General features: G+C 39.7%; 1 protein-coding gene and 1 non-coding gene across 12 annotated transcripts; one reads left to right on the forward strand and one right to left on the reverse strand.

The window, feature by feature from the left end:
* Positions 1-10,402: 10,402 nt before the first annotated feature.
* Positions 10,403-10,494, forward strand: LOC136137407 (small nucleolar SNORD12/SNORD106). Its single transcript, XR_010656740.1, has one exon. It is a non-coding gene; the product is annotated as a small nucleolar SNORD12/SNORD106 (small nucleolar RNA).
* Positions 10,495-78,557: 68,063 nt separating this feature from the next.
* EYA1 (EYA transcriptional coactivator and phosphatase 1) lies at positions 78,558-231,317 on the reverse strand. Of its 11 annotated transcripts, XM_065895444.1 has the most exons (18): positions 229,580-229,691; positions 208,471-208,485; positions 205,780-205,857; positions 194,878-194,947; positions 194,411-194,553; positions 190,572-190,733; positions 172,888-172,970; positions 172,305-172,472; positions 160,520-160,523; positions 151,855-151,994; positions 150,445-150,528; positions 126,230-126,319; positions 96,851-96,909; positions 96,580-96,740; positions 95,532-95,646; positions 95,291-95,412; positions 91,361-91,461; positions 78,558-78,638 (listed from the first exon to the last, which is right to left on the reverse strand). In XM_065895444.1, exons 1-18 carry the CDS (start codon positions 229,686-229,688, stop codon positions 78,558-78,560), a joined length of 1,785 nt encoding a protein of 594 aa, XP_065751516.1. In that variant the 5' UTR covers positions 229,689-229,691. The 11 variants fall into 11 exon arrangements, with proteins under 11 accessions (XP_065751516.1, XP_065751514.1, XP_065751519.1 ...); XM_065895442.1 differs by lacking the exons at positions 160,520-160,523; positions 208,471-208,485 and adding an exon at positions 231,274-231,317 and having other exon boundaries at positions 172,286-172,472; positions 190,572-190,709; positions 194,411-194,556; positions 229,580-229,698; XM_065895447.1 differs by lacking the exons at positions 126,230-126,319; positions 160,520-160,523; positions 208,471-208,485 and adding an exon at positions 231,274-231,317 and having other exon boundaries at positions 172,286-172,472; positions 190,572-190,694; positions 229,580-229,698.
* Between the last annotated feature and the right edge of the window lie 57,041 nt (positions 231,318-288,358).

Consider the following 288,358-nt stretch of genomic DNA (forward strand, 5'->3'; position numbering starts at 1 on the left):
CTAAAAGGAACATACACCATGATCAAGTGGGATTTATCCCAGGAATGCAAGGATTCTTCAATATACGCAAATCAATTAATGTGATACATCATATTAACAAATTGAAGGATAAAAACCATATGATAATCTCAATAGATGCAGAAAAAGCTTTTGACAAAATTCAACAACCATTTATGATAAAAACCCCTCCAGAAAGTAGGCATAGAGGGAACTTTCCTCAACATAATAAAGGCCATATAAGACAAACCCACAGCCAACATTGTCTTCAATGGTGAAACACTAAAACCACTTCCACTAAGATCAGGAGCAAGACAAGGTTGCCCACTCTCACCACTATTATTCAACATAGTTTTGGAAGTTTTAGCCACAGCAATCAGAAGGAAACGAAAAGGAATCCAAATTGGAAAAGAGGAAGTAAAACTGTCACTGTTTGCAGATGACATGATTCTATACCTAGAGAATCCTAAAGACGCTACCAGAAAACTACTAGAGCTAATCAATGAATTTGGTAAAGTATCAGGATACAAAATTCACAGAAATCTCTTACATTCCTATACACTAATGATGAAAAATCTGAAAGAGAAATTAAGGAAACACTCCCATTTACCACTGCAACAAAAAGAATAAAATACCTAGGAATAAACCTACCTAAGGAGACAAAAGTCCTGTATGCAGAAAACTAGAAGACACTGATGAAAGAAATTAAAGATGATACAAAGAGATGGAGAGATATACCATGTTCTTGGATTGGAAGAATCAACATTATGAAAATGACTGTACTACCCAAAGCAATCTACAGATTCAGTGCAATCCCTATCAAACTACCAATGGCATTTTCCACAGAACTGGAACAAAAAATTTCACAATTTATATGGAAACACCAAAGACCCCAAATAGCCAAAGCAATCTTGAGGGAAAAAGTGGAGCTGGGGGATTCAGGCTCCCTGTCTTCAGACTCTGCTACAAACCTACAGTGATTAAGACAGTATGGTACTGGCACAAAAACAGAAAGATAGATCAGTGGAACAGGATAGGAAACCCAGAGATAAACCCACACACATATGGTCACCTTATCTTTGATAAAGGAGGCAAGAATATATAATGGAGAAAAGAGAGCCTCTTCAATAAGTGGTGCTGGGAAACTGGGCAGGTATATGTAAAAGAATGAAATTAGAACACTCCCTAACACCATACACAAAAATAAACTCCAAGTGGATTAAAGACCTAAATGTAAGGCCAGACACTATAAAACTCTTAGAGGAAATCGTAGGCAGAACACTCTATGACATACATCACAGCAAGATCCTTTTTGAACCACCTCCTAGGGAAATGGAAATAAAAACAAAAATAAACGGGATCTAATGAAACTTAAAAGCTTTTGCACAGCAAAGGAAACCATAAACAAGATGAAAAGACAACCTTCAGAATGGGAGAAAATATTTGCAAATGAAACAACTGACAAAGGATTAATCTCCAAAATATACCAGCAGCTCATGCAGCTCAATACCAAAAAAACAACTCAATCCAAAACTGGGCAGAAGATCTAAATAGACATTTCTCCAAAGAAGATATACAGATTGCCAACAAACACATGAAAGGATGCTCAACATTACTAATCATTAGAGAAATGCAAATCAAAAGTGCAGTGAGGTATCACCTCACACCAGTTAGAATGGGCATCATCAAAAAATCTACAAACAGTAAATGCTGGAGAGGGTGTGGAGAAAAGGGAACCCTCTTGCACTGTTGGTGGGAATGTAAATTGATACAGCCACTGTGGAGAACAGTATGGAGGTTCCTTAAAAAACTACAAATAGAACTACCATATGGTCCAGCAATCCCACTACTGGGCCTATACCCTGAGAAAACCATAATTCAAAAAGAGTCATGTACCACAATGTTCATTGCAGCTCTATTTACAGTAGCCAGGACATGGAAGCAACCTAAGTGTCCATTGACAGATGAATGGATAAAGAAAATGTGGCACATATATACAATGGAATATTACTCAGCCATAAAGGAAACGAAATTGAGTTGTTTGTAATGAAGTAGATGGACCTTGAGTCTGTCATACAGAGTGAAGTAAGTCAGAATGAGGAAAATACCGTATGCTAACACACATATATGGAATCTAAAAAAGAATGGTTCTGAAGAACCTAGCGGCAGGACGGGAATAAAGATGCAGACATAGAGAATGGACTTGAGGACATGGGGGAGGCGGCAGGTTAAGCTGGGACGAAGTGAGAGAGTGGCGTGGACATATATACACTACCAAATATAAAATAGATAGCTAGTGGGAAGCAGCCGCATAGCACAGGGAGATCAGCTCGATGCTCTGTGACCACCTAGAGAGGTGGGATAGGGAAGGTGGGAGGGATACTCGAGGGAGGGGATATGGGGATATATGTATACATATAGTTGCTTCACTTTTTTGTACAGCAGAAACTAACACAACATTGTAAAGCAGTTATTTTCTAATAACATTGTTTAAAAAATAAAAAATTAATAAAATGATGCCAATCTAGTTACTGGATGTGTTTTATTTTAATTGGTATAATTGTTTTGCAGAAAGTTCTGCTTAATGTTATGTTTTTAAGTATAAACATCTCTCTTAATGCATGTTGAATAACTCCCTGTGGTACAATGTATGCATTAATTCATTAGTTCCAACATTAACTGGGTCACAGCTAACAATTGTCTACTGAAATTCAACTCAGTCAGTTACTAGAGGTGCATTTTGGGGTTGTTTTACCTTAGGAAGGACAATAGGAAGTTGCATTACTCTCAAGGTGTGCTTAGCTGGTTTTTTTTTTTTTTTAATGGTCTTTTCAGTGCCTTTTGCATGATACTCTTGGCTTTGGGTGGTATTTTGAGGAAGAGCTTGGCCCCGTCTGTATACATGGCCCAGTTCCCTTCTCTCTGGAGTACGCTTTTTTAGACAACTGTCTCCTGGAGCTTTTAAAGTTCACCTCTTCAAGGAGGCCTTCGTGGGCCACGGTACTGGGGTAGTTCTTCTTCTTTACATCTTCTCAGCACCCCTACTTCCTCTCTCTGAACTGCTTCATTGTAGTTTCTTAGGGTCAATGCTCCCTGGATCAGTGCTTCTGCAGGGGCTATTTGGCAACATCTGTAGGCAGTTTTGCTTGCCAAACCAGTGGCGTTGCTACTGGAATGTAGGAGGTAGAAGACGGGGATGTTGCCAAACCCTCTACACTGTACAGAACCGGCGGCTCACCCCAGCAAAGAGTTATCCAACCCCAAACGTCATAGCACTGACGTTGCTCCAGGTTGATTTGCCATCCCCAGAAGGACCCTGCCTTGGCCAAGCCTGCTTCGGCACCTCTGTTAACCTAGCATGCAAACAATCTCTAGGAAATAAGAATGATTCAACAAGTGTTTGTAGAATTACTTTTAATTGATTGGAGGAACGCATGAATGAAAAAGGATAGCAACTTTTCGTTTAGTACAGTGTTAAAACATGCAGGTCTGCTTTTAACCATAAGTATTGGTATGAGGGAAGAGCATATCAAGTTCACTGCTGCACTCTGCTTTTCAAACTTGGGTTGACAATAATGGAGCATTGGAAAAATGCATTGTTCGTGCAGTCTTGTGTATGAAAAAACATAACCTAAGATGAAGCAAGATCACTGAGCTGTGAACCTGACCACTGTGTTAACTTTTCCATCCTCTGCGTTGCTTATATAAACTGTGAACTGCGTGGCACCGTCAGCCTACATTGTGGTCCCTTGTGAAATACCCCATAAGGCAGGCATGTGCTCTAGGGGGTATTGTTGAGAATTTTGCTTATTATGTGACATAGTGCTTCTTATTAAGGGTTCATGGGAGAAACTGCCCTCTTGTTTCTACTGTGCTTCTGACTTGTTTTTGTCTTAGAAATGCTGTGAATTACAGAATTGACCATTTCATTTGTGGCATTGGCTACTAAGAAGCTTAAATATAAATCTATGGCTCATTTTCTTCAAGTGTATAGGGTATTACGGTACGCTAATCTCACCCCGGCTATCTTCTTTCTTTACATTTCTTTTCACTAAGGTTTTTATCCCCCCCTTCTCCCTCCCTTCCTTCTTTCCTTTCTTCCTGCCATGCTAACTGTGTCTTATAAAAAGTGTTTTTTCTTCAAAAGGGACATTTTGAGACATAATTTCTTTAATCTGTAAGTATCTGAGTGCTTATTTTATTACAGCTGTAGCTTTTTGACAAAGAAATTTACAGTATGCCTTGGACACACAAAACTTAATCAAAATGGTCATCATGAGTAGAGACAACCAGTATTTCTATCAGCTTAAGAGCAAAATGCATTCATGGCACTCTTCACTTGCTGTTTCTGGACCCAAGTCCCAGAAAGCATCCAAGGGATGCCCTGGAGATATCTAAGAGATGGAGGGAGAGGAGCGCTAGGTCTGCAGTAATCAAATTGTCTCACAAGTAATGCGGCCAGTTTCCTTTCTACTTAGTGCATATCACGGCTTGGCACACACTTTAACTCGTTCCTAACCTTTTGAGGTTTTGTTCAGTTCAGCTGGTTTGGCTGTCCCGTACTTAGGCTCGATGGGAGCGGGCCCTTTGCTAGTGGGGCCTCTCTAGCTCTCTCAGCCTTGGTTAAAAAAGTCATTACTATTGAAGAATAATGGAGTTTTAAAATTCATCCCATTCCCTGTAAATTTGGGGATGGGGATGAGGTCTGGGACTGACAAGGATAAACAAACACTTACTTGTAATCTAACCACTGAGAGGCAGTGACTACTAACATTCTGATAAAATCTAGCCTTTTCTCCTACGTGTGTGTAAGGATCCATATGTTTTTTAATGAAAATGGGATGTTATATATATTCCTTTGCAACTGTTGGTGTTCTCTTGTTTGTAGTGGTATTATCTTTCCATGTCAATGAACGTTGTTCTACAGTTTTATGTTTGGTGGCTGTATGGTATTCTGTTGTGTGGATATATCATAGTTTATTAACCAATCTGAAATAGACATTTAAGTTGTTTCCATTGTAAATACTATTAAAGTATGGTGTGTGTGTGTGTGTGTATGTATGTACACACATGCTTTTTAAACAGCTTGATTCTGTGATGCAAAGTCAAAACATTTCATAACTTCAATTTAAAGTTTACTTGAGACAGAAATACAGAATTGGTCCCGATGCAGACTGACACAGCAGCGTGATTTTATAATATACATTAGTATTAATACCAGTTGAATACTCCTTCTTTATATTTAGTCGGAGAAATAATTACAAGTTGTTTAAGAAAATTAAACAATGTGGACAGCCTAATTCATCTGTGTATATAGCATACACCTGTCTAGGCTAGGTGCATAAAGTAAGTGCTAAATCTTAATTTAAAACATGAGTGTTGTTTCTTATAGACCAAGAATTTCAGAGAGGCATTTTTCCTTTTCAAGAAGAAGGTAGGGTAAATATCTTTGAGATTGAATTTCAGTGAGCAAATTGTTGATCACAATTAATCTGCCACTTTCAGGGCAGAACAGCCCAATCTTCTTTCGTATTAAAGAACTACGAGGACTATTTTATCTTCACAAATTACGGAAAAAGAGGTAGAGATAAAAGAGAAGGGGAGGGAAAAGACAGACAGATCCCCGCAGACCCCCCTGATTTACAGGTGGGATTCAAAAGTCCTGCTGTGTGAAAAAGGCACCATTATGAAGAAACTCTCCTCAAATTACTCAGAAACAACCCAAAAGGACTAGGGTCGAGCACAGCCTTTCAGTATTGTTGCACTGCTGCAGCAAATTGAATTCACTCAGGCTAACTTCATGCTAAGCCTCACTTCAAAAATGTTTTCTTGCCTGTGCCTCCCCTACCCCCCTACTTCCGGCCCCCCAACCAAATGAACTGGTTACCCTGGAAACAAGGGAAGGAAAAAAAAATAAGTGCGGTGTTCGTAAACAGCATAGCTAAAATAAAATAGAGGAACATTCCAGGCGACTCTGCTGCTATCTTGGTTTGGGGGTCAGTTTTCTGCTTTGTAACATTTGGTAAATATCTTCTTATGTTCTAGCATAGTGTTAAATAAGAATGTAGGAATCAGAAAGCATCGTTTTAAATGAAAGGGCTGCCTACTGAATGGGAGGAGATATTTGCAAAAGCTATATCCGATAAGGGGTTAATACTGAATAGATAAAGGCACCTGGACTGTGGACATTAATTAGGTAATAATAATCAGGAGAGAAGGGAAATAAAACATTTCCTACTTTTTAAGGTAAAATTTATATTGGTGACTTCAGGAAAGGCAGATTAATTGAATAAAAATATCTGTTTATTTTTTATTTTATCATTTTATCCTTTATTCAGAGATCTTATCATTTGTAAGGTCTTTAGTATAAGCCAGACACTATTTTATGTGATTTAAATTAACACCACATCAAAAAAAAAAAAGCATTGTCTTGACGCTATGGAAAGATTGGATTTTTAAAAAGTTTTATTGGAGTCTAGTTGATTTACAGTGTGTTTCAGGTATACAGCAAAGTGAATCAGTTTTACATATACATATATCTAGTTTTTTTTTTAGATTCTTTTCCCATGTAGGTCATTACAGAGTATTGAGAAGAGACCAGACAGAAAGATTGGATTTTGACGGACACATGAGTTAGTCTGAATGGGTTTTAAGACCAGGTGTGAAAAAAATTTCCCCCAAACATCCAGGAGCTCAGGAAGGACCGTTTCTACCCCGTGCTGAGATTTGTAAGCAAAGGCTCTGGGAGGTTCGTCTTGTTGGGGTCTTTACTACTGTGAATTTGCAACGGGAGAGTGAGGTCAACATAAGGGCCTCGTTCTGGAAGCTCTGAGTCATTCTGTCTGCCCTCTGCTGTACCTTTTCAACTTTAGTAGCATTTTCCCCGCAGGGAGATGCTTACAACTATGTATCTTTACCCAGGAGTGGGTGCAGTGGTGGCTGTCATGGCACCTGAACAGCTCCCACTGTCCTTCCATCTCTGACCCTGTCCTTACTGCTGGAGAAATCTGGCCTTTTATAGCACATGCTAGTAAGACCATCAAGCAGATGTCAGTTGTTTTTGGATGACACTAAGATGTGGTATGTAAACGGGGCATACCATGAAGGGAACTTCGCTGTCAGACTCATTAAAAAATTTTTTTAAATTGAAGTATAGTTGATTTACATTGTGTTAATTTCAGGTGTACAGCAAAGCGATTCAGTTATTTATATATATACTTTTTTCAGCTTCTTTTCCATTCTAGGTTATTACAAGGTATTGACTGTAGCTCCCTGTGCTACACGGTAGCTCCTTGTTGTTGATTTTATATACAGTTGTGTGTATCTGTTAACCCCAAACTCCTAGTTTAACCCCGTCCCCACCTTTGGGGACCATAAGTTTCTTTTCTATGTCTGTGAGTCTATTTCTCTTTTGTAAATAAGTTCACTTTTATCATATTTTAGATTCCACATGTAAGTGATATCATATGATATTTGTCTTTCTCTGTCTGATTTATTTAGTATGATAATCTCTAGGTCCATCGTCAGACTATTTGTAAATTGTCTTTCTGTACGCTCTTTAGTATTAGAGTGGCTTTCGGCATATCAAACCATTCTGACTTTACCGAAGAGGCAAATCTATGTTCAATACAAAACCAAAGGAAAAAGTCTCTCTGTCACATCCTTCTGACCTGCAGTTGACGCCAGCTTTTTTTCGGTGTCTCAAATGGAGGGAAATGACCTGAAGGAAAAGTGTTTGAAGACTGCTGTGTGTGTCTTTGTCTGTGTACTATGTGTGTATATGTTATCTGTCCCAGGCCCCAGGGCAGGACCGGCTTTCCTGTGCCGGGAGCTCGGGCTTCTGCTGGAAAGCAGGTACACAAAGCCTTCTTTAACTTGTGTGCCGTAAGCGGTGAGATGAAAAAGGCCCACTGATGGTTAACAGATCTGTCCCCTAAGACGCCACTCCTCAGAACACGGCATTTGTTGACTCTGGGCGAAGCTTTTAGTATTTTCGGTGTCTTAAGAAATTTTGGACAGTAGCCCTTCTCTGGATGGTCATATTCCTGAGCCAGAAATGTCAGTTACCGGTTTTCTTTCTTCATCTGTTCATTAAGCCTTTTGTATATTTTCTCTCTGATTCCCAGGAATTAGTGATGACATGTGTAATTTTCATATCATTAAACTTCCTTAAAGGGGTAAAGCTGTAGTCGTTAGCAATTCTCCACTTTGTAAGATTTCAAAGATCTGAACCAGGACGGTTCTTTATAAATGAAGTAAGCCCACAAGCTTCATTCCAAAAAGCTCATTCGAGGCAATAATTTTATCCATAACAACTTGTTAGAACAAATGAAATTGTTCTATGTGGGTTTCCTGTCTTCTGATCCATCTGCGAATGATGGCTCTATGGGGAATCTTCTTACCTCTGTTAGGGTAATGAGAAAACAAGTTGTTGGAAGGCAGAAAGCCATGAGCTAGGAATGAGCCTGGGCAAATCCGCAGAGCAAGTGATCACTTTGGGATAAATAAGTTGCAGGAAAGGAGACTCACCGGAACCCTCGTTCCGCTGGGCTGTCAGATGATGTGTCTCTGATTGTTTTCCTAGATGCCTCCACGAGCTCTGAATCTCAGCCTTTGGGCCCAGGAGGGTCTTTCCTGGTCCATTTTTGTGCCCCAGTTGAATTGCCTGTTCTGTGGCTCCCCAGAGGCCCATATTCCCTGTAGAGTCTAATCTTCACGTAGAGCTCTCAAACAGCTCTATTCTCTCTAGACCAGGGGTCCCCACCTCTCGGGCGCAGACCCATACCGGTCCGCAGCCCGTTAGGAACCGGGTTGCACAGCAGGAGGTGAACAGTGAGTTAGCGCGGCTTCATCTGCCGCTCCCGGTCGCTCGCATTACCGCCTGAGCCATCCCTGCCCCCAACCCTGGTCCGTGGAAAAATTGGCTTCCATGAAACCAGTCCCTGGTGCCAAAAAGGTTGGGGACCGCTGCTCTAGAGGACGGTGGATCGGAGTCTCACCAGCATCTGCCTGTGTAGTTTGGAGCCACAGGGTGGCCTGAAATGGGCTTGTTTTGGAACCTGACATTGTGTATTTTAGAGAAGTTTCTGAATTGTTCTCTGATTGAGACCCATCCTCAAAGAGAGATCGACAGATTTAGTATGAAATTGCATAGGGATCTGATTAGTGAAAATATCCCACTCCACTGTTTTTCGCTAAGTTCTTTGTGTCAGAATCTTTAATTCACACTGTATATACCTTTTCTTGTTCAGTAGGGACTATTTTCACTTCTTGGATGAAGGAACTGAGGCTTAGAAAGGTTGTCGCTTGCCCAAGCTTCCTTAGCTGGGATGGGAAGTCCATCCTGCCCACCCGTGCAACCCTGTGCATTCTTTTTTGTTTGTTTGTTTGTTCTTGTTTTTTTGGTGGTACGCGGGCCTCTCACTGTTCTGGCCTCTCCCGTTGCGGAGCACAGGCTCCAGACACACAGGCTCAGAGGCCATGGCTCACAGGCCCAGCCGCTCCGCGGCATGTGGGATCTTCCCAGACCGGGGCACGAACCCGTGTCCCCTGCATCGGCAGGTGGACTCTCAACCACTGCGCCACCGGGGAAGCCCCCTGTGCATTCTTTCTCCGGGTTATGCTGCCTCTGTTCCACGGTAGACCGCCCAAACCACTTTTCATCTATGACTTCCTGCAGTCCTGTCCTCCACAATGCTCATCTTGCAAGACCCCAACCCTGGATTTGCCATCCTGCTCCCAAAAGGGGGAAACTGATATCTGAGGGGGCGGAAAACAAACTATAAAACTATGCAGGGCTTCCCTGGTGGCGCAGTGGTTGAGAGTCCGCCTGCCAATGCAGGGGACACGGGTTCGAGCCCTGGTCTGGGCAGATCCCACATGCCGCGGAGCGGCTGGGCCCGTGAGCCACAGCTGCTGAGCCTGCGCGTCTGGAGCCTGTGCTCCGCAACAGGAGAGGCCGCGACAGTGAGAGGCCCGCTCACCGCGATGAAGAGTGGCCCCCGCTCGCTGCAACTAGAGAAAGCCCACGCACAGAAACGAAGACCCAACACAGCCAAAAATAAATAAATAAAATTAAAAAAATAAACCCAAACAACTATGCAGATCAGTACCACTAAGATTCCTTCTCCCCACCTCAGCTGGACCCTCTGCATTACCCATCAGTACTTTCAGAGATCCTTGGCCAGTTTCCACTCCCCACACAGAGGAATTCCAAACCATCACCACTCTCCTCCAGCCCCCCTTTTCACCTCTGAACTCAACAAAGCCTCAAACTTCTGGGAGAAACTGAGTCCACCAGAAAAATTCACCCACTTTACTTACAAGGTGACTTATAGCCACATCAATCCTTACCTTTGTATTGCCGGTTTCCAGGTACCAATTTCAGGCTGGGGTCAAACTTGTTAGCTGGGTAGCTGATGACATAACTTTATTCCCCATCAGATAGACCATGTTGATCTAACTGAGCTATTAGCCAGTTTTCTCTGATGCACTGGGGAAAAAAACCCTGTTAGCTGGATTGGACCTGTTATCTGGACCTTGTGAAACCCCTCACATCCTCCTGTTTCTTTTGGGACCTTGTTCCATTAATCAAACTCCCTCAATTCCTCTACCTTTTATTCTTTCACTCTTTTCACATGTCTTCCCCTCAGCCTAAAATAAGCTCGTGTCTTACCCAATCTAAACCGCGAATCAAGCTTAAAAAATCCAACCCTCTAACGACCATCAAGTCTCTCTTTTTGCACAACTACTCGAAGAATAATCTATTTGGTTGGTCATCGGCATCTTCTTTCTCCATTCTTTCACCCATAAGATTTGGTTTTTGTTACCACTCGTTCTTACCTGTTCTTACTAATCAGGATGCAACCAGGCAAAAATGAACAACTTCAGTGATTTGTGACAAAGAAAATATAAAGCAGGAAAATTGATTAGGTGGGTGGTAGAGTAACTGAGAAACCAGACAGAGGATGGTGTGGTGTCCCAGAGGTGGCCACAGCTGGAAGCTACTCCCACACTTGGAATGGAGGGACAAAGTAAAGATGGTGCTCTCAGACCCTGGCCTGCAGATGACCCTAGGAGGCATGACCCTTGGATTGGTTGGCTTGTCCTGTGGCAGCTGAAGACGTGAAGGGGATTCAGCCCACGTAGTGCCAGACACGCTATCCACAGCAGAGAGGAGAAGCAGAAATACCTGACCTCTCTGTTCCTTTCGTCTTTTAATCTCTCATCCATGCCAACCATTGACTATGCTCAGCCCAGCTGGAGACCAGCTGACATTGGAGCCTGCAAAGTGCAGCCTGCAGGTCCAGACATCTGGAACACAGAGTGAGGGGAAGGGTAAGAGGGGAGCTAAAGGCCGACAGATCCAGCACCAGCACGTCATGCAAGGACAACGGTGACTTTCTAGGTGCCAAATCGAGTGGGATTTTAGTTTTTCTATTATTGGAAATTTCCTAATTACACCGGTGATTACTCCCTCCTGGGAATTCTCCACTTTCTTGGCTTCCAAGAGACACGGTATCCTCATTCCATTCTGTCTGTTCCTATAGACTGTACCCCCATAGCTACCACTTAAATATCGGTGTTCTCCAGGATATGGTTGTTCATCCTCAAGGTCTTAACTCCCATGTGGATTCTAATAATTTTAAGATATGTATCTCTAGCCCAGACCTCTCTCATAAAATACAGATCTGTGTTGCCAACTCCCTGCCCCCACAACTGCTTCAAGTTTAACAAGAACAGAATCAAGCTCATCTTTCTCCCAAATTTCTTATTTCATTCCCCTCTGTTTGCTGTCTCACCCAATGGATTGATTCACTACCCATCTGTTAAAAATGGTGAGTGGTCTGAGATTTTACCCTACTTATAAGCTAACAGACGTGCCTGACAGTTTCATGGGTGCTGGCAGACGACACAAGTCTCCTGGGTGAGAGACAAAGGACTTTTTTTTTTTTTTTGCGGTATGCGGGCCTCTTACTGCTGTGGCCTCTCCCGTTGCGGAGCACAGGCTCCGGATGCGCAGGCTCAGCGGCCATGGCTCACGGGCCCAGCCGCTCTGCGGCATGTGGGATCTTCCCGGGCCAGGGCACGAACCCATGTCCCCTGCATTGGCAGGCGGACTCTCAACCACTGTGCCACCAGGGAAGCCCCGAGACAAAGGACTTTTTTACTCAGGGCACAGTAAGCGGCATGAGCTTCATGACTGTGTAGGTTTCCCTTGCCCCACAAGACCCCCAGGGATGACACGGAGTAATCCAGGTGGATGCCGTGCACAAGTTGGGTTTGCATCACTGCTGAGGAACAGGGGGGCTTAGGACCCCCCAGCCTTTCAGAATGATCTGCAAGCAAGCCTGCACAACCTGTACCCCAGAGGGAGACATTATCTTAGCTAGACTGGACGGTAAAAACATCTGCTCTTTGCTCTGGGAGGCGGAGACTAAAAGACAGTCTGGACAAAGGAGGGGCTCTCTCTTCTATGAGGAAATTGCTACTTCTTTTTCTATGCCTTGCTTTCCTTGTGACTTGTGTTTCCCTTACCCTTTGGTTTCTTGTCCATCTGAGCTCTACTCATCCTTCAGGGCTTTGCTGCCTGCCCTGCCACCCATCTACCTGTGTGATAGCTTTTCCTTCCTCAGCAATCCTAAGAAATTCCATATGTTTCTTTATTTTTGGTGTTTCTCATATGACCTGTTTGCCTTCTCATCCAGCTGTGAGTGCCTGGAGGGGCCATGTCTGATGTCTCTGTAGCCTTGTGTAGTCGGGCATCCAGTGGAGCTCAGTGTCATCTAATGATCTTCTAGACAGTTCGTTATGCTTCTTCCACAGCAATTCCTCTCTTTTGAACAATCAAACATTAGTTCTTGTTTCTTCTAAAATGGTCTAGGATGCTGAGGTTACCACATCAGTGTTTCTAGGATCGGTTGACATCACAGAAGCACCAAACTGGGAGGGCAACTTTATTTAATGAGACAGTTAAGATAACATGTAACATAGCCATTACTTTTTTTTTTTCCCCCCCGGAGTACCTATTATTCCTAGTGTGCTAACGCTAGGTGGAACATCTCCCGTACTTCCCTAAAGAGAGAAAGTTAGTCCCAACCTTTCACCTGGTTTTGGTTATTTTACTTTCCTGTCAATAATTTTGAAACATGTACCCATTTTTATTACATGGATGTAAAAGAGTGAGTTTGGAGTAACCTGTCTTTAATCAAATTTGGATGACATTTCAGGAGATTTTGCAGTTGGCAAGAAGAGAACCTGGCAAACGCATATGCACCGACATTTCAAAATGGCATCAGTCCCACTTTTTATTCCTTGAGCAGAGTTCAAAGTTGGTCAGGCTTCCTTCCATTTCTGTAAATTCTGGAAATTCCAAAATTATTTTGCTCTAACCTCATTGGAAAAACCATGTAATGACTTTCCTAATGAATTGATAACCAGTCAAATATTTTGTCATGCATTTCACATAAAAAGATAAATCCCACCCACTGGAGGATTGATGGAGGAAAAGCATGAAACCACACTAAATCCCAACAATGGTGACTTTTATGGAATTGCTTTAGGTTTTATAGGAATCTGAAATCAATCTGTTATTCATAAAGCACATTACCTGGGTTTTTTTTAATATAATCATTCGGATGATATATATTAGGCAGAGCTTTTGAGTCAAGTTCCTGGAAAATTGCTTGATTACTGTTAAAACTGATTAAAACTAAGTTTTTTTTTAACCAAGAAGAAAAGTAAGAAATGAAATTTTTTTATGCTTCATAGTCTGGAGATATGAGCTGTTAAAACCATATCTTTAAAAAAGATAGTGAAAAATCCTACATGTGGTGGAATTGTCATCGTTTAGTATATAGATATTAAGCCTTTGCCAATGAAAGGCCATGCAAAGTTTAAGCCAAATCTTGAAGTCTGTCCCAAACTGGGTCTGTGTTATAGGTGCCAATTAATGAGTGAAACTTTAAAAAAATTTGTCATTTATCATTTATTTTTGGCTGAGTTGGGTCTTCACTGCTGCACGTGGCCTTTCTCTAGTTGCGGCGCACGGGCTTCTCATCGCAGTGGCTTCTCGTTGCGGAGCGCGGGCTCTATGCGCGTGAGCTTCAGTAGTTGTGGCACGTGGGCTCAGTAGTTGTGGCTCGCGGGGTCTAGAGTGCAGGCTCAGTAGTTGTGGCACACGGGCTTAGTTGCGCTGCAGCACGTGGGGTCTTCCAGGACCAGGGATCGAATCTGTGTCCCCTGCACTGGCAGGTGGATTCTTAACCACTGCACCACCAGGGAAGTCCCTAATGAGTGAAACTTTAGGTTGCTTAGGTGTTTCTGTGTATTCAGTACAACACAATTTAGGTGAATCTTTTTTTCCTGACAACTAGTGAATAGATTACATTGAGATTTTTGTTTGATTTCCTCGTACACAAATAAATAAGTTGTATACCTTTCACAACATCCTAGATATACTAGCTATTTGCTGTGACCAGTGCTTGTCACCCTAAGTCATCCTATAAATAGTGTGTTAAATTCCTTAAGACAGCTTTGTGAATGAATGAGAGGAAGAAGGAGCAAAGAGAGGGTGGGACGAAGAGGAGGGTGGTACATGCCATGGCCATCTGAGGGAGAGGCAGCCAGTCGAGACCATTTTGCTTTCTGGACTTCTACACGGGTATGAAAAATAATTCTTCTGACTTTTATCTTCGCTGGAAAAAGCCATACGTGCTTTTTGTAGAAAATGTAGTTTGTAGAAAACAAAACTGAAAAAAGTGCAGTCTTTGTTTCCTTTAAAATAATCTTGAAAGGAAAAGTATTTTTTGTCACCTCACTATATGTTCCAAGGTCCTGGTTATCTCAGTTGACTCTGTCCTTAGGGACAGGCGTGCATAGCTTCAGTTTCCTTGGCGGGGTGGTTTGTTTTCAGGCCACAATAGCTGAGAAGCTATTTTGAAAATGCGCAGTATTAATCACTAGGGAGACTTAACTCAGAGAATCTGTAATGCATAAAAACTAATCATTACCATTTCTTAAAGAAACACTGCAAAGACCCCTTTGATAGTGGATAAATAGTTTAATCCCAAGCTATAAAAAAAGATAGTATATTATCTTCAGCGATTTACATAATGGACTAAGGCTTTACTCCTTCTTTTATATGTCTGTCTGCAAAATTTGCTGTCACATAAAGCCAGTTCAACGGAAGACTCCCCCTAGACATTTTACCTGCAATTAAGGTAGTTACCTCTATATGTGTGCTAGAATTTCCCCAAGTGTGGCCAGATGAGGGACTTAATACAGGCCCTGATAGTAAATATTTAATCATTTATTATAATTAGAAGCTCAGAGATACTATACAGATACAGCCCAGGAATTAAAGAAACACAAATATTAAGGTACAAATCAGTTTATTTTTTCATCTATAGCTGTGTAATTAAGAGTCAAGCTTGGGTTCTAGTCATGGTTTCTTGCCAAGTACTTGAAGTTCTCATGCTAATTACTATTCTGTAGTTTGGCTGATTTTTTTTTTTTTAATTCTACTCATTGATATCAGCTCACTAGTCTCTTTGTGTCTAAGAGGATGGCTATCTATAGTAAGTGGCTTCTCCTCTCTGTCTTTTTTTTTCCCTCCCTAAAACTAAAAATATGGATTCTGTGATTATCCTTCCAGCCAATAATTATCCATGTTTATTTAGGGTATACTTCTAACATACTCTTTCTTCTTCGACAGTATTCAATTCGTGTCGAATAACTGACTCACTTAGTTCCTGTTGTTTTTTTGTTTTCTAATAGCCCTTCTTTCTGTTTACTGAATCTGCTTTATTTTTTAAAGGGCCTCTATCTCTCTATCCATCCATCCATCCACCCACATACATCCCCCTTTGTTTTTTTGTGTTTTTTTGCGGTACGCGGGCCTCTCCCTATTGTGGCCTCTCCCGTTGCAGAGCACAGGCTCCGGACGCGCAGGCTCAGCGGCCATGGCTCACGGGCCTAGCCGCTCCGCGGCATGTGGCATCTTCCCGGACCGGGGCACAAACCCGTGTCCCCTGCATCGGCAGGCGGACTCTCAATCACTACACCACCAGGGAAGCCCCACCCCACCCCTTTCGTTTTAAATGAACTCTTAAAAGGAGTATGATATTTTTAACTTGAAAGTTAAGAAATACAAGCTGAATTTAAGTCAAATGGTAGCTTACTTATGACAAATTAACCCCTGCCTCATACTTTCAAGCAAAGTATGACACAGATATTTAATGTTTCAAAACAAGAAAGTAACATTCTTATAAATGATTTTCTAGTTAGTAACAAATCTGACACGTTTTGATTCGTAGGGAATCTGATAGGATCCAAGGGTAAAAATAGCACTTTTGTTACGTAAATGACAGACTCAAACATTGGACTTTGATTTGAAGGAAGTAGAAATTTGGAATTTTTTTAAAGGGTTTGAGATCAGCAAGTCAGAGAATAAAGTGATTTAGGAGGGAAAAATGACAGCAAAACGGTGATTGTTTCAAAGACAAGTGATACGTACTAAAGGAAAATTCTAGTTCTCGGAAGAAAAAAGAATTCAGCCCAGAGCCCCAGGAATAGCAAAAACACGAATGTGTCGGACAGTTGTACCTGGCATAGGGCAAGATCAGAATGTGTAATCACTTGCCATGAAAGTAAGCAAATCTATCTGTCCTTGAAAAGAATATTGATCGAGTGAAGGTACGGAGTACTACAGGTTGAGCTGAATCACTGTTTTCTTCTGTAATCATGCAACATTGCTTTTAAAAATTCCAATGAAGGGCTGAATGTAGATTTGACAGGTTGGAATCTGCTCCTGTGCTGGGAATTATTAGAGCTATGCCTAACCGGTACATACCAGTACACACTCATTACAACACAGTGTACGTAATTGTTTAGGTCATCATTACCTCTAGAAGAATGCATAATTTGTTAATAATGCATGTTAATAAATATGCAACACATATATAATGTACATATGCATTCACATGCATAATATAAAAACGTATACGGACCATAGTATCTAGGACCTGTCAGTATTTGTACCTTCCAGAAGGTGAAAGTTCTTCAGTAAACTGCATTTCAGTAATTCACTTATGTTTAAAACAAAAGAACGTTTGCTTTTAGATATTGCATTTTTATGTTTATCATCTGGCACAAAGCTAGCTTTTTTCCAACCTGACTTGGGCACCATAGAGCGATCTGACCTGCATGTCACAGCTTCTTGTCTTCCCTCATCCGGAGGCGTCCCGTGGCTCTGTGTCGGGAAGCTGAGGTGGCCCCGGCCAATGGCTTTTCCTATTGCCAGCTAATCCCAGATTATCTGTGGATCCAAAAGAGAGCAGTTGGAGAAATGGAATCCTTCCAACTCCCAAGGCTGGTGCCATTCATCATTTCCTAAAACCATTTAATACTTAGCACCCAGAAAATTGTCCATTAAATTATGACAGCAAAGTAATTCCATACCCTCTCTTTCCAGCCACTTTAGCCCTGGATTTAGTCATTGGCACAGTCAAACATAAAATCAGATAGTCTGGGACACATGAAAAACAACAACAGTTCTGTGAAGATGACGCTCCTTGTCACTTCTCGAAATGGACATTTCTAACAACGATAAGGAAATCTCTCTGACAGGCAACTCAAGGAAATGTAAAGTGACAACAACGATACCAGTTCATTTTTTACACCTCCATTTAATGCTGGCCCAATATTACGTGAGAATTAATGGCTTTAACATCGGAATACCTACAGACACAAGCTCTTCTTTGAAAGCCAGTGACTCCTGACTCTCCCTCAGATTCAATTTTTATTTCTGAGCCCTGGAGAAAAGAGGGCTTCTTAGCCCTTCCAGAGTTCTAGGCTCACTTTATTTATGTGTTAATGCCAAATCTTTATACTGTAGGCTGCTATGTCCACCATTCTAACGTGCTTCTGTTTACTTTTGTACTGGGGATTGAAGGAAAACTTAGGATCCATTTCTGAAAGTTATCTGGTCAGCATATGTCTTCTGAGAACACGCTCACATCAGTGGAAGAAAGAACACTTTGCCTTTGATTTTTCATGCTAAAGGAAAGCTAGTTGGTCTGAAAAGATCATTTCCTCCACCCATTGCCTGGTAAAGAGGAAACCAGTTGATCTGATTTAATCATTGTCAGTTGGTGAAGACATCACAAATGGATAAAACCTACAGAGATATCTAGAGCAGCGTTAAAAACAATAGGCTTGTGTTTCTCTGTAATGTTCTCCTATATATAAGTAATAAGGTATATTACTAAGGAGTATAGGGCGTGTATGCGGGGTGGGGGAATAAGAAAAAAATGATCCTAAATTATAAATTCAAGATTTTCGAAAAAAACAATAGGAGAAGAATAGGAATTGGGATTTACTTAGATTTTGCAATGGTCATCCTCAGATTTGTGCTGGATGTTCTGTCATCCTGGCTATATCATTCTGTTCAAGTACAAATAGCTGGGTCAGCTAAGACTGCTGCTTGTACAGTAGAACCAGGGGAGTTGCCCAAGATGCTACGCCAGTTCACAGACAAGTTAAAACAAGTTTGCATATAAAATGAGAAACCATAACTAATTAACACCAGGCAGGTGGCCTTGATGGAAATTTAAAATCCAACCCGGGTCAGCAGGGAATACAAACTTGGCAGATGAAACTGTAACTGAAATGATCCCCCCAAGACCCGCCAAGTGAGCCTTGAGTCAACAGCCCTTCGAAAAAGCTTCCCGTGCCAGTCATTTCTGGGAAGATAGAGCCAAGGACAAATGACTGTAAATCTTCAAATGAGCACGATCACATTAAGACCTCAGGGCCTCCGCCCCCGCTCCCCCAGCCTCCCTGCGTTCACGCGGAGTTTTCTTAAATGCCAGCATCATTTTGTGAGAGCAGAAGTGGGACCAGCCTAGAGGCTGCTCCCCACGCACTTATGTATTAATAGCAGGGAGGACAGTGTGGGGAGGGGCAGGGGAAGCTTTCAGCAAAGGAGAGGGTGTGAGGTTTTGCTGGAATTAGCTGGAGTGGAGAGGGAGGAACTATTTAGACTCCTGTTGAGTGCCAGAGCAAAATCAGATACCAGTAAGGACTGAACTCTCGGAGTAACAGCCAGAATAGCTGAAGTGTTGGGAGTGAAAAATAATTTTACTGCCATGTGATGGGCAAGAGAAGGAAGGCTGAGAAGGTGAGGATGAAATACAGAAGTAGAGAGAAGGGGTCTGAGGTGTGATTTCTATCACAAGGCCATGATGAGATGACTCAGCGATGGATTCCTGCTTTGCTTTCTTTTCCTCCCCGAGGGACACGTAAAATGCTGGGATGTCAATGCTGGAGGGGCCCTTAGAGATGATCCCGTTCACGGCCCTCAGTTTATAGCCGAAGAAGCTGTGGCCTGGAGGGGAAGTGTCTCACCCAAGGCCACGGTGAATTCTTCAGCAGAGCTGTCTGGAAACCCGAGACTTGAGTCTTTCCGTTTGTTGCCCTTTCTATTCAAGAGGAGCGAATGCTTTTACTGCTCCCTGTTCATTCGCTTTATTGATTAATTTCAAAGGCAAACAGAGATTCTGAAGAGAACTGGAGCTTGGGTAGCAATCAAAACAATACATGGATCATTCCCTGTGAACCGATATTAATTTGAAATTGGTGGGTTTTAAGGGGTCAGCACTGTTCTGAACTGAGCAGGGGCTTGGTGGAAAAACTACCCTCAGTAAGATTTTACTTTTTCCGATTCTGAAAACAATCGGTACACTTACTTGAGGAACTGAAAATACAAGACTGCTTCATAGAAGCATCACTTATACTCTTACTACCGAGAAATAACCACTGCTAATATTTTGCTGTTTCCTTCCAGGTTTTTCTAACATATTACATTTATAAAAATTAAGATCATCATAGAATTTTTTAAAAATCAACTTTATTGGGTTAAAATTTACATATACTAAACTCATTTTTAGGGAAAATGTTGAGGTTCTGACAAGTGCAATTCAAGCCCCCTTGGCGCCTCGTTGCCTGTCGTCTTGCGCACAGCTGTGCCAGCCCTAGGAGCCTTCATTTCTCTCCTGGTCTCTGTCTCGGGCTCTGTCTGTGTCTCTCTGGCTGTCTGTGTCTGTCTCTTTCTGTGTCTCCAGTCCTCCAGATTCTCAACGTATTCATGTAGGGAAATCACGGACACTCCCTATCCCTCCTTTATTTTAATCCAGAGGTCCCTCTGCGTGGGCTAGTGGAGGAGTATACTGGAGAGGAGGAAGAAAGAGGCCCGATTATTTCCAACTAAAGATGTTATTTAGGTATTTTGCTTATCAAAGGACAGTTTTGCTCTCTAAATGGAAGTCGGGTTCTCTGTTACCCTATGAGAATAATTTAGATATTTTCAGTATTTAGTCTTTTCGTCCAAGAAATCGGTATGTTTCACCAAGGTTTTATTTCTGTTGTTGGTTTTTTTTTTTTTTTTTTTTTTTGCCCTAGAAACAGCCATTTCTTAATTCCCTTTTCTTCTGAGTCACTGTTCTCACCTTAATACCGTTACAGGTGCCCATCCAGTGGTAATACTGACGTTCGTGATGATATTTAGAATCTAGTGCTTGTAACACATCACATCACTTAATTCCCTCAGCACCTGTGTGAGATGAGCCTCGTCATTCTCATTTTGAAGTCGAGGTTATTATAGCTGGTAATAGTTACCAGCTATTTTGTCCTTATTTTGTTATTAATATATTTATAGACACACTAAGCAAATATTTTTGGTTTTTTCTTTCTCTTTCCCTCTTACCATCTATCATAAACATTATTAATAATGATGAACATTATAGCACAGTGTTTCAGTAACAGGACATCAGAGGAGAAGTATGAACTTTCCCCAAGAATTGGCATTCTCTTCTGGGGAAAGGGTTGGTGTGTTTTCAGTTATATGAAGGTTAGTCGCACTGTGGTAGGCGGAGGTATGGCTTTGTTATTCTCCTTATTTGGAGATTATGATTTTAAGAGACAGGTGCCCAGTGGACAAGGGATGGACTGTTATGGTCTTTTGATGAGTCCACTGGGCTAGGCTATCACTCTATTATTCAATCAAACGCCGATCTTGGTGTTACTGTGAAGGTGTTTTGTAGATGTGATTAAAGACCATAATCAGTTGACTTTTCTGAGGGAGATTGTCCTGAATAGTCTGGGTGGGCCTGATTCAATCAGTTGAAAGACCTGAAGAGCAGAGATGAGGGCTCTCTGAAGAAGAATTTTGCCTGTGACTTTATTAAGTTTTGTGAATAACTTACTGTATAGAATGAGGGAATGTGAGATTTTCAGGATTTTACCTAACTTGACATTAAAGTTACTCGTGTGTATGGAATTCAAGTTTTTTTCACTAACTTCCCTATAAATAACCACAGGGGCTTTCCTACCCCATGTGTCGAGACTTTCATTGGATATAGTTCCTTGAGAAGGTATTCCTCAATTCATTAGACTGAAGGGGACTCTAAGTTTTAAAAAGGGGGGATATGAGGGATCTCCTGCTCTCAAAAGGCTTTCTAGAAAATTGTTGGGGAAGAGGCTTTTCACTGAAAGCTGGGAGGCTGAGTACTTCAGTGGTTAAGGAATGGATGCTCAACTAATCAGATGCAGTGCCCCCTCTATGAAAGAAAGGCACAATTTTTTACATTACATTTGCCATCTTGAAATGAGATTCACTGATAATATAACCAACCACACACACATTAAAAAAAACAATAATAATATAATACCCTAACTAGGATGTAGCTGAAACTAAAGGAAAGCCATGTACAATAAAATAACACCTGTTTCTGAATGTGTTTGGGCATGGCTATGAGCAAAGAGTTCATGAAGGAGTCTGATGTTTGCCTAGTCATAGAGTTCCTGTCAATGGCACAGGTGCAAATGTAAACTGGAAAGACAAATTACACTGGTGGCTTGGTTGTCATGAGGAGTGATGCAACTGGTGATGTGGTTTTCTGATACAGCGAACAATTCTTGGTGGACTTCAGAACAAAGTTAATTACAATTTTTCCCTCAATTTACATGGCGGTTGCATTTCAGGAAACATAATGGGATCTTAAGATAGTGCAAAAGTACTTTCTTTGTATATAAAATTGGGTCATGTTCCAGGCTCAGAACATTATAATAGGTTTTTATAAGCTCCGGGGAGCAGAGAATTTCGTTCACCCAGGACCCCTGAAAGAGGGGCTAGCACGTATTTAGCTTATATTTGCATGAATGTCTGAAAGTTTATCAGCTCCATGAAATTAGGAGGGACATTTGAGAATCACGCAGGATGAGGGACAATTCTCTGCTGTGCAGGACCACCCCACACCCTGCAGGACAGCTAGCATCCATCGCCCTTGCTCTCTAAAGCCAATAGTGTTTCTAATCGTTGCGAGAACCCCAAAAGCCACCACCACAAATTTCCAAATTGCCCCTTTGGGTGGTACTGTTGAGAACCACAGAATTAAGTAACGATGTGGGTATGGCGTCTGTCCACCAGATGCCAGGGAAAACCCACTCACAGAAGCGATGCCTGAGCCAATGGCAATGGGGAAGCCCTGTTACAGGGACTGTCTGCTTTGAAGTATGTGCACGACAGTGTGGATATGGCACTGAGGGAAAAGTCAAAGCTTTGGAAAGGGGTGTGTGATGTGGGGCACAGCCATCACCAGCTCACAAGGACCTTTGTGCGAATTACAGAAGGGTCCCCTCTCTGGGCAGACCAGTTAGGATAAGGGCTCAGTCTGATCGCTGTTAAGAGCGTATGGAAGCCACATGGCCTGGCATGTGGAACTCTGCTTGGAAATCAGGTGCCTCTCCTGACCTTTTGGCCCAAGCATCCTTTTTATAGGACCCGACTTGGACTTGCCTTGCTGGATTTCCACATGAGACAGAAGTCAAGTGTCAAGAGCAAAAGATAAGCCAATCATGGTGTTGAGAAGAAGACTAAAGGGATTAAGACATGAACAAGAAAGCACAGGTGAAAAGAGGATACATTTAATGAAATCTACCAACAAGTTGAGGGCGTCATCCCCTCATACTTTGTGTCATAAAGCTGGGTTATACTGGTGGCTTAGTCTATGTGGAATTCTTTGTGGAAGTTTGGAGCATGGATAATTGGTGCCCTTTGGGGTGATGAAGTCTTGAGGTGTTTGTCAGAATTCTACTAGCTAAATGTACAGTTAAATTGACATGTACCAGGAAATCTATTTACAGTGTTCAGTGGTGTATATATTTTGTGGGAAGAGTTATTCTTGACTAGGAAATCAAACTCCAAGAATCAAAGGGCCTTCCTGGGGAGAAGGAAACCAGAGAAGGTCTTTAAGGACATTTCCTTAAGGCCACCACAGAACCCATTGGCCTGCCCTGCCTTATGCCAAAATGTGCCCCGCGCTTTTGTGGCCCCTGACTGCTCACAGCCTCAGAATTCTCCCTCAACTTGACAAGCGTAGAGAAACGTGGACAGGTTCTTATTCTTTGTCTCTGGTTTGTTGATGCTCCATGTGGATCAGCCCCTTTGTTTGAACTGTTCATTTCATTGTCAATTTGTTTCATTTCCTTATGATTTTGTTAGAGGGACGATGTCTCATGTCATAGGTGGCCCACAAGGAGACACCCCAGTACCACCAGGAGGCCTTCTCCCAAACATACATAGGGTGGGTACATCAGTAAGGATAGGCTAAGTCATGCTGTGTAAAAAATAAAGTTGAAAATCTCAATGGCGTAACAGAGCAAATCTTATTTTTTGTTCACACAATGTCCCCTGCAGACCCAATCCAGTTCTCCAGGGAAGTGAGGGTTTAGGACTCTCGGCTACTTCCATCTCCTGACACCTCCATCTCCTCCTGTTCGTTGATCACCGTGGCATGGAAGAGAGTTATGGAGTGTCTTGACACAGCAATTTAATGTTTTAGCCCAGAAATGTGATATGTCACTTCTGCTTGCACCTAATTAGTTAGATTTGGGGGAATTGTCTTCCTGTGCCCAGGAGAGAAGAACCTAGTATGAGTGAGCACTAGGGACGAACTAATACCTGCCATAGATACCATAGCAGGTGTATTAGTTTGCTAAGGCTGCAATAACAAAATGTCCTAGACTGGGTGACTTCAACAGCAGAAGTTAACTTTTCCCACATTTCTTGAAGTTAGAAGTCCAAGATCAAGGTGTCATCAGATTTGTTTTCTACTGAGGCCTCATTATGTTTTCCCAAATTGCAGGGCACAGCTGACCTTTGGGTTTGTCCTCATTTGTACAAGTGGGATGCCTCCATTATGTTATTTGATGATGGCTGGTTGGACCGAGTCATACTAAAGAAGGACCTGGATGTAGGCTCTAGTCATGTCCTTAGAGACTATGGGTAGATTTTGGCAAAAACTGAAGATGGGGTAATACTGTTTTTCCTGTCTTCCTGCTTCTGCCATCAGCAACCTTTTCCAATTTTTTTGTGCTTCTCTCTTCCAGTGTTTAAAAAAGTGGGTTCATTCTTGTCCTACTCCCACAAGGAGGTGTATTTTTTCCCTAATGGGTTCCCTCACCACGGAATTTTAATACCACAGATATACTCTATATCTGTTTATTTACCTTATGTATATCTGTGATTTATACAAAAAAGAGTAAGGTGTTTTTTTTCATCCCCCAAGAGCCAATTTTTGCCCTCTTTGTCTCCATTGAAAATCCATGTTCTAGGGCCAACTGGATGAAAGAAAGCTTGTCCAGGAGTTGGTCTAAATTAGTGAGTGGAATGGCCAGCCCAGTGCTGTCTTCTGCAGACTTGAGATGTCAGCCAGGCACTCATATTGTGGCCCTGCACTGGTGCACAGATCACCCTGTAGCAGAAGGTCCACCTTTCACATATTTAGTGAAACAGAGCAGGGATTCATCATGTTCCAGCCTCTGGCAACCTTAAGAAGGATTTGCAAAATTCCTTCTTCTGAAATTCATTAGCTTCATGCCCCAGAGAGTGGTCGCCTCTGGCCATTCAGGAGCGGGTGGTTTATGTGAGAGCGATATTAATGAGTGGTCGCAGCCATTCTGGGCTGCATTTATCCACATAAATGGATAAATTTATTTTATTTTTTTTCTCATGGTTTCCATCAGGAAGAGCTCTCATTACGTTTAACTAGCTTAAGCAGCAATTTCAATATTAACTCCTCATCAAATGGCTCTAGAGCCTCAACCGTGGCTAGTCGATGCCTAAAGCAATGTGGGATTCTAAACACACGGTCATCAAATTGCTTGTATATGTTTTCCTGAAGGAACCCATCCAGGAGCAAGGCTGCAACCCTTTATTCTTTTGCCTCAGCTTGTATCTGCTTCCTCACACTCTGTGATCTCTTCAGAAAGCTTGCTCTCCGAGGTCCTCACAAGGTCCTTGACCTGTACTCTGAAGCTCCGAGTGGGTCACTTAGTGTACTCTCATGTCAGTACTTCCGCCCCACTGGTGGCATCGGGATCTCCTAAAGGAAGCAGCCCAGTTAGTGGGCTGGTGGATCAGGGACAGGAACCTTTCCTGAGGTCTGGATGGACTGGTGTCCTTACCGGTGTGGTGGGACAGCACAGCATTGAGACTGTCTCTGCCACGATGTGTGGAATACCTGGGCTCTGGTTCAAATCCCTGTTCTACCACATCCTGTGAGACCTTCGAAATTACTTAATTTTTCTCTGCCTCAGTTTCCTCATCTGAAAATGGGGAAAGAATAGAAGCTACGTCACATGGGATGTTGTGAGGATTCAGTGAGTTAACACACGGGAAGCGTTTAAACTATGGTCTGGTACCTGCTGAAGTGCTTGGTAGATTTTGGCTGCTATTCCTACCACCTACTATGATGATGCTTCTGCTACCCCTGCTGTCCTTCCCAAACCTTGTGAGTGTTCCTTCGTCCATGTATGGGGGATGGGAGGTACCTTTTGAGCATGTTTCTCTCCTTTAACTGTAGCTGTGACATTATGGATCCTCACCCTACTCATCTAAGTAAACAAAATAACTCAGAAGCATATATGTATTTGTCTCATTAAATTCTTGTTGCAGTTGCATTGTATATAGATCTTTGGTATCAGTTGTAACCTGAAATTAGATTGGAAACTCCATCAGGTCTGTCATTCATTCATCAAACATTACTGTGTGCCACTCCTATCACAGTGGGGATAGAAGACTGAGTCAGGCAGTCCCCCCTCATCAAGGAGCTTATGGTCATAAGACAGAATAATGTGTAGGTAAAAATAACTTTAATAATAATAATAATAGACATTTGCTCCTTGGCAGGCTGTGCTGGGCACTTTTCCATTTGTTTCTTAACTGACTTCTGAAAACAGTCTACAGCACAGGGAGGCAGAGGTCCTGGAGTTTAAGTAGTAAGTGAAAAAGTGAAGAATTAAACCTTGGTCCTTCTGACTTCCGAGCCTGTGGTATGCCCATTCATGACACAAGCCATGAGACAGTGTCACAAGGCTGCTTGGGGGTTCAGAGGAAGGAGAAGTCACTTCTAGCTGGTGTGTTTGTGGTGCAGGTGTGCTTACAAGGAAGGTGTGGTGGCAAAGGTAGCTTTTTAACAGTTCTTGCCTGGGACTGGTGGGTGGAATTTATCAATACATGGGAAAGAAGCATCCTATGAAGGGCCAGAATAGAAGCGCTAGACACTACCGTGAAGCTGGTCATTTCCAGGGCCCTGTATATAATTTGTTTTGACCAAAATAAAGGATATGAGCAGGGAAAGTCCAGCTGGAGACATCTTAGGTCCAGACTCCATAAGGCCTTGAATGCCACATAAAGAGTTTGCTTTTTTTTTCCTCACTAGGGTAGTCTGGGAGAGTAGAGAGATCCCCAGCCATCAGATTGGATGCCACTGCCTGTGAACAGTAACGTGACCACTTACCAGTCAGCTGGGGAGCATGCCTCAAACTCTCTGATCTTCAGTTTTCTTGCTGATGACCTCAGTAAGGGATTATTCATGCTTGTTTGCGGAATGGATGAAGGGACTACCTCATCCTACCTCATATTTTATCATTGTGAGAATGACAATAACCAAGGCAAAGCACAAGCTTAGCAGTCAGTACCTGGCAGCTACCATCGTTAATAAGTAGAGATGTGTCCTTGAGGTTGTTAGGCAATGGGGTGGCATCGGTAGAGGTTTTTAGGCGATTTCTCTAGCACATACGTCTGTGAGGAAGAGGAACTACTGCAAGTGGGGCGCTCAGCAGGAAGCCACTGAGTAATGCAACGGAGAGAGAATGAGAACCTGAATGGAGGTGCCTGATATGAGGCCCTTGGTGTGTCAGGGGCGGGGTCAGTGCTGTTGGTTGCCTGTGGGTGACCAAGAATCCGCCCAGGAAGCCTCTGTGTCATAGTGTATCAGGGTACCCCCAGCTATTTCCTCAGTCCTTTTTAACCCATGGGATGTTTGCAGTAACGTAGGGTGAAGCTTCAAGACAGAACCTAGTTCTAGATGACTCTGACTTCCGTGCATTGAATGCCTCTGCCTTCGTACCCTGCCTCACGTTATGCCAATGAGCTTCAGCATAGCAGCTTCTCCAGCTTCGTTTCTCTAATTCAACGGAAGCCACGTCACTGTTGTGACTCGGTGTTTATAGCCTGGGAAAAATCATATGAATATGTCAAATCCAGTAATAGCCAGTAACTAGGACCAAATGGATCCCCTCAAAAAATAAAGAGTTTACCTTAGCACTTTGTTGATTTCTATATAACCAAGCTACCGTGCAGCCTGTGCCTTCCCACTTTATGAGTACTGCCCGTGAGGGTTGCATATTTCTCATAAGAATGAATTCCAAATAATTATTTAGATTTACTATATAAATGCATCTTTGTTGTTCATGTTGTGCCTTGGCCACTGCATTTCTCTTTGAGTCTGGGACTGGCCTCTACCACTTGAACTGTTTTTTTTTTTTTTTTTCCGTGACTCAGTGACATGAACCTCTTTTGGCAAAAGCAAGAAGGAGGTTTGTAGGACAGGCTCTGTGAGCCCACCAGACGATGGAGGACACCTCGGCCAGTGAGAGGTCAGCCCTGTTTCATGACAAGGCATGAAATATCAACAGCTGGGATTTGTGTTCCTTAACCAAGTCAGAAGGAGGTGAGGCATGTTAAGACAGGGTTTTCTTTTTCTTCCTTCCTTCCTTCCTCTTTCTTTTTTTTTTTTTTTAGATTTTTTTGATGTGGACCATTTTTAAAGTTTTTATTGAATTTGTTACAATATTGCTTCTGTTTTATGTTTTTCTGGTTTTTTTGGCCATGTGGCATGTGGGATCTTAGCTCCCCCACCAGGGATTGAACCCACGCCCCCTGCATGGGCAGGCGAAGTCTTAACCACTGGACTGCCAGGGAAGTCCCTCTTTTTTTTTTTTTTAAAGAAGACTGGGAATGTAGAAAAGCAGCAGCTTGGACAGATAGGAGGGAAGAATCATAAACATATCCCAGTAAGTCGGGGTCCTGACTTCCCTGCTGGAGCACTGCTCTGACAGCACTGGGATTACTGTAGCTGAAACCACTTGCATGTTATCTCAGAATCTGCAAACTCCGAAGGAAGCTAAAAGATTCCCTGAGTCTGCTACAACCGTGTGTTCAGTATCCCAGCCTCTCGTTAGGTCTCCTTCTGATCATGAGTTTTATTTGTTGGTTTACTGTTGTATTATCAACACTGACCACTGTAATCAACACCCGACACGTAGAGGTGTTGAGTCAAAGTTTTTATTTTGTAAAAAATTTTTATTGGAGTAGAGTTGATTTACAGTGTTGTGTTAGCTTCGGGTATACAGCAAAGTGAATCAGTTACACACATAACGTACATTCACTCTTTTTTAGATTCTTTTCCCATGTAAGCCATTATGGAGTATTGAGTAGAGTTCCCTGTGCTCTACAGCAGGTCCTTCAAAGTTTTTAAAGTAAAAATTCCCAATGCTTGGACTCTTGTCTCGTTTCTCATGACCAAACCCTGTCCTCATACTCTGGTCCAGCGCTGAGTTCTCTGGCTTCTTACCCTGGCTTTGCTTTGGTCCATTCTTTGATTCCTTGGATTCACCACATCCTCTGGGACTCAAATCCTGCCGCCCCAGTGGTCTCCCTAGAGCCTGAAGTTCTTCTGCCTCTGAAGCACCTTTCCTCTGGCTGTTACAGATTGTTTTGCCACCAGCTCTCCTCTTCCTGCCTGCTCCCCAGACCCCTCCTCACACACCCACCTGCCATGTGGAAGCCCCTCCCTCTTCTCCACCACTGGGACCCTCTTCTTAGCTGCCCTGAGGGGTGGGGCTGTCTAACCTCTGACTCTGGCTTTTTCCACCCAGCCCATCCCCCCACTGACCATGACCTGATTTAGCAGTTACCTTAAAATCTGTGGAAGGCAGCTGGACCTGGGGAGATGGGTGACCAACAAATGCCAGACCTTTTGATGAAAAAGATTTATCTGTGACTTCCAAGAGGAAGAGAAATAAGAGAAAATTCTAAATCCTTACTACACGACCTTTTCAGAACATGTGCTGTGGGTCCCTAGTAGTGAGTATACTGTGATAGTCCCTAATCTGACCAGAATTAGTATTCAGGGATGCAGTTAAAGGAGGTTCCTATTCTTCTTTCCTCAGTACTCACCCTACGCAGCAGGACAATATCTGAGGATAACTTTCAATCTCTTAGTTGAGGAAATAGATAAAAGCCCTGGAAGGAAGCACCAAAGTTTGACTTTTTCTCCCTTGTACCATCTCTCCAACTGACAAAGGATAAAGCATCCAATACTTCTCACCGAGCCCCAGGATGACAGAGGAAGCTGATTAACATGGCCCTTTGGGTTGGTAACAAGGATCTGGAGAGCTAACCCAGCATGGCAGGGGATAGGCTGAGTTTCATGCTTTGACCCGGAAATTGCACCCCTAATTGGGCACACAGTTGCACTTTCATGCCATTTAAACACTTTAAAGAACCCGTACTCAAGACAGAAGGCTACTGTGTGTTTTCCTGAGGGTGCAGTCAGGGAGTAAAGAATGCAGGGGCTCTTTAAGCATAATTAGGCATTTAATCGCACGGCTAGGCTTCACTGATGGTTTTGCACACACATTTGATTATGATTCACTTGAATACATCCCACCGATGATTGTCTTCCATTTCTCTACAAAGAAAATTAGGAAAATATTTGAAACATTTCATTCTTAAGCCTTATTTCTTTAGTTTCTTTTTAGTTCTAACTTCCCTTCAAGTTTCTAGAGAGTTAAAACAACCACCACCGCAGGGAATTCCACATCTGACTCTTATAAAGCACATAAAACAGAATGTACATAACTGTGGGTAGTTTGCAATTAGAGCATAAGTATAGTACAAATGTGGTGTCTCTCATCTACCAAGAGCTCCCTTCTTGTTCTCTACCCATATTTTCAGATTGAGAAATCAAGGCATCGGACTCAAATCTTTGACCTAAGTCACTGAGTAGCAGAGACGGTTTGGGAATATAAATTGCCCTTGGCATCATGTTCTTGTCTGTCATCAAGCCAAGAGACCAGTGTAATGTGTTTTACTCCGTTCTTCAATCGCACATGTAAGGCAGTAAACAATGGCTAACCTCTGAGACTTGGGTTATACAGAAATACGGACTTGGATATTTTGGTCCAGTTTCTTTTTCATACCCGTCTCCTTGGTCACAGCACCAGAAAAATTCAAATGAAGACTTTGGAAATGGACGCATCTGTTTCCTTCATCCTTTCTGCCTTCATATTTTGAGTACTTTGGGAATTTTTGCTTTTAGTCCAATTGTATGTTCCATACTTTTTAAATTGACATGTTCCATTGACCGAAAGCCACTTGAGTTGTGTTTGCTACACGTACACCACTGGCTGCTGCCTCTCCTGGTTTTTTATAACTCGGCCATCCTCAGAGCATTCTCTAAGGAGCCATCTTTAACCTAGTTTTGGCTTAATCTGACTTTGGCTTACCGCAGTAGTCAAGAATGTGTCACCCAGAGTAGACGTCAATCGAATAGAAGATCTTGAGAGGTGGTTAGAGTATGTCTGAACCACCGCCATGAATCTAGGGCTATTCAGTCGTTATTGCATATTCATCAGAGGTGGATTTATACTGCCTAGGTAACAAATGCTTAATGGTAATATTAAATGTTGATTTCTAATCTCTTTGAGAAATAAGTGAAAACTCAGCCAGATACAGCTGGCTTGTCAGGTTCTTAACAGGAAGCGTGTATGGGAATCACGAGCATGGGGGTGGTGGGCTCCTTCAGAATATGGAGATACAGGCCCTCGGAATCAGAGATTCCACACTGGGGCCAAAGCCTATATATTTGCAAAACGTTCCTTAGTGATTCTGATGCTTTGCTGTGGAGAAGCGTAAGGTGGGGAGAATAGTCTCTGTTCTGGTCCTTCCTGAAATATATTGTCTCTTGCCAGGGTGTTAGGTTGGGAGTCATGGAATTTGAAGACTTGAGTTCAGTTGGGGACTGCACAATTTGTTGTGTGAGCTTGGGCCCCAATGTCCTTACCTGTAAAGATGATACGGTCATAGGATCTGTTGAGATTAAGAGAGGAGGTATGCTTAGCCGTGTGTCTGGTATCTACCAGCCATGAGTAGGGCTTGTCAAATGGACTCTTCCTGTCATATCCTGACAAATTCATGCCCCACACATCTTGTCCATTGTCCTGTATTGGAGTGGTCAAAGTTTTGTATCAGGGTCCTTATTATAGTTTGCGGAGAAGTGCCATACCTTATTCCTAATAAACAATGTGAGAGTAATAAAAAAGCATAACTTCCCTCAAATATGCTCTGTGCATTGCCTGCTGGTGCTTTTATTCTTTTCCCCAGCTCTCTGCCTACTCTAACCTCAGCATTGTTTGGCCAGCCTCGTAAGGGGAATAACTTCCCAACGGGTCTGGGCAGAAAGTGGATTCTCCCACTGGGAAGAGGCATGGTCATCCTAAAACTGCCTGTGGGACATCATCCTATAGGATGAAGGGTCAGTGAAGTTGACCATGTCATGTCAGTGAACACACTGCCCTGTGTGTGGGTGTTTGGGTCTCAACGTTTTGTTTCCCAGCTATATTGTCAGTTCCCCAAGGACAGCCTTCCCCTGTCCAGGCCTTCACGGAGCTCTGGGAACAGGGAATGTGTGTGCCAGGCAGCCCCCCTGGCAGAGGCATGGCTTGTTTATCATTCTGGTTTAAATTGCCTCTTTTATGTACCAGTATTTATACGTATAACAAATGGGGACTGGCTAATTATGTGGTTCTTAGTAGGAGCTGAGTCTCTGCTGGAACCAGCCCAATCTCTGCCCACTATTTATAGCCTTCATATGTCCCAAATTTTCCAGTTCTGATTTCAAATATTCTATCCCACTGTCTCCAGAAGTATACTTAATGCTCGTCAGACCACATGTCAGTTTATGGTTGAGAAATATAGTCACAGTACTATAACTGCCACGCCAAACACCATATTTTCTGACTGTTAGATTGGAATCCTGCCTTTTCAAAACAAATTGGACATACTTAGGAAGTGTAAAAAAAACCAAAAATCTTCTTCAAATATTCTCGGTAAGCAATTGACTTGAGGCCTCACCTAAAAGCCGTGCAGATCTGAGATCATATGGTTATATAATAATAAAGAGCTTGATGACAATTGTCCTTGAGAGAGTACCTTTCACAGAGAACATGACCGATAGATAGAATAAACAAACAGATTGAATGATGATATAGAGATTTTCTTCTTACTGTAAACTACAGAACTCCGATCTGAGTGGGTTGTGTTTCTTCCCAGTCATACATGCAGGCAGAACTTTTTGCTGTATTAAGTGAGAAAGGGGCAGACTTCTAACGCTGTTTGGTCCCTTCTTTGTACTGGGCAAGATGCTAGGCCCTTTATCTTACTTAACCCTCTGAAGAGCGCCAGGGCACAGGTAGCATAATCTTCATGTCACAGATGGGAGAATAAAGACTCAGATTAAGGGGCTTGCTTGGGACACTCACGGGGTTAGAACCAGAACTCAGGCCGGTGTGACTACAAAGTCTCTTTATAAATCAGAGCTTCTCACGTTACTCTTCATTTTCCCCAGAACGATAATAGATGAAATTTAACTGAAATCATATCCCATCAGCCCCAAGCTCCCCATTATGTTAAGAGATATTTGCCAATGTAGCCAGCATGATAAACGTGCCCTTGCTTTTGTCACAGCTTCCTATCTTGTGTGTCAATGCTGGGATGGATGTCTGTGTTTTGGGGGGCATACATGGGTGGGAGTGTTTGGAGGCCATGTGGAGAGATTGTCTTATCCAGGCTTGTGCCTTATCTGTGCTGAAGTCCTCTGGTGACTCTGCATGGCTGGACCTAATCTTAAAACCTGGTCTTTTCAGCAGCACATAACCACGCCCTAGTCAATGGGACTACTTCCACGTGTCTCAGAAACCAAGGGACAGCTTCTTACCCAATGTCTCCTTACCCCACATATCCCAACAGATAGCGCTAATAGAATCAGTACAGAATGGCAGCTGCTGGCTCTAGGAAACCGAAAGTCTTTTCAGATATGGCCACCTCTGTTCAGTCTATGGAAAATGATTTCAATAAAATGTTTAGAAGTCTAAAGATGTGGGGTGCAGCTTCTGTAAGAGGAATGGCTCTAGGGCCTAGAACGGTGCCTGATCCAAAGTTGATGCTAAGTAAATATTGTTGAGTAAATGAATGACTTAAGAACTCAATGACTCTCTTTCAAAATTTATTATGGAGGAGTCCATAGACCATTGCAGCATCTCATGAACTGGCAGTCATGATGCCCAAGGCAGAGAAGAGTCTTGATTAATCCCTTGTTGGGTATAGCCAGAGGTGGTTCATTTTCAGAGGTCCCTGGATGCCACAGGGAGCATGCTATCTGTGAAACCCAGATATCCCAGCACTTAGCAGGGTCCTGACATTTAAGAGGCAGGTCATAGTATCAAGACAGTATCTGGGGCTTCCCTGGGGGGCGTAGTGGTTGAGAGTCCGCCTGCCGGTGCAGGGGACGCGGGTTCATGCCCCGGTCCGGGAAGATCCCACATGCCGCGGAGCGTCTGGGCCCGTGAGCCATGGCCGCTGAGCCTGCGCGTCCGGAGCCTGTGCTCCGCAACGGGAGAGGCCACAACAGTGAGAGGCCCGCGTACCGCAAAATAAATAAATAAATAAATAAAGGCAGTATCTGAACCGTAGGTTAGCAATGGCTAAGAGTGTGAATTGTAATTCTGTTCTTGATTATGGGATATCCATAATTAGAAAAATTATCTATTAAAAAAATACTGCTTTAGACTTAGTTGTTGAGAGAGCCAAGACAACATGCGATCTTCCCAGCTACAATGATCACCTTATTGATGTTGCTGGAAGCTTTGCGTTATGAATAATTTTCTACCACCTCCCTCTGAGGATGCACTGAAGTGGCTTCTTGAGAAAACACTGGTAGGATTGAATGCTTATGAGTTTGAAGCTGCTGGAACACTCTAAACAAAGTAAGTTACCATTAGATAATCCAGAAGATTCTTGGAGAAACTGGGGCTGCATCTGGATTCAGCTGTTACATCTTTTCATTTTAAAACTAAAAGTATGCCTGCCTCTGGGGAAGAAAAAGAAGAATTTGAGCATAAAGTCCAATGAAATGGCCTCCAATCAGTCAGATATACTTGAGGTACTGCGCTGTTTATTTTAGCAGGAAAAAAGCAAACATATAGGGGCTTGTGGCCGTTTTTCTTCGCTGAACTGTAAGATAGATTATTTGAAGAAAGAAGAGGATCACAAGTTCTCGCCTTTCCAATATGGCTGAAAAACCATATTCGAATTGGATTGGAAACCCTTTCCACCACATGGCATTGTGCTGGTAAACTTTGGAGTGAATTCCTGCCCAGAAGACTGAGACTCCAGGCTTCACCAGTTATGGCAAAGACTGGAATTAAAAAAAAAAAAAAAATGGAGGCAGCATCCTGTTTTTATTTGCTCTGTATTTGGTAGGGCAGGATATATTTTAAACATCAGTTTGCTTTAAATGATACAAATGAACTTATTTACGAAACAGAAACAGACTCGCAGATCTCGAAATCAAATTTATGGTTACCAAAGGGGAAACGTGGGGGGAAGTGATAAATTAGGAGATTGGGATTAACATATACACACTCCTATATATAAAATAGATAACTAATAAGGACCTACTGTATAGCACAGGGAACTCTACTCAATATTCTGTAATAACCTATATGGGAAAAGAATCTGAAAAAGAATGGAGATACACACACACACACACACACACACATATATATAACTGATTCACTTTGCTGTCTACCTGAAACGAACACAACATTGTAAGGCAGCTGCACTCCAACAAAAACTTTAAAAAAAAATCACTTTGCTAGAGTGAAAAATGAGGGTTTGTGGATTAACTCTTAATAGAAGCGAATTAAACTTTCCCCTTTACTTCCTGGAGGGTGGCTCCCGCCACAAGATGAAGAAGTGATCGTAATACCATGGGTCGGGCTTGACAGCTGCTAAGGGTAGATACTGTTTGGTTCTACACCCAGCGGTCTCACATAGAGGCAGTCACAGGATGGAGTTCCCTCCTGCTGGTAAACTACTATTCCATCTGGCAAGGAGGTTAGAAAGAAAGAGGGAAGTGGAGGGTGAGTACCAAGGAGGTGGGGTTATGGCTGCACTGTGCACTGGCCAGTGTCCCTTCTAAAATGGGCTCCCTGTTCTGCGTCAGTCATTTCCATCACTCTCCAATCCACCACAAGCCCAGAGTTTGAGGGTAAGGAAGACAGATGAACAAGGAATGGAAAACATGAATGTTTAAAGGGAAATTTATAACAAAATTGGTCTGGCTTTGTAAAAGGGACTGAACAATGATTGAATGATTTGACTGAGTTTCCTGAAAACTGAATTTCCTATCACCAAATTTCTTTTTTCCTCACCTTTAATAATATTTTGTAGCTGTTGTATAGACACACGTGACAAATTGCCTAAAATTGTATTTCTTTTTCTAAATTTCATTCAACGATGCCTCATTCAGTGATGCCACTATTCAGTGTAAGATTTATAAAACGTGGACCTTGTCTGAACTTGAAATGTGGGCTTTTTGATACTGATGATCCGATGGGTCCCATTTTGGATTATTAAACAAAAACAATTTTTTTTTCTCATCTGGAGACACCAGCTGCAGATTTAAAACACCATGTGATGTTTGTAGCGTCCAAAAGGAGTTTGTTGGAAAATGACAAAGTTAGGTGATAGCTCAGCAGAGTGCCTAGGAGGCAGTTGGCGCTCAGTCAGCGTTTGTGGGATGAGTGAGTGAATGGCCAGGAGCATTTAGCATTCATTTAGGGACTAAGCACATCAATACTCTTGACACAGCTATGGAACTCAATCAACTGGTGGCCTGAGGGAACACTTTACCGGTTACAATTTGTTATTGATACAACTCACGGACAGATGCTCATTAGAAGACAGGGAATTAATGAGGCCGAGGATCTCTGTTGAATGCCTCTAGGGGCCAGTTATCTTTGTTCTGTTCCAAGGCTGCATCCACAACCCATAACCTTTGCCAGCTGTCACACACCAGGGCATGCTCTTTGTCACACAGAGGCCCAGAAAGGAGATTGTGAGCAGATTAGCTCAGACCCATTACCATGTAAGAGGAATAAAACTACAGGCGTGCGCTCTTCAGAGAGGGCAGTTGCAAGAATTGAGTGAACGGAGAACAGTCTGTTTTGGAGCCGACAGGACCGAGGCTGTCACCACATGTTGCGGTTGTGTGTGTACGGTGCCTGGGCATGGTTGGCCGTAGACAACCTAGCCACATTTGCTGAACATGGCGTCGTTCCAAAGCCCTGACTCTAGCCAAAAGCTCAACACACGGAATTCAAAATGGACTTGGGCGTATTACTACCACTTACCCCTTCCAGAACCCCCCCCCTTTTGCTAAACCTATATATTTCGGATGATTCCAGCATTACCTAGTAACATTCTTGGAATAGTGGACTAGTATGTATATTTTCTTCCTGGCAAGCCTCACCTTGATCTGCATTATCATTTAGACCCCATCTGAAAACACCATTCATTTAAATAAGCAATAGAGACTGAAATAAAATTCCATTCACGCTTAACTCTCCGATGTGGTTTGGAAATGCTTTCTTCTTCAGCCAGTCTTATGTTACATGCTGGATGGTCTTTTCTTTGACCACCTCATAAAAAAGGGCTCATAAATACTTTTCATGTGTTATTTAAACTAGCAGTACTCCCCGAGGCACTACACTCCTATTTTTTTTAAATCCTTTGTGTATTTCTAAAGCATTTCTAAACCAGTAGCCGAGGTAAAAGCATATTCTAACTTAAGAGGACCACGGTTCTATCACTATCGGGCCACAGATTTCCTTTACTGATAAAAAGAATTTACTTCTCAGCAAAATGCTGCCTGAGTTATATACTTTCTTTCTAAAAATAATCCTGTGTGAGCTCTAAGTGCCAAAGTTAGAATATATGTTTTTTTTGTTTTGTTTTGTTTTTTTGTGGTACGCGGGCCTCTCACTGTTGTGGCCTCTCCCGTTGCGGAGCACAGGCTCCGGACACGCAGGCCCAGCGGCCGTGGCTCTCGGGCCCAGCCGCTATGCGGCATGTGGGATCTTCCGGGACCGGGGCACGAACCCGTGTCCCCTGCATCGGCAGGCGGACTCTCAACCACTGCGCCACCAGGGAAGCCCTGAATATATGTTTCTTAATGCTCAGAATTGTGACTTTTTAGCACAAGGATGTCCTAGGATGTTCTGATAAACAAGAGTTTTATTCTCTCATAACGATCTATTAACTTCTATCTTCTCTGCCTCCTTATTCAGAAAAGTTGATGTTGCCTGGTATACAGGCTCATTATGCTATGTGTGGCATGATCTTGACTTGGAGCTGAAATGGTCCATCTCCCCTTTCTAGCAGGTTAGCACTTCACTACCTTTCTAGGCCGGCACTTCACGGGTGCCCTGACTCACACATGTTTCTTTTCCCTCAAGTATCGTAGCTCTTGTATTTTCACTATGCTTGTCCTTCCAACTCTGAAATAAATTTTGGTTGGCTGTACTGCTGCATCCAACTACAATGATCTTCATCTCAAGTTGACGTGAATCCGCCATTGCTCCCTACGCCTTACTCAGGTCATAGAATTGTAGTATCTATTAGGGTTAGAATGGGACTGACGGACTATCAGTCCTCCTTCCCTCAAGTACAGGAAACGAAGCAAGGAAATCCTTCCTTCAGTAGTCCACACGGATACCCCTTTAGTATTTGTTTCCATCACTTTAAGAACAAGTCGTTTTCAGCTTTGCACGCTGTACCCTTATTGCTCAAACTGTAAGACATTCTAAATGTGGATTCTGCCTTCAACCCTCCGTTGGCACTTACTTACAAAGCTTACGAACTCAGTGGAACGTCGTGTACGTAATTTTGCTAGATTCCTTAAGGGTTTCAAAAATGTCAGCTCTAATGCTTCTAACTGCCTTATTTACAATCATACTTCTTCAGACTACATATTTCAACCCATATGAACTGATATGACTTCTTGACAAAATTCAAGGACCCATATTTCCGGTTGCCTCTTGGTCATCTCTACCTGGATTAATTTTTCTTTTGTTCACTTAGCAGATCTTTATTGATACGTTCCAGACATTATGCTAGGCACTGGTGGTTCAGATGTGAACCAGAGAACATCCCTGCCCTCTTAGAGTTGATATCTGAAGGGGTGGTTAGACAACAAATATATAACGTGCCCCATAGGTTCCTCAAACAAAATGTGCTTAGATGTTAACCTTTAAGCTTACTTCCTTTTTAAACGAACTCTTCACCCCCTGAAATCCTACATCAGTGCTTCTCAAAGTGCGTTCCCCAGAGTAGCAGCGGATCTGAGAACTTGTTACTGGGTTTGAACTTTGGGAAGTGGAGCCTAGAAATCTATGTTAATAAGCCCTCTAGGTGATTCTGATGCACGTTCAAGTTTGAGAACCTTTGTCTACAGGGAATCACTATATAGCAGTCCCTCGATATCCATGGGGGACTGGTTCCAGGACACCTGTGGATACCAAAATCCGCGGATGCTCAAGTCTCTTATATAAAGTGGGGCAGTACAGTCAGTTCCCCACATCCACAGATTCCATGGTTGGCTGAATCCACAGATGCAGAGCCCATGGCTGTGGAGGGCAAACGCTATAGCCTCTCAAATTAGAAATGCCATAGCCCCCTTGATTTCTCAGTCACTTTTTCTTCTCCAGTCACAAAGTCTTGTTAATTCTCCCTAAGAAATTGCTTCTTCCAGGTTTTAAATTCAGAAATTTCTCCTGCCATGAGAATCTGCTAGGTTTTAAATTCAGACCCTTATGTCTTGCCTGGTGGCAAGACTTCTTAACTGGCTTCTTAACCCTCACTTACTTTCTCATCCAATGCATCCTGCACACAGCCGACAGAGTTATCTTCCTGGGTTAAAAAAGAAAAATCTTGTCCTGCAAAACAGCAGAGATGGAACACAAATTCCTGTTGGCTTCTTGTTACCTTCTGGATAAAATTTAAACTAAGTGAGACACACACAGGTCCTGAAATTTGAATGGAACTGATCTCACAGCCTTGCCTATGCACCCTTTGTGCTTATTCCCTGATTTTCCCTAACCCCTGAATACGCCACCTCTCCATCCCCTTTTGTGTTTGTCTCTTGGTTGTGACTACACAGTCACCACATCCCCTCGTATCCCACAGTCCTGTCCCTGTCTTTTTCAGCTGGTAGAATTCTACTTTCCTTCCAAAACTAGACCAAAGGTCACCTCCTCTGTGAAGCCCTCTTTAACTTCTCTTGGGAGAGTTCCTTGCTCCCCTAACTCCCCACAGCACTTTGTTCATACCTAGCACAGAGATGTTCGGTGACCGTTTTGATAAATGAGAATGTGAGACACAGGCGCTATATGCTTTTTCCAAGGTCACACAGCTCGACGATAGCAGAGTCAAGAATGAACCAGGTTCTCTTGGCTACTAATCCAGGGTAATATCTTCTGTGTTTCAAAGCACCTGTTTGGTGTGTTGAGTGGTGGGGTACTGGGCAGTATTTCTTTAGACACTACTAGTGAAATCCAGGAGATTCTTCCTAATCCCACTTAAAGTGGGAGCTTTTGTCTTTGCTCAGTTGAGAGCTGGGGAAACTTGACCATTTTATGCTGCTGGAGTCTCCTGCTGAATTCCCGTACTATCAAGATTCTCTTACAACATCTGGCCACTTTACAGGGCATTTCATGGAGCAAATCAATTAACATTAAAAAAAAAAAAAGTTGGGGCTGAGAGAAAGAAAGAAAATATTTGAATGGTAGCATAGCACTCTCCAAATTCCTGAACTGGGATGGCTGACTTGCACCAAACCTTGTAACTAATCACTTCTACATAACACAACTTATTCTTAAACAAAATGTAAACATTTTATTTTCCAATTTAGATCATCAGATTCTTTGGACCATGGACAAATCATAGACATTATTTAATACGAGTACTCTTAGCTGTACCACTAATTTATCCTCTCTCTGGCAGTGGGGTCTGAGATCAAGACTGTGGGTTGAGAAATTACATTTAGCCGTTAAGACCCCAGGGGGTGGTTCTTTCGAGATGTAGTCATTGGATTCTGGCTAAACAGTGCGGGGGAATCTTGGCAGCGGCTCCTGCAATCACTTGAACAGTGCTTGATGTACTGAAAACATAGAAGCTATTTCTACTTGTGAAGTTAAATCCTGGTAAATTCACTTCAAATAGTTCAAATTGGTTGCTCCCATAGAGACTCACTGGTTGTACACACACACACACGATTGTGAAGTCGCTCATTTATCTCTATTTTGAACATGTAAACACCACAAGACACTGATATAGCTAAAGTACCTAGAACAGTGCTTGACACATAGTAGGTGTTCCATATATAGGTTGTCAAATTAATAAAGGAGTGTTATTAAAGAACAGTGTTGATGCTCTAATGGTCTGTTAACCTAGTGTAGTCCCCCTTTGATAAATTCTGTGATATTTTGGAAAGAACCTAATTGCTCTGATTTGAAGAAGTCCTCATCTGCAACGGAAGAGGAGAGCCCTTCTCTTACGGGGCCCGTGTAAGAATAAAATGACATTTACAATGTGGCTCAATCAATAGTTAGCAGTTCTATGGAAATCGGCGTATTTAACTTGACTCTGTTTCTTTATTAAATGGGGCTTAACATGTCTGGCTTAGGACTCTCCCAGGGTCCAATAAGTCATAAACGTGACCGTACTTACTAAGTTGCAAATGTGAGGCGCTGTCGTCACACGCCTCTGCTGAGAGTTGACAAGCTGATGCCCTTCCCAGGCACTTACTCTGACCAAGGTGAAGATCGTTAAACAATATGACTTTGAGATCACAAGGTTTGCCTTGTCTTTATTCTCCTCTCAAACATAATGAAATGAATTTACTATTAAGTACCTTTAAAACAAAATTAAACGGTCTTCACTATCACTTAACTGATAGAAACAATGCTGAGAGTAAAGGAGCTGTGAAAGATCCAGTCCCCTCCAAGTATTCCAGTTAATGGGGAAGGGTTTCCCTTCTTTTATCCTCTCAGGGAACCTCTTGGGATGAGGCTTTTCCATCTAGTTATTTAACACACTGTTTTCCCAGTCCCTCCCCACCAGGCTCCCCCTGCCCCAGACATACACACACACACACACACACACACACACACACACAGATACTGAAGTGATCCAGGCTTCAGACTTTGTTTTCTCTTTCTCCTTTCCCTAAGTCTTTTCCCATGCTGTGGATGGTAACGGGCTATAATCTGTTGAAAATGGGAACATAGCAATAACTCCAACAGGGAGCCTCACATGTTTGAAAAATTGAGCCAAGCTGCATGATTTTCTAAACATTCCATCCCATTAATACCTTGTGGGTCTACAGGGACCTTCATCTAAATCTCTCCAAACACTTGCCCCAGTTTGGTTAATCCTCAGTGTAGCCATAGTGAGACATTCCCACATGATGGAGGGGCCATGAATGAAGCCCCCCTTGGCCAGGAAGCTGCTCAGGAACCCGGGTGAGAAAAGGAAGCTTCTACCTTGAGCTCCGCTGTCTCTCAGCCCACGCAGGCATGGCCAGCAAAGCCGTGCAGCAGGACATGGGGAGAAGACAAGGAAGTTTGTTTCAAATCAAAATAAACTTTCAAATGGAACAAGAAACATATTGCTTTATTTTTCATAGCTGGAAGATTCTGTATTTGCCAAACGATGGAATCAAAAGGCTCTGTCTATAGTCAACTGCTCTCTGTGGCCCCTGCCTGGAATTTTCCCCATGACCAAATTAATTATTAATAACGTTATTCAATAAACATTTACTGAACACATTCCAGGCACTTGCCCTAGGTATTAGAAAAAAATAAATGTGGGCAAAACTGTACCCCTTGCCCTAAAGGAATTTGCTGTGTAATAACAGAGAGACAAATAGACAAATTATTAAAATAACATGGGAGTAATTTACATGCACCACACACGTGCTTATGAATTCTTTCTTCAATCTTAAAAAACAACTTCTTTCAGGAAGCCTTCCCTGAATGTTCTCCACCTAAAATTATTCCCCTGACTTGCCCTAGGCTTCTATCTGTGCTTCCACCGTGGTTCTTTTGTCTTCTTACCTTGCATTACGTATGGTTATGTGCATACATTATTCCCCTTAGTAATCTAAGTCTCTTGAGTAACTTGTGCACAACAGCCACTTAATAAATGTGAGTTGAATGAATGGATAAGGAACAAGTCAAGGGCTTCCCTGGTGGCGCAGTGGTTGAGAGTCCGCCTGCCGATGCAGGGGACACGGGTTCGAGCCCTGGTCCGGGAGGATCCCACATGCCGCGGAGCAACTAGGCCCGTGAGCCACAACTGCTGAGCCTGCGCGTCTGGAGCCTGTGCTCCGCAACAAGAGAGGCCGCAACAGTGAGACGCCCATGCACCGCGATGAAGAGTGGCCCCCACTCGCCGCAACTAGAGAAAACCCTCGCACAGAAACGAAGACCCAACACACCCAAAAATAAATAAATAAATTTAAAAGAAAGAACAAGTCAAGACTTGGCCAATAACATAAGAGATGTTATACTTTAAAACAGAGCAATATAAATCTTTGTTCATCTCCTACACTGTTGATAGGAATGTAAATTTGTGCAGCCACTATGGAAAACAGTATGGAAGTTCCTCAGAAAACTAAAAATAGAGTTACCATATGATCCGGCCATCCTGCTCCTGGGCATACATCCAGAAAAGATGGAAACTCTAATCCGAAAAGATACACGCACCCCTATGTTCATAGCAGCACTATTCACAATAGCCAAGACATGAAACAACCTAAATGTCCATCAACAGGTGAACGGATAAAGATGTGGTACATATATACACTAGGATACTACTCAGCCATAAAAAGAATGAAACAATGCCATTTGCAGCAACGTGGCTGGACCTAAAGATGATCACACTAAGTGAAGCAAGTCAGACAGAGAAAGACAAATACCATATGATATCGCTTATATTGTGGAATCTGAAATATGATACAAATGAACTTATCTGCAAAACAGGAACAGACTCACAGAGAAAACAAACTTATGGTTACCAAAAAGGAAAGGGGGTGGGGAGGGATAAATTAGGATCTCGGGATTAGCAGATACAAACTACTACATATAAAATAGGTAAACAACAAGGACCTGCTGTATAGCACATGGAACAGTAATTGATATCCTGTAATAAACCATAATGGGAAAGAATATGAAATATATATCACTGAATTTACTGCATACCTGAAACTAATACAACATTGTAAATCAACTCTACTTAAATAAAAAAATCTTTGTTCAATAAATATCTCTAGTAGCTGGTCCAGTGTAGACAGGGAGGGAGAGAGTGAAGAAGAGAGGGAAGGAGGAAGGACAAAAGGAAAGAAGTCTACATATGGACGATCTATAGGGAGTTTTTGACTAGATTAATGAGAATTTTAAGGCAGTACAACCGATTAAAATGGATTTTTGTTCTTATAATTCACTTCAGCAGACAAACTGAACAACAAATGATGGGATTCCCAACTCATTCAAAGCTCAAATATCAACCCATAGTTTGTGTGTGTGTGTGATTCCTATTTTTTTTTTTTTTTTTTTTTTGCGGTACGCGGGCCTCTCACTGTTGTGGCCTCTCCCGTTGCGGAGCACAGGCTCCGGACGCGCAGGCTCAGCGGCCATGGCTCACGGGCCCAGCCGCTCCACGGCATGTGGAACCTTCCCGGACCGGGGCACGACCCCGTGTCCCCTGCATCGGCAGGTGGACTCTCAACCACTACGCCACCAGGGAAGCCCCCTATTCCTTTTTTGATATGACAAACTTAAAAGAGAAAAGCTTATGCCCTATATGCTTTCCTGTTGAAAATCAGTATCTGGTGAGTAAACTAGGGCTACTTTTAACTTTCTAAGGGTAAGTCTTTGGTGCTACATGAGTCAATCTGGATCCAAGTAAATTTGGAGGAGAACTTGTAAATAACACGAAAAGATATGAGGCACAGTCAAAATCACAAAACTGTATATATGAAGCAGAAAAGCTGAGACGTGCAGATAAAAATAGGCATAAGGAACGATGTTAATTGCTGGGAAATACCCAGCAGGATCCAGGTGTACAAATAAATGCTGGAGCCTAAGTGTATGGGTGATGACATAACATTAGCCATAATAGAATAGGCATGTGAGAAAAAAGTGTCCATTCATTTTTTGGAGCTCCTTCCAGGTCTGGAAGCATGCTTACATAAAGCTTAGTAACCAACTGTTTCATTTTCCTTCGATGGATGCAGGACACATTTGGAACATAGAACTGTGGCCGCCTACTCTGCTGGGCTCTTCTCATCTTACCAGGCTTGGGGGGGAGGCGGCTTTGTAATGGGGTTTTGGCCTGGTGGACTCGTGGACCAGACTGGGGAGAAGATGGGCTGCATTTCCCTGCGGGGAGGACGGTTGGAGCTACTTCGTCCGTATACTACTGGGATTCCCTTTCAAGGAATATCTTGGACTCAACTGTCTTTTTCCTGATGGATCATGTTTTGGATCATCGTTTACCAAGGATATAATCACGGGCTGTTAACATTTTTTTGGACTTTGATTTGGCCGGTAACGACAATGTTTCTGGAAACCTGTTTTCATTTACTTTCATTTCCTCTTTCCTGTTAAGCACATCACTGGGCTAGAAGAGCAGAACCTCAGATTTTTGGAACTCTTTGTGTTTGGTGCTGTTCTTTGATTCACACTGGGAGAAGCCTGAGACACACTTCTGACTTGTGTGGTTCCCTCCACGGGAAAGCCAGAATCCACACCCCGACCTGCCTGAGGTGGGTAGCACAAGCATGGAGACAATAGTCATTTCATACTATCGTAACATTATATAAGTCATTTCCTTCCCTTCTAGAATGTGAAGGGATATATGAGAAGCAAAGAAAAACTCATATTTTCCACAGGCCTCCAATTACCCTTTCATCTGCCCCCAAATATGGAGGGTGATGTTAAAACCTTGTGTGAGAATCTGGCAGGGTTTTGTATGTTCATGTTGTCTCTGGTCCGGTTTCTAAAACCATTCTGGTGATTTGGAAGATTTGCCAGCAAGGGCTGATTGTTCCACAGAAGTTGTTGGTTTAATTCTTAGTGGTTTTCCGCGGTTGGTTTGGTGTTGCTTTTAAAGAATACAAAACATGCACGGCAGGATTCCTGCTTACTCCATTTTGGCAAGTGTGTTCGCCATCCATGTGACAAACAAATTAGTGGCATCTTTGGAAAACACAGGAAATTTATGACATGAGAGAAACATGCAAAGGAAAGAAGAAAAGTCTGAGGGAGTGAAACTCCTTCTCAGCCGCATAACCCTGTGAACCTGATGGGAGATAGCTTTTCTGTTGCCACCAAACAGCAGGTAAAAAGGACTGATTTCACTTTATCCATTCATCTAACAAACATCTTTGGAGCACCCGCTATGTGACAGCACTATTCTTACACTAATGATACGCAGAAAGCCCTGAGACATAGTGTGGGTTTGGTTCCAGACCATTGCAATAAAGCAAATATCACAATAAAGCGAGTCACACGAATTTTTAAATCTCCTAGTGCGTGTAAAAGCTGTATGTATGCTAGACTGTATTAAGTGTGCAGTAGCATTATATCTGAAAAACGTGTATGTCTTAATTAAAAACATGCTTTCCTGCTAACCATCATCTGAGCCTTCAGCGACTCATAATCTCTTTGCAATAGTGACATGAACGATCATTGATCACCGTAACGAATATAACCGGAATAAAAAGCCTCGAAATATTGCAAGAATTGCCAAAATGTGACGGAGACATGAAGTGATCAAATGCTGTTGGTAAAACAGTGCCAACAGTGCTTGATGCAGGGTGGTGACAAATCCTCAATTTGTAACAAATGCAGTCTCTGCGAAGCGCGATAAAGCAAAGCACGGTATAACAAGGTGTGCTTGTAGAAGTTAAAAAAAAAAACAACAAAAGAAACTAGTGCTGTCCTGAAACTTCGTGTGGTGAAATCATGCAACAGTGAAGCAGTGTTCAATTTGAATAGAAACATGTTAGTGTCACTCGGCCTCCTTTTCAAAAGCCACCGTGAAAATAACTGGAGACTGATATGGTTTTTAAAAGGAAAAAAAAAAATGACAGTGACATGATGACCAATATCCCTTTTATTCTCTTCGACTTAAAAGCTGAGATCTTGCAGAATAGCTTCTGGAAGAGGCGGAATGGATGATGATGATAAAAATAAAGTGTGGAGGAGATAAAGCACAGGCTGTGCACGTGGCAGCATTTTTTCCGGGGAAGGATTTCTTGGTCCAGGCAGGTGTGGGCTTCCATCCCTCAATGTGCCAGCTGGACCACTCTTAGCAAGTCTTGGCCCTGAGAGTTTGTTTCCCATCAGTGGGCTTTTGCTGTCCTGACAGACGTGCTCCATGCAAAAGCTTATCCCTGGCCAAAGGTAGGTGGGATACAGTCAAGCTCACCAGCTTCCGCCGCCCGCCTTCTCCCAGTGCCCTTGCTCACCACCATGCCCTCCATAAACCCTGCATCAAACCGATAAGTCCATGCATGGTCATCAGACTCTGGCTATCTGTAGACCACTAACAAAGTGATGAAAACATCTGGTGCTCACTGACAACATGAGTGGCAGATACCGCCTGGAGCAGCGAAGGATCGGAGAGCAGCTGGGCTTTGTAAATAGCTTCTCTCAGTATCCCCATCTCCCGGCCCCAAACAAGAAAAATAAAAATTAATGGACGCACACACGCTCGCAGTTTTTTCCTCTTTTTTCACCATCTGATAGATATTGGGACAGCTTTCATGTCCCATATACTTGCCAACCAGCTATTGCAGTGCTGATGATGTGTTGAAGAAAGATGGCTGGAATAGAATGAATTTGACATAAATACCAATAAACGCGACCCCTCCTTCCATAACATTATTCAGCAGAGAGAAGAGTTAATGCCATCTTCTCCCAGCCTGATGCCCGAGTCAAAAATGATCACTAATTGGAATTTTTCAGTGGATCGAAACAGTCAACATCAAGCTTGTGCAAATGCCTTTTAATATCTAATTTCCCATCTCGATCATAAGGAAGTAGAGTCCTATCAATTCTTTTCCACCAGGAAAAAAGTTTCTCCTCATAAAAGGAAGGCGGGAAGTAGTTAAAAAGGAAAAAAAAAACAACAAAACCCTTAAATAGCACACAATCCCTTTTTTCCTATTGAGAAAAAATCAAGTTCTCAGCTTGTTAAGTAACTTATAAATACAGAAGTTTTCTGGTTCTTCTCTCTTTGGTGGCAGAGTGTCACTTTGAAGTCAGCCTCACTGTTGAGTAGCTGGACATTGAGCTGATGAGATTTTACTGTTTTGAACAGCTGGTCAAATTTGGAGGCCCCTGGAGCCTAAAGGCAACTGCTGATTTACAAGGATCCTGTAATATACGCAGCCGCTGCCGATGCTTTTGTTGTTGACTTAGGCTGGAGCAAAGGTGTAGATTTTGTGATGCCGTAAAAACGTCAAGTGATTGATTTGAGAATATGTAATTCCTACAGGTAGCCCCTGCTAGGAGCCAGCATCTCGTGTGGCTCGTATTGGAGAATATTTTAGGAAGGTTTGGGTGTTCAATGTTGCCATACGTTTTCGAGGAGGCAGCTTGGGATGAATTGGCTGTTTACAGCTGGGTGGAGATGGAAAGAAGCCTTTGAAAATTCGAACTCCCTCCTCCTCTCCCTTCCTTGTTACTAAGGATGTCAAAGCAAATTCCAGAACTCATATCATGTTACCTCTACATCTGTGTACCTCGAAAAAATATAGACGTGTTCTTCAGAACATAAACATCATAATTCTTTGCTATCATCTAAGACCTAGTCCATCTTGATTTTTATTGTCTTGGAAGTATCTTGTAAAATTAGTTTGTTCACCCCCGGGGTCCAAACAAGGTCACACATTATCATTTGGTTGTTAAACCTCTTTGTCCAAAATAGTCTCCCCTCAGGCAGGTACTTTTATCCCCATTTACAGTCAGGAAAACGGAGGCTACAGAGAATCCACAGAGAATGAGGGGAAACAGTGGTCTCTCAGAACGCAAATCTGTTCCTACACTGCTTCCCTCTTTTTCCTGGCAAAATCATTCTTCCTGTTGAGCTCGGGTTGATTTCTCTGAGTACCTTCCTTTCCACCTTACTATCTGATCCTAATTGCGCCTTAGTAGAAGCTCAGAAGCTCAGAGTTCAGCTCATACTGCTTTCCTGTTCCACGTGTCTGTAGCTTTTTCCTGAATTATTTCAGAAGAAAGAGTGGCCGAATCACAAAAGTTGTGCAGTGCGCCCTCGAGTCTGGAGGTGAGGTGCTGCTGTTTCCCTTGGTAGTTTCTAGAATTCTTCTGAGTGCTCTAGTCAGCTTCCCGGCTCTTTGTGGGAGAAGTGAAGGCTGCAGATAAGGAGAGAAATAAGGCAGGTTTATTTCTCTATTCTTTTAAAGAGTTAGAGCTTCAGTATTTAAGCCAGTAACTAGTCTAGGTGGGTATCAGGGACAGAATTTGTAAATTGTGTTTTCACTAGTACAAGTCCAGAAAATAGAACTTCCTTTCAGGTAGCAGCGAGAGTACAGAGGGGGAGCCCCTGCTGGTCCCCTCGCCTTGGTGGGGCGGTGGGATCAAAGGAAAACACAGGAAACATTTCACACATCCATAAAACCTAGGCTTTACCTCTCTTCATCTGGACCAGCATTCCATCTCTCCCAGAGGCAACCCTACCCCAGTCCCACCCTCAGCCGTGTCCTCGCATCCTGCCAAGAAGCGGTGGTTTGTTTGAAACCCCAGTGCCGGGTCTACCTTTGCTGCTGCCGCCTCTGGGGCTCCTCCGCTGATGCGCTCATTTCCCCTCAAGGCTCCCACCCCTCGTCCCTCCTGATGCTGAGCCCTGCCGTTGCCCCCATGCTGTGGCACGTTGCCCTTTGGACTTCCTGCGTGCTTTTACACCAAACAGGCCTGAGTTAGAGTCACCGGTCAGCCACTTACTCCCTATAGGATCTTGTACAAGCCCCTCCATCATTCCGGTCCTGCTGTAACTGCTTTCTGATGACAAACCCAGGATGGGAAGATCTAGCCCCTTGGGTTAGGACAGCTAGCCCTTTCTGATTTTTAGTCTCAATTGTCTTAGGGAAACTCTGGTATAGAATTATTTCCTTCATTTTTTTTTTTCCTTTTTATCTTTCCAGAGTACTATTCTAAGTAATATTCTAAGTCTCTAGTTAATGGTATTTCTTTGTAATGACCACAGTTTTATTTAGGTGACCTAAAACACTAATTTCTCCATGTAAAATCTGACACTTCTTCTGTTTACCCCCCAAATATCCCTCTCTTGAGTTGCCATGAAGTCGTTATTTATTTTTATTATATTCCACATGGTCTCTTTTGAACCCTGCTTTTCTTATATTCTTATGTTAGGTGTGTGTGTTTCATTTCTCTTACTGGGCTGTGAGTCCTCTGGAGCAGGGTCTTATCTTAAAAAGTCTTGAACCAAAGCTCCCACCCACCTCAGAGTACCTAACAAAGTACTTCAAGCCCATAAAGTATTCGGTGCACATTTATTAATGAATCTCTGATTCCTCAAGCACACTTTGGGAGCAGAGTGGTATTGATTTCCACTTAATCTCTAGATTTGAGTCTCATGCTAGTTTGGGAGAAGGGATGAAAGAAGAAGGTTGGAAATAGTTGGACAATTACCTGCCTCTCCACCATTCTAAGGCATCTTACTAGCTTATTTCATTCGCTTATCTTGTTGACTAAGTGTTTGTCTCCTGGGTTTCTTCTTCAATAGGTAATAAACATGGACGTACCTATTAAAAAAAGCCAGCTCCGTTTAGTCATGAATGTCATGTGCTCTTTTAAGATCTCAAGTCAGTATAAGCTCAGAACCAAATGTTTTTGGGGAAATCTCTGTATGGATCAGTTGTTGGTACCTATGGTGCCTACCTAGGAAGGTATTTCCTTGGTCTTAAACAGAGACTGTTGTAAGCAGTTCTAGAGAGCAAAACTGAGGTCTCTGCTGCAACCGAGAGTCCATTTTTGCTGAGTTTCCTTCCAGTCTTGTTGGGGTGAACTTGGGTGTGAGAGGTTAAAAGAGTGACTCTACCATGAGAAAAGTTAACTAAGGTATTGACTTACCTTGATTTGAGTGTTCATGGGCCCCTCCCCACTGCTCCACATCAGGAGTCAGGGGGCTTCCCATGGCTAGGCTTGCCCCAGGACAGAAGGTCTAGAAATCCTCTGACAAGTTACCGGCAGACCCTGGGGGACCTGATTGAGCGCTGCTTGAAAGTGGCTACACAGAGTTAGCCAAACGGTGAGATTAGGGTGCAGTCCTCCAGACTGCCAAGTCTGCCCAAGACCCTGCAAGGAGTTACGATCTAACAACAGAGTTGGAGGGCACAGTCTCACTTCTGACACCAACAGCAAGTTTGGGGGGCACGTCCTTCAATCACCTTCAAGTTTGATAATTTGATAGAAGAACTCATGGAACTCACTGAAAGGTATTATACTCACAGCTGTGGTTTATTATGGGCAGAGGATACAGACCAGAATTAGTCAAAGGAAGAGGTGCATAGAGCAGAGTCTGGGAACGTCCAAACACAAAGCTTCCATCATCCTCAAGGACGTGTTACCCTTGGGCATCAACATGTGACAGTATACATGGAATATTGCCAACCAGGGAGGTTCACCTAAACTTCAGTGTCCAGCGCTTTTACTGGGGCTTCATTACGTAGATATGATTGATTGATTGCCCAGGTCATTGATCTCAGTCTTCAGGTCAACTGCATGATCTAAAGCCTTCACTCAGAAGTACGTGTTTGGTTTCTTTCAGGTGGCCAGGTCCCACCTCAGACTATTGTATATGGCTGGCCCTACCCTAACATCTGGTGTGGCCGGCTTTCTCCCTAAGCAAAGACCCTCCTATCAGGTACGACACTGATTCCCTCCCAGAGCCTGAGGGCAAAGGCCAGACCTCTCATTGGACAAGTCCACCTTCTTTACCAGACAGTGACTTAGCAGGTCTTTTTACTATGCCCAGCTCTTCAACCTCTGGAGCTCTTTTCCTGGCAAATCAATTAAAATAAACCAGCAAAGTTGTTACTCTGTAACACTTCCCTTTAACCCTTGGACCCAAACATCATCACTTGCCAGATTAATGTATATGACGTTGTATTAATTCACCTAGCACAGTATGTAATACAAAGTTGGCATTCAGTAGACCAGAAGTTCTAGTCTGTGAACCCCCTGAAATCATATGTAAAATTTTGCAAGTATGTTTACATTTGGGTTTGGGTGGGGGAATCATGGTTCAAATGTTTCATCAGATTTCAAAGAGGTCTGTGTTCCATAAAAGTTGGAGCCCTCCTGGCCTAGATAAAAGTGAATTCTCTCCCCACACATCACCACTGCTGGACTATTTCTTCATGAGCTCTTGGAATTTTGTTTGCTAAGAAAAGGGGGCACAGAGGAGACAGTGCCTGGTCTGGCAGTGTAAGGGCAGTTTTGCTATCTTGGTTTACAAGGCCTCTTGGGTTAATTCTAGAAGCATCAAAGCAAGCGTTTCTTCTGTCTTTCCTGTGCTCTGCAGGCCAAGAGTTTCTTGTGCTAAAATAAATAACTGGCAGTTTCATTAGACTCCACAGAAGGAAGGAAGAAGTTTATGTTTCATACCTTTTATATTATATAACAACATTACTATGCAAACTTCAATTCTTCAATCTGTTTAGTTTATTTAAACTTAAAAAACAGTACTAATGCTATAAACAGAATAAACCACATCCAATCCTGAGCATCTACAATGAGCATGCAGCCAGTAATATAGTCTCTGAAATAATAAACCACTTACCCTTGATGGTCAGGAGAGATAGATAGATACAGATATCTCTATATATCACCTTTAGGTTTTATTAAACTACAGCTGGCTCAGGGGTGGGGAGAGGTTCTACTTGTTTTAAACTATAGAAAAAAGCCCCATACACTTTACTTTGCACCCCTCGAAGCTCTTATATAATCATGGAAATTATGACGTGTTTGTGCCAGCCAGCGCTCAATTTTGTTTTACTTTGTGTAGAAATTTGAAGTCTGATCATAAAGAAGATATCTGTTTATTTGCAGTTTGTTCTGTTCAGTTCTTAAAATATCTTGATTTTTTGTCAGACAAGGAAATAAGTATTTGATGCTCTGTAATCCTGATTCATTCAGAGGCATTGAGTGCTGCCCAGCACGTGACTCAGTAATATATTCTGAGGAGGATACATATGACATGATTACCCTTGAAATGCTCACAGTTTAGTGGGGAAGATTAGTGGTTCCCAACACTCACAGCGTTTTACTATAGTTATTGATTTACATGTTTTTGTTGTGGACGGTTTCAAAATCCCAATTACTTTTTTTTTTTTTGCAGAAATAGAAAAATCTATCCTAAAATTCATATGGAATCTCAGGGGATACCAAATAGCCCCCAGAAATCTTGGGGACAAAAAGAATAAAGTTGGAGGTCTTACACTTCCTGATTTCAAAACTTAATACAAACCTAAATTAATCAAAACAGCATGGCACTGGCATAAAGACAGAAGTATAGACAAATGGAATAGAATAGAGAGCCCAGAAATGAACCCTCACATATATAGTCAAATGATTTTCAACAAGGGTGTCAAGACCATTTGGTGGAGAAAGGGCAGTCTTCAACAAATGGACTGGAGAACCTGGATATCCACATGCAAAAGAATGAAGCTGGACCCTTACCTCACACCATACACAAAAATTAACTCAAAGTGGATCAAAACATTAAAGCTAAGACTATAAAACTCTTAGAAGAAAGCAGAGGAAAAAACTTCACGACATTGGGTGTGGCAATGAGACTGTGTTTTATGTTCCGGTAGAGAAGAGCAGTCAAGTTGGGGGCTAGAGTCAGAAAGCTGGGCTCAAACCCAAGACCACCACTCCCTACCGGTGTGATTTTAAGCACATTGCCTACCCTCTCTAGGTCTCAGCTTTCTCATCTGTAAAAAGATGACAGTCATGGAACAATGGTGGGAATTAGATAAATTAATGCATGTAATTAATCAATGCTGGTGTCTGGCATACAGCTTATTATCAGCCACTCCTATCCATTTGGGGGAAGTGGGAGGTGACATAAGACAGTAGTTAAGTTGGGTAGGATTTGAAGTCATGTTTTATAGGTTCATATCCTAGTTCTATCTTTTACCACCTCTGTGACTTTGGGCAAATGCTTTACATTTCTGTAACTGAGGCTTTTTAAAAAAAAAATTCTGAACGATGGAATTAGTAATAGTACTCAAAGTTGTAAGGATCAAATGCAATAATCCCCTTGTCCAGCTCTTAGAAAAGTAGCTAACACTCTCCAGTGTTAGTTCTTACAGCTGCTACAGTGCTCAGTACAGTATTGGACAGATAGTACGCGCTCATATAATGAACCATCGTGCTGCCCTAAACAAAGGCTTTTAGGAAGTGCTTAATGACATGGGTAAATAGTAATCATAAACTGTCAGGAAAAACAGCATAAAAAGTTGAATATGCAGTTTGATCTCAACTATGTAAGAATAAAAGCAGAATAAAAGTTTAAAAGTAACTTGTTGAACTATTAACGGTGGTCATTCCTGAGATGGAAAAGTCATGCATGGGTTTATTGTTTCTTTATGTTTTTGTGGACTTTTCAGAATTTCTACCATGAGCATGTACTTTGGCCATTGGAAGTACTAAAACGCAGTGAAATTAGCTGGAAAGAGGCATAGCAGTCCACACTGTCTACTGCCACTTGGCACACTGGCTTCTAGGAGTAGCTCCCAATAACCGGAAGAGTGCGAAGACCGTGGCCTTGAGGAAGTGGGATCGTTGTGTGTGTGTGCTTGTGCACGTGGGTTTTGTCTCCCAGAGAGCCTGAAATATCCTTGAGGGCATAGACTCTTTGCCAGCCAATCCCCCAGGCTTTCCTTGTAATCCAGGGTCTAGCATAGATGTCCAGGGTCTACGCACTTATAGTCACTGAATACATCGTGAACCAGGAAATGGTATTGGTGGTGGAAGGAGAGGTTCAAGCCAAGGCTGCAGTGGCAGGGGGCTGACCTGCCTGCGTGACCCAGTGTTCCTCTACCCCACAGACTGGGCAGGCAGAAGAGAAAGTAGAGATCATGGCAAATCAGAAAACTTCACCCCTTGGATTGGGCATGGCCCTCAAAACACTCAGCTTCAGGGGAGAAATTCTCTCTTTGCTGAGTACATGGTGTTTGAGCCAAATCTTGCCAAATGTAGTGATTAGAAAATAGGGAAATTTTTATTTTAAAATTTAAAAAGCTTTGAAATTATTTTAGCTATATCATTTTCTCATTGGAAACTTCAGAAAATAAAGACATTATCAAGAAGTTAGAATGCTTCAAAATTCCACCACTCAGAGATTACCACTGTATATATTGGTATGTATTAGTCTCTGTCTTTTACAGTGTGTGCTGTCTGTATCTTGACTTTTTTTTCTTGATGAGACAATATATTGTGGACAGCTTTCTATGACTGTAGGTATAGCCCTATATAATTTGTTTAATGGTTGCACAGCATTTCATTGCATAGATGTACTTCAATTTTTAAAAATCAATTCTAACATGTCCTGTGTGTTGGAGATGCAATGGCCAAAACAGACATGGTGCTTGCCCTCATGGGACTGAGGGGTTAGAGTGGACTTCAGACGATCAGACCCACACAAATAAAGTATGGTAAGTGTGATTTGGGGGTAGAAGGTTCTCTTACAGCACAGAGGCAGAAGTCCCCGGCTTACAGGCACATTTAAGTATGATTCCTAGTACCTCTATATTTGTCGTTAAGCATTCATTTTTTTCTTTTATTGAGGTATAATTGACACATTACAAGCAGACCTCAAAGATATTGCGGGTTTGGTTTCAGACCACTGCAATAAAGTAAATATCACAATAAAGCGAGTCACGTGAACTTTTTGGTTTCCCAGTGCATATAAAAGTTATGTGTACACTATACAATAGTCTTAAGTATGCAATAGCATTATGTCTAAAAAAGACAGTGTACGTGCCTTAATTTACAAATACTTTACTGCTAAAAAATGCTAACCATCATCTGAGTCTTCAAGTCATAAGCTTTTTGCTAGGGGAGGGTCTTGCCTCCATGTTGGCGGCGGCTGACTGATCAAGGTGGTGGTTACCGAAGGTTAGGGTGGCTGTGGCGACATCTTAAAATAACGATGAAGTTTGCCCCATCGATTGACTCATCCTTTCAGGAAAGATTGTAGCCTGCAGTGCTGTTTGATGGTATTTTACCCACAACAGAACTTCTTTCAAAATTGGAGTCCAGCCCCTCAAACCCTGCAGCTGCTTTATCAACTAAGTTTATGTCATATTCGACATCCCTTGTTGTCATTTCAACAATCTTCACAGCATCTTCACCAGGAGCAGATTTCATCTCAAGCAACCACTTCCTTTGCTCAGCCAGAAGAAGCAACCCCTCATCTGTTAAAGCTTTATCATGAGGTGGCAGCAACTCAGCCACATCTTCAGGCTCCACCTCTAATTCTCGTTCTCTCGCTATTTCTGCGGCATCTGCAATTGCTTCCTCTGCTGAAGTCTTGAACCCCTCAAAGTCATCCATGAGAGTGGGAATCAGCTTCTCCCAAACTCCAGTTAATCTTGATACTTTGACCTCTTCTTGTGAATCACAAATGTTCTTTATGGTGTCTAGGATGGTGGATCCTTTCCAGAAGGTTTTCAGTTTACTTTGCCCAGATCCATCAGAGGAATCACTATCTATGGAAGCTATAACCTTACAAAATGCATCTCTTAAACAATAAGACTTAAAAGTCAGAATTACTCCTTGGTCCATGGGCTGTAGAATGGATGTTGTGTTATCAGGCATGAAAAAACATGAATCTTGTACATTTCTATTAGGAATAGAATTTTCCTAAAGGAATAGAAATTTCTAAAGGAATCTTTTTTCTGAGCAGTGAGTCTCAACAGTGAGCTTAAAATATTCAGTAACCATGTTGTAAACAGATGTGCTGTCATCCAGGCTTTGTTGTTGCATTTATAGAGTACAGGCAGAGTATATTGAGCATAATTCTTAAGGGCCTTAGGATTTTTGGAATGGTAAATGAGCATTGGCTTCAACTTCAAGTCACCAGCTGCATTAGCCCATAACAAGAGAGTCAGCCTGTCCTTCGAAGCTCTGAAGCATCGACTTCTCCTCTCTAGCTATGAAAGTCCTAGATGGCATGTTCTTCCAAAATAAGGCTGTTCTATCTACATTGAAAATCTGTTGTGCAGTGTGGCCACCTTCATAAATTATCTTAGCTAAATATCTTAGCTAAGTATCTTCTGGGTACCTCACTGCAGCTTCTACATCAGCACTTGCTGCTTCACCTTATACTTTTATGGTTTGGAGATGGTTTCTTTCCTTAAACCTCATGAACCAACCTCTGCTATCTGTAAACTTTTCTTTTGCAGCTTTCTCACCTCTTTAAGCTTTTATAGAATTGAAGAGAATTAGGGTCTTGCTCTGGATTAGACTTTGGCTTGAGGGAATGTTGTAGCTGGTTTGATCTTCTATCCAGACTACTAAAACTTTCTCCATATCAGCAATAAGGCTGTTTTGCTTTCTTATTTGGGTGTTCACTGAAGTCACACTTTTAATTTTCTTCAAGAATTTTCCCTGGGGCTTCCCTGGTGGCACAGTGGTTGAGAGTCCACCTGCCGATGCAGGGGACATGGGTTCGTGCCCCAGTCTGGCAAGATCCCACATGTCTTGGCTTTCAATATGCCTTCCTCATGAAGTTTAATCATTTCTAGCTTTTGATTTAAAGTGAGAGACATGTGACTCATCCTTTTATTTGAACACTTAGAGGCTATTGTACAGTTACAAATTGGCCTAATTTCTCAAAAAAGAAAAAATTGGCCTAATTTCAGTATTGTTATGTCTCAGGGCATAGGGAGGCCCCAGGAGAGGGAGAGAGATGGGGGAACGGCCAGTCAATAGGGCAGTCAGAACACACATAACATGTATTAAGTTTGTTGTCTTATATGGCCATGATTTGTGGCACCCCAAAGCAATTACAGTAGTAACATCAGAGATCACTGATCACAGATAACCATAACAAATATAATAATAGCAAAAAAATTATTGTAAGAATTACCAAAATGTGATACAGAAACCTGAAGTGAGGAAATGCTGTTCAGAAAATGGTGTCAATAGACTTGTTTGAGGCAGGGCTGCCACAAAACTTCAGTTTGTAAAAAAAATGCAATTATCTGTGAGGCACAATAAAATGAAATACAATAAAACAAGGTATGTCTGTATATTAGGTTTTTTTTTTTTTTTTTTTTTGGTACCCGGGCCTCTCACTGTTGTGGCCTCTCCCATTGCAGAGCACAGGCTCTGGATGCGCAGGCTCAGCAGCCATGGATCACGGGCCCAGCCGCTCCACGGCATGTGGGATCTTCCCGGACCGGGGCACGAACCCGCGTCTCTTGCGTCGGCAGGCGGACTCTCAACCACTGTGCCACCAGGGAAGCCTCTGTATGTTAGTTTTAGGTGTAAAACATAATGATTCGGTATTTGTATATATTGCAAAGCGATCACAACGGTAAGTCCGGTTGGTATCCAACACCACACATAGTTACAAATTTATTTTTCTTGTGATGAGAACTTTTAAGAACTACTCACTTAGCATCTTTCAAAGGTGTGATAAAGTATTATTAAATAGAACCATCATGCTCTACATTGCTCCCCATAACTTATTTATTTTATAACTGGAAATTTGTACCTTTTGATCCCTTCCCCTATTTCACCCACCCCGAACCCCTGCTGCTGGCAACTGACAATCTATTATTTGTATCTATGAGTTTGGTTGTATTTTTAGTTTTTTGGGGTGTTCGGGGGGGTGGGGGATTCAACACATAAGTAAAATCGTAGTGTATTTGTCTTTCTCTTTCTGACTTATTTTACAAAGCATAATGCCCTCAAGGTACATTCATATTGTTGAAAATGACACAATTTCATTCTTTTTTATGGCTGAATAATATTCCATTGTGTATATATACCATATTTTCTTTATCCATTCACCCATTAATGGACATTTAGGTTGTTTCCATGTCTTGTATTGCAAATAATGCTATAAGGAGCATAGCTTTTCTAATTAGTATTTTTAATTTTCTTCAAATAAATACCCAGAAGTTGAATGCTGGATCATGTGGTAATTCTATTTTTAACTTTTTGAGGAACTTCCATACTGTTTTCCATAGTAGCTGCACCAATTTAAATTCCCACAAACAGTGTACAGGGGTTCCTTTTTCTCCACATCCTAACACTTGTTGTTATTGTCATTTTTGATGACAGTCATTCTGACAGGTGTAAGGTGATATCTCATTGTGGTTTTGATTTATATTTCCCTGATGATTAGTGATGTTGAGAACCTTTTCTTGTACCTGTTGGCCAACTGTATGTCTTCTTTGGAAAAATGTCTATTCAGATTCTCTGCTCGTTTTTTTTTTTTTTTAAAGTAATTAATTTATTTTTGCTGTGTTGCGTCTTCATTTCTGTGCGAGGGCTTTCCCCAGTTGTGGCAAGCGGGGGCCACTCTTCATCACGGTGCGTGGGCCTCTCACTATCACGGCCTCTCTTGTTGCGGAGCACAGGCTCCAGACGCGCAGGCTCAGTAGTTGTGGCTCACGGGCCCAGTTGCTCTGCGGCCTGTAGGATCCTCCCAGACCAGGGCTCGAACCCATGTCCCCTGCATTATCAGGCAGATTCCCAACCACTGTCCCACCAGGGAAGCCCTCTGCTCGTTTTTAAAATCAGATTTTTTTTTTTTTTTTTTTTTTTTGCTATTGAGTTGTGAGTTCTTTACATACTTTGGATATTAACCCATTATTAGATATATAATTTGCAGTTATTATCTCCCACCAGTACGTTGCCTTTTCATTCTGTTGATGGTTTCCTTTGCTGTGCAGAAGCTTTTTAATTTGATGTAGTCCCCCTTGTTATTTTTTATTTCATTGTCTTAGCTTTTGATGCCAAATCCAAAAGATCATCGCCGAGACTGATGTCAAGAAGCATACCACCTATGTTTTCTTCTAGAAGTTTTATCATTTCAGCTCTTACATTCAAGTCTTTAATCCATTTTGAGGTACTTTTCATGTATGGTATAAGGTAGTAGTCCAGTTTCATTGTTTTGCATGTGGCTGTCCAGTTTTCCCAAAACTGCTTGTTGAAGAGGCTGTCTTTTCCCCATTGTATATTTTTTGCCTCCTTTGTTATAGATTAATTGCCCATATATGTGTGGGTTCATTTCTGGGTTCTCTATTCTGTTCCATTGATCTATGGTGTTTTTAACACCAGTACCATATTGTTTTGATTATTATAGCTTTGTAATATAGTTTTAAATCAGGGAGCATGATGCCTCCAGCTTTGTTCTTCTATCTCAAGATTGCTTTGGCTATTCAGGATCTTTTGTGTTTCCATACAAATGTTTTGGAATCATTCTATTTCTGTGAAAAATGTCAGTGGAATTCTTATAGGGATTGCATTGAATCTGTATATTGCTTTGGGTAGTATGGACATTTTAACAGTATTCTTACAGTCAATGAGCATAGAATATCTTTCCATTTCTTTGTATCATCTTCATTTTCTTTCATAAGTGTCTCACAGTTTTCAGTGTACAGGTCTTTCACCTCCTTGATTAAATTTATTCCTAAATATTTAATTTTTTTTTGTTGCAGTTGTAAATAGGATTGTTTTCTAGTGTTGATTTGCTCGTGGGTGGGACCGGTTCCTGACACAGCTGGCTCTGGGGTGTCCCAGAGCTTGTGCTGTCCTGCTGGTGAGGAGCTGGGTCCCAGGGTGGCTGGCTGAGGAGTCCAGTGTATCTTGGAGTTGGTGTTGGCCCACTGATGGCCTGGAGGCAGGTGGTCCTGGGGCTGGTATTGGCCTGCTGTTGTGTTGTCTGGGTCCTGTGTTGGTCTGAGGTGTCCCAGTACTGGTGCAGACAGACTGGTATGGGGGGAGGACTGGGTCCTCCCAGCTAACAAGCTAGAGGGAGGATGCTAATAGAGCAGTTGCCAGAACCAGTGTCTTTGTGGTAGTGTTCTTGGGGCTCATCTTCCTGGTGCAGGAACCCTGGGCTGGGGAGCCTGATGTGGAACTTGTACTCCTCATTCCTTGGTGAGAAACTATGCAATTATAATTTTCCTCCTGTTTGCGGGTCTCCCACCCAGTGGTATGGCTCTCGACAGTACTGCATCTCCTCCCCTCCTACTTGTGTTGTTGTGGTTCCTTCTTTATATTTTTAGTTGTAGCAGGTCTTTTCTAGTACATTCTGGTGTTTCTCATCAATAGTTGTTCTGTATATAGTTGTAATTTTGGTGTGCCCATGAGAGGAGGTGAGCTTAGGGTCTTCCTGCTCTGCTGTCTTGGCCATAACTCATAACGTCTACTCTTTAATTTCTGATTTTATTTATTTGAGTCCTATCTTTCTCTCTCTCTCTCTTTTGGTGAGTCTAGCTAAAGCTTTGTCAGTTTTATTTATCTTTTTAAAGAACAGCTGTTAGTTTTATTCATCTTTTCTCTTGTGTTTTTAGTTTCTATTTCATTTATTTCTGCTCTGATTTTTGTTTTTACCTTCCTTCTACTAACTTTGGTCATCATTTGTTTTTCTAGTGCTTCAAAGTGCAAAATTAGATTGCTTACTTGAGATTTTTTCTTGATGTAGGCATTTATCACTATGAACTTTCCTCTTAGAACTGCTTTTGCTGCATTTGATATGCTTTGATATATATTTTTATGTGGACCATTTTTAAAGCCTTTATTGAATTTGTTACAATATTGCTTCTGCTTTATGTTTTGGTTTTTTGGCCCCAGGGCATGTGGAATCCTAGCTCCCTGACCAGGGACTGAACCTGCACCCCCTGCACTGGAAGGCAAAGTCTTAACCACTGGACTGCCAGGGAAGTCCCACTTTGATATATTTTTATTTTCCATTGTCTCAAGGTTTTTTAAAATTTATCTTTCAATTTCTGCTTTGGTCCGTTGGTTGTTCGGTAGCTTGTTTCTTCTCCACATATTTATGAATTTTCCAGGTTTCTTCTTGTAATTGATTTCGAGTTTTATACCATTGTGGTTGGAGAAGATGTCTGATATGATATCAGTTGTCTTAAATTTATTAAGGCTTGTTTTGTGCCTAACACATGATCTCTCCTGGACAGTGTTCCATGTGTACTTGAGGAGAATGTGTATTCTGTTGCTTTTGAGTGAAATGTTCTGTGTATATCTGTTGAGTCTATCTGCTCTAATATGTTGTTTAAGGCCAATGTTTCCTTACTGATTTTCTGTCTGGGTGACCTATCCATTGATGTAAGTGGGGTATTAAAATCCCCTACTATGGGCTTCCCTGGTGGCGCAGTGGTTGAGAGTCCGCCTGCCGATGCAGGGGACATGGATTCGTGCCCTGGTCCAGGAAGATCCCACATGCCATGGCAGCGGCTGGGCCCGTGAGCCATGGCCGCTGAGCCTGCGCGTCCGGAGCCTGTGCTCCACAATGGGAGAGGCCACAGCAGTGAGAGGCCCACGTATCGCAAAAAAAAAAAAAAAAAAAAAAAGTCCCCTACTATTGTTGTTTTGCCATCTTTTTCTCTCTTTATGTCTGTTAATATTTGCTTTATATATTTAGGTCCTCCTGTGTTGGGTGCATAAATATGTACGAATGTTATATTCTCTTATTGGATTGACCCTTTATCATTATGTAATGCCCTTCTTTGTCTCTTATTACAGTCTTTGTTTTAAAGTCTATTTGTCTGGTATAAGTAGAGCTATCCCAGCTTTCTTCTGGTTTCCATTAGTATGGAATATCTTTTTCCATCCCTGCACTTTTAGTCTATGTGTATCCTTACATATGAAGCAAGTATAGTTGGGTCTTGTTTTCTCTTAATCCATTCAACCATCCTATATCTTTTGACTGGAGAATTTAGTCTATTTATATTTAAAGCAGTTATTGATAGGGATGCACTTATTGCCATTTTGTTCATTGTTTTCTGGCTGTTTTGTAGTTCCTCTCTCTTCCTTTCTTCTTCTCTCTCTCTTTCTTTTATGATTTGGTGACTTCCTTTAGTGGTATGGTTAGATTCTTTTCTCTTTATCTTTTGTGTATCTAATACAGGTTTTTGCTTTGTGGTTACCATGAGGCTTACATGTAACAACTTATATTTACAACAGTCTATTTCAAGTTGATAACAAATTTGAACACGTTCTAAGGCTTTTCATTTTTACTCTCCCTTACCACATTTTATATTTTTGATGTCACATTTTACATCTTTTTTTATCTTGTGTATTCCTAGCTAATTATTGGAGTTATAGTTATTTTACTACTTTTGTTTTTTAACCTTCATATTAGCTTTATAAATGACTAATTCATTACTTTACTATATATTTAACTTTACCATTGAGATTTACACTTTCATAGGTTTTCTTGTTGTGAATTAGCACCCTTTCTTTTCTGCTTAAAGAAGTCCATTTAACATTTCTTGTAAGGCCAGTTTAGTGGTAATGAATTTCTTTAGCTTTCGATTATCTGGAAATTCTCTCTCCTTCAATTCTGAATGACAGATTTGCTGTGTAGACTATTCTTGTTTGGGAGTTTTTTCTTTCAGCATTTTGATATGTTGTGCCACTCCCTCTGGCCTGTAAAATTTCTGCTGAAAACTCTACTGATAGTCTTATTGGGGTTCCCTTGTATGAAACAAGTTATTTTTCTCTTTCTGTTTTTAAGATTCTGTCTTAAACTTTTGACATTTTAATTATAATGTGTCTTGGTGTGGGTCTCTGAGTTCACCTCTGTGAAACTCTCTGGGCTTCCTGGAGCTGGATGTCTGTTTCCTTCCCCAGATTAGGGAAGTTTTCGGCCATTATTTCTGCAAATAAGTTTTCTGCCCCTCTCTCTCTCTTTTCCTTTTCTGGTACCCCTATTATGTGAATGTTAGTCTGCTTGATGCTGTCCTTTAAGTCCCTTAAACTATCTTCACTTTTTTTTTTTTTTCATTCTTTTTTCTTTCTGCTGCTCTAACTGGGTGATTTCCACTGCCCTGTCTTCAAGTTCACTGAGAGTTTCTTCTGATTCATTTGGACTGCTGTTGAACTGCTCTAGTGTATTTTTCAGTTCATTATTATATTATTCAGCTCTTTGACTTCTATCACTGGTACTTTCTTATATTTTCTACCTCTTTTTAAAAGTTCTCACGGTGTTCATCCATTCTTCTTCAGATGTTTATGACCATGATTTTCAACTCATTATCAGGGAAATTACTAACCTCTGTTTCATTAAGGTTTTTTTTCCTGAGGTTTTATCTTGTGGAATATATTCCTCTGTTCCTTCATTTTGCTTTACTCTGTGTTGGTTTCTATGCATTAGATGAAAGAGCCACCTCTCCCAGTCTTGAAGGTTTAGCCTTGTGTAGGAGATACACCTTATCATTCAACCCTGCTCTAGCTGTTAGTTGTCTCTCAGAGCTTTGTAATTGTCTAAGAGGCCTATTTTATTTTTAGTGGCTCCCAGTAGTTGAGGGTGCTCCAAGACCTATCAGTGATCTGAAAGGGAAGAGCTTAGCACTGAGATTCAGAGTGATTGGAAGCCTGAACTTCAGGCGACAGCTTTTAAAGTATGCAAATATATATAGTCCTGTGGGACCACAGGTGTAAGCTCCACTGGCCACCAATGCCAGGCAATCTGGAAATGTCCCTTAGGTGACAGCTGCAAAAATTTGGGCTCCAGATGAGTGTATAAGTGCCTTTCTGGGAGATACTGGTAAGTTGTACTGAGGCAGAGGGAGAGTGCAAAGATGGTGTCCACTGGCCTATGTCTCCTGAGAGCACCTCCATCAGCCTCTAGATGTGTGCCAAACCTGAAGTCTGCCCCTCAGATTGAAGTTCTAGAACAAGCAAGTAGGCTTCATTTACAGAAAGACTGGGGTTGTGTTTCTGTCTACTGTCTGTGCAGTGCACTGGGGGTGGTAGCGAAGAACTGACTCTCCAGTTGTTACCGTCCTGTGGGATCTAGGAACACAAGCCCACCTGGCCACCAGAGCCAAGTGATCAAGGGGTATCCCCTGGGTGGAAGCAGCAAAAACCATGGTACCAGATGTGTATAAAAGCTCCCCTCTAGGAGACACTGGTGCTCTGGAGCATAGCAGAGGGAGAGCACAAAGATACCATCCATCCTCTCCAAGATCTTTGGAAGGGATTACAGTCAGCCCTTAGATGTGTGTTTAATTAGAAGCCTATCCCTCAGGCTGCAGCTATGATGATAAGATAACAGGCTTCTTTCATAGAAAGACTGAGCTCCTTGGTCTGTTGCTTTTTACTGTGCCTGGGGGTGGGGTGGTGGTAGCCATTTAGGAACTTAAGGCTACAGTCCTATGGAGCCCCACTGGTCTCCAGAGCCAGACAATGTAGAGGTTCGCCTGGTGGCAGCCATAAAAATCAGGGCACCAGACAAGTATAAGCTCCTTCTGGAAGATACTGGTGAGCTGGAGTGAGGTGAGCTGGAGAGGGCAGAAAGATTGTGTCCACGGTCCTCCGTTTCCTGAGGGCATCTCTGTAGGCCTCAAGATGAGTGCCAAACCAGAAGCCTGCCCCTCAGGCCAAAACTTCTGGACAAGTTGAAGGCCTCTTTCACAGAAAGACTGGGGACCAGTTTCCATCGGCTACCTGTACAGTGCCCTGGGGGCATTAGTCTGCCAAGCGCCGTGCTCTGGAGCGTGGCAGAGGGAGAGCACCAAAATGGTACCAGCCAGCAGACCCCTAGACGTGCATTCAATCAGATGTCTACTTCTCAGACTGATACTTTAAGATTTGCAAATATCTTCTGGAGGGGAGCTTTTATATGCATCTGGTACCCCGGTTTTCACATCTGGTGCCCAAATTTTAGGGGCTGCTGCCCAGGGAATGCCACTTGATCACCTGGCTCTGAATCCTGGATCCCACAGGACTGTAAGAGTTGGAGAGACAGTTCTTGGGCTGCCATTGCTCAGAGCCCTTTGGTGGGTAAGTCTACACGTGAGCCCTTTAAGAGCTGTTTCTCAGATGGCTATAGCCTGTGGGTCTCATGGGCAGAGGCCCCACTGGTTTTCAAGGCTAGATTCAGGTCTTAGAAGTTGGGGTGCCCACTGTGGGGTTCAAACCCTTTGGTCCTCAGGGAGGTACTTCAGGTTTCGAATTCCCACAATTGTGGGCTGCTGTGCCGGGGATGGGGTTTATGGAGAGATTGTGTCCCAGCCTCTCCTACTTGCTTTCATGGGGGCCTTCTCTCACCTGATGTGTAGGAGTTGCTCAGCCAGTTTTTAGGGTTTTTTTCAGAGGGAGTTGTTCCACATGTACTGTAGATTCAGGGTGTCCACGGGAAGACGTGAGTTTAGGCTCCTCCTATGTTGCTATCTTGAACCAGAAGGCAAGCATTCATTTTTATGCTCTGACCATGATTAGCCCAGCCAGGTAATTATATATTTTTGCTCCCCATTGCATCCTTAGCTGTATTATCCCTAATACAACTTCTGGTGAATAAATGATGAAGAATATTTCTCTGAATAAATCCCCAGAAGTGGAATTTTATAGCAGCTTATTTAATTGAAATATAAGATACTACTGTATTTAATATGTAGAAGACATCAAAGAAAAATGCAACAATGGATTAGAGTTTTCGGGGTAACATAAAAATATGCCTGTTGATCTACACTATAAATCAATAGCACCGTCAACTGATAACTTCTGAAGGTTTACCATGTGATGGGCTGGATGCTCTGATGGTATAGGAAATGAGGCACTCTTCCTGCTCCAAGAAGTTTAAAATGCTGGGTAGGGGGTTAAGAAATATATATATGAGAACCAACTACTGTTTTGCAAGGCAACGGATAGTACTAAATAAATGGTATAAAGAGTATCTTCCTCAGTAATCAGAGGAGTGCAGCATGATCCAGCTGTGCAGGTGCTGTCAAAGTTTTACAGAGAGGCTGTACTTCCACTAGTATTAACTCTCTCTTTCATGTCAGTCACTCTGGTGGTATGGGAAGGTATTGCGTTATTGTTTTAGTTGTCATTTCTTTGACAACCAATGAAGTTGAGCAACTTTGTCTATCTTTAATCAGCCAGTTGGATATCCTCTTATATGGAGTGTCTGTTCAAATCTTTTAAAAAATCTTTTAATTTTTTGGTCTTTTCCATATTGATTTGTAAGAGTTCTTTATATATTCATTTTATGAGTACTTTGTCAGATGTATGTGCTGCAAATCTCTTTTCCCACTGTGGCTTGCCCTTTCGTTCTCTCTCTTTTTGTAAAATTTTTATTGAAATTGTAAATTTGATTTACAATGTTGTGTTAAGTTAATGTATTGTTTACAATACATTGTAAGTTTGATTTACAATGTTGTGTTAAGTTCTGCTGTTCACCAAAGTGATTCAGTTATATGCTCTTTCATTCTCTTAATGGTGTATTTTGATGAGCAGACATCTTAAGTTTAATTTAGTCCAAGTTATTTTAAAAATGGTTAATAATTCTTTTGTCCTATTAATAAATCTTTCTGAAGTTCATAAAGCTATTTTTATATGTATTTTTCTAATATCTGTATTACATTTGGATCTACTGTTTTCAGGATTTTATTTTTGTGTATGGTGAGAGGTAGGGTCAAGATTCATTTTTTATCCAAATGGAAATAAAATAGATAGGCACCATTTATTGAAAAGGCCATCTTTACTGTACGTACTGTCCTAGTCATCAGTGAAAGAATATATGCAGTTCTATTTTTTATTCTTTTCCATTTTTCCTTGTTTATTCTAGGGCCAATATCACACTAATTGCTATAGCTTTGTGATTGGTTTTGACATCTAGTACGTCTTCCTGCTCTGTTTAGTTTAAGGAATCAGCTTGTGTGTTTTCCTCTCTTTGTAATAGTCAGTCTTCTAATTTATGAACATGGTGCACCCTTCCATTTATTTAAGACTTCTTCAATTTCTGTCAACAATATTCCTTAGCTTTTAGATTTTCGTTGCAATTAGATAACACACAATTTGATGTTTAGCTTTTACTTTTTGGGTCCAAGGGCTGGCAAATCTTAGAAATACCTGTAGAGTTTTTAAATAATATGGAAATCCAGATCCTACCTCAGAACTACTGCAGCAGGCTCTCTGGCAGCAGAGCTCTGAGAGTCTCAAAAGCCTTCCAGATTCCACAATACTTTTGGTGGAAGTGTAAAAATTAGTGCAGTTTTTTTTGCATAATAATTTGGCAAATTTTCTTGCATTAAATAGTCATACCTGTTGAGCTTGCACTTAAATATCTAGGAAGTTAAATTATATGAATTATTTGTGCACATTTATAAATACCCATACAAACGAATGTTTATTACAGCATAGTTTGTAAAGGGAAAAGATAGCAAACTCCCTCAGTTTCTATCAGTGGAAGAGGTATGCTACTCACATATAGTGGAATACTAGGCAGCTGTGGGAAGTGAGGAACTAGATTTATAAATACTGAAATGGAAAGATATCTAAGATAGTTGAAATTGTAAAATATCAAGAAGCAGGAAATTATGTAAAATAAGCCAGTATGTACATACCTATGCATGCACACATTACACACAGATGTGCAGACACATATAGGCAGTCACATGACTGTATCCTCTGGGGAATCTGAAGCTTTCCTGCCTCCCGTCATCCCTCTCTCCTTAAGTTCTATAACTGAGCAGTAGTGCAGTCAGTGATTCAGAGTCAAAGTACATGAAACCCAGGATGATTCTAAGTGGAAATAGTTGGGGTTTTTGCCTGTGAAGTAGTCAGTGCTGGCAGGCAGGAGTCCAGTGGCATGAATTCCTAAGAGTTTGTGAGGGAAACGATGGTTCATTGTATGTTCATGTGGCGGTAGGTTGAGAACAAAAAATCCTTTTACAATTTTACATATTTCTCCATTTCTGATAAGTAGGCATGCTTATATTACATAAACTTTTGTTTTCCATGTTAATGTTTTTTAAGTATACCATTCAGTGGCATTAAGTACATTAAAATAGCGTGCGACCATTAGCACTGTCCATCTCTAGAACTTTTTCATCATCCCGAACAGAAACTGTCCTCATTAAACAATAACTGGCCATTTCTCTCTGCCCTCAGCCCATGGTAGCCTCTATTTTACTTTCTGTCTCTATGAATTTGCTTATTCTAGGTCCCTCATACAAGGTTAGAATCATACAATATTTGTCTCTTGGTGTCTGACTTCTTTCACTTAGCATAATGTTGTTTAGGTTAAACCATGTTGTAGCATGTACAGAAACATTTAAAAATATTTAAAAGATCATAAATGTGAAAAAAATTCCCAAGTTCATTTTGGTACATGGCCACATTGGGTACCACTGAATGACATGACTTTCCAAAGTATGACTGATGCTGTCACTTGAGTCCGTTTGCCCTCCAGGCTCCTACCTGAGGCCAATAATCTTCCCAAAGGCCCGGCTTAGAGATCAGTTCCTCCAGGAAGTCTTCCTAGATATTCCAGCCAGAAATCTTTTCCGTTATCTGCATGTTTTAAACTATGCCCACTGTCATATTTTAATCCATCTACAGAATTTAAAATTTGGAGCCAGAATTTACAAAGTTTGAGATTCCCACAACCATTTCCTCGCCCCCCCGCACCCCCCCCCCCACCACCATATCAGGATATCTGGCTTCTCTTGAAATCTGGAAAACCTGACACCCTGAGCCAGCATTCCTTCGTGGCAACAACTGGGTAGAGCTGAGAGGCAGCTGTCAGCTTCGTAGAGCCCTGCTCTCTTCTGACCATCCCCACCTCTTCCCTCCGAGGATGAATGCCTAGGGCTCATTGCAGTATACTTTTTTGCATGATTTTCTTCTAGTGTAGGAAAACTTTTCTGAACTGTCACTATCAAATCAGAAGAAGGTTTTGTTGTTGTTGTTTTTAAATGAGAGGGCCCTGGGATTTCTATAATAGGTCTGAATCCCTCACCCACTTATATTACTTGCTGGCCCCTGTTGTCATTTGAGTTTGTAACCTTTGGTGAAATGAACTCTGGGCATTGGTGTGCAGAGCACATCTCTCTTGCCCTTCTATGAATTTCTCGCAGTAGGTAGAAAGCACTCCGTGAATGGTTATACATGACCATCCTATGTCATGCTTAATTTTTATAGCAATTTTGAGGCTCAATTTCTGAAACTGTTTTAGACGTCATGCACTTTCCCCCCAGCTTTGCTCTTCTTTCTTTTTCCATCTGTGAAACTCCCACCTGTTCCTCAGTACAGATTAAATGTTACATTCTCCTAGGAATCTTCCCAGAGCACTCATCTCCCCAGTGACCCCTGCGCCCAAGGCCTCCAGTTCATTCTGATCCTTACCGTTCAAGCCCAAATCACCCAACGCTGCCTTTATCGCAGCAGCCCACCCTGACTCCACCCTGGGGAACATGAACTTCTCGGGACCCAGACCCTGTCAGCACCTTGCACCGGGCTGGGTGTACAGGGGGTCTTGAGTACATGTTGAAAGGTGACGTGTCAAAGGGAACTATTTTTTCAGCATCTCATTTTCTTTAAAGCCTGTTGTTGATGTCAGGCTGTTTGGAGCAGTCTGTTGTTTTTCCTGATTCCTGCATTTCCCTTTGTTTTTCATGGAACACGTAGCACTGATTTCCTGTAAGGCTTTGCAAATAAATATCAAGGTCAGGGGCTGGAAGCCTTGCTGGAGCTCTCATGGCACCTTTAGATTCCACTGGGCCAAGAAATGCTTTCAACCCCAGAGGGCAGAAGTTTTTCAAAACAAGACTGTTCCACTAAGGGCGTGTGCTTCCTCTATCAGTGCAGGCCCCCGCCCGCTTGCATTTTAACTACTTTGAGAAGAATGGAAGTTCTGCAAAACCTTTGGTATTTTTGAACCACTGAGTAGGCTAGGTGATGGGGCCTGCGGTGATTTCTCAGTGAGAGGTTGGTACAGACAGGAACATGGGGGGAGGCGGTGAAAGAGGCCCTTTCTGAAGAGCCAGCGGAGGGGCAGGGCCGCCTCCGCTCAGAGCCCCTCTCCCCTTCCTCCTCCGCATGCTCACCGGGACTTTGATCCCTGCGACTTCAGGGGGCCCCTGTCCAGGCCGCCTGCACGTCAGGGCTAGGGCAAGTACGGGGGGATCCTGTTCAGTGGTTTCGTTCTTTTTAACGTCCAAGTTGACACAACAAATCCTCCCTCCCTCCTCCTTCATACGCTGTCTTGATTTTCCTTCTCTTTCTTTCCTTTCTTTTCTTCTCTTCATCGTCGACGCTTTGCCATCCATCTGAGATGGGTGGCGTGCTTGTAAATGCAAGGGACACAGTCAAAGGGGTTTTGCATGGAAGGGCCTTGGAGAGGCCTCTGGGTGCCTGTTTCGTCTCTCCAAGGATGCAGCGTCCCTTAAAGGGAGGTGCGAGGAGTGAGCGTTCGGGGGACCCTCGTCCTCCTGCAGATACTGTTACCCGAAAACTAGGTTTGCCTCCTGGGGGGTGTTGAGCCAATAGATACAACCAAGCCAAAGACGGGGAGAAGGAAGGGTTTATTATTCCTTGCAGCCAGTAAGGAGAACCTTAGGGGTCTTTCCCAAAGCAGTGTCTCCCCAGAAGCAAAACTGGGGAGCTTTTAAGCTAAGGGTCCATGTATATTCATGAAGGGGCTTGAGCAGAGGAGAATTCAGCATAAAATTGGGACAAAGGTCGACAGAATCCGAACTTGAGTTGACTGAAGTCGGGAGGGTCAACTTCATCATTCTGTCCTCCCCAGGGTGGGGACCTTAGACCCTGCAGAACGCAGAGGTGTATTATTCTGTGTATCCCCTGAGGAGGCAGGAGGACTCTGCTTTGTCACTGCATATTGCTCGGCTGGCTTTTCTCTCTTCCTGCATTCCTTTGTTCCCTAAAGCTCATTGATTACTGAGACCTGTTCAAGGGCCAGCATGTGGCCAGGCTTAGATCACAAAATGCTGAGGCCAACATGGTTCCTCTTATGTCAAGAAAGCCATTCCTGGTTCTCTTTCTTCGGGGACCCCATAACCTGTCTGCTTACAGCACTAAAAAGGTCCTGTCCCCTGCCCCCTGCCCCCGAGCCCATCTCCAGGTTATGTTTTTGGAGGGTGATAGGAAGGGCCTCCTTGATAAGGAGTGATAAGGTGTGCCTCTGGGACACCTGCGAAATGGGTTCCATGTTTCTATCCCCAGGGCTGCCCTAGGACAGACCCTTCTTACATCTCACTTGGGTTACTGCAGCCGGCAGTTATTAAATATTTCTCTCTCTCATTGATCCGGAAGAGGATGAGGAACCTAGGAGCCTATCAGCATCTTATTCTTTTATCTCATCTAGGTCGATGAAAATGTCGTCCCCTCAATGAGACCTGTTTCCCCAGCCAACATTCATTGCTGTCCCCTCTGGGCTTCTATCATAAGTTAAAATTCTTTGCAACATTTGTCCCCCTAGATTTCCAGTGTCCTGGTCATCCAGTGAGGACCTCGTCACATCTGCCTTTTCTCACATTCTCTTTGTTTCCCCACTAGATGGCCAATCCCCTGGGGACACCCCTGACAGCAGGCAGAACTCTTTACTCACAGGAGGAGCCCCCTAGATGCTTGAATGGAATCGAGTTGGGGGTCATAAGGATTTCCGGGGCATAGGCATGGCCAACCGGGAATCGGAATGGCTTGGAAGGGAAAGGCCAGGATCTGGGAACTCATACTCCACACATGGCCCAGCCTTGCTGGGAGTTGCCGTGAACGGAGGTCTTTCCCATACCTGGTTGGCCCAAAGCAATGGTTCTTTACCTTGACTGCTGCTGGAGCCCCAACCTAGACAAATTCAATTAGAATCTGTAGAGAGGGGCTCAGGGAGTTTTCAAGGCACCCAGGCCATTTCAACGGGCAGCCCATTGAGGACCACTGACGGAAGGATATGAGAGCTTGAGGGGGCCTCCTCTCTTAGGGAGTTTCCCAGAGGTCCCTGCAGAGTCCTGCCAAATGGGGTGGCAGACAGAGGGAGGAGGTGGGGGGAGGAGGTGGACAGCACCAACATGGGAAACACGAGGTAGCTTATCTCCTTTCCCACCTCTGGGTCCTGGGGCTTTATGTCAAGCCACGAGACAAGGTGGGGCAGGCCACGGAGTGCTGGGAGCAGCAGAGAGGAGTGAAGAAAATCCATTTTCAGGATGGTCAGTCTGGCTATGGTCCCAGGCAGCCAAGTCCCCAAGTCAGACCGGCCGACAAACCCAGCCCAGGGCCACCAGGCGGTATGTAGCTGCACACGCACTAGCTCTGGGCACACTTGGTCCCCCCATCAGAGAGTTCTCTCGGAAGGGCTTCCCTCTGGCAGGGCATCCGTTTTTCTTCTGTTGCCAATAAAAATCCCCGGCGCTGTTTTTTCTCCTTCGCTTCCTTCTATTGCTTCTGACAGAGTTTGCCAGTTAGCTGAGGTCAGGATTTCCTTTTTACAAACAACCTGCTTTCAGTCAGTGGAGCCAAAGGTTTCCTAAATTACAGACCCTTTCATTTCTTCTGCCACAAGTTCGCCTGTCAGTTTGGATAATTGCACAGAACGGAGAGAAATGGAAACGTTTCTGAGAGACACTGAAAGAAAGAAGTGCTGTTGCTAACTGTCTCCTTTTGGATTGTCAGAAAACCATCCTGAGTGGGATGGACAGGGCGACGTGAGTCAGCTGAAGCTTCTGTAGCTGCAGAAAGAGAGTGTTGGGGGTCCCAGGGTCTGGAAGGAAATTTCTTACAGGTCTTAAATGAACACAGGCTGTCGCGGCAGCATCTCCACCTTGTGTTAAGCAAATGGCTTCCTTTATAGTCACTCGAATTGGGGAACACCCAAGCCCTTATCCAAATGTTTTGAAAAGCAACTTTTAAAAGTTATTACAGAATGTATGTGCATTGGACATGTGTAAATGCTGATTGGAAGACAAATTTTAAACCAGTCTCTGGAAGGATGACAGAATTGAGGTGCTGAGGTTTACAGCCCAAAGCATTCAGACATCATTGGACAATTGTACCAACGGTGGACAGGATGCCAAATACACCTTGAAAATGGAAAGCCCTGGTGTGGAGCCAGGGAGCCCGGGGCAAAGCCAACTTCTGTTGACCTGAGAGCCCATGATCTTTTCATGATTCTGTGTTGTATCCAAGCGTCGCCTGGGGTTATGACTCTGCCTGATTTGGCTGTGACCTCTTGGACGGAGCATTTAACCTGAGTTTTGTAATCGGTGTAATAAAAGGGGCTCCGCTAGACACTCCTTAGGGCTAACATCTAAGTCTAGTTTAATGTGGAATCGTGGCCCCAGTGAAGGGTCCCAGGCTGTTTGTGCTATAATGCAGGAGGCTGAATGCAACCTGTTTCTATCCTCTTATCTTTCTCCTGTGAAAGAGGAATAGCCATGCTCGTGGGTAATAAAAGCACTAAGCCTGAAGTTTTACTTGGAAGTGAAGGACAGTTCACGCCCTCACCCCTCCCTCTCCTGGCCACTCTGACCCACACTCCCTGCGCTCCTATAGTCCTGTGGCCTTTCTTCCCTTCTCACCTTCCCTCTCGGCCTCTCTCCTGTGCTCCCCTTCTCCCCACTCTGCTCAGGCCAACTCTAGCCGGCAGGGCTCAGCTTCGGGGCGGCGTTTCCCGCCTGCCCAGGCTGCCCTGCTCTCCCCACCTCTCACGCCAGCAGGACCACTCACGGAAGCCTCCTTTATCATTGTGATTCTTTTTTAATAGCCACCGTCCCAGTGCTTGAGGTCAGAAACTAGATGGCCTTTTTCATCCCGTTTCCTAGACTAGGTCAGAAAAATGCAGTCCCCTTGTAAATGGTCTGTGCCGTCAAAGGGCTGGTTCTTAAGTTGGGGAGAAAAAAAAAGTCTGAATACTTAGCATAGTAATGGGCAGCATTAAAAAATATGCCAAGCAGTGTCCCAAACACTTTACACATATTAACTTCCTTGGTCCTCATAATAACGGTCTGAAGTAGGTATTATTGTTATTCCCATTTTACAGGTGAGGAAACTAAGGCACAGGGAAGTTAAACAACTTGGCTAACTAAAATGGGAAGCTGGGATTCGAACCCAGGCAGTCTGCCTGCTGAGGCCAGGCTCTTAACCACTAGGTGTACTATCTCACAGTGCGGAGGAGACCCCTCACTCTGGGGGTGTCCAGACTCCTCTTGTGTCTCACTGCTCCCCCCATTCAACCCATTAGCCAAGTGCTGTCCTTGCTGTCACTAAAAATAAATCCAGGTGTCCTTTTCCCCACCCTAATCTGAATCTGGCTGTTGTTCTCCTGGACTGTCCTACTGGCCTGATGACTCGTTGCCCCACTTCTTCTCTCACCCTTCTTTAGCCCATCCTCCACCCAGCAGCCAGAGTGGTCATTCCAAAGTGTGTGTCAGATTGGGTCACAACCCTGTGTAGACCCCTCAGCGGCCATTTAGAATAGCGTCCAAATCCTTCACCAAGACTTTCCCCGTCTCCATTCCTTTCCCAGATCATCTCTTCTTGGACCCATGAGTGTGATTTTCACTCCTAAAAGACAGTAAATAGAAGTCTTCTCCTCTGAGGACCTTTGCCTATATCTTCTGCCCCTCATCTTCACGTGCTGCCTGCTTCTTAGCAAATGGTCTCAGTTCACACGTCTCAGTCCATCCTTTCCAGGGAAGCCCTGTCAGCTACCCATATTCCCTGTTTTAATTTTCCACAAAGAATGTTTCCAACTGAATGCATCTTATTCACTCATTCATTCAGTAATTCATTTGTCTGTTCCCACCTACTCTGATGTAAACTCCATCCTCGTGAGCAGAGACCTCTTATCCTCAGCATCTCGGACAGCGGTGGGGGCCTGGCGAGCCTTTATTTAAGGGAGTAGTCTGGACGGCCAGTAAGACTATGGACATTGGGTGAGAGAAGTTCAAGAGAAGGTGCTAACACTGTGCGCCATGGTGGGAAAGAAGGTTCTACAGAGGTGAGGGCTCTGGAGCTGGACACGGTTTGGGTGGATTAAAGGTGGAGGAAGTCATTGATGGCAATGGGAGAGCTCTGAGCAGAGATTTGGCGGGGATGCTTACGGGCTGTTTGGCCCATTAAACAGCCCAGTCTATATGTACTGAAGGTTTGTTCCTAAGACTGACGAGAGACAACATTGGGAAGAAAGTAGAGGCTGTACTTGGAAACTCTAGAATGGCAGGTAGAGAAATTTGGGCTCTAATCTATGGTTGAAGGGGAGCCCTTTAAGCATTTTGGCCAGAGTGGGGGGTCACGTTAGAAGTGGCGCTTTAGAAAATCCATCTTTTGACGGTATGCTCTCCATTTTGCCTGTTTTCCATACTTTCTTCACCTGAGACCTAAAAGTCCCTCTGCTCCCCACCCCTGCCTCTCTTTACAGACATTCCCCAAACTTTTCATTCTCGGGTGTCTGAACATGCGCACACACTTCCTTAGTGCGTGCTTGTGAAAAACGAACATCCTGGGCCTGATAAATGAGTCCGACCACTGCATGTTTGATGGTCACGTGTTTGTATGTATGAATGTTGTGTTTCTAAACTTAAATCCCAGGAGGAAGCAAGTTGTGCTGTTTTATAGCTCTTTGTCAGTGATTAATCTGGCCAAATCTTAGCGGTGTATGTTGTGGGCGTTCTTTATAGATGAAGCTCATTTCTGTTGCTGTCCCTTGGGTATTTAAGTGGCTAAATCTATGCTCTGGCATCCAAGACACTTGATGCTGAATTCTGTTCTATACCAGATAAGTCTGAGCGGAGGTCTAGTTTATATATTTTCGGAGGAAGTAAAGAGCTTTTCCATTCATCTGTTCTTACAGTGATCAAAGAAACAGCTGTAATTTTTCTAGCTTAGCCCTCTCAAGGACTGATAAAGCCATTCCTACAGTTGCTCTGTACAACTTCCTTTTGTTGGACTATGAGTTTTCTAATGCAACCAAGATCCTGCTATTTCTTAGAACCAAGAGATGAAGAAAATACCGACAAGTCAAGGAGCTTACAGTACTTCACAAATCAGTTTTATTAATTTAAACACAAATTGAATGAAGAAAAATTCTGTACACAGTTGTGGACACAACACAACACACCTTTATACAGTAAGGGTAAGATAAACTTTGTCTTTTCAGTCTGCAGAGTACAAAAATGTAAAATGGAAAGGCTGAAAAATTGTCGACTTCTGTTTGCTTCAAGCAAAAGAGGAAAAACAAACTGAATTCAATGATTAAACGATTTTGAGAAATTCACAACTGACTAATTCTAGCAGCAACATGAAACTTCAGAAAAGGATAGAGCAGCTCTTTAGCTACTTTGGGTCAAAGCTGGTGTTATTTTTTTCCCCCAATATATACTATTAAAGAAAATTCATCCAAAAAGTAATTTCATGACAATGGAAGGCTTTAGATGAGAGAAACTAGTGTCTAGATAAACTGATGGATCCCTTTTGGAGAAACTTTATTAGGGTATTACAAAGGTGACAAATTTTATTTCCCAGGTTTATGCTTGTCATATAATACAGAATGGGGGTGAAGAGTAGCATAATTTTCTTGGTGATGATGACCGGGCTGTGTCCCCTGCTGGCAATGAACTTTCCTGGGAGGCTGGGGTGGGAGGTGAGTGTGGAGGAAAACAGAAGGAACGTGAATGTAGGAAGTAATACGAAGTTTTGCTGATTTCCAGATACGTGGTAATGTCCTTCCTTAAATATCATCTGAGCACATGAAAACTTTGCTAGTGTCCAACTCATGAACCATTTCATTAATAAAATATATCCATCATCTACATTCTTTCTGTGGGACGGAGCGTTTGAATAATCTTTTTCCAAGTAGTTACATATACTACATTAGGGTTGAAAATGAAAAAGTGAGGTTTTAAGAGGGCTTTTTTCCCCAAAATTATTTAAGACAGACACTGCTGTGTTCTTTTACCAAGGCCCTCCTAACAAACAGCATATAAAAAGAACTGATGGGAAAAAAAATTGGAAAACAAAATCTTATTGACACTTGACATCCATGCTTTTGGTCTTGACAACATGAGCTTAAAAAAAAAAATTCATTTATCTACATATTTATACCCAGTACTTCGAGAAGGCACTGCACGTCTGTGCATATCCTGCCTCATACTTCACTATCAAGGCATTGCTACCTTTCAATATCATTTTCCTAAACAATATGTAAAAGAATCATCCATTATTACAAATTTACACCCAAAATTCTTTCTGTACATGATTGTCTCAGTGATGTACATATTATACGTTTAAATTAGACATATTTTAAACTACTTTGCAATGTGCTAAAATTCAAAGTACTTGCTGTGTCATGAGGCCAAAGCCTTCAGTCGCTTCTCTCATCATGCTACTGTCTCTTCAGTTATTTGATGTCAAAAAAGTCTGTTCGCATGAATTGTATGGTTCCTGAATTATACCTCGATAAAGCTGGTTTTTTTTTTTTTTTTTAAGAAGTCTGTTCATAAATAAGTAGAGATGTACAGATGACCCTGGGTATGAGACACCAAAAAAGTAAACCTTTACAAGAAAATCCCCCCACTGGTAATCAGGAAACCCATTTCAGTCTTTGTTGTGCAATCAAGTTTGCTGTACTGGAGAAGCTGTTTAGGTCACACTGAAGATGCTAAAAACGTAAAGCGTCTGCGGGTCCTTTCTTCACAGGTTCGAACCATGTAGTTAATGTGGCCAAGACACGTTACACTGTGCTAGAACATTCTCATGGCTTATTTGCATTGGATTCACAGTACTAGAGTCAACAGCTGTTCTGAAGAAAGGGATGTGGTCCTTCATTTACCACAAGGGCAGAGGCGAGGACCCACAGCAGCTGGGCATCAAAATGTTGAAATCGCTAGTTTGGAGTCCGGCGCCGACTCGGGACTCAGCCTGCTGGATGTGTCCCTGGTCACAGGGCGGTTGTGTGGTTTCAAAGTGCTAGGGGGCTGTTACAGGTACTCCAGTTCCAAGGCATGATGTAGGGCCATGAGGTCCGAGTGACTGGAGACCCTCCAGAAGGGCATGGCGTGCTGCAAAGGGGCAGACAACGTGGTGAAGACAGAGAACACTCCCAGCACAGGCCCTAAAAGGCTGCGTTGGCAATCCAACATGCTGCCCACACCCCCTTATTCAGTACCGTGAAAACTGCCAGTTAAGATCTCAACATCACATCTGTTTAAAACACAAATTCAAACTTAATCCTCCCCTAAGAATACTGGACTGCATTTTAAAATGTAATTCAGGAGTCTGTTTCTTTTAAGAAGGTGATGGGTGTTTCTTAAGCAGACCTACACTGCGACTTGAATGCCGATTTCAAGCTTCAAATAAAATCCAGTAGCTATGAACAAAACCTTGTCAAACATTTGCCTTTCCAAATCTGGATCCAGTGCATTTTTCATGCTGCAAGTTTAAGCGGTTTTCCTTAGTTGGTAGTATTTTATGTTTTGCAAAACTTAATTTTACTCCTGTAAGAAGCAACTTTTTTTTTCATTTTTTGCATTGACCCTGAAACAGGTTTACCATATGGGAAATTTTAACTGAGCATCTAAGATAGTTTTTTGGTTTTTTTGGTGGTAGTTTAAAACATCTAGAAATCTAAATGATGGGCATGTTTGTGAAACACCTGAATTAACCAGAGACAAGAAAAGCAGCACACACACACAAAAAAGGTTACATCGTCCATGAGGGATAAAAACATGATTATAAACTTTACGGCTCAAAAAGCACTATACTAAGTATTTATGTATCAGCAAATTCTTTTTCTTGGTAAGAGAAAGATAATCATCACAGTTCAGAGAACACAATTCTATTAAGCCCACAGAAAACATTTTGGGTTTCTTCTACGCAAAAAATAATGTGAAGGCCTGAGTATAATTTGCAATTATAGGTCTAGGGAATTTTTAAACAATTCACACTATTAGGAGAAGATGGCATGAAAGCAAACAGAATTTAGAACAGAGGAGTTTTTTGGGGGGACTGTCTGTAAGTGACAGTAGGAGCTACTATTTTTGTGCAGATCATATAGCTGTTATCCTGGGGATGCAAACTATTGTTACTTATTAACAAGTAATCTGCTAAAAACATATACCACAGTCCAATATCATATGTAGACCTTTCTGGATTCTATACTATTTTGGAGTATCTCTATCTTTGTTATCCTTCAATAACTGTCCAGAACCAAGTACTAGAGATTTCTTTTAAAAAATTTATGATGTTCCACTTGGCAATTTTAGATCATAAAAGTAGACTGTACTATTTTGCATTCATTCATTAGTGATTTTTCGCATTCACAGGCATGGTGTAGAAGACATCCCCGGCCCACCCTCTCTCAGTCTGTGGGTGAGTAGCAGAAATGAACAACATAACTGATTCACTTTGTTATAAAGCAGAAACTAACACACCATTGTAAAGCAATTATACTCTAATAAAGATGTAAAAAAAAAAAAAAGTTACAGTAAAAATACAAAAAAAGAGAAATGAACAACAACCATGAATGTTCACCTAAAAGGAATAGGCGGGGGTAATTCCCTTTGCCTGGGGAACTGGGAGAGACACTGGTAAGAGGAGGTAATAGTTGAGCTAGTTATGAAAGGCTGATCATTCAGAAGAGCACTGTAATGTCTCTGTGCGTGTGAAGGGGGCTGGGGCAGAGGACAAAGGAGAAGTTCATTGTTAGAATACTGGCTGTGTGAGAGAAAGACAGGGCTGTGACATTACCGGCTGTAGGAACCAAGTGGTGCAGGACCTGGTTAGCCCTGTTAAAGAGTTTATTAATAATAATGATAGTTATGATTAACATTTACTAGTGACTAATTAGTCACTAGTGACTAATTAGGGGAGTCAAACGTGTTAACAAGTAATTAGAACTAATATTGCAAAATAACATTTTCCCTAACTAAGCACGTACTGATGTGAAGCTTTTATGGATCTACAAGAGCTTCCCAGGGCAACTGGGTGCAAAGTAAACAATTTTTTTTCCTGAATCAATGTTTAGTGTGGAATATTTCTTATATGAAGACAGAGAGAGATGGTGGCAAAAGAGGAAAAGAAAAGCAGGTTCTAGAATGAGGAGACCTGGGTTATACTCTCAACTCTGACTTTTGTCATGATTCAAAGTCATGTTACTAATCTCCCTGGAGCCCCAGTTTGTTTATTTGCAAAATAAGGGTTTAGGGGAAATGACTCAGGGTTGCTTCTCGGTTTAATAAAGTCTATAAACTTTTTCATTAAAATATTCTATTACTTGTACAGCTCTGTAGCTACAGATTTGTAAAGTAATATACATACATATGATCCTACTGCCAAGAACCAGCAGGCAAGACATATCTGCTGAAACTATTTCATTACAATGTAAGGCAGTGTGGGACTAAGAATCAAATTGACCTTGCCAGAGAAATGAGGTAAGAAAAATAAATAAAAGCATCAGAATTGGAAAGGGAGAAGTAAAACTATTTGCAGATGACATGATTTTATATATAGAAAATCCTAAAGACTCCAAGAAAAAAACTGTTAGATCTAATCAATGAATTCAGTAAAGTTGCAGGATACAAAAATCAGCATTTTTACACACTAAGAACAAATGATCTGATAATAAAGTGATTCCATTTACAATAAAGCATCAAAAACAATAAAATACTTAAAAAGTGAAGGATTTCTACACTGAAAATTATAAGACATGGATGAAAGAAATTGAAGAAGACACAAATAATAAATGGAAAGGTATCTCATGTTCATGGATTAGAAGAATTAATATTGTTAAAATGCCATCTACGGATTCAGTGTGATCTCTGTCGAAATTCCAATGGTGTTCTTTTACAGAAGTAGAAAAAACAATCCTAAAATGTATACAGAACTAAAAGACCCCAAATTGCCAAAGCAATCCTGAGAAAGAACAAAGTGGGAGGCAACACACTTCCTGATTTCAAGCTATATTATAAATGTATGGTAATCAAAACAGTATGGTACGGGCATGAAAACAAACACATGGAAAATGGAACAGAATCAAGAGCCCAGAAATAAACCCATGTATATATGCTAAACTAATATTTTACAAGGGAGCCAAGAATACTCACTGGAGAAAAGACAGTCTCTTCAATAAATGTTGCTGGGAATACTGGCTATTCACATGTATAAGAATGCAACGATTAACTTGAAAAGGACTAAAGACTTAAATGTAAGACCAGAAACCATAAAACTCCTATATGAAAACACTGAAAAAAATGTTTGGCTCCTTGACATCAGCCTTGGCAATTATTTTTTGGATACGACACCTAAAGCAAAAGCAACAAAATAAAAAATAAACATGTGGACTATATCAAACTAAAAAGCTTTTGCACAGCAAAAGAAACATTTGACAAAACGAAAAAAACAACCTATGGAGTGAGAAAAAAATGTTTGTAAGCCATATATCTGATGAGGGGTTAATACCATACAACTCAATAGCAAAACAAAAATAATCCAATTTAAAAATTGGGCAGAGGACCTGAATAGACATTTTTGTAAAGAAGGTATACAAATGGCCAACAGGTACATGAAGAGGTGCTCACCATCACTTCTCAGGGAAATGCAAATCAAAACCACAATGAGATACCAGCTCACGCCTGTTAGAATGGCCTTCATCAAAAAGTTAAGAGGTAACAAATGCTGATGAGGATGTAGAGAAAAGGGAGCCCTTACGCACTGTTGGTCAGAATGTAAATTGGTACAACCACTATGGAAAAGTGTATGGCAGTTCCTCAAAAAATTGAAAACAGAACTACCCCATGATTAGACAGTCTCACTTCTGGATATATACATGCCCAAAGGAAATGAAAACACTATGTTAAAGAGATATATCTGCACCCTCATGTTCATGGCAGCACTATTTACAATAGCCAAGACATGGAAGCAACCAAGGTGTCCACTGACAGATGAATGGATAAAGGCATTGTGATATATACATGATTGAATATTATTCAGCCATAAAAAAGGAAATCCTGCCATTTGGGACAACATGGACAGACGCTGAGGGCATTATGCTAAGTGAAATAAGTCACATGAAGACAAATATTGTATGATCTCACTTATGTGTGGAAGCTAAAAAAAACCCAAAAAAACCGGAAGTCATGGAAAAGGAGATTAGATTTGTGGTTACCAGAGGCAAAGGGTGGGGGAGGGGAAATTGGATGAAGGTGGCCAAAAGATACACATTTCCAGTTATAAGATAAACAAGTACTGGGGCTGTAACATACAACATGATGACTATAGTTAACACTGCTGTATGATATATGTGAAAGCTAAGAGTAGTAGATCCTAAGAGTTCCCATCACAAGAAAAAAATTTTTTTTGTATCTATAGGAGATGATGGATGTCCACAAAACTTATTGTGGTAATTATTTCACGGTATATGTTTCACAGTATATGTAAGTCAAGTCATTAGGCTGTACACCCTTAAACTTATACAGTGCTGGATGCCAATTATATCTCAAGAAAACAAAGAATCAAAATGATATATTCAGAGAGAACTCAGCGGTAAGCTGGAGAGGGTAAATTGGGCCTGTATTGACTTTGAGAAATGGGCAAATTTGGTTAGGAAGATGGAGAGGGATGGGACTCCCAGTCAGGAGATGGTACGTGACAAAGGTGGGAGGCACAGAGTACTCAGTGTGGAGGAGATGGGGCTGGAATGGTGTGTTCATAACAAACACTAATAAGAAAGGAGATATTTTTTCCAGGTAGAAGTATGTTATGCAATGTAATGAGGCACTAAAGGAAGGATGGACTGGAGGTGTGGCTGGCTGGTAGCAGAGAAACTAGGCCAAGGAACAGTGGGAATGGAGTGGGTGCAACGGATGGGAGACACACTGTAAAGACAGAGTTCTTGCTAATGGGGGATGGTTTGGAGGTAGAGAACACCAAAGCAAATCTGAGTGGGCGAACTGGTTTGGGACAGTAGAATTCATCTGCTGATATGCAGGTGGATGAAATGGGATACCTACATGGAGAGAGTCCATCAGGTAACTAGAGCCAGGGGACTAAAACGCAGCTAAACCACAAATCTTAACAACAGTGATAGCCTAAACTGATGGGTATATGATTAGTTTATCAAGATTAGCATATATTGAGAGAAGTGGGCACCAAGACCTAAATCTTGGGAAGTAGCACACGTTTTGGGATCATTAGAACCAAAATATTCCCTAATGATAAAATAAGGACACATCCTTTGTTCCTCTTGCCCACATGTGCAGCTTTCCAAATCCCCTTCTGCCAACTTTCCTCCTTGTCTGGTATTTTGCATTTATCCCTTCTGGGTATACATAAGATCAGTAACCAACTTTCCTCCTTGTCTGGTATTTTGCATTTATCCCTTCTGGGTATACATAAGAGCAGTAACCAACTTTCCTCCTTGTCTGGTATTTTGCATTTATCCCTTCTGGGTATACATAAGATCAGTAATATAAAAAGCTGGGTGTGTGGACACATGTAATTTGAATATTGCTGAATTATTAAAAATGTATTAAGAAAATGTTTCAAAACCATAAAAGCACATAACCTTTGCCCCAGGTATTGCACTTCTAGGAATTTATCCCACAGATATACTTGCCCACGCATGAACCACATAAAGACCACTCACTGCAGAACTGTTTATAATAATAAACACTGGCAACCACTGAAATGTTAAGCCCCAGGGGACTCGTTAAACTACAACATATCAAGGTAATGGAATTGTGATGCGGCCATTTATAAGAATTAGAGATGCAGAGCTCCATGTACTGATATGGAATAACTACCAGGATATATATTAAGTGAAAAAAGCAGGCACGGAAAAAAAAAGTGTATAGTTACCATTTGTATAAGAAATAAAGAACAGATCTGTGCTTTCCTATGCATATATTATCTCTAGAAAATTTGCATATGGAGGTACAAATACTTCTCAAATTGTAAATAAAGAGATATTCTGAGAACTCATGAAGCTTACTGCACAGCTTTGCTCTTTGACTATTTGTATATCTGTGTCTCCTCTGGACAGGAGTGAGCTCTTTAAGAGTAAAGATGAAATCCAATTTAAGACCTGGCATACAGTATGTGCTCATTAAGTTAAATGAACGTAATGGCTTTAGAGTAATAAAATTCTGTACTCAGTAATCCCTATGTCTCACTTAAATAAAACTAAAAGCAAAAACTTGCATTAAAAATGTTCTTTTAGAAAAAGAAGTTCTTATTTTTCTCCTAAATAAACTCACAATCAAGCATTATTAAGCAGATTCTCAGATTCATCTTGGTTTTCAGCAAGTTTTGGAATGCACATTGAAAATGGACATTTTTTGATGAAGTGTTTGTCATTATGCAGAATAATGGTGCTTGCCATCCCCCCTTCCCTCCATGTTATTCACAAGAGATTCATTTTAAGTAATTCTCTAAAAAGTAAAGTCAGAGTTATAAAAAAGGCTGTTTTTACTCTAGAAACCAAAACTGCTGTCAGTGTGCAGAAGACTATTATTTACATTTTGATTTTTAAAAAAATCATACGTAGGCCTAATTATTTTCACTTGAGGAATGTTGTATTAGGGAAACAAAAAATTTTATGGTTAAAAAAAATAAGCATGGCAGATTTTGACAACAAAGACATATATCAAAGAAAGATATCCACCAGTAGTGAGATGGCTTCTCTGAATGGTCTTTCTAGGAACAAAGAGGTGCTCAGAGAAAACTCTTACAAGAGACCTTTTTAGAATTTGTCCATTTCTTCTAGGGTGAAAAAGGGAAAGCATTTCCTCTAAGACCAGGAACAAGACAAGGATGTCTAGTCTCACCCCTATTATTCAACACAGTCTTGGAAGTCCTAGCCACAGCAATCACAGAAGAAAAAGAAATAAAAGGAATCCAAATTGGAAAAGAAGAAGTAAAACTGTCACTGTTTGCAGATGACATGATACTATACATAGAAAACCCTAAAGATGCTACCAGAAAACTACTAGAGTTCATCAATGAATTTGGTAAAGTTGCAGGATACAAAATTAATACACAGAAATCTCTTGCATTCCTATACGCTAACAATGAAAGGTCAGAAAGAGAAATCAAGGCAACAATCCCATTTACCATCACATCAAAAAGAATAAAATACATAGGAATAAACCTACATAAGGAGGCAAAAGACCTGTACTCAGAAAACTGTAAGATACTGATGAAAGCAATCAAAGATGACACCAACAGATGGAGAGATATACCATGTTCTTGGATTGGAAAAATCAACATTGTGAAAATGACTATACTGCCCCAAGCAATCTACAGATTCAATGCAATCCCTATCAAATTACCAATGGTATTTTTCACAGAACTAGAACAACAATTTTTACAATTTCTATGGAAACACAAAAGACCCCGAATAGCCAAAGCAATGTTGAGAATGAAAAACGGAGCTGGAGGAATCAGGCTCCCTGACTTCAGACTATACTACAAAGCTACAGTAATCAAGACAGTATGGCACTGGCACAAAAACAGAAACACAGATCAATGGAACAAGATAGAAAGCCCAGAGATAAACCCACATACCTATGGTCCCCTAATCTATGACAAAGGAGGCAAGAATATACAATGGAGCAGACAGTCTCTTCAATAAGTGGTGCTGGGAAAACTGGACAGCTACATGTAAAAGAATGAAGTTAGATCAATCCCTAACACCATACACAAAAATAAACTCAGAATGGATTAAAGACCTAAATATAAGACTGGACACTATAAAACTCTTAGAGGAAAACGTAGGCAGAACACTCCTGGACATAAATAGCAGCAAGATCTTTTCCGACCCACCTCCTAGAGAAATGGAAATAAAAATAAACAAATGGGACCTAATTAAACTTAGAAGCTTTTGCACAGCAAAGGAAACCATAAACAAGACGAAAACACAACCCTCAGAATGGGAGAAAATATTTGCAAACAAAACAACTGACAGGGCATTAATCTCCAAAATATACAAATAGCTCATGCAGCTCAATATCAAAAAAACAACCCAATTAAAAAATGGGCAGAAGACTTAAATAGACATTTCTCCAAAGATGACATACAAATGGCCAACTAACATGAAAAGATGCTCAACATCACTAATTATTAGAGAAATGCAAATCAAAACTACAGTGAGGTATCACCTCACACCTGTGGGAATGGCCACCATCAAAAAAATCTATAAACAATAAATGCTGGAGAGGGTGTGGACAAAAGGGAACCCTCTTGCACTGTTGGTGGGAATGTATACTGGTGCAGCCACTATGGAGAACAATATGGAGGTTCCTTAAAAAACTAAAAATAGAACTACCATATGATCCAGCAATCCCACTCCTGGGCATATATCCAGAGACAACCATAATCTGAAAGGATACGGGCACCCCAACGTTCACAGCAGCACTATTTACAATAGCCAGGACATGGAAGCAACCTAAATGTCCATTAAAGGAGGAACAGAAAAAAATGTGGTACATACAATGGAATATCAGTCATAGAAAAGAACAAAATAATGCCATTTGCAGCAACAATGGATGGACCTAGAGACTGTCACACTGAGTGAAGTAAGTCAAACAGAGAAAGACAAGTATCATATATCGCTTATATGTTGATTCTAGAAAAAGGGTACAAATGAACTTATCTACAAAACAGAAATAGAGTACAGATATAGAAAACAAAGTTATGGTTATCAGGGGGTAAGTGGTGGGGGAGGGATAAATTGGAAGACTGGGATTGACATAAACACAGTACTATATATAAGATAGATAATAACTAAGTAAGGACCTACTGTATATAGCACAGGGAACTTCACTGTGTATAGCACAGGGAACTTCACTCGATATTATGTAATGGCCTATATGGGAAAAGAAAAGAGTCTAAAAAAGAGTTGATATATGTATATGTATAACAGATTCACTTTCTGTACACCTGAAACTAATACAACATTGTAAATCAACTATACTCCCATAAAAATTTTGAAAAAAGATCTTTTTAGAATAACGTTGTTTTTTTAAAAAACAAAGGTATTTCTAACCTTTTCTCTTTGAAGGGTTTTTTTTTTTTTAATGATATGGATTATAGAATTAGATAAAATTACTGATGAAACTCCTGGGACTGTATTGCTAAAGAGAACAAAGGTGACAGAGCAGACTTCAACTGACCATAACAAAACAGGTAACTGGCAGAATACTTACTAGTTTTCATTTCCGGGCTTAAAAAAATAACTACCTCTAGCAAAAGAACATTATTTAGGGAGATGAAAGACATCTCTACAGGCAAGAGAGGAGAGTGTTGTATTAGATTTTTTAAAGGACATAGGAAATGAAGAGAGGCAGCTAAATGGTTAAAATTGATTTAGAAGAAATGCAAAATGTTTTGATTCACTGTTTGTGGTTCACTGTTAGTTTTATTTAATCTGAAATGCTTGTGAACCAAATTATAAACTAGAATTAATGATTTTTAAAATTTTAATCATGAGTGTAAAATTGGGAGAAAGAGAACACAACATAGTTCTATCTACCTCCCCAAAGGAAAGAAACAGTGCACACTATATTCCAACAATTAAAAAAAAGCATTAAAATGCTTTTTTTGTAAATCAAATCATATTTAAGATATGTAAGTAAAGTCAGTAATTTGAAGGAACTTTGCTGAATCTCACAGATATAATTGGCTTCAAATCCTAGTTTGGTGACTTTCTAGCTGTGTGAGCTTGGCCAAAGTATTTACCTTCCTGTGCCTCAGTTTCCTCATCTATAAAAGAGGTCTGAGGGCTCCTGCCTCATAGAATTGTTGTGAGGATTTAATGAGATAATGGATAGGAAGTGCCTAAAAGAGGTTCTGGGACATAATAAGGGCTTTATAACTGATAGTAAGGGATAACAACCATCTCTTTATTTCTTTAGCTTGAATTTTCATATAGAGTTTGCTAAATTGTAGTCTTCCCTTAAATTAAATATTAAATATTCTCTATTTCTATGCAGAACCCCACACATTAAATATACTCACGCACTAAGTACTGCTGTTTAAATACTAGTTAACCTAGAAAGGCTAGACAGACTATAAGAAAGGAATGGTCAATTTGTCCCTCAGGATGATAGATTTATGACATCTGAATCATATGCACAGTTATTAGGAATCTGACTCTTTCTGAAAAATCTGTACATTTACAAACACACATAAAGTTCTTACAACTCCTGGTTACAGTTTCATTAGAGTTCCCATGCTGGTAGCTCTCAAGGTGCAAAGAGTTCCTTTGTAACAGAGAGTACTGGACTGATTACATACACTCATCCCAAGAAATCAGAACAGAAAGCTGAAGCTACAAGCATTCATTTACAGTCAAAAAATTTAAAGAGGATGTTCGTCGTAGGCAGCTGCCTATTTCTTTTTGGTATAGGTGTGTGCGTTTGTCCTGAATAGAAAGAATAACATGTCCGAAGACAAACAGTGGAAATAAATTTAACTGTTCTTCAAAGAGAGCAAATACTCAGTACTGTTACTACTTTCAATTCTAACATCAAATCACGAATTCCTTTACTCTTCCCATCTTGTGTTCACCCACACAAATATCTAAGAAACATACTTGTGTTCTTTGAATTTTAGGTCATCACTTTCATAAACATTCTTCTGTCTACCACAAGCTAGAAAGCCACATTTTGGCAACCTTCTCTTAAAATTAAAATATTTTGGTGAGTACTAGGTGGAGAAGGACCAGCTTGGAAGGCAGATGGACACACCTTGGCCCTGGGCCATACTGGCATGAAATGCTGCTCTTCAATTCTGTGATGCTCAGAGGTGCAAATCTATTCCATGTTCCCATAGCCACTAGGAGGTCCTGTCTAGAAATGGCAGGGGATTCCAGAGGCTTTCTCAGGAAAAAGATTTGAGTCTGGATGTGCACCAAATATTCTCTTTAACTCTCCAGGGTTGAGTTTTGGGTACTCTGTTTAGTCTGGGAAAGATTTCTCTTTATGAAGACAGCCCAAAGGGCTAACAGATGTACCTAATGACAATGGTGGTTGGCCACTGGTGAAGCTGGAACACAGAATTAGTGCTTAGATGGCAAATACCGCTTAGAATCAAGCTTTAATAAAGTGTGTGTGGGTTTCTACCAGCACCGAACACACGTGGGGAGACTGGGCACATTGTGTATCTATGGGTGTAAGTGAAATCTATTATTTATAGAATTAGGGTCAGCTTCTATGCTTTTACTGGAATTCAGAGGCACTGAAGGTGAATTAAGTATTCTTGGACTCTATAAGGAGGCTGGCCACGTGCCATGCTTAATGCTGCATCTATGGGCTGGTGCCATTTCTGGAGTATACTGGAATATTCCAGAAGAGCTTGCCTCCTTTATGGAAAAGTGACTTCTATGAGTGAGTGTATGGGGAAGAGAAGAAAAAAATTATTCTATTGGTTAATCTCATAAAATAATTAATGCTCTTCAATTTAAGAAATATTAGTGCAGGGCTGTGCCAAGATTTAGGGAACTGTAAAAAAAAAAAAAAAAAAAATGAAGACAGAGTCTCAAACAGCAATCAAGCAAAATAAGATCCCTACATCTCAGGAGCTCACACTTTACTGCTGAAACAGGCACATGTGCAAATAATTAATAATAATAGCTACCATTTGTTGCATACTTCATATGTATCAGGCTCTGTTTTATACCTGAACTAAATCTAATCCTTAAAATAGCCAATGAGCTAGGTGCTGCTATAATCTCCATGTACAGTTACGGAAAGAGAATGGTAAAGTAACTTTTTCGAAGTCACAGAACGGGTAAATGGTAGAGCTGTCATTCAAACCCAGGGTATCTGGCTCAAGAATCCAAGTTATTTACCAGAGCTTCTGCAATTAAAGTATAAGTGGTGCTACTATAACTGAGTTCGTATAAACAAAGGAAATAGAAAAGGTGGTATGTAAACTGGATTTTGAGAAATGAGTGAGACAATGACAGTAGGGCACTGGGAAGAGGAGCATTCCAGGCACAACAGCAGCAGGAAGGAGGTGCTGGGCGTGGCCAAAGGAGGGTAAGCAGACCAACGTGCCTACGTTGTTTCTAGATTGTGAAGACCCTGAGTGCCAGGCTAAGGAATGTGGCTCCTTCCTCCTTCCCCCTCTTTAAAATACAATAAAGGACATTCACGAGAAAGCTTTTGCTACGGGAAATGACAGAATCACACTTGCAGGGATGCAGAAGAATAAAAAGAAGTATCATGGGCAAACGGGGAGTCAAGGGACCTGCTCCTTTCCTCCTTTTCGAGCATCCCCAAAAGAGGCAAAGCATTGACCTCGTGATCAAAAGAAGGCACCGTACTCTAGGGCAGAGAACAGTTTTGCAAGCCAGCTCTGATTAGCTCCTAGAATCTTTCTGAACTGATGTCTGGAAGGTTCTTAGGCTGCATCCTGGCTCAGGTAACGGACGTCTAATCACCTGGCGATGTCTGCCATGGGTGCAGAAAGCGGCAGGAGCAGGCATGTGTGCTGTCTCTGTTCCGGATGATGGCTGCAGAACTAAGCCTCCTTTTCTGCTCCCCAAGTCTACTTTCTGTGAAGACCAACCGTCCATGACCCCCGAGCTTGTGAATACCACTCTTCAAAGAGCTCGCTTCAATAATGACTTAATTCTACTCTGCGCTTGGTCAGCGCTTATGGTTCAGAACACATTCATAATCTGTTTCAGAGAAATGGCATGTGTTTAAATGATCCGGTTCTGAAGATTCTGAGGAGTAAGAAAAATTAAAGGGCACAAGAGGCACCAAGGAGGAACACTCACCTTTTTCGCCCCTTGTTCCTCTTCCACACCGTCTCCTATGACAACATACACCACTTTTCTTCCAAACCTCTGAATTATCCTCTCAAAACAGCTTTCCTTTCCTAATGAACAAAAGTACATTGTGAAAAAATGTAAAGTTTGAGTAAGTCAGCACTCTAGGGCTTAAACTTTTTATATAAAATGCTTTTTCCATGCTTCTGATCCAAGTCTATCGTACTTGTGCAAACTAGGAAAAGAGTGCTTTTATATGCCGTTTGGGGAGCATGTAGAACAGCACAATACAGCAAAAACTGTAAATGAACGACCCATGTGGTGTCCTGTCCCTTGGGAATGGACAATTTTAGTACTTTTTCTCCCCCAAGACTCATTTATTAAAAAGTAGAATCTAGATCTCAGTAGAGCATTTGGTGGAAAAAGTATTGTTTGGAAATAGTACTTTTCCCCCTACAAGCTGAGACTAAATGAAAGCATGCCATTCTGGCAAAATATTTTAACTTGACTTAAAAAATGTTTCATGATCTATCAAACTCTGAATACAGTATCTGATCGAAAGACTGTTGACAAGGATGAACAAAACCGAAGGATTGGTTTTGTTACGGGAAGAGAAATCCAACACTGGACTTAGTTTATCCCTTCATTTTCAGGTTGGGATGCTCTTTGAATGAAAGACACCCTCCCCCCACCCAGGCCTAATGCGTTGACCTGAAATATTCTTGGAAAACTGTTTCTGAAATGAATGTCAGGTAATTTGGCGCCCTACAAGAGAGAGCGTGCTTACCTGGCCCAGACACCTAATGCTCAGTAAAGCGCTTTCCTAGAGGAAAAGTGGGATAAAGGTAACAGGATACCTGTACCTATCTATTATCTTTCCCATGTCAAGACTTAGTTTAGGCGCCCGTGGCAGCTACACTGTAGGCACGTCCCTGTAGTTAATGCGGCCATTGTTGCTTCTTGGAGCAGGAACTGGGGTTCCAAGTCCTGGGCTGCCAATAAGGTCATTTTAATGGACAATGGGACAGTTTATAGGTTTCAAATGTGAATGGCTGAACGGGGCCTGTACCTCTTTCAAATAAGGATCAGATATACACACGAACAAATTGCTTGTTTGCTTAAACAAATGTCTGCTTTATATTTGTATTTTGCACTAAAATCTCTAGTTTGCATCTGACAGAACGAAATAAGGCCAGCCTTCTTCAAAGGATGTCATTTCAGTGCTTCTTCAGTTGCCCACTAACCTGTGAAATATTAAATCACCTTGAGAAACAAATACAAAGGATGGTTTTCACTGCAAAAAATATGTAACCAAACAGTCAGATGTCATGAAACTTTCTTTCCCCGCTTAGAGGGAAATGTTTATGTGGCTTTGTAAAGTTTCCTTTTTGTGGAAAAAAGGAAGGTAAACTCAATGTTATTTAAAAGTAAGTCCCCAACCTTTCTGGCACCAGGGATTGGTTTCATGGAAGACCATTTTTCCGTGGACCGAGGGGGTGGGGGTGGGGGGTGGTCAGGGGCCGGGAGATGGGGATGGTTCAGGCAGCAACCCCAGCAATGCTTTGCTCCCCCTTCCGCCGCTCAGCTCCTGCCGGTCGTGTGGGGCGGGGAACCCTGGCCTACGAGGAAAATTCCTGGTGGTTTTCTGCATTGATCCCCAAATTAGATCTCATTTGATGGCAAAACTCGTAGCAACTTACAGGAGTTTCAATCCCTACTTTTTTTTTTTATTAAAAATATCATGGAAAAGTGATTCTACCTATGGTCTTGAGATCGTTTCTACCACCGTACAATTTTTAAATCAAAGTTTTATTCTAGACTGAAAACAATTAAAGAAGTCCAATATGGCAAACAAAATGCCCATTAAAAAAATACTTTCTTGATTGTTATTGTAACTTCCTATTATCCTCGCATTTTCAAATTATTTGGGATTAAAGTTCAATGTGCATGACGTGTAATACGCTAATTGTTCTTTTCTTCTGGGAAGTTAAGTGCTATCCCTTCTGTATTATATGCTCATTTGGAATATGTTCTTTCTTTCATGTGCTGATAAACCTTTCCCTCGGATCCTTGTTTACAAAACACAATGATTCCTCTTTACTGATACAGATAGAATAAAGACCTGAGTTCGTGGAAACTGATTGCTATTTTATATGACACCATATAAAAATTCAAGTTCTACTGGGCTACTAGGAATTCTATTTGGTATACTCCTTTCGTTTTATAAGTATTTTCCAGTATTCTCTCCTTGGCCCTTCTCAGGAGGCATCAGTCATTCTCAAACTCCAACTATTTCCAACTTGACAGGGCTATCTGAATATCCCATCGGTTTTTCAAACTCACATTGGTAAGATCAAACCCTTATTATCTTTGCCATCAAACCTGATTTCCCCATCAGCTAACAGTGTCACTGCTGACCCAGTTGCCTAAAAGAAACCTCTGTGTCAGCCTTCTTCTGAATAAACAACCATTTATTCACCCATTTCATTCAACACTGACTGAGTACCTACCATGTGCTGGGCCCTGTAGCCACCATGATGAGTGAGATGGACAGACTCAGTTATCAAGGAGGCTATGGACAAATAACTGAACAAGCAATTTTTTAGTGACAATTTAGTAAGTTCTTTGAAGGAGAAGTGCAAGCCAAATAGATAGGGGTTCTGTTTTGCACCTTTTTCTTTAGCCAGAAACAACCTTCTTTCCACCTACCAGGATACTCATCCTCCTTTCCTAGGACTCACTTACATAACATTCATCTCATTAGGGCAACATACGAGGCCACTTCTGATAAGACCCAAGTCTACCTTTCCAGCAACAGCTTCCCATGGGCATTGCATATTAATCACCCGGGACGACTCACAAGTCCCTCAGCAGGGAACACATTTTAATTCCTCCGTCACTTTGCTCTCACTAGCCATCTGCCTAGTAAACTCTTATTTACCCTTCTCTACCCAGCTCAAATGTCATATCTTCCCTTTACTCTTAACTGACACGTGCCCTCTGCTGCCTCCTGGGTGGGAGTGAATGCTCTCCCATTGAAGTACACATTTGGGCACTTAGTGGTAGGACCCCTTAGGCTGTGGAAGGGAGTCTGCTGGACCTTGGAATCAGAGAGATCTACTTTGACCTTAACTTTACCAGCTGTTAACTTGAACAATTAAGTCTCTGCGCTTTAGTTTTCTCAGCTGAAAAATGGAAAGGCTTCAAAGACTGACTTTAATATGTAAAATGTTTAGTACAATTCTTGATAAATGCTTATTTACATACTACTTTGTCATATTATAGTTATTTTGATGTCTGCTTCCCCTGCTAGAGATAATGAACTCCCTAAGGAAAGAGCCATGTCTTCTTTTCATCCCGACTTCTGTCTTGTCTTGGTTTATATCTTAACTAAATTTCCCATTAGTCTTCTTTCCCAACTACATTTCCTTCTTGCAAGAATTTTTTTGATCCCCATAACAAAAATGGGAACTCAGTCATTTACACATGTTGTAAAATAAGGTGAAGAAAATAGTTCCAGTAATAATAATTTATTATTAGAGTTGTTTAATTAAAGCTGCTATGGGTTATTTAATTTCTACTTTGTATATTTCTATACAACGACTTGTTTAAGTTTATAAAATATTTTCATTGATGTTGCCTAAGAGAATAAAAATAAGATAATAATCTAGAAGTGATTCTAAGTTGCCTATAGCTAAAACGCGTAGGTTTTAATGTTCGCCAGTAAAGTAACATTTTCTGAGTTCAACTACATGGATTGTGCTTTATACTTCTCTTGATATCTAAAGCCAGTTTTGACAATAAAATGGGTTAAATCACTCTTCTAGTTTTCTGATATTCAGCATTCTGAAAAAAGTGGTCCTGTTTATCGCCTTTCATTGTTACTAGCCTGAAAGCAAAGGGTTGACTGTTAAATAAATTAATTAAAAAGCAGCTTACCAATTTTAGTGGCACTGTAAATATTTTCTATGGGAAACACAATCCCTAATCCATACAGCAGGACTTTCGCCAATGCTGGGATAAGCTGAGTAGTTGTTACTAAAATATTCACACAGTTCGTCCTGTGAGAATACAAAGAAAAAAAAAAAAAGACAGTTGAAAATGAAATCTCCAAAACGAACATGCACAGCTTGTTTTCAGGCAAAGGCACTTTGTATGAAGTGACCTGGGGAGAACTTACCGGGAGTGAATGAGTGTGAGAGCTTTCAGGGCCAGTGTCAACCAGGAGTCTGTCAGGGCTTCAATCTCGGCCCTCAGCTGCAACCAGGCTTCCCTCTTAGCTGGACCAAGCAGACCTGTGGATTTAAAAGCACATGAACTACTTCCTCACTAACGTGTCTCATCAACTTTATAAACAGTAAACACTTAAAACTACTCGAATACTACCCTCAAGCTTCATAATATACTAAGCAATTTTTCACGTTATCATTCATTTGACAAATATTTAGCACTGTGGGGAACATCTATTGGTTTTGCATTCCTAGCATCCTTCTTCTGGCTACAGACGTCATCTCTTCTTTTGGGGGAGCCTACTCTCCCCCATCCTCCAACCGCGAAGATTGAGCAGAGCAGACCCTACCCTCTGGCTCCCAGAATAGCCATATGTCCTCAGCTTGGCTAGTGAAAGGCTGTTTTGGAACTTTTGCTCAATCTATTGGGAAAGACACTTTCCACCCCATGGAGGTGCTAGACTGGTAGCATGTAAGACTGGGTCTACTGGTAGGCACGTTTGCCACCTTTGGGGAGGCGGTAATTTTCCAAAGGAAATTACAGGCCAAAGATTACTGATTGCATCATCTGAGCATCTGGATTTAGCCATGCCAGAAACCAACACCACCTAAACTTTTCATTAGGTCAACATGTTCCTTTTCATACCAAAGCCATTTTGAACCACAATCAAAAGATCCAAGCTAATGCAAACATCTACCCGGTAGAAGGAGCTTTATGATTCGTTTTAAGTCCTTTAGGCAGGAGGTCAAGAAACTTACTCCAGGTCACACCATTACTAAGGAATGGAGCGAGGACTAGACTAGCCTGGCCGGGGCAGCTGGCTCTAGTCTGTTACTTCTGTCACTCAGTCACAGCAGAATAATCACTGGTTAGATGAAACGGCTCTCAAAAACAGCTATTCTATCCAAAAAAGTGTGATGTAAAAGTGTGTGGTACTTTGAGCATCTTATCAAGACTATCTTAACTAACCCAGTAACCTACTGGTGATAGTCACTTGCCTCCAACATTATTTTTGTAGGTATTGTAGATCTCTTTTACTCGTCTGTAACGGAAGGCCAACTTTCTCATCCAGTCTACACCGCCACGCACACCGGTTGCCAAGCATAAATTAGCGCTGGTTGCCGCAGCAGGAAAGCCATCTGTTCCAAAGTTATATGTGCTATTTAGATGCAAGAAAAGCCCAAAGTTAACCAAACAGAAACGTCATCTTAATAAGCTGAGCAAGTAAGCTATAACATGGAGCCCATCACTTCCCATTCATGGGCTCACCTTAGGTCTTGTCCATTGTCATCCGAAGAGACATCATCTATATGAACTTGGTCACATTCCTAAAATGCAATGAAAATGATACACGTTAATTTTCAAAAAGCATCTACATTTATCTACATTTTTTGGAGGGGGGAAAATCCACACAAGCCTGTTTAAAAAAAAAAAAGCCCCAACACTGTAATTGGAGTGTTTTCCAACCACGGCAATCAGTAGGTGGCAGTCTAGTTAAATTGACATTTTTACCTACTTCGGGTCCTTTTACAATATAAGAAACGAGCAATGTCATTAAGGACTACTGTTATTCGGGTTCAGAAAACACATTTTTGTGTTTAGAAAGGAAAGTGATTGATTGAAAACAATTAGCATATGTGTTTCATAAACCTCAGGTACCTGAAGACATCGTGCTGCTCCGAGCTGATTCAGTCAATGCCGAAGCGTAACTGAAACCAGACATTTCGGTAAATCTAACATGCTAGAAAAATTAAACCTGATGCTAACTGCCAATGAAATTATGACCTCTGATTGCTGTCGAGCCACACACCAACACAGCCTGAGGCCAGCGTGTGGAGGAGCCCAGACTAGAAAATCTGTTACTGGTTTGCCATTGATTTGAGAGATGCAAGTTTTATTCTGTGTGTGTGTGTGTGTGTGTGTGTGCGCGCGCGTGCGTGCGTGTGTGTGTGCGTGTGCGTGTAGGAAAAAAGCATGGGAGACTTCACAACCTAAATAAAAATAATCAAACCACGAGATGTTTTTTTTTTTACTGTTTTTAAAACTTTTAAACTTTTTTTACCTGTTTCACTATTATTACATATTCATTTTAAATATCGGATTGATGAGTTGATTATAGAATAATACGAGTTGAACAGACCTGATTTTAAAATCCCAATCCATGTGTAAAGTGTTTAGAATAGGTGTAACTGTGGGTTAAAGCTCAGTTGGACGGGTTCATGTTGATACACCTGCTCACATATAAGCACGCCCACATCTTACTGCTGTGTCCCCAGCCCCCAGCATCATTGTGGGAAGAGCAGACACTCAGTAAACGTTTGTTGAACAAATGAAGGCAAACTAATTTGGAGACAGACACGGTCCCTAGTCCAGAAACGAGTAACACACACTTGGCACGCTTTAATGTTTTGTTATGATTCTCCTCTTGGCAGTCAGCCTCCAGGTACCCCCAGAGGCCGTTCTGACACTTATTTCCATTAAAAGTTTTCGTTAAAAAATTTTTAAAAGAAAATTTCAGGCGTGCATCCTGTATTTTAAAAATGTTCTTCAGACTAAAGCTCTGGTTATCTTTCCTATAGAGTTAATTTTATAGAATCTAGCCTGTCTGTCCCTCTAATGCTTCACATCCAATGTATAACAAGATGCCATAGGTAAGCACCACAGGAATAGAAGGTGTATTTTTATGTTGCTGGTTCCTTCTGGACAAATTCTTTTCTCTCCATGGATTTGTGAGGAAAAGAGCAGGAGATAGAAGTGGAAAGAAACTCAAACCAGCTGTTCCTTAACAGAATTAAAATCCTGACCCCCCAACCTCTTCTTTCTAAAGCATCTATTTTCCAGGCAACCCTCTCCCAGCAAGCAGCAAGTTCCAAGGAGGAAAGGACTTTGACCTTGTAACCCTCCCCTGCTCTCCCGAGGTCCGTAACCCCAGATAAGAAAAAAAAAAAAAGAATAAAAGTCTAGGAGGCCTCACAGGCAGGACTGTGAATTTAACATTTAAAAAAACAGGTCATTCCTGCAAAACATGTTTGGAAACTTCTCAGAGTTATTCATTATACATAATTCGGAGGGTGAAAGATGAATGATAGTTGTGTTTTTTCAACAACGTACTTATTCTGGGTTTAAAGAATTACTAAATCGTGACTTTCTGCTATCTAGCCATTTATCTAGCCAGAAATACAAAAATGACGCTGTTGGTAAACTACTCTTTTAGGGTGCGTGGTTAGTTACAACACAAACAAATGCAGAAAAGTGTACTCCCCGCAAACAAACAAAAACCCTAAAGCCTTAGCGCCGCAGTGGAGGATTTTTCTCTCTTGGGAGAGAGAACGGAGAGGAGGAGGAAGTTGAGAAATTAGAAGAGGAAAAGATATGTTAAAGAGAATTTAATTCAAGGAATCAACGGTGACCTAAAGTTACTTGGTTAATTCTAGGGGTGGGAGGAATTCTTTGCAAAAACAGGGTGTTAAGAGGCTTTTCTTAAGCTAACGCTCTTGAAAATCTCCATTACTAACAGAGCAGCCGTTATCTTCTAATGACTGTTGATGACTCTACGGTGGCTATTGTCCATCCACATCCTGTATTTGTTTTCTCCTGCCAGCTTTCCTTAAGACTTTTTGTTCCCAGGCTGAGGCCCTCATTTGAAGTATTGTTCAATATCTCGGTTCTCGCTAAGTGTCAACAGCTTCCAGCTTTTTTAACTGCAGGTAACCAAACTCACTTCACGGTGATTTGATTAAAGCAAAGTTTGGTGTGGTGGCAACAAGGAAATCCAGCTAAAAGCTGGAGAATTTTTGTAGAACAATTTTAATCAAAATAGATTTAAAAAGTCAAGAGCATTTTTGGAAAGAGCCTCGTTAGCACTTTTAGGAATTAAAACATCGTTAAAATGTCTATGTAAAATGTGTTTTTGGAATGGGTGCTCATTTTCCTTAACAATAGACAAGTACTGTGTCGCACAGACTTGGAATTGATAAGCTACATATTAAAGATGCATCGCCGCGGAGTCTCTGTATGAGTTTACAAATAATGGTATAAATGTCTTGGGAAACAAGCTATGTATTTAAAAAGTTTTTAATGAGAAACTATAATATTACTTTTGATGCTTACCTATGAAAAACTTTAATTCCTTAAAGAATGGAGAGCATTAAGATACTGAAAGATCATTTCATTTCCCAGCAGAGCCCTGTTACGTGTGAACTTGTGCTAAGTGTCTTCACCCTCAAATTAGAAACTGCAGTTCCCTACATTCTGATATCCTGCAGTTGTCTCCTCTGTGGGGACGAGGCTCCCCTTCTCCCACTTTTCAGAAGCCATCTAGCTTTTTGTTTGTCTTCCTAAGAGCCTAATTTGAGGTTTTCATTTTTGCTTTCCAAATTTGGTTGCTTTTAGTTTCCTAAGTCGTCATAAACCGAGACAGTTCGGTAACTGAGGGAGGGAGCAGAGGGGGCTCTGCACCCACTGAAACAACAACAGCAACAAAGTTTAAATCCCCCACTGGTAGACACAGAAGACAATAATGGAAGCTTTCTGTATTTTCACGTGCCAAAATATATCCCTACAAGCCCTAATCTAATGCTTAATACGCAGAGTGCAGATATATAGAATTCCACAAGAAAATACGTTTTTATTCCTAAATGCTGAAAATGTACTTTTGAAATAAACTTCCAAAAAGTATGTGATAGGATTTTAAGGAGCATGTCATTACCGAATCCAAGTCTTGGGGTGGCATCCACGTGGGGGGCTCCCACTGCCAGCTCAGCCAATTTAGCGTATTTCACGCATTAATCAGTCCTACTGAGACCTGAGATGCCTAAGGGACCCCTAGCATATATGGGTGTCAGGCTTGGGGTCTCACTTGCGGACACAGAGTAGTGATTTTCTGGACTCCTGGCAGACTTTGCACTCAATACCCATCCAAGCAGGCTAATGGGTGCCTTGGATTAAAAAGGTGACCATTTATTTATTCACGTGTCTGATTATTTATTAAGGGGTGACTGTTCTGGGTATCGTTCTAGATGCTAAGGATACACCACTTAACGCAAAAATCCTTACCATCTTGGAACTAACATTCTAGTCGGGAGAGACACCCGAACAAGAAAATATGCAAAATGTACAATCAGACAGTAATAAGTGCTAAGGAGAAAAAATACAGCAGGTGAGGGGAATATGCAAGGCTGTGGTGGTATCTGGGGAAAGAGCTTTGCAGGCCAAGGAAAGAGCACGTTCAAAGGCCCTGAGGCAGGAGGGGAAGAGTTACATGGGCCAGCAGGTGACAAGTGAGGAGCTGGCTCTGCCTTGGAAGTAGCATCAAGTTATCAGTCCCTGCCCTCAAGGCACCTACAGTTTAGCAGGAGGGCCAGAAGTTAATTTAACCAGCTATACATGTGCTAAGTTAATTACACTCGTGGTAAACACTGCAGAACCTCCCCGGAATCCAAAGGACTATCCTCTCGGAGAAAAGGGAACCCTCCTGCACTGTTGGTGGGAATGTAAGTTGGTACAGCCACTACGGAGAACAGTATGGAGGTTCCTCAGAAAACTAAAAATAGAACTACCATATGATCCAGCAATCCCACTCCTGGGAATATACCTGGACAATACTATAATTCAAAAAGATACATGTGCCCCTATGTTCATAGCAGCACTGTTCACAATAGCCAAAACATGGAAACAACCTAAATGTCCATCGACAGATTAATGGATAAGGAAGGTGTGGTACATATATACAATGGAATACTACTCAGCCATAAAAAAGAATGGAATAATGCCATTTTCAGCAACATGAATGCAACTAGAAATTGTCACCCTAAATGAAGTCAGAAAGAGAAGGACAAATATATGATATCACTCATATGTGGAACCTAAAGTATGGCACAAATGAACCTATCTACAAATGAACACAGGCAGACTCATGGACATGGAGAACAGACTTGTGGTTGCCCGGGGTTGGGGGCGGGGGAGGGAGAGGGCTGGATTGGGAGTCTGGGTTGGTAGATACAAACTTACGTTTGGAATGGATAGACAACAAGGTCCTAATGTATAGCACAGGGAACTATATTGTATATCCTGTGATCAAACATAATGGAAAAGAGCATAAAAAAAGAATGTATAGATGTACACGTTTCCCAAAAAATAAATAAATAAAAACAAGGGACTATCCTCTTGCTGAATGGTGGAATTCTGTTTAGTCCAAGAGGGTTGCAGAGCTCTGAAAAACTGAAATTATAGTTTGCTAGATCAGAGAGGACAGCCTGGCCCACTGTTTATTCTGGTTGCTTTTGTGATTAAAGTAATCAAATACAGACATACATGGTGGACAGCTAGAGGTGGTTCACAATCGCTGAAGCTGCGGTAACAGAAACAAAACATAGCTTTTTGATCCCAGACTGTCAACGCCGGTCCTCTACTTCTGAATGGCTGTGGGGTGGAGTAGGGGAAGGTGTCGCTTTTGGGGCAAGCCATCCTCCTCTCTAGGAAATACCCTAGACTTAGAGATGCAAAGGGACTCTGTACAGTTAGCAGGTCCCAGAGGTGAGGGGGAAGGTTCTTGGACATAGTTTCTTTTACCCTCCAAATTATAGATGTGAGAATTAATGTGGGACTGGAGAGGGATCAAGAGGTGGGCAAAGAGTTATTTGTTGTTCATGGCTTCCCAAAGGGATGTCAAAATCAGTATTTTTGCGTAAAGCTCTGTGTCACGTCAATCCTAAAGGAATATGTAATTAACATTTTTAGTTAACCAGTTTTCACATATACCCACATCTCACAAAGAGATTCCAAGGAAGAGTCAGGCCAGCGCTGGGCACAGTTGTGATTAACCTTCACTAGGAAAATTTCACAATACCGAGTTAGATATTACTACCGAATTAGATATTGCTAACGCATTTGGCCCACTGTTGCCATCCTGAGCTCAGTCCCTCCCTTTTCAGAAGTCCTAAAGCACCAGGGATGCACCATCCGTTGACATTCGGTTACCAAAGTGTCCCGTGTTGACACTTCGTGTCCCGCAAAGAGCGTATTCCTCCTTCCCTCAAAGTGACGGTGAGTGACTCTGAGTCGTTTCTTATACTTCTGTGGAGTTCCTGCAGAGGCAGGCCCACGGTTTCTCTTATACAGACTCCTATTTCTTGTTGAGTTGAATTACTGTTATTTGTGTAGAACACAAAATAGTATTTAATGTTATAACCCATTTTATAGATGCAAATAAATGAAGATTCAGAAAAGTTAAATAACCTAAGTGCTGAGACACTTATACAGGTCTTTGACCCCCATTCACTGTTTCTTCCCGGGATCCCTGGATTTCACACAGTGTAGACAGGTGGCCACGACCTGGGCCACTGGCGCCTCGCCCGTTGTTTCACGTTTAGGGGACCCCTGCTCCAGGATGCATCCTCCCCTTCGTCTGCCCCACGCCCACCTGGGTCCAGAGTTTGTCACCACAGCCCCTCTCCCAGCCCGGAGCTCGGGATGTGAGTCCTCCATTCTCCAGTTCAAGCCCCGCCCCTTCATCTCTCCACCATGCCTCCAAATGGCACTCCAGAGAGAAACTTCCGGAAGGAGCGCCATCATGGGAACTGGGGTGGAGGGGACAGGGCACAATGGTAGGCAGTGAGAGCGCAGGTGTTAGTGTGACTTTGACACGTCCTCATAGGAGCCTTGAAGCCAGGAACAAGGATTTTGGCCACAGTCACGGTAGAGTTGAATGAGGGCAGTTGGCAACGATCAGGGAGGCGTGAGATTGAGCCTACAGGTGCTGGCCTACAGGCTCTGTTCTACCTGAGAGCCTCCTAGGAGCATCCTTTAGATAAACACCACAAACCAAATGACCAAAGTTTACCCTCGCCTGGCTTCCCTTTATGTTCCATGGCTTGTGCTTCACAGAGCGGTACAATAAATAAAATTAGCAAGCTTCAGCTACTCCCGGCCCTCAGCCCAGGCATCTCAGCACTCGTGGGGCTGGATTATAAAATGTTCACATGCGTGGCTGGGGAAAACTGCCAACGTGTGAAGCAGAATTGAATACCAGGGACTTAAGAGATGCACAGGGACTCTGTGCAGTTAGTGAGCAGGTCCCAGAGGTGAGAGGGAAGGTTGGGAGCGGAAGCAAGCCACATGGGTACCGTCTCACGGCCAGGCGGCAAAGGCACAGTCTCTCTCAGAACTCTGGTTGCACTGTTGTTCTGCCTTTTTGGTCCCTTCTGTCATTATTTTTGGCACTGCAACTCAAGCTGACCTTTTTCTGATCCGTCATCATCTCTGGCCTTCCAGGGCCGGGCCACAGACATGTTCTTTTGGACCAAGCCCCGGGAATAACTCCGATTTTGTGCAGGGGCTCATATGCAAAATATTAAGTTATGGCAGAATTTTTCTGCAAATATTTATTCTGCTTTGATACCATAGTGGTTGGACTTTTCCCCCCAAGCCTTTCACTTGTGCCATAATTATGTAAAAATACACCATACCATTCACATTCATTTAGGAAAATTAATAAAAAGAATTAAGACAGTTACAATGGGTCCTATTATCTGTGCCAAGCACCGTGACGTCATCGCCAGGATGTTGAGGCGTTTATACCCCCGAATCCGACACTAGAAACATAAACTCCAAATAAACCTGCAGGCTTTGAATAAACAGAGACACTTAGAAGACTTTGAGGCAGCCTGCATATTATGAAAGGGAACAATATAAAATTCTAAAAACACGTCTTTGGAGAAGTCGAGTTACAGAAGCCCTGATTCTGCTGACTGGAGCGGTATTTGCTCCATTTCCCAAATTTACCATGAGAAAACGGACACCTTACTGCCGACTAATTGTATCAATAACTTTCTTTACAAAGTAAAGAAGGAAGGAAGAAAGAGTCACCGGAGAACGAGCTATTTTCATTGTCTACATCAGCGAACGTACTGAGACCCCCTGGAGTTGGTGAAGGCCAAGGAAAGGACGGCTGGGTTCTTTCTCCCCATGTCTGTCATCAAGCAGTTACATCCACTGCTCTGACCTCCCCCCCTTCAACAATACAGATACTTGCTTGATACCTTAGACATCTACAAGTTACTAGGAAGTTTTCCTTTTATTCCTAAACATGAAAATGTTTAATTATACAGAGTACAGGAGTATTTCTAGTACTTTAGAGACAACTCATACAAATTGTCTGAAAGCTTTATTTTAACTAGTGATCAGCAGTGCTTGAAAATGTTAAAAAAAAAAGACTCCCCCGCCCTGACCTGTGGATCTGCCCACACTATCCTCTTTCTCATAGAAAATCTAAATTGTACTGATGGCATTACGGGGTGACCAGTATTTGAGTGACACAGGTTTTAAGGGAGTGATTTCCATGGCGGCTTTTGGAAATAACTCCCGACTGCCTAGATATTTGCATAGCTTTGTTGGAAAAATAAGGTGAAATGGGTCATCCCTAGAGATTTTCTGTTATTCAGAAGTTTTATGTAGGGGGAAGGAGTGGTCAACAAACAAGTTAATTAATGACAAAGATGTGAAGAATCCTGCTTCTAATTCACTGACAATTAGAGTCAGCGCTTTGAGCTCGGTGGTTAAGAAATTCTGTCTGTACTGTACAGCACAGGGAACTATATTCAACATCTTGTAATAACCTATAATGGAAAAGAATCTGAAAAAATATATATGTATAACTGAGTCACTTTGCTATACACCTGAAACTAACGCAACATTGTAAATCAATTATATACTTCAATTAAAAAAAGAAAAATTCTGTCTGAGAGTAAATTCGCAGAAACCAGGGTTTTACTTGCATATTTCGCTCTTTTGCTTTAAAAAGGAGGCTGTCTGATCAACATGCTGTGTATTTAGACTTACTGATGGGAAATAATATGCTTGTAGTGTGCTTTCTATAGGTGTGTCCAAACCCTCACTGCACTTTCAAATGGATGCAATGAAAAGCCATAGAACTGCTGCGTCCCTGTGCCCCTCACCATGGACTGGCGGCAAGCCTGCAGCGCGGGCCACCTGGGAAGAAGGGTATCCGGGTTGCAGCCCGGTGACTCTGGCGCTCAGCGGCAGGACCTGTCATGCCTGTCTGGGGTGCTCCTTGTGACCTGCCGATTGCCTGTGCTACCCCACTACAATGCTTCCTTGCAAAAGAAAAGGGTGCAGGTTACCCAGGGCTAAGGCACGGGAGATGAGGAACAAAGGGAGTTTTTGAAATCATTCTGTTTGACAGTTTGGGAAACACCAAGTTAAGGAATTAAAATATAGCTGGACAAATTTATCTTCACATTCCCACTTTAAACTCAGCACAGCATCAGTGCCAATGCGTATTTTAAGTCAATGTTTAAATATCCCTATCTGTTTTGATAGGAATAGGATGACACAACTATAGAAGCCAGTAGGAAAAAAATAAAAACAGAATTTTGAATCTTAGAAACCGATAAGAGGAATTTTAACAACTATTTTTAAGATCTGGTAGTAAGATGCAACTTGTGGAGACACGTGCTGTTTTTAATTATTGTTTCTTACTTAGAAAAACAGTATTTTAATATATTTAATGTTACCATACCCTGTAGGGATTATATAAACGAGAGAGATATTTTACTAGAATCATGTTTACTTTAGCTAGGAGACCTAGGTACCTGTATTCAAAACCCAAGATTTGAATTACAGCAGTTTCAACAAAGGCAAGATATTAACTATTTCAATCTCATTCTGTTTAGATGAATATTCATAAAACATTTAGAGAATAAAATCTTTACTGAAAGTACCTGGAGATGGCATATTAAGGCAAAAGATAAAGGGCTTAGGCTACGTTTTCGTATATGTACGGAGTTATACTAAATATTTAAGATCACTAAATAAAAATTACAGGACTCTCAAGCTTCTTATTAACAATAATTAAAGAAAAGATGAGAGCGCCTTTTTAAATTTGTAATATTTTCTTATAACATTAATTCCTTTAAAAATGTGCTTATTAAAAGTAAGATGTCATAATACCACTGCAGCACGCAGAAGAATCCCAAAGGAATTACATGAAGCTGGTTCCTTCTTAGAGAGCGGTACAGCGTTAATAAATATGTCAGTTTCACTCTGCTTGGAGTTCCTTCTTTCTAACCATGAATACCTTCTTTACCTCATGGTTATATTAAATATATTTGTCTTTATTTACACCCTCCACCTTAGGGTGAGGAAAAGAAAGGCTTACTAATGAAAGCCAGAAAGAACTGAAAATGAGCTTTTAAAATAAAATGGGCTTATTTAAAATCGTTCAACACTGTATCTCTAAAAGTAGTGGAATCATTTAATTGATAATTATGGCACATTATTACATTTGATCAAACGATATCAACACATAACTTTCTTTACTTTTTAAAAAATACACAACGAATAAAAAAAATAAAGTGAATAAAAAGCACAGAGTGAATGAAAAGGTATACAGTGAATGCCTAATATCTAATGCTACAAGATCCATCTTTTTTTGTTGAAGTTATGTTTTGTGCAACAGCACAAACTATATTTCAGTGCATTCTATACCCCTACCACATGATACTATACATAAAAAGTTTTGGCCCAAATACACAGCTTCATTTATCATTCAGCTAATACAAGAAGATATGGCATTTTACACATTTGCAGAGAAATCAGTGAAAATGTTTCATACCTTCAAATACAAAAATAGGGCAGTGCATCAGTGTTTGATATGTCAAATTGTATTATACAGCTTTTCATTAAAAGATCATACATATTTTTAATTATATCACGTAACTTAAAATCAAGTAGTAAGATAAAAGACTACAGGCTGACAAGGTACAAAATAATAATTCAGAGCCTTAAAAAAAAGGACAACTCAGCACGTATCTAATATAAATGTCATTCTTTGGAATGTCAGGACTACTCTTAAGAATAAGACATTGATTTATTGCTGAACTGATTTCTCCGTTTTCAGTGGGTTTGCCCATCATTTTGCAAACATAATTTGTCATTGGCCACAGTGTTCTTTGTAATTCCTGTTGCCTTTCTTTTAGATCTATTATTCCTGCTGAGAGTATCTACCAAAGAAGATTTTTTCACAGTGACACCAGCTCTAGTCTTGCTGTGAATAACCATATTCTCATAAAAATCATTCTTTTTATGGCAAACTTGCTGCTAGAAGCATGGAAACATACCCAAACCAGGAAACCTTTTATACTTTTCTGTAATCACTTTCGTTTAACCTTCACTGCCATTTGAAGAAAATTAATCACATGCTAATATAGTCACAAAGCATTTAATTAGATGTTTTCATTTACATGGAATATTTCTGTTTTGATCACACATAAACCAATGAACTAAAGCTGTAATAATTAAACAGGTCATATTATAAGAGAGCTCTTTTTTTCTGAAATAATTTTTCACTCTAAAATTCAATATTTGCGACAAACAGAAGTTCCAGTTTATTACCGTTCATGTCTATCGGTTCCTCTTTATTGAACTGCAAACCATATGTCAGGACAATTTTTAAGGACATATTTCAATGTAATTGATTTTTTAAGTGACTCTTTTTTGCAGGGGTGAGGAGTAAAATTTGAAACTTTAAAAGAGATCAATTTATTAATTTTAGTTAACATTTATCATATAGCCAGATGACTTTATAATGGTAAAAAAGAATCAGTTTTGTATAAAAGAATGTGTAGCTCGGAATAACATCTTTAGTTCATAAGCGAATAAAAATTCTCCAGGCTGATTTCCTCTGTTGTATAATTATTGCTGACTCCAGAGAGAAAAGTAGGCAGAAACGGACATAGGCACTTAAAAAATAAAAAAGTTTCCCCATGAGCTTCAGGAAGGTTCCATCATCACCTTCCCTCACTGTCAGCCCCTCATGGGGGGAGTGAGGACCTCAGAGGAGGCCACTTTCCTACTCAAAAAGTTCTCTCCTCTCTTCCAAGTATCAGTGAGTCTGAAATTCCACCCGTGGAAATCATCCCTTTTCAATCTTCTTTTATAAGACAAAGACTTCTGGTAAGGGTAAATGACTTAAGCTCCATTACTTTGGTGTGAACTGTCCTATCTGGTAAGTTTCCTCCAGCATGGGGGCTCTGGTGTGCCCCAAACCAATGGGTGTCAGTAGGGGAGGGGGGAGGGGCAAGTGCCTGAAAACTAAGGAAAAATCTTGTTCATACTCATAGTCTCACTCCCTACAAAACCACCCCTTTTCCCATGAATTATATGTTTCAAGCCACAAAGACTATATTTTGGTTGTTTATATATTATTCAGGAAAACAGTATATTATACACCATTAATATAGCATTAATATGATCTATGTTACCTCTGGAAAAAATATCTTTAGAAAATATATAGGACACACATTCTGTATTCTTTCATTCATTTTGTCATGTATTCAACTAATAATGACTGACCACCTATTTATATACCAGGCACCAAGCACACGAAGATAAACGAGATGCAGAAAATTCCAGTAATCCTTTATAAACATGGGGAGGGGCTGGAGAGAGAGGCTTTAAGTGAGTGTCACTATGATCTTTCTCTCAGAGAAGGAACTAGAATTCTCACAAAGCTACAAGAATGGAACGTGGGATTCATCATGCTTCTCGCCCTTCTCCTTTCAACCCAGCCTGTGCGTTAATCACCTTCAGATATAGTTTTCTCAAAGAAGGTTTTGCTCTCCCGGGAAACACGATGGGAGGGCGGGTGGAAATCCTCCAGTTAATCCACTATGGAGGATTAGCTTCTTGGGGGCAGGTAATACATTTCACTTCTGTTTCTGTCTGTCTCTGCCTTTTAACCAGAAGGTGATCAATAGATGCTTTGGAAAAATTAAATTAGAAATACGTTATATATTCCAATGCAAATGGGCATTCAAGGGCTTCAATAATGAGACTTAACCTTGCCTATCCAATGCTGTCTGTCTCTCCCTCATAGCCCATCTGGAGGAGGCACATGCCCCTCGCAGGCCAGCCTCAATCAGCCTGGCCTCCACTTCCCTCTTTCGCCAGATAACGGTTGTGTCTATTGCTTGCTGGAATGTCTTCTCTCTCCTTTCTCTCCTGTCAAGGCAAGATTCCTCTGGCAAGCTTTTTTTTATTATTATTATTTGACCAATAAAATTGATGGATTCTTTTCTTTCTCAACCCTGATGTATGCTCTGGAGCTCACTGTCTGGATAACAGAAGCAACAATCATTAAGAGCCACTATGTGTCAGGCACGTATACTGCATGCTACGTCCAATCCTCCCTTAAACTCTATATTTGATGGATAAGGAAATGAAGGCTTACACAGATCTGTGTACCCCACCAGGTAATAAATGCTTTGAAGGAAGAGAGAGCTTTTTATGGGTCTTTTTCTCCCTATTTGTATTCTAAGTAGAACCTTATTCCCGCCTGTTCCTTTTCTGTGTGGACCGAGCACATGGACGATACTGAAGGAAACCTTCCAGATTACCTGGCTGCCAGAATTTAATATGAAAAAATGGGGCAACCCAACCAGAAATTAGTTGCTAACATTACTGCATTTTGTCATTGCAGTGTTAAAAATTTAGTAGTTTTATGAAAATAAATTTATTATTTTATCTGATTATAAATGATACATATTCATGTAGAGAACGCATGCAAAACACAAAAATATATAAAACAATAAACTTCAATTCCATCCCTCAGAAGGAGCCAGTCTTAAAATCCTTCCATTGTTCTTCCTGGTCCTACTCACTCAATTATCCAACGTTCTTCATGTTTTTCGTAGAGCTTTAATTTTGGCACGGGATACACACCCAAAAAGCCGGTAGAACCAGATACACGTTTTGTAGCTACTTTCCCCTCCACTCAACAATATGGAATAAACATCTTCTAATATCAATTAATCATCTGTATTGTCTTTTAAATTGCTGTATACTATTCCACGTTATGCATGTCTCATATTTCTTCTAACCAAGCAATGGCTGATAGTTTCTAATATTTTCTTAATTCCCTAATATTTAAGTAGGGCAACAACTGTCAATCTTCCTTACAATTCCATTTTAAGCATCTAAAATAATTAATATTTAATTATTAATTAAATTAATTACTCATTAATATTTAAGCATTTTTGTGCATAAAACAGTCATCACTTGATAAATGTTTAAGTGAGTGACCACGCTGATGAACAAGCTTAGACAGATTCATGACATTGATTTATCTCTTTAGGCTACATTATACTTTTCCTTACGTGATATTTTTAATCACTCAAATCTCTGAGCCTTGTTCAATATATACCTTCTGCTTAGAACATTCTTCTCTAAAGCCCACCCCACACAGCTGTTTATTCCTGTTGATCCTTTGTGACAGTTTCAACAGTCACCCTCATCTTTCTGAGTACTCCTTACTCTGAGCTTACGTGACTTTAAGCACCTTGAGAACATGACTTTCATCTTGTTTACTATCATCCCTAAAAAGTTTTACAAAATTCATTTGTTTCTTAACTCAAATATAAAGTTTAAAAATTTTCTCCTGGATTCTGGAAAAGCCCTTGTCGATTTCCTTAAGGCCTTGGCCAATTATGGGGTATGACTTCTGCTTACGACCATTTGAATAGGTATGTGACTGAAAGTAGAGTGAATTATTCATTTCTGTCATTTTGAATTCAAGTAATTTTCCTTATATTTTAAAGAAAGTAAAGGTTATAATTACTACTTTAAAAGAGAAAATATTATTTTGCCGCACCTCTACATGTTCTTATTATATACATGCTAAATACTGTCTTTCAACTGTTAATGTTCCAAGCTACTTACTTTTCGCTTAGTAGAAACATCTTATCTGCAAGTCCAGGGGGACTGCACTAGTATGTGTTTAAAACAAACAATTCCCACCAATTAAAAGGGGTGGTATCTTGGATCTAAGAGGTCCCTTTAGCTTTTTGACAAAACACCAATACTAGAAGATACTTCTTAGGCCATTATTTTCGAAGAGACAAACAAAATCACCAAATACTGTTGATCAGAAACTGCATCCTCTCCGCCTGCCCCGGCCCTCTACCTGCCTCACAAAGGAGTCGCGCACAGTTAGCAGCAAGAAGAATCCAGGATTGAGAAAGTTTTTACTTAGAAATGCTGTTAGCATACTGGCCTGGCTGAGCCCAGATAGAGGCTCTATTGTAACTGCCCCGAAACGGGAGAAGACTCCAGGGACCACAACTTAAGCACATTTTGGGGAAGTTGAAGTTACAGGCTTTCTCTTGCACTCGTCAATTTTTTTTTTTTTTAAAAAGAATTTTTTTCTCTACTAAGCAAACTTCCTATGAAGGTAAGCGAGTAAAATCTCCCAGATTGAAGATTACTGAGCACCTGTCAAGATGAAGAATCTAAACAGAAAGTCTGTCACAGGTGACACCAACAGGTCAATTTCTCAGGATTTTAAAATAAACTGACAGCCATCGGCCAATTACGTGAAAGCTGAAGTGGCATTTCTATTTGGCAAGAAGGAAAGGCACCCCTGAATACTGAGGCCCAGCGCCGTGCACCAGGCATTGGCTGGGGCTCCAGATAATCCTCTCTCCTAACTGCACTGTACCCCTGGGCCACCTCTGACGCTTGCCGGGGTTGATGGGTGAAGGTCGAGCATTAGTTTTAAGCGAGACCTGAACTTGCGTCACGTCCAAAGAAGCGTTCGCTCGTTCCTCAGACCACGCTGCCTCCCAGTGGCTTCATCCACAGAATAAGGCCAATATTTTATAATAACGATAAATGGAATATAACCTTTAAAACTGTGAATCACTATGTTGTACACCTGACACTTACATATTATTGTAAGTCAATTATACCTCAATAAAAAAATAATCAAAAAAGAGACTATGGTAAAACGAGGAAGATAGTTTCACAGGCAGGTCAATTATCAGTTTGCTAGAACGACCACTTTTGCTTTACATACGTTATTTAAGTTTCTGAACAGGGAATCAACAAACATTTAGGTTCTGTGTTTCCAAACAAAAATCTCACAAAGAGATCCCTGCTCTGAGATAACGTTTATCATTCAATACATTCTTCCTGAGAAATCGTAACCAATTTTATGGGTGTTGACTTCAAGCTCAATTCTCTCTTCTGAGCTTCAGACCCGCATACACTGGGGCTTGCTGTAGTTCGCCTGATGTCCAACACGTACTTCAAATTCAGCATCTCAAAATCGAATTTAGCATCTTCCTTCCAAAGCCAGCTAGTTGTTCTGGGTTTTCTATGTCTACCTTATTGTTCAGGCCGGAAAGTAAGATTCTTGTTTCCCAGCCCATTACATCAAATCTTTTCTCCCATGCTCTCTAGACGACTTTCTTAAGAGCTTTCCCATCTGCCCCTGTATTCTGTTCCTACAAACGAACCCTGGTGATTCCTAACCTATCTTACTGACACCTCTGACTTCACAATACAATTCATCTCCATAGCAATGCTAAACATTCCTTAGTGATTACCCTTGGCATTCAACATGACATTCAACTTCCTTAGCAGAGTGTACAAAGCCTCTCATGATCCGGCTTCGGTCTCCCTTTCTGTCTTCTTTATCTCACAACTGCTCTACATGTGCTCTGAGCTTTATATCTACTCAAACTGTTCCCAACTGCCATGCTCTCTCACACCAAACGTTACGTCATGGGGAAGTCATATCTCCTGTCCTCTCTGCCTTGCCACCTCTCTCCCAGGCTGGGTTAGCCACCCTGCCTTTGGACTCTATTAAGATCCTTACGTGTCTCTGTCACTGTGGAGATATACTGTGCTCTGTTTTCTTTTTTTTTTTTTTCGGTACGCAGGCCTCTCACCGTTGCGGCCCCTTCCGTTGCGGAGCACAGGCTCCAGACGCGCAGGCCCAGCGGCCATGGCTCACGGGCCCAGCCGCTCCGCGGCATGTGGGATCTTCCCGGACCGGGGCACGAACCCGCGTCCCCTGCATCGGCAGGCGGACGCTCAACCACTGCGCCACCAGGGAAGCCCTCTGTTTTCTTGCTTTTCTATCTTCACCCCCCATCGTGGCTCTTTGAGGGCAGTGAATATATTTCATCTCTTCTCCTCAATGCCTAGCATAGTGTCCAGAATGGAGTAAGCATGAGTAACTTTATAGCACTGTAGCTCCTTTTCTGTGCAGTGTAGATACAGGCAACTAAAATATTTTTGTCTACTCAACAATAGGAATTTACAAGCACATGTCTGTCTGTCCATTATCTATCTGACAACCTATCTACCTACCCATCTACCTCCAAACCTTTCCAAGACAGATTTTAGCTTGCTTGGTGACCACTAACAGTAGAGTAAGATGTAGTGAGAAACAAAGCTAACAAATAATCCATTAGAGAAAACACGTTCGTTATTGGGGTCTGCTGTATGACAATAGTATGTGACAGCACCAACATGCCACTACTTCCTTTATGTTGTTGCAGAGAAATAGCCAGGTCATGGGACATGGCTAGAGAGGTTTGTGCAATGATATTTGGGATCAGAAACCCCTGTTCCCACCTTAGCTTTACCATCACCTAACCAAGTGGCTTTGGGCAAAAATCGCTTCGCTTCAACTGTCCACACACGTACACTGGAGATAAGAAGACTGAGTTCCCAGTGCTGACGGAGAGTCAAAGTCAATGCTCTGTACTGATGTGAGAAGAGTTTCCCTAAAGCCTGCTGCCCTTCTCCCTCCTATATCGCTTTGTACACAGCAAGGCTCTGCTCCACGCTGTAGACACCACCAGCAAGATCCAGGAGCCACCCTTCAGACACGAAGCAGGAAGAAGACAAGGAAAGGACAACTTACTAGCACAATCCATGGCCATGAAGCCAGCATCCTCGTTTTCCATGAAGGGACAGCACAGGGTGAGGGAAGCCAGATACAGTAGCTATTTAACTGCCCGAAGGAAACCTCCGCTCTTGGAACTGGGGGTGGGAGGAGCATGTGAATGAGGAAAGAACAAAAGGAGTACAGTACACTGCCTGGAACCATCTGCATTTGCAAACTGAACACCGGCAGAATTTCTGTTGTTTTTCTCGTGTGATTTCTGTTGGAATTCTACACGGGAATTTTGGCGCCAAACCGCTTATTATTTCACGTGCTTCATTTCCTAGCCACTCCCTAAGTCACCCCCTCTTCTTGCTCCATGGCCCTACTCTCCAGTGTTCTGCATCAAAGATACTCGATAAAGAGTAATAGCAGATTGGACTTCCTTAGTGCCTCCTGTGGGCTGGAGCTAGTTCTATGCACTTAACAGGTATTCGCGTCTTGAGTCTTCACCCTGACCCTAGGAGGTGGGTACTATCACCATCCAACTTTACAGATGAGAAATTGAGGCACAGAGGGGTCCCTCAAGAATTAATGAACTTGTGACTTTAACCTCCAGTACCCCTAGAATTGTAAGATAACACACCACATAAATATAGGGCTTTGAGTTAAGTCGGAATAGTTGGTCATGATTATTCAACAACTTTCTTATTATAAGAAATGTTAACTATAGAAAAGAAAAAATATAAAGAAAACGTATCGTTTAGCTCATGGTAGCGCTTTCCCACTATCCAGAGGTAAATCCCTTTTTTATTGTAGAAATTATTTATTTTTTGTAACACTTTTATTTATTTATTTATTTATTTTTTTTTTTGCGGTACGCGGGCCTCTCACTGTCGTGGCCTCTCCCGTTGCGGAGCACAGGCTCCGGACGCGCAGGCTCAGCGGCCATGGCTCACGGGCCCAGCCGCTCCGCGGCATGTGGGATCCTCCCAGACCGGGGCACGAACCCGCGTCCCCTGCATCGGCAGGCGGACTCTCAACCACTGCGCCACCAGGGAAGCCCCATGTAACACTTTTAATGTGGAAACTCTTTTTATCTTCTTTTGGATGTATGCACCTTTTTAGAAAAACCTTAAATTGGATCTACACTGAATATCATTTTATATTGTACCTCTTGCACGTCCATGGTGTTTTGCCACTAAGGACTTTGAAAATATGACTTAAAAAAGGATAATATCGGGGCTTCCCTGGTGGCGCAGTGGTTGAGAGTCCGCCTGCCGATGCAGGGGACGCGGGTTCGTGCCCCGGTCCGGGAAGATCCCACATGCCGCGGAGCGGCTGGGCCCGTGAGTCATGGCCGCTGAGCCTGCGCGTCTGCAGCCTGTGCTGCGCGACGGGAGAGGCCACAACAGTGAGAGGCCCGCGTACCGCAAAAAAAAAAAAAAAAAAAAAAAGGATAATATCAAAGTTTAACCTCTTGGACAATTTCAGTTATTTTTAGGATTTGTGATCAGTCATTTACTTTTAGAAAGTTAATGTTTGCAAATTGTAAAAAGAGTAGGGTTCATTGTAGACTATTACTTTCAAAAATTTGGAAAAAATTAAAAAGACATAGGAGAGCCTTCCGTGTAACCAAATCTGGTGTTAGTACTTAGACTTCAAGTGGACGAGTCACGGTGCCTGCTCTCAAGGGACTGCCTGGGGGTGGGGTGCAGGTGTAGAAAGAGGTAGACAGAAAATCATAAGATATTACGGGAGGTATTTTTACAGTGAGAACAGCCTCCTCTCCCACTATGGTACCCCAGCTGCCTGCCTGCATCTGTACACCTGCAGGATCTGCCTGCCTTCTTACTGAAGCCCAACCCTGTACCCGGTGTCCTGAATCCCATCCTCTCCTGCAACCCAAGGACTTCACTCCTTCCGCTGCTCCCTCCCTTTGCCACACCTTGTATCATCTCTACTGGATCATTCCCCCGACACCCAAACATGTCTAAATATCTTCTATTTTAACACTAACCCACCACCCCTCCCCCCCACACACACCTTGATCCTATGACCCTCTCCACATCCTACCCATCTCTTTGCATTTTGTCATTGTGGAAACTCTCAATCAATCTTTCCTGTTTTCACGGTGTCAACCCTCATCCTCTTTTCAACCCACTCCCATTGGGCTTAAGTCTTCCGCTTCACTGAAACGGCGCTTACCAGGGTCATTACCAGCCAACATTCTTGGCAAATCCAACAGCTACTCGACACAGTAGTGCAACCCCCTCATTCCTGAAACACTATTCCCTAGATTTCTGTGATGCCTTGTACTTTCCCACCTACTTCACTGTCTACTCCTTACCATTCTCCCTTGCAGGTTCTTCTTTCTTCGTCCTGTTTCTAAGTGTTTGATGCCCAGTCTTATGCCCGCTTCTCAATTTCCTCTTTCCCCTATGAGATGTTTTATCTCATGCCTATATGATTCCCAAAACTGTATCTTCACATTTGCCTCTCTCCTCTGAGTTCCAAACCTAAATGTACATAATCTCTTGACCTGAAGGTTGAATAGATATTTCAAACTTAATATGCTCCATGAAAAATATTTGAGGACAGCTCTTCCCCCAACCTCGCCACCCCAAAGCGCTCTTTGTCATCTCAGATAACGTGACCACCCATCCAGTTGCTCAGGTCAAAACCTAGTGGCCATCCTTGATTCTGCTTTCCTTCTCCTCCCACATCTGACCCATTAGCAGATTCTGCCGGTGCTTCCACCAAATTATACTGTAAATCCTGCAACTTCACACCACGTCCAGAACTGCTACATCCTCAGCCCAAAGCAACCGTCTCCTAACTGGTCTCATTGAGTCCAGTTCCTCATATGATAACCAGTCTATAGTAAACACTAGTCTATCATATTCATGCGTAAAACTCGCCAATGGCTTCCCATTGCAACTAGAAAAATTTCCAACTTCTTTACCACAGTCTACAAGGCCCTTCATGATCTGGACGCTGTCACTTTTCCCCCATTCACTCTGCCCCAACCAAACGAAGCTCTTGTTTATTTCTTGAAGGAGCAAACTGCATTCCTACCTCAGGGCCTTTGCACAGGCCATTCCCCTTCCAGAATGACTTCCTGCTGTTCCAGCTGCTTCCTCCCAACTTCCTGGTTTCTTCACAAATGTCCTCTTTTCAGAGACACCTGTTCCTGAATATTTCAGCTAAAGATGTCCCACTCTCAGCTAAAGATGCCCCATCTCAGCTAAAGAGCCCTAATCCCTTAAATTACACTCTGATTTTCTTCCTAGCACTTATCTCTACCTGAAATTATTTTATTTACATAGTGTTTATTTCCTACTTCCCCTCCACGAAGAGGGTAACCTTCACTCAATTATCGCTGCATCCTCAGCATCCAGAATTGTGCCTGGCACTTAATAGTTAATAAATATAGGGCTTCCCTGGTGGCGCAGTGGTTGAGAGTCCGCCTGCCGATGCAGGGGACACGGGTTCGTGCCCCGGTCTGGGAAGATCCCACATGTCGCGGAGCGGCTGGGCCCATGAGCCATGGCCGCTGAGCCTGCGCGTCCGGAGCCCGTGCTCCGCAACGGGAGAGGCCCACGTACCGCAAAAAAAAAAAAAAAAAAAAGAGAGAAAGTTAATAAATATATATTGACTATTGAATGAAGGGCAGAAGGTATAAAGAGTTTACGCAATGCTATAAGCATCTCAGTTTTGAAGCACAACAGAGACACAGCATTTATAACCCCATCATCCAGACTAGCAACATTATAGTGTATTCACCTCCAGTTATTTTTAATATGTCATAAATGCTAAAATCAGAATTATACAGTACAATTTATTCTGTAGACTGCTTATTTTTAAAGTTACATAATGGTAGCTTTTAAAACTGTATTTTCCTCCAGTTTCTTAATATGCCACACTTTTTAAAAAAATTAATAAACCTTATTTTTTAGAGAAGTATTAGGTTTATAGCAAAACTGACCAGAAAATACAGAGATTATTCATATACCCCCTGCTCCTACACACGCATAACCTCCCCTCGTATTGACATCTCACATTAGAGCGGTACATTTCTTACAACCAATAAACGTATATTGACACACCATCACCACCCAAAGTCCATAGTTGACGTTAGGGTTCACTCTTGGTGTAGTACATTCTATGGGTTTGCACAAATGTCTCATGACATGTAGCCACCATTGTAGTATCACATAGAATAGTTCCACTGCCCTAAAAATCTTCGGTGCTCCAACTAATTCATCCCTCTCATCCCCAACCCCTGGCAGCCAGCTGATCCACAGTTGTGCCTTTCCCAGAATGTCAAATAGTTGGTCTCATAGTATGTAGCCTTTTCAGATAATACACCATAAATTTTAACATTAAGGCTACACTGTACTGAACAGTCTATTTTTAAAACTTGAAATGGACCACGAATATTTTCCCTATATTTATTAAGCAGTCTGAAAACAATTTTCAACGAGGATGTATCATTTATCACTATTCATCTATTTTAGGATATTTAAAATAGTTCTATATTTTAGTGGTAAAAAACACCATGTGGGAGATATATGGGGTTGAGTGGACTTCTAGAAAGCACTGGACCTGAGTCACTTGTCTAAGCCACTCAGCTGTGTGGCCTTAGACAAGTTTTGTTTTACCAACTCTAAGCTTCTCTTGGCTATTCTATAAAATGGAGATAATAACAGTGCTCTTATCATAGAAATATCAGGGTATTAAGTGGAATAACGTATGTAAAGCACTTAGGACAAGTGTTCGATAAATGTTCATTAATATTGTATCAATTCTCTGCCTATAACTGTTTTCTTAGAAGTTAAAAGTGAAATTACTGAGTAAAAGGATCCATACATTAAGGTTCTGAATACATATTATCAAGCTACTTTTCTCAAAACGTGTACCAATTTCTATCCTTATCAGTAATGTACACAAGTGTTCCTCCTACTGCACTGTAGACCATATTACTGATTTTAAAGCTTTGCCAATTTGATGGGCAAGAGGCTGAACACTTACTCTCTAACATTTCTGATTACTAGAGGTGAAATCCAACATTTTCTTTTCTATGTGTTGAAAATTTGAATGCTTTTCTCTTGTGAATTATCTGTTCATGTCCTTTGTTAATTTCTTTAGGTTTTTCTTAATGAGTTGCAATAATATTGATTATTTTATTGGTTAGAAATAGCTTTGTCTTTTAATATTATCTATGGCTTTCAAAAAACAGTGTTTGTTTTCTTCCCTGACTACAAAAGAAATTAGTATATATGTTATAAAGAATTTGGAATACACAGACAAGTACAAATAAGAAAATAAAACCTGGGATCTCAGATAGAAATAACATTAAAATTCTAGAGTACCTCTTTCCATCTGTTTTTCGTTCCTCCATTTATTTATTATTTAACATGTACTTACTGGGTGCCTTCTATGGGCCCAGCACTGTGCTAGAGAAACAGTAGTGCCTATATTTTACATAGGGTATATAATTTTTTAACAGAATCGAGAGCAAACTATGTCTGTGTGTATAGTCCTCAAAAAGGTATATATTATAGCTCAATGAATTTTCACAAATGGAACACAGTCATGTAACCAGCTCCTGGGACAAGAAATGAAACACGATCAGAATTCCATAATTTGGAAATATTTATAAATAGTTGCCTTTGTCTTTGACAAGTAAAAATTCCTAGATGTACAATTAGCACAAATGGTATCAATCTTTTTAGGCTCTGCTTACTGCCAAATGGCTATCCAAAAGTTTATTTCCTGTAGGCAATGTGAGATCTCCTTTTGATCTACCTATATTTTCTCCTTGAGTTTTATTCTTTCACATTTTAACTCTGTAATTTACCTATTTCTGTATATAAATTGAATAATCCATTCCTTCACTGGTTCGTTTGTCTGGTTTCATTTAACACATATACAAAATTTTTCTACAAGTTGGGTCTGTGTCTGAGCTCTCTCTTCTCCCTGTAGTCCAATGTCAAAGCCGTGCCAACATAAATCTTCATATTATTGTCGAATTATAAAACATTTAATATTTGGTTGAGCTGGGTGCTCACTATTACTACTTTCTGTCCAAAACTTCTAGGTATTTTTGCCTATTTATCCTTCAAATGGACCTTACAACAATTTTGTCATATTACAGAAAAGAAAAGGAATGGAAGAAATCTCATTTATTCAAATCTTCCTTTAGATCCTTCAGTAGGATGTCAAAGTTTTATTCATATATTTCCTATAAACACTTCTTATATAGGTTACTCCTTATCTTTCCCTTTAATCTTTTTTTTTGTGTTATAGTTACTGCAGTTACTTAAAAATTATAATTTAATTAAATTTTCTACATGGGTGGCTAGAAGAAGGCTATTGATTTTTTAATTTAATTCTACAGTCTTTTACTTTTCTGAAGCCCACTGTAAATTCTAAAACAATTCCTGGAGATTCTCTTCAGTTTTCTATGTATATCAAATATTATGCAAAAAAACAATAATTTTAATCTTACATTTCATTTCTTTCATATCTTACTGCGCTGCTCCAAATTCCTAGAACAAGGCAGACTAATAGTAGTGACACAGGACATTCTTATTTTGTTTCCATCTTTATGACAATTTGCCTCTATTATTTTATTGCTAAGTACAACGTTGGCTGTTGGTAAAAGGAAAATATCTTTTATTATGTTAAACAGCCACATATTTTGACTCCTAACTTTCTGGTAAACATCCGACAAGGAAGTCTTGGAATACAGGTTTATGTTTCTATTTTTTTGCTTCAGATAAAATAAAGATGATAGAATCTTGTGAGAAATGATGAGACAGGAAGAACACATATACTTATTCATGAGTAACAATAATGGATAAAGTATGGGTATTGCTTCATTTTGATCACCAGTTACAATGTAGTTAAATTCAATACATATGTATTTTGTCTAATAATCATTAGCTGCTTGCAAACTTATTTTGCCTCCTAAACTGAGGGCTTTGGTGTTACTCTTACTAAGAAAATAGATGAGGTCAAGCAACCCATCTTAAAACAGAAAGGCAAGGTCAAGTCCATTGTCTTCCATGGGAAAGGACACAGAAATTGATCTTCTATCTGAGACAACAGATAAGAATTTAATCTAACAAATACTCATTAATGGTCAACATGTATAGGGCAATATTCTAGGTGTTATGAAGGATGTTACTAGGATTTAAAAAAAAATGGAATCCTTTATGTTTGCTAAATTTATCAGAAGAAAATTAAATACATATACAAAAGCCTACGTCCAGAGCTGAAAATGACAAGTGGCATACACATGCCTACGGGTACATTTATGTTTAGGCCCACACACTTTCATAGAGTTGTTTCTTGGCTGTGACATGCACTGAAAGAAGAAAACAGCTCAAGCTCTTCCAGAAGTGTCTTCTTTACAAGCACCTATGGAACCAGAGCATCCCGCGTCTACAAAGAAGCTTGACCCTGGGCATCAGAGTTCATTCTTGTTTAGCAACAAAGCACTTTCTAGGTGAATTATACGTTTCCACTCAAAAAGTCAACTTCTCGATTAGGTTACAACTTTTCCACTTTGGGAAGCACAAGCATTAGGTCACTACAGAACGCTTCGATTGAGATCAAAGCTACTTAGCATTGGCATGACTGACATTCTGAAGGAAGATTTTTTCCTAGCTGAAAATCAATTTATAAACAAGATATATTAAAATGATTAACAGACGATAACCTAAGTTTTAGACTTATAACATATTATTGCAAATTTAAAGACTGAATGAAACCAAGGGGCAAACTAATTTCTTTGCTTTATAAGAAAGCTCATTATAGCTTACATGCTTTAAATTATGGCATTACTTGGAGACTGTCCATGGTGCCTTTCCTTGGCCTTTGACTCATCAAACCCAGCTCTACTGAGACCAGAACCTTTGGTCCCAGGCCTTTTCTAAAGAGAAAATGTGAAAACAAGGAGCTACAAGAGTAGGTGATTGAAAATCAAACCTGGGACAGGAGTCTACATATCAAAGGCCCAAGAAAGGGCTGGGGTATTCACATTGTAAAGCTTGACACCAAAGAATCCTCTGGTCTGTCCCAACTAACCAACATACTGGGAGCGTGAAGGAGAAAGCTGTAGCACAGCTTCACACTTGACTAGGCGAACGTGGTGTGTACAACCCAGAAGACAAGAGGCGGGGTCCCTGCTACTTCCCAACCCTGACCCCTGTGGCCTGAGAGCAGAGACTCTTGGAGGTTACCATGTTGATAACATCAGTTAGGATGGCAACCATAACGCCAGTGAGATGATATTACTTAACACCAGACAGAAAGAGAACATTCGACATCAGCTTGTGCCTTATTTTTCTTTAGACTCATATTAATCTTGATGAAATATCGTCCTTTAATTGTGGAAAAATCCAGCAGAAGAATCGACAAAAGGCAAGTTAAACTGAAATGTTATCGTATTCAGAAGGTCGATCACCTTTCAATAAAAATCCAACAGAAAGAGCTCTTTCTCCATTCAGTCAGAAAGAGACAGACTTTACTAAAGAAGCTGGAAAAAACCCTCCAATTTCATACTGTCATTCATAAAAAATGACTTCCATAATAAGCATCGTCGGATTGCACACGGAGACCTCTTGGTAAAATGATACGCAGGGTGTTAGTCAGACTTGGAAATAGGAAAGCCAGGAGTGCATGGAACTCAAGTCTAAACCCTTCTCTGGGTGGGGGGGAAATATTATTTCCTCTGATAATTGTGTCTCCCTGTCACTCATGGTCCTTCACATGTCAGACATTTTTAATGGTTCGAAAAACCAGCTTTCTCCTTTTTATTTATTTTTTCCTGAAGTGTCAACAGAATTAAATTGTGATTGCTTTTATTAAAAACTCTCACTAACTGAGCTGACAAATAAGACTTTTAAAACTGAAAACTTTTTTATGTCTTAAAATAGTGACGATACTTCTAAATTACTTTAAAACCATATCGAAAATTTCCTAAAAAATACCCTAATAACCATTTTAAGCAAATACTTTGATAACACAAGAACTGTTACTGGAATCTCCTCACGTAGTGTATTTCATTATTGAGAATCTCTTTTAAGCCACAGCTTGAACTAACCAAATTAGACAGAGTAGCTGGCAAAAAGTTAAGATTTTAAAAGAAAATGAGGCTTAAGTCAACAATGCGAGTTCAGAAATCACACTTCAAGCTGACCAACAGCTTGTTAATCTCCTTGAAATTACCTGTACTCTAGATCTTCAAAAGCTAAAAACATGTAATTAAAATATATTAAAATATTCATGTCCTTTACCACAGTACATTGCTAATTGGCATGTGAAACCAAGCATTACCACATCATTTTTGCCTGATGAGACAATTTTGGTTTTCTAAAGGGTATTAAGCTAATACATTTATTTTTGCCAGGAAATAATTTTACTCTATTTTGAAAGAAACTAATATTTGCAATGACCAGTCTCAGGTTTGCTGAATTACAAAAATATAAAATGAAGGATTGAAATAAGTATAAAAACCAATGTATTTTTTAAATATTCCACAAATCTAAAGCAAGTAAATAATTTCCGAAGCCAGAGACTAAGTGAATCTTTCATTTATACTTTTGCTTTATATTATTTGCAAGTAAAATAAAATCAATTTTGGGAAGGTTACAAGCTTAAATAATTTTTCACTATTGATTTTTACATTCGGTTGAATTATTCCTTCATTCTCTTTTCTACTTTACTTATAAGAAAGAGTCCTCATGCCAAGAGGAAAATCTGATATTTCAATATCTGTGTGGATCCCTAGTTCTTCTTTTTTTTTTTTTAATTTGGGCTTATGAAAAAACTACATCCGCTACAAACCTAAACTAGAACTTTTAATATTTACTTTTATTTCAGACCTTCTCTATATAGTTCAGTGTGAATAATGTTAGGAAACAAATAAAAATCTGGCTATATTATATCCAAACTGAGTTAGGAAGCTTTTCTGTCTATATTATACCAAGTTAACTACTTTGCCTAACTTCTCACTTTTTACCACATAGTTTTGGCACTGTACAGTCAAGCTTTGTCATTTTTAAGAGGGTAGAGTTTAAAAACAATAGAAAATTACTGCTAATTTCTTCTTGATGGATGCTATTAACACCTATTAACATCAGTAAGAGTAACAGGTTTGAACCCAAGACACTATCAGCCTGGTCTGTGTCGTTGGAAACAACCGAAACTTAGGAAAGGAATTCTAACATATTAGTAAAATATGGAATTTTCTGGTGCTGTTCTCTTATGAAGGGAATCACAACCATAAGGCAGAAACAGCTTTTGAAAAGAAGTATGATTATTAAGCTTTTAGAAAGGCAATTCTGAACTTGTCACTCACTTGGAATATTTCCACCTTAAAAAATAGTAATGCCTTACATGTAATTTCCTTAAGGAAAGCAAACACTTTAAAATGCAAAAAAAAAAAAAAAAAATTCTGTATTTCACCCTAAGTGTAAAAATAAATATTTCACTAAGGAATGGGGGAAAAATGAAGCACATTTAAATAATTTCATTGCACTGGAAGTTGCCAATTCGTCTGTGAGTAGTTTCATTGCAGATGAAAAGAAATCAAAATACAGGACAGATGTTGAACAAACCGCATTTAAGTTCTGTCACACACTGGCATTTTTCAAATGATTTTGGCTCATCTATGAAATAAGGTGCATTTTGCTTGATTTTGAAAAGGGGAAACATAAGGAAATATTTAAAGGCCAATTGCTGCCAATTAACTTTGATCAGTAAAAGTTCTATTTGAATCTTTCAGATTCTTCTGCTGTCTGAAATAACATACATTTATAAAATCTAGGAAAACAACAACTTGATGATTAATGCCTGTTGGCAGCCCTACCACAAGCTTGCTTAATAGCAGGATTTAAATAAACAACTATCTCTATTATGAAGGGAGTGAAATGTAGTTACAGGCATATTTTCTCATAATGGAGCTATGAAAACCAATATTCTTTATTCTTAAAAATGCTTCTGGGGCTTCCTTGGTGGCGCAGTGGTTAAGAATCCGCCTGCCAATGCAGGGGACACGGGTTCGAGCCCTGGTCCGGGAAGATCCCACATGCTGCGGAGCAACTAAGCCCGTGCACCACAACTACTGAGCCTGCGCTCTAGAGCCCGTGAGCCACAACTACAGAGCCCACGTGCCACAACTACTGAAGCCCGCGCGCCTAGAGCCCGTGCTCCCCAACAAGAGAAGCCACTGCAATGAGAAGCCTGCGCACCGCAACGGAGAGTAGCCCCCCCCCACCCCGGCTCACCGCAGCTAGAGAAAGAGCGCGCCCAGCAACGAAGACCCAACACAGCCAAAAATAAATTAATTAAAAAAAAAAAAAGCTTCTAACCAAGATCAGCATGTTTGTCATTGCCCGTAACACACTGTATCATCTTACAAAAGTTTCCCCCCAGATTATAAAGGACAAATAAAATCATCAGCAGTTTGACATAAGGAATTCTGGCAACCCAAAGAGCAGAGGCCTGACTAAAATGTTATACGACCAATTGGGCCAGCCAGACAGAAAAGAATCTGACCCAATACGGTAAGAGTCTGACATGGACAGCATATGACAGGATCACAAATTCTGTTGGATTCTAAAGGTAACCCATCTCAACAGTGATTATGTAACTGAGAAATCTGTAGCTTCTGATAATCAACACAGTTTAATATAAAACATTCTTGACATCAACTTTTAATCCCTATCAATAATCATGTGGAATCGAACTTTGAAATACAGCAGCCAAAGTAAAGCAAAACAGAAATCCCATGAAGGCAAAACGTACGACCATATAATCAATAATTACTTTATCTCCTTATTCCAATTATATATTCAAAAAATAATATCCCATCGTTATTTTAGGACCAATCACCTATTTCCAAACATGCAACATGAAGAGTATATAAAATAATCAGAACTTACCTCCAAGTCGTTAAAAAATAGATGTGTGTCTGCCAAGTTGAAAATCATTTCTTCCATTCGTAGTCCAAGGGAAACTGAAGTAGGCGGATCCTAAAAGAAGAATTTTACAGGTCAAGAACATACATACTTCAGGGTACAGGAAATACAGTGTCATGCTGAGAGGGAGTTAGCATCGGGAAAGAACAAAAGGCTTGGGTTCCAGCTGCTTTTAGAGTGCGTGGTTTATTCTGTATTTGAACTTCAGTGACTCATTTTGTTTAAAAAGTACCTCTAAGGTTGTTGGTATTTTGCATAATGAAGAAAAAAATTGCTGCTTATAATATTGCAAAATATATAAAATCTAGGGTTACTCAGACATGCAGAGTAGAGGAAATTCAGCTTCACACGTCTGTTTCAGGAGCAAGAAATTCAGTGGATCAGGAAGACATTTTTTTTATGTTCCACCTCAATCCATGAAGAGTGTCTAAAAGCACTGCCACAAATGTCAGAAAATAGATACAATATAGATTAATTTCAGAAGGATAGAAAATACCAATTTCACTCCAGGTGATAACTACCATTATTTTGTATTTATTCAGATTGCCCGCCAATTTTGAATATACTCAAAATGGAAGTGATGGCCACTCTGACCAGCTGGCACCATGCCAGTTCAGGAAGCTGATCTTGACATTCATGTGACACTATCCAGTCATCAAACAGCCAGTAACACACACAGGGGAGCGCAGTGGCTTCTACCCAACGCTTCAAGCCTTCGACACTAGTGATAGACAGTCTGTCCCACACAACACACATCCTAATGACATCTGTTGGTATTGAAGGTGGGGGATATAGAGATATTTGCAAGGTTTTAATGGTGTCACTATATTCCTAATGCATCCAACCCAGGAAGCAACACTGTTCATGGTGAATATCCTGCATAATTAGTGAAAAAGGAAAAATATTCTGTAGAGAAAGTATTCAAGGATATGTGAGTTTTTCAAGTTTTTATTGGCATTTTAATAGCAATACCAACTTTCACCTTTACGGCCTTTAAATTTTTCCAAAGAACAATAATTTCTGATATACTCTTTTATTATCACAGCAAACCTCTGGAATCTATGTGGATCATTTAATTAGAGAAACTGTAACTAGAGAAATTATGCCTTCATGTCGCCCACCCATCTAGCTGGGGTGTACTTTGTGTATCACCTGTCTTTGAGTCTTAGAGTGGAGAAAAACCCAGAGAAAATAAGTCTTGCTTTCTAATACTGTCCAATATAAACCTTGTACATTTTCTCTATTGTCTTCACTTCAAAGCTCAAGACTTGCCTGTGTTTTACCCCCTACCCTCCAAGTATCTAAAGTCCATCAACCTTGAGCCCCATCTTCTCATGGGCTTTGGGAGGCAGCGACAAATGGTGGAAGAAGAGCCCTAGACCCAGAGGTCAAGCCCTATCCTTGTTCTCTTAGTTACTTTGGTGTCTCTATCTCACTAAGCCTCAGTTTGCTCATCTAATAAATCAGGTGGCTAGATGGCAAATATGTTGTTCTCCCATAGAATAAAAATAACACAAAAACCCTCCATCTCTTCATTTGTCACAATCATATGTGTTTATACACCTGGGAGAAAGGAGGGGCCTGGGATGGTGGAGGGGGCAGAGACTCACTGGGTGCCAGCCATGGGCCAATCAACTGTGGCCAGGGAGGCGGAGTCAACACCATCCCTGCACCACCCGTCCCACTAGCTCCGCCCACCCCACCAGCACACCCTCAGCTCCAGCACCAACATGGTTTATCTCACAGGAGTCCCAGAGATCGACAAGAGGAGGTTTTGGGAAAATATGGCAGGATGGTACTGCTGGTCTCAATTCCCCTCCCACCTAGGCCTTCTCTGCCAGCTGACCGGCAACGTAAAGGAGAGAGAAAACACATTATTGCCAAAAATCTGGGGTTAGATTGGCAAAGGGGCAAAGCAAATACCCCAGGGTTTGTAAGAGGGCAGACAGGAAATAAAAACACATAGGCCAACTGAGTGTCCAAGAGCTGTGCAGGGAGGGACAAATAAGAACACTTCCCTAAAATTTCCTGTACAATGATTAAGCCTTGTTAAATCTTCCCTGCTTGACACCACCTAAAATCTATGAAATTTCATAGGTTGTAGAAGAATTAAAAAACTGTTTACAAAATAAGTAAAGAAAAACTCTCATTGAATCTTGGTTTTATAGGAAATTGCTCATTTCCAAGAATTCCAAGTATCAATAAGTGTGCTGGAAAAAACAAATGCCCAAATACATACAGCCTAGAGCAGAATTAACCAGTAGGGGAAGTTCAAACAGCTGTTTCTAAAACAAAACACCTGACTCAGGTGTGTCCTCCTTCTAGTTGAGGCCAATAAAAATACGCTGACTTGTCTCATAACCACATCAATGAATCTTTTCATGTGGGCAGGCGAAGGAGACTCACTGCAGCAATTATTTAATGGGCAATTCTAGAATTGATGTGCCATGGTATTGTGACTTCTGAAAAAGGATTATTTCTCCTTGATATGGTTGCTTATTTATACCACCATCAAAAGAATTACTCCATTGTTTGTGAATATATAGCCTACTCTAACTTTTCTTCATAAATTACAGTAATGTCTTGTGAGTTGGAATACTAATAAATTTTAAAGGCTTGTTCAGTCTTGTGGTCAAATACAACACAGATGTTGGCCTTATTTACCTTTTAATGTTTTTCTCTTTTGTTATTAGCTGTCATTCCTTAACAGTTTTCATACCTGCCACTCCACAGTATTGTTAGGAAACATTTACACCACCAAAAGAACAGCCTGACGATTAACTGAAATGAAAGAATTTTAGAATAGGAAGGGGATCTAGTTGAAAGCAGTGTTTCTCAAATATTTTTTAACCATAATCCACAGTAAGAAAAATCATTTTATACTATGATCTAGTAACATCTCTCTCTCTGTCCCTCACACACACACAGCTGAAATGTGAGCTTGGCAAAACGAGGCTTTCCACACCGTGTGGAGAGTATTCTGTTACTTTCCATTTCATCGCCCGTTAATGTGTCGAAGTCTACAGTTTGAAAAGCAGATTTCTAAAGAACACCTACTTTTGATTTCAGAGACAGGAAAACTGAGTTGCAGCCGTGTTATGATTTGCTTGTGGTAACAGAGCTGTTAGGGTACAAAGCTATCTCACCCTAAGTGTTTTACCTGAAAGGAAACTAGCCAGAAGAACAGATAGGTAACCATGGTAACAGATCTGCTTCCACATTCTAGCAACTGGAGTCCTTCTCAAATCAAGGTTAGATTTGATCTTCCTATTATAATAATCTTTCAATATTTTCATATTTTTCAAACATGGCTGATACAAGTCAAATGTCAAAAAAGCTAACACTGAACAGTTAATAAATTAGTCCTAGCTTGATGGTTTATTTTGGCATATATAGAGGAAGAAAGAAAAAACACATTTTTTAGACCCAAACTGAGACATTAAAATCACCATGTCTTTGGCTTAATCTTACTTTCCTTGTGCTTTGCAGTAACGAATTCCAGAGCTGTAGTTGTGAAATGGTGCCTTTTAAAACACCATTTTTTGCTACATCACTTTTGAAAAATTATTTAGAACTTCGCCTCCACTTCCAAGAAACATTTCATTTTAAGTAAACCTTGTTGCCAAATGTTTCCATTCTTTTCTGAACTTGACTCCTCTGTGGTATTTACCACTTCTAATTTCTTCTTAACATTTCTTCTTCCCTTATGTCTGTAATATCATCAGTCTTTTCTGGGCATCTTCCTAGAATCTGATTATCCATCCTCTATCCCTTCAGTGATGTTGGTTCCTAGGACTGTTTTCACCCATTCCTCATTCTATTCACACTGCCTTACAGACTCCAACACACTCATACCTTCAACTATCAGCCCATTCCCCTCTGTTGAACCTCAGACCTCATTTGTAGGCCCATATATCAATCACCTATTGGTCCTTTGTACTTGATGACCCATAGAGCACCTGAAACTCAATGGGCTGCAACCTGGATTCATCATATTTCCCACATCAAATGAACCACATGATCCTGCCCCTTGGACCTGGAATTCATACCTTCCTTATATTCACCACCATTTTCTTTTCTCCAGCCATGTGTCTCATTTGTAGCTATCTGTAGTAGCTTCCCTCACTGGATAGGTCTCCCCCGGTTACCGACAAGAATACAACCAAGTTTCTGTTCAACCCCCATGCTCAGTCCTGCATCCCACAGAACGCTTCTTTCAGTGCCCCTCCATCAATCCAGAGGCTCTTCCCCGACTCCTCCCAGCCGGGCTCATCAGCCACTGGGTACCACAGCTGTATGTGCTCTTGTCTATGTCAGAGACATATCCCTGTATCTTTCTCTCCATCCTTGGGACCATACACAATGCCTGGCACAGGGCTTTCCCAAAGTCTGGTGGAGGAATAAATGAATGAAAGAAATAAACAGCAGATATTTCAAATAATTGTAATGAAGAAAAAAATATCAAATTTGATCTTTAGTTAGTTATTAGTGTTTAGTGTCAGTAAAAAAAAAAAAAATCCTAGATACCTAGCTTAGGGGGAAAAAAGGACATTTGATTCCTAAAAGTCATTCTATCTACATAATATGGTATCAATATTAAACATGTTCATTCATACTTTGTACCTGATTAAAGAGCACCTCATTCTTAGAAGAGCTACTTACAAAGCCTTACTTATCTATTTGATGCAGTGAATAAGATTAACATAAGATCAGCATACAATTATTTATTTTAAAAATTTATCAGTGATATGCATTACATCTTGCAAAATATATTCTCATATTCTCTGCAGTCTAGTTCCCTAGTAAAAACTGAATAGTTCAGTGAAGAGGCTCAAACAGAGAAAATACAATCAAATGCTTTATCATTTTTCTTGTTTAATGAATAAACAGTGTAAACTTACTATAGTTCTTCTGCCCAGGAAATTCTACTAGCTGTTCCTTAACAAGACAAGACAGATAGCATCCAGCACCGCCCCTCACACACTCACACACACACACACACACACAGGAATTAAATTTAACTCTGATCTTAAATTATTTTGATGTGATAGTAAATTGCAAAGCAACCTAAATGTCCATCAACGGACGAAGATATAAAGATGATGTTGTACAAATATACAATGGAACATCACTCAGCCATAAAAAGGAATGAAATAATGCCATTTGCAGCAACATGGATGGACCTAGAGATTATCATACTAAGTGAAGTAAGTCAGACAAAGACAAATATAATATCACTTATGTATGGAATCTAAAAAAAGATACAAATGAACTTATTTACAAAACAGAAATAAACTCACAGACATAGAAAACAAACTTATGGTTATCAAAGGGGAAAGGTGGGGGAGGGAGGGATAAATCAGGAGTTTGGGATGAACAGATACACACCACTACATATAAAACAGATGAACAGCAAGGACCCACTGTACAGCACAGGGAACTACATTCAATATCTTGTAACAACATATAATGGAAAAGAATCTGAAGAAGAACATGTATATATATTCTATATATATATTCTATATATTCTATATATGTGTATTTTATATATATATATATATATATATATATATATATATATATATATCTGAATCACTTTGCTATACACCAGAAACTAACAGAACACTGTAAATCAACTATACTTCAACTTAAAAAAAATTGCAGTTGTCTGCTTTAAGTCATGAAAATAAGGTGAAGGAACTCGTTGCAATGCTAGGCTACCCAGGGCTGCTTTGTGTAAGTCAAAAATAGTTATGTCTATTGAAGAGAAAGCAACATTATACAGATAAATTAGACCCAAGCCTAAAACAATTGTTTTGCTCTCATCTTCTATCCAGTGATCTTTAATTATCCCATTCCCTCAAGATCTTTTTCTCCTGTTTCTAGAACACAGAGCTGCACACAGAGACTAAAGTTATTATCATCCTGTATTCAAATCATCAGCACCAGCCCTGGCCTGTTGTCATTCTTTTACTGTTCCTTGATTTTTTTTTAGCCTGATCACTGCTATTACACTAGATCCTCATGTGATGAAAATGCTTTAAAAAGAAGAAATTCTCGACAAAATCAGTGCACAGAAATGCCATTAAATTCATATGGAGTCTAGATTGGGATTCTAACTTTGCCATTTACTAGCTGTGTGGTGGGCAAGTTCAGTTACTTAAACCCCTGGACCTCAGGTCCCTCATCAGTAAAACAGGAATACAACAGGTTTGTTCGAAGGATTAAACTGGTAATACATTTAAAGTTCTGAACATAGCGCCTGCCAAGTATTAAGCTGCTGCTGCTGCTACTAGGATGGTGGTGGTGATTTCTACTATCACTATACTACAGTTATAACAGCAGATCTGAACATGGGACACCATGTCTCCACTACAAAATCATGCATTGGCATTCTGCACTCAGATTGGATGTGAAGTTCATGCTTTTTAAAGATAAGGGCAACCCTAAATTCCTCACGCCAATATTTTTGAGGTGACTGTGTTTTTAAGAGACCAATCATCAGTAAAGCTGATTTGTGTGGATGTTAAATGGGGAACATGCAGTGTGACCACTCCTAGGAGGAGTGTCATTGGTTCTCCCAAAAGATCTCAACCAAGGTTCTCATCACTAGGAGAGATGACCCAACTCTTGCCAACTGGCAAAGGTGTTGTCCCATACTCTGAAGATCTAGGAACTAAAGGGGAGGAAGTGTCATTCAGATAGGATCCAAATACTGCACCAACTCAGTAGAATCCTAGAAGTGTTCTTTAAAAAATAAACCAATTACTTGCACAGCCAAGTAGCGTGATCTCCATGGGTGGGTCACATACCTGTTAGCTTATACCCTTTAATCATTAAAGGGTCAGATTCGTGAACAGGCACTTAAGCATAGCCCAAATCCATTGCTTACAGTCAATTAACAAATGACTTGGAAGAACAGGTCTTGGAAAAATCTTGACTCTGCCCAAGTTTATCAACAAATGGCTGGTAGTGATAAACGGCAATAAACGGTTAATTACTGAGGTACATTCCAAATTTAGTACCTTCAATGTACAGTCCCTGAAAAACTTCAGTATTCACAAAATGATGTTATGTTTTCGCATTTGAGGAACAACATAATAATTCAGAGAGGTCTTGTTTGTGGTAGGGTCAAAGGATAAATTTGTGGGACTACTTTAAGAATATCAACATCATATAAAATTATCAGCTAACATAACAAGAAAGAAAAGTGGAGTCTTCTAGTATTAGTTCTTCCACAAATAGCAACTCTGATTGTCATGTGATTAACTACCAGGGAAAGGTATTCCATTTCTCAGCTCTCTGATGTGAGCATAGCATTCTTTCCCTAATGTAAATAGTTGATCACTTCCAAGTCAAGATTACAATGTATACACATTGTACATAAACGTCTGTTAAATAGTATTCTTACACTGAGATTTACAAGGAAACTGCCTGTAGATTAAATGCCTAAGGCTAGACTTAAGCCTCAAGGGGCAGAGTTGGATTTACCTTTGAAGTTACCCACCAAGCATCAAGCAAACCTATAGATTAATCACATTAGTTCACTGACTCAGAACTATGGCTGGTAAACTGAAATTCACTATGCTGTTGAAAAGATAATAAAGGAATGTGGCACCTGCATGAGCCACTGAGGATATCTATCTGTCTCCTAGAGGTGACCAGGAAGCCTTAACAAGGATATGTACTAATACTGGAGAGATATTCAAGGAGAGAAGATATTTGAGAAAATCTCTAAATTCAGAAAGTGGTTTAGGTTTATCTCAACACTTTGCCTCACCAAAAGTAACTATGGGCTAGTTATTTGCAACAAGCACTGTCACATCTTTTTATTTCTGATGTGCATCCACATATACTTGGTTCTGCTGAGTTAATGAACTTGTGGTTTAACTCCCCTCCCGCCCCCACCCAAAACTCTAGAGTTTTCTCCTTCCTAATCAACTAACTTTGAGCCAATAAGAAAGGATTTACAGGATAATTACAATAGATTGTTAGAGGAGACTGTCCAACCAGCAAGCTGAAGTTTAAAACAAGAACAACCAGACATTACACATCTCTTACTGGAAGGATATACCTCACCTACGAAGTCTTAACCAAAACAAACAAACTAACCATTAAACCTGAATCTAATTAAGCTTCTGGATCTAGCTACTAATTCACAGGAAATACAGGGGACAAAAGAATATGTGACAAAGGAACACAATGGAGATGCAATCAAGAAAACCCAGTCTCAGACCCTCTATAAGACAGATGATCTGGTTATTTCAACAGAAATACTCAAGGTTAAAAGAAAAGATTGAGTGAGAATGTACAGCTTAAAGACATGTAAGAGACATACAATAAACTGTAAAAAAAAAAAATTATAAAACCACTGGAGAAAAACACTTTACAAACTAGGAACAGAGAATAGAAGGAAACTATCTCAATACCACAAAGGACATATATGAAAAGCCCACAGGCAACATCATACTCAGTGGTTAAAGTCTGAATGCTTTTCCTCCATGACCAGGAACAAGACAAGGATGCCTGCTTTTGCCATTTCTAGTTGACATAGTACTGGAAGTCTTAGCCAGAGCAATTCAGTAAGAAAGAAAAAGAAATAAAAGGCATCCAAATAGGAAAGGAAGAAGTAAAATATCTTTATTCACAGATGACATGATCTTATATGTAGAAAATGCCAAAGAGTTTCTAAAAACTGTTAGAACTAATAAATAAATTCAGCACAGTTACAGGATACAAAATCAAGACACAAAAATCAATTGCATTTCTATATACTAATAATGAACAATCCAGGAAGGAAGTTAAGACAATTTCATTTAAAATAGCATCAAAATGAATAAAATACTTAGAAATAAATGTAACCAAGTAGGCAAAAGACTGGTATACTGAAAACTACAAAATGTTGCTGAAAGAAATCAGAGAAGACACAAATAAATGGAAAGGCAGTCCATGTTCATGGATGGAAGACAATATTAAGATATCAATATACCCAAAGTGATTTACCCTATCAAATTTTCAATGATGTTTCTTGCAAAACCAGACATAACCACCGTAAAATTCACATGGAATCTCAAGGGACCCCAAATAGCCAAAACAATCTTGAAACAGAATAACAAAGTTAGGTCTCACATTTTCTGATTTCAAAACTTAATTACAAAGCCACAGTAGTCAAAACAGTGTGGTATAGAGTGATATATAAAGACAGACATGTAGACCAATGGAATACAACAGAGAGCTCAGAAATAAATTCCTACATACATGGTCAAATGACTTTCAACAAGGGTGCTAAGATTATTCAATGAGGAAAAGACAGACTTTTCAACAAATGGTGTGGGGAAAACTGGATATCCACATGCAAAAGAATAAAGTTGGATCCTTACCTTACACTGTATACAAAAATGAACTCAAAATGGATCAAAGACCTAAATCTAAGAGTGAATCTATAAAACTCTTAGGGGAAAAGCTTCATAACACTGAATCTGGCAGTGACTTCTTGGCTATGACACCAAACGCACAGGCAACAAAACAAAAAAATAGATAAATTTGACTATATCTAAAAACTCTGTGCATCAAAGGGTCCAATTAACAGAATGAAAAGGCAACATATGGAATAGTAGAAAATATTGAAACTCATATCTGATAGGAGGTTAATATCCAGGATATACAAAGTACAACTAAGCAACAAAAAATGAACAACCCGATTAAAAAATGGGCAAATAACTTGAATAGATATGCTCTAAAGAAGATATACATTAGAAACATCGTATCACTATGTTGTGCACCAGGAACTAACATAGTGTTGTAGGTCAATTATACTTAAAAAGAAAACAAATAAACTCATAGAAAAAATCAGATTTGTGGTTACCAGAGGTGGGAAGTGGGGGCATGAGGAATTGGATGAAGGTGGTCAAAAGATACTAACTTCCAGTTATAAAATAAATGCTAGGGATGTAATATACAACACGATTAATATAATTAACACTGCTGTATGATATATATGGAAGTTGTTAGAATAAATCCTAAGAGTTCTCATCACAGGTAAAAAATACTTTTTCTTTTTTGTTTATTTAACTTACTGTGATAATTATTTCAAGATGTATGTAAGTCAAAGCATTATGCTGTACACAAACTTATACAGTGCTGGATGTCAATTATATCTCAGTAAAACAGGAAGAAAAAAAAGCTAAAATAAAAAGAAGATATACAAATTGTCAACAAGCACATGAAAAGATGATCAACATAACTAATCATTAGGGAAATGCAAGTCAAAATCACAATGAGATACCACCTCACACTCATTAGGATGGCTACTATAAAATAAAAAAACTATCTGGAAAATAACAAGTGTTGATGAGGATATAGAGAAACTGGAACCCTTGTGTGCTGTTAGCACAGCTGCTATGAAAAACAGTATGGCAGTTCCTCAAAAAATTAGGCATAGGGTTACTATGTGATCCAGCAATTCTACTTCTGGTACCTGAAATAATTGAAAGCAGGGTCCCCAAGAGATATCTGTACACCCATGTTCATAGCAGCCTTATTCACAATTGCTAAAAGGTAAAAGCAACCCAAGTGTCCACTGACAGATGAATAGACAAAATGAGGCATACCCATACAATGGAGTATTATTCAGCCTTAAATAAAAAGGAAAGGAATTCTGACACATGCAAACAACATGGATGAACCCTGAAGACATTATGCTAAGTGAAGTAAGCCACTCACAAAAAGACAAATACGGTATGATTTTACTTATATGAAGTATTCAGGAGAGTCAAAATCAGATTATCACACTAACTGAAGTGAGACAGAGAAAGACAAATATATGATATCACTTACATGTGGAATCTAAAAAATAATACAAATCAACTTATTTACAAAACAGACTCACAGACATAAAGAACAAACTTATAGTTACCAAAGGGGAAGGATAAATTAGGAGTATGGGATTAACAGATACACACCACTATATACAAAAAGATAAAAAACAAGGATTTACTGTATAGCACAGGGAACTGTATTCAGCATCCTGTAATAATCTATAAAGGAAAAGAATCTGAAAAAGAACATATATACCTGAATGACTTTGCCGTACACCTGAAACTAACACAATATCGTAAATCAACTATAGTTCAATAAAAATAAATAAATAGCAGAGCAGTCAAAATCATAGAGACAGAAAGTAGAATGGTGGTTGCCAGGTGCTGTGGGGAGGAGAGGACGGGGAGTCATTTAATGAGTATAGACTTTCAGTTTTGCAAGATCAAAAGAGTTCTGGAGACTGGTTGCACAATAATGTGGATGAATTTAATACCACTGAACTGTATGCTTAAAAACTGCTAAGAGGGCTTCCCTGGTGGCGCAGTGGTTGAGAGTCCGCCTGCCGATGCAGGGGACGCGGGTTCGTACCCCGGTCCGGGAAGATCTCACATGCCGCGGAGCGTCTGGGCCCGTGAGCCATGGCCGCTGAGCCTGAGCGTCCGGAGCCTGTGCTCCGCAACGGGAGAGGCCACAACAGTGAGAGGCCCGCGTACCGTAAAACAACAACAACAAAACACAACAAAAAAAACTGCTAAGAGTTTATCTTACGTGTATTTTACAATGTAAAATCAAAAAAAGAATCGGAGAAGTGTAACTGTTTATTAGACATTCAATGATATTAAGAAATTATTATTAATTTTGCTAGATGGCTAAAGTTCTGAGTAACATCTACTATTTCTAGTCTAAAAATTCTTTTAATGGAGTCTTAAATACATACTGAAATACATACAAATGATATAATATGATCTCTGGGACTTGCTTTGAAAAATAACCCTAGGGTAGAGCAGGATAGGGGAGGGATGTGGTAAAGGACATACATGCAACAAGATTAACTAGGATCTGATCATTGTTAAAGCTGGCAGAGGTTACACTGGGTTTTGTTATACTATTTCATCTACCTATGTAGATGTTTAGAAGTCTCTATAATAAATTAAAAAAAAATTTATTCACTGAGTCCAGATTGGTTATCTTTTGGTGGTGAAACTATAGATTAAAAATATTTATTTTGAAAATGTAAAGCACACTCAAACCATACTTTTAAAATGACAAAAGAAATTTTTAAGTCAAAATTGCAAAAGTCTTGCAAAATTCCTCAGCATCTCCCTTTTATTGAAAAGATGCTAGGAGTTGCTTGGTAATCTGTACTCAGACTTAAGTGAGATTTGTCATATACAGAAGGATGTAGGTCAGAAGACAATGCTTTTCCTGTATTAACTCTACTAATTTTTTATCATATGGGATGGTCTTTTCCAGAAAACCAGAGAAACTCCTACATTCATAATGGAAGCCACAGGACCTATGTCTCATACGTTTAGGAGCAGCAGTGTCACACTGCAATGCTGATCGGCTGCAAAGGAGAATTCCCAGTGTAACTTAAGAAGAGCAGTAACCCTAGAAGCATCTCATTTAGCACCTCTGGCATTTATTTTTTGGTTGTGCAGCTCCTGTGGATCCTGATCTTTTTTTTCTGGCGCACAGTACTAGTGTTATCATTTGACATCCTATTATTGGCTCTTTCTTACTAGCTAAGTAATTGTAGCTATTAGAGAACACTTGTCACGAGTAATACAGGAAGACTTGTTTCCTTCCTAATATTGTTATTCCTTTGGAGATTCTGTGGCTTCACTCTTCGTGGATTTAGAGTGGCGTTAGCTTAGATCAGTTTTGCCCCAATGAAGGACTGCTGTTGAAGACTCATCCATTTCCTACCGACTGCCTCCTTTATTAATTTATAAGCTCCCTGAAGGTGGGAATTACGGCTAGGCACCTATTACATTGCTATGTATGTATTCAAGAAATTAAAAAGGACTGACATATATACACTATTATGTATAAAACAGACAACTAATGTACAACTGCTGTATAACAAATAAATTAAAAAAAAAAGAAATCATAAAGGACTGACATTCTGAATGACTCATTGGTATCAGACCAGGAGATAAATGGTGACTCAGGAAGGAGAGGGGTGCACAGCCAAGTGTGTCTTAGGTACTACAGCCTGTATAACATGGGTGGTTTTGCGTGTGCAACTTGGAACGGTGCTATTTGGTTGGTACGATTTTCTGAATTACTTAATGGATGTTTTCAGTGATCATTACTCACAAGGAAACTACTACAGGCCAGAAGGCTAAGGAACTGCGTACCATCTACTGCTTCTACAATGATAAATTCTTTGGATGGGGTCTTAAATTTTGGTTAGTCCTAACATGGAGACCACATGGCATTAGCGTGGACTCTTACCCAGATGTGTGGGGAGGAGCAGCGGTGGGTACTTTCTGACATGACTTGTGCTTTATTCCAGGGACCAAGATGAAGTTCATGTTGCTCAGATTATTTCGTTGGCCATTTACGTTGAGAAATATCATAGTTACATCTGCATTGCTAATTCCAGTATTTGTACATGATATTTGATCTTAACTATCTGTAAAACTGTTTGGAAGGATGGGAGGCACTCAGCCCTAATTCTCATTTCGTGGCTTCAATGGCAATTTAATCTACTTTTAATGGCAAACACGAGCACCCCCCCATACCTACCATCCCTCGAACTGAGAGTGATTAAAAAATGCTTTTCTTGGGCTTCCCTGGTGGTGCAGTGGTTGAGAGTCCGCCTGCCGATGCATGGGACATGGGTTCGTGCCCCAGTCCAGGAAGATCCCACATGCCACGGAGCGGCTGGGCCCGTGAGCCATGGCCGCTGAGCCTGCGCGTCCGGAGCCTGTGCTCCGCAACGGGAGAGGCCACAGCAGTGAGAGGCCCGCGTACCGGGAGAAAAAAAAAAAAATGCTTTTCTTAACCCATTTTCATTACTTTCTCAAAATTCTATTTTTGGCTCAGAGCGTCCATGGCCCTTTGAGCCTCAAAATAGATAGTTTGAGGAACACCTGTTTATCTCTTCTTGGGTTTTTAGAATAGGATCCAGAATGTTATTCTGAGTACAAAAATAAAATACTTTGTCCTTTCTCTAGAAACCTTAAAGCTAACCATTCATCTAGCCATAAAAATATCTTTTTTTATATGACTATTTTAAAAGATACATCCCAAGATTTTTAGTTTTGGTTTAACAATGCTCCAATGCCAAATATTACATTAGATCTTGTGTAGTCCAAAAAGAATAAGTCACTTAAGTTTTACTGTTAAAACAACTAAAAATAGCTCCAAATGTTAAAAAGAAAGCAATTTCTCTTTATTGCTTAGATATACCAGTAAAATATTAAAAGAAAAAATTGTTCGTATTGTTAATATAGCTCTGGTTCCTATTTCCACACCCTTGAAATTTTGCCCTTTTATTCCTTTTCTTTTACCATCTTAGTTTTCTACACTGAAAAGCAAAAAAATTTAACAGTGAAATAAACCAAGCAAAAGTATAAGGTAATATACATTTATCCAATTCAAATTATTTAAGCTGAGACCTTTAAGAAATATTTTAATACCTAAGTCATTGTTCTAATATTAGATAGCTGCAGCATTCCTAGTAATAGGAATTCTACAGTAATAGTAATATAGTATAGTAATATAGTAATATTACTGTAGTAATTCTACAGTAATAGTGACAGGGTTCTACAAAGTACCAGTGATGCTGGGGGTTTATTTTACTGAAAGCCAAAAAAATTAATTTTGCTTTTTAAGTTTTATCTATTACTATTTCCAATTTCCAAGTACCTTTTAAATACATGATAAATGTCTTTTGCATCTCTCCTATCTGAATACATACCCCACTACATCTATGTGATCAAACCTATACAGAATCCTGGCAATTGCTATTCTAATACTTTGGATCAAAAAGTAGAATCTATCATTAAAATGCTATTTAAAGAGTTTATCTTAGGCTAGAAAGACGTGCCAGAAGGTGGTTCAACTATTTCAGAAAGTCTGACTAGTTCCCTGGGATGTGGTACTTACATTTTTAATTTGTGGACTAAAAGGTAAGGTTCTAAAAATTCTATCTGCTCTGATCCTATGTGGGCAGCTAAGCCTCCCCTGGCGAACAATTACTGGGATTGAAGTGGCCCAGTGAGATGTGATGCAAAGGATGTGAACAGGTTTTTGAGGATTTTTTGGTCAATGTGAAAATCTTGTAAAGTCTCCTCAAAGCAACAACAAATCTTGGCCAGTCTCAATCAAAGGAAAGAAAAAAAAAAAATACCCATTTTGGACCCCTTAAGCAACTCCTTATTTAGAATGCTAATGTTACAGCCACAGACAGGGCCCAAATGCCATTTAAAATAAATTCTCCCCATTCAGGATCTTTTGTTTTGGAGAAAAAGAAGCTGAAAAACAGGAATGGGCAGGCACTCTGAGTCCAGGAGTGGCTTATTTTCAAGGCCCCATGCTGGTTGCTCACAAGGGAAGGATTAAAGATAAGATGAGAAAATTAGCTCCCTTCTTGGAGAGAAGGAAAAAAAAAAAAAAAGCTAAAATGTTATTTCATTTAAAAATATTTCTAAAAGTGTTATGTAAACGATATGTACAACCTATGAGACCCAAAGATTCCACTGTTTTCTTTCCTTTCTCTAACCTGTCTAAAGTTATCTACCGTCAATGGTATATTAACTTTTTGCAATTTTATAAGGCCCTATCACTGAACAGCTGGTGTGAAATGCCAAGGTTTAGGAGTTGGGCATAGTTCTGATGCCAATTAAGAAATAATCTGGATTACCAGGAGAGAAGGTACACACATGAAACATAAATCACAGCTGAATTACTCACTGAATGATTTTAAAAAGAAAAAAGTCCAAACCTGTGGTAGGGCTAATCAGGTCATTTTTACTGATTAGATATGTGACACTCGACTGCTCTAATTTTCTCCTATTTAAGAGACTCTCTTTCAACATCATGAAAATAATACCCAAGTAGAGAATAAGGGTAAGAACTTCACCATTCCAAAGATGAATTGTGATTGTGGAGAAAACCCAATGAATCCCAAACATGGGACAGATGCCAAGACATGGTACAAAGAGGGAGGAAGGAGAAGAAAGCCAGAACAGATCCAGCCAAGTTGGGGCCCATGCAGTGCCAGCAAAAAGCCTACACGGCTAAATCCAATCAAAAGACATCTAGATTTCACTTGTAACAACTCTCCTATCTCTCTCTCCTTCCTAGTATTACAGCCATTCTCTTAGACCTTTATTATTTCCTGCGGGGAGGACTGTCATAATCTCTGCTATCACATCAATCTTCCAAATGGTACACGTCCATCATGTCGCTCTCCTGTTTCAATATCGTTCATGGCATCCCCATGCCCACATCACAAAATCCTGGCATTCAGGGCTCCTGGCACCCCCCTTTTGAGGGCGATGGGCCCATCAGAAGACTAGATGAAATTCCTGACGTTGTCAGTTAATAGATGTGCTTCCTTGGGCCAATCATTTAATCTTCTGAGCCACAGCCTCCTCATTAGAAAAAAAAGAAGGAACCAATTGGATATTTAATCAATGTGACATGGCAGTGCAGACTGTAAAAGCTGAACAAAGGTGAAGTATTTTTATTACCATTTCAATACATATTCTGCTACTCATCTTCTGCAATTCCGATCCTCTATATATACTTAATAGATATCCAGCCACTTTGCCTCTCATTTCCCTAAACGGTTACACTCTCCTTCCACCTCTCCCAGTATGCTACCTGGAATGACAAAGTATTCACTATTGCTCACTCCCTCCTCTGAACCCCCCAAAGTAAGCAATAATAGCTCTTATTTACAAAGTGCCTATGAGTATTTTTCTAGGTGCTTTACATCGTTTTCCCAACAGCCCTGTGATTGCTCCCATTTTATAGATGGGAAGATTAAGACAGAACAAGTGAGACTTGCATTATCTCCAAGGGGCTTTTCCAGGCCTTAGAGCAAGGGAGGTCCAAAGCTGGTGGTGGCAGGCCAGTACGGTGGTTGGAAAGCTGTGATGATTCATGTTTGTTCACTGCGCTCCCTTTTACATGTATGAACACGAAAAATAGGCTTCATTCAATAAGGTAGCAGGAACATACATTTCAGTCTATGTTATAGCCAGTAAGGAGGAAGAGGCCGCCAGTTAAAGGGAAAGAAAACCACTGTCAGGATAAGGGCAAAAAAAAAGGGACGAAGGAGGCTCTTTCAGCTGGAAATCCCTTTGATAGTCAAAAACATTGTGTTTTGGTTCACTTTGAGAGTTTAGGTTCCATGTCAATTCACAGTATCCAAAGGTTATATTGGGAACCCTAATTTATTTCATCATTTTGATCTAACTTGGCATTGATACACAAAGAAGAGAAGAAAATCAGGGAACAATCCTTTGGGAGTTAAGTGGCCACTCAGCACACCTGTCACATAGCCCTAGGGCACTTCTCTGCTGGGATGACCAGAGCCACCACAAAGGCTTTGAAAGTGTGCTCTGGGTTTTACTCATTTGTCGAATACATCTTAGCTGAGAACTGTGGCTGCCACTGCCACCCATCCACCAAAACCCATTCTCTGTTTCTTCCTGGGCACACAGCTAGGCTACATCTCCTGGTCTCCTTTGCACTTGGCCGAGGGAGCAGAGGTTACGTACCCTTCTAAGCCTGGCCCATAAAGCCTGCCACTCGTGCTCCCCCCTGCTTTTTCTCCCTGTGGGCTAGAAAGCTGATGACAAGGATCACAGAAGCCTCAGAAGCTACACGGTGAGACGGTACAACCACCATCTGCAGTGCCAAAGCCTGCCTAAACCAAGCACCCTGGGAGATCCACTCAAGACCATTCAGTAGGAAACATCAATTTCTGTTGTGTTTGAGCCATGAGATTTGGGGCCTACTTGTTACCACCATTTTGCCGACCCTGACAAACTCATGTGCTAGCTTGTGCTTCACTGGGGCCCCAGATGCAGACACACAATGCCTGCATTGAGTTTACTGTCTAGTGAGCCACACTGTGGCCGTCACTGAATTGTCCTGATGTCCTGAAGGCAGGAGTAATATTAACTAACACAAAGTTCAGAGCATGATCTAGAGCAAGGGCAGGCAAACCTTTTCTCTAAAGGGACAGACAAAAAATATTTTAGAATTTGCAGGCCATATACGGTTTCTGAGACAAATTCTTCATCTCTCTCTCTCTTTTTTTTTTTTATATATATAACCCTTTAAAAATTCAAACAACATTCTTAGCTTGGAAGCTCTACAAAAACAGGCCACGAACCAGATTTGGCCTGTGAGATGTGATCTGTCAATCCCTGGTCTAGATTTTCAAAATCCAGTGGAAGGGTCATATTTCATGACATGTAAAAATTACATGAAATTCAAACTTGGGAACTATAAGTAAAGTTTTATTGACATTTATTCAGTTACATATTATCTGTGGCTGTTTTTGCACTACCAGGGCAGAGCTGAATAGTTATGACAGGATACGGCCTGCAGAGCCTGAAATATTTATTATCTGACCCTTTATCAAAAAAGTTTATGAAACCCTGGTCTGGAGGTTCCAAAAGAGAGATCATCCTGTTTGAGTAACTAGATCCTCTATAGCCCAAGGAGGACACTGGATGTCCGGCTGCTTGGGTGCCCTGCTAAGAACTTGACATCTCTAGCCACCATGGAAGGTGGCTCAACAGAGTTGGGAGTTTTAGGGAGTTCTTACCCTAAAACAGGGTAAGAACAGCTATCGTTACTGGATACCTAGAGTGTTCTGATGAAACGGGTTAGATAAGCTGCTGTCAAATTTTTCTTTCATCAACTGAATGACCACGGCAACACTAGGGAGTTGTAAATGACCTCACTAGGGAGCTTCAGTTGATCCAAATTCACTATGACAACGGGGACCTTCCTAGAAGCCTGGTACGTTAGAAAACAAATGCTTAGACAGCAGATACAAGATCAATCAGTGACATATGCTGTTTTTATTACTGGATTATTGCTATTAATAAGGCCCTTCAAATCCATGACACGATTTACATCTTTTTTTTTTTCCCCTCCAGCCTTATCGTGAAATCATTGGCACTTAAAGCGATCTTAAAGCAATCATAAGTAGTCAGATTTATGGATATGGAAACTAAGGCTCAGCATGTATAAACAATTTGCCCAAGGTCAATGAACTGAACATCAGAGCTTAGATCCGAGTCTAGCTCTATCTGAATCCAAATCTGATGCTCTTTCTATTACAACATAAGGCCTATCACATATTGGTACTTCAAAAATTTAAAGACACTACCATAATTTACTCACTAGCTATGCCAGGTTCAAGGAGTTTTTTGTTTTGTTTTGTTTGACAGCCAAGGTTCAACTACATTAAAATACAACTAATACATATTTTATGCCAGACATGATGCTAAGTGTTTTTCACATTTGGTCTCTACCTCTTCAGTTTCCTCATCTGTAAATGGGTTTGGCAATAGCAGTTTCAGAGCACTAAAGTTGAGTTAAATGAGTCCTGGGCACACAGGAGATTCTTAATAAGTAGGGCCTACAATTAAAAATGCTAAACTTTATGCTGTCCTAAGTGTTCACACATTTAGGTTTCTGTATAAAATGAGGAGTGACGCTCAAGACTTTGAAGATCTATTCGAGCCCCAAAGATGTTAAAGCAAAAATAAAAAGAAAGTATTAAAACAATCAAGATACTGGGTATCTTGGGAAGTCCTCCCACAAAAAGGGAATAATGCTTGGGACATCAGCACAATACTTATTTTAAATACAAATCTGGGGTCTGTGCTTTGATATCAACAACTAAATTATTACATCGTCTATTTTAAAGAGAAAATTCAACAAAAAATATCAAGAGTAGTTTTCTTCAGTAAAATCGGGGAATTTGAATTTAGTTTGAAAGCAACTTAAAAAGAAGCATTAAACAAAAAAAAGCTAGGATATTATTAATGACAACCTAATTTACAGTAACACCCATGGACTTCATTTCCCTAATATGCTCTTTCTTTTCTCTTCCCTAAAATCTGAACTGTAGCTAGCACCCTCTTTTTGTTCCCATCACCTTTGTTATAAAACAACACTTCCTTATAACACCCAGCAGGACTGCTTCCCACAGCTAGGATTACATGGAAGGTGGGACATTCTCAGACTTTTTTGGGGTACATATTGCTGTAACATGCCCTAATTTTGCATTATATCAACCAGATCCTGTATCCCCTTACTGAATAGCCTACTCATCCAGGAGCCCAAGCTACCGTGACTAAGCTACTTCTCAAGTATCTGGTTCCCATAGAGACTGGACAGCGATCACATTGTCGGGTATTCAATGCTTTATATGCCTGAAGAGTAAGGCACAGACACATGCTCCCTTGACAAAGCCCAGTAACATCCCCGAACCTGTGCTCCAAGAAAGGCGACCCGCCCCTGAACTGCTTTAAGATTTCTCTCCTGTGCCCCGAGCAAACAAGAGGGATGAGAGTTCTTGTTCTTATTTTTTTTTTAATTTTATTTATTTTTTTATACAGCAGGTTCTTATTAGTTACCCATTTTATACGTATTAGTGTATATATGTCAATCCTAATCTCCCAATTCATCACACCACCACCCGCCTCCCCACCACTTTCCCCCCTTGGTGTCCATACGTTTGCTCTGTACATCTGTGTCTCAATTTCTGCCCTGCAAACCGGTTCATCTGTACCATTTTTCTAGGGGGATGCAAGTTCTGATCAGCTTGGTTATTATTGTTGTTTGGAAGAATCCTTGTTGAGCCACGGTTTTATAAGACGTGATTATCAGATCTGAGAGCAGTTCTGCCAGACTCTAAAGTTCTCTAATAAAGAGAACATGGAGCAAGCTTTCTTGCATGCCTCAGGCTACAGTTCAACATCCTCAGCAATAGCATCTTCAAAAGTCAGGAAGGGGCGTGTCCCAGCAATGAGACCACAGGCTGACCAAGAGTGCCCAGCTCAAAGAAGGTGTTTAGGAAGAAAGCAAGCTAATAGTGTCTGAGGACCTTCTGATCCTGAGCTGTGCACTGTTGACTAAATCTGACATCTCCTGCCCCGACCACTCCCCCATGCCCCAGGCTCACCTTCCAAGTATCTCCTTGCCTAGTCCAAGTGGATGTCTGATGGGCATTTCAAACCAGTATAACACTGAACTCTCCATTTTCCCTCCAAATTAGTCCTTCCCCATCTCAACAAATTTATGACTATTCTCCCAGTTGCTCAGGACAAAACCCTGAGCCTATTACTTATTGCCCACCAGCACAGTCCAATTAAATCCTAATTCTCTATCTGCAATTGTAATAGGGAAGAACCTTTTGTATTCCACTACAAGCTCATCACTAAAGGGATGTCACCTATAAGCTTAAATTATACATAATGGCCCATCTCTGGGAACCCTGCCTCCCAGGTAATGAGTATTAAGCTAAAATACCTTGGTTTAGCTCACAGGGAACATCCTGTGCGGGCCCACCTGTGAATGACTGCAGGGAGGAAGGAATGAACACACCCCTTCCAGAGGCTGCTGGGAACCAGTAAATGTTTGACTTTACTCCCTCTCCTTTCAGTATAAAAGAAGACTGAATTCTAACCCAGGCAAGATGTTTCTTTGGGACACGAGTCCACCATCTTCTCGGTTTGCTGGCTTTCTGAATAAAGTCGTTATTCCTTGCCCCAACAACTTGTCTCTCGATTATTGGCCTGTCGTGCAGTCAGGAGTACCAGCTTAGACTCAGTGACACAATAGAATCCATCATCCAATCAGCTTCTCCATCTGTGCTGCTAATGCATCAGATCACCCCCTGAAACCTCCCCTCTGTTCCCCCCCCCCTCCCCGTACCATTAATTCTCCACACAACCAAGGTAGTCTAAAAATCTAAATCAGACCTTGTCACGTCCCCGTTCGAAGTCTTCCAAGGATTTCCTACGGCGCGTGCAATGAGATTAACCCTGCTGACCATGGTTGGGAGGCACTTTGTACCTGCCCTCATCCCAGCCCACACCTCTCTTGACTCTGCATCTCCAACACTAAGCTAGGCAACACCGGCCTCTTTGTCTCTCAAACAACAAACCCTTTCCTGCCTCTGTGCTTGCTGTTTCCTCTGCTTAGAACACTCTTCCTCCTGATAGGTACATTCTCAACTGGACCCTTCAGGTCACTTTGACCTCAGGCTCAAAGGGTCATGCTCAGGAAGATTTTCCCCAGCCACGCTTTCTGAAGTTGCTCTCTTCCCAACCCCCATCAACTTATAAACAAAGGGTAAGCTTACATTTAAACGTCTCAAATCATCCATAGTTGAAAGAATATATACATTTGGCTTTGGGAAATTACAGAAGGTAAAACTTTTTATCACATGCCCTAGTATGAGAAAACTAAACATACAAACAAAATACTACCGGTTGAAGTCTCAAAATACTAATGGTTGACACTTGTAAAAATAAAATTCATGATATTTGTAATGTTTGGTTTAGATCTTGTCAAGAATCCGAATGAAAAATTCTAAGCTGCCAGTGGCTTCTAGGTTAGGTGTGAATTCCATGTGTAAACCAATAATTTACGGCCAGAGATTTACACGAGGTCGTGCGGTCATGGGATGTTCACCACCTCTCTCTAAACTGACCCCTTTCAATGGCTAACAGCACACTGATCAAGACAACTCTCTTTACATCAATTTGGCCTCTAGTGACAAAGCTTTTAAAGACTTGAGACTTTCTGGGTGGTTTTCAAATGTTGGTTTCCTAAGTGCATGCCCTTTTCAACACTCTTCCATGAGTTCCAGGAGCCAGCTCTCTTCCTTAGGAGTTAGTTGTAGGGAGATTAAAATTGTTCTGTTAAGATGATCTTCAAGACTCTTCATATTCATTGCACTTTGATATTTCAGGCTTTTAAAGTAGTAGTTTTTGTAGAAATAGGGATAGTAATAGTATTGATAGAAGAAATAATATAAAAAAATCACAACTAATATTTATTGAATCCTTATTATGTGCTAGTCACAAATAGAGACTTATTTTGAATGACTGATTCTATGACCTTATTTTTTTATAATCTGTGTTTTTGTTAATTGTCTTCTCATAGAAAATTTGTTTAATAAGATGGGACATATTGTGTTTTACATATATCTTATTTCTGACAGACATTCAAATGGTGGAATATTCTTGCTTTTATAAATGTGCATTTTTCCAACCCTTTTTTGGATTAGGTGTAGCTTTAGGGTTAAAAGAAGGAAGATTGCATTGTGAAGCTCACTGATCATTTCTCTACTTTCACCTTCAGACACCTACATATCAGGCACTCAATATGTATTTATTGAAATAACTATTTATTGAAAGAATGAATACCTGCATAAAATCTGTAAAGACAGCATGACCATTTTACATGTATCAATTTTAACATTTAACTGTGATACAAATCTGGAGTCACCAAGACACAAGAATTCACTTACTAAGGCTTCAAAAAGATTTAATCTTTAAATCTTTCTTTAAAGATTAAAAAGATGAAAAATATCATATTCACAGGATATTTCAGAAATTACTTAAACGCACTTTAAATAACATGATTTTTGCATGGGAAAGGTTTATGGAACCACCAGGCAATCAGAAAGGATTTCCAAGGTTTTGAGAAACCCAAATGCAGAGCATTGAAATTGAAGTTGTACTCATGGAAGGTGATCTATAACATTATTCTGTACCTATACCACCAAGATAAATATTGTAATGACTCAGAATTGGACGTATTAGTCCTTTGTCATTCAGAGGCCCAATTTTACAAACCATTCACGTAAATTTAGCTCCATAGCAAAGGGACTAACAAAGACATTCATAACACATGCTTTGAAAATAAAATACTAACACTGGTAATCACAGAAGACAATATCAAGCACAATATTTGCTCCATTGAATATGTTGGGAATAAAGAGAATAAAAGGATGTGACAAAAAAATACAACGCAAAATACCTTTCTATATCATCTATATATTTTACTATTTCATCCTAGAATAGCATCCAATCACCTGTATTCATTGGGGTCTGAAATAAGAATGAATGTAATTGCATAAAGTTTATCTCATTTTTAAGAGCCTAAAAAGAACTCCTGTTCATATTTATATGTCTTGTCTTACATATATATTTGACTATTTCAATAAATCAAGTTATCTTCCTTTTTATATTTTAAATGTATTATTTAAAGTTTAGCCACATTCCCATTTGGATAAAAAAACTCAATTCTAGGAATACTTACTCTAAAGAAATTAAAAACTGATGCCTCGTGGTACTCACCCTCCCGTATCTGTTGGCATAGGACCCAGTGAGCAAGGAGTGGAAAACGATGATTGTCTCGTCCAAGTCCCAGATGAACACCCTCTACAAAGGAAGAACCAATCACTGTGTCTTTCTCTCGGTTGAGAAACCTGCTATTCAGCTAACTTCAACATGAAAAGATAGTCTTTAGATGGGAGACAAATGAAAAATGTGAATTTACTATTTTTTTTAAACACAGCTGTTCCAAAGGGTATCTCCTAGCTTTCCTCAGATATAACCTCAAATGAGGTGCAAGAGGATAAATACACTAGCAATACTGACATAAATACAGGAAAAAAGACTATCGGTCCTTCCTACTTCTGTAGTTTTCTTAGTCATAGTTCTAAAGAAATGAAACATAAGCTAAAATGAGTTTGTTTATAACTTCGAAGACAGAGAGCGGCAATCAATGAAAAATCACTCAATTGATCTTTTCCTTATCTCTGCTCTCTGTTCATTAAGAAGTGTTAAAATAACTAATCTTGTGTTTTATTCTTATCATGCCAAGTATTTTAAAATTGCACATAAGAACTGAAACTACATCATCTATTCACCTTAGGTTATCTGCTACGATGTTATCAAATGGATGATATATTGTTCCTGCCCAATTTTCTTCACATTTCAGAGTTAACAACTTAAGCAGACGCAACACACATGCTCCTGACACACTCTTGGGGTATTTGGAATCGAATTATTGAAGGAACTCATTTCAAAAAGGTCTTTGAGATACCACTAAAGGCCTCCCAAGCCTGCTTTTCTTCTTCTTACCAATCCCACTTACACCAGTACATATTCATACACACGAGTTCTGCTGGAAATTTTCCATCTTTTCAGCCAAAAGAATCATGTTTTCTACCATCAGTTTCACTTGGGCAATAAAAAGAAACTTAATTCCAGTGGATTCAAGGCTATGAAATCTATCACCCTTTAAAGTTTTATTTAATCCCTCCTGCTTTGAACTCCACCAAAATATGTCTCGTAAGGTGATAACCACTTCTGTTTAGAATATCCTGGGTTTTCCTTTCTCAATATACATAGCGTGTCTTTAATTTCCGAGTGGATTTTATTAAGCATTTTTCGTACAACACTGAATTTAAATGGCAATGACAGCAGTACAAGAGAATTTTGTCAAAGCAGGATTATATAATTTATGATGTTTCACTAAAGAGGAAAAAAATGCTTTACTACATAGTTAAAGTGGAAGAGAAAACAGAAATAAATAACTGCTCTATCTTCAATATGGAAAAAAAAACTGGCTTACTTATAGTTAATATGGAACAGAATGCAGTAACAAAGGCATTTGGACACCTTGCTCACAGCAGGTATACAGAATCACCAGTTAGCTACTAAAACACCTTGCTATTTACTCGGGCCTTGCCAATGACATACCTCAAGATCAGAATCTGGCGGAGGAGAAGGATTATTGTTTCTTCGGCCCCGTCCACGTGACTTCCCATCTGAACCTCGACGCAATCGATCAGAATCTGAATCTTTAATGGGTGTTGACGGGCTGTGGATTGTACTGTACTCTGTGGAAATACAGCAAGGACTTTCATCTCTTGTTCTATCACCACGGTGCCAAGATTATCCTTGTTTTAATCCATAGGGAAGTTGGAAAAGTAAAGCACATTTCATTCTGCTCAAATTCTACATTATCTTTTACAGACATCAGTAAATAATTTAAGAGATAGTTGATGCTAGACTTGTTTGGAAAGAACGTGTGACTAGAAATAATTAAAAATTAATGGAAGGTGGGAGACAACAGGTTGTACCAAGTGGGGGAGATTTTCTTTGTGGTTCTCTGTGGTGAGACAACGTACCCCCATCTCCAGGTCCACTTGCTTCTCTCTCATCCCACAAATAGCTCCTGGCCATACTGAGAGGTCCACACAATTGCCTTACCAGCCATGCTCCTGCCTACAGAAAGGTTTCTGGTTCATGGAACAAAATGAAAAGAAAAACCCCTGGGCCAGGGAAAATGGAATCAGATGGATTTTTCTTTGAAAATTTAAAATTCTCCATTTTCTCCCTCATTTTATGTGAGAACAAGGGAGCGGCAAGATGAGGAGAGCTCATGTACGAGCAATGCTATACTCTGTAAGGCATTCATCACAGGCTCTTCCTGTGTCTTCATCTCTTTGAACCGAATATCCCAAACCAGGCAGCACATTAAAAGTACTCATCTGGGAAACTCAGAAAAACCACAGAAATAATCATAGAGAAACCACAAAATTAAAAACAACCCCCAACCAGCTCAGAGGAAGAGCTGGGCAGTGGTTGTGGAGTCGGGAAGAGACTCTTATCCTGTTTCCGGAATAAACAAAAAACCCTCTACTCTTAGCCCTAGGTATGTTCTTTTCATAGTCCTACCAGTTCACCCATCAGACAGTCTCTACCTGCCCAAACTCCAGATGTGCCGGTGTGCTGGCTCTCCCCCAACCTCTTTGCCAGATCACTTTACTAGATATGGGTTGGAATCCTTCAGTCTAATAAGAGGAATGATTATTCTCACGAAGACGCTGATGTGACATTTCACCAAACAGAGAACTGTGGAGAACAGCTAAAGACGTGGTAGCCTTTATTAATGTACTATCAGCCTTGACTCTACCAACAAGGCCTTCCATGGGTCAAACTGTGTGATCTCAGTATTACCTCCAAGTTGAAGTGCTTCTCCAAAGCCTTATGAGTCAGGGTAGATAGGAATGGACTCTGACAGAGTAAATACTGTTTCTAAATCACATGAAACAGCCCTATGTCTCTTGTTTAACCTGAAAACCTAACTGATTCCTATCACTTTTAGATGTAGCTTTTGCATGTCCTCTGGCATAGCAAACAAGATGGCAAACTTCCTCATATAAACTGGATATGTGATCCTTGAACCTAGAAACCACCATGATGACTTACAAGGCTCTTGGTTAATTACGGCCAGAAAATTCAAAACAACTCCACTCAATGCTCAATTTGTGTTAATCGGGATGATTAACGTAAACTCTGAGCTGACTCATCTCATAGAGCTGCTAGAATACAGTGCCCCCTGGTGAACGATAAGCATTCTCTAAATCTATATTAGATCCTTGCAGAGGTAGATGTTTGTGGCAACTTCTCAAGGTGTTCCAAACCAAGCATCTCTCTTCCATGTTTTATAGAGAATCAGGAAGTCCAAATGAATTTATTTTTTATGGAGTTCATTAGATTCAAAGTTGTGTTTTAAAGAAAAAGTCTTGACTTCTTTTTTCTTTAAATATTCTGTGATCTACATCTCCATACAGAATCTTTATAGCCACCACCCTATACAGAACACACACCAATCTCTTTTAACAGTTTCAAAACGGAGCTGGACTTCAAGTACTTGTCTGGAAAGTCTATCTTGAATGGTGCTGAGCTCTCCAGCTCTGGAAGTTCATATCTGAGAAGAAGCTAAAGACACCAAGCAATGTGTCTTATCGCATTAACTTATCACCTCAACTTCCAGATAGTTTAGAGATAATTTTGTCCTCAAAGTCGTTTATCTTACCTAAGTTTTCTAAGCCTAGATTTCCTCCAGTTGATTGCCTATTCCTTTATTTCTTGGTGTTTACTTCTTTATCCCTTTTTTTAAAAACTCAATTAAATCTTTAAAAATACATTCCTTCTCAATTTGTTTGGAAATAGAAAAGCTATAATGAAATCGATTACTTACTTTTGTAAACCTCCCCCCAAAGAAAACAAATTCAATGATCAAAGTCTATGAGAAGACTTTTAAATCATGCTATGTAGTTTTTCCAGGTGAAGAAAAGAAGCCCTAAAAGATGGACAATCTGACAACTTATTAGAAGGAATATGAAATTTGAATAATGCAAGCTAGTTTTTTTCAAAAACTCCTCCTCTTTGTTTTACGAGGTAGAATTAAATGCTTCTACTCTCCTAACCAGCTTTCCTGTCTCTTAGTTCTCCTTCCTCCTACAAGTACAAAACAACAAATAATTTAATCTTCTAATCCACTAACATCTCATGTTTCATTAAAATCCTCTCTAAATTGTTCAACTTTACCCCCACTGAGATAATGGATGTGAAAACACTCAGAAGAGCATTCATTTCATTTAACAAACACTGACTGAACATTCACACTATTCCAGGCACCGTACTAGGAGCCTGAAGTATAATGATGTATACCAAACAGATATGGTTCCTGCCTTCTTGGAGTTTAACATTCAGAGGAAGGCACTGATTCATGAATAAAAATGAGAGATCACAAAACAACTTGGAAAAGGTTATGAAACGGGAAAAGCAGAATGCTAGGTGACCACAGAGGAAGTGCATGTAGCTCAGATTTGCAGGGTCACAGAAGGTTCCTCACGATGGAAGACAAACATGCCAATAAAAAGGGTATACAAATGTGCTCCAAGTAGTCACATTAGCACGTGCGAAGGTGCAGAAAGAGAGAGCATGTTGCAGAACTGAAAAACCATCAATGTGACCTGACTCTATAGAGATAGAGTACACAGATAAGGCTGGAGTGGCAGGCAAAGAATTCAACAAGGGGCTGATGTCATCAAATTTACATTTTTAGATGGAGGACTCTAGCTCCTGTGTAGCAAGGGTCCTGGAGACAAATGAAGACTGAGAAAGGGAGACCAGTCGGGAGGATAACTCAGTCATCCAGGTGATGCATATGCTGGTGGCCCAGATGCAGGCAGTGGGGATAAGGAAGAGTTACAGGTTCAAAGAGTCATTTGGGGGCTTCCCTGGTGGCGCAGTGGTTGAGGGTCCGCCTGCCGATGCAGGGGACGCGGGTTCGTGCCCCGGTCCGGGAAGATCCCACGTGCCGCGGAGCGGCTGGGCCCGTGAGCCATGGCCGCTGAGCCTGCGCGTCCGGAGCCTGCGCTCCGCAACGGGAGAGGCCACAACAGTGAGAGGCCTGCGTACCGCAAAAAAAAAAAAAAAAAAAAAAAAAAAAAAAAAAGAGTCATTTGGCAGCGAAATCCATAACTAATGGAATAAAGAAGAAGGGGGAAGGTTGATGCCCACGCTAGTGGTTTGGCAACTAGGCAGACTGTAGTATGAGCATGGGGCTTAGGAAGGAGGGATGGAGGGAAAAACGTAGGTGAGAATTTGGTCCAGCTTTGGACATACTGAAATTGAAGGTCAGCACATTTTTTTGGCAAAGAATCAGATAGTAAATATTTTAGGCTTTGTGGGCTATGTGGTCTCTGTTGCAGTGACTGAACTCCGCCATTATGGTGCCAAAGCAACCCCAGACGGGATGTTGGCGAAGGGTTATGGGAGTATTTCAATAAAACTTTATTTATTTACAAAGCAGATTTGGCTTGTGGGAGGATATAACTGCATTCATTAATGTAACTGTGTGACTATGAGATTCAAGTAAGTGACCCTGTTGTGACTGAGATTCAAGCAAGTGACTGTCACCTGACTTTTCTGGGTGGTATCACTTCTTCAAACCTGTTAAATGGTAAACGGTAAAACTGTGTAGTAAAGATAGTAAGTGAAACATGTTGCTGAACTAACTGGAGAACAAGGTCCAAAATACGGAGCTAATTTTGGGGGAGCTGATAACAAGCAGGTAAGGAGTTTAATATCTAATTTTTAAAAGGCCCTATCCCAGGTGCTAAGAGAGCTGAGCCATCATGCTGTCAAAACATCCCTATCTTGAAAATACAAACAAAGCAAGAGGAGGATAGGATTTTGTTTTTCTCATGAATACAGTAACCTGACATGCAAAACAGGTTACAGATTCTCCTCGGGTTGATACGGGCACACCGACACCTCCATCCTGGGAGGGATTCTGTGTTCTCGTCTCCAACAGAACAGACCTCCGTGCAGGCACCAAGCCTAACGAAACCACTGTACGATGGGCACTGTTCCAGGTGTGCGACCTTGGGGACACTTGTTGACTGGGCTCTTTGCATTTAGTGAATCTGGAGGACACAGTCACAAATGACAGTGACACTGCATGAGGAGCTAAGTTTGTTTATGAGAAAAGCAAAACTCAAAGGCCCTGCTTGCCATGGTCAAGCCATACTGTTCACTAAACAGTCAGTCCTCTGTATCCTCAAGGGTAGCACATCCACAGATCAAAAATATTTTTTAAAATTCCAGAAAGTTCCAAAAAGCAAGACTTGAATATGCCACGTGCTGCCAACTATTTACATAGCGTTTCCATTATATCAGGTATTATATGTAATCTAGAGAGGATTTAAAGTATAGAGAAGGATGAGCATGGGATATATGCAAACAACTACACCATTTTATATAAGGGACTTGAGCATCCGTGGATTCTGGTATGGGGCGGAGGGCGCGTGTCCTAGAACCAATCCCCCAGGATACTGAGGGATGACTGTACAGGAGAATTAGGAAATGAGGTGAAAGGGCAATTGGAAAAGGAGCACATATGCCTGGCACACCAAACACTTAGATTTTCCTTGACTTGCAGTCACCTCTGATACCTGAATCTGACAGCTATTCCCTCCCAGGTTCTCCCCCAGTCACCCAACAACACTCTGTAAAACGGATTCTCCTCTCCTGTAAGTCAGCCTGGAATCAACCTCTCTAGTCAGAGATCCTCAGAGTTGAAAACTGATACTCCTGGAAGTTTTCTGACAATGGTTTCTGACCAGTTTGAATTTGTAGCACACTTGGTAAGCACTGATACTTCTTTTGAGATAATGATTGCTATGTATTCATGTATTCATTGCTTCCTATTCATGAAGAGGAAAACCAGTCAATGTTCATTTTGACATGGTGTATTGAGATAGAGAGCTAGCGATCTTTTGTCAATGTGAGCATTATATATAATGTATATTTGTGAACACTGCATACAATGTACAGTAGACATTTATACATTTGGTGAAAAGACCTGATTAAATTTGATTAGGCTCTTGACTTTTTTTTTTTTGCCATACGTGGGCCTCTCACTGTTGTGGCCTCTCCCGTTGCGAAGCACAGGCTCCGGACGCGCAGGCTCAGCGGTCATGGCCCATGGGCGCAGCCGCTCCGCGGCACGTGGGATCTTCCCAGACCGGGGCACGAACCCGTGTCCCCTGCATCGGCAGGCGGACTCTCAACCACTGCGCCACCAGGGAAGCCCCTTGACATTTATTTTTAAAGCTTGATAGTCTTTGACAGTAAAACAGAATAAATTAATGTTGTCACTTAAAAAAATACAGCTGACAAGGCTCGTGTTACTTTGGGAACAATTAAAGATATAAAACTGGATAACTAGTACAATTAGGTAAACTAATTGCTCTTGATCTAATGTTCTAAACTAATGCTCTTGATCTTTCTTGATGTTCGCTTATTAATAGATTGAAGTCATCCTGAATGAAAATGAAAATAAAGCAGTTTCAGACAATAAAAAACTCCCCGAAATTCCCATTACTCTCCAAACTCTAAAGAAATTCCAGTGGTGGCCTAAACTTCACGCTTGCACTGTCCGGTGACAGAGTCACTACCATAGAAGACAAATGCTCACAGCAGAGCACGGATGTATATACACACACTCATTCAGCTAACTTGCTTTTTTCTGCCCCCCAATAAAAGGGGAACAATGTTGGAAAGGTCTTCAAAAAGACCTTTGAAACAAGTCAATTTTAAAGCAGCTAAAAATTGGTCATCTTATCCCTGCCCTGGATCTAATCTTCTATTCATACTATTCTTCTCTGCTGGAGTTTGAGGAATGAATGGGGAGGATTTTCTTATGTCTTTTCTTTTTAAATTAGTCATTGATGCCACATCTATACTGATAATGGACTGTAAACTCCATTGCCGAGTTTCAGTTCTTCCTACCTTCCCCTTTCCACTGTTGTGATTTGGGGAATTCTGACTCAGGAGACACCGCTAGCAAATGTTTTTGGTGATAAAGGTTTCTAAACAGCCCATGCATCTTCCACTCACTTTCTTAGAATGCTGCTATACCTTCACCTCTCTCCATCTGTGATGCCAGCAGCTTCTCTTTCGGATTTGATCTTTCTTAAACTTCTGAGAGAAAGGTAAACACATAATGCTATCTTCTCAGGAAGTCCTTGGCTCCAGCCAGTGCCCCTGGCCTACTGCCCACGGATGTGCTTGATCAGATTTGACTGGTAACTGCGTACCAGGCCAGCTCCATGGACTTGTGGCCTGAGCGGTCACAAGGCTGTGCTCAGATGGGCCCTGCACGTGGTTGAAGGCTCTGCTGTGTGGTTTTGAAAGTCTCGATCTATGAACAAAGGGCCTGCATTTTGTGCCCTAGGGCCCACAAACCACGTAGCTATCCTGCCTGTGGCTGCCACGAACAAATCCCTGAACCAGTGGAGCAAATGCCACTTTAGGATTATGTGCTGAGACCAAGCACCTACTTTGCGCCAGTCGGCGTGCTAAGCACTGGGGACCCAACTGAGCCGGATGGCGGTTCCTGCCTTCACAGAACCTCAGTGCTGCCTATAGTCATGACATACTGAGGCGTCGCAAGCGACAGCATGGGACAGCTTGACCCTCAGGACCAAGTCTCCTTCTAGCCTCAAGCAAGACACCTGCCTACCTGCCCCCTCATTCACTGAAAAAATAGAAGCACCCACTCTCCACAATTTCCGCGCCTGGGTAAACCCCCTGCCAGCACTTTTCAGGAACAGTCTCCTCCCCTCTCGTTAGGATGGATGAATTTCTGCACTCCCATGGCCAGCCCCTCATTTGGGCATGAGACCCCAGTACCCTGTCACCTACTTCAGCCAGTATTCTTCCAGATCACTCACATATGTATACAGGCTGGATATATTTCCTGCCTAAAGATACTCCCAAATTCTCCCTCTAGTTTCTGCCCCATTTCTCTATTACCCTATAGTGTACAGCGAAAGCAACTGAAAGAATTGTATTAGCTGCATCAATTTCTCCCTGCTGGACCACTCTTCTGAAACAGTTCACCTGCCCTAACTCTCTTCTCTTTACACACCAGGTCCTCCTTCCAGGCACTTCTGTCGACGAGATGCATTTTTAAATTTACTATTGTCTGTGTGCTCCGGTAGAAAGTAAACCCCCAGAGGGCAGAGACTTCATGTTGCTCACTGCTGAGTCCCCCGTGTCAAGAACAGAGCCTGGAACATTCTGGAGGCTCAAAAAACATTTGTTGTTGAATGAACTAACAACCTGGCACATGGACATCCCTGGTTCACAAAATGTACATGATCACCGATAGTCCGTAGAGCAAAATTTAGTTTTAAACACTCTCTTAAGGAATGTGTCACAAGTGAGTACTTATCAAGGTGGCGTCACACTCAGGGAGGATCTGACAGAAGGAGAACTCAGACACACGCGGTTCCTTATTCCATCCTCTGGGTTCAGCTGACTTCATCCATTACAGAGCTAGGGGTAGACCTTACCCTTCACAGTAAGAGAAAAGCGAGGTCATATTTGGGTTGAAAAGTGGAGGGTAGATTGAACAGGGCTTCTTCTAGGCTTTGAGATGACTTCTCTCATTCTACCTGCCTTCTCTGCCTCATACACTTAACCGGACCTGCCTTGACTTTTCTCAGAGAGCGCGTCACTTCTCTATGCCACAAGCCTTGCTTTGCAGTGATGAGAACAGCGTCAGGTGGTCCAGACCCTGATGGGCTCCTGGATGCGGAGCTTTGGCTGCCACCTTCTCCCAGGTGTTTGGGGCTGGGGGAGGGGAGCTGCCCAGGACCCAGGCTTGGCCACATCAATTATGGAACCTGCACCGACTCTGAAAATATGACCTTCTTCTCTTTCAATGTTTGGGAAATAATCCACCTGTGGAGGGGGTGGATCCTGCAGGCTTTGGTCCATCTCCACTTTTCTCTAACTTACAGGACAGAACGTGGAAAACTAAGCAGTTCAAATGTCATCACAGTGGACAGTGTAACCTACAGATCCAGACAGTATGATCTGAATGGGCGTGGTAAGTTGTCATTTAAATAATTACCTGCACGCTGTCTGGACTTCAGCTTCTTCAACAGTAAAATGAGGATGACACCATTATGAAGAGTAGGTAAGATAATTTTATGCTGCAGTATTTTGTACAACGTGTTAGTGCCGTCGTGTGAAGTGAATTGTTCAAAGTCACCTCCCTGGATCCAGGTGTCTTATTGGTAAAGACAGTCATAAAGTGATCTTCCAGCTTAGAAATGCTGTTCATCCTTCAGTGAAATGTAAGTATAGTTTAAGTTTGTTCTGATGGAAATGATACCATCATTGAGCTCATTGCAAAGGGTCTGTATCCCCAGCCTTGGATGAATATCCCTTCCCTATGCTCTGTCCCTCACTCATTCCCATCTTCTGATGCTGAGGATAAATTTTACCCCCTTTATTAGTTTTTTCCCCAAACACTTTACATAAGAAATCTCTGGTTCCTGCATTCTTCTGGAGCACTTTGCTGCTTCTCCTAGCACTACATTGTTTCAACTCAACCTTTCTTAGGTTTGACTGTTCACACAGAATGCTCCTTAAGGACAGAGAATAACCCTGTTGCTCTCTGTATCCCCACTGCACCTAAGAGTACTTTGTAATTAAGAGATGCACAATGATTAGCTAAGGGCATGTTGGAGAACATCGTCAAATCCTCATTTACAGGTGGCAGTAGAAGAAACCACGCCTTTTGCCCTTTCTTCAATTATGGAACAGTGTAACAAAATTTAACAGCCAGATTAAGGAATAAATCTCAAGAGAAACATACTTCCTCTATAACCTTACTCAACGTCACAGCTGAGTCAAGGGAGGTAATTAGATGAACAAATGTACTGAAACGGACACATTAGGGAAAACACTAAATGAGAAGCTGGAAAGAAAAGGGATCCCTCAGATAGAAAATTCTTAGAACGCTCAGAACATTTAAAATGTCATCGGGGATGGAAAAGAAAAGAAACTACAGAAGTTGAAAATGATGTCAGAGGTAGAGAAAATGAACTCTGACCTTTGGGAAACATATTACAATTGGCAACATACTTCTTTATATAAATTAGCTGAACTGAAATGAATACAAGCCTATGAATTAGATGGGGAGGTATGAGACTCTGGGCAGAGAGAAGCAGAGATGGAGACACGTGTGCTCTTGGGAGGCTATTATTATGAGAATCCTGAAGAGGTTTTTGTGCATACATTAACCAAAATGGCAGCATTTAAAAGACGGTTGTCACGTCGTTTGCAAAACAGGTGCTTCCTGAGCCTGAGTAGTTGTGGTGAATCTTTTCTCTGGCCCTTATCCTTATTGAATCAAACATTTAAATTCTTTATTTTATTTTCTGAGTAATTTATAGCCTACCTTTCTCCAAAAAAGGGTTTAAGATACACACCAAATCTATACACAATAACTCCACAGCAGTCTTTTAAAACAATGAACGAGTGCATGAGACGAAACACTGGAGTGGGGAATGTAAATAAAATAAAGCTGGGAGGAGAGGGGTCAGCACAGGTCTGCTTGCCCTAAGTCTGCAGTCAACACAGGCAGAGGCACAAATAGTTCAAAGACTCATGGGGCGTATAAGGTGAGACGAACCAATTTCTCTACAGAAACGAGAAGGAAACACCTCATGGGACTGCTCATTGAGAGGGTGTGTATGATGCCAGGAACGTACCCTCCCGGTAAATAGAACAGCACGTTTCACAAGACTCTGACGCCTAAGGCTTATTACACTGGACTCCATATGGCCGACTCGGCGCTTCAGAGCGCAGAACATGGACGGCAGGCATCTAGCTTATCTTAAGGGTAAAACTGAAAAGATCTAGAAGAACGAGGCCATTACTTACCCTTCTGGCAGCTAACAGAAGCAAGTTTCCACTTGGGTGTTAGACGGCAGTGAGGGAGGAGGTTATACGGATGAGTTACCCGGAGGAGAGTGATTCTTGGCTGCTGGCTTGAGAGGAGGCTTGAACTTTCTTACTAAGTTAGCTGCACTGAGAATGGAAATGATATTCCTCTATGAAAATCAAGAGACATGTCCAGGGACGATTCCCAGATGGAAGGCCGCAGCCCTGAGGGAAGGCCAGTGACGTTCCTCCAAAAGCTAATTTAGGACCCACAGAGACCTACAAAGTAACGGGCCAACAAGCCTCCAAAGTGACATGCCAATTTTATGCTGGGAGCTTTTTAAAGTGGGAGCTATCTATCCTGGCGACAAACAAACAAACAACCTCATCAAAGCCTTGAACAAATTACATTACATCATATAAGACTCTCAGTGAATATTACCTCATCAAAGGATAAGAGAAGACTTAAAGAAACTTTGATAACTTCAAGTGACCAGTCATAGAATCTTCCCATAAAAACTTGTGTAAAATAAGCCAAGGCAAGTATACTTGTTGACTAGTCTCACAGAAGTAACCAGAAGTCAGAGACCAGTAGGTATTAATTAATTTTAGAGAACTGCTTTGATTTCTCTATCTTCCTTGACTATTGCTTCCCTTTCACGAATTACTAACGCAGGTAAATTAGGTCCTCAGACAAGGTCTAGTGACTAAATTAAGAGAACTTTATCATCCCTGGAGTCAGGCCATCATCCACTCTCCAGTACTCTATGGAACGACCTCGTAGAAACATCTATCATCCTCTCCCACGCTTCAACCTCTGGCTTAAATCCCCGACAGCCATTCTATGTGAAGGGAACAGGTGAGACACACTCAGAGGGCTTTATCTCTGAAATAACCACAATGCACAACACACTACAGCGAGGCTGGGGACCTTGCCTTTCTTGTCACCTCTATGTCCCTGGCACCAGGCGCAGTGCCTGGCACACAGCAAGCACTTGTACAGGTCTGTTGAACGCATAGCTGAAGAAATGAATGCCTGAAAGCGTAGTATCTGTCAGTCACTTTGCTGGCCACCACATAATTTCATTCCCTCGATTATCTTATACACAAGAGTGGTATCATCCTCATTTCATAGACAACTGATACACTAAAGAGCTAAGTGATGTGCCCAGAGTAAATGACAGAACCAGGATTCCAAGCCGGGTTAGCCCAACTCCGAATCCCTAGGTACCACTCCAGTTTCTCTCAATTATATTCCAAGGAAGTGTGTGGTGCCCAAGGGAAGTTCACAGATATGCCCTGCGTGGGTGGGTGGAGAGTGGTACCCAGGCAGGCGTGATTAGGACACTGTGCCTTATATTCAATTCTCAGTGAGTATTACTGTATCAAAGGATCACAGAAGACTTAATGTAAAGGAACCCTGATAACTTTAAACCTGACATCTTGTGTCTCTAACTGATTCCACCTTGGAACTCATTAAAGGACATCCATCTCCATCTTCAGGAGATAGCAGTGCTGCCTGGGGCAGTGTGGGAAAATCCATACCACGTCATATCTCCCGAGGCTGCCACTCCAACTTGCCATAAAGACATGTTGCTGATGGCGGGCCACGCGGCTTTGGAAAAATTTAACCTTTTTGGATCCCTTATTCATAATCAGTAGAGTGAAAGTCTTAGGCAAAAGAATCTATAAGGTCACTTCTAACTTAAAAATTGTTCAACTGCTCCAGGGTAAAGTTACTCAAGTGGATTTGTAGATAGAAAAGAGTTGCCAATTTTCAAATCAGCTATGTTCTAAATATTTTTACATAAGCTGTCTGAAACTCAGAAACTATTTTCTCACAGAAACAATGGTAGACATGATTTCCAAACCAATCCATGATTATCAAGTCAATCAATAATCCAGGTGAAAACGGCACACACGCGACGTAAAACATTAGAAAACTGTACTCAAATATCGGCAGTTACGTAAAAGTGAAAAATAGAAAAATTTGTCTTACATAATGGTTCTGAAGAAAATGCAATTTTCATTTTATAAAGTTTCTAGAGGGGGTCACGTAAATATTTTCAAAAGTGTTGGAAGATGATTGTACTGGGTTAAGATGCCTGCTTTCACTTTAAAATGAATGGCTTTCCTTGAGACAAGAATATCATGATCCCTATACTTAATACACATCAACCGGGAGCTGTGAGTGGAGAAATAAAGAAAAAGTTCCCAAGGTAGAGAATGAGGCCCTTGCAGGGAAAGGGAAAGGAAAGGGTAAAGGGCCGTTGTGAGTAGCGTTTCCTAAGCAGGTCCACAGTAGGTAATTATTAAACAGGATAAATAGCGAGTAAGGACAGAACAGATGCAGGGAAGTGGAAGATAAGAAAGTGTACAACTGGTTGTAGGATCATTCAAGAGACCCACAAACTGATCTTATAATTCAGGAAATACAGTAAAAGATCACCTTAGATATATTACATACCATGTCCCTATAATTTCAGACAGACCTACGTTATTTTTATTAGCAAGTAGAGCTCATTCAAACATTGAACATATATTTAACTGAATGCCTCCTAATAGATGCCTTTGCTGAGTAATTATGCTCATATATGCTATGAATGATTAAAGAAAATGAACACCACATAGCTACTACCTTTTGTGACTCTTTGTTTACATTTTCATGTTTCCGCTTGTTTGAAATCTCAAACATGCTTTCCTGATTAAGAACTCAAGTTTGAAGCCAAGCTTCCAGAGGTTAAATCCAGCACTGCAGCTGACCTCTCCTTAGCTGCCCTTGCCTGTAAAATGGGGATAATGATGACATTGCCTATTCTCTGGGACCTGGTAGAAACAAACTAAGTCGTGCACGAACAGTGCTTAGAATGTTGCTCGGTACATAGTAAGTGCTCAGAATATATTCGCCATTGTTATATTTGTATATGAAATATAAAAAACAACAAAATTACATATTGAATTTTTCTCTGTATATTACTAAGAGAAAAATGTAGGGTACAGAATAGTATGTACAGTATTCTAATATCTTTAAGGAAAAAGAAAACTAATTAAAAGTATACATACTTGAATATGCAAAAAAAAAGTGCTCAGGGGCAGGTGCTATGTCTATGTTTATATAAGCAAAGTGTATCTGTAGAAGGATACACAGGAAACTCTGCTGAAAGAAACCAAGGAGCTGGGTGTAGAAGATGAAAGGGGTTTTACTTTTCTCTGTAAACCCTCGTGGACCTTTATAATTCTATCCCATGCTCTTTTGTTAGTATTCAACAAATTTAAAAGACATTCATTAAACTTAAAATTTTTTTTTGGCTATGAAGCTAGGAATAAAACTGATAGCCATTAATCATCAAAACTACCTTTATTGAAAAGTTAATCCCAAACTCATCCACTAAACCATTCAATCCCAATTAAATGAGGTGGAGGGATGGCAAACACAGGTAACTTTCAAGGTCCTTTTCCCCAGCAATCTCCAATTAAAAAGTTGAATCAGTAAATTCTGATGTCCTTCAACTTAAACAAGGGAACTTATTACATTGATTTGTGTTGGCCCCATAGGATGCTTAATACCAATACTTTACAAAAACAATGACTCAATTAGCTACAAAAGAAGATGAAATAATAAATGTTTGGGAGGTTAGTAAACTAATTTAATTAGCTCTATAATGTATGCTTTCTGATTTTTATTATTTATATTCAAATCATCTGTTATGTAAAAATATCAGAAAGAATGACATACTGGAATCCAAGTGTACTAAAATTGACTCTATAAGGGATCCTGAGTTCATGCCAGCTAACTGAAAAAATTAGTGAAACCAGTAACGAGGCACAAAATGGGTAAATGCTAAAACACTGACTTTTTTGCTTCTTAGAAACGAGTCCAAAATTCACAGGTATGGCAATTCATTTTTATTACATTCCTGGCAATATAAAAAAAGAGTGAATTTTATTTCCAAGAATTTCATAATCTCATTAAGGTTAATGCTGTACATCCCCTGGGGGTAAAAAAAAAAAAAAAAAAAAAGAAAGAAAACAAATGGCATCAAGACAACCAAACACAAGAACGCCAAACAAACATCTGTTTTGTTTTCTCACATCTCAATAGCCTGGCTATTTCAGATACAAATATTTGTTTTGCTGACAAATGTTTCCAAAATGTTAGTTAAAATTGTTTTGCTGAAATAGTTGCTTTTCGAGCTGAACAAATTGCAAACTCTTCCAAAGTCCACAAGGCATCTGCGGAGCAAATATGGCCTAAAGATTTGCAAAACCGCTCACTTGGCAAAATATAGGAGTCAAAATGGAAGCTTACTGCAAACCTCAGGATCATATCTATAGCGAACAGACGTAGACATGTTAGGTAGTATAGATGTGGCCCAAATTTCCTACATTCACAGGGAAGACTGCCGGCAGTTTAGTTTTTCATCCTGTCACACTGAATTCCTGTGAGAGCTCAGAGCGCTCCTGCCACTTTGCACAAGAATGTTCCCCTGTTTTTCATGCGCTTTGCTCTACTTTCCTGGGCCTTGGCAAGGATCAAAGAAGCAAAGGGAACAAATGGTTTCCCATGCATATTGAATTCCCTCTTATACTGATTTTTCCTCTGTCACTTGAAATTCAATATTGGCAAGATTCCTGTACATCACCTTAACCAGTAAATTGTCTGCATGCAGTCAGAGCATGAAAAGGTAGATTTCAACATCAAGTTTTTTGTAAGAAATTCAAATGAACAAATCCTTTGAAGAAGGAACTTTTCTATAGCATCCGTGCTAAAGTTCGTTCCTGATACATAATTAGCTTTTATTTCACATTAACCTAAAATGATGATTTATCATTTACTTTTATCCCTCTCTCTCTGATTGCTTTGTACTATTTTAAAAATACGATGTTACAGGTGAATAGCCCTTTCATAAGAATTTGGCCTCAAAATTCCTGATTAAGTTAATAACACCTAACATTTACTGAGCATTCAAGAGCTATGTGCCTCTTTTTCCTCATCTGTAAAATGAAGACATATAGTACCTAATTCATGGTTATATTTATAAGGTTGAAGGTAATATAATGTAAAGCTCTAAACGTAGTAATTGTGTTTTTATTATGTATTATTATTATGATCACTGTCATAATTATTATGAGATGTTCTAAGAGATCTTGGACAAGAAAAATGTTTTCAAGCCAAATTATTTAAATATAGCACAGTAATTGGATTACAAATGAGTGCTCATATTTTGACATATGATAAAGAAAAACATTTTTTAAAGAATGGCTTAAGTGTTCTTTTGATAAACATCAATTTAAAAATTCCTTCATGAATAACTCTCGAGTGGTTAAATTATTTTTTACCACTTTTAAAAAAAATACATATTCAATTATGTTGGTAACAACATGCCTTAAGATTTTAGGGTTCAGTACAAGGAAATAATATACTCTTTACACTTCAGTGGCTAGGAGGGATGAGGGTTTAGATATTAGCACAAAAGGGAAACATCCTAAAATGTCTTTTTCTTTTTTTATTTCTTACCTCTATGTTTTTAAACATAGAAGAAAATCAGTAACTTTGCAAAGAAAAATATTTTAAAAAGAAATTTAAAAGAAAATTTTCTTTTAAAAGTTTAAAAGAAATTTTAAATGAAATCCATCATTTAAAAATTAAAGTAATATTGGATTTAATTTTAATATTACTTAGATTTGGATAAGGAAAAAAAAAAAGAGTTGACTGTGGCCAAAATTATCTTATATAGACTGGATAAGGAAAAAAAAAAAAGAGTTGACTGTGGCCAAAATTATCTTATATAGACAGTAGAATTTGAATGGACCATGTAAGAATACCCTTCTCTCAGAAACTAAACACATTTTCTAAGAACTGAAAGCCATTTAATTAGGAGGATGTGAATAACTATACTGTAACAAATGATTCTTACTGTATACCATCAAATTTCTAAAATTTTTCTCTGATAGGATGTTTATAAATATACACCTCTTTTAAAGGGAGGGCTTCAATGGTAATGAAAATAAAAATATTTTGAACTAAATGAAAATGAAAAAAAAAACCCTATCAAATATTGTGGTATGCAACAAAAGCAGTGCTTAGAGGGAACTTCATAGCATTGAATGTGTATATTAGAAAAGAAGAAAGACTTAAAATCAATCATCTAAACTTCAAACCTTAGAACACTGGAAAAAGGGGCAAATTAAATCAAAAGTAGGCAAAAGAAGGGACTTCCCTGGTGGCACAGTGGTTAAGAATCCACCTGCCAATGCAGGGGACACGGGTTTGAGCCCTGGTCTGGGAAGATCCCACATGCCGTGGAGCAACTAAGCCCATGCGCCACAACTACTGAGCCTGCACTCTAGAGCCCATGAGCCAGAACTACTGAGCCCGCATGCCACAACTACTGAAGCCCGCACACCTAGAGCCTGTGCTTCTCAACAAAGACAAGCCACCCCAACGAGAAGCCTGTACACCACAATGAAGGGTAACCCCTGCTCGCTGCAACTAGAGAAAGCTCACGTGCAGCAGCAAAGACCCAATGCAGCCAAAAATAAATAAATAAATTTATATATATATAAGTAGGCAAAAGAAATACTAAATAACAGAGAAGCCAATGGAATTGAAAACAGGAAAACAACAGAGAAAAATCAATAAAACTAAAAATTGGCTCTTTGAAAAGGTCAATAAAATTAATAAAACTCTAGAGGGTTAACCAAGACAAAAAGAGAGAAGATTAAACTTACTAATATCAGAAATGAAAGAGGGGGTCCATCATTAGCAAGCCCATGGACGTTAAAAGGATAATAAAAGAATATTATGAACAACTCTATGCCCCCAAATTTTCTAGATCATAACATTAGAGAAAACCTATGGTTTGGCAATGAGTCTTTAGATACAAAACCAAATGCATGTTCCATGAAAGAAAAAAAATGATAAGATGGGAGTTCACTCAAATTAAAAACTTCTGCTCTGCAAAAGGTAATGTTAAGAGAATGAAAAGACAAGACACAGACTGGGACAAAACAACATATGATAAAGGACTTGTATCCAAAATATACAAAGAACTTTTAAAATTCAACAATAAGAAAACAAACAACCTGATTAAGAAGTGGGCAAAACATCTGAACAGATACCTCATCAAAGAAGATACACAGATGGCAAATAATTACATCATATTTCATTAGGAAAATGCGAATTAAAACAATTAGATACCACAACACACCTATTAGAATGGCCAAAATTTGAAAACTGACACCACCAAACCCTGGTGACAATGTGGAGCAACAGGAACTCTCATTCTTGCTGGTAGAAGTGCAAAACAATACAGCCACTTTGGAAGACATTTTAGCAGTTCTTATCAAACTAAACATACTTTTACCATACAATCTAGCCATCAGACTCTTAGGAATTTGCCCAAATGAGTGAAAACATATGTCCATACAAAAACCTACACAAATGTTTATAGTAGCTTTATTTATAATTGCCAAAATTGGAGGCAACCAAGATGTCCTTCAACGGGGAGTGGGGAGGCTGGCACTACTAGCTGAAGAGTAGGCACTATTTTCTTGAATCCAATAAGTAAATTAAAACATTGGCGAATGATCAGATAAATCTCACTATGTTTCTCAAGTAGATGGATTCTTACATATCTCCAGATGATGTAAATTGTATTTTATTAAGACAGTCAATGCATGACTAATAAACTCATTTTTTTAAAATGAATGCAAAGGCACTGTTTTTAGTTTTTAAAATTTGAGAGTAAGCTTTCATATGCAAGTTATGTTATTTTTAATGTATTACACATGCCTAATGAAAAGAGGATAAAGTTTTCAATATTTAATTACAAACATATTAAAATAAGTTTTGAACATGAGGAGGTACGTATTTATAAGTAATACTGCATAATATCATGGACTTGAAAGATAACTATTGTTCATACCAATTTTAAAATGCACAATTAAAAATAAATGAGTCCCTACATGTTTACCCTGAAAAAGCCTTACAAGGCTATCTTATTTGTTCATTATGACATAACGATTCTATGAACAATAAGGAACAGATATAAAGTATGGAAGAACTCATGTACTGTGGATTCATCTATACTGCGTAATTCCATGAAACTGAAAGGCAGAAACCTGGTCATACATAAGATCAGATAATGACTAGAATTTAACTTTCCAGTTTTAGAAAATACTGACTTTAAACCCAATAGACTATTAAAAGAAAAAAAACACCTGAAATAACTTCAACAAAAATAGACATTCATTATTTTAACTATTTTTTATTTCAATCTTGAAACAAAAACATTAGGTTATATGTAATAAATCATTCCTTCTAATTCTTTAGTTTAATGATTTTTATGTACTTTATCACCAACACTTACTTTTCATCAAGAAGGATAAGTCTATAATTTTACACATGACTAGTAAGAAAGGAAAGTTAATGCCAAACAACTTAGGCTGAATCCACAATCTTACCACAAAGTTTAAAAAAAAAAAAAAAAGACTAAATTTTCCTTGAATTTTTAAAGGAATCCACATTTCTTTTTCAATGTGTAAACTCACTGAACTTTCCACTCCTAACTATGTAAGACAAGAAAGGCTGATCCTTACACATGCGTTTTAGTGGGAAGCGGTGAATATAAAAAAATCTGAAAAATACTATTTTCTCCCCATTTCAATTCATTCCTATTCTGTAGCCATAAAGATACTGAAATTGAAATAAGTACCTAAAACACTAAGCATTTATTCAAATAAAACCTAAGATAGATCATTCAATCTTAAAATTATATATACCTTTCAAAAATTATAATTTCGCATTGTTTCCCATCTGGCGTGGCTTTGTGCCCAGTCATCTCCACTTCTCTCACACAGCATCCCTTTTATAAATAAAATTCACTCAGAACAGTGTCAAGTTTCAGAGATAAAGTTTTATGATATGTCCAAATGGCCTTTTTTTAAAGCTCTAATCAACCTTAATTTAAGAAACATGATTAAGTCTTCACCAGTTTGTTTTATTCTGTTCTCTTCACAACGAAAATGTCATGAATTAAGTAAAATTATTCTGCTGTCTCCTTTTCTCAATCTCTTATTCCACAGACCCTAAAGAGTTTTTCTATTTCTCATTCACATAGCTATCCTCATTTCAAAATTCCATTTGATCCTTGAGAAGCTTGCACGGACCCAGATGGTTCATGTAAAACACTGGGATACGATGGACAGTCCTACCAAATCAAACTTCTAAGGTTTCTCAAACCTTAGAAAACTAGAAAAAGAGGGGCAAATTAAATCAAAAGTAGGCAAAAGAAGGGACTTCCCCGGTGGCACAGTGGTTAAGAATCCACCTGCCAATGCAGGGGACATGGGTTCGAGCCCTGGTCCGGGAAAAACATTCTAGTTTTCTAAGTGCGAGAGAAAACGAAAGAAACCTAGTTAGAGACCAATTCAGGAAATTAAGCATACAATATTAAGAGTTCCAGAAAGAATTAGTGGAGGGGAAGAAATGCTAAAAGCATAGCAGATAAACTTCCAGAGATGCAGAGACTTGCATTTGAAAGGGCCCCTCAAAGGTTGTGCAGGAGTACAAAAAATGCCCACCCTCAGATACATTGTTAAAAAGTTCACAGCAAGTCAGGAGTGGGAAAGGTTAGGCCAGGAGAATCACTATTTTCCATGATCAACCCGTTGATGCTATTTGATTTTTTTGAAAAACATTAACTGTTTCATGATGATAAACATTAAATTCGAGGTGATGTCATTTATCTTCATATTCACATGTCAACAGTTATAATTATAGGTCAGCATTATAGCTAAACATTTATACTTATGCATCTAAAAAGCTATATATATCTTGAAAATTGAGTATAGGTACGACTAAACAAAATCTCTATTTCATGTACTTTTGAAGTTATGCACTTTGTACTAAAAATTTTAAGCAAGTAAAAATAAAGCTAAGGTCACCATCACGCTGCTTGACTTAAGGCCTTGCCAAAACTTGTCAAAGGTGTGCGACCACTGTTGCGAATATATGACTGTGGAAAAATGCATCTCAACCACCAGAAACATAGCGTGCAGGACTAATAAAAATGCACGTAATTACCTGCTGTGGGATCTGTCACTGCTTGGCTGGTGATGCCAGATGGTGGTTCCTGAAGCTGGTAAGTGGCATTCGTGGACGGCGTCGTTGGGCTGCTGTTGCTACTTGTCATGTAATGTGCCGGGTACGGCGAGCTGTTGTAATACTGTGCATACTGACCCTGGCCGAAGCTGGGATACGATGGATAGTCCTACGAAATCAAACCACACAAGAGCAACCTGTCAGAATACGGCTGATGCTTAGCGTTTTCAGAATGTAACCGTGAATGTGTTTGCACTTGCATCTTCTCTGACTTCACAAAGGGACACACAAGCACACGCTGACTGAAGTGAGCCGACTTGCAAACCAGTTTTAGGTAAGATCAGATTCCCTCTTCATATTTCTATTCCATGATTTCTAGGTAAAATTCAACCAATCTGAGAACCAAACGACTCACCATATAGAACCGCTAAAGAGATTTTTGAAGGAGGAAAAAAAAAAAAACTATTAGAAGGCTTAAGAAAGGTCTCGCTTATAGTGTAATATAAATGGATCTTTCTTTACCTAAGAAAATCATCTGTTGCATTTCTTTAAATTTCAGAAGTTAAACTGGCTTTGAAAATTACCTGCTGTGAACTGTTAAATCCAGAGGAATTCGTGAGTGAATTATTTCCTGTATATAATCCTGATGATGTTGTAAAACTGCTACCTAAAAAATGAAAAGAAATACGGTTGACTAAGCCATGCCAAGTAATGTGCCTATAGGAAATTATTATTTAGATAAAGCAGGGTTGGAGTTCACTGCAAATGTGTTTGGTTTATCTTTTTTTTTTTTTTTTTTTTTTTTTTTTTTTTTTTTTGCGGTATGCAGGCCTCTCACTGTTGTGGCCTCTCCCATTGCAGAGCACAGGCTCCGGACGCGCAGGCTCAGCGGCCATGGCTCACGGGCCCAGCTGCTCCGCGGCACGTGGGATCTTCCCGGACCGGGGCATGAACCCGTGTCCCCTGCATCGGCAGGCGGACTCTCAACCACTGCGCCACCAGGGAAGCCCTGTTTGGTTTATCTTTGAAACCAGAATCCATTGCCATGGCTAAAATTTTGTTTTCTTAAAATGGTTGACAGGGGCTTCCCTGGTGGCGCAGTGACTGAGCGTCCGCCTGCCGGTGCAGGGGACACGGGTTCGTGCCCCGGTCCAGGAAGATCCCACATGCTTGCGTACCGCAAAAAAAAAAAAAAAAAAAATGGTTGACAATTTTAGTTTCACTATACTACAAATAATTAAAAAGTACAGAGGTTTACATTTCTGAGGACACGAGGAACTCATATAAACTATGGACAAAATTATACATTTGTGCAAAAATATTAGACACTGAGCTTTCCATTTCAATTTGTAAAACACACCAGGATTTTTCATGTCTTTACATTAAATACGCTTATTGTAAAGTAACAGGATCAGACTGAATGATCTTTAAAGTTCCTGCTAGCTCAAAAACTATGATGCTACTTCCAAAAATGCAAAATGCTTTCCAACTTGTACTTGCCATTTGAATGGCCACCGAAAAAGCTGGTTATTTCATTTCACAGAAGAATGAATGGAAGCACTTGACGTATTTGATAAAAACAAAGATCAAATAGGAACATGACCAGTGTTTTATGTATTACATGTGCTGTGTAGGCAACATCCTGTTTGCTGAATGTCTCTGTGTCAAAAGATACAGCAGGCGTTGTACAGGATTCAAGCCAAAGAGCAAATCTTGGTCCCCTCCTTCAATGGATTTACTATCTTACTGTTTAACCACGCAAAGTGACAACACACCATTTTCTTCTTGAAGTATAGTTGATTTACAATGTTAATTTCTGCTGTACAGCAAAGTGATCCAATTATACATACATATACATTTTTTAATATTCTTTTCCATTATGGTTTATCTCAGGAAATTTAATATAGTTCCCTGTGCTATACAGTAGGACCTTGTTGTTTATCCATTCTATATGTAATAGTTTGCAACTGCTAACCACAAACTCCCACTCCATCCCTCCCCTACCCCCCAACCCCTTGGCAACCACAAGTCTGTTCTCTATGTCTTTGAATCTTTCTGTTTCCTAGATACGTTCATTTCTGTCATGTTTTAGATTCCACATATAAGTGATATCATATAGTATTTTTCTCTTTCTGACTTACTTCACCTAGTATGATAATCTCTAGGCCCATCCATGTTTCTGCAAATGGCATTATTTTGTTCTTTTTTAAGGCTGAGTAGTATTCCATTGTATATATATATACCACATCTTCTTTATCCATTCATCTCTTGATGGACATTTAGGTTGTTTCCATGTCTTGACTATTGTGATAGCACTGCTATGAACACAGGGGTGCATGTACCTTTAATAATACACTATTTCTGATGAACATTTTGGCAAAGATTTTTGAAAAGATCAGGGACTTGCAAACGTGTAAAAAATGGCATTCATACACAACAAAATGGGAATTTAAATAAGACAAGCTATTGGGCTATTTGCTCATGATCAAGAAATTTTATATATCATTTAACCCAGCAATTTTATTGCCAGGCTATCTAAGAAAATATGGATTTGTACAATGAGGTAGTTAGTAAAGCTATTCTTCAGTGTTATTTCTAATAACAAAACATAGAGAGCATCCCCAAGTTCTAAATAGGTGTTATTTGGAAAATGGAATACTATGAAGCTGTTGAAATAGTATCATAATGACGTTTAAAGGCACAGGAAACTTTTTCATACTAATTTGTTAAAATAAAAACTGAAGCAACAAAAATGTTCTTTGTGATCTCATTTGAAATATTTTTAAAGCATAAAATATTTCCAGAAAGCACAAAAATCTCAGAATCTTTGGAGGGGTGCAATCTATGGTCACATAATATTCATGGAGCCAATGTACATTTTTAAATTTTCTACTCAGAACTGTGTTACTTCTGTAAACAGAAAAACCATTTTTTTAAATTAAAAGTTTATGGCAAATGAGCAGTCTAGGCAGTAAATGCGTGGTCAGTTTAAGGAGGACATCTTCGATGTGAACTGCCTAGTCACAGATGCCTTCAGGTACAATGTGGTAGTTAATATATGCCAATTATTTACTTGCTACTGAACATTTAAGTACTGGCTAAAGAGTCAGAAAACAGAGTTTCCAGTTCATTACCTATGAGCTGTTTGGACTCTGGACAAATCACCTAACTGCTCTAAGAAATAATATCCCTTGCTGTAGAAACTCTATTTCATAGGCTTCTTAAACAGATCAAATGAAGTAATGTTTTGGAAAACATAATGAACAAGCCACAGTGACACACAAATGTTCGGAACCGTTACTGTTTATTCCAGTAAACGTTTCTAAAATTCTCCGCCGTATTTATCTTTTCCCTCTTTTGATTTTCCCAAACTAGATAAATATGACTTAATCTCTTTGCATATCTAAAATTCTTTTCCTACTTATTTATCAAGCATCTACGCACTTTGAAAACCCAGTCAGAGGATTTGTTATTTTTGGGTGTAGGGTATCCTTTCTGGTAGGTTCCAGTACTTTTTCGTTCAGCAGTTAGTTGTGATTCCAGTGTTCTTGTAAGAAGAGGTGACAGCACGTCCTTCTACTCCGCCATCTTGAGCTAATCTCAAGGATTTGTTACTTTTATTAAGAGGGGAAAATATTTCCTAAGATAGTTTTAAATGTAGTTATTACAGACTCATATTTGAGGTTTCCTCATCTGTAAATTTTAGGAACATCGGTTGTTCAAAGCGCCCAGAACACCTATCACAGATAAGCTGCGAGCTCTCACACAACCAATACTTGTTTCACCACAAACGTAGGGGCAACAACAGACAAGCTTTTCATATTAATGATCATTTGCACGTGGCAGCCACATACTTAATAAGCAAGTATTAAATATAGGGCTTGTGGTGATAATTACGTGAGGACGGAAGATACAGGCTTGGACTTCTAGGACTTACCAGGTTAACATTAGTTCTGTTTTGTTTTTTTTAAACATTGGACTTCATGGGCATATGATTCATTCATTATTTGTATATCAGTGAACAATTAACATTAAATCTGTATCTATACCTACATATCACAAACTTATAATGAGCATTTAAAAAATTCCTTATAAAAATTCAAATTTATTCTGGGTAAGAGTGTGAAGATCAATACTTTTGAAAACTGTATTATAGGAAATACAGGAAATTTTACAGGAAATTTTATAGGAAAAATTACTTTGGGTTATGACTTGTGACTTTCATTTAAACTACACATTTTTAGGTTATGACTTGCTACTTTCGTTTATACTACACATTTTTGAACAATAAATAGTGACCTCAATAATCCCCATCCACCAAGAAAATGAATTAAGATATAGAAAATATATTTTAAAAATGGACGTTTTTATTCCATAACTTATTCCCTGGAACAAAGTAGAAAAGACCATGGAAGCTATATTGGCACATATAGGCCATTGGGGTCTGACCAAGTAAATCACTGTTCAGTACTCTAAATGGTACCCCAGTGACTTCCCAGACTTCATGCTACTTCGACAGCTGTACGTTAGCTGGAATTCAACATAAGTTATACTCATTTACTGGCTGACTGCACACTGAGATTCCATTCCATTTCACATGCAGGAGTTTAACAGCACTCCAGTGGCCTACGAGACTTAATGCAACTTCCACAAGGATCTAACTTACGTCAGGCAGAGATGGACATGCGGGAGAATCAGGCTCAGGCAGTATTAATTTTTAACCCCAGAATCAGATCTGCAGGGCTGCCCCACCCGCCTCCACGGAGGACTTAGGAAAGAGAGCTGGTAACTTTTAGTCCAGGCCACCAGCACTGGACTTCTTCAACAGCCTGCTTCCTGGTCTCCTGCCCATCTTCCGGCCCCTACAGCTCATTCTCCACACCAGCAGTAGAATACTTTCTCTAAGGTGCATATCTCATCTTCTCACTCCCTTGTTCAAAAAGTAACTGCCCCCTATTAGCCTCAGGATCAAATTCAAACTCCTTACCAGGGCTTATTTATTAGGCCCTACTCGGTCAGACTGTAGTTTCTCTCTTAGATTTCTTTGATCTCTTCCCAGGAACTCCCAGCCCTCACCCACCCAGATACACATTCCAGCCTCATACAAGGGAAGCAACACGCGGTTCTCTGAAGGTTACTCTTTGCACCTCTCCCTCCCTCCCCACTCCCGCTATATCCTGGCTAACTTCTAATCAGCTTCCCAATTCAGCACAGACTAGAAACTCCTTTCCTCAGAAAAACCTTCCCTGAATTCTCCTCTTCTCCTCTTTCCTCCTAAGCCTGGGTTACTGAATTTCTCTCTGTCTCCTTGTCCTTCTCTGTGATGTTTATATTTTATATATATGACATATATGAACAATAAAAATGGAAAACATGCATTGAATGCTTACTATATGTTAGGAATAAGTTCATCTTTCACATGCTTTATCTATCAAAATAACTCCATACTATAGGGAACCAGAGGGTTAGGTTAGGGTAATATAGCTTCCATGGCATGGAAGTAAAATTAAACATAGCTCCGTCTGGTTTTAGCGTCTATACGATGCTCTCTCGTGTCCTCTTACCCTGTTCTGTTGCTTTATGGGAAGATCTGAAGTTTACTAAAGTGTTCCCAGGGATCATTCTACAAGGATGAAAAAAAACAAACAAAAAACCATAGGAAGCAAACACAGAATCAAAATAGAAGTGACAAGAATAATCATACTTAAAACATATCAAGGGCTTACTCTGAGCCAGGCCAATCAAGTATTTTACATGTTACAACTCACGAGCTCTCACAACCACCCCTCAGGAAGGCACTATTATACCCCATTTTACAGATTAAGAAGCTGCCCAAGATCGCAAGCAAGTGTGGCAGACCTGGGGTTCAATCCCAGGCCATCTGGCTCCAGAGTTGAAGTTTGCCGTGTATTGCCTCTCAAAGTAACCAGGGTTCTTTTTCCTTTAATATACATTTTTTAACCAACATATTCAACATATGGCTAACTATCTACCACGGAATCACCAGGAGGTGTTTGTTAAATGGCACAAATCTGGGCCCCTCCTCAGACACAGAAATCACCATCTTACTGAGGCAGGAGGGGTAGGATGTGACCTGAAAATCCACAGGTTTACTGAACACCTAAAGTCCCTGATTTCTAGCCACTATGTTTTAGTACCAATTCAACTGGTGTTTCAGCAACTGCTTCAAAAACCCCCACTACTATAAGTTTTGTTTTTACACTAAGAAAGTAATCACACTCACCAGGAATTTAAAGAATGGAAGCGTCTCAGAGACTGTTTTGGGTATTTGTGGCCCTTGAGCTGGGCTAAGGGACTAAAGGGTCTGATAGCTGACCTGACGCAGATTGGGTGCCAGTATTACCAGATGAATTTCACCGAAGCTTAGAACACCACAAAGGCAAAATAGCAATGACAATGTTCCTAAGAAAGCGTCCGTGTGTAGCTACTAAACCCACTTCCTACTCCACACAGGCCTGGCAGACGAGGCACATTTGTGTAGAAGGCCACCACGTACCAGACTTCAGCATGTATGCTACAGGGGAGAAAGGGCAGGACATGACCAGGAAAACGAGACCTCCTGCTTCCATTAAGATCCATCCTCTTGAGAGTTTCTGTTCGATTCACAAGAGTCTTCACTTACAACGTTCGGTCACAGAATTGGGCTTAGTATTGAGAATTCATTTATCAAAATAATATAGAAGTATTTTCCTTCCTAGATCCAAAAGATTTTACATGAAAAGTCACCTCTAGGTAAAGAGAACAGAAATATTCTATGATAAATTGTTTTACATTTTATGTAACAAATCATGAAAATTCCCCAAAGTGGAAAGAATTCCCATTGTAGAGTTTGGAATTAAGTTACCTTCCAAGCAGGGTGGCAGTGGTGATACTTTCTCCCCCACTAGTGAAAAGGAAATCTTATCTGTTTAAATAGTTCACTATTGTGAAAAATCATAGCCATTCTTCTTTTCTGGCATGGAGGGGAGACACTCATTTCCAGACTAGAACACTGGAAAAATCTTTCCTTTCAGAACTTCTCTAGGAGACAAAATTATTTTTCATTCCATTGTCTTTTTAAAGTTGAAAATTTTTATATTCTGAATGGGAAGATTATATATGTTATATTATGAAAAAAAAAACAACAAACCTTTCCAAGTTAGTTCAGTCCACAGCAACTACTGGCACATCTAATTGGCACGCTTACTACTCTAGAGGGTGTTTTGGACCAAAAGAAGTGGGTGTCATGAGTCTATCCTTTGAGGAAAGTTTAAAAACACACAATCTCATGAAAGCACCACCAGGAAACGTTAGCTTGTGTTACCTACATGAGCATCACAAGTTCTGACATGGAGCTGCTCAGTCAGTGAAAACATCTGATTAGACTGAGAAGGACAATACACAGAAAATACACAGAAAATGTAAGGAGCGTATTCCTGGTACACAGTGAGTATAAACTATCCAAAGGAGAAGATGTGAGAGTGAAAGGTTTATAGAGAAGTAGGGAAAGAGACTAAAGGTAGGTGACAGAAGTTTCTTGATCATTTAAGAAAAGGATAACAGTTCAGCAAAATGACATTCTTTATCAGAAAAACCCAGGAATCTGAATATTGATCATACCAATATTAGCATATTGGGACGTGGGAAATGTTATGATTCTGACTTTCCTTTTAAGGACTGGAGGAGGTGTTATAAATGCAAAGATATTTTTGTTTATATGACTAGGCCTGGAGATGGGGGTGGGTTAGCGTTTGGGGTGGAAAGGTGGGGATGGAGGTGCCCAGGAGAGGAATATGCTCACCAAGCTACTTTCCAAGGCTTGCCTGTCCACAGCTCACTACATGAATTCAGGATGGGGTCCCCGCTATCCTGAAAACTCATCTTATTCATTCTTGCTCCTCTTATTTAATGCTTCTCTCCGTCAATCCCCATTTCCCATCCTTCATGATCTGGCTAATGTCCTATCTTCCCAATAAGCTTTCCCTGACTGTTCTTCTCTGCACTGATTTTACCTTCTGGGAACTCGAGCTCACTAATAATTGATACCATTGTTCTCAGAACAGCCTTCATTGGCCTTGCTTTTATCCTGACCATAAGTTCCTTAAATTCATGTGTTTTACTTATTCACCTGTCTCACATGGACAAGGAGAAACCACGTCTGACTTTGAAGGGTTTCGTGTAGGCTCCAGTAGGAGACAGAACTGGTACTTGAGTTTCAATCCAGGATGGTAATGACAACAGGGTCCAGTGAGAATACGACTGTCATAAAGAAGCAGGTGTAGTAACAAGAGGAAATCTTTCCACAATTGTGTGTGTGTGTGTGTGTGTGTCTGGTAATGATGGCAGAAGGCTGTTTGGAAGAGCGATTTGAAGGCCCATCTCTCAACTTCCTTATTTGTTTGGCAATGAAAAAGACAGTGGGGAAAGGAAAAATAACCAAATAATAATTGTTTATTTCTCAGATTTTATCTAAAGGACACACATTTTACTGGTTTCTTTTAAACTGGATGATATATGAAGGCCTAGCTTTAAAAATTAGATTATAGGGGCTTCCCTGGGGTCGCAGTGGTTGAGAGTCCACCTGCCGATGCAGGGGACGTGGGTTCGTGCCCCGGTCTGGGAAGATCCCACATGCCGCGGAGCGGCTGGGCCCGTGAGCCATGGCCGCTGAGCCTGCGCGTCCGGAGCCTGTGCTCTGCAGTGGGAGATGCCACAGCAGTGAGAGGCCCGCATATCACACACACACAAAAAAAATTAGATTATAATCACTACTTTAGATGTAAATTACATGAAGAATATTAAATACAGGACTTAGAAGCACCTTCTGGAAGGATTTAAAATATGTCTGAATTTCCAGAAAGAAAATCCAGCAGGGTTTTAAATCAAATAAAATATTAAATTAATTAAGCATCATGAATTTCGAACCGCTCATAAAATATCACTGATCTAGCTCAGATATTGGTATTTCATGGGTACATGAATGAAAATAAAAGCCTTGCTTGCAGATAAAAAATCTCAAATTTCGAACACAATAACATCCTACGATTTACAGTCCATTTATATTTCAGTATTTCCACATCCATTGTCTCAGGTTATTTCCCATATCAGTATGTGAGGTAGGATCCTCGTCAGAGAGAGAATGGTGATTTCCTGGCCCAAGGACTCTGAGTCAGGGAATGGCCATTATCTCCACTTCCAGGCCACCATTTACCATTCTACCACACAAAACGCACCCTTTAGATGCTCTGATTCAGCGATGTTGAAAGTGAATTATATATTGTAAAAAGTCATATTTTTAATTTAACTTCAATTTTTTATTATTGAAGTAGAGTTGACTTACAATGTTGTGTTAGTTTCTGGTATACAGCAAAGTGATTCACTTACACACATGTATATATACATTCTTTTTCATATTCTTTTCCATTATAGGTTATTACAAGATGTGGAAAATAGTTTCCTGTGTTATACAGTAGGTCCTTGCTGTTTACCTATTTTATATATAGTAGTTTGTATCTGCTAATCACCTGTATGTGGAATCTAAAATATGATACAAGTGAACTTACTTACAAAACAGAAATAGACTCACAGACATAGAAGACAAATTTATAGTTACCAAAAGGGAAAGGGGTGGGGAGGACATAAAAGTGGTATTAATTTTTTTGCTGGAGAAACATCACAGACACACAAAGGGTAGAGACAAGGGCATCTGAGCAATTTCATAAATAATTATCTCATTTCTAAAAGACTTCTTCATTGTAACTCTTTTGAGGCTGGTAAATAATTTTAAAAGTAAATTATATAGTCACCCAAGGACAGTGTATCAGAAATACTGGCTTTCTTCTTGTCACCATCAGGGGTTGCTATAGGGAAAAGGTGGTGGTCTCGTCAACCAACCGTAACAAACAAGAAACAGTCTTGCTAGAAGACCCTGTGTGGCCACCCAGTTCTATAGATGCTAAGCGATCGTAGTTTAAAAATAAACCAACCCCTCCAAACCTTTATTAATAAATCCTTACTACTGTTTCATAGTTAAGAAGAACCCAGCCTATGTTGATTTATAACATGATTTAGAATATCAAATCAAAGTTTTGTGTGTCACTTAACCTGGAGAACACTGCCCAGCTATAACTTCAAAAAAAAAAAAAAAGGTAACATGTAGGTCAAAGGTCTACTGAACAGAGAACAAGGACTCACATTAAAAACCAGAATCCCAGCCAACATAAGAATGCTGGAACCTGCTGGGGCCTGTCTGTATTTCCCATGTTTTAGAGCATTTTCTAGCACTTACTCGGCAAGCAGGATGCTATCTGTCCCTCGTGTATTTTCACAGAAGTCCATTTGCTTTCCTTCCCTGGCCTCTTTGCCATGGGCTATGTCCATCATCGGGCGCAATCTATGTGGCAGAAGTCAGTGGAGCTCCCTGCGGAAAAGCCTCTGAAGGCCAGATGGGCTATTTAAAACCAAAGTTTTCCCCTTTTCTTACAAGAAGGCTTTTAAATGACCAAGTTTTCCTTTTTATCTCAGTAATAGTTTTTCTATTTCAAAGACAATTTGTAACTAGGGTAATAAAGACTACAAAACCTTGTTATTTATCTTTCTTCATCTATTTCTCTATATTTTACTAAAAACCAATTCATACCGACAATAATTTGGGTATTGATCTCTGATTAATTTTCGCTATTACTGGATTTCAAAAGACCTCCATACAATTTTCAACACTTGTCATTTGAAATAACACAAGATGCCAAAAGAACTGAAACAAAATATTACTGTTAAAAAATCAACTTAAGCCAAAAAAAAATTCTAGAATGCAAAAAATTCCACAAACTAAAATATAAATGTGAGTAGAATGGCAAAGAAATTAAGAGAAATTGTGAACATCAATGCAAGCTGCAATAGCTTTTCTCCAGTTGTAACTCTCATCTGTCATTTTATGCCAGAAAGTGCACATCTCGAAGGCTTTATCAGGGCAGATTATTTAAAAGGTTTAATAAATATTTTCTTAAAACCATATATTTGAAGTTAGGAAAAATACCATTTCTATAGATAATGAAAAAACTTTAACAGTACATTTTGGTAAGCAGTTTTGAGGTTCTAAAAAACTAATAACTGAAAGACTTCAACTATATATTTGAAAAGCTATAGACAGGCAGACCAACGGAAGTCGGGGTGGTTGTCCTTATTAGATTATTATTGGACGGTTCCCGCTTCATAACGAGCCCCAGATCGGCGAGGTGCAGAGAACTGTGGAGCTGTCACCCTTCAGCGTCCCATTAACAAACCCCTGTCCTTGTTTTTTGTCTCTCCTCACTGGTTGGAACTCCAATCTCTTTAACAGAGCAAACAACATTATATACAAAGACGGAGTTAGAATTCGTGTGATTTTCTCCTCTAAAAGAGAGCAATAAAACCGAAAGGAAAATAAACCAAGCGGGGTTTCCAGAGCCCTCTGGGTTTCGGGCATGCGCATCTGTGTAGTCCCTCCCATCCATCGTGGCAAATCCTGACACCTTCTTGCTGCAGAATGACAGGAATGTCCCCACCTCACTGCTTCTCTGGGGCAGTAAAACACTCAGAAAGGCATTCCACACAACCACCGCGATTCTGTGATGTCTCCATTCAGCTCCACCTACTAGTGTGAACACAGGGGAAGACTGCTTTCAACAAACTACGATAATAAAGTAACCAAGGATTTTACGATGCTAAATTCCAAATACGTTTCCCCAAATGAAGAGAACTAGAGTTCTTATGAATCTTAACTTCCAACTGCTATTGTGAAACAGACCTCTCCACTCCCAGCAAAACATTTGTGTATTTCAGACATACTACCAAATAAAATGAAAATATGAGAAGAGATGGTCACCCCCTGCAACTGTCGATCAATAGAACTAAGTTATTAGGGAAACCTGGGTTTGCCTCAAAGCTGAAGCTTAACCAGTTAAGAGACCAGACTTAACTTGAATTACTTTTCGTGTGAAAATTGTTTGCACTTCCTTATCTCAAACAGATTGCTAAACAAAATGTCATTTTCTTCCTATGACTCAGCCTCAAAATTTTGAACAGTTTCTTGTTTTCTGTGGTTGATGGTACTCTTAAGTCTATAGTGTATAGGATGGGGCGGGGGGTGGGTAAATGAATGAATGGGGATGCCAGCAATAGGTCTGGAACTTGTGTTTTTAAGAAATTATAACGAAAAGCTTGATTTCAAGTCAGATGCCTCTTTTACATAAAAGGAGAATAAAATTTGCTTATGACAAGCTTGGCAGATATTCTGTGAAACGGGTCAGTGAATCATAGGCTAAAGCAGTTTCTCCTAAGTTTCTTGCCCTTGGTACATGTACGCACGCACGTGTGCACACACACACACAGACATACACATAAACTCACACGCCCCCCCTTCATTCCTGTTGTCAGTGCCCTTTGATTGGCAGCATTGAAAACACTATCTACAGGATCTGCACGGTTGACCCAGGGGTCTCCAGGCACCCTCTGTCCGTCCACACTCCCTCATTCAACTCACTCATTTGCATGTTTGTCAATGGCGTGTGAAGAAAAATCTCACACCATCCATAACTTCTTCCAGAAACACTGAAGCTGACCCTGGGGAGCAGGCAGATGTCAAAAACTACCAGCAAGGATTTCACTTCCTCAGGGTGAACTCTACAGTTTTCCACGAACAGAAACATCTTGTCTTTCTCTGTTAAACTTAAGTTTCTAATCTTTCACTGGATGTACAAAAGAGATCCAATAAAAGCAGAAATAGAATTTTCCAGAATCTTGCAGCAAAGATAAAAGCAATCAGATTTTCCAGTCCCTGAGGTTTTACTCTGTGGGCTTTTAGTATTAGTGCATTTAAAAACTAGTGCATTTAAAAATCTGATCCTTGTTTGCCTTAAAACGGCATGTGCCAGATTGACCGAACCCTGCCACGGACATAAGTGTTGAACATTGGAGCTGGAAGGATCTAGAAGGTTCACCTGGACTAAACGAGGGCACCAAGGCTGGCCTAGTTCACAAGATAAGGCAGTGCCAAAATGCCCACAAATTACCAGTTCAATCTTTTCCTTAAGTGCCATGAAAATGTTAAAACACAGACAGTGCTCGGAAATGAGCTCTCTAAAAAAAGTTTTCTAAGCTCCACAGGCTGGTTTTTTTTTTTTTTTTTTTTACTGCTTACATAGCTAGCCGTGTAATGCAGTACCTCAGTTCCCAAAGGAGCAAATCCACCCTTCGGGAAACATACTACAGGCAACTACATTTCGTTGTTTTTGTAGTTTTCTGTAAGCGCCTCCCCTATAGGTGCGGTCATTTAAGCGTATAGAAAACATGGCAGGGTCTGACAGTTCTAAACCATTCTCCATTTTGATGTATTCGTCAGCATTTTCAGATTCTTAACCTTCAAAGCCATTGCTCAGGGTCGTTGCAGGGATGAAATAATATATGTAAAATAATTAGAAAAGTGCTGGGCATATGATAAGTGCCTACGATAAACAGTAGCTGTTTTTTTGTGTTATGGGCAGCAGAGTTTTCCATCTCGATAGAGCATAGCTTGTCACGTTCCCATCTTCCTCCCTAATCTTGGTTTCCGAACTAAATAATTTGGTGTTTACACGGCTATTACCTCCCTTTTCCCCACCAGTTCCTCGCACTCAAGTCGCACTGTGGCCGCAGGGATTCGTGGGGCGTAAGGACCTGGTTGATGCCGCTTTCTTTCCCATCACTGCAGAGCTGAGTTTATTTCTTTGTCCGTGTGGCCCTTCTGTGTTACCCACTGCTCCTGCTTTCCAGCGCCCACCACCGCTGCTGCCAACACAGCCATTTCTCTCTTCTGATTTTCTTCTTCACGTTCTCGGCTGCTCTCTCTTGTTTCTTCTGTACGTTTGTATCGTGCACACAAAGCCTGACCTTTGTTGATAGTGATTCTCCTTCCTTGCCGGCACATGAGTTAGATCTGGCTCTTTTTTTGCTATGCTTATTTGGTTACTGGGTTCTTGGAGCTCTCTTTGCTGGTTATATATATATGTGTGTGTGTGTGTGTGTGTGTGTGTGTGTGTGTGTATAGACACATATATAATAGTATATATATTAAATTTTTTATATTTATTTCATATAGAGAGAATTTTTTTTCCTCCTGGGGAATGGGAGAGAAGGAGAATTTAGGTAATGCTTCCTAATCTGGAACTATTTCAGAAGGCTGGATGATGATGATGATGATAATAATAATCACCCCTCCCCCACCACTACCACATCACTGCCACAATGAACACAGTAAATAAAAATAAGCCTTTGAATGGGACTACGTGCCAGATGTTGGTCAGAGTGATATACACAGATAATCTCAATGAAACCTCACAATACTACTGTGGGAACAGATAATATTATCCCCACATTTGAGACAAAGAAATGGAGACATGAGACGTCAAGCCCCATGCTGAAGTCCCGCGGACAGCAAGGGCAGGGCCGTTGGACGGGCAGCCTGACTCTAGAATTTACGCTGTTAGCCGCAGTGCAAGATTTCACCGTACCTTTAAGCCCAACCTTCTAAATCTCACAGAACCAAAGAGGTGATCATCAAAAATTTTTCCTGAAGTGAATCAGTATAACACCCACTGAGTCATCTGGGTTACTAGAAAATTCCTTCTAGTATCGTGAAATCCTAACATTATGAAATCTTAGTAACTAAATCTCTGAATAACTCATCATCATACCTTATATTTCAAAGGTAGATATTTAAAAGGTCAAAGGATACTGGAGAAAGTACTAGGTAAAACGCTCCCAAATCACTAAAAAACATATACTGTCATCCAGGATTCTAAGATCTTTTAACAGATATAAGATTGATATAAGCAAAAATCACTGTTATTCATTAAGGATAATAGAATTTAGAGAATTTTGACAATAATTTCAGACACTGTAGAAAGTTTTATATTACAAAGAAGTATTGCAAAGACAAAGGTCAATAGATTCCCATGACTGGGCACAGTGGATAAAATCATTTCATCCACTTCATTTTCTACAACGCACTTAATATTTAAGAAATACATATTAATCAGAGTTTGCTTACTTATCCACATTTGACCACAAGGAGTTTACAGCCTATTACGTATCATCATCCAGCATCAGACTGGCAACTTTCAAGTTGATAGCGTATTATTCTTTGGCTTGGTGTGTGAAAGTCATATTTTGGATTATTCTGAAAATGAGTGAGGTGCCATTATAGAAATATCCATATGAAATAATACCTCAGTCATGGAAAAAGGGCTCTAAAATCCCACTGGAAAGGCCATTCAACCAGGGGACGCTTAAAAACACAGAAAGTTGTAATGCAACATCCCAGATGCAATGAAACCTATAACTAGAAAAGCAACGCTATATTGGCTATATTTGGTGCTACACATGTCCTTATTTCTGCTTTAAAATAGGCTTTTTTCCACCTCCAAATTAACGTTCTTTTCTCCTCTTTCACGTCCACTCCGCTCTCTACACTGACGCTACGCTTACAACTCTGACAGCTAGTTAGTCCTCTTAGGAACTTTCTTGCCACATAAGCTTTGGATCTGCGAGGACAGAAAGATAAAGCTAAGTCAAGGGCAATATTTCTCGAACTCTCTGAGACACACAGCACGCTTCTCTTCTCCTAATCCTTCCCAGGCTGAAAATTTAGCAAAATATAATAGTTATGTATGACTAAAAGAATGAGATGAAAAAAGAAAAGACACAGAGTGCATGTCTGATTTCACCACCATAAGATTTACTACGGACGTACCATGAAAGTTTCTAAACACTTAACTCGCAATTTCTGTACTCAGCCCATTGTGGATGGTAACCAAAGGGCTGCACATGGGCTCAAGCCAGGAATCACACGTGTAGTTATCTCTCCTCTCCGGAAGGCACTTCACCTGTTTCATTCTGACCTTTAGGATCCACTTCTCTTTAAAGAGACTGGATGCCTGGAGTAGAACGGAACCGACCATAGTGCCAGATTTTTTTCCCCATAACTCTCCTAAGACTCTGCAATTGCATAATGTATCTGTCTGTTTGTCTACTGTCTCTCTCCTTGACACAAATGAAAGCTTTAGGAGCGAACAGACTTTGCTTGCCTTATGATCCGTTTCATTACTAAAGCCTAAGACTATTCGATTCTTTAATGAAGTCTCATCAATTTTTGTTCTTTTTATCCCTTTACTTAACTGATATTCAGCATGTGGAGAAACACAGCTCTTTTCCAAGAGCAGCTTTCAAGTTTTGGAATCAAGCACATGAGTAATAACCTTCTAACACTAAATGCTATCTGTCATAAGGTAATTTTAATTTTGTAGCCATCAAATATATCAAAACTTTACAATCCATGCCTTTTTATACCAAAGGCAAAACCAAGTATGAAAGGATTAATGAATCTGGTCCCACAAAATTTTAGCTTCCCGTGCAGGAAAAAAAAGCTCTTAAAAATGATAAACCGGAAATACATCTATAAAACATTACTAAAGTTTAAGAGACGTAATATAAGAAATAATAAGAAAAGACAAACACCACCATGCAAGAAAAGAAAAACTGGTTTATCAGCTCAATTTTCTAAAAATACACATGAAAACAACAAGAGAATCTCGGACCTTCCAAAATGACAATTTTTTTAAAAAGTAAAATATTTAATGTGTTCATGCTAATTCACAGCCCTTCCTTGTGGAAATATATAACAAATCCCTAAAAGAGTTGAAAACAGTTTACCTAGCAATTCCACACTTAAGTTTACTCAAAGGAAATAATTAAGCATGCACATAAGATATTCATGGCATTGCTCCAGACGTCCAATAATAGGGGGGTTAAATAAGATATATCTGTGAAACCATGCAGCCATTAAAATGATGCCATAAAATAGATTTTATTGACGTGAAAAGGTGTCTATAACATATCTGTTACTTAAAAGAGCAGGTTGCTAAGTCTACCAGAGGATGAATGGATAAAGAAGATGTGGTATACACACACATACAATGGAATACTACTCAGCCATAAGAAAAGAAAGAAATTTTGCCATTTGCAGCAACAAGGATGGACTTGGAGGGTATTATGCTGAGTGAAAAATGTCAGCCAAAGGTGGACAAATACTGTATCACATCACTTATATGTGGAATCCAAAAAATAAAACAAATTAGTGAATATAACACAAAAGAAACAGACTCACAGATACAGAGAACAAACTAGTGGTTACCAGTGGGGAGAGGAGAGCGGGGAGGGACAAGATAGGGGGAGGGGATTAAGGGGTACAAACTATTATGTATAAAATAAATGAGCTACAAGTATGTATTGTACAACACAGGGAATATAGCCAGTATTTTGTAGTAACTATAAACGAAATATAACCTTTAAAAATTGTGAATCATTATGTTGTACTTCTCTAACTTATGTAATATTGTACATCAACTCAATAAATAAACAAATAATTTTTTTTTTAAATAGCAGGTATTTAAATCTACTATAGCTTGGCACTACTGAAAGGATGCATATCATTTGTTAAACTGATTAGCGGTAAAAACAAAATATTAGGAGAATGTTTAAATTATGCGAGAACAATTTTCAAGTATTTTAGACACATTTTCACGATAATAATCTGCTAATTACAGTAATGCCTAATCTTGAAACAGCTCTGACAACGTAAACTTTCAGCTGTCATCCATATGACTTGCACTTACATTATGTTTTGTCTATAGTTTCAAAATCAGAACCCAGGGATGCGTCCTTGGAAGCAATAGCTTGAAGATGCATTGAGTGGCTGTCAATTTGATCTCCTGGTCTTTGGCAGATCATTTAGTCAACACCTATCACATGCTCTATTTCCAGAGCCGTGATAATGAAAATGAAGAAAACATACCCCTTTGAGACAGGCTGATTGGCGACACCAAGTGCCAGGGTTTTTAGCATGTATCGTACTACAACCTCTTACATCATTGACTTTGCTTTTTTTTTTTTTTTCACTCTTTTTTTAGTTGGTAGAAGCAAAGGCAGAAAACTTCAATGACACAAAGAATTCTAGAGCTTTTTGTAAAAGAACCTGAGTGATCATCCAGTCTAACCCCTGGATGTTATAAATATGGAAATTCAGGCCTGGAGAGCAGGGAAGTAAAGAACCAGACTAGAACCAGGTATCTTGCCTCCAAGCCCAGCCCACTTTCACCATCATCCACTACTTACACAGAACATCACGTGCCACTTTAGAAAGTAATTATTGCCCCACAGGATTAATGAAAAGAGCAATGCCAGTGTGTATACAGACCTTGCATCTGGTAGCTGTATGGTGCCTGTCCAGGTTGAGGGGTCCCAAAGCTTGTCCCATAGCTGAGAAATCCTGTCTGTCCAGGTGACTGAGACTGTGACAATCCACCTTCAGTCTTGATGCCTGCCCACAATGCACCTAAATCAGTTAGTGATAGCTTATCTATCTGTTCATTTTCAAAAGCTGGTCCATATACAAAAACACTCCCACAACTATCCAATTACAAACGCTTCCCCCCCCCCAGTATTATCTCAATAACCAAGGCCATAGAGTGAAATACCCTTCACTGTAACTTCAATTAAAAAGAATAAAACCAGGATTATTACAGATTTCAATGCCTATCCGCACTATTCTTTTCTTTTGTTTTCCTGAATTCCATTTTCTATAAAATTTAACTCCAGTGATATCATTTCTATAATTAGTTGTATTGCTTTACAAGAGTTTAAGATCTTTACGGTCCAGAAATGGCCATAATTAAACTTGAACATTATTCTAAATGTTGTTGCATTAACATCAGAATCAAAATATTTTTTCTAAAAAGTGATTAATTAGAGTCTCTAGCCTCAACATTAAAAACATTTTTTTCTTTACTCTTTCTACCACAAAGCTGATTTTAGTACACAACGCAGTTTGAGGTCAGAGGTAGCAATATTGGGCATAGAACTAAGCAACACAGGGGGAAACCTTCTCCCAGATATCCAGATCCTACCAGGCAGTAAGCACAAGAGAAGGATAATAATAAAGAACTCAATCCTATAGAACAGCATAGTGCTTTATAAACAGCACAGAGAAATTGACAAGTAGTTCTTTTTGTCCCTTATAGTTTCAGGTTTTTATTCAAATATAATTGTTTTAAGTGTAACATAAAGTACACTTTCTTTTCATCACATAATGTAAAAATAATGTATTTGTGGCCCCCCAATACTTCCCAAAGTGCCAGGCTGACATCCTAATTTCAGGACTTGGGTTTGGAGGTATCGTTGTACTAGGGCTCAGCCCTGGATCATAATTAAAGACACTCATGAAAGTTAACAACTGTCCTTAATTCCCACAGAGGGAGGGGATGAAAATTTCTGCCAAGGGAATTCACATTTTGGAATAATTTTACTTTTCACTTAAGATAAATAATATCTTTGGGATCTAGAATACACAGTAGTCTCACTGTTTATTTCCATTTTAGGGGAATTTCATCAGTAGAATGAAGTTAGGTAACTTTCCTAAGGCAGTGGAAGAATCTGACTCTTGGCGAAGAGAGCCTACTCTAATTCCTGAAGTATCTCTAAGTAACCTCATAATGGCCTTACATTTCAGTCTTAACACAACCTTAGCATTTTTTTTAAATGTGACTTTCCCTGTACAGGCAATCCCAAACCAATGAATAACCCACACTTATAAATGGTCCCTGGAAAAACAAGTGCCCAAGACAGGTGGTTAGATGGCTCTAGAAAACTCCCTTCCTTTTCATGGTGTCACAATAGAGATTTTCCCCCTTCTTTCTCCATTTGATGCTATAATGATCTGCTTTCAGGCTTCACCTGTGCCACCTCTGTTTTTAGCCTGGAGGCTCAGAATGGGCATCTTTGTGATAAGAACAGGTAAGGAAAAGCAGGAAGAGGTAGAAAACACCCATAGCCACACCTGTGTCCATAGCTTCTATCCACAAGCTGTCCAACTCATCTCACTGGTCGACTCCATGCAGATCCAGTGAAGAATGGCACAACCTCTTCCTCCTCGTGGACCCCTTGCTCTTACTATGAAAAGATTTGCCTATCTTTTCTTACTGGGTCTAGGTGAAAAGTCAGGGGACATAAGTCCTTGGAGAAAGTCTTCTAGAACTATCAGGACCTTAACTATCAGCAGTTAAAACCCCTAAACGATGTGCTCTTCCTTCAGAGCAAGCAATAGGGGAAGGCTGCCATATTTTTCCATGCACTGGCCCAAGAAAAAGAGAATGGCTGGTCGGAAGCACTGGGGCATCTCCTTGTCCTCAAGGTACGAAAAGAGAAGAAAGGAGGTGATCAGAAAAATACTAAGGACTGAGAATTATTCCCAGAAGATTTATAAGCATGGAAGGTCCTGGGATCAAAGCCCTTTACACTGAGACTCCCTCTCACCACCTCCCCGATCCCCACCTACCACATGAAAATCCCCATTTTTCCGAACCTCTGCTCATCTCACTCTACTGGAACAACTATTTCAGACAACAGGGCCACCTGTTGATGGTTTAGAACTAGAGAAGTCCCTACCCCGCAGCCCAGAAATCGGCAAAGGGCCCTTCCATGACTGAATGGGGAAGAGAAAGAAAAACAAGAGAGCTGTGTGAGTGGCAGCCAAGGCGGTAACAGGAATGGTACTCTTCCCCTGGCAGCACTGATAGGTCTACAGTACTTGAGTATTGCTTGTACTGGAAAATACATTTCTACTTCAAATAATCAGCTTACAAATAAATTTTGAGGATATAAATTGGGGACTGCCTTAACTCACATTATAGGACTGAAGTTACACAATTCAAATCATAGAATCTTTTCCCTCTTTTAGCATAAGGATAGTTTAAAAGTAAATTACAGACAAATTTAATGTATATTTAACGTTATTTTGAGAAACGACTAAAAGTCATGGAAATGAAAGATAATTCTAGAAAGTCCATTTTATGGCTGTTTTTAAAGTCTGGTTGAAAAACACCTCCCTAGATCACATTCAGTTGTGATCTTTTTAAAATAAAACTATGAATGTTGAAGTCATACATAATTTAGATTTTAATTTCTATATATTTGATAAGAAATGTATATATGGCCAATTTGATTTGGGGTAAAAACAGAACAAAAAAGCAAAAAATAATTTACCTTCTAATGATTAACGAAATGCTTAAAGAAGAACATTATTTCTTTCAATATACTGAGAAAAGTTTATGAAATAACGATAGCAGCAGAAGCATAACTAGAATATTGATCACAAAATACTCCACCAGTTTTTTCTATCAGTCTTGCTCCCAAACTTTCATGTATTTTTTTCTGGATCACTAGGTTTTATTTATTTCTTAATAAAATGCCAATAATCCATATTTTTCTCTTCCAACAAGCTGCAGTTTGTTTAAAATTACAACTACCATTCAATGGAAGTGAAGGTATTCTGGAATCCTAAGCTTTTAAAAAATTAAACTTTGAGGTTTGGCTGGATTTATTTTTAATTTACAGGTATTGACCCTGTAACAATTGAGTCAAATTACACTAAGATAAAGATAATCTCCAGGTGGGAAGGAACAAATAGGGATGTGAGCTTTAAATGTTTCCTGATTGGCCTCTTTAAAGTGCAGCCCAAGCCATGATATAGATCACTTTTCCTAATGGTTGATAATGCTGAAATTTGAGACTACTACCCCCCCCCTCAAGTTTAGAGCCAGGGTTTGTTGAACTGTGCTTGTACTTCTCTAATCATAGCTCAGCATCTGATAAATAGGAAATGAATCTTCACCCCAAAAGACTCCATTCACAGAAGTTTTATCAGAAATATGCACCAAAATACTTTGGATTCCAGAGCCAAGCGCTCAAGTGGCAAATTAAGAATTGAGATATAAATGGAAAAAAAACAAAACAAAACAAAACGAGAGCAAGAGGGCATGTGAACCATGGTATTTGCCACCTCTGACCTCAAGATAAGTAACTACCAGCTCTTCCAATGTTCATTAGAAACGATCATTTTAAGAATTTAGACACAAAAGGTGACCACCCTTTCTCAAGTGGCCCAAGAGGATCGTCTTTAAGTACCACTCCTGTGAAACTTTCACAGGTACAGGTGTGCCCACTAGGCAACATCAGTGCTAAAGCCGAGGGATTACTCACCATAGGAGGAAATTCCATAGGGCTGTCCCGGCTGTGGGTACGTGGCATAGGCTGTAGCTTGTTGCATTCCTGTGGTAAACTGTGTTTGCCCATATGCAGCCATAGTTTGTGAGGAAGGGGTAGGGAGAATATGTGGGTATGGTCTGCTATTTGTCAGAAATGACAGAAAATAGAAAGCCCATGCATTAGATGGAAACATGCAAGGTAACTGATTACCAACCAAATCACAAATTCCAGTTAAAGACTGTTTCTTAATGTAAAACTTTCAAGTGTAATACACAAAGAACCGAAATACTACAGTGTCCCTCCTAGGTGATGCTCCAAATAAATTTGCGTAAATACATTTAGGTCTCTATGAAACACGCTTTAGTTTAAATTAAGATGTAACGTGTGGGCACCAGACACGACTTGAAATAAGGTAAAAGACTACTCAGAAAAGTTATTTATTAAGAGAAAATATATCTTACTTGGAAGGATAAATCTGTGGTGGGGAGAATTGGTGAGACGGTCTTGGGCTGAAGCTACTGCTCCCAATGGCTGGAAAAAGAAAAATAATGCACAATAATCCAAGCAAAATGCAAAATATAGATAAAGCATTGATATAGTTTCAACTATAGGTTGTGGCCACATGAAACCGTAGACCTTTTGGACCCGCAGAAATGGCAATTTCATAAGTCAACCTAACAGGAAGTTAAACCATATTAAGGAACCTATAGGAACTGATCAAGTGATTCGAATTTTAAATCAACTCTTAGAAAACATAGTCATAATATTCTTAAATACCTGTCAGTGATGGCTTTTACAGTGGCAATACTTTAAGAGCACAGGGAGTCCCGGCCACTGGTTGGAACCACCACGCTGAAAGGGGAGGGATGAACTTGAATTACAGGGCTGGGCGGGACCGGAAGGTCCTCTGGTATATTGTTTGTGTTCAAGGGGACACACGCCCCTGAGACTGTGTTACCGAGAAATGCAGTCTAATCTCCTCTCAGGGAAGTAGAAATAGGACAGATCCTCATTTGCCTGCATTGATTCAGCAATTTTTTAAAAATAAGAATGCATTCCTACAACCATCTAAAATTTCTCAAGTTGCAAACTAAGCCCGTTTTTTCTTGCATGGAGATGGATATTCCTTTGCCTTTCAGTTATATATGCTCCACTTCAGCATTCAAGTCACAAAGTTTTTTTTAAAGAGATTTAAGCATTCAAGCAGAATCTCATTTCTTTTTAATCACATATACTTGATTCAATAAGTCTCAGAAATGCACGAAAGTCTTCTATCAAATATTCTTTTACAATCATTCTGAACTAAAGAAGCAAACAAAAAACATGTTTGTTTTTCTTTTTTTTTTTTTTTTTACTAACATGAGGCCTTAAAATGGTGATTCTCAGCTTCTTTCATTGCTAACATGGGCCATCTATTTATGTACATAAATATCGACACACATTTACATATATACACATTTACATAAATATATACATATATACATACACACACACACACACATATATATATATATATACATATGTATTTCCCCTTTTCCCTTCGAACTCATCCTATGCTTTTCCTGGCTAAGATGCATATGCTTTGGGTACAATTATTATAAGATGTAATATGTTTATTTTCTTCTACGAATAATCACTGTCTGCAGAGGCTCTATTATTTATTCATTATATTCTACATTAAAACCTTTCATAAGCTTCCATGAACTCCAGGTTTTATACATTTTCATGATATCACATCAGTACAGTTATGTTTCTCAAATGTAATTTTCTAGCTTGTGTTTGGGGAAACAGTGGTGGTTTTGGGTTAGAATCTCAAAACCTATGACTAATCCTTTCCCGGTAAAGCAAATAGGCCTAACCCAGTGACAAGAGAATAGATGAAGGTCAGCAGCACTCATGAGACCTGCCAGACTTCAACCCTCTGGCTGTTGGTCTGGCAGAGATGGAGGTCATATTAATGAGAGAAGGCAGGCCAGCTTGGCTGGTGTCCCCCATCTCTTGGCACATGTTGGGTCACTACTCTGTTCCAGGCATTGCACTCCATGCTGAAGATGCAAGCATGCAAAGACAAGTCCTGTCGTCGCACGTGGGGAGGCCAACATACAAATAGCTACGCGAGGATTAAATACAATTTATAGAAGGGAGAGAATGCCTGGACCACAAGCGCTGCCACTTGCCCAGGCCACCTGCGATTACAACCTTTCTAATCCCCTCTTCTAGGCCTGGAAAGAGACCAAGGGCAGAGAAGATTTATCCAGCAGAGCTGCTGGAGGGGTAATACCTTCCCTGGATCATCATAGATAGAAAGAAGTTTTTTAAAAATGAAACCACAACACAAATATGTACTACCACACAAAAAACCCCAAAGCCATCTGAAGATGGAAGCCGCAGAAATCCCTTTTATTCTTTTCTTGCTCTATCCCTGTGTTTTTCAAATTACGGGTCACAACCCATGAAAAGATTGTGAATTCAACTTCATAGGTCCTGCTCAGCAATTCTTTATAAACAAATAGAATAACAGAATAGAAGATATCAGGGTGATTGTACAGCAAAAGGTAGGTTCCACGAAGCTCTGATTTAGATTATACGCATAATATATGTGTGTACACATGAAGAAAGATTTGGGAGGTTGCAGAGTGTGGTAATACAAACACAGTTTCTGGAATTAGAATTTAATTTCAGCTCAGATTCAAGATCCAACTCTTCTGCGTGGTCTTGGTCAAGTTATTTGATCCCTCTAAGCCTTGACATGTTCTCATGTAAAATGATGGCAGTAATACTACCTACACCTCATAGGATGGTTGTGAGGAGTAAATGAAGTAATGACATAAAGCAAATAATACTGTGTTTGTGTAAGAAATGTTTAACATCTCAGATTCCCACTATCTTTGCCCCCACATTTGCCCTTTTACTGTATTTTTAATTCTACTCGATGGACAGCATCACCATCTATCCAGCAAAAGGCTTAAAAACAGGATTCTTTATCCCCATTTTATATATGGGGCTAGAAATTAAGTAACATGTCCAAGCAAATAAATAGGAAAGCTGGTATCTGAACCCACATCTGCCCACTCTTTCCACCAAAACATACTATCCCCTGACCCCCCTTCATAGAAACTAGAAACCTCAGAATCATCTCATTTTTTTCTCCCTCTGTGACTCTCAAGTCACCCATCTCCAATTCAGAAATTCCCACTGAGCTGTGCTGCATCCTCCATCCCTACCCTCCTGTCCCGGGGCGGGTCCTCATTATGTCTCACCTGGACTAGAGAAACAGCCATCGAGCTACTCACTCTGCATTCCACCCACTGCCCTTTGACTCTCACTTCTGCCACCACACTGATCTTCCTTACCCGGAAACTTCTTCACGCCCATTCTCCAGTTTACAATCTCTCATCTGCACTTATACTATCCCTAGAAAAAAATTCCAAATTCCTTGGAAGATTATATAAAGATATTCAAGCATCCACCCTCCTGTGGGTTTAGGTTACACAGCATCCCTGGACTTGAGGACTGCCCGTGCGTGCCATGCATTTTCCTGTCTGTCTTGGCTGGTCTTCATGTCGGAGCCTACTGCCATGTTAATGCTCTTCTTTCCTCTGCCTGTCAAACACTCTTCCACTGGGACTAAAACATTATTTTCTCTTTAGGATAATATCTTCTTTCTCTGTACTTTTTGGAATGTTGTAAACACTGGCAAAGTTGCACTCACCACACTACATGACGGTTAGTTTATGTAGTGTATAGATGGTAGTTTCCTCGGCTACCCGTGAGCTTCCAGGGCCAAGGACCTCCTACTCTCCTTTGTTTCCTTGGCACCTGGTAGGGCCTGGCATGTGGTAGGTAATCAATAAATAACATTTGTTTAATAAGACTGTGAGGTTTAGGTCATAAGCAAAGTAGATATTTTTAAACCATAATAACTTGAAAGATGGTTAAATTATTTTAAGTTATTTATAAACACACAACAATAAACCTGATCTTTGGCAATATAAATGGGTCGATAGTTTTCCTTATGAAATAGATGTGAATAAGAACCCATGATGCTGCCCGAGTATGTTGCTGCTACTTACCTGTGTGCACCTAAAATTATTGACTATGTAATGCCATGTAAACAGCCATACCCTTAGGGCTTTCTCTAAATTCAAACCCCTGTGATCTCTGTGTAGCCTAAAGTCAAGAATCTTCCACCTTCTACCTCAAGTACTTTTTTCCTTAATTGCCTAAAACACTTTAAACCTTTTAATAATAATCTAAGAATTCAGATTATTTTTAATTTCATGAGGCCAGAATAACCTAAGGCAAAAAGAATGCTCCCAGGCCATTTATCAAGGTAAATAAATTGTTTCTCTTACCATTAGTAAACTCCAAAGGCCACATGGCAGAGCCCTGGGCATGTAGGGACAACAGGTCCTTCTTTGTTTTAACACTCTTGTTTCCTATCATTGCATTCTTTCTCCTACCTCTCACATGTAAGTTAAAGAAGCTCCCCAAATCTTACTGCAGGAAGGGAGAGAAGGACCCATGGTGAATTAATATTCACAAGCTAGAGAATCCACTGAGAAAGTCGATAGAACTCTAAAAATTAGCAAGTCCTCAGTTCATGGCTCCCCTGGGCTCCCATCTCATCCATGTCAACACCATTCAGCTGGACACACAGGTCAAAAGCCTAAAAGTTAAGTTTTGATTCTTCTCCTTTCCTCATACCCTTTTATCCTAAGTCCAGTCAGCTCTCCCCTCCAAATATAGGCTAAAAGTGACAACTTCTCGCTCTCTCTTGTCTGCCACTCTGTTCCAGTCACCAACGTTGGCCGTGGCCATCAGAGAGGGCAGCCAGGGCACCACCCCCTGACCTCACCTTCCCTCCCCTCCCAGATAGGATACTGGCACACTGCACCCTGCTTCAGTGGTTCCTCCAGGAAACACGTGGGCTAACACAGTCCTCTTCTTCTGCACCAGGAAATTCTGGTCTCCCTGCTTCTCCTTACCTTCTTCCCACCCTTCTCCCAAAGAGAATTTTCCACATGACAAACAGTGATCTCTTAAAAACATAAATTAGATCATCATGTCAAACCCCTCCTCGTCCTCAACTCCAAACCCTGTTATCCTGTTTCATTTTGATTAACCCAAACTTATTCCCCTCACTTCACTAAGACCTCTGCTCAGATGCCCTTTCCTTAGAGAAGCCTTCCTTCTAAAAGACACCCCTACCCACTCTTCACCATAGCCTTTGATCTGCTTTCGTTTTCTTCAGAGCACTTTTCACTGCCTATTTACTTATATTACCACTTACCTATTTATCATTTGTCTCTCCCACAAGAATGAAAGCTCCATGAGAGCAGGGACCTGTCTACTTTTTCACCTCTATATTCCCACTGTCTAGAACATTTCCTGGCCCACAGTAGGTGCTCAATACAGAACTGTTGAATGAATGAATCAGATCCCAAAAGGTAGATCTTTTCATGAACAATTACGAAAACAAAGAAATCATATTTGTCAGATATGATTTTTTTCTCCTCTAGAAATCTCCAATTTTCGAATACCCCCAGACATCAATGTTGAATGAATCCATATCAATTGACATTTTATTTAACAAATGAATAACAAATTTGGGCTTTGTGTAAGTGAGAGCCGCAGCAGGCAAAGACCAGATTTTGTAATCCCTCAAAGCACATTATTTTTCAACCCCAATTGTTCTTAACATTTTAATCATTAAAATATTGCTTTTCATTGGTCAATGGTAAATGAGCAGAACGTCACTGTGTTTTAAAAACACAATAAACAACCTTGCATTTTTCAATTCAACCACATGCCTTGGAAAATCAACCTCTCTCCTCCAGTTTCCCCACACCAGGATACCTGGAGATTTCACTGGAGAAGAGTGAGCCTCACTGCCTCCTTAATGCTTTAAGATGCTAGGGTTCCTTGAAGGACAAAGGTGGAAACAGCTATAACCAGTGTCAGGATGACTCCATATCTTCCTTATCCTTGCTATTTCCTTAAGATACCCAGAATATTAGGGATGTGAATTTTTAAGTTATCATAGAGAAGGAAGGTAGGCATAGTGACCACAGAGGTGAAGACCATCTTGGAGTTAATTCTTGGAGATTGCTTTCTCCAGCCTCCTCTTCCTCTTATAAACCCTAAGTCCTATTTAACAGCCACTCCAGCAGGCCATGGTTTTCACATCTTTACTTATGAAAGGTGGGGGGAGAGAAGGAGATGTGGAGGAAGGGGGGTAGAAGAGGAGGGGGAAGGAGAAAAAGAGGAGGAGAAGAGGAGGAGAGAAGGGAAGAGAAAAAGTAAAAGACAACAGTAAATGAAGGTCCATCCCCATGGTGCTCTGTGCCTCCTATGCCTTGACCCAGTTCCCCAGGTCACCTGATCCTTTCCTCTGCGTCCAACACAGACCATCAATCTATGGCAAATGAGATTCTCTACAGCTTCAGTCTCTTCACCAAACTATTCCTCCACCTTCCGCTAAGCCCTCCTCCAAGGCCCTTACTTCTCCGGCGTATCTTTTCCCAGTAGAGGCTGCTCATTTTCTCAGATTCCAGGATAACAAAGACCTACAAACACACCCTCCTTGTTGTTTCTTCCAAATCATTGTTTTTCTGTTCTCCCTCGAAACCCTCCCTTCTCTGAGGTTCCTGACAACTCTTTAACACTTCCATGAATGACCCACCTCCTAAGCACTTCCTGGCATTTATCAAAAAACTTTAGTATTTGACTGTGTCCCCTGACACATCCCAACATCAATCATCTTGGGTCATGCATCCAGCGCTTTTCTCACTTCTGTCTTGGCCTCAACTCTGGCCTTCTACATCAACCAACAAGCTCAAGACCACATCCTGGACCTCTTTCTCCATTCCAGTCTTAAACCACAACAGCACTGATTGCATCTGTTTATTTACAAGCATGTACTGACCACTGCGTATGAGCTCCATTCTATGACGGCCACTGGGATTGTAAGTGTGAACAAGACAAACAGTATCTGTTCTCATAGGGCTACAGTTTAGCAGGAGGAGAGATGATGCAAAGTAATTTTTAAAGGAGTGATAAAGGCTGAGGAAGGGAAGTACAGAGAACCAACTCCAGAAGCATCAGGTGGAGGCCTCACTGAGTTCTGAGATTAAGGAAGGAACATCCTCTTTTTCCAGAATTTTCATTCCTTTATTCCCATCTCATCTATTCTCCAACCCATCAAGAGAGGCAGGCCCCCGACATCCTTATCCCCTCTCAATTTATTATCCCCTTCCTTCACTTTTTTCTGTCTATCCTAGATACATGAAGTTATTTGAAACTTGTCTTGTACTGGTATCCTCAATTTTCTTCTCATATTGAGTCACTTCAGAGAAAAAAGTAGAAGCCATCATTCATTCATTCATTCATGTATTCAATAATTTAGCTAGTAAATATCTGAGTGCCTAACACATGCTGGATACGTTTTCAGGTGTCAGGGATACAAATGAACAAAAGAAGACCAGATCCCTGCCATCTCAAGCTTACATTCTGGTGGGGGTGAGAGACCAGCAATAAACCTAATACACAAGTGGATGATATAGTTTGTAAAAGGTTCAAAGTGTTATTGGGTGGGTGGGGGATTCTGGAAGTCTATAGTAAGAGTTTTGTAACACTGAGTAAGGTGGTCAGGGTGAGCCTCAATGGTGGGATTTGAAGGTGGTGAAGCAGTCGGGCAGGTGCAGAGACGTGTTCCAGGAAAAGGCACTGCCCCTGCAGAGGCCCTCATTAGAGGAACAGGAGGAGGCAAGGGAAGCAGGCAGTAAGGTCTGATGGGGCTTGCAGGCTAATTGTAATGAATTGGCTTTTACTCAGAGATGAATGGGAGCCACTGGAAGGTTCGAACAGAGGAATCGGGCAGGAATTCCCTCAAAGTCTTGTCTCCTCCTCCTCCACTTCAAACTCATCTGCGTTACTTTCCATCAATCTTCCCTGATAGTTCTGTGGAAAAGTTATTCCTTTTCTAGGCTGACCCACTTCTGTTCTGAATTTAAGCCATTGCTGCCCCATCAGGGTCACCTCTACCTTTCACCCCTGCCTCTACAAAGTTCGTGCTGGCAGCCCAAAACACCCTGACCTAAATGCCATCCCCAACCCTCCAGCCCTCTTTCTAACAGACTACCTTCTCTTCTTCTCCCTTCACCACTTATCGACGTGAAAGACATTTTTCTCTTTCCTGTCTCCACTTCCTCATCGTATTCATTAAGTCATTCATCCATTCAATAAACTTTACGAGCACATACTATCTGCTAGGAACGATGCTGGAGACACAGAAGTAGGGCATGTAGGCCAGCAGGCACAAGGGGAGATGAAGCCCGCTTGTCCACTGAAACTGCCATAGTTTAAATTCATCCATGCTTCTCATTTTTTATTTTCTTATTTTGAAATAATTTGACAACTGGAGAAAAGCTGCAAAAATAGTAGAAAAACTTCCCAGGTATCTTTCACCCAAATTCCACAAATGGTAATGTTTTATGAGATTAACTTTATCCTTTATTCTCTTTCTCTCTCTATATGTGTGTATTATGCACATATATAACTCACATTTTTTTGGAGTTGCAAATATGATGCCCCTTTACTCATAAATACTTCTGTATGTATTTCTTAAAAACGAGGAATTTCTTCCCCACAGTAGTGTGATAAAAATCAGGAGAAACCATGATGCAATACTATGATTCACAGATACTTTCAAAAAAATTATCTCTTTGCAGTTTAGTATGTGATTTTTAACTTGTACTTTAAAATGATTACTTTTTAAAAGTATGAATATTATACATATGCTCTGCAAAAAAATATGAAAAAGGCAGAAGGAATAAAATTCAAATTATATTCCACCATTCAGAGAGAGCCGACCATTAATTTTTATACACATACACACAGACACAAATACATACAAATAAATGTCTTTTTAAACAAAACTGTGATTATACGGAACATATTACTCTTTTATAATCTGCTTTACACTTAATATAAGTAAACATTTTCTCATGTCATTAAGTTTTTTTAAAAAACCATTTTTAAAACCTGTATATGAATCTATCATATAGAAGTGCTTCCTTGAAGTATCTTTCCTGCCTTTACTTCCATTTCAATACTCTTTTTCTTCTTCCCCAACCACCTGTGCTTTCATCTTATCCTCTACCCATCTCTTGTGTATTGGTTTTCCCTGGGTTCTGTCTTCAACCTTGTTATACCCTGCTAGCGTTAACTCTCCGTACACTTTCAGAATTTCCATTCCAGATCTTTCCTGAGCTCCAACATCTTCAGGTGCATGTTAAATCACCACTAACAAGCCCCAAACAGAAGCTACCACCTTTCTTCCTCAGTCATACCTCTCAGATTCCCTCACTCCTCCCTTTTCTCTCTGCTTCACTCATCCCCACCATGCTCATTGGTCACTATGACCATAAATTCTATTTCATAAATACGTCTCAATCCATCACCTTTTCACAGCCATTGCCAGCACCCTATCTCAGGTCTTCAGCACTTCTTGTGAAAATGATTGCAAAAACCCCTAACTGTTCTCTCCCCTTCAGTTCCCCAGCCTCCCCTCCATCCTGCCTGAGTCCTTCCATAAGGAAAAGTGATCACACAACCTGATGCCTCCCGTGGCACTCAGGATAAAACACACATGCCACGTGGAACACACCTGCCTGTTTAGACTCTGGTCCCTTCCTCTCCATGCAGCACACCCCGCACTGCTCACACCAGACACACCAAGAATGCTGAACCATCAGTGGTGCCTCCAAGTTCCACACCTCCGTGCCTTGGTCTCCTCCCATGGAACACTCCATCCGTCCATCTTCCCCATCCTCAATTCTACATGTGCTTTATTCCTAACACATTCTTTAAGGCTGAGTGCAGGCATCCTCTCCAGGAAACCCTCCCTGACCACCCCACCCCAATTCGGTCTCTGTTGGGTCCTTCCTGGGTATTCTTAGGGGTCCCCGGGCCTCCCTCGGCATTATCCAGCTGTACTATGATGGCCTGGTGATTACTTCGCCCTATTAAGTCGCAAGGCAGGACCGTTCTCATACACCTTTGAATCCATAATAGCACCAAGCACACTGCCTGACATAAGTCAAATTCTAGTAAATGCTTTATGAAAGAACTATGAGTGTAACACCTGTTGTTATCTCCTTATTGCCTCCAGCATAAAAGTTGTGCATTTGCGTTTCATTTTATATCTATTTATAACTCCTCCTAATTGGAGTGTATGTGAAATGATCCCAAGAGCTAGACGAAATCCATCACAAACTTAGAAAAGTATAGCATTTCCGACGGAGAGGTCTCATAAACACAGCAAATCACTTGAAAAGGGTTAAAAAATTGAAGAATTACTTCTGATAAGAATGAGTTTTAATTGAAAGAGTCCAAGCTGGGTAATTTGGAAAAGATACAATCAGATCCTCACAGTGAACTGATTATCACAGTCACTTCCTTATCAGCAATTGCATCATCATGGAGGCGAAACTTGTATGTTTTGTTTGTTGAAGGCAGGCTTTCTCAAAAGGAAAGAGATTAAAAAATTAATTAAGGATCTAAAGCTGCTTGACAAAGTCTGATCTCTAGTTGACATGACAGTTAGGAGGATGCCGTGGCAAGTCTGTTTAGGGGCTATCAGAAGCCAAATTGTGCGTGATTAGAAAAATCACATAGGGACTTCCCTGGTGGCACAGTGGTTAAGAATCCGCCTGCCAATGCAGGAGACACGGGTTCGAGCCCTGATCTGGGAGGATCCCACATGCCGCGGAGCAACTAAGCACGTGCGCCACAACTACTGAGCCTGCGCTCTAGAGCCTGCGAGCCACAGCTACTGAGACCGCATGCCACAACTACTGAGCCTGCACGCCTGGAGCCCGTGGTCCGCAACAAGAGAAGCCACCGCACTGAGAAGCCCGCGCACCGCAACCAAGAGTAGCCCCCTGCTCCCTGCGACCAGAGAAAGCCCGCATGTGGCAACGACGACCCAACACAGCCATAAATAAATAAATAAATTTGTTAAAAAAGAAAGAAAAATCGCACAGATGAGAGACAGAAGGAAGGAGTCATCAACATAATAAAGATAATTTAGAGGAGACGGAGAACAATTCCCCTTTTGATTTTTTTCTCCTTTACAGAATACCAACATTTTCAGCAAACACTTCATCACACCGAACAAAAACATCAGAATTGCAAATATGTGACGCTGAGAAAAACTATACAGTATTACACAGATGATATCCACATATATCCACATACACATGCATACACACACATACATATACACACATATATTGTATATGTAAACTAGGAAAAATAATGTTTCATATTACTGTGAAAATCTAATATTTATTCCTTACCTGAACCTGAGAAATTGTCTAAAGACCCGTCTGCTGTTGTTGAAACTATTTCACTGCTGCTCATTGGCTCTGTTTTAACTACAAAAATAAACAACATATATCATATACCCAATTAATATTTATAAAGGCACAGTAGAGAAGATATAACATTCAAAATAATTATAAGAAAATCATTTAAAAATCAATCTTTTCGTATTTGAATATAAATCAGATTAATATCCCTAATAGAGTCTTTTTAAAAGAAATTTCCATGTTAAGTTTTTCTTCCTAAGGAAACAATCTATTGTGGCAAGTTACCTTTTAATAGAAACACTTTAAAAGTAGTTCAATTCATTGTTGTCTTAAATGTTTACTAAATTGCTTACTAAAATAAATAACTTATGTCTCAAAATTTACATGATGTGGATGTGAAATTATTTCCTTGGGTTTGTAGCCATTCGGCCAAATAGAGTCCAAAGGATAGAAGAGAAAGACTTGAAGAAGTGGGAGATAACACCAGCTTTCATGATGCTCAAGGACAGGTGCACGCACACACACACCCTTTCTCAGTTATCCAGCATGGCTAAAAAACAGAGTGCTCACTTTAATGGACTGTTATTACCACCCAGCCACGACAATTCATCAAGGTCTGATGTACACTTAGTACCGAAACCACACTAAATATAAATGAAGCAGAAATAAAATCTTCCATTTCAAAATAACAATAGCAGACAGTTTGTGGAAAGCACAACCTTCAGTAAAGTCCCTTGGGTCTGTAAACTAAAAACATTTATCTTTATGCTATAGGTTCTCCAAAGCAAATCTACTATACTGATATAGTGAGGGGATTATTGCATCCCTACAGATAAGGCAGAACACCTCAGAACCCTATTTCCCCTAGTTTTAGCTTTTTTAAAATAATAAAAAAAAATAGCATCATTGTTTTCCCTAGAAACTACTAGTGAAGTTCTATCACTGGAATTTGCCTAGCCTACTTTGTGGAAGTTATACACCTGTATTAACAGGTTTTCAAGAAGAGTGTAATAATACTTTAGAGGCTACTTAAAAATCAATAACATGTTTCCCAAAATGAAGGCCCTAACAAGAGAATATTTGGGGTGGCTTCTCTCACCAAGTAAACACATTCTGGAATGGGAAAGGATGATGGAGAAAATGAAGCTTTTCCTTCTCTCAACACTGCCAATCTCTTATAAACATCAGGCAAAGGACAAATTCACCCTCTTGGGCCTTCAAATCTTTTACGAGTGCATAATGAGTAATTCTAAAATTCACATTATAAATAGTTGCAACAGATAGTCAGTTTCAAAAAAAAAAATTAGACTGTCTCTAAACCAAGTTGAAAAATAAAACCAGTGAGTCCAAAGGGAATCACTTCCATTGATTGTTTTAATGTAGACCAAACAATAGTGTAACTGAAATTTTCTCTTTTCCACCAGTTGTTTCAGATTAGAAGTCTTAGTTGATGCTAGTAAATTCTGATATAAGCCTATATTTCCCTCCTCTCTTCACGCCTCCAGGAAACCTAATGATTTTGCTCTTCATAACCATTATATAGCTACAGATTTAGGAAGGCAGGGACACCACTGCTGGTGCACGGTTTCATACCCAGTTGTCCACATCCTTATTTTACCCCTTTAAAAAGAACTCATATAACACCCTGTACATAAAAAACAATGGTTCTATTTCACTCTATACTGGACAAATTACCATGGGATCTGAACTCAGTATCAAATACCACACACCCAGAAAAAGATCAGAATTAGGCCCAAGGGGAATGGGTCCTACAAAGTGCCTACTATGTGTCAGATTCTTTGCAGACATTTTGATTAATCTCTTTAAACAATTCTACAAGTAGGTCTCGGAACACAACACACAAACTCACTAGTTACGTACTGCCTTCTTGTTTCACAGGCAAAAACTGAAATCAGAGGGGTTAGGAAATTGCCCAAAGTTACACAGTAAGTGGCAGAAATGGGATTTCAGGTTGGATATTTTTTATTCCAAGTCTTGAAAACTAGCAGTAAGCGGCACTTCCCAATAATTAGAGCTACTCGACAACAGAGCAAGGCACTGCCACACATGGTGGACACGGTGCAAGGCAAAACCCCTGCAGTTCTTGTCTTCCTAGAGCGTTCACGCTTCCAGGCTAGTGAACTTGCTGGAAGATCTCAAGCAGAAAGTCCACGCCTACCCGTCTGCCTGGGAAAGATGGTGAAGAAGAAATTTACAGTGTGAGATGTTAGCCCAGATGACTTCTAAGTCTTGGCCAAATCTAAGGTCTATGAATCTGTAGACTGGACTATAAAATTCACGAAAGCTTGACTACGCCAAACCATTCCTACTCCTGTACCCCAAGACCTACCCCAGCTACTCTCCATAATTAGCTTAATCAAGTACAGCTTTCACTCCCAAGAGGCGCATTCAATTATACTTGCAATGCCATTAAAACTAGGCAAAAAGAATAGGAAGGAAACGAAGAGGATACTTTTTCTTTTAGGCCCCCAGCCCATTGCTTTTTGCCATTGTTCAAATATACTCATCTATACACTAAAGAATAAAGACTCCCTTTTCCTGATGAACCCAAGTTTTTAAAAGGCTCACTGTTGAAGAGAAGAGGCAGTATATAAAGGAACTACCAGGATATTCGCGATTTTATCAGGTACTGTAATTGAATCTGTGATCACCAGACACCTGATGCTAAAGAGACTGGTGATTTATTGTGATGGAAAATAGTTTCTGAATGAAATCCAAATAAACAGAGACCACTGCTGGCTTTGTGGTGGCCAAGCATACACCCACCAGAAAGTTAAAAAGAATCATCTCTGGCCCCAGAACTTTACCCATCCTCACTAGCGCCATGACATTTATAAATATGCCATAGGTGATATAATAGAGCACCTTTCCAAAGCTTTGACTTTAAAAACACAACATGCTGAATTTTTTTTTTTTTAAGTTTGAGAGATTTCAACTGCTGTCATGTCTGAGACCAATGATCCCATCTGAGCTATTTATCTGAAAAGAAAAATCTGAGTGACGTGTTCTCCTCTAAATAATGGTAGAACTCTTTTATCTCCGCCATACTTCTTCCTGCATTACATGACTTCAGTCTATCAGAAAATAACAACTTTTAGTCTCTTTTGCCACCACTCAAGAGTCTCTCTTTTTCCTACCACTCCAAATTTCCAATCTTCCATCTGATACTTAAGGACCTACTCATCCTTTAAAAATATTCAGAAATTCTCCTTTACCCCTTTAATCTCCCTGATCCCCTCAACAGCTTGACCTGTCCATGTACTTTAGACCTGAGATATACTGGGCAACTTGCTACCCTCCAGAAGTGCCACAAACTTCCATCTATCAATTTCTTTGCACTCTGGTTTTGGAGGCAAATAATCCAGCTACCTGCTATAAGACTTTGTAAAAGTTATATGATATCTTCAACCTTAATTATCTCATATAAAATATTTTTAAAGTAATATCTACAGTGATATATACATACACATGTGTGTGTAGGTGTATATATATATATATATATATACACACACACACACAATGGAACACTACTCAGCCGTAAAACAAATAAAATCTTTCCATTTGTGACGACATGGATAGACCTTGAGGGTATTATGCTAAGTGAAACAAGTCAGAAGAGAAAGATGCCATACGATTTCACTTATATGTGGAATCTACAAAACAAAATAAACGAACAAACAAAGCAAAACTCATAAAGAGAACAGACACTCACAGATACAAAGAACAGATTGGTGGTCACCAGAGGAGTGTTGTGGGTGGGTGAGATGGGTGAAGGGGGTCAAGAAGTACAAACTTCCAGTCATAAAATAAACAAGCCGTGGGACTGTAATGTACAGCATGGGGGCTACAGTCAATAATATTGTCCTGCATATTTGAAAGTTGCTAGAAGGGTGCATCTTGAAAGTTCTCATCACAAGCAAAGAAAATATCTATATTATAGAAATGCAATAAGGATCCATAAGAACGTAAGTAAAGAACCTGATACAAATAAGGAACTGAAACTATACTTATCATCATCATTAGTAGCAGTAGTATTATACCTACCTACCCTGAATGCCCTTCTCCTGGGGAATAGTACCAGGGAGCAATAGGGAACAGAGTTAAAATATATAATAAATAAATGAATGAATGAATAAGGAAGGAATAAAGAGTTAAAAGCACCAGCTTTGGAATTATCAGTTAAAGCTCAATCTAGCTTTGCTATTAACAGTATGAACCTGGAAAAACTACTCCACTTCCGTGTGCCTCAGCTTCCTTCTCTATAAGTGGGGATAACATACTCACGAGAAGATTAAAAAAAACAAATGCTTGAAAATCATTCAGCACCGTGCTAGGTCCAGAGGCCATGTTTTTCTAGTTACTTCTATCATTAGAGTGTCTTTATTAAAGTAATTATGAGGAATCAAAGCGTTTCTTCTGGGACAGAATCTGTTACAAACTTCACATTAAAGTTAAGCTTACCCTTTGAAAAGTAAATCAGAAGAATCTAAAGCTAAGTGACTTGTCTAAGATCAACCATTAGGGCAACTGCCTCAGGACAGCCAAAATCAAATCAAGGTAACTTGGCGGTAACTCAAGAGGAAGAACTAAATCATGATTATATTAAGTAAACCTATCTGCTAATCCCAGAGTCCTAATTTATCCCTCTCCTCCAACTCCCTTTCCGCTTTGGTAACCATAAGTTTGTTTTCTATGTCTGTGAGTCTGCTTTTGTTTTGTAAATAAGTTCATTTGTGTCATATTTTAGATTCCATGTGTAAGCGATATCATATGGTATTTGTCTCTTTCTGACTTACTTCACTTAGTATGATAATCTCTAGGTCCATCCATGTTGCTGCAAATTCTTCTGCCCATTTTTTAATTGGGTTGCTTGCTTTTTTGATGTTGAGTTGTACGAGCTGTTTATATATGTTGGCTATTAATCCCTTATGGGTCATATCATTTGCAAATATTTTCTCCCATTCAGTAGGTTGTCTTCATTTTGTCAATGGCTTCCTTTGGTGTGCAAAAGCTTTTTAGTTTAATTAGGTACCATTTGTTTATTCTTTTATTTTTATATCTTTACTGGAGTATAATTGCTTTACAATGTTGTGTTAGTTTCTGCTGTACAACAAAGTGAATCAGCTATATGTATACATGTATCCCCATATCGCCTCCCTCTTGAGCCTCCCTCCCACCTTCCCTATCCCACCCCTCTAGATCGTCACAAAGCATCAAGCTGATCTCCCTGTGCCATGCAGCAGCTTCCCACTAGCCATTGATTTTACATTTGGTAGTGTATATATATCAGTGCTACTCTCTCACTTCATCCCAGCTTCCCCTTCCCCCATTGTGTCCTCAAGTCCATTCTCTACATCTGTGTCTTTATTCCTGCCCTGCTATTAGGTTCATCAGTACTGTTTTTTTAGATTCCATATATGTGCGTTAGCGTACGGTATTTGTTTTTTTCTTTCTGACTTACTTCACTCTGTATGACAGACTCTAGGTCCATCCACTTCCTACTATATATATAAAGTAGATAAACAACAAGGTCCTACTGAACAGCACAAGGTACTATATTCAATATCCTGTAATAAACCATAAGGGAAAAGAATATGACAAAGAATACGTATATATTATAACTGAATCACTTTTCTGTACAGCAGAAACTAACACAACATTGTAAATCAACTATATTTCAATTTAAAAAAGTGGTCAGGAGAACTAGACATTTTTCCGATGACCAACAAGCACATGAAAAGATGCTCAACACTGCTAATCATCAGGGAAATGCAAGTCAAAACCACAATGAGATATCACCTCACACCTGTCAGAATGGCTATCATCAAAAAGAACACAAATAACAAACATTGGAGAAGATGTAGAGAAAAGGGAAGCCTTGTAGACTGTTGGTGGGAATGTAAACTGGTGCAGCCACTGTGGAAAACAGTATGGAGGTTTCTCAAAAAACTAAAAATAGAACTATCATATGATCCAGCAATTCCTCTCCTGGGTATGTACCCGAAAAAAACAAAAACACTAATTTGAAAAGATCATGCACCCCAATGTTCACAGCAGCATTATTTATAATTGCCAAGATATGGAAGTAACCTAAGAGTCCATCAATGGATGAATGGATAAAGAAGATGTGAGATATATATATATATATATATATACACACAATAGAATGTTACTCAGTCGTAAAAAGAATAAAATTTTGCCATTTGCAGCAACAGGGATGGACTTGGAGGACATTATGCTAAGTGAAATAAGTTGGAGAAAGACAAATACTATATCACTTATATATGGAATCTAAAAAATACAACTAATGAATATATCAAAAAAGAAGCAGACTTACAGTATAGAGAACAAACTAGTGGGTACCACTGGGGAGGGGGGAGGGGCAATATAGGAGTGGGTAAGTGGGAGATACAAACAACTGGGTATAAGATAGGCTCAAGGATGCATTGTGCAACAGAGGAATATAGGCAATATTTTGTAATAACCGTAAAAGGAAAGTAACCTTTAAAAATTAAAAAAAAAAAAAAAAGAAAACACATACGTCAGTCATTACAATATTTCTGAAGAAAGAGGCTAGTGGGAGGATGGCGAACATGGCAATTGTGATAGAGGATTCCAGGAGAAAATGTGGGCATTTCTCTCCAGCACTGCTTAGTGGCCCATGGAAAAGAGAACCCTGTATTTGTTCACCATAAATTTAACTGGAGACAGAGCTATCAGATCACTGGAGCTTGGGGACTTTAGCTATAAAGATCATCCAACGAACCCATCATACCATGATTCCTTGCTCATCAAGCAACTTCTCATTAAAATCTGAATGTTGCAGTCACATTATCTCCAGGAAGATGACAGACTGATCAGAGGAGATAAGCACCCAGTCCATTTGCTTAGCTGTATTTCTCACTATAAATTAAGAGGGCAGTTAAAGCACGTTCTCCCCCAGAGGACAGCTGTGCCTGATGGACTGGGAGCCGGCCTCTGTGTTAAGAATTTGCCCAGGGGCTTCCCTGGTGGCGCAGTGGTTGAGAATCCGCCCCGCCCCCCCCCGTAGGGGACACAGGTTCGAGCCCTGGTCTGGGAGGGTCCCACATGCCACGGAGCAACTAGGCCCGTGAGCCACAACTACTGAGCCTGCGCATCTGGAGCCTGTGCTCCGCAACAAGAGAGGCCGCGGTAGTGAGAGGCCCACGCACCGCGATGAAGAGTGGCCCCTGCTTGCCGCAACTAGAGAAAGCCCTCGCACAGAAACGAAGACCCAACACAGCAAAAATTAATAAATAAATTAAACTCCTACTCCTAACATCTTCTTAAAAAAAAAAATAAAAAAAATTTGCCCAGGATTGCAGCAAAGGCACCAGCCTGGGTAAGCCGTAGATCCTCCCCAGGTAGTATCTAAGCTCATAACTTTTCTTCTAACTGTGACAGTACAGCTTGCCTTTGCTTGATACACGCTTGGTCTTCCTCTCTATTTTGTTTCCTACTTCAGTGCTCCAGGACTTTACAAACTCTGTTCATTATCCCTCTACTACTCTTTATGATTCCTCTCTCTCTTCTATTTCAATGAGATTTACTTTCATTCCACTTTGGTAATTAAATACTCCAGCTACACCACTTCCTAGAACTGCACTGCCTCTAAATAACACCACCTTTTACCTTTTTCATTTGCTCACTTCTGCTGGACTAGCTCTTAATGCTCCTCAGAATATCCCGTCTTTCTAAACCCCTATCCATTCTCCCACTCCAACCACACCAGCCCAGTCTGGAACCCAGAACTCCCACCCTAGAATCCCAAGTGTCACCTCATTTTTCCAAGCATCTTTTTCGCCAAGCTCCATTCTCGGGATCGGCAATCTCTTACTGTTCACTCTTCGGCTCTGTTCTGGCTGATTGAGCATAGGAGAGGAGACCACAATTCACCCGCTAACTGAATCCACTAAAATGTATGCTTTCTGTATTCTTCTGAGTCATCCTGTTGCTTGACAATTCCACCTTTCCATTTCTTCTGCCTGAAAGTTTCCATCAAGCCTTCTGTACTTTACTCAAAACTCCAAACCGCACCTCATCCCCCATCCTCTTTAGCACATGTCCTCACCAACTATTTTATAAAGAATGTAGAAGCTGCATTAAATCTTTCAATGATCTTTCTACAACATTTCCCATCTTCCCACTGATGAATCTCAATAGAGGTTTTCTTTCCTCTAGCAGCGTTTAAATTTTATACCTTTATTCTTATGCCACATCCATACCTTCTCTGCAACAATGCTCCAATATTTGATTGTTTGGTCTCAACAACTTCAATCGTTCCATCTCGAGGGACTACTTCCTTCTACTTCCCCTAATTTTAAAAACAGGCAGCAGCACTATTTACAATAGCCAGGACATGGAAGCAAACTAAATGTCCATCAACAGAGGAATGGATAAAGAAGATGTGGGATATATATACAACGGAATATAACTCAGCCATAAAAAAAGAACAAAATAATGCCATTTGCAGCAACATGGATGGACCTAGAGACTGTCATACTGAGTGAAGTAAGTCAGAAGGAGAAAGACAAATATATGATATTGCTTATATGTGGAATCTAAAAAAAGGGTAAAAATGAACTTATTTACAAACCAGAAATTGAGTCACAGATGTAGAAAACAAACTTATGGTTACCAGGGGGAAAGAGGGGGAGGGATAAATTGGAAGACTGGGATTGACATATACACACTACTATAGATAAAATAGATAACTAATAAGGACCTACTATATAGCACAGGGAACTCTACTCAATATTCTGTAATGACCTATACAGGAAGAGAATCTAAAAAAGAGTGGATATATGTATAACTGATTCACTTTGCTGTACACCTGAAACTAACACAACATTGTAAATCAACTAGACTCCAATAAAATTTTTTTTTAAATCCAATAAATAAGGCAGGTCTGCCCTGATTTTAAAAAAAACTTCTCTCAAGCATGATCTACCTCTCTCCCTTCTTTCATCACTAAGTTTTCTGAAAGTTTGCCTTCAAGTCCTTAATATCTACTCTGTCTTTAATCCTTTGAATCATCCCTTTATAGCTACTATTTTACTAAAAGGATTTTCCTAATTGCCCGATGCAAACTTTTTCCATCCTGATTTTCCTTAATTCTTCTGTGGAGTGGGCCTTCCTCTGACACTTTTCTCATCATTGACCAACACAACACAGCAGTGTTTCCCTTTTTTAACCTGTATATGTCTTTTTCTCTGGATTGTCTTCCTTTGCCTACTCTGTGGTTCTATAATTCTACCTCCTCATCTATCTAAATTGTCCCTCACAGTTATGTCTTTCCACAATTAAAAAAAAATCTCCTTCACGTAGACAACTCTCAAATCTCTATCCACATGCATGACTTTTTCACAGGGACCAATCTTCACATTCCAATTATGCAAGGCCCTTGCCTGGATCAAGGTCAAATCAACCTGCTCAAACGCAAACTCCTCATTCTATCCCTTTGTAATGGTCATGCCACCGAGACAGAAAGTTTCCTTTTCACCCTGATTCCTCCCAGCAACTCTTTCCTCACATTCCATTGCCAAGTCTATCATTTCTACCATTCTAATCTTTACAACCATTTCCCCCCCTAATTTCACAGCCACTAACCTAATTACCTTATACCTCTTCTCTTGGAAAAGCCAATTTGCTTTTCAGTCTCTACTCTATTTTGAGCAGAGATACTTATCTTTCCTTAGCCGAGATTTCAGCGAGTCACTCCTGGCTCTGAGGTCTAAGAGCAGGCTCTCCATTTTCTCCCAAATTAAGTTACCATTCCTTTATCGTGTTCATAAGGCCCTCTATACTCTAAGACCAAGCTTTTTATACTTTTATTTTTTCCTTTCCTTGCCAGTTCTTCCATACACATTTTACATTTGTATAACAAACGGTAACTTACAAGAATAGAAGAATATTACAAAATATAAGGTCACATCTAATTGTCCTAACTTTCCTGTGTGACACTTATTATCTCCCTTTTACAAAGAACCACATGTCCATATATACAGTCAACATTTAAACCAAACTGGTCTACCGAATGTTTAATGATTCCTCAAATCCACAGTAGGGCTAGTGCCTTTCCTTCTGACATTAAAGGTTCTACAAATTCCCGTCAAGCAATGTCCCACCTGCTGTGTGAAGTCTTGCCTAATCTACTACTCAGGGGTGATTCTTCTTTTCCTTGAGCTTGTACCTCATTTAGAACACATATCCTACTCAACCACATTTCACAGTCTTATCCGTTTGAATATATTATAAATTTCTTCACGATAGGAACTCCAGCTTTTTATATCTCTACAGAACATAGCACCATGCTTGACACATAGTTGGAACACAATATTCATTGAAGGAATGGATGAAGGTAAAAATGTACAACTGACTTTAAAAAACAGATTACAACTGACTTCATACCACTAGGCATATTGCATAAGGCAATTAAACACACAGTGTATGATCAAACAGAAGATTACATTTTATTCTTCCCAAAGTATCACTCTGTCAGTGTATGTGCAGGTTCTTGTAAAGCCTCTCACTTACAGGACACATGCCCCTCATGTTATTTTGAGCAAAGTACTCTTTGGAGAAGATACATTCGCATAAAGGAATATCAATCATTGGAATTTTTGTATGTTTAGAGAGAACCCTTCCTGAATCAGTAAAAAGAGAGGTAAATAAGTCACAAAGATTTAATAATAATTTGTGGGGCATGATCAGCCCAAGACACATGTTAGCTATTGCTGTAAGTAAGCCTTAAAAAGCCCTTTAAAGAGATACAGTTATGCTGTACAGACGACAAATAACCTATAAGACGAAAGTATAACCATCATAATATTAAGTTATAGTTTGGATTCAATGATAGTATCACTCACAGATTTAATGACTGCTCAAATCATGAGGCCAAAGTGGAAATGTATGGAGTTTTTTGGGGTTTTTTTTTTTGCGGTACGCGGGCCTCTCACTGCTGTGGCCTCTCCCGATGCGGAGCACAGGCTCCGGACGCGCAGGCTCAGTGGCCATGGCTCACGGGCCCAGCCGCTCGGCGGCATGTGGGATCTTCCCGGACCGGGGCACGAACCCGTGTCCCCTGCATCGGCAGGCGGACTCTCAACCACTGCGCCACCAGGGAAGCCCGATGTTTTTTTAAAATGTGTCAAATGACTCAAAAAGTGGCATCAAGGGATACCAAATGCACATGTAAACAGAATAAAATTGTTACACGAAATATGAAAGTGCAAGATAGCAATATTCCCAAATTTATATATTTTATAGATCTCATTTTAGACATATAATTGAATTAATAAATTAAAGATTATAAGCAGCCATTCAACTCTTTCTTATCTAAAAGTGTATATATATCTACCTCTGGTTAATACCCATTTGGAAAATGAGGTATCACAATCTGGAATATGATTATCATTCCTCTGAAAATTTAAAGTCATCCTCTTTTTCTTAAAAGAGAGTAGAAAAATATTAACTCTACAAAACGGCCATACAACCTTATGAAAACCAAACCAACATACACAGACTAAACTGGAACTTAAGGGTAAACATGGCCAACAAGAAATGTTATTGTTTCAAAACTCATTATTCACAGAAAGTATAGCATATTGGAGTAGCCCTGTGCAATGATTTATGTCGAGGTCTGGACTAGTTGACTCTTTTTGGTAAAAGAAGTGATACTTGGTAAGTGACGGCTGCTCCGGTAAAATGTCTCCTGCAATTTCACTTTCTTTTTTTTTTTTTTTTTTTTTTTTTGGCAATTCTCATTCTTGCCACACAAGCTCAGGTTTCTAACACACGAAATCTTGGCAGATCAGATGAGCCTCCATCCTGCTGCACATCTCTCCCTCAATCCAACCTATCCTTGAAACTGCTGCCAGATTCATACCTAAGACACTTGCACCCTATCAATCCCTCGCTCAAAATATTCAGTGGCTTCTCTACTGGCTCCAGGATAAAGTCCAAATTCCTTAGCCTCGTATTCAGGGTCCTCCACCTCCTAGTTTGGCTCTAGATGATTCTTCCAACCTTATCTCCTATCAGTTCCTCTTCAGCTCAACTGGTCTCCTCCCAGTCTCCCAAACGATCCTACCTTTGTTCGTATTGGTCCCTCATTTAGAATGCATTCCATCCCTTCTCAACCTATTCAAATTCTACCCATTTCCCAAACACTCAGCTCAGATTCCATCTCCTTCTTGAAGCCTGGCCAGACCTCAGCAAGCTGAAGAGCTCTTTTCTCTGAACTCTGAGAGCACTTTTGTTTAGATCAGTGGCTTCTAACCTTCTTGAGAATGAAGCCCTCTTTCTAACACCAAAACATTTCAGAACCCAAATGATAGCCTATTTTTAATCTGTTGATGGAGAAAGTACCCGATGACAAAAACCTACTGTGAATTTTCAGACAAGAAAATTTATATTTTCATAAACATAACAGAACGTCCGTACGTGAAAAAGAGTTAAAGATGGATGTGACCTATTAATTTCCTCATCCTTCCGACACAGCTCTTCGCACAGAACTTGCTGACTTTCAGTACTAGCTCTGCAACTCCTGGGGATCTCTAAGCCACGGACTGGAAATCTCTGCCTTCATAATTTAATTGACACAACATGACCTTTCAGTTTTTGCCAAAATTTTTAAAAAGTCTTATCTCCCCCAACCAGGCTGTGAGCTTTTAAAGGCAGAGGTAGTGTCATACTTCATTGTACATGTGCTGGAACCTGGCAGAGTGCTTTGTACGCAGTGAAAACTAAATAAATGTTTCCTTCCCGGGACACTTTAAGTATCTGAGGTTCACTTTTTTCACCAATATTTTATTACAAAAAATTTTCATACATACCGAAAAGTTGAAAGAATTATACAGTGAACAGCCAGAAACCTACCACCAGGATTTCACCATTAACATTTTAATCTATTTACTTTCCCACATCTATTCCTCATAAAACCACCTTATTCTACACGCATTAAAAATAAGCTGCAGACATAATATAGTTCCCCAAACACTTCAGCGCTCATATCATTAGAGTTCATATTTGTTTATGGTCCTTTTTTCTTTTAAGGAAAATACACATAATGAAACACACAAATCTTAAATGTGCCACTTGATGACATTTAACAGATACCTACACTTAGATGCCAAAGCGGGATCTAAACATTTTTAGTGTGTTATAAGAATGGAAACATGGCACAATGGTCTGAAAAGGTTGTTCCAATTTTAAGAATTGAGTTAGCAATATAACAGTCTCCATTTATGGCATAGGCAATATTTACATAGAATTTTCATGTGGAAGAGTAGTCACTTTAAAAATAGCTTATATATATTGAGCATTTACCAAATGCCAGGCATTGTTTTAAGCACTTTATACGCAATAGCTTATTTGCTTCTCGTGGCAACATATTTATTATAATTGTCACATTCGAAAGATGAGGAAACTGCAGCTTAAAGACGTTTAAAAACTAGCCTAAGGTCACACAATTAGGTTTCAAATTTCTTTGATTACCATACCTTTTATGAAACCACTGAAAAATCAAACGTTGTCCAATTAGGGTTTTATCATCCTTAATCATTCCTCTGATGGAGATCAGAACAATCAGTGAAGGGCACAGCAATAGGAAAGTCCCAGAAGAGCAGGGCACTGAACAAAAGTGTATCACTGTATGTTGCAGATTAGCGGATGGTAAAATAAACTAGTGTATGAAGATTGGAAGCAGATGAGCTGGCTTGAGTTCATAACCTCAATCGTATCAATCTGGAAAAATGGTTTACTTGCCTAAAGTGTAATCAACCTACCAAATTTACATCTCAGATCATACCTTTTCCCATTCTTCACCGACTCACGGGAGCACCCAGAACTAAATCCTACCCTCACTGTGTATTAATTGAGAAAGTACTTACTGAGTACCACAGGTACTCAGAGTACCTGCAAAGGCTATTAAGAGATGTGCAGATCTCACAAGGGAAGGAGGCATCTTCTCTTTCCATGGAAACACTGCAGTAGCCAGCCAGTACGCAGTAGCCATATGTTTGCTTAAAGAAATATAACATATATTATTCTTTAATAATAGCTGCTATTCTTTGAGCATGTAGTATGGCAGTGACTGTTCTGAGCATTTTAGGTCTGTCCCTGCCTTTAAAGAACCTTGAGCCTCTACTAGATGAAATACACCCAGTGAAAAAGGTATAACCCCCATTTTACAGTGGGGAAAGCAGAGGCTCAGAGATCATATGTGATAATAACAATAACAACAAAAACAGCCAATGGATATTAAGTATTTCCTAGGAGTCAGACTGTTGTAAGTGCTTTACCCACTCATTTAACTATCCTCGCACCCCTACAGGTCAGTACTATTATTCTCTTCATTTTACAGACCGGGAAGCAGAGATAAAGGGCATCACACTTGCTAACTGGTAAGGGGCAGGGCTAGTATCCTGGCTTCCTAGCCTGCCCCCAACCCCCTGCTCTGGTGTCTCTCAAAACCCACATGTCAGTTACATTGTTAAACTGACCTCTCACTGTTGTGGCCTCTCCCGTTGCAGAGCACAGGCTCTGGACACGCAGGCTCAGCGGCCACGGCTCACGGGCCTAGCCGCTCCGCAGCATGTGGGATCTTCCCAGACCGGGGCACGAACCCGTGTCCCCCGCATCAGCAGGCGGACTCTCAACCACTGTGCCACCAGGGAAGCCCTAAACTGACCTTTTTAAGCCCAGGTTAGTCTGACTGCAAAATCCATCCTCTCACGATCATGCAATACTGCTCTTACATATATTTTTTTTTTTTTTTTTTTTTTTTTTTTTTTTTGCCCCAGACGCGCAGGCTCAGCGGCCATGGCTCACGGGCCCAGCCGCTCCGCGGCATGTGGGATCCTCCCGGACCGGGGCACGAACCCGAGTCCCCTGCATCGCAGGCGGACTCTCAACCACTGCGCCACCAGGGAAGCCCTGCTCTGATATATTTTTAATATTATCCATTCTCTGCTTTCCTTAAGGCAAGTATCAGATAGAAATTTGTGCTGAAAACATAATATATAAATAAGTACATGATTTTAGATAAAAATGCCCTCATAACTTCTCACCTGGAGTCTTTTCTCCCCACCTACCACCTGTTGAATAGAGTTTCAAAGTACTACCTAAGTGTATTTGCAAGACACAGACTCTATCACATCATTCTTCTGTTTGCAAGCCTTCAGGTCACCCAGTTCCTTCAGGATTGAATCCAAACTCCTGAACCTGGTACATAAGGCCATTCGTCATCTGTCTGCCATGTCTCTCAACACCCCCCTGCCCGCGCCCCCCTCCCCCCCACACACAGCCCCTGGGATTAGGGATGGCTTTGCTACACCTGAATAATCCATGGCCTCCCTTTCTGCCTTTCTGGCTTGGCATCCAGTGGTTTTCTACCTCTCCTTCAAGATTCAGTTTAAGTATTACCAGTGTGCAGAAACCATCCCTAGATCACCTCAGTCATGATTAAGCATCCCTCCTCCTCTGGAGAATACAGCCCTGAGCATCAAGTATGGTGGTCATCTGATTATTGGTCTGCCAATCACAGTAGACCATGAACTTCTCCCTGGCAAGACTGGTATTTGGTAAATTTCTAGACACAATCAATAACTATTTCTTGAATTAACAAGGCAATAGTGGATATATAGCACGATATATATCCTTACATGATATGTATATTCTTTTCACTGTGGTGCATATACATCCTTGCTCCTGCAATTTTTCCCCACCTTAAAAATGTTGACCTCCAATCATGACTCCTTACCATCTATGTAAGGATACTAAACCTAAGTGTGCTAACTGCTTGATCTTTTTATCATTCAGCTGTTTCTTGGACTATGTGAAAGGTAATTCATCATTGCTGAATAATACTGAGTCCGAGTGGAAGTTTCCATTTATAAAACAGTTAATTAGTACATATCAAATGCAAGTTAGTTCCTGTGGAGCAAATTCAAACTCAGCAGCCATGCTGACTGCGGATGTTCTCTGGATGGACGGCCTATGGCTACTGTAGGAATTGGTCTGTACAATGATCATTTTCAAAAATTTGCAAAATGGGCTTTAGCTACTTATTGAATCTGTTAATGCTTTGTAAATAAAATCAGTGAGCCTTCTCTTGGAATCATTCACCTGCATTATTTACCTAGTAATATGCAATAACAAATATTTGTTGACTGTTTTCAGGGCCAAGCCTTCTGCCCTTTGCTAAGAACACGACAGTGAACGGCCTTATCCCTGCCTTAGGGACCCTTGAGCCTCTACTAGGTGAAATACACATATAAATGGAAGCTGTAGTTCCTTCAACGGGTAATAATCTTAGATAAAGTAACATAAAAACTTCTTAAGGCAGGTTAAGTATTTCAGTAAGTGCTAAGTTTTTAGGCTATTAGGAAGTCCTTTTTTTTTTTTTTTTTTGAGTGTAAAGGATACAGGCTTTAAAATGAGCCTGACATGCCTTTGAATCTCTTTTCCAACACAGATAATATGCTGTGGAAGCATAGAATAATCACTTAAACTCTTTAAAATGAGGTGCAGAAAAGCTTAGGATAAAATAAGGTAGGTGGAGGGAATAAAAGACATCCTTAAATAGATAGTAAGAACTTAGTCTATACAGTTCATAGCCCTTATTTTGCTGAAACAGTATTCTCCCCACACAAAATTCCCCTTATCAGTAATAGATGCAGTGATAAAACAAGGAAATATTTTAGATTTTGATTTAGGTTCATCTTATGAAAGAAAAAATGTCTCTGTTGTATATTACAGGGAGCACTTTAAAATACATCCTTGGAATGTGTCTGGTAGAGTTCACCCACCTTTTTCAGTGTAATGGGATACTGGAGGCATGAAATAGAACTGAAAAACCTGCAAGCCCAGCAAACTATCTTGTACATAATCATAGTAAGCTTTTAGTTATAAACTACTTGGCCGTCCTAAAGCTTAACGTAAATCCTCGATTAGCTTCTCAAAATTTATGTTCTCTTTTAGTAAAGGCAATATTTTAGCAGTCTTTGACGATGTCTATGTGACAGATGACTTCTTCCTACCCAAAGTGAAAAGGGAAAAATAGAAAATTTACAATTATGTATATATTCTTTCTATTATATTGTAAGTTTGGAGGCAAAAAGAAGAGAATGAATTATTCTTGGACCTTATTCCAAGTAAGCAAGGTGAGAATAAGCACACACGCGTGCACGCACACACACACACACACACACACACACACCACTTTTATCTATATACTGCTCACCCCAAAACATCCTTGGGCATCCTAAGAAATTAGGAATTACTTAAATCAGGGAATTCACGACCAAAGCGATAAGGATTGGCCTAAATACTGGCACTCACTAAAGGTCTGCACATCCCTCTGGGGGAAACCAAAGTTTCTCCCAGAGATAGGATGTCCTTAGGAAGTTATACATACTTCTGTTCCAATGAAAGTTCTTGCCCAGCTAGGGGAGAGGTGCCCCAGAACTGTAATTCTCTGAACTATTAGATATTGGGAGTAGACGAAAACTGTCTACATCGAGTCGTTAGTTTATCAAGAAGCCTGGCCCTCTAGAAACTCTGAGCCTAGTTTCAGGCACTATTATAGTTCCTATTCTTACTGTGAAAGATACAGTTAGTGATATGTAATTGGCTAGAGTATGTCTGCCAACCTGCAAGCCCTACACATGCCAACCCTCTATTCCTCCCACTTGACCTCTTCCACTCCCTGTCATTCTCTCTCCTCCTGTTCCTAGAATGTAGCATGCATGTTCCCAACTTATGGCTTTGGAAACTGCTTTTCCTATGGAGCCCCCAACAAATGCCATTTAAGCTTCTTCTTTGAGTTTTGCTTGGTTACTATAACCTGGTTCTTAAAGTCAAGAGAAATGTGACCAAATTCATCACCCACTTCAAAATATTTTCTGAGGCCGAAAAGACTTACTCCGAGCAGTAGCAAAACTGCAACCACTTTTAAAATTTCACAGTAATACTGCTTCAATCCAAATGTGCATATAATAATGACTATTATAATGAAAAGCAGAGATGACTTCCCAACTCCGTTTGATCCCAGAGAGGCTTAACATAGATGGACGGCTGGTGGAATTATAATTAAGTCTAAAGCTTTGAAAATGAAAACTAGTAAGAGACAATCCCCTAGAAGTTAACCTATTGATGCAATATGCTACATGCACACGACACAAGGAAGAAATCTCACACACTCATGCACAAAAGAACTTAAAAACCAGAGTTCGACTACCCTGGGGAGTTGTCCTTATAATGAAGTCCTTTTGTCATCAAAGCCTTTGCCATTGGTCCTTTTACAGCTCTGCTGTTTGCTAGAGAATAGTGTTCTCCAGTCATGAGGACGGTGGAGGTACCAACGTTTAGTACGAAGGTATTAGAAAAGGTATTGGCAGATGGTGGAATCATGTATTCTCTCCCTAGAGTGATACAGTGATTTGAAAACCCAGGCTCTGGACTCAAACAGAACTTGATTCAAATACCAGGTCAGATACCAGTGGTACCAATTACAAATCATGTGTCTTTCAACTTGGCATTTAACTTTCGGAGACTCAGTTTTATTGTACATGAAACAATAATGGTACTCTAGAAGGGGCTATTATTTACACATGGTCTAGAAATTCACAGAGCACTTAGTAAGTTCCTAGTGTGTTACAAGTTTTACTTATCATCCTCACGGCAAGCCTGATGTGAGACCTGCTGTTATCCCCACTGTACAGATGAGACTAAGCCACCCAGAAGTTAACGTGCCTGAGCTCACACAGCCAGCAAAAGGAGCTGGGATTCAAACCTAGTGTCTCAACCACTATGCTGGCGATCTCAAAGGATTTTCTGAAGACTAAAGAAATGAATCATAGAGAATGGTCAGCTTAGTGACTAATAAGTTATTCTTAAAAATTAGCTATTATTTTCATTAACTACCAACAAGCATGTGAAAATTATTCTCATACACTGTATACGCAAACATTAAATCCTAACAAATTATTTTTTTCATCCTTTCACAGCTTTTGCTAAAGAACAATATAAAAGAGGCCAATTCTGTGGCTACAGACAGACTCCAAAAATGTCACTTAGAAACTCCTTTACTCACAATGTCCCTTCATCTTCCAGAAACTAAATCATGTGCAGAATGTAAACAACAATAAAATTAGATTACCGTTTTTTCTACTGACAACAGAAAATTTGACCGCAAATATATAAATATAGCTTTTAAAATGTAGCCTCAAACCAGAATGTTATACACATTCACTCCAGTTTACATATTTTTCGTAAGTAAGAGTTCTTAAAAATACTCTAGTTGGATATAACTGTATTTTACGAAATTTAAATTACAGTGAGGAAAACAAATTCAAGATACTGACAATTTGTTTGCATTCTAAGCTTTGTAGAAAGGATAAAGCAACTTTCAAATAACTTCTGATAATAGAAATTTGTAAAACTGAATTAACCTATCAGCCTAAAATATGGAATACGCAACTAAATCAGTCTTAAAATGCAGAAAATTTAGCCACCTAATCCAAGATTGCATCTCTTATCATCTGGGAAATCTGATATACCAATTCAAAATTACTACTTGAATTACCATCAGAATCCCTGAAACCCTATTTGTAGTGAAGATTCCAATTGCATCTGGTTTTATGTCACTTCAAGACAAATTCCTCTGCTTTAAGACAAGTTTAGCCTCTTCTTGAGTTTGCCTCTAAATTTACAATCAAGAAAACTCAGAATGAGAGCTTTGAGTTCTGCTTGCTCACAACTCCTTTTTGCCCTTCACCACTCCTCACCCCTAGACAACCAAAAATAAACACTCACACTAGCAATATATGAACTGACCAATCTTATGCTCCCGTGGATTTAAGACAAGCAGAAAAAACAAAGATGGAAAGAATCACTGCTTTGCAAACAAGGCCTTAATTAGGTACGTAAATAAAAATCCTTTTACTGCTGGAGCCCTAGGTCCTTCTGAAGAAACGTTTCCCAACTACGTCTCACACTGACACAACACAAACGTCAACACGCAGCCTCTACCAAAGAGAGGCCGGAACGTATACCTACACATTGGAAATCCTCTCAGGTCCGACACTCATATTTATCTAATAGGAGTATCACCACCCGAGAGCCTATGTCTTAAAAATTAAGCTTTAATAATCTAATAAATTCCTCTTCCGTTCTGTCCCAGAAGACGAAAAGACTAGAAGAAAACAGTTATAAAAGGAAAGCCACCACTGATGTTTCCATAACCATTCCATCAGTCTCTCCAGGTCAAGCTTTAATTGTTGAACAGTAATCTAAAATAGTTATTAACTCATCTGGAAACATATCACTTCTAACAGTGCTTTTCTTAATGCAAGTCAAGCATTCATTTATGCTATTTTGTATTTTTGCCTCTTTATGTTTTCTAGTTCAAAGATTTATAAACTGGGTGAAACCCACAGTTCACTGCAACAATAACAATTCACAGAGAGGTTGGAATAGAATATAGAAATACGAAGAGTTGAAACTTTTGAAATCTGAAACATTCAAACAACGAATCTCACTAAAGAACATTTCAGCTAGGAAGGAGAAAAGCACAATATGTGAGGCTACAGCTCAGTGTCTTTCTGTCTTTATCCCTTAGATGAACCATGAAAATAGGCACTAGCCTGTGAGGACAGAACCTACAAACACTGAGTCTTATGATAATTTGGCAGCCAACTTAAGAAGAAACTTAATATTCTCTGCCTCTCTACTCCATTCCCTTCTTGTTTGTTCTTCAGATGAAGTTATGGTTTTTGATACAGGAGATGTTCATGTTTTCTTAGCCTCATGATAGGAACAAGTGGTTGCAGGAAATAAAAAATGGCTCTGGTGAGAGAAGACAACCTATCTAAGCGGGTGAAGGGCCAACAACTATGTAAACTCAATGGAAGTTTTGTTGACCTAATTAAGGAGACTCATTGCAACTGGGCTGCAATAAAGTCACTTAAATATCCATCATGGCGGGGATAGCTAGAAATACTTGTTATGGACTTAGGGGAGGTGATTGATATTTTAAACACTCTTTAAAAAGTTAAGGGATTTCTTGTTTTTTTCATTCCTCTAATTCATTGGTAAATACTGCTGGTTTCAAAATAAATAAGATTTCAAAGAAGGAATAGGAAAATCTATAATGATTCTATTCCAGGAAAGCTTGTCAGCCACTGTGAATTCACTGATTTTTAAGCTGAACTCCTCTAGTGGTGACTGAGAGAAAAGACACAAATGCCTTATGCAACATGTAAGCAGCATGATAAATTGATTCACAAACTTAATAATAACCCAGAACTTTCTGATATCGTTTGCATCTGAACAGACATGTAGCATAGATGGTGAAGAAAGCTTGGGTCCATGTTTTCAAACTGTACACGAAAGTAAAACTGATGCCCCAGTCGACTGACTAAAATTTCATGTATTCTTTGGATAATTTATACTGGTATCTTCTCACTTCACTTTCTACCATAACCTTTGCAAAGTATACCAGTAAAGAATGCCCGAAAACAGAGTGAGGTAAGTAACTGGGTACCTGTCTGAAATAGGTCTAAAGAAAATCCATTTCTAAGCCATAAGATAACTAAGTTTTTTTTTTTTTTTTTAGGAGAGAAATAATTTCTAAGTATTTCCCAAATTGATGGTTCAGCAGATTATGCAGTTATCTAAGACATTTTCTTAGTTTGGATTTATTTTAGTTACGCAAAAGTCTGATCAAGTACATGTTACTGAATACAAACATGACATCAAGCTATGAAATATAAATATTCAGAAATAGTATCATTTCACATGTCCTTAAAAAGCAAACCACGCATCACTCACACAAAGCCATCCAAGGGGGCAGTCTCCAACACGTACTCTGTTTCAACATTGCCTGGTTCTTCTTTTGTAGGAGTTGATTTGCCAGTAAAACGATGACAAAATGAAAACATCTTACCCCTATTTCATTTCTTCATATATAAGAAAATTAACTCAATTTCATAATTACTCCTACCAATATGTATTGGTCTATTCTATAAATCAAAACAATTTAACATACTTGGAGCTTCTTTTTTTTTTTTAAGTTACTTTAAATGATTGTCTTATTTGGACTTCACGGTGATGAGAATGACTGTTACAGGTTTCCACCTCTGGTGCCCTGATGCTGCCCTCAGCGGCCGCCATGCACGCTGACACTGGCATGGGGCCTACCGGTCCAGGGCCCTGCAGTGGTCTGTGTGTCGGTGCACACACCCGGTCCAGTCCACACTGCAGCAGCTTCCATGCTCACACCTGAAGCCAAATTCCAAAGGAGAGGAAAAAAGGACTGCTGGTTTTTATTTCATCTGCTCTATAAAATCTTCCTAAATGCTAGGATGACTTTCCTATACATAACTGAAATTTCTTTTTGATTGCCTATCGAAATGGGCAGAAAAGAGTTTCACGTGTAAAGGAACCTTTTTCAGAGATTTTTTTTTTGCCAGGTCAGCAAAGTTTCTACTTTTGACAGGGACCATTTTCCATAAATGAAGGTATTTACTCAAAAAGGAAAATACAGACTACTTACATGTAAAAACAATCACTGAGGCTGTAAAAGTTATCTCCTATCAGAAACAACTGATTTTATATTGTATCCATTACCAGAAATTTCACATCATTATCAGTTTCAAAAGGCTTCCCTCACACATACTGGAATATTGCACCAAACGAACAATTTTATGGCATTTGGGGTTTTTTTTGCTGTTGTTTTTAAGAACTATGATAAAAGATCACCATGGTGATTGAGAAATGATGGTTAAGGGTTTTGTTTATGGATGGAACTCTAATGTAGATAATTCATCAAACTTCTAGTGAAACTTATGTTCTAAGTTCATCAAGGTCCTAAGGCTTAGTAAGGAATAAATAAGCAAAAATATCATCTGTGAAGAAGGAATATTTCAATAGGCTAAAGTAGAAATAAATACAATGCAATATGTAACATACCCTTCTATGAAGTTTTAAAAATATGTATAGTACCTAAATAAACGTGCACGACAGCTAACGATACACACAAATAGCTTTACCTATATGTTTAGACTTAGGTATATATGGATTAAAGTAGGTGTTCCTATTTACATAAAATTTACATAAATATTCATATGTATTAATTACACAAAAGTCATTGTAATAGTACTGTTTGAAGTATATACTTAATCTTTAAGAAAGTAAATGAATTTCATGTTATCTTCCAAGTAAGGTCGTATATTTGTAAACAATAAGTATTTTTTTTACTTCTTTATATTTCAGTGGCCAAAGCCACAAGAACATTAGGCACACAAATTATTTTATTGATATTTAGAGACAATCCAGTCCAATGTTGCCTTGAAACAAATTTGGTTATATTTAGTAACGAAGGGAAAGTAAAATAAAGGAAATAATCCAAATTTTCATGGCTCCTAGAGCAAAACTATTGCAGATTGATACTGTGATGTGGAGAATGATCAACAAGAAGAAAAAACACACTCAAAGCTTAAATATGTCATGCATACATATGCATCTGTGTGAAATAAAACCAGTCTGTGTAATGTCATAATAACCTGGTAACATGCAGTCCCTAAGTAAGGGTGGATACTGATTCGTAAGTCAAATTACCTAAACAAGAAATAAAACAGTGGTTTCATGGATTTGACAACTGAAATCATAACCACCTAGTAACACAGTGTATACTGATGAAGAAACAAGGTGCAAAGTAAACAGTGAGAAGGCAGACACTCACCTTCGGTGCCATTGGGAGTCATGGAATTACTATTTATATGAGAGTTATCGAGTTTGGGGGATTCACTACTACCACTCAGACGGCTATGCGGGCTGGTTAGATCCTGCATTTCCATAGACCTAAAGACAAGAAGCCTTCCGTTTGACAGATGTACCAAATTCATAACCCCACTATTTAATGCGCTAACGACTTGACACCTTCTTTGAAACACATTCGCACAAAAGTCCCATTGTATCTATCTTCTTCGACTCAAAATAGTTTGTCTTACGTTATGAAAGGATGGCTGAAGTGAAAACGTAACGTGTACTATTACAAGATGTCACTGGCCTTACCTATTCAGCCAAACATTCATATAGTTTTTTTTTTAATCTCTTTTTCTCTCCTCCGATAGCTCATCAAGTCCCAAGATCTAATGAGACAATTCCATCTATTTTTATTATCAAAGAAAACAGATCATCAAGCTTTTCTTTTTAGGTGGGAAAAAAACCCCAAGGCATTATTTTTCTAAAAGACGAAAGTGTAAAATTGAAAAAAAAAATCACTTTTCTATGGAATCTCTTTCATCTAATAAATTAGCACTAGGTACTCCCTTATAATTTACCGCCCAATTGTAATTTAATGGGTCTCCAAACCAAATACCACACTTGAAGCCTATAGTCCAGTGACAGGGAATGAGTTGTCCCTGATGCATGTGTTTACTCTGGTAAACTGCTTAATTGTTCCTGTCTCCCTTGAAACAAATGCAGCATTAAAACATCCTGATGTCCGCTCACTTGTTTGCTTTGTGGATTACATACAGCCTGCCCAAGTGAGGAGGGAGCAGGCCAGCAAACTGTGAGTCCCCAGCAACATGAGTAGTCAGAATACCTCAGCTGTCACCCACTCAGGGAAATAAGAACAATGCCACTTCCCTGCTCAAATTGGGCATTTTTACAACACAAAACCAGCGAAATCCCCCCGAAAGTGCTTCCACTCGGCAGTTGCGTATGCCCCACAGGGTACAGAAGCCACTATTCATGTTCACAACTTCAGAGCCATTCATTTATATTTGCATCTTTTCCTAATGAAGAGAGGCGAGCATTTGTTTAAAGTGACTAAAAACACACCTAGGTACCGTTCTGTTTTCTGACAGCCAAGTGTTTGAAAGTCTAAGACCCATTCACTTTATTTTAAACTTTGTGTTTTTCTTAAAAAAAAAAATAAAGAAAGAAAAAAAGGAGGGGGGTTAATAGGTATGAAGCTAAGACTGTCTGCTCATCCCGCCAGGCCAATAAAAGCTACAGTCGTTTTAATCTGGAGGCTGCACTTAAACTGACTGTAAACGTCAGTGTTTAAAACGGCTTAACGTGAACCGTTTTACTTCCAAAGTGAGTTTTGACTTCCCCAAGTCTTCTGGATTCAAATGGGAAATGGCTTAAAATCCAATTTTTCTCCCCTAATTCTCGTGACACATTCACAGTTTTCCTAACCCCAGAAACTAGAACCCCTAATCATTTTCAAACCCAGGATCCTCTTCCCTTTCTACATATTTAACAATTTTTTACAGGCACGCACACACACACACACACAAATGGTTAAGTAATTTCCAACCAAGGCTATTAATAGAAATAATTAAGAAATACTAGACAAAAATAGATAGGGGGGGTCACAGAAAGGTAATCTCCCCAAATGTCAAATATCAACGATATCCTTACCTGCAACTTGAGGAAACAGCAACATCTGAACTGGTTTGAGATGTTTGCACCTGTGATCAGGGGTAAAAAATTAGAAGCTGTTGTTACTCTGCTTCAGTGTCAGTTCTTAATTATACAAAGCACGTGGCTCAGGGCTACAATGCTCTCTTTTAACCAAAAGAGAAAAAGGAGGATACTGCAGCGGTGAAAGGCATATTGTCTTTAAGTTGAGGTCTCCACTGTTGTTTCCTCCTCCAGGTCTGCCCTCCTCCTCCCCTTGTTAGGGGGGGAAGGCAGCCAAATGACGGGATAGTGATTCATCACTGGCCTATGACAGCTGCAAACGGGATTACCCCTCCCCCAATCAACATGCAAAGCAGCCTTATTCAGGCAGCTTGGACAAGGTGCTTGGGAAAAAAAATAGCTATTAGCAAAATGAGTGTTTCACAGCAGTAGTTCAAGCATTAACCCTCCAGCATCCTCAGAAGATCTTTCATCTTCTGCTATCACCAGCTGAAATAGAGTTCCCGCCCATGCCTTTGACACCTGACAGTTCTTATCCTTATCGGGATGGTTTTCTCCTATATTTACTATTGAACATTCACCAAAACGGCTTCTCGGCCACATTTCAGGCAGTGCCGGACTCAACGAGAAATAGCAAAGGCAAGTTCTCCTCCCCCAAAGTCCCATCGTGGAGCAATGTGCTCACGTACCCAAGCAAATTGAAAATTCAGTGAATGTTTAAATTCAGGGAAATCCACCACTGCCTGGTGAAACAGCAAAAGCCGTTCGCTTTTGGTTTAATTTTCCACCTTTTAAACCAGGAGAGAGAATGGATAGTTGAATAATCAATTCAGTGTCTCAGCTGGCCAGAGTTCTGGTCTCTTTTGTCTCCAGATGAATCTGTATTCGGCATTTCACTGAACAGCTAACTTCGCTTGCAGGCTTTGCTAGTCACTGCCCTTCGTCCAGAGACAGCAAAACTGTCAGCAGGTGATAAGCTCAGGTGAGGGTGGGCTGCTGGCCCACAAGCTCAGGCTAACGCCTGCCTCGGAGGTAAAGGGAATTCTGCATAACGTTTAAAATGACTCAGAATTCCAAATCTTTGATGTGTATTTTCATTCAACCGGAACAGACATCAATTAGGGTTACAGAACAAAGATGAAAAAACTGAAGCATCTCAAATGGCATTGAAGTTATCCAGCCAACCATCTTCTGTTGAGTCCTGTTATTTTTTAATTATGATTTATGAAATTAAAAAGTACTACCTTTTCGGCAAGAATAAAGCATCGTTAAAGTCTAAATATCTTGGTATAATGTTACACGAAATTTCTAGGTATACTTTTCTAAAATATGTGCAGGATGAAAAATAATTTTAAAGAGATGCCTGAGTACTCAATAATAGTTTCATTTTAATGCCTACAGATAGGTCACTTGGTGATAACTGGCTTCTGATATTTTTTTGAAATTAATGTTCTCACACAAGATTAAATGTTTTTCCTTTAGAAACTGCAGCGATATACCTCAAGGATAAATTTCCTTTTTTTCCCTCTTTTTTTCCACTTTTATACACCTGGAATAAATTATAGGTGAGAACTAACTTAATTTTAAGAACTCTCTTGGCTTAATTATGTGAAAGAGTATGTAAAACATACTTTCTGTTACATATTAAAATACATTCCTATTTTAACCTTGGCTAGATAGTATCATCTTAAAAACCTAATTTTAGTTTCCTTGTATACTTTGAACGTTTGATTATATTTATATTTGAGGTTTAACCTATCCTATTTAATTGCAAAGTCAATCTGTTAATTAAAAAAATGAACTTCAAAATGAGAATCATTCTAACACGCTTTCTCACTGAAAAAAATGCATTTTCACAACAACGTACTTTTTTTTTTTTAGGCTGGCTGGACTCAGTCTCTACTGTACTTCGTACACTACAATTTTTGAACCCGTATCCATGATCTTCATTTCATTAAGTATACATCAGATATATTCTTCTGTGTCTCAAGGATTAGTTAAACCATGTGTTGTGTGTTACTGTTTTTAAAAATGACTCTTTAATCAAAATAACTTTAAAACAACTAATCCTCACTTAGGCTGGTCAGCTGAATCCACATCGTGGTCCAGGAAAAATAAATCTACTCTCAAGAATGCGAATGCAGACAACAATTAGACACAGATGTGAGCAAAATTAGTTACAGTTTACAAAACGCTACACTTCACATGCTTTCAGTTTTTTATGTGTAGTACAAGATTACAGTGCAGTAAGAAAACATACTCTTGTAATGACTTATCTAAAAAGAACACCTATTTCTGATTGGCGTTAGTTTTCTCTTACGTTTGTTTGCCAATAGCTCTGGAAGGTTCTAGGTTTTCGAGGTCTAAAAACATAATGTGCCGCAAAAATAATTAATTAGGCGCCTTTCCATTCAAAGAGAAAACAAAATATTTCATGGTTTTCAGAAAAATGCTGTTAGGCATTCAGTGAGCTCATATTCTCTGCCTTACATCCATAAACCTAGTATGTTTCTTGTCTCCCCCTAATCTGGTATTTTTAATTCAAATGCTCCTAGGAGTGCAAAACTATTTCCCATAACATTATAAATGGTCATCTTAGATTACAATGAAGTCATTTCACTTTAATGCTTTTTAAAACTCTTTGTAGAGAATACCCAGTGTAGCGTACTGACAGAGTTGTGAAAATACAGAGAAAAAAAAAGAGAGCAGAACTTCTTAGAATTTCAATTCAAGGATCCGCAACTAGTAACTTTGACTTCTGATTAGTTAATGAGGTCTTTTAAGTTTGCCTTTTTTCTAATTAAATTTCTAATTCTTCACAGATGTAACTTTTGTTGATGTTCAATTTGTCTCTCTCATTTTGTTAAACCTCACATAGTACTTCGCCAATCCATTGAATAGCCACATTAAATCTGTTAATACCATGCTCTTCAACCCCAGAAATTATTTCCAGAAGGCAAACTTGCTTTGAGAGATCATCAAACAAGACTTAAGGTACACATTTTATCACATTTTTCCCTACCACAGAGCTCAGGATGCAGAGCAAAATTCATGACTTTTGCACTGTTTATTATACTTTGCTAAATTACAAATCAAAAGCATCTGACAGAAGATCATGTATGAAGCCAAAAAGTTAATAATGTTCTGTGAAAAGTAAACTGTAAATGGAAAGGGATTCTAAATCTCAGCAGCAGAGAGCAAATAAAATGTAGGTACTTGTTTAAATTATGGGTTTTCCATTGGCTTTTTTGCTTGCTAGAAGCAATTTTTATAAAATGACTATAATTTTAAACTTTTTTTTCAAACTCAAAAGAAATTTTCAAAGTGAAAGTACTGAACTTATCTAAATAAATAGAGTTGGCAGGCGAGCTAGTTTTGCCCAACCACAGATCAACCTGAGTACTCCCAAATTTGAAAGACAATGGCAATTTTCTAATCAGAGTGTATTTTATAGGAAAGAAAATGTGCCTTAGGCAGAAGCCTGCTTTTAAATCACAACATATCCTTGCTAAAATGTTCCTCAATCAACATTTCCAATGATGGTGTCAATGATGTAATAAAAATCTAAACCTAAAATTAAAATGAACTTCCAGGAAGAGGTAGATGTCGTTTCAGTGTTAACACTTACCTCCTTCTTTATCAGACTCCATAAAATGAATTCTTTAATACCCTTACTGATTTTAAACATAATATACTGTATCACTTTTTAAAGTATCTTGTTTAAAGAAAATGACAAAATAGAGTCCCCAAGAAAACAAAAACAAGTATGTGAAGGACACCGATTCTACCTATAGACTTGATGGATTTTTTTCAAAATTAGCATTTATTTAAGATGTTGAATGTAATACTTTCGATAGCTGATTAAATGGAAGGGGCTTTATTCTCACTGAGAGTATTTTTTTCCCCAAGGTATTCTTACAAAATAAATTTTCGAATTCAAGAGGAAATTTTCTTTTGAGAAAATCATTTATTATGTCTACCAAACTCCCAGAGCTGTTGACTTCCCTTTGGCATTCTAAAACTGAACAGTGGCTCAGTTAGGCTGCTCTGTCTGTCACCGCGAAGAATTTTCAGGATTGAAAATCCATGGCTGTTTGCTCACTTACTGAACACTTTGGGCCTTAGGAGAACTCAAGCAGCGAGAAAGTCAAATATCAAATATTTGATAATGCAAAAAAGCATGACTATTCGTGTGTGCATGTCTTCAAATCCCAAACGGTGGGCGAAGAGACCCACACGCCTAAAATAAAACCTACTGGGAGAGACACATCAAGAAAACAACCCCCAGCCTATAAAACTACACTATGTGCTTAACTAGCGACTTTTTGTATCCCTTGTCATTTTAAGAAATGAAACATAAAAACACTTGTCTACATTCAGTGACAGCTCTGAATTTACTGAATTCGTGCAAAAGCTGTGCTTAAATGTTTCAAAAACTCCTCCCAAGAAATATAACCCCATGAGTCATTAGCAATTCATATACTGATTTTGAATGACAAATATTTTAAGTGGTAATTCAAAAGTTTAAGAACCTTGTTTTTAATTTCAAGGTCCATTCAAGTCCTGTTAAATGTCAATAAGTGAGAAATATATTAATTTGGCAAATGTTTATTATTTCACCTTTTGAAGATGAGCCCTTTAATATAATGTTTGGGAAATTTGTTTATTGAAACGAAAGGATTTCCTTCCTTAAAAAGTGGTTTCAATTTATTTTTGTTATCTGTTGTCCTTTGAAAATGTTAATTCCTTCCTCCTTTTCTCCAATCCCACTAAAACGTATAGGAAAAGTTATCTGTGTGTTGCAATGGATACAGACAGATACCGCTTTAATCAATATCACACAGTAATAGTTGAGGTTTGTGCAGAAAAGATATGAAGTGATCTCCCTACAAGAATATAGCCATGCAATATACTTATTTACATAGAGCACAACAAAAGTCACCATTAACAATTAATTTCTAATTACCTCTTAATGATTCTAATCGCTCAGCTAATTTGGGGGTTAAAACTTATACTTTTACGATGGAACCCAGTGGCCCATAAAGCACTGGGTACAAAGTGTCATAATCTTCCCCACGCCCTAATGTTTTTCTTTTAAAACAAATCAAAACAATAACTCAAAGCGCTCTTGTTATCTTCGGCTTTGCCCACAGGACAGCTGTTGTCATTCAGAACAGTTTTTCAAACGGTCAGCTTGTACTTACAGCGCTTACATCTGCTGCATCCACCAGTTTCCTGGGCTCCTTCGAATTTTCTGGTTTAGCAAACCTCCATTCCTGACATAGTTTTGCTCCTGGATAAGGACGCGGGAGGGCTCTTAGGGGCTCTCGGCGGAGCCCGGCGCTTCGGGAAGCGGAGCGCGTCCGCGGGGGGAAGCGGGGCCGCGAGGACCGCCGCCTGGGCGCCGCTGCAGGCTCGGGCTGCCGAGCGACTGAGCGCACACGCTGGCCCCGGCGAGAAAACCGCCACACTGGACGGCAACAGGAAGGCTCAGAGTCGGAAGTGGCACTGGAGAGTTTCTACCTCGCCCCAAACTCGCAGCCATCAGCTCCCACCGTTCTGTTTAGTCACCGCTTTGAGCCCCGCGCTCTTTCCCTCTAAACAGCAGCAGCTGATAGCATCTGAGAAGCCCAGACAAAGAAACAGCACCATCTCATCCCTCGATTTGTTGGCGCAGCCTTGTAGGTCTGCCCGTGGAGCCTCGGGGCTTTTTTTGTTTTTGCAACGCAAACCACAGCTATTCTCTTGTCCTATCCTTATTGGTTTAAATGCAACAATTGAGAGGAGCACTGCTCTCTCTGACTCAACCTTGCTGCTCCGAAAAAATTTATTATGTAAATGAACGCGCCCCATGCTATCTGAATAAACAGCTGTGTGAGAATCGCTTCTCAGAGACACTGTCAACACACATCTCTTGCTACAGCAGCTACCAATTACGAGCTTTGGGGAGTAGTTACACGTTATCTTTCATACTTTTCCAAAACTTGTTTTCAGGCCCTGAAACTTAGGGAATCGATACCTCCCCCCCCACCCCAAAATTTTTTTTTCCGAATGTAACAACTAACAGGTCTGGGGAAAATGAAAATTAGAATGGCCATTTCCATATTAAGTAAGCAGAGGGAGAGAAAAAGCAAACGTGTAAGCTATTATCAGTTTAACAACGAAAGCCTGAATGTTAATTCTGCAGTGATTTCTAGAATGGCAAGTTTTACAGGAGCAATTCTTTTGGATATGAACCAGATAATATTTCAGTATTGATATTTTAAAATGATTTTGGGGGGAAAGATTTATTTTACCTAGAACTCTTTCCTTACAGTCTGTTCTTTTAAAGAATTCTAACTAAACTCAATCTGTGCATGAAAGTCTACAATGCTCACCTAGGTAGTTGAGCTATTCAGATTATGACTAAATTACAGTTTAAAATATTTACTTACTATCATGTTTTAGGCAAATAAATGACTTCAGTTATTAAATCAATAACTTAACCATTATATTGATTTCAAACATTTAAAGAAGGCATCACTTACATGACTAATTATTATACTGCTTTTTGCCAGCCTTATACCATAGTTCAAATACAAATGTTTATTTTTACTCATCATAACCAATTTTGTACTCTAAAATAGAATCTTTATACCCGTTGGATTTTCCTTAAAACTGTTTCATCATTAACAGTAATACTACTCTATGGATCTAGTCTTTTTATTAGTAATATAAGCATCTTCTTATTAAGGCTCCTGCCTTGGTATGAAAAAACATTTTAAAATTCACAGTTACTTGTTAAATGATTTTATAATACATTTCAGATCATCAACTCATAAAACAGACAGTCTCACCTTTACTTTACTAATTTGTAAATGAAAGCACCATTCCAATGCAAACAAAGAAAAAACTTCTAATGACCAAAATTCAATATGGACTCCCCACCCCCTACCCCCCACCAAGGATGCCAATCTAAATTCCTCAGAAGAGAACACTTTGTCAAACCTAAGAGACTGCTTAAACTGCAAACTCACCTAGGATTTCATTTTGTATGGTACTGGCAAGGAATCATGGGCTAGCCACCTACCATATTTGGGAAGCAAGGTCAAAAATCAGTTGTTTGCTATTGGATCTGTTCATGCAGCCGAAATAGAATTACGTTACCACCTACGGCTCTTTCCCAGACCAGAAGTATCGGTTATTCGGTATACTAGAGTATATATGCAGAAAATAAAATACAGCATGTAATGGAGGTCTCTAGTGCCGTGAGATAAAATAATTCAATCTATGATATCAAAGACCCGCACAGTAACTGCTTTTGCTATCATATTTATTTCTAAGCTCCATAAGATATAAAATTTGAGATGCTGTTTGGAGAATTCAACCGTATTTGAAACTTTAAGCTATTGTGGCCATGTTTCCCATAGTTTAAAAATTATTTTAGGTACAATAAGATAAAATATTATTTTTCTGACCCATGAAAGATTATACTGGTGAATCTAGAAGACACAAACCATATGAAGTCAGCAGGAATATCGTGTAATATGTCTGACTTTTATATAATCAAATTTACCACATTATATTAGTTTTTATATTGAAATTCAATTATTTTTATTTATATAACCAAACAAGAGCCATTAAAGAAATGATGCATGTCATTATGAAGAAAATGACGAAAAGCATGATGAATGTAATGTGAGCACTAATTGATATGATATAGGTCACGCAGCATAGTTATGTAACAAAGAGCTTAGTCATTGGCTACAAGAAATGTCCATGTATACCACTTATTTATTTTTTTAACTTTTCAAAAGTGTGTATCACTATTAAATGCTTTCCTTTTCCTAAAGCAAAATTAGATGGCCTAAAAACAATCACATGCATATCCATAAATTTTGTCTGGTTACTACTTCTGAATATCAAATATGTAATAAATACCATACAACTCACACCAAAATAAGTTATCCTCTGATAAATAGCAAAAAGTAAGCCATTACTAAGAAGACCCAGTTTGTAGGGTACTGTTAACTTCCTATTTCTAAATTTTCACAACTATAATTACATGACTTAACCATATACTTTAAGGGTCAAGGTGTTCCTAAATAAAGTCATACCCATTACAACAGAAATTAGGAAAACTTGCTGAAAATCCACCATTAGTAAAAACAGGTGATAGTAGAAAACATTACTATCTGATATTTCCTGGAAAAATTTCAACACATAAACATACGAATAGGAGGAAAAAATTTCTAATGTGCCTTTTCCACACTAAAACAAAAATAAATTTTATCTGGAAAAGGAAAACGCTTGCAATAGTCAACTGTAACAAAATGTTTGAATACCCTCAAAAAGGACGATATCTTTCATGTATCTCCAAACAAGTTTTATCATACAGAGCAAACTGTTGTCTAGATATGTGCCTGGTTATATAGAAGTCTGCAATCTTGACAGAAGTTGTTAGTGCTGTTCAATGAACAGAGAAGTTTAAATAAAGGCATGATTACAAAAATAAATGTGCCTAATTAAAAAAGAAAAAAGACATGGGTAGATATAAGGGATCCATTAGAACAATCGAAAAGGTAAGTTGGAACTTTTCTAAAATGACATGAATATACAGCTGATTAATCCAATTAAATACAACAAACACTGAGAAAGCAAAAGCTAAAACATGTCTCCCTTTCCCTTTTTCCATTCCAGGAACGATGATACAGTTCTTGAGCAGCTGTGAAGTTTCCAATAAAAGATAGACTCAGAAGTTTTTTTCTTCTAGTTTTGTTCACCTTTAAATCATTTTAGAATTAAGCATGCATGCAATTACCTGGTCTGATGCCCACTATCTCTTACCTCTCTGTTTCTACCATTCTTTTTGAAGATTCTTACTCAAGAATAATGGTACAGTAAGTTGCAAAATAGAATTAGCACTTAAAGATCAGTGCTTTTTCTTCAGAAGCGAAATCCTAGTTATTATTTCTTCCACATTCTTAAAATCAGTAATACCTGGAAATAGTCAACATTTTGTGATTTAAACTGCTCAAAGTAGAACAGCAAATATTCCAAAAGACTGTACTTCCAGTGCCTCTGCTTCCAGATAACTCTTTTTCTCGTGGTCCATGCCACGGCTCTACATTCCTGGCTTTTAATGGAACCTTTGGAACAGTGTCTAGATGGCTGACATTACCATCCTTGCTGGCATGTGGAGTGGTCACTTCCACGACCTACTCTTTCCCAGTGGCACGAGACCTGCAATGAGGGCCCTGCTCCCAGTAGCCTTCTGCGGAAACGTAACCAAGTAAAACATCCTCTATTTATTTTAAGAATGATATTAAATCCGCCAAACTGAATGTCTACCGGTATTTTGCTAAATGTTTCCCATTCAAATTCCAAGATGAATAGCTTTTAACAGCAAATTTAAGGAGGCAATTACTAACTATTCACTGTACCATGGAACATCATTGTAATAAAAATTAGATCCTTTATACCAACACAATATGGAAATATAACCTATTTCCTGGCTCCCTAATAAGCACATTGGTTATTACATATGACTAATACCCATTTATTTATGTAGAGTGGGAGACGTGTTATCATATGTAGTAATGACTGCCTATAGGATGTTTTTTTTTTTAATTATTTTTCTTAATAGAAAGTTTGAGCAGCACTTCTTGAAACTAATAATGATAACAAAGGCAGCAGCAGGTTTTTAAGAAGAGGGAATGGGATGATAGAGGTACTTAATCTAAAAACAAAATAGGACATATTGGGTTTTCTCTTTTAAAATCAACTGATTTCCCAAAATGGCAAAGAGAGTTACTTTTTCTTCCTTCTGCCAAAAATATGTAAATAATTGGTCTTGGGATCATATGCTTAATCTGAGCAATAAGCTATTTTGCTTTCTCAAACTAAAAAATGGATTTCTGTTGACATGAAGCAACCTAGAAAACCCAGGTTGTCTCTTCAACATTTTTTTCTCTAAGCCATGGGCAAAACCCATCTTGTCAACACCTCCCAATACCTTTAAGAGGATCTGGAAATTTGCTCTGTGTTTTCCAGGTTTCATGACAGCTGAGTTCACAGTTTTTAAATTCTTCGGAAATGATGACTTTCTCACGGAAGAAGGAAGGGAATTAGCGTTTACTGAGTGCTTACTCTGTGCCGGCATTCTATATACATTCTTCTTTCTTTTTTTTTTTTTTTTTTTTTTTTTTGCGGTACGCGGGTCTCTCACTGTTGTGGCCTCTCCGGTTGTGGAGCACAGGCTCTGGACGCTTAGGCTCAGCGGCCATGGCTCACGGGCCCAGCTGCTCCGCGGCATGTGGGATCTTCCCGGACCGGGGCACGAACCCGTGTCCCTTCCATCGGCAAGCGGACCGTCAACCACTGCACCACCAGGGAAGTCCTCTTCATTCATTTTTAACACATAATGTAACAGCTTATCTGTATGAATCCTGTTTTTTAAAAATATGCTTCCCCCCGCCTCCACTATTTGTTCCGGAATCTGCCTTCTTTCTCTAGTACCATCAAAGTTACCGCTAAACAGTAGATGGGGCACTGGGACATCACTGTGTCCTGGTTGTATCATCATTTTGGAGCAAGGTGACACCTATTAAAGTTAATAAATCCAAAAGGTGTGTGATATATGGAAATGATATATTTAATAGAGAAGAGACATCATCACTATATAATATCTGATTATTTACAAACACATATTGCAAGTTAATTTGCTGGTTCAAAAATAAAAGTACATACATTAAATGGTCAATTGGGGCAAAAATGTGATGAATCCTTAAACTTGAATGATCAAATCAGGAGCTATATATTTTTTTCTCATTATTTACCAAAAAATGTGAATTATCTTCCTAAAGCAGGGTTATAAATATTCCCAACTTTTTCTTTATGTTAAAAAGAGCAGCTGAGGGTCTGAGTTTACAACAAGCTATTGTATGGACAGTTCTATCAAGTTCTTCCCTGTTGTAGTCCTTAATTTTATTTATCCAATGTGATATTGCTTGGATCGTAATAGCTATTCCATCATAAGCACTTGATTTATTCATCGAGGAAATAATTACATTCAAAATCCACTCCAATTCTCCTTATGTATTTGGAGGTGTAGTTTAAGTACTCAGAATCAAGAGGCTCTATTATTGCTACAAAGGATTTGCCAGGAAGGGGATAAATAAAAAAACCAAAATCTAATAACCTATAGAAATATTTTCTTCCTTCAAACAGCATTAACTTTCCCCCCCCTCAGGCTCCCAAATCGGAGAAAAAGAGTAACCTCTAAAGCTGTTTTAGACAGAAGGTCAGAATTCAAAGGATTGGTAACTTAATCCACAGGGTGCTGCAATCACATTGCTATTGGAAACACAACCAGAAGCACCATTATTCTAGATGTTTTTATTAAGCAATGTCAATAGGTATACAGTCTAGAGGTTTCTCTACTGTAAAGATTCATACTTGCAGGCGATCAAGTTGCCTTGGGTTTTTGAATTTTACTTTAGAATGCTGTAGAGTAAGAAAAAGTAGGCTGCATTACATGCTAAGGAAAACAATAGCTTCAGTTTGTTTGAAGAGTAAGAGTACCTTTTTATGGCCAAAATGTAAACAAAGCTTCAAGTTTTTTAGTCTTTGGATGCTCATAATTAATAAGAATTCTTATTTCAGATGGCCTAATGTTGGGTATATTAGACTGATCCTTTAACTTTGTAGTTCATATTCTTTGAAAAAACAGAAGGCTGGAAGCATCTGCTTGCTTCTTTCAGGGATTCTGTTGTAATATCATCGATGATCTGGTTTACCTGAATTGCAAAGTAAAACCAAGTCCAGGATCAGGGTTTTTTCCTGAAATCGTGTATTTTAAATGTGCATGATTCTTAAAAACAACACCTGGTTGATAAGGAGTTACAGGCTGGTGGCTTGTTTTTTTAATCAATATAAGGAAAAACAAATAGTTTACCAAGAGGTCAGAGAGCCAGTAAAGGAGACCTCTACCGCGCGGTTAGCATCGACAGCCCCTGCTGAAAGATCCGCAAAACCCCCATTAGCTCCGGCCTCCTGGGAGAGCTGTTCACTTTCCTTCCTGTCCTTGCCTGAGAGGACAGCTCTTCCTCACCAGCAGAAAGTGGCTGGAGAGGGCTAGGGAGGAGGTGCGGGAGGGCCAGGACAAAAACAAGAAAGAAGTTATTCAAGACAATAATCAGAAAGCCAGCTGGATCCTAGGCCTTTTTTAAAGAAGGAGTGTCTGTGACTTAGACATTCTAAAGGAGAAAAAAGATAACATTTTTAGATACGCAGATTTTTGTATGTTTTACATTTACAGTACTGTTACTAGTATACTCATCTCTTTGGGGAGGCACTGCATTTGATAAATTAAAAAAAAAAATGACCTAACTCTCCACAGATAAATTAATTCATGATGAATTACTGAAGATTATTTAAAAGGAGGAATCTACATCTCTGAGCTTTCTGTTTACAATTTCCCAAAATCATGCCTATTACTAACCAATGAATGACCTAGATTTGAAAAAAGATATTTTATTTATTTATTTTTAAATTTTATTTATTTATTTATTTTTCGCTGCGTTGGGTCTTCATTGCTGCGTGCAGGCTTTCTCTAGGTGCGGCGAACCGGGGCTACTCTTCGTTGCGGTGCCTGGGCTTCTCACTGCAGTGGCTTCTCTTGTTGTGGAGCATGGGCTCTAGGCGCATGGGCTTCAGTAGTTGTGGCATGCAGGCTTCAGTAGTTGTGGCTTGCAGGCTCTAGAGTGTAGGCTCAGTAGTTGTGGCACACGAGCTTAGTTGCTTCGTGGCATGTGGGATCTTCCCGGACCAGGGCTCAAACCTGTGTCCCCTGCACTGGCAGGCAGATTCTTAGCCACTGCACCACCAGGGAAATCCCCAAAAAGATATTTTAAATGAGATATTTCATGTGAAGACCTCAGGAAGCAACATATGATAATCTTTATTTCCTTCCCCTATGTTTCCATCTTCTTTGATTGTATTTCTATTACTGTTCAAGGTTTAAATGGTGCCCTTTTCCATAAATGTGTAGAATTATTAAAATCTATCTACAGTTCAGAGGGTACTACTCACTAGACTAAAACAAATGCACGACAGATTCAAGTTCTAATTCTGGCTTCAGCATGGGTTTTTTCTGTGCCCTTTGTGGTCATATCACTTACAGTGTCAATTTATAATCTGTAAACAGGCTAAACAATAAAAAGGATGCAGGAAGGTTCCACAACTTTCCAAAATGGCATGGGGATTAAAAGGTTTACTGCTATGGGAAAGCTCCTACGGATAGTAAAATAGCAATAGAAAACTGAATTTCAAATCAATTTAATTATACAAGTATAGAATGAGTGCCCAGACAGGGCATGGTTGAGTTTCCAGTTTTAGCACAGCTTGGTACACATAATAGGTACTCGGTAAGTTTTATTCAAATTAATTAATACATGCATACTTGGCTACTTGAGGGAACATGCCAGGGCTCTGTGAAAGAAAAATGATTTCCCTGAATTTTCTTTGCTTCTATGTTTTCCTTTATTTTCCTTACATGTTGTTATATTTGTCCCCCGTTGGAAACTCTAAAGTTGGACTTATCATCATAACAGAGTTAATGTTGGTCTCACGTTCAAAACATACTTAAAATACTTTATGGAACAAAACTGAGTCATGGAAAATGTGCTAGAAATTTGCCGTCCTAACATTCGGGAATAACCAAACTCTAAGGAAATTAAGAAATTAGAAGAGACCTGAAATCACTGTATTCACCTGGTATATGTGTTTGGGTGAGACAGGAAAACGGAATAAAAAGTTAACGTTCAGTTTTTTTAAAAAGCTACCATACACTGTACTTTAGTTACACCCAGCATATTTCTCCTGAAGTGCCCTGTTACTCCAACATCAGTTTATATTTCCTTTTCAATTCTTAACCAAAAAATCTAGAAAAATGAATTTTAAAAATGTAAGGATACACAATAGAGTAAAAGTATCTTTAAATAAAGTCTGCATCCTCTGCCTTTCAGAAACACCTCATTGTAGATGTATCCAACAATGCTGTCATTTTTAAATTTTGCACCTTTTAGACTGTTCAGAAATCTAACTAACCAAGCTAGTCAGCCAGCCGGTCAGTCATTCAGCAAATTTATCACGCATTTAGTATGTGCCAGAAATGTGGGCACTAGGAGATGAAGCAGTAAACAAGACAGACAGAATTCCCACTTATCATGTATGCACAAAAGGGAGGAGATAAATTAAAAGGTGGCCAACTGGACATGAGCATTTATGTTTTGCTTTCTCTACAAGCCCCACTAGAGCAACACTGAATAGAGTTTTTTAAAAGTATAAATCCCAAAGAACTAAAAGGGAAGGTAATAAAACAGTAACACATTTTATAAGTGAAAAAACAGGCAGACCACTACTGACTGCTAACTGACTTAGCAGATCTGAGAAAGCTGAATCTGGTGTTGGCAGTGAGAAAAGCTGAAAAGCATCCCAATTCACACCACCAACTTGGATTATCTATGTCTGAGGAAAGCCTCTACCAAGAAATGTAGAAACCAAATGAATAGAGAAAAGCAACTTGCAGGAAACAGAGATCAGGCAAAAGGAAGCAAAACAAAAACAAATTCTCACTAAACTGATATCCCTCAAGAAATAAGATACTGTAACCATGAAACAAGAGAGGAAAATAATAATAATTATAATTTTTTAAAAAAGAAGAACATCCAACAACAAAAAAGAGCCTTTAGAAATAAAAAGTAGGATAACAGAAATGTGTTATTCAATGAGGTTTGGAAAATAAAACTGAGGAAGTTTCCCAGAGAATAGAGCGAAAGAGACAGAAAATAGGAGAGAAGAACAGAAAATATAAGAAAATGGGGAGCTGTAAGAAAACCTAGTGGTCCAACATCCAAATAACTGGAGTTTCAAAAACAGAGCAGAGAAAATAAAGGGTAAAATTTAAATAAATAATTCTAAAATATTTCCTAGGACATGAGTTTTCAGAGCTTAATATATACCAAACAAAACAACTGAAAAAAAAAAATACCAACTGATATTGTTGAGAAATTTCAAAACACCAGGAGAGAGGGTAGCGCCTATAACCTTCTAGAAAGAAAAACAGATCACATACAAAGCATGGGTCATGACTTCAAACTTCTTAATTGGAACATGTATTTCTAGAAGGTAATAAAGCAATGTTTCAAATTCCTTAAAGAAAAATAATTCTCGACCTAGAATTTTGTATCCTAACAAACTTTATAACAAGTAAGAAAACTGAAGACATTTTAATTAAAGATATTTGCCAATATGTCAAGTCTCAAAAAATTTATTTTCCAAATATCCTTTCTCAGGAAGCTAAGAGATGATACCATCTCTTGATATCTATTGAAATCTGGAAGCAAAGTTCCTTTATGAAATAAGTAAATGAAATAGGAGAGAGAAGTCTCTAATCCCTGGTGTTGATGAAAAAGAGAATTTCTAGGAGGATAGCTCTGAACCAGGCATAGCCGTCCAGATTGAAGAAGGTCAGGAGGCACCAGGAAAGTTTTCATCAAGATGAAAAAACTGATAGAAGAGTAGATACATCTGAATATATGGAAAGGAGAGTTAAACAATCAGAGAGAGTATGAAGTTGAATTACTAAAAAGAGTTGTAGAATACTACATGCTGTGGCTGTAAAGCGCATACGTGTACGTGGTGTTATTTTTATAGAATTCTTTGACGTGTAAGATGATGTACATATAATTTTGATTAAAATCAATATACTGAAGAAAAATAGGCATTTTCCTGCTCCTGTGTGTGTGTGTGCGCACGCAATGGTTATCGACAAGCAGAGAAAAGAATTCCAGTAAAATTTGGTAGAGAAGGACATGAGGGAAGTGGTTGGTGCTATGTCAGCTAGTCAAGGAAAGCCTCTTGGGAGAGGAGTCACTTGAGTTGAGACACAAATGATGAAAAGGTGATAGACTTGTAAAATCTTGGGGCAGGTGGGCAGGGGAGAGGAAGGTGGTCCACACAAAAGAAACAGCAAGTTCAAAGTGAACAGCTTGACAAGTAGGAGGGAAGAAAGAAAGAACCGGAGGACAGAGAACATGAAGAAAAGAACAGGACCAGGGCTGGTGTGGAGCACGGGGCATTGTAGGCTAGGTAAGGAGTTGGGATCTTACTCTAGGTGTTATAGGAAGTTACTAGAGGTTTTTTTTTTTTCTCTTTCTATTTTATTTTGTATTTTTTGGTTTGCTTGCTTCTGTTTTGCTTTTGAGCAGAAAAATGCATGATCTGATTTATACGTAAGAGAGGGCACTCTGGCTGCTGCCTGTAGGTGTAGGATAGACAACAGGAGACCAAGAACAGAGGCAGGGAGGCAAATGAGGGGGCTACTGCCGTAGTCCAGGTGAGAAATGGTGATAATCTAGACCAGGGTTTTATGGGGAGATGATAATGTAGTCAGATTTAGGGCATATTTTGGAACTAGAGCCAACAGAATTTGTAGATTGGATGTGGGTTTGAGGCAAAGAAAGAAATTAAGGATGACTCCAGTCTCTCCACGCAAACAATAAACACCCCTGATTTGACTTTCATCTCCATTCGTTTCTTCTTTCTGCTTTCTTGCTCATACAATAACATGACATAAACACAAAGAACATGAATAATTAGAATGTAAATAGTTGAAAGTTAACTGAAAGTTTTTTCATGACTATCTAGTTGAACTAGCTAACACATCCCCTCCCCCGCACCCACTCAGTCCACACCATCCTGTTTTCTGTCACCCATACCCTACGCTCACTCCTGTGTCTATGTATTTGTTTATGTTTCCCCATACCCACCAGCCTGATATTAACGTCTTTACCCCTCGTTCTACTCAGTCTACCCTTTATCCACTGCTGGCTTCTGTCTCACTGAATGGTCAATAACCAACAACTAGTAACCTTACCTGGTATTCTCTTGGGATCTGATAAGTTTATCATATAGCTCCAGGAATACACAGAAGTACGTTTAAAAAAATTTTTAAATGGGGCTTCCCTGGTGGTGCAGTGGTTGAGAATCTGCCTGCTAATGCAGGGGACAACGGGTTCAAGCCCTGGTCTGGGAGGATCCCACATGCCGTGGAGCAGCTGGGCCCGTGAGCCACAACTACTGAGCCCGCGCGTCTGGAGCCTGTGCTCCGCAGAAAGAAAGGCTGCGATAGTGAGAGGCCGGCGCACCACAATGAAGAATGGCCCCCGCTTGCCACAACTAGAGAAAGCCCTCGCACGGAAACGAAGACCCAACACAACAAAAATAAATAAATAAATAAACTCCTAAAAATAAATAAATAAATAAAAATAAAAAATGTATATATATGGGTTATATTTTACAATAAAAATGTAAAATGTGAAGACATGAATGAAGAAAGCAGAGCCTTTTACTGTTAATACTTAAAAGTTTGAGGATCAGTAAGGTAATATATTTTATACTCATTGGGTTCTGTATATTCTTAGTCAACTTTTTAGGATATTGGAAATCTTTACTGCATCTTGAAATCATAGACTTGTGATTCTAATTTGAAATGGCTAAGGGAATTTGATTAATTAAATGGAGTTAATGTTTAAAGAAGCTTCAATTGGTTAAATAGCTAAGTGAAAGCAATTTTTCTTATTTTGTGAAAAATAACCAGATTTATAAGTAAAATAAGTTCTGTGAGTTGACTCTTTAAGCTTTGGGCTAAACAACTATTTATTAAAACACAGGTGAATATGTGAATTCCTTTCTATACACAAAAGTCTTCTTCAGGCATGAAAACCCATCCCAGTATGGCAGAGAGAAGGCAGACAAGAATTCCTGGGTCTCCAGTGGGGACACAAAAGTGTTAAGAAACTTGATCAACTAAGTAAAGTTTCACTTTTGTAAAAATGAGGAGGCCACTAGTAGGTCACTTGAGCCTGGAGGCCACTGTGGGGACCGAGGACTTGAAGAATAGCGACCAGCATGGCGCTGGACAGGACCACACAGGACTAGCCACACCTGTGCCTGCTACCAGGCAGGCTTCACGGCAACCAGAGGATATGTCACGTGAGCCACAGGCACACCCAGCACAGCACATGTACCAGAGATGCAAGAGTTACAGCTACCCCAAGGCTATCCCCAAGGCCAGGATGGTACATGAATGAGTCCCCCGGGTACTTAGATCACCCCAGGGAGAAAGGTGAGCAAAGGCGTTCCAGAGAATCCAGAACTATCAGGGATTACATCCTCAAAGGACCACCTGTTCACCTAAGAGATTCTGTTACCCTGAAATAGACACGTTTAAGGATTTTTGTTGCTGTTACTGTTGTAATTGTTGTTAGGTTTCGTTTTGCTACTGTGTGTGCTTGGAAGCCGAATGCCACTGATTGTGGAAAATAAAATAAACTTTGATTTCACGTCTGAGTCCTGCATAAACTGTAACAGCACAGCCCTAACAGATGACATCTTCTAAGCTCCAAACCCAATCTATCCACAACACGCTGACCACACTGCCACACTCTCTTTATAAAATACGAATGTCATCATATCTCTGATTTAAAATATCCTTCATAGATTTGAAGGTGAAGTTCAAACTCACCAGTTTATCACAGGGGCCCTGGGTAATCCGGCACGAGCCTCCGTCCTCAGCCGGAAGTCCCGCCCTGCTGCATACCCCTGCTTCCTTGTAGTCTTTCTGAGACACAACTAGTTCTCAAACCTGACGCACAGGTTCCTGCCTTTGTGTTGTTCCCTGTGCCTGAAAATTCCAGTCCTTACTGTATATCAGAGTTCAGCTCAGCATCCCTCTGGACATACTTCCCTTACAATCTTATCCCCCTGTAGTGTCACCAGCTAGCTTTCCCATAAACACTTGGGATACAATCTGAACTGAAGGAAACTCGTATTCTTAGCCCCAAACCTGCTTCTCTATTTCTCTCTTTCACTTGGGGACACAACCAGTGAGCCAAGCTGGACATGTTAAGGTTTTCTTGGATTCTTCCTTCTCCACATCCAAAGCCAGTGCCAAGTCAGCTGATGCCACCTCTCCATATACTGCACGCAGTCTCCTCGGGTTCTGCCCTGTTTCCGCTGCCCCAATCAGGCAGCCTCCCAGCTGGTCCCACTGCGTCCAGTGTTCTCTTCCATCCACACTGCAGGCGGCGTCGACTTCAGACACTGGGACTCTGATGATTTCACTGCAGTGCTGAAAATCCTTTAACAGCTGACTCCATTCTCAGAGATTAAAACTGAATCCATAAAACAGCTTGGGAGGCTCTCCACCGTCTAGACACTGTCCACCTTTCCAGTTTGGCCACCAGGATGACCTGTTTGCCCTTTCTGCTCTAGCCCTAAACTGTCCATAGTTCCCCCAGGACACATGCTTTTCCTCAAGACACCTTTACTCATACTGTCCCCACCATTTGAAATGCCCTTGAAACCTTCAGTTAGATACCAATTAAAAGCAAGCAAATTAGGTCCATGGTAGACCTCCAGGTAAGTTTCAGTAGGAAAAAAAAAAAACAGAAGGAAAGAGCCTTTTGCACTTCCTGTCTCTGTATTAACCCCTAACCCCACCTTGTGCCTAGTCTAACAGGCAGGCTCAAGTATTTTCCATGCCAACATGATATGAAACTGCCCGTAACTTCTTTTCACTCATCTGGAAACTTGGTACATGAGAACATTGGGAAACTGGGAGAAAGAGGAAAGAGCAGACTATAACCAGGGGCCAGGTTGAAGCCAGGGACAAGGCACACACAGACAATGACTTCGGAGCAAGTGGTTTGGTAAGGTTTTGGTTTTTTGAGAGACGGTGAAAAACTAGTATTCACTTTTACCAGGGCTAAGGTAAACGTCTTTTATTAAATTTACCCTCATGGTGCTATCTCTAAAGCCAGCGTTCTACAGATGTGAGTACCAATCGTGCAGACACACATTAGTGCTTTGGTTCTAAAATTGCTTTGAAGATTTCCCCCTTTCTCATCCTCTTAGAGGAATCTAAGATATTCCAACGTACAACGTACTCATCCTCAAATGCTCCCTCACATGCAAGTGCGTGCGCACACACACACACACACACACACTGCCCCCCGCCCCCATCACACACACTCTGGTGAGCAGACACCATTTATAATTGTCTCCCTCCGTGTGTCATTTGGGATTTACTGGTATTTTCACTAACAGGTTGATTCTAGACTCTTATAATATAAAAAGCACTTTGTATACACAACATGGGCACAGATCCAAAGTAATGTCTTTAAAGCCTGGGGCACTTTAAAATTTGTTTTACATCAAGCTAATCATGTTATGAATCTGCATTTTCATTATACATCATAACCATCCTTATTTTTACTAATGACATACAAGATGAGAAGAAACAGAACACATATGTTAAGGCTACCGTCTGATCTCCCATTTGAGTAAAACTAGACATTTTAGTAGAACCACAGATGAATTACATAATATTTATGAAGGGATCTTATAATAAAAATGAAGAAATCAAAACCAGATGAAAGTAGATAAAAGCTTTATTTTCGTAATTAAAATTATATTATAGTGAATTGAACTAGTACTTATACAGTGGTAACAAATTACCATGTAGAATATCGTATTACTTTGCATTACTAGTTGCTAAAATATACATAAATTTGTAACATAAAAAATATCTCAAGATTTCCTACCTTAACAGGCATAAATTAAATTAAAAAGATCAAGTGTCCCAACTGTTGTCCAAATGGTTAAAGGTATATTAGATGTAAAGTATCCACCTTAAATAGTAAGTATATTAAATTTAATTTTATATTCACTTCACATGTATTTCAGCACACAATATTATTTTATACTACAAAGATTTCCTTCTAATTTTTTAAAGTTGCAATTTATCTCCTTAAAAGGTATGCATTAATAGGAAACAGATAAGCCATGTTTATGTTTTAAAGGGCCTGGCATTTTCTCATTGACTAGTAATGGAAATATATGCTTGTTTCTTAAATCACTGCACAAAATAAAGCAGAGCTGGTGATAAACTAAGGAATCTACATAGCATGGACAGTCAAACTAGATAAGTATAGACAAAAGTTTTCTCTGATTACTCACAAAGTCAGATGATCTGTAAGATGTTACAGAAAAACACAAACTTTTTGGCTAACCCAATATATCCAAGTTAGTTACAGAATTCTATGATTTGGTGGCCTATGCTTTCTAAATTCAGCAATTCTGTGCTTCAATATCTGTATTAGGTCATAATGTAGAATAAACTGAAAGCTCATAGAAAGCACGTAAATTTCTAGGCTCTTACGAAAATTCTATAATGAAAGAATAATTTTAATTTTTAGTATGAACAGAAAATTTGCACCATTCCACATTTTGGAAGAATGACATAACTAAATGGATGTGGCATGTCAGACCAACGTGAATAAAAAAATCATAATTAAAAAAAATTCTAAAGCCAGTTTTGTGGGGAGGTGCACCTTTGCTTAAGTAACTTTTCTTCCATGGGTCGGTTAAATGAATATATGATATCCATAGTTACACTGTTTTCTAAGATTACCTTTTTTATATCAATTTTTATCACCTCATTTAAGAAAATGCCAATTAAAAAGACGTATCATTTCATTCTCAGCTCAACCAAAATTATAAATTCTGACAATTCTAAATGTTGGTGAAGTTGAAGCAACAGGAATTCTTATCCACTGCTGTTAGAAGTATGAAAAAGTATATCAATTTTGTTAAAAGGAAAGACACTCTCACACCCAGCAATTTCATTTCTAGGCATATTTCCTAGAGAAACTCCTATACATGAACACAAAGAAAAATACACAAAACACCACCACAACATTATTTCAAATAAATATTTTAAAAATACATATGTATATATATACACTTGAAGCAAAAAAGCAAGTTTAAGGATGATAATAGATAATAGGCTATTTTTTACTTAAGTTTTAAAACACGCAATAATAAGTGCCTATAGATACAGATTTGTAGTAAAACTATAGAGACATGAGTGGGAATGATGAACACCAAATTCAGAACAGTAATCAACTCTGGGAAGAAAGGAAGGAGATAGAAAATGAAGAAAATGAACCATGGGATTCAATGCCTTCTTTAATGTTTCAAAAAGATACATGCTCCCTAATGTTCACTGCAGTACTATTTACAAAAGCCAGGACAAGGAAGCAACCTAAATATCCATCAACAGATGAATGGATAAAGATGTGGTACATATATACAATGGAATATTACTCAGCCATAAAAAGGAACAAAATAATGCCATTTGCAGCAACATGAATGGACCTAGAGATTGTCATACTAAGTCAGACACAGAAAGACAAGTATCATATGATATCGCTTGTATGTGGAATCTAAATAGAAGGGTACAAGTGAACTTATTTACAAAATAGAAGTAGAGTCACAGATGTAGAAAACAAACATCGTTACTAGAGGATAAGGGGGGGAAGGATAAATTGGGAGGTTGGGATTGACATACACACTACTATATATAAAATAGATAACTAATAAGAACCTGTTGTATAGCACAGGGAGCTCTACTCAATACTCTGTAATGGCCTATATTGGAAAAGAATCTAAAAAAAACAAAGAGTGGATATATGTATATGTATAACTGATTCACTTTGCTGTACCTCTGAAACTAACACACTGTAAATCAACTATACTGCAATAAAAATTTTAAGAAAATAATGTTTCATATCTTGAAAAAGAGAAAAAGACATTTGAACAATACAAAACTATTATATTTTGGCAATCTGGGTAGATGTATGCAGGTATTAATTATATTACTATTTCTAATTTTCTGTGTATATATTTCCAATTTTTAAGAGCAAAACAATTACTTCTTCACCCTAATAAACATTACTAGAACATTTATTACTATTTTTATATACCTTTTTAAAATTCACTGTATCTCAGAGATAGCAACTACAATTTTAAGTGTTTTCCACTTCATAATCTTCTCCAGATCTTTAGAAGGGCATCGAATTTCCCAACCTCACTAAGAGACAAGCTTAGACCTCTGATGATACACTATCTGATAAGGTAATTGGTTGTCTTCATGTTGCTTACATGATCCGTCTGCATATATTTTAAATTGGTGTGTCTGTTCCACGTTGAACATTTTTAGGAAGGTTTATTTAAATAGCTTAACCTCTCTGGACAGGTCTCTTCTTTTCTAAGCATTGTAAGATCCAGGGTGGGGCTGATTTATCCCTCCTCATGTCCCACTGCCGATTCACAGTGGTACTTTTCATCCTTTAGGACTTGCCTCAGGTGGGGCCGACCCTGGGTTGCCTTCTCTGACCAACTGAGGCCAGGTTGGGGCCCCTCCCTGGAATTTCCTTTGTTCCCACAAATATCTGGATTGGAGAACTTTTCACCCTGCTGTCTGGTAGATAACTCTATCTCCTCTTCTGAAATACAAGCTTCCTAAAAGCAGCAACCAAGTTCTGCTGTTACCTTTTCAAGATCTCAGTGCAGTCCTATATTTACTTGATAAGTGTTTCCTGAATGAATAAATGAAAGAAAGAAGCTGTAAAAACACCAGTATCAATCTTTCCCCACTAGTATTATTCTTTAGCTGGTGCTTTTTACAAAGGCGAAAGGCAAAATCATCGTTGAATCCTTCTCTTAGGAAATGGCAATGCTCCCCAGAGGGAGAAATACCACTTATTCTTGAGTCCAAGTTTTGAGCATGAAGGCATATAGTTTGCAACGCTTTGACCTGATAATGAGTAGTTCTCAGAATGGCATATGCACAGATGCAGTGATTTTTAAGTAAGTACTAAATACTCTTATACCAAATTGTGGTGAGTAGACCCCCATAGACATAGAATATTAAAATATGATCCAGGGACTTCCCTGGCGGTCCAGTGGTTAAGACTTCGCCTTCCAATGCAGGGAGTGCGGGTTCGATCCCTGGTCAGGGAACTAAGGTCCCACATGCCTCGCGGCCAAAAAAGCCAAAACATAAAGCCAAATGACTATACACATTCTGGAGCAGCCAGGCAGTGGGCCAGTGGTGAAAACAGATGAGCCCAGGCCTCAATATGACAGAACCCCCTGTAACCCTAAGAGAATAAGGGTCGATCTCATACTAGCCACCACAGAAGACAGGAACTGGGAGAAATATAGGTACAGAGGGAGCAAAGAGTTAAGAAAAGAGCATTAAAAGCATTTTATCTGGGGCAGGGGGAGGAATAAATTGGGAGATTGGGATTGACATATACACACTACTATATAAAAAGTAGATAACTAAAAAGGACCTACTGTACAGCACTGGGAACTCTTCTTAATAGTCTATAATATTCTTTTTAGAAAGAATATTCTTTTTAGAAAGAATCTAAAGAAGAGTGGATATATGTATATATATATATATACACCATATATATATATATATATAACTAATTCACTTTGCTGTACAGCAGAAACTAACACAATGTTGTAAATCAACTATACTTCAATAAAAATTAAAAAAAATTTTACCTGTTACAGTAGCTACTGATTATACAGCAAGATCTTGACTTTATATATGCTTTATTTTATTCATAAAGTACTTTTCCCCATGTAATCTCATTAAAGGCCACAACAGTCCTGAGATTAAAAAGATCAGGTAACATTACCTGTTCTACAGATGAGGAAACTGAGGCTCAGGGAGGCTAAGGACAAAGAGGGAGTGTCAGAAGTGACGCTGAAACCCAATATTTTTTATATTTAATACAGTCTCTTTTCAAAATGTGGTACTGTCATTCTCCCTCAGTTAATTTCCCTCCACTTAAAAAATAATGCTTCTAAGTGAGTATAGTTGAAATGGAATTTAGAAAAATTTGAAACTCTTCTATAATTGAATAATATCTGTCTGGGTTAAACTTAGCTGTATAGTTTATTTCTAATTGCATAAATATTCAAAGATAAACACCTAAGAGGAATATTCAAAGCACTGAGCGGTGTGGTTCTTATTACATTAACAGAGATCAGGTGGGTAAATTCCCATTTAATGCTTCGAAAATCTGTCCCCGACTTTTTACCATTAAGGTAGCTCTAAAGCACACTCCTGCTTATTTTGGTTTTGTAGTGAAAAATACACTTAACTTGTATTACTCTCACATCACTTAGAAAGATGTTGCCACTTTCCAGTAACGCTAATTCTCTCATTTAGGTCAAATTATTCCATCACACTTCTTTTAGTTTCTTTAATTTTACCATCTTCTGAATTTCTGAGCCTCAAAAATCTTAAACTCCCATGCATCTAAGATCAGCAATGTCTCTAAGACCTGGGTCAACACTAATGATGTAGGTGGCAAGCTTCAACGCTTTCAGGAACCAGTTTGTGTGAAAGAAAAATGGGGAGGGGACAGGGCACAGTGCAGTGCAAGCTCTTATGAATGGGTCACTTGCTGTTCAACCCATGTGGGTTGGTGTCATACAGGAATATGGACTTACTGTTACTGGATCTTCAGAGTTTTTGAGAGAAGCCAGAAATCTGTATTTTTTTTCATAAGGTTACAATTAAAAATAACTTTTTAAAGTGTATGGACCAACATTTTCTAGAGCAATCGGCATTTGTGGACCTTGAGTTTACAATTGCTGACTCAGTTTTCTGTTCCAACGTGCAGAATGGTGGACCCAAAGTCAGATTTCAGTAGGAAAGACTGTATTCTTCCATGGTTACAATCCAATTCCTAGGCAAGTTGAGGAAAAAATAGGATGATATACACATAATTAGAACGTTAGAGCGCGACAGAATGACTAAGGAGAAAGAAATTGCTGGCTCATGTCAGCATAAGTGAATGTTGATGAGAAGCCAAGAATAAGGAACTTGAAAAAGGAAGAGATGTAACCTTCTATTTTATGACAATCTGATATAAGGAGTCAAAAAATACTTGGAAACAGAAATTTTTATTCTGAGTCAAACTACTTAGTATCATCTTATTGACTGATGGCTTTGTGAAATGGTTCTAGACATGGATTGGACAGATGGGGTTAGTTCAATTCGTGTCAATAAACATCTTATGGTCCCTCATGTGGGCCAAATTCTGCCAAGTCCTGAGAATACAGATGAATGAGACACATTCCCTGCCCTCACAGAGCTCATCATCTAATAGGTGCATGATGCGATAGATTTATTTGAAGGCCTTTAGGGAAGTATAAGAAAAGATTGGGAGGCACAGAGGAAGCAGATTGTGAAAGTCAATGATGACTTACTTCAGGTGATCATGGAATTAAACATTGAAGAAGGAATGGAAGTCATTCAGGTAAACTGAGAATGACAAACAAAACAGCCTTTGCAAAGGGATGGAAGATAGAAGTAAATGGTGTCTGTATCAATGTACAATCAGAAAGCCACTTACAACATTTAAGAAAAAGAGGAACTTTGCCATCTATTTTAGATAGATAATCCTGATGGACTTTGTAAAGGATAGAATTAAGAGAGACAAACATGGGGTAGAAACACCATTAAAGTGACCATAGCTGTGGTCCAATTGAGGGATAAGGACCTAGACTAGCGAAAAGAAGATATAAGTGTTTTTAAGAGAAAAGGGAGAGATCTGAAAAATATTGGGGAGACGTATTATCGGAACTGAATGATTTATATGATGGTAGAGTTGAGGGGAAGCAATGCCAATGACTCACAAATTTCTACCTTTGTTTCATAGTGTAGCTAGTGGTCGTGTCCACTACCCTACAAAGCGATCAAGAATAAAGAGGAACAGGTGTCACGGAAGGTGATACATTCAGTTTGGATGCTCTAGGTTAGAGGCGCCTATGGGATATTCAGGTGGAGATTTTCAGTTCTAAATCTTGGGGATAAGATGTGAGCTGGAAACATACTTTTGAGAATTCTTAGAAACAAAGTTGGTGGTTAAAGCATGAGAGCAGAGAGAACATTTAGTGTGAGTCTGTAACGAGAAGAACATAGAAGCCTAGGGCAACACCATTACTTAACACAGATGAAGAATCATCCGAGAAGTGGAAGAACTAATAGAATATGTGACAAGGTTTCAAGAAGGGAAGAAAGAGTATTGTACAGCTAGTACATGCCAGGAACTGTGCTAAACCTACACACACTGTCCATAATCCCGAAAGTTAGTTATCATTATATTGTACTCATCTTCCAGTCAAGGAAACTGAACTACCCAAAAAGGTAAAATATCTTGTTCAAGGTCACTCAGGAATTAAGACACCTGTAATTCAAACCTAGTCCTGCCACATTTCAAAGATTGAACAATTTCTACTTCATCATGATGTCAGTGATCCTCAAGGTCATATAATGAAGTGGTCAAGGGTGAAAAGTGTCCCAGATTTGCAATATAAAGGCCACTGGTAATCACAGCTAGAATCTCTAAGTATCTGGAATGACTGGCAAGTCAGGAAATGGAGTTAGCAAATACATACAACTCCTATAAAAGAGCTTGGCTATGATGATAGCAAAAAGAAAATGGAGGGGGACATGAGTTAGATAGTGAGGGTGACCATAGTTATTCAGTTGTCTATTAAGAATTTTACAAGGTGTTCACTATTATAATGGCTAATGTATCATTTAATACAGAGAGAGATGGTGAAAGGACTTTTCCAGAACGATGACTCTACTGATCATCTCTAGCTAGCTTCAATCCCAGCTATTTAGGAATAGGAGCTAAAGAGAATGATAATATTATCCAATCTTCTAATAATGCCACATGAAACAAACAAACAAAAATACAGAGTTCCGGGCTTCCCTGGTGGCGCACTGGTTGGGAGTCCGCTTGCTGATACAGGGGACATGGGTTCGTGCCTTGGTCCGGGAAGATCCCACATGCCGTGGAGCGGCTGGGCTCGTGAGCCATGGCCGCTGAGCCTGCGCGTCCGGAGCCTGTGCTCCGCAACGGAAGAGGCCACAACAGTGAGAGGCCTGTGTATCGCAAAAAAAAAAAAAAAGAAAGATACAGAGCTCCTATGACACTCTGATGCTGAAGCCCTATCACACATGTTCGGGGAGAGGAAGTGAGCAGGTCTTTCTTGGCACTGTAGCTCAGATCAGAGGAAGTATACCTTAATAAGTATGAGAATTATAGTCAAAATCACCTTGGAAATGAACTGAATTATATAAGTCAAGACGTACGCAGACTGGTCTTGGTTATTAAACATCAGGCTGGCAACTTCACAGCATCCAGCTAGTTCCTGGGTATTTGGGAAGCCAGCCAGTTCCTACACACAAGTCCCTCTGTAGATGAAAAGATGTAGAGCATTCCTCTTCTGGGCTCCCCTCACCCCTCTGCACCAGGATGCCTGCCAACCTGGTTCACTTCAGGACTTTACCAAGACAATTAAGCAACAAAAGCAACAACAAACAACCAAAAAAAAAAAGGAAGAGAGGAAAAACAACAAAGTTTCTCCTACCTCCCCTGCCCTTTTTTATGGGGGAAGATACATCCCTGCCAGGAAACTCTAATGATCTTTTTACTCTTTTTATTCTAATAGGATTTAACATTCAGTAAATCAGTACAGGGCTTACTTGTTTATCTTCTTCTTTACTTATTTGAACATACTATAAATATTTTAAAATATAGCAAATTATATTTACATTATTAAATCTCTGCTTTAGAGCAAACATGTTAGGCTATGTGTTCTCTCTTCTATTAATTATTAACAACAACAATACAAAAACAGTTCCATGTTATGCAGGTTAACTAAGACCTGAAACATATCAGAAATCCCCCTTAATGAGATGTATTAAAAACACTACATATAACCAGGAGCACTTGGCAAGATTTTCAGAAAGTGAATTGGCAAAGCAGATTCTGTATTACTTAAACAGCTCTTGTCAAAGGGGTCAATCTAGAAATTTCATGTTTTGTTACTGGGCTTGGCTCCCCCCCCGCATCTTTACTGAAGTATAACTGACAATTTTTTTTTATATCTAAGGTGTATGACTCAATGTCTCCATACACTTATGCATTGTGAAATATCACCACAATCAAGCTAATTAAGGTCACCATCACCTCACACAGTTACCATTTTCTTTTCTCTTTTATTTTGTGATGAAAACAAGTATGGGCTCCCTCTTAGCAAATTTCAAATACACCATATAGTCAGTATTGTTAACTATAGTCACACTGCTGTACATTAGCTCTTCAGAAATTATTCATCTTGAATAACTGAAACTGAGTATATAAATGAATTATGAATTTTAGGATTGTTTTTTCTATTTCTGTAAAGAACGCCATTGGGATTTTGATAGGGGTTTCATTGAATCTGTAGGTCACATTGAGTAGTATGGACATTTAAAAACTATTAATGTTTCCAATTCATGAACATGGGATGGCTTCCACTTATCTGTCTTCTTTAATTTCCCTCATCAATATTTTATAATTTTCAGCATACAAGTCTTTTACTTCTTTGGTTTAGTTTACTCTTAAGTAGTTTATTCTTTTCATTGCTATTGTGAATGGATTGCTTCTTAATTTCCTTTTTGGATAGCTTGTTGTTTGAGTATAGGAATGCGAATGATTTTTGCCTGCTGATTTGGTATCCTTCAACTTTACTGAATTTATTAGTTCTAACAGTTTTTGGTGAAGTCTTTAGGGTTTTCTACATATGATATCATGTTATCTACAAACAGATGCAATGTAAAGTTGGGTTGTTTATTTGAAATCTTTCTTTTTTAAAATGTAGGTATTTATTGCTATAAATTTCCCTCTTAGTACTGCTTTTGCTGCATCCCACAATTTTGGGTATGTAGTGTTTTTGTTTTGTCTTGAGATACTTTTAAAATTTCCTTTAGATATCCTCATTGATCCAAAGGTTATTTAAGAGTGTGTTGTTTGGTTTCCACATGTTTGTGAATCCTCCCATTTTCTTACTGTTATCAACTTCTAGTTTCATTCCACTGTGGTCAGAAAAGATACTTTGAATAACTTTGATCTTGTTAAATTTCTTAAGAGTTGTTTTGTAACCTAACATGTGATCTATCCTGAAGAATGTTCTTCATGTGCTTGAGAAGAATGGGTAAACTTCTGCTTAGGTGGAAAGTTCTATATATATCTGTTAGGTCCATTTGTGCTACAGTGTTGTTCAAATCAACAGTTGGGCTTGGCTTTTAAAGGTAGAAAAATCAAAATTATGAAAAAGTTCTCAAGCAAATGATACTAACACCTAGAAAAAATTGATGTCAAAAATATCTGATGGTCCATGTATGAGTGGAAGATTAACATTAAAATTCTTTTGAAACTGACTTTGATACAAGGTTCTATTCAATTGGTCTCTTTCCCTTGTGGTGTCCACCAGACTTTTGTATTATAATGCTAATAGTTCAATTTGAAACTGTGAAGGTCTCTAGGTCAATATTCAATCCTCTGCATTTCCCAGTCTATCCCTCTGTTTAATTAGCATTATTTTGCATATATCTTTTCCCTAGTAGATGCTTAATTTTTTTGTAGTATTATTGAATGTATAATTTGAATGCTGTTATATTTACCAGATGATTTTTTTTGCATTTAGTGATGTATTCATAGCAGTTTTTCTCCTTTAAAATTTTGATGTAGGGCTTCCCTGGTGGCGCACTGGTTGAGAATCTGCCTGCTAATGTAGAGGACACGGGTTTGAGTCCTGGTCTGGGAAGATCCCACATGCCGCGGAGCAACTAGGCCCGTGAGCCACAACTACTGAGCCTGCGCGTCTGGAGCCTGTGCTCCGCAACAAGAGAGGCCACGATAGTGAGAGGCCTGCGCACCGCGATGAAGAGTGGCCCCCACTCACCGCAACTAGAGAAAGCCCTCGCACAGAAACGAAGACCCAACACAGCCAAAATAAATTAATTAATTAATAAAATAAAATAAAATAAAATTTTGATGTAGTGTCATATATGTTAATAGATTTCCTTATGTTAAACAATTCTTAAATTACTGGAATAAACTTGACTTTGTAATGGTGTATTATGATTTTAGTACACTATTAGATTTGATTTGCTAATGAAATTCCTTTAAAGTTTGAAAATCTTGCATTTACAAATGAAATTGGTCAATTTTGCCCTTTTTAAAATTTAGGTTTTGATATTAATGTTAAGCCAAATCATAAAATGAATAGAAGAAATTAAGTTTTTGTATAAGGTGAAACAATTTAAAAGTTATAGGAATTATTATTTCTTTAAAGACAGAGCAACCTAGTCTGGTGTCTTTTCTCTTCAATTTTTTTTTTTTTCCTGCACAATTTCTCTTACCTCTCCTTAGAATCTTTGCATTCATTTCAACTGTCTTTACCCCATCTAGCATAGGTATAATACCTTCTCTAAAATCTTTGACTATTCCAATATCTCAACTTAGAATTGGCATTTACTGTTTGTTTTTTTCCTTGAGAAATGGTCACATTTTCCTTATTCTTTTTATGTCAGGTAATTTTGAATTTTATCCTGGACATTTTGATTATTATGTTGTGAAACTCTAGGTCCTGGGAGAATGTTGGTTTTTTCTTGTTTTAGGAGACAATGAATTTGGTTAGTCTCAGACTGCAAGTTCTATCTCCTTTTTGGGTGGTGGTCCCAATGTCAGTTTAGGTTTCAAAGCTTTTGCTATGCTGCTTTGGTACATGTGTGAGCCACTCAGGGGCTAGTCTGGGAATTGGACAGTGGTATATCTAGTAGTGCAATCCTCAAAGCCTTTGTTTTGTTCTTTTGGATCTGTTCCAAGCATGTTGAGCTCAGATGTGAGCCCAGAATGCTTGCATTTATACACAGAATTAGGGAGTCCCCTTTTCCAACTTTTTCCTTTCTGGGATCCCAGCACACTAAACCTCTCAGGGGCCTCTTTTATCTATCTTCTGACTAAAAAGATAGTTTCTCTCAGAACTGCAGCTGCAGCTCCTTGACTGGAGTCTGCCTGTGGTCAAAACAGAAAGATTAAAATAGGAAAAAAAAAATAACAGGGACTTTATCCCACACTTTTCAGACTACAGGGGTCTGTTTCCTCAGTTCCTATGGACAGAAAGACTGGGTTTCTCTGAGTTTTAGCAATCTGTACCTTCTATTCCCGTAGTTCCACAACTGGGGCTGCTGTCAGGAGAGGGAGGGATGAAAAAAGGGAAAAAATCCTGAAAAATTTACCTCCACACTCTTTGGCTGCCATTGGTTCCTTTTCCTGGTTTTATTGTCAGGAAGGTGAGATGGTTCCATTCTTTCTTCCCAAAACTCTGCAGCTACGGAATCATGACTGGGAGATGATCTTCAAGTTAAAGCCATGAGAGAAAAGAGAAAAAAAAAAAATGGGACTCACACTCCTGTGTAATCCGCTTCTTAACTTTTGACCTTCCTTTCCAACCTTCCTGCTTTTATTTACTTTTCAGAGTTCCAAATGGTGACTTGTTGTATTTTGTGCAGAGTTTCCCTTGTATCAGTGGCAGAGACAGGCTACAGTGGGCTTACTCCATCTTGGTTGCCCTTGGAAGCACTAATGCTTTTTAAAATACAAACTTTTATTTATCTTTTTAACCTGCTTTATGGTTTTTGGTCTTCTCAGGGTCTTAGTTTCTTCTTTAGTCCATGTTTTTAGTTCATATTTTGCTGGGAAATCATTCATTTTTTCTAATTTTTCAAATGTATAAGTTTAGATTTACCAAAAAAACCAAATGTTTTCGTAAGCGTATTTCTTCCATATATGTGGTTCTATCTCTTCACAGATAATGTGGCATATCTTTGTTTTAACTCCCTTTTCAAAAAATCAGGCATAGCAAAAGTTTCTCTGTTTTATTAGTCTTTTCAAAAAGCAGACTTCAATTTCATTATTTTTATTTCTTTAACTTTAGTCTGTATGAATTACTACCATCCCAGTATTTTCTGTTTATTTTGTTATTTTTTCATTACTGCAACTAAATAATTTATTTTCCTACTTTATTCAGAATAAAATCATTTAAAGCTATAAATTTAAAGCAATAAATTCATGCTTGTAGACTATATTTAATTCACATGATATATTTATTTGCTTTTTTTTTTTTTGCGGTACGTGGGCCTCTCACTGCTGTGGTCTCTCCCATTGCGGAGCACAGGCTACGGACACGCAGGCTCAGCGGCCATGGCTCACGGGCCCAGCCGCTCCGCGGCATGTGGGATCTTCCCGGACCGGGGCGCGAACCCGCGTCCCCTGCATCGGCAGGCAGACTCTCAACCACTGCGCCACCAGGGAGGCCCTCTATGTACATATTGAGAGTCCGCCTGCCGATGCAGGGGACGCGGGTTTGTGTCCTGATCCGGGAGGATCCCACATGCCGCGGAGCGGCTGGGCCCGTGAGCCATGGCTGCTGAGCCTGCGTGTCCGTAGCCTGTGCTCCGCAATGGGAGAGACCACAGCAGTGAGAGGCCCGCGTACTGAAAAAAAAAAAAAAATTTTACATCCTAACATATATAATAATGTAATTCAAAGCAGTATCTTGAATGGGAGTGATGATCTAGGTAAAATTACTTCAGAAGTCATATGAAATTTAAAACGTTCAAGAATATCCCTCAAAATTTTGAATTGAAGACTAAGGCATGACTTGATTTTCCAGAAAATAAAAGTTAATATCAGATTACTTTAATTAAAACGGTGAGCTTTTGGCATAGGAATAAACACAGAAATTAGTGAAACAGAAAAGGAAGACCAAAAATAAATCCAAGTATAAATGGATATTAATTTATGACAAAGGTGACATTTCAATTCAGTGGAGAAAGTAGAGTTTACTTAATAAACAGTGCAAGTATAATTGGCTGGAAAAAAAAGTACAATTTTGCTTGTACACTACACAAAAATTAATTCCAGATGGATTAATAATTCAAGCATAACTTATATTAAAAATATTAAAAAAGAAAACTAGGATACCAATTGTACAAGTTTTGACTCAGTATTATTTTCCTAGGCAAAACAGGAAACTCAAAAGGTGTTAAAGGAAAAGATTAACATAATTGACTACATAAAAGTTTTAAATTATTGTATAGCAAAAGACAGCATAACTAAAGTCAAAGATAATAGACTGGGAAAATGTTGGACAGAAATTGGGTTAATAATCCTAAATAATCAAAGCACCACTTATTGATTAGAAAAAGACAAGTAATCCAAAAGAAAATTGTTCAAAGAATATGAGTGGGAAATTGGCAGAGAAGGGAATCCAAATGGCCAATAACTTACAAAAAGCAATGCATCATTACCAGCAAACCAAAGAAACTGAAAAAACAAATGGGTGTGTAAGGTGTAACAGACAGTGCTGGTAGAGTTGTGAAGAAATGAAAATTCACATATGATGATGGTGGAAGAAAAAAATTGCCACAACATCTTGGAAGCATAAATTGGTAGTATTTATTAAAACAAACTCTGAAGTTTGCAGATGCTGTGACCAACAATTCCACTTTTGAGAATGCATCCTATTGAAGAAGAAGAAGAAAAAAAAGACTACTACATGAGAACTGCTACTGCATCATTTTGGTAAAGGTAAAATGGAATCTACTTGATCATCAGAGGAATATATGGATAGATCACAGACTCGAAAAAATTGCATGCTGCTTCTAAAAAGAATAAGATAGAGCTATATCTATAAACCTGAAGGGATATGCATTTTCAAGTAAAAAAGCAAGTTAGACTTGCTTTTTTGTATACTATACCATTTTTTGAAAATAAAACCAGAACCTAATAAATAATATATATATTTAGAAAAGGATGGAGAAAGTTAAGAAAGCCTACAACCCAAGCTGTTAGCAACTGGTCACTTCAAGAGGATGGGAATGGAGGGGAATTGAGGGAAGGTTATTCACCCTTTCTTTAAACATATTTGGATTGTTTCACTTCTTAAATTGCATACTTGGCTTTTTTAACTTTAAAAACAAACATTAAAGTAATTTTAAAAATAATTGTTCTTGTTGGGGTACAAATTATAAGTTAATCTGGCTATAGCACAGTGATTGGGAAAGAAAGAAAGCACTGTGAAGTTAGGTTGAAAATGGTGATGGGGTTCAGATTATGAAGGACTAACATACTTAGCTCTATTCAGGAATCTTCTGTGTTAAAGAAAGTGACCTAATAAGAAATGTACATTTTAAAAGCAATAACATTTTGGAAAAAGAGTAGGAGATTTTGGAGGTGTCCAGATCATACAGCTAATAAAAAGTACCAGTATGGAGAGGAAGGAGAAATATGGGAATAGTGTTTTTCAAACCACTGTCAGAACCTATTAATGGGTGTTGAAGTGACATAAATGGCTTGCTATTAACATTTTTGAAAAATGAAGTAGAAAATAAAATATCAGAGGGCATCACCCCTAATAACGGTCAACATCACTCTATGAATTTTTTTCAGGCATATAGATGTTCACACATACAAATGTGTTTGTACTGGATTGTGATGAGAAATATTTCCAACTGTGGTTTGCAGTTTAAAAAGTTTAAAAGTCAGCTGCTTTTAGAGGTAAAAATGACAAAACACATCAACTGATTGTGAAGTAAAGGAAGAGAGAATCAAACGATGTTTAAGGTTCAGAAGTTTAGAAAATGAAAGAAAAATATACTCTATCTTATTTCACTTGGCCATAGCCACCTCCAGGAATCCATATCTTTAATTAACAACTACTCCCAGATGCCAGAACAAAATTAGGATCCAGGCCAATTCTTAAAAATAAAAGTAGTATAGAGGTGCCAACCTGGTATCATATCAGGCATTCCAAGAAGGTAAATGGCTATAAATAGGCCCCCTGTTCCAGGACTTATTATTCTTTCATTATTGCATTCCCTTTTCTGAATCATGGTCCATTCCAGTCCAGCTCTGTCTCTGTCTCTGTCTCTCTCTGTCTCTGTCTCTCTCTTTTTAAACAAGAGATTCCATTTAGAACAATGGTTCCTTAAGTCATCCCCACTCTCATCCTCACTTTCCTCCTCACTTTCTCCTCTCCTCTCCAACCTTTGTCTGGGTAGCCATCTCTTTAACACACAGAATGTGGGCCAGTCAGAATTAAAGACTGGACCCCTTTCTCCTTTGAGCCACTCACTGTTCCCAGGAAAGGTGCCTACAAAGCTGTTATCAACACTTAATTCCCTACTAGTTCACATGGTGATCTCTGTCTCCTAGCACATAAAGCCCTTGAATGTAGGGTAAGCCTTTTTTGGTTTGTTTTGCTTTTATCTTTATTTCCTCAGCACCTAGCACTACGTCTGGTACACAGTCTGGAATAGGTGAATAAATGAATACATGCTAAGTCACCCACTAAATTCTAACTGCATAACTTTCAAGCTTTCACTTCATAAATGTCTATCTTTCCTGTACCTTAAACTTCTATCATCTGGATCTTTCCCCTCCTTATTCAATAAGCATGTATGAACTTCCCATATTAAACTATTTCCTTCCTTCATGTCACTGCACAACATTCTGGAAAACTAGTCAAGTTTTCTGCCTTCACTTTCTTAACTCGCATTCACTCCTCAACTCTTAAAATATGGCTTCCCCTGATCAAAACTTTAGATCCAACTGTAAGTTACAAGAAATACAATTGACAGAGGAACATATTAAAATACAGCATAGGGGAGGTGGCCAAGATGGTGGAGTAAGAAGACGCTGAACTCATCTCCTCCCACAGACAAACCAAAATTACAACTACTTACAGAGCAACTATCTATGAAAACAATCTAAAGACTAGCAGAAAAGATTTTCCACAATTAAAGACATAAAGAGAGAACCACAATGAGAGCAGTAGGAGGGGCAGACATTGAATATAGTCAGGACCTACACCCCAAGGTTGGCAATCCACAAAGAGGAAGAATATCAATTGCAAAGGAGCAAGGTGGAAGGGGTCTGAGCTCCATATTGGACTCCCCAGGCCAGGGATCCTGCACTGGGAAGATGAGCCCCCAGAATACCTGGTTTTGAAAACCATCAGGGCTTATGTTTGGGAAAGCCAGAGGGCTATAGGAAACAGAAACTCCACTCTTAAAGGGCATGTGCAAAATCCCCACTCTTCAAGTGCAAGTGTAAAAGAAGAAGAAAAGAACAAAAAAGAATGACAATGACAGCCAGAAAACAATCAACAAAATGGCAATAAGTACATACCTATCAATGATTACTTTAAATGTAAATGGAATAAATGTTCTAATCAAAGATATAGAGTGGTTGAATGAATAATAATAAAAAAAGGACCCATATATATGCTGCCTACAAGAGACTCACTTCAGATCTAAGGAAACAGACAGAAAGTAAGAGGATAGAGATATTCCATGCAATGAAAATGAAAATAAAGCTGGGGTAGCAATACTTATATCAAACAAAATAGACTTTAGAACAAAGACCATAACAAGAGACAAAGAATAACATTATGTAACAACTGAAGAATCAACCCAAGAATATATAATGATTGCAAATATATGTGCACTCAACATAGAAGCATGTAAATACATAAAGCAAATATTAAAACATAAAAGGAGAAGCTGAAAAAAAAAAGGAGGAGCTGATAGTAACACAGTAATAGTAGGGTACTTTAACACACCACTTACATCAATGAACAGATTATGCAGACAGAAAATCAATAAGGAAACATTGGTCTTAAATAACACATTAGACCAGATGAACTTAATAGATATATATATATAGAATATTCCACACAAAAACAGCAGAATATAAATCCTTTTCAAGCATTCATGTAACATTCTGCAGGATAGATCACATGCTAGGCCACAAAGCAAGTCTCAATAAACTTAAGATTGAAATTATATCAAGCATCTGTCCCAACCACAACAGCATGAGACTAGAAATTAACTACAGTAAGTCCCCTACATACGAACCTTCAAGTTGCAAACTTTCAGAGACGAGAACGTGCATTCACGTGTCCAATCACGTAAGTTAGTTCACATGTCTGGCATACATTGTCATGTGTGTGCATCCTCTACAAGTGGTTGTGCTTTTGTGTATGTACAGTACTGTATAGAGTACAGTAGTACAGTATCTTTATTTCAAGTCCAGGATGTCTGGAAACAAGTGCAAAAGCAGCGGTGATATAGCTGGTACTGCTAAGAAGCGCCAAGCAATAACAATGGAAACAAAAGTGAAAATAATTGAGAGAGTGGAGCGACAAGAGGAAGAAGAAGTAACAAGAACCAAAAAGATTCATGATGTAGGAAATGGCAAGGGAATTTTCTTTATCTGAGGAGGCACTGTTAGTTTTTGAGGCACAGGATCCGAACATAGAACGTTACATGAATGTTGCAGCAGCCATTCAGAATGCAATCCTGTGCTACTGTGTTATCTATGATGAGAAAAAAAGAGCCTACCCAGACATCACTGGATCATTTTTTAAAGAGGGCAGATAGAATTGAATGCAGCAAGGAACCAGAACCTGTGCCATCAACATCACATGTGAGTGAAATTGCGGCTTGCCCTCCATCTCCTATTGCTGATGATCCATCAGCTCTACCATCTCCCACCTCCTCTCCCTCCTCCAGTCAGTAACTCTTCTTGCCTGTTCACTCGATGCCAACCCCTGTATGCCAGCTACTGTACTGTACTACTGTACTTTGCAAGGTACTGTACTGTAAGATTAAAAATGTTTTCTTTATTTTTTGTGTTTTTTTATGTATTATTTGTGTGAAAAGTATTATAAACCGATTACAGTACAGTACTATATAGACGATTGTGTTAATTGGGTACCTAGGCTAACTTTGTTGGACTTACGAACAAATTGGACTTAACAAACATGCTCTCAGAATGGAACTCATTCATATGTAGGGGATATACTGCACAAGAGAAAAACCACAAAAAAACCACAAACGCGTAGAGACAAAACAATATGCTACTAAACAATCAATGGGTCACTGAAGAAATCAAAGAAGAAATTAAAAAATATTTGGACAAATGAAAACACCATGTTCCAAAATCTATGGTACATTGCAAAAACACTGCGAATAGCAAAGTTTGTAACACTACAAGCCTACCCCAGAAAACAAGACAAATTTCAAGTAAATAATTGAACCTTACGCCTAAAAGAACTAGGAAAAGACAAACAAAACCCAAAGTTAGTAGAAGGAAAGTAATAATAAAGATCAGAGTGGAAATAAGTGAAATAGAGACAAAAAAATAAAAATAAAATAAATTAAAAAGGTCAGTGAAACTAAGCGCTATTTCTTGAAAAGGTAAAATTGATAAACCTTTAGCCAGATTCGTCAAGAAAAAGAGAGGGCCCAAATATAATCAGAAGTGAAAGTGGAGAAGTTGCAACTGACATCACAGAAATGCAAAGGATCACATGAGATTACCATGAACAATTATACATCAATAAAATGGAAAACTTAGAAGAAATGAACAAATTCCTAAAAATGTACACTCTACCAAGACATAAACAGAAAGAGATAGAAAATATGAACAGACCAATTACTAGCAATGAAATTCAATTAGAAACACACAACTTCCAACAAACAAAAGTCTAGGACCAGATGGCTTCACAAGTGAATTTTACCAAACATTTAAAGAAGAGTTAACCCCTATCCTTCCCAAACTGTTGCAAAAAATTGAAGGAGGAATGCTTCCAAACTCATTCTATGAGGGCAGCATCTCGCTGATACCAAGACCTGATAAAGATACCACAGGAAAAAAATTAAAGTCCAATGTCACTGATGGATGTAGATGTAGATTCTTCAATAAGGTATTAGCAAACTGAATGCAACAATCCTACCATGAACAAGTAGGATTTATCCCAGGGATGTAAGGATGGTTCAATACTGGCAAATCAATCCAAGTGATATACCACATTAACAAACTGAAGAATAAAACTCACTTGATCCACTCAATAGATGGGGGAAAATCTTTTGACAAAATTCGACATCCATTTATGATAAAAACTCTCAACAAAATAGGTATAGAGCCAACATACTTCAATATAATAAAGACCATATATGACGAACCCACAGCCAGAATCATACTGAACAGTGAAAACCTGAAAGAATTTCCCCTAAGGTCAGGAACAAGACAAGAATGTCCGTTCTCACCACTTTTATTCAACTAAGTATTGAAAGTCCTAGCCATAGTAATCAGACGTGAAAAAATAAATAAATAGAAGGGATCCAAATTGGAAAGGAAGAAGTAAACCTGTCACTATTTGCAGATGACATGATACTATATATAGAAAATCCTAAAGACACTATAAAAAACTAGTAGTACTAATAAATGAGTTCACTGAAGTTGCAGGATGCAAAATTAATATACAGAAATCTGTCACATTTCTATACACTAATAACAGACTATTAGAAAGATAAATTAAGAAAGCAATTCCATTTACAATTGCTTCAAAAGAATAAAATATCTAGGAATAAATTGAATAAAATAGGTAAAAGACTTGTACTCTGAAAACTATAAGACACTGATGAAAGAAACAGAAGTCTGGACAGCAGATGGAAAGATATAATCTGCTCATAGATTGGAACAATTAGTATCGTTAAAATTAACATGCTGCCCAAGGCAATCTACAGATTCACTGCAACCCCTACCAAAATGTCAAAGGCATGTTTCACATAACTAAGACAAATAATTGTAAAATTTGTATGAAAACACAAAAGACCCCAAATAGACAAAACAATCTTGAGAAAGAACAAAACTGGAGGTATCACACTCCCTGGTTCAAACTATACTAGAAAGCTACAGTAGTCAAAACAGTATGGTACTGGCACTAAAACAGATACATAGATCAATGGAACAGCAAAGAGAGCCCAGAAGTAAAACCACACCTATATGATCAATTAATCTATGACAAAGGAGGCAAGAATATGCAATGGGAAAAAGCCTCTTCAATAAATAGTGTAGGGAAAACTGGATAGTTACATGCAAAAGAATCACACTGGACTACTTTCTTACACCATATACAAAAATAAACTCAAAATGGATTAAAGACTTAAATATTAGACTGAAATAATAAAAGTCCTAAAAGAAAACATAGGCAGAGGAGTCAAGATGGCGGTGTGGGAAGATGTGGAGTTAGCGTATCCCCACAACTAGGGCACCTGCTGGCTTCTGGTGGGGGACTCTAACCCCCAAGGAGACAGGAGGAACCCCAGAGTGAACTGGTAGGACGTAGGGGGACGGATGGGGGAGGAGAAGTGGAGGCCAGACAAGATCAGCACCCCTGAGACCAGGGAGATCAGGAGAGGCAGGTGGGAGGGACTCTCCAGGAAGACCAGGAGAGGATCAGAGGGTGATTGCCTGGCCCACTGAGGCCATGGAGCCTGCTGAGTTCCTAAGCCAGTTCCCCCAGCTTCCAAAGCCCCATCTAGGCCACATGGGTCCTGGGGGCATTAGAGGGAGGCTGGGGAGATCAGGAGAGGCAGGCAGGAGGGGCCCTCGGGAGGAGCAGGAGAGGAGCAGAAGGCTATTGCCACACCCACATGGGGAGGCTGCTGTGCTCCAAGGCCAATCCCCTGCCCTCCAAACCCCCCTCCAGGCTACGTGGGTCCTTGGGGGCATAGGAGGGAGGTTGGGGAGATCAGGAGAGGCAGGCGGGAGGGGCCCTGCAGGAGCAGAGGGCGATTGCCCCGCCCACTCGGACATGGGGAGCCTGTTGAACTCCCAGGCGGGTCCCCTGCTCTCCAAGGCCCCCACTCCCCACCCCCTCATTGGTCCCGCAGGCATCGGAAGGAGGCCAGGGAGATCAGATGAGGCAGGCAGGAGAGGACCTCCCAGACCCCAGACGGGAGGAGCAGGAGAGGAGAGGAGGACATTTGCCCCACACACTCGAGCCCAGGAAGCCTGCTAGGATCCCAGGTGAGGACCCCTGCCCTCTGAGACCAGGGGTGGGGGGCACGCCTGGGCCCCTTCTCTTCCGTGAGCCTAAGCCCCACCCCCCACAGCCCCCAGGCCCTTTTCCGGCCCTGTGGGTCCTGAGCATTGGCCCCGCCCACCACCCAAATCTCACTCTTGCTTAGGCCCCACTCTCCACAGCCAAGGCCTTTCCCCACCTCCTTTTCTTTTTTCTTTTCCCTCTTCCTCTTTTTTACTATTGTGGTACTGACGGACTTTATGGTTGTTGATTCATCTATAATTTTATTTTTACATTCCTTCTAACATATCTGTTAGCTTCCTAGTCTAATTTTATTTCTTACTTTCTTATTTATTTATTTATTGCCACCCCATATGGCTTGCAGGATCTTGATTTGCGAACTCAGGGTCAGGTGGAAGCTCCTGCAATGGGAGCTCTGAGGCCAAACCACTGGACTAACAGAGAACCTCAGACCCCAGGGAATATTCATCAGAGTGAGGTATCACAGAGTTCCTCATCTCAGCACCAAGACCCAGCTCTACCCAATAGCCTACAAACTCCATTGCTGGAAGCCTCAGGCCAAACAACCAGTAAAACAGGAACACAATCCCACTCATTAAAAAAAAAAAAAAAAAAGACAGCAAAAAATTATGTCACAGGTGAAGGAGCAAGGTAAAAACCTACAAGACCAAATAAATGAAGAGGAAATAGGCAATCTACCTGAAAAAGAATTCAGAGTATTGACAGTAAAGATGATGCAGAATCTTGGAAATAGAATGGAAGCACGGATTGAGAAAATACAAGAAATGTTTAACAAAGATATAGAAGAACTAAAAAACAAACAAACAGATGAACAACACAATAACTGAAATGAAAATTACACTGAAAGGAATCAAGAACAGAGTAATGGAGAAAGAAGAATGAATAAGTGAGCTGGAAGACAAAATGGTGGAAAAAACTGCTGAGGGGCAGAATAAAGAAAAAAGAATGAAAAGAATTGAAGACAATTCAGAGACCTCTGGGACAACACCAAATGCACCAACATTCAAATCATAAGTGTCCCAGAAGAAGAAGAAAGAAAGGGTCTGAGAAAATATTTGAAGAGATTACAGTGGAAAACTTCCCTAACATGGGAAAGGAAATAGTCACCCAAGTCCAGGAAGCACAGACAGTCCCATACAGGATAAACCCTACGAAAAACACACCAAGATACATATTAATCAAACAAACAAAAATTAAATTCAAAGAAAAAAATATTAAAAGCAGCAAGGGAAAAACAAAAAAATAACATACAAAGGAATCCCCAGAAGGTTATCAGCTGATTTTTCAGTGGAAACTCTGCAGGCCAGCAGGGAGTAGCAGGATATACTTAAAGTGATGAAAGAGAAAAACCTACGACCAAGATTACTCTACCCAGCAAAGATCTCATTCAGATTCATTGGAGAAGTCAAAAGCTTTTCAGACAAAAAAAAGCTAAGAGAATTCAGCACCACCAAACCAGCTTTACAACAAATGGTAAAGAAATTTCTCTAAAAGGGAAACACAAGAGAAAAAAAAGGCCCACAAAAACAAACCCAAAACAATTAAGAAAAAGGTAATAGGAACATATATATTGACAATAACCTTGAATGTAAAGGGATTAAATGCCCCAACCAAAGGACACAGACTGGCTGAAGGGATACAAAAACAAGACCCATATATATGCTGTCTACAAGAGACCTATTTCAGACCTAGGGACACATACAGACTGAAAGTGAAGGGATGGAAAAAGATATTCCATGCAAATGGAAAGCAAAAGAAAGCTGGAGTAGCAATACTCGTATCAGATAAAATAGACTTTAAAATAAAGACTGTTACAAGAGGTAAGGAGGGACACAACATAATGATCAAAGGATCAATCCAAGAAGAAGATATGACAGTTATAAATGTTTATGCACCCAACATAGGAGCACCTCAATACATAAAGCAAAGGCTAACAACCATGAAAGGAGAAATCAACAGTAACACAATAATAGTAGGTGACTTTAACACCCCACTTACACCAATGGACAGATCATCCAAACAGAAAATAAATAAGGAAACACAAGCTTTAAATGACACACTAGACCAGATAGATCTAACTGATATTTATAGAACATTCCACCCAAAAGTAGCAGAATACACTTTCTTCTCAAGTGCACATGGAACATTCTCCAGGATAGATCACATCTTGGGTCACAAATCAAGCCTCAGAAAATTTAAGAAAATTGAAATCGTATCAAGCATCTTTTTTGACCACAATGCTATGAGATTGGAAATAAATTACAGGAAAAAAACTGTAAAAAACACAAATACATGGAGGCTAAACAGTGCACTACTGAATAACCAAGAGATCACTGAATAAATCAAAGAAATAAAAAAAATACATAGAAACTAATGACAATGAAAACACGATGACCCAAAACCTATGGGATGCAGCAAAAGCAGTTCTAAGAGGGAAGTTTATAGCAATTCAATCTCACCTCAAGAAACAAGAATAATCTCAAATAAGCAATCTATTCCTACACTTAAAACAACTTGAGAATAAAGAACAACGAAAACCCAAAGTCAGTAGAAGGAAAGAAATCATAAAGATCAGAGCAGAAATAAATGAAATAGAAATGAAGAAAACGAAAGCAAAGATCAATAAAACTAAAAGTTACTTCTTTGAGAAGATAAACAAAATTGATAAACTCTTAGCCAGATGCATCAAGAAAAAAAGGGAAAGGATGCAAACCAATAAAATTAGAAATGAAAAAAGAGAAATCACAACTGACACTGCAGAAATTCAAAGGATTATAAGAGACTACTAAAAACAACTACATGCCAATAAAATGGACAACCACGAAGAAATGGACAAATTCTTGGAAAGGTACAATTTTCCAAGACTGAACCAGGAAGAATTAGAAAATATAAACAGACTTATCACAAGTAATGAAATTGAAACAGTAATTAAAAATCTGCCAACAAACAAATGTCCAGGACCAGATGGATTCACAGGCAAATTCTATCAAACATTTAGGGAAGAGCTAACACCTATTCTACTCAAACTCTTCCAAAAAATTGCAGACAGAGAAACACTCCCAAATTCATTCTATGAAGCAACCATCACCCTGATACCAAAACCAGAAAAAGATATCACAAAAAAAGAAAATTATAGACCAATACCACTGATGAACATAGATGCAAATATCCTGAACAAAATACTAGCAAACAGAATCCAACAGCACATTAAAAGGATCATACACCATGATCAAGTGGGATGTATCCCAGGGATGCAAGAATTCCTCAATATATGCAAATCAATCAATGTGATACACCACATTAATAAATTAAGGAATAAAAACCATATGATCATCTCAATAGATGCAGTGAAAGCTTTTGACAATATTCAACACATATCTATGATAAAAACTCTCCAGAAAATGGGCATAAAGGGAACCTACCTCAACATAATAAAGGTCATATATGACAATCCCACAGCAAGCATCATACTCAATGGTGAAAAACTGAAACCATTTCCACTAGGATCAGGAACAAGACAAGGATGTCCACTCTCACCACTCTTATTCAACATAGTTTTGGAAGTCCTAGCCACAGCAATCAGAGAAGAAAAAGAAATAACAGGAATACAAATTGGAAAAGAAGAAGTAAAACTGTCACTATTGCTGATGACATGATACTATACATAGAAAATCCTAAAGATGTCACCAGAAGACTACTAGAACTAATCAATGAATTTCGTAAGGTTGCAGGATACAAAATTAATGCACAGAAATCTCTGGCATTCCTATACACCAACAACAAAATATCAGAAAGAGAAATTAAGGAAACACTCTCATTTACCACTGCAACAAAAAGAATAAAATACCTAGGAATAAACCTGCCTAAGGAGTCGAAAGACTTGTACTCAGAAAACTATAAAATACTGATGAGAGAAATCATAGATGACATAAACAGATGGAGAAATATACCATGTTCTTGGATTGGAAGAATCAATATTGTGAAAACGACTATACCACCCAAAGCATTCTACAGATTCAGTGCAATCCCTATCAAACTACCAATGGCATTCTTTACAGAATTAGAACAAAAAAATCTTACAATTCGTATGGAAGCATAAAAGACCCTGAATAGCCAAAGCAATCTTGAGAAAGAAAAACAGAGTTGGAGGAATCAGGCTCCCCGACTTCAAACTATAGCACAAAGCTACAGTAATCAAGACAGTATGGTACTGGCACAAAAACAGAAATAAAGATTAATAGTACATGATAGAATGCCCAGAGATAAACCCACACACATATGGGCACCCAACTTATGACAAAGGAGGCAAGAACATACAATGGAGAAAAGACAGCCTCTTCAATAAGTGATGCTGGGAAAACTGGACAGCTACATGTAAAAGAATGAAATTAGAACACTACATAACACCATACACAAAAATAAACTCCAAATGGATTAAAGACTTAAACGTAAGGCCAGACACTATAAAATTTTTAGAGGAAAATATAGGAAAAACACTCTTTGACATAAACCACAGCAAGATCTTTTTTTGACCCGCCTCCTAGAGTAACAGAAATAAAAACAAAAATAAACAAATGGGACTTAATTAAACTTAAAAGCTTTTGCACAGCAAAGGAAACCATAAACAAGACGAAAAGACAACTCTCAGAATGGGAGAAAATATTTGCAAACTAAACAACAGTCAATGGATTAATCTCCAAAATATACAAACAGCTCATGGAGCTCAATATAAAAAAAACAAACAATCCAGTTAAAAAATAGGCGGAAGACTTAAATAGACATTTCACAAAGTAAGACATACAGATGGCCAAGAGGCACATGAAAAGATACTCAACACCACTAATTATTTGAGAAATGCAAATCAGAACTACAATGAGGTATCACCTCATGCCGGTCAGAATGGCCATTATCAAAAATCTAGAAACAATAAATGCTAGAAAGCGTGTGGTGAAAAGGGAACCCTCCTACACTGTTGGTGGGAATGTAAATTGATACAACCACCATGGAAAACAGTATGGAGGTTCCTTAAAAAACTAAAAATAGAACTACCATATGATCCAGCAACCCCACTACTGGGCATATACCCTGAGAAAATCATAATTCAAAAAGAGACATTTACGGGCTTCCCTGGTGGTGCAGTGGTTGAGAGTCCGCCTGCCAATGCAGGCAACGCGGGTTCGTGCCCTGGTCCAGGAAGATCCCACATGCCGCGGAGCGGCTGGGCCCGTGAGCTATGGCCACTGAGCCTGTTCGTCCAGAGCCTGTGTTCCGCAACAGGAGAGGCCACAACAGTGAGAGGTCCACATACCGCCCCCCCCAAAAAAAAGAGACATTTACCACAATGTTCACTGCAGCACTATTTACAATAGCCAGGACATGGAACCAACCTAAATGTCCATCGACAGATGAATGGATAAAGAAGATGTGGCACATATATACAATCGAATATTACTCAGCCATGAAAAGAAACAAAACTGAGTTATTTGTAGTGAGGTGGATGGACCTAGAGTCATACAGAGTGAAATAAGTCAGAAAGAGAAAAACAAATATTGTATGCTAATGCATATATATGGAATCTAAAAAAAAAAAAAAAAATGGTGCTGATGAACCTAGTTGCAGGGCAGGAATAAAGAGGTAGATGTAGAGAATGGACTTGATGACATGGGGTGGGAGGGCAAAGCTGGGGCGAAGTGAGAGTAGCATCAACATATATACACTACTGAGTGTAAAATAGTTGGCTGGTGGGAAGTAGCAGCATAGCGCAGGGAGATCAGCTCAGTGCTTTGTGAAGACCTAGAGGGGTGGGATAGGAAGGAGGCTCAAGAGGGAGGGGATATGGGGCCATGTGTATGCATATGGCTGATTCACTGTGTTGTGCAACAGAAACTAACAAGGTACTGTGAAGCAATTATACTCCAATAAAGATCTATTAAAAAAAAAGAAAGAAAAGAAACTAATAGATAATGAAAAAGAAAACATAGGCAGTATCCTCTTTGACAACAGTCTTAGCAATATTTTGGAGGATCTGTCTTCTCAGGCAAGGGCAACAAAAGTAAAATAAACAAATGGGACTACATCAAAAGAAAAAGGTTTTGCACACTGAAGGAAACTATCAACAAAAGAAAAAGGCAGCATACTGAATGGGAGAAGACATCTGCAAATGGTATATCCTATAAGGAGTTAATATCCAAAATATACACAGTACTCATAAACTCAACATCAAAAAACAAACAACACAATTAAAAAAATGTGCAGAGGATCTGAATAGACATTTTTTTTTCCAAAGAAGACATACAGATGGCCAACAGACCCATGAAAAGAGGCAGAACATCACTAATCAACTGTGAAATACAAATCAAAATCAAAATGAGATACCAACTCACACCTGTCAGAATGGCTATTATCAAAAAGTCAACAAACAACAAGTATTAGCGATTATGTGGACAAAAAGGGAACCCTCATGCACTGTTGGTGGGAATGTAAATTGGTACAGCCACTATGGAAAACAGTCTGAAGATTTCTCAAAAAATTAAAAATAGAACTAGCATATGATCAAATAATTCCACTTCTGGGTATTATCCCAAAGAAAACAAAAACACGAATTTGAAAAGATAAATAAATGCACCTCTATGTACACTGCGGTATTATTTACAACAGCCAAAATATGGAAGCAACCTAAGTGTCCATCAACAGATGAATAGATAAAAAAAAGATGTGGTATTTATACATGCATTGGAATATTATTCAGCCATAAAAACTTAAATCTTGACATTTGCAAGAACATGTTTGGATCTACAGAGTACTTTGGTAAGTGAAATAACTCAGACAGAGAAAGATAAATACTCTGTGATCTCACTTATATGTGAAATCTAAAAAAAAAAAGAAACAAAATAAAAACAGGCTCATAGATAAAGAGAACAAATGGCTAGTTGCCAGAGGGAGGGGTTGGGGGAGGGTAAAATAGATGAAGGGGATTCAGAGGTACAAACTTCCAGTTATAAAATAAATAAATCATGGGGATTTATTTATATAGCATACGGAATGTAGTCAATAATATTGTAATAACTATGTGTGGTTACTAGACTCATTGCGGTCATAATTTCATAAGGCATGCAAATGTCAAATCATTATGCTGTAAACCTGAAACTAACATAATATTGTACATCAACTATATTTCAGTTTAAAAATATCAATAAAAAAATTGTAAAGCAATTATATTCCAATAAAGATGTTAAAAAAATAAATAATTAAAATAAAATTAAATACAGCACAGGGATGGAACCAGCAACATCCAGACTATGACAAACTCTACAGAACAAATGACGAATTTCTTTTAACAAGACATAAATGGAGGGAGGTGAAGTAAACATAGATTTTAATAATAGCAAAAAAAACCCCCGCAATTCATGGATGTTTTGTTTTAGTTTTTGTTTTTGAGGTACGCGGGCCTCTCACTGTTGTGGCCTCTCCCGTTGCGGAGCACAGGCTCCGGACGCGCAGGCTCAGCGGCCATGGCTCACGGGCCCAGCCGCTCCGCGGCACGTGGGATCTTCCTGGACTGGGGCACGAACCCGTGTCCCCTGCATTGGCAGGCGGACTCTCAACCACTGCGCCACCAGGGAAGCCCATGGATGTTTTTTGATTCAAACAAATTTTAGAAAGCAATTTATGACATTCATGCAAATTGTGGAAAATGGCAATTATATGTTAGCATTAATTGGATTTTTGATGATATAAATAAATTATTATTCATTGATTTTAGGTGTATTGACAGTAAGAAATTATACATTTTTAACTGATCTTATCATTTAATGACACAAGCTGAAATATTTAGGGATGAAGTAATATGATGGATGAAATTTGTTTCAAAATAGTACAGGGGGTGGTGGATGGAGGTATATATGAAAAAAGGCCATGAGTTGATCATATTAAATCTGAGTAATGGATACATGGGGGCTTATCATGTTGTACTTGAAATATTCCATAATAAAACGTTAAAAAGAAGCATGGCTTCCATCCCCAATATCCTGTTTAAAACTGCTTTGGGTATGATCACTAATGACCAAATTGGCCAACTTCATGGGGGTCTTTTCAAGTCATTATCGTGGTCCCTGTTTTCTTGACTCTGTTACCTACCCCATCTTGACTTCAAGGTCACCTCTCTCTGCATTCTCCTCTATTTCTGCTGTCCTGATCACAAAGCCTGTTAGGAATATCTTTTGGGGACCGTGCTAGGGAAGGGGACTCCAGGACTGAATTAGAGGGTCTGAGATAGACTCGTGTGAGGCAGCAGAGTCAGGCTGAGAAAACAGAATCGTCATCCAAAGCCACCGTCATAGGTAAAAGTGCCAAGGTTCAATTCTACAAAATGAGTGAAGGAGCAAAATGGAAAAAACTTGTAAAGGTAGTTGTTTGGAGGTTCCGAAGTAGAGCAGAATCAAAAAGGAGGAAAAAGTCAAAACGATTATCTTGACAATGTCAATACAAGTGTGTTCTGGAACGCCCTTCTAAGGAGTTCTCCGGCACCTATATGGTGGAGGTGATGACTGCTGCAGGTGCCACTGTGGGCCAGCAGCCCACCTCTCCAACAGGAACCGCTCAAACTCCTGCATGACGAACTCCCAGTACCCCTGGATATTCAGCAAGTATTTGAGTGCCTTCCACAGGCTCAGTACATTATCCTAGTTCTGCTTCTCATTTTACTTATACCAATTGTTCTTAACCTTTTGGGGGGCATGATCTCCTTTGGGAATCCGATGAAAGGCACGAACCATTTCCCCAGGATAAAATGCCCATAAACACCTATGCACAAAATTTGGCATGCCATTTATTTTATTGCGTTGGAAATTTACTTCAAATATGCAGACTATAAAACAATCTTTATGTCACAAATCAAAAGCTAGCCATTTTTGATGATGAGAAAGGAAAAACATCTACGGTATATGCAAAAGAAAAATTGTGTTCAAAAGTACATTCGAATGTTGCTAAACTTGACAGCAATGCTGCCATTGTTGTATGGCTCATGATTCGGTACATTTGTGTCATCTTTAGATAGTCAATTTTGAATTTCCGTTGAGTTAATAACTACTGCGAAAATTCTTACTCCTAAAGGTAGGCAGCAAGAAAGGAATTATTTTGCTTTGTCACTTCGTAGGCTGAAGGTAAGTGTTACAAGTTGGATTTCCTAGAAAGTAGAATCTAAGATGATTAGCACTTGGTCAATTTGTGAGAGGGTGCCGTTGGGATCAACACTGTGGAAGGGTAGGGAGAAAAGCTGGATGGGCAGAGAAAGAGATTGACTGCAAGGCAGCCTCCAGGAAGGCCTTGGCCACACCAGGGGCAGGCCCTTCAGAGGTAACCTGAGTTGGGACTAGAAGCAGGGCCATTATACTCCCATATTAAACAGTCCTTGGATGCACTCTGCCCCAGGAAATGTGTGCCATCGGCAAGGCTGTGCTTTGCAGTCAAGGCAGCTCTGAAAGAGAGCTGACAGCTGATGAGCATCTTCCCGCAGCCCTGCTGGTGGCAATCCCAGCGGCTAGGGAATACGTCTTCATTCCTAAAGGGGGGTCTGGGTGGCACACGACAGTGTCCACTACAGGACGCTTCTATCAAGAAACACCAGAATTCTCTAAGACTCCTTGAACTGAATTCTTATCCCATCATTTCTGTGTCCAGTTTATACTCCATCTTTGACAAGGTTTGCAGTCATTCTAATTTTGGCTGCAGAGAAATGGCTAGAGCATTATCACTCTTTTCTCTGCCCACAGACACACTTTTCCAACTAAAATTTCACATGAAAACCCACCTGAAATTCCCTCTCCTAGTTTTCTTAGACTGTTTTCTAAGAGTTCCTTCAGATTCTTGAAAGAAAATATTTACCTCAGTCATATATGTCAAAATTTTATACAAAGTATGTCAAGCTGGGTTGGAACTCTGGTCAAATATTCTAAGAGTGGCTTCCCGATTAACTCAGAGGAAATGAGATGTCCATTGGATGGTTAAGGGCTTTAAAGCCTTGACCTCTGGAATGCCTGTGAACATCAGGTATTCTGGTGTTCTGAAGAAGCAGAGAACACTCTTATATTGTTTTCCCATTTCGGAACTAAACTTCTGGAAAAGATAGCGATTTAATCTATAGCTCTAATTGAATTCATGACTCTCATATAAGATGATTATTTGGAAAACCCTTCAATAAAACAACAAAATCTGACAAGTTCTGTAGCATTGCAGACACTCCATTGATTCACAGAAGATCAATATTTTTTTCTAACCAAAAACTTATAAAATAGAAGCCCTTTTTTCATGGCATCAGTATACACATAATAGAAGAAAACCAGCGAAACTGGGTACTCTGAGAGGCATCAGATGTTTTATCCAGTCGCAATCTGAAGGGAATCAGAGAAACATCAGTGATTCATTAGAAGGTGACATTCTTTGATGAAGAAACCTCTTCAGTTTTCTTCCTCTGCTTCTTTCACCACTTCCAGAGCACTTAAGGTTCTCACTAATTTTGACTCCTTTTATTTGGAAACAAGGCAATCAACCTTATAACAACAATAAAGCTACTAATTATTGAGGACCTTCCACATGCCACATATAGCTCTAAGTGTTTCACTTGTATTATCTTAATTAATTCTCACAATGACACAAGTACTACTATATCTCCCATTTTACAGATTCCCATTTGTAGATGAGAAAATCAATACCAAATGACGTTAATGGTCAGCCTACACTCCCATAACCAGAGAGTGGGAAGCCTGGATTCAAACACACACGGCTGCCTGACTTCAGAGTCTACCCTCTTAACTACACTACATGGTGTTTCAAGCATCTCTGGGGGACAAATCATAGTTAGGGAGTCATCCCAACATTTTTTAATTGAGCCTTCCTCTCACCAAAGCATTCTGCTTTGTACACACACACACTCACACACACACACACACTCTGATTCTTTAGTTTCACTGGCTTCATGCTTCCATCAATAGGACAAAGAAGCACTGGGGATCCTTGCTGTATGTTCAGCAACAAAAGTAGAACCAAAGACAGCTGAGCTCTGTTCCACTTTTGGTAACATTTTCCTATTAAGGCCAGAGTCATTACAAACAAGACAAATTTCTATGATCATAATAGCAGGATCTATTATTAACCCCATATATTGGAGAATATACCTGATATCAAAATATGGGGATAATGACAAACACACATTGCTTGAGTATACATATTTCATATCTATGTGGAGTGTGTATTAGTTATTCTTTGTATGTCTCCTCCTCACTCCAGACCCATTCTCTCCTCTTCTCCACCATCTCTCTCGCCTCAGAAGGCTGATCTCTACAGACTATATCACCCAACCTCCCATCCGATGGGCTTCAATTGGACTTGGCCAATAGTAAGCACCAGGAGGATGGTCCGAGGGCTAGAAGAGCGAGAGAGGGAGGGGTATTTTTCCTTCTCCCTCCTGCTTAGCGCTGTGGTTCTCCCAGGGGCTGCATTGCTCCAGGACCAGAGCTCATCCTCAACCTCCCCTCCTCCATGGTGCCAGCGCTCTTTGGACATCCCATGGCTGCCAGTCTCTTGGTGCCTGACGATGCTTATTGGTTTCCTTAACCTTGCCTACGTCTGCGTAAACAGCTCCTTTATTAAACGCACTTCCTTTGCATTATCTGAGTGGAATTCTGTCTTCTGCTAGGACTCTGATCCAGAGTAAAAGAGTACAATGCTCCTCTAATAAAAATATTTGAGATGTAAAAGAAAAACAGCAATTTTTAAGATAAAAGGAAGAAAATGAAAGAAAACCATCATTAGGAAGCCTAATTCATAACTCCCTTAAAGCCCACGTTTGCCAAGTTAAAACCACTGCTCTCTACAGCCTTCCAGAGCAGTCGTCATCCGTTTTGAAGATTTCAGCTCAGCTAGGTGCTCTGTGACAACCTAGATGGGTGGGATGGGGCGCAGGAGGGAGGTCCAAGTGGGACGGGATATATGTATACATATAGCTGATTCACTTCACTGTACAGCAGAAACTAACACAACATTGTAAAGCAATTATACTCCAATCAAAAAAAAAAACAAAACAAAACCTTGCACTCAAAGTGTGGGTCCTTGGACTGGCAGTCTCAGCGTCAACTAAGATCTTGTTAGAAATGCAGGATCTCAGGCCTTCTCCAGACCTACTGAATCAGTATCTGTATTTGAAAATATTCTCAGTTATTCCTACTCATATAAAAATTCAAAAAACATCAGACAGACATAATTTTATATCTTTAGTTCAGTGGTTCTCAACCGGGGACAATTTTTCCCCTCAGGGCAATTTGTCAATGTCTGGACACATTTCTGGTTGTCACGACTGGGAAGTACTATTGGCTTCTAGAGGGAAGACACCAGGGATGCTGCTAATCATTCTACAAGGTACCAGACAGTCCTCTACAACAAAGACTTATCCATCTCAAAGGTTAATAATGCCTAGATTGAGAAACCCTGCTTCACTCTATCTCCTATGCCCCTTGGCCCCAGTTTTGACTGCCTAAAAGATATATCTATCTTGATATCTGGAGATAACTCAAATCACATTCTCTTCCAATCACCATCATCATTCCCAGAGCTCAATAAGCCTTTAAGCCAAACACGGCTGCTCTCCCAAGCTAGAAAGCTGAAAGTAATCCTGAATGCCTCCCTTTACCTCATCCAGTCACTCATAAAGTCTTGTCACTCCTCCCTCTTCTGATACTACCTTCATGCGTACCTGCATCGTTCTTGCCTCATCCACAATGGCAGCCTTTAGCTGATTCTCTGCCTCTTGGCTCTCCCCAGGTGAGGCCACTCTTCACAACGATACCTGAGCCACTTCCCAGAGGACTTTCTAATTCCTGTCGAAAAAGCTATTTTGAGCCCCAACACTTAGTGCTGTAGTTGCAGAATGTCACCACTGAATATGATTACCTTAGTTCACACAGCATTTTTTAAACTGGGGAATTTCATATAAAATTTCACTTTTTCAGATTCTCTTTTAAAAAATTAGAAGTCGAATCAACCCTGAGCTCAGAGTCTCATATAAATTGTTTCTGCTTCTCTCTCTTGATGGGTCATGAGCTCTTCAGTTTCCCCACCTCACCCCTATTCCCATCATACCTGAACCTATATTTTTGCCTTGACCCCATTAAACACCTGCAGGATAACACATAAAAGCCTTAAATTTGACTTCTAATGCTGGTCACACACATGGGTCCTAATTTACCTCTCCATCTCATCCTCCCCCACCCCCAGCAATCTAAAAGGACTACTACATCATTATGGGTATTCAAACATATACATTATTTCAGAAAATTGAACAAATTCGTTTCTTTCATTTATCTGGCAAAGATTCATTGAATACCCTATTATATCCCAGCCATTGTTCTAGGCATAGGAGATACAGAAGAAAGAAATACAAAGACAAAAGGCCTCTTCCCACGAAATTCATCTTCTGGTAAGAGAGGCAGAAATAAACAAATATGTCAGATGGTGATGGGTGCTATGAAGAAAAACAAAGCAAGGATGAGGATAAAGAACCATAAGGTGCGGAGAGACATGCCACTTTACACGTGGTGGTCAGGGAAGACCTCTTTGATAAGATATAACATGGGCAGAGAGCTAAAGCAAGTAGGGAAGTAGGCTATGGAGATGGCTGGGGAAGAGCAATGGGAAGGCCTTGAGGTCTGAATATGCTCCAGGTAACTGAGCATCTCCAGGGTCATTGCTGCTGGAGCGAAATAAGCAAAGGGGAAAGAGGTGAGAAATGAGACCAGACAACTAGTTAGGGAATTGGACTATGTGGAGCCTTGTAGGCATATGCTGGGTAGCTTTTATTTTACCCAGAGTGAAATAAAGAACCATTGGGCAAAACTTTAATTTGAAAATATACACACACCCCTATGTTCAGAGCAGTACTATTTACAGTAGCCAAGACATGGAGACAACCTAAATGTCCATCGACAGATGAATGGATAAAGAAGATGTGGTACATATATACAATGGAGTATTACTCAGCCATAAAAAAGAATGAAAGAATGCCATTTGCAGCAACATGGATGGACCTAGAGATGATCATACTAAGTGAAGTAAGTCAGACAAAGACAAATGCCATATGGTATCACATATATGTGGAATCTAAAATATGACACAAATGAACTTATCTACAAAACAGAAACAGACGCACAGACATAGAGAACAGACTTGTGGTTGCCAAGGGAGAGGGGAGTGGAGGAGGGGTGGATTGGGAGTTTGGGATTAGCAAAGGCAAACTATTATATATAGAATGAATAAACAACAAGGTCCTACTGTATATCACAGGGAACTATATTCAATATCCTGGGATAAACCATAATGGAAAATAATATGAAAAAGTATATATATATGTATAGCTGAGTCACTTTGCTGTACAACAGAAATGAACCCAACATGGTAAATCAACTATACTTCAATAAAATAAATTTTAAAAAAGAACCACTGGAGGGTTTTGAGCAGAGTCATGACAATAATGTCTCCTTTTAAAAGAATCACCATGGCTGCTGTGCAGAAAACAGACTTTAGAGTGGCAAGGGCAGAAGCAGGGAGGCCAATTAGGGAGCTATTGCAATAGTCCATCACATTATTAAATATATATGTGTGTGTATATATATATATATATGTACATTATATGTAATCAATATGATATATATTATAATTTTTAAATAATACGCTTCCTACCATCTTAAGACAGTGCAAATCAAGCCAGAAGAATAATTAATTACATATTGATGGGAACTGATAGGAGAACCCATGCCATGAATTGACATTTATCATCATAACATTCACTAAAAAGTCACTCCATTGTAAAAAAAAACATTTTGTCTTAGAGACACTCAATTTTCTTTTCATAAAGATTGTCAAAATGATTTGTCTCAGATTTGCTTCAGTTGGGTGGAGAGCAGGTGGAGGGTGACAGTTGTAACCAGATTGGCTCTGAGTTAAAAACTGTTGAAGGTGGAAGATGGTTACCTAAGGTGGTCCACCATACCATGCTATTTTTGTATATCCTGAAACTTTAAAAGATTCTTAAATCAGCATTTAAGATACTACTAATATTAACATATTTAATATAGGATTGCTACAAAACTTCATGATTTAAATGCGTACTTTACTAGCTCTATAATTATTCCTATATATAAAATTTCAGCTATATTTGATATGCTTGGTAGGTGCATAATAATAGAAAAGTTCTCTAAGATGGGCTACAAACTATATTAGGAGCACTTACGAAAACTGGAAGTCTAGCAGCAATTCTCTTATCTATTTTTCACACATAGTCATCTTAATCCTTATTACA

Source organism: Phocoena phocoena, chromosome 17 (assembly GCF_963924675.1).
Source record: "Phocoena phocoena chromosome 17, mPhoPho1.1, whole genome shotgun sequence".
NCBI classification, from domain to species: domain Eukaryota; kingdom Metazoa; phylum Chordata; class Mammalia; order Artiodactyla; family Phocoenidae; genus Phocoena; species Phocoena phocoena.

Excerpts from the sequence above, each read along its gene's own strand:
- EYA1 (XM_065895444.1), bottom strand. The coding sequence starts at position 229,688 with ATGCAGGATCTAACCAGCCCGCATAGCCGTCTGAGTGGTAGTAGTGAA. Across the intron at positions 126,320-150,444 it reads ATGCCAACAGATACGGGAGG|GATCCGCCTACTTCAGTTTC; the intron begins GTGAGTACCACG and ends TTCTTCTTTTAG. Across the intron at positions 91,462-95,290 it reads TTACAGTGCCACTAAAATTG|GAAAGGAAAGCTGTTTTGAG; the intron begins GTAAGCTGCTTT and ends TTTGTTCATTAG.